The sequence below is a fragment of the Mustela lutreola genome, chromosome 11, assembly GCF_030435805.1.
Source record: "Mustela lutreola isolate mMusLut2 chromosome 11, mMusLut2.pri, whole genome shotgun sequence".
Lineage (NCBI taxonomy): Eukaryota > Metazoa > Chordata > Mammalia > Carnivora > Mustelidae > Mustela > Mustela lutreola.
The window spans coordinates 52,124,600-52,382,807 of record NC_081300.1 but is presented as its reverse complement, the minus strand read 5'-3'; the positions used below and the strand labels follow the sequence as shown (position 1 = coordinate 52,382,807).

Sequence of the window (258,208 nt, the reverse complement as noted above, 5' to 3'; positions counted from 1 at the left end):
GCTGTCTATAAAATATGCTTGTAAGTCCTACTTCCTTCTTCATTTTGGTTTGTTGTGACAACTGGAGTTAAGTTTTAGGCAAATAAATATATAGGAGCATATTTTCACTCCAAGTATTGGAATAACTCAAGCAATAGGATGCCTCACAAATTCCTTCATTCACTTGGGGCAGGAAAGCTTCTTTCTGCGAAGCAGGTTTTCATGTTTTTCTGGGCTTTGTTGGGGAGGCAGGGGGAGAACTTTAAGATCCTTTTCTCTAGTGGTAAGCACTCCTGGTATAAAGTAACTAATCAGAGTTAGCCTGTAGCAGTCTCCCACTCAGGAGAATTATCTTCTTCCATTTGGTATCCCACACCTGCCTTTTGTGCTGTGCATCTGATGCTGGTTCTTGGCTGATCACATTTCCAGCCTGTTGGGCTGCGATGTTCCTATCAGGCCTGCCTCCCACCCCAATCTATAGACCCCAAGAACCAGCCCCCTCGTGATATTCCTGTCCTGAGCTCCATTCCCTCAGTGTCCTCTAAGCTGAGGGCTGAGACTCCCACTGGTAATCCTGAGCCCTTTTGGAAACACATATTTTATTTTCACAAAGGCCTCCATTGTAAAATCTGGGGTCCATGCTAGAGACCGTGTTTCATGGGATTCAGGTCTTTCAGGATTCTAGTCACGCCACCTCAGTAGAGACAAATGATTGCTGGTAAACAGTGGAGGGAACTGCACCCTGATGATCTCCTGACAGAGAGATAGATCATCTCACTCCACCAGATATCAAACGAGAGCATCTTGCCATATGACTCAGACAAGAATCTCCAGGAAAAACAAATACCATACAACATGAATTACTGAAATGCAGTGAAGCAGAAACTGAGTTGCAAAGGCCTGAATAGAAATGAGGCTCAATATTAAAAGTGGGGGAAAAAAAACCAAACAAACATGATAAAGGAGACTACATGGAAATGTGTGCAGAAATATGCTTCATGGAAGTAAACTTTGGACAATGACTGTCAGGTGAAATTAGGAGCAAGAAGGAAATAACACGAGGGGCTTCTGAATGGCTGCTCTAAGGTGTGATGAGTATAATTTGACTTGATTAGACTCTTCAGAGTTTCTGATTTACACAATGCCAAGATAGACGCTCAGTGTCAATCTATTTACTGTTTATCTCGGAAAACGCCTGAGCTTTCTTGTCTTGTTTTAAATTCAGGCGTGGTGGGTTCTTTCATTTTTGTCATACCAGTTTGTTTCTTTATGGTGCTGTGAGATGTCTAAAACAGACACGATGACCATCTCCCAAGAAATAAAATCAATCACCTTTAGGGCTGAAAGGTGAAGGACATTGGCTGAATTAGTAATTCTCCTCTTGAGCCTGAAGAAGTTGTAAAAAGATTTTTTTTTCTCTCTCTCGTGTCTTTTTCATGTTTCTTCATTTAATTGATTTGTACAGACATTAAAAGTTCCCTAGTTCTGTGTTCCTGATGATTGAAATGACATTGTTTCCCTGGTTTATACAATTTTAATGGATTGAGGGGAACATAATGTATGGGACAACTAAATTTTGCAAAAGCTTTAGATAAAGTCGAATGTCTATGATGGTGTCTCACATGTGCTAATTGGGCTTATGTATCGTGATGGCTTTGGGACCTGCCAGTCTGAGCCCAAATGCTACTTCAGTAGTTGTGTGACCTTAAAAAGGTTACTCGATATTTTGGGCATCAGTATTTTATCTGTAACATGGAGGTAAAGAATGACGCCTACCTTTTAGGGTTGCTGTGGGGATGGAGGTCATGTACATGTAAAGCACTTATTAGGACAGTGTTTTATTATTATGCAACAGGTTATATAGTCTTAGAGGAGCCACAGAAGGTTAGAGGTTTTGCCCATTTAAGTACTTAGAAGAAATATTTTAGGTAAAAATGTGATTTGATATATACTTGAATGATTTTTATTATGGTATTAAAAAAATCTGTTTTTTTTTTCAGGTTGCAAAATGTCCAAACACAAAATACTAAACAACATGGTTAGGATGGAGACCTTATTTGGCTTAGTTGGTAGCTAGAAAGAACGTCTATTTAGCACTAACTTCTAATAAAGAGCAAGTTTAAAGATGCAAAATGTTTGTCTTCACTTTATAACTTGACTTCTGCTTAAAGTGTTGGCCTGGCAGTAGGTATTTGTCATTTGGTGGCTGCCCAATGGCCAAACTGCTTTCTTATATTCACAGAAAACCCTATTGTATGAATCTTGGTGGAGAAAACCAGAAGGAGACTGTGCCTTATTTGTCTCTGCCTTGTGCCATGTTTAGAATCCTTCCAGGTACACGGTATGCATTGGTTAAACTGAAAATGTAAACAGGAAGAAGAAAATTTTCACAACCAGGAAAGTCTCCACGATGAGTCATGCGTTATTTTCTGTTCACAAGTAGCTCCACTGTGATTAACTGAATATCTTTGGGCAAGTCACACAACTTGCTCAGTTAGTTACTAGTTACTTAGTAGTTTCTGCATCATATATATGAAATGTAAATAAACCCATTCACCCAGCTGGAGGGATGTAAGGACTAATCAATGAATGAAAATTAACTGAGGATAGCTATATAAAATCATATGTCTATCGTATATGAAAATATATGTTTAATTCACAAATACATATCCCATTGTAAGGGTTTTTTTTTTTTTTAAGATTTTTAAGATTTTATTTATTTGACAGAGAGAGAGAGCAGAGAGCGCAAGCAGGGGGAGGGGCAGGCAGAGAGAGGGGGAGGGGCAGGCAGGGAGCCTGATGTGGGGCTTGATCCCAGGACCTTGATATCATGACCTGAGCCAAAGGTAGATGCTTAACTGACTGAGCCACGCAGGAGCCTCTATAAGTGTTTTTAGATTGGTTTAGTTGAACTCCTAGAACTTTCTATGCTACTTATTATAATAAATGTAAATTTACTCTTCATACAATTATGAAAGTAAAAGAAATGTTTTATCATGTGTCCAAATTCCAGAATTCCAGTTTCTGGACATTTAGGAAATTTTCCTTCTTCAATTTTCCCTTTTACTTAATTAGGAATTTATTTTATAGTTACCACCATTTTAAGCTTTAATTAAATTGTATATTTCCTACTTTAATATTCCTTACTCTTTGTTCTCCTTATGGGGCTTCTGTAAATTCAGCTCCCATTTTTTTTTCTTTAAACAGAGTCATTGCTTACTGCCCCCCCCCTTGAGAAATGTGAATTAAAAATTTCCCATGACCTCTGTAATTACTATTTCATTCCCCTCCAAATATTTCAATCCAGTTCTCCTGAAATATGTGATCCAACGCTGGATAAGCCAACTTCATCTTTTAATACACATTTACATACAAAAACCACAACCAGAACACAAACATCCCTACCTAGACACCTCTCTGCTTTATGCCTTCCCACCTTCATCAGTTTTTGAGATTTCTGCAAAGAGTATAAGTTACTAAATCCAACAGACCAATCCCTAACATGTGTATGGCCATGGTGATTTATGATGCCAAGTTTAAAGCCAAGGTGATTTATGATGCTAAGTTTAAAAGAAATATCACTGCTCTTCATTGATCTGCCTGCCATTTTATGGCTTTTCCTAATAAAACAAGACAGGAAAACATTTAATTACAAGTGCACTAAATTTGGAAGACATAAAAGTCTTTAGCAATCTTTAAAGATTAAATAGTGCGTGTGTGGGAGAGAGAGAGAGAGATGCACTTTGCTTCATGGAGTGTTGCTGCCATGCTCCTGAGACTTTGAACATGAAAGGAATTTTTTAAAGTGAAGTTTAATTCTTTGAAAGATCTGTCTTGAATCTTTTTATAAAACAGAGGAAGACTGATTTCAGCCTGGAAGGGAGGGCAAGACTGAGACAATGAGAAGCAGAGAAGTCAGGCATTTCAGATAGGAAGAACCTCATAACCAAAGCTGCAGACCGGGAATGGGTGTAATGTTTTCCAGCAGGGATGAGGCGACGAATCTGGCTGGTACCTAGAGGGAAGAAGAGGGAAACCCAGCTGGCGACTGGTGGAGGCAAATGCTTTGGGACAGGGCTGGGGAAACTGCTCACTGTCCTGCAACTGTTTTCCCACAGGACAATAGCTGTGTGGCACAGTCCACCCACTGCATGGACCAACCTTTGGTCCTCCTTAAGGCCACGTTCATCCATTTATGCATCAAATATTTATTAAGCTTTCTTCTGCAGTATGCTCCACAGTGTTAGATGTTATTAAAGCGACAATAACAAACTAGACATGCATCAGGCAATCAAGTGTCAAATAATCTAGAAAGGGAGATAGGATTTACATATAAATAATCATCACGTGGGGCATTATGTGAGATACAAACAAGTGGCGTTGTCATTCAATAATATGAAAGGAAAAATGACATCCAGTTGATGCGCCTAGCGAAGACTCTCGCAGATGCAGCACTTGCTCAGAACTTGGCAGAATAAGCAGACCTGAGGGAGCAGGAGAACATTCCAGAAAGGGATGTTTGAGCCAAGTTGAGAGGACATAGGTGGGAGGAGGGGGTGTATCTCGTTAATGCTTGGGACCAGAGGATAGATGAAAGAAGTGGTGGGGAGATGAGGGAGGGACGTGTGTCACCAAAGCTGTCAGAATTTCATTTTCTAGCTGAGGAAGGACCCCAGAGACGATGTTGTTGCTGTGTGTATTTCCGGGTTGCTGAGTTTTCTCTTAAAACCAGTCAGGCATTTAAAGCCCTAGAGCATTGATAGTCACAGAAACTTGAAACTGGGGAGTTGTTGACTCCTAACAAGAATATCGGTTACACCCAAGCAAACATCCTTCAGGTCCCACTATCTAACGACAATATGAAAAGGCATTTTAGCAAACATCAGGACAAGCTTTCACTGAGCACAACTCAGAAGTCAGTTGATAAGACTCTGAAGCTGAGGGCGCTGGCTTCTCAGGAACCTTCTATTACCAAAACAATAGCAATATAAAACTTGCTCTCTGAAGCTAAAATAGAAAAGCTAAAGTGATGTCTGCCCAGCAGGAAAAGCTTTACAGGCTCTTCTATACCATGATCTAAATTTAGACTCAAATCTGAGAAGAGGAGGGCAGATCAAGTGTTTGTTTCCATTGTAAATTCCACATTCCCAGTTCGAATTTCCTTTAGTATCTTGTAGGATCTTTTCAAAGCCAACACCCCCCCCCCCCCTTTCCCAGCCTGCATCTGCTCCCAAACTGTAGGCATCCAGAGCTGTGTTTTCTGGCACAAGTTCATAAAACAATTCAGGAACGTTTGAGGAGATGAGAAATCTGGAAAGGAAGATGGTTACTTGATGGTGATAGCATGAGCTCTGGGGAAGACTTGTTCCCACGGTACCCCTACCCCTAAACCCAAACTGTTCTTGTCCAGTCATTACAATGTAATTCAGTTCCTAACAGTCAGTTCCTAAAGCTGATTTCTGATTTGGTGCAGAGGCGTGGGCTTCCTTCTTATCATTTTCTGCCTTGCCACTCCTCTGTTTGTACCTTTCCTTTATCTTTTCCTCTCCAGCTAAAAGACCAAGTCTCAGCAGCATGTGCTCTGTGTTGCTGGGGAGGATGGAACCAGGGTGGGATGTGCTGGCTGAAGGTGCAGGACAGTTGGGAATAGCACAGGTTTCAGCCATGCAACTTGTGAGGATCCCTGTTCCAGCTGTACTTTTTCTTTCTTTCTCTACCCTCTGAGGCAAGTGCTATATTCTTCTGTTCCTGGAAGCTAATACAAACGGGGCCCGTCCCTGAGTTTAAAGTAGTCTCTTTCCTCACAGAAGTTTGTGGAAGGTACATCATAACTAACCCACTCAAGGGGTGCTCGCTCGATCGATTAGCTAATCAATTGATAACTACGTAACACTCTAAACTTGCTGAACATGTATTTCATACATTCTGGAGATTGTTATTTAATAACAAGACTCCCTTAGTAAAAACACCAAAACTTCAAGAAAATAATCTACAAAGCCATACCCTTTCACCCTGACTTTTCTTTTCTTTAAGATTGATTGATTGATTGACTGATTGATTTGAGACAGAGTGAGCAAGAGAGAGAACATGAGTGGAGGGGCAGAGGGAGAGGGAGAAGCAGACTCCCCGCTGAGCAGGGAGCCTGATGTGGGGCTCCATCCCAGGATCCCAGGATCATGACTGAGCTGAAGGCAGAATCTTAACCGATGGAGCTTCCCAGGTGCCCCTTTCCCTGACTTTTCTAACTTTGGAAGAAATTTGTCTAGCATTACTAAGCCATTTAGAGAAATAGGAAGGAGTTGGGGGGAGTAGAGGGAAAAACCTTTTCAGTTGCCAAGAAAATTCACTTAGTGAGGAGATTTCATGAGGGAGAACATGAGGAGAAACAGAAGAAGGGATGGAGCACACACACATCATCGGGATCGTTCTGTGGGACGAACACCCCCAAACTGAGGAGGAACAAAGAATGGTTTTTGAAGTCTTTTGGAAAAGGAGAAAGAGACCAGATGTACTTGGCAAACACGTTCTTTAAGAATAGTTTATGGTTGTCCCGACATTCCATTCAAATTAGTGGCTATTCTGGAAAGAAATGAAGACAGTAGCTGCTGAAACAAGCAATCTGGAAGCACAAGAAAGTTAATATTCACAGAGAGGAAGTGGTCCGGGCTGGCCTCAGAATCCTTACTGTGGAGTGTAACAGTGAGTTGCTGAGGGTTTTCTTACAAGCTTGGGGCAGAGCCCTTCTTTGGCCAGTTAAAATCTCTCCTCCCTCCATAACTCCTAAAATTCATATTCTTGTTAGTATTATTTGTTTGGTTATAATGCACAATACTTGCTGATAAAACTTGGCACTACAAAGGAGAAGGAAAACATCAAAGTGCTAATCAAATCCTTCCTAACATTTTCTCTAAACTGCTCAACTATGGAAAGTGGTGGGTACTCCAACAAGGGAATAATTTTCAGACAAATTCCATCTCCTAGGTGACACTGAGTGATCCTGAGAAGGTCTCCCAGATGTAGCTCTGCCTACTGAGTAAGGCAACAGTCCTAACTGCCTGGTCATGGAATAAATTGCCCCAACCATGATGAACAGCCCAACACTGAAGGATTCAAGCAGAGACAGAACAATAACATTCCTAAGGGGGTTTCTGCTCCTGCAGCAGATCAGACACATTTGCCTCCTAGGTCCCTTGTTCTATAATCCTGGCAACACATAACCCATGAAAAGAAGAAAGTCCATTTTTATTTAGGTGACTTTGTTCTCAGGACCAAGAATTACAACCACTGATTTAAAAGAAGGCCAAGAAACCTAACTGGAATGATTTGGAGGGAGATACATTGTGAATGACTTCTTATAAGCGTTTTTGTGCTTCTACTATTTCCTTTTGCACTTCTAGTCCATCTTTTCTTGCTCACCATTTAGAAGGATTTATTACAAAAGGAACTGTGCATTACACTGTTGAAAAGAACCCGTTCCTTGCAGCTTCTTAGGGAAGTTGTCAGACATACCAAGTTTGTCTTGCCAGCCATGAAGGTAAACTTACAAAACTCATAGGCACACAATAACGCTTTAAAAAAAAATACAGAGATGTATTCATTTATTGGTTCATTGTCATTTGTCTTTCATTTATTTTAATTTTTATTGTAAAATAAAGAAACACACAAACACTTGTGTAGTCATCACTCAGGACACCCTATGCATAACGCTGTATGCTGCTTTCAGACTGCACCGGTTTCTCTTTCTCTTTCTCTCAACTTCTGTTACTGGCTTCATTGTTTTTTCTTTGTAGTTTTTATTGCCTATGCTTTTATCCCTAAATGATATATTATTTAGAGTTGCCCATTTGTGGAATGGAATAAGTAGAATCATCCTTTAATCTTTTGTTGCTTCTTTACTTAACATTTTATTTTTGAGATTCATTCATGCTGATGCAATTGTATAGTATTTCTTGTCCAACTGTACCACAATTTAATTATCTATTCCACCTTTGGTGAACATTTGGATTCTTGCCCTTTGCAATTAGATCAATGCTGCCATAAAGATTCTTGCATGTGTCTCTGAATACATTTGTGCAAGGATTTTTAGAGGGTATATGTACATAACAATAACATTCCTGAATCTTCATGTATTTCTAGGTATTACCTAGAAAGTTGGAATACACTTTCCAAAGTTGTTTTGCATCTAAATTCCAACGAGCAGCATGTCTGAGCTCTGATTGGAGCTCTGAGCTCTACACCCTTGTCAACACTTGACATTGAACAACTTTTAAAATTTTTGCCATTCTGATGAGTGTGTGGTGTGTCTCATTTTAGTTTTAATTTATTTTCCCTAATTACTAATGGAACTAAGTATCTTTTCATATGTGTATGTACAATTTGTGCATGTTGTGTGTGTGTGTGTGTGTGTGTGTGTGAAATTCCTTTTTGTTTCTTTTGCTCCTGTTTCTACTGATTGCTAGACTTATTTATTGATTCATATGAGTTTTTCATATATTTTGGATGCCACTATTTGGTGGGTTATATATGTTGCAAATATATTCTCCTAGAATGATACTTATTTTTGCTTTGTTTTAATCTAGCTTCTCTTTTAATGAAGTTCTAACTTTAAAGTACTCAAATTTATCAATCTTTTTCATTATAGTTTATAGTGCTTTTTTCTTTATAGTTAGTCCTTTTTGTTTATAGAAATACTTCCCTACCTGGAATTTGTTAACATATTCTGCTATATTGTCTCCTAAAAGTTATCACATATTATTGAATATAAGTTGCCACGATTTCAGAAATGGCAAAATGAAAAAAGAAGTATATTCTTGAATGCCTTTAATTCAACTAAGACTGATTTGGGGATACGCCATGGAATGGAGTACAAACTCCATGCGGATAATCAACTGCCTCCTCACCTCCTCACCTTATTGCAAAGTTCACCTTTCCCTCAGAGATCTGACTTGCCACCTCTACCATATATCAAGTGACTATATATACTGGGTCTGTTTCTGGGCTCTGTATTTTGTTTGATTGATCTATTTGTCTATCCGTGTCCCAATACCACCCTTACTGATTACTGTAGATTTACTATACAAGAACATAAATCCTCCCTCTATGTTCTTATTCAAGAAGAGACCTCTGTTGGGGTTTTGAATGGAAATGCATTGAATCTATGGGTCAGTTTGTGGAACATTAGTACTTCTATGAGATTAGGTCTTTCTACCCAGAAATACCGTATTTCTTTAAGTAAGTCTTCTTCATAGCTTTTTTTTTTTTTTTAAAGATTTTATTTATTTGACAGAGAGAGATCACAAGTAGGCAGAGGCAGGCAGAGAGAGAGGAAGTGAAGCAGGCTCCCCACCAAGGAGAGAGCCCGATGCGGGACTCGATCCCAGGACTCTGGGATCATGACCTGAGCTGAAAGCAGAGGCTTTAAACCACTGAGCCACCCAGGCGCCCCTCTTCATAGCTTTTTAATGAAGTTTCATAATTCTCTTTATAAAAGACTTGCACATGTTTATTAGGGTCTAAAAGTTAAACTGACAATGACAGATTAACAGGAGAGAAGCATATAAATGTATTTAAGTTTTGCATGACATGGGAGTCTTCATAAAGAAATAAAGACCTGAAGAAACAAGTTAGACCCATATATTTTTATGCTACGTATGATGAAGAGTGGGCAGTCATGTAGCAATAGGAGACATTAAGGAGTATGTAGTAATTATAGTAAACATTATCATCTTTTTAAAAATGCATTTCTTTTTATTGTTAAATGACTTTATGTATTGACTTTTGTACCCACAACTTTGCTAAACTCTCATGTTCATCTCAGTAGTTTACATACATATTCTTTTGAATTTCTTACATACACTATCATGTCACTGTGATTTGTTCCTTTCTAGTCTACATGTACCTTATTTCTTTTTCTTGCCTTACTCCACTACTTAGGTCTTCTAGTACGATACTAGAGGTGGTGGCATACTTATCTTGTTCCCCATTTTATTTTTATTTTTTATTTTTGAGAGAGAGAGAGTGTGTGTGTGTGCACGTAAGGGGGGGAGTGGCAAAGGGAGAAGGAGAGAGAGGATCTTAAGTAGGTTCCACACTTAGCTTGGAGCCCCACATGGGGCTCGATCCCATGACACTGAGATTATATTAAGAGTCAGTTGCTTAGCCTACTTAACCATCCATGTGTCCCTTTTCTTCACCATTTTATTTTATTTTATTTTATTTAAAAAGGGCTTTTATTTATTTATTTGACAGAGAGAGCATAAGCAGGGGGTGCAAGATACAGGGGGAGAAGCAGGCTCCCATGTGAGCAGGGAGCTCCACGTGGAACTTGATCCCAGGATCCCAGGATCATGACCTGAGCCAAAGGCAGACAGTTAGCCAATTCAACCACCCAGGCACCCATTGTTCCCCATTTTAAAAGGAATGGTTACTTATGTTTATTGTGGATTTTTGTAAATTCCCTTTATCAAGGAAAATATTCCTAGTTTATTATGGGTTCTTCTAGGTGGATATTGAATTTTATCAAAGGCTTTTCTGCACCTTTTGAGATCATGATTTTTTCTCCCTTAATCTTTAATAGGGTGAGTTACATTAATTGATTTTCTCATTTGAAACTAACCTTAAATTACCGGGTGAACCAATTTTGATTATGCTGTATCATTTTGCTGGACATAAATTGCTAAAATTTTGCTTAAGACTTTGTGTCTATATTTTTGAGTGAGATTCACCTGGAATTTCTGTTTTTCACATTCTCCAAGTCAGATTTTGGTATAAGGTTATGCAAGTCTCATAAAATGAGCTAAGAAATAATATCTTTTTTTATATACTCTAGAATAGCTTGTGTGAGATTAGTATTACTTATTCCTTAAATGTTTGATAGAAGTCACAGGTAAAATTGTTTCAACCTAGATTTTTCTGTGCAGAAAATATTTAACGAAAGTTTCAAGCTCTTGAATGATTCTGAGTCTAGTCTTGTTTTCTGTTTCTATTTCTTGGAACTTTTCCACTTCATCTTAATTTTCAAATTTAATTCACATAAATGTATTCATAGAGCTTTTTTTAATCTGTAATTTCTGCATCATCTGTGATTATAACTTTTTCTTTATTCCTGACATTATTTGTGGTACCTTCTCTTTTTTCCTTTATCAATTTTACCAGAGGTTTGTAAAATTTTTTAGTCTTTCACAAATCCAATGTTTAGCTTGTTTGGTCCTTTTTAATGTTTCTTTGTTTTCAATTTTACTATTTTTTTTTACTGTTTTATTATTATTTTTCTTCTATTTTATTTTTGACTTTATCTTGCTGCTCCTTTTCTAACTTCTTCATTCTTCATATTTCAAACTATTTTCTCTTTCTCTCTCTCTATCTTTTTTTAAATGTAGGCTCCACACCCAGCATGGAGGTCAATGCAGGGCTTGAACTGAGGACCTTGAGATCAAGACCTGAGTTGACATCAACAGTCAGCTGCTTAACCAACTGAGCTACCCAAGTACCCCAAACTATTTTCTCTTCTAATATAAGCTTTTATGTCTATACATTTCCTTTTAACTACTTCTTTAGTTTCCTCTCTGAACTTTCTACACATAGTATCAAATATTTAATACATGGCATTTAAATATTTTCAGATTTTCAGAATGATTTGTTCTTTGACCCACGAGTTTCCAAACAAATGGGTATTTCTAGCTACCTTTACTTTTTATCTTTTCAAAAGATGCTGTTTATTTATTTATTTATTTATTTGAGAAAGAGAGTGCATGTGCGAGCAGGGAGCAGGGCAGAGAGGGAGGGATAGAGACAAAAAGACTCATGCACTGTGAGCACAGAGCCTGACTTGGGGCTGGATCTCAGTGCCCTGAGATCATAACCTGAGCTGAAATCAAGAATCCGGGATGCTTAACTGGCGTTGCCACCTAGGCACCTCCCAGGTACCTTAAAAAGAAAAAAAACGATTATTGATAGCATTGCAGTAAGAAAGTATGGTCTGTGTGATGCAAAAATTTCAAAATTTGTTGAAACGTGTCATATGGTTCAATCTATTATTCTATTATTAACCTTAGTCATTATTAAATAATATTACTAATAAATATAACACTATTTATATAAATATTATTTAATATTTCTTAAAGAATAATCATAATTAATATAAATCAAATATTTATAAATATCTAATATTTAATAAAAAATAAATTTAATAAATTAATAAATGGAATATTATTATTAAGTAATATTGTTAAAATAATTGATTTTTTTCTAGCTCTATGATTTTGCATTTGGAGTCCCAACTTTATTGGGACTTTTATTTAAACTGCATTCTTAAAGCAGATGCTGGGCTTTCACTTCTGCCCCCAAGAATTCCAAGGCTATAAAAACCAATATTCATTAGATTCAGTAAATACCTTCCAGACAAAAGTTGATTTGGGGCTCTGCTTTCTGGCCTTAACTCTGTCCTGCTGCTACTGTTCAACTTCTTGCCAGTCTATAGATGCCAGAATGTGATTTTAGAATTTTACGCAGTATTTCTGTTGCTGTTATTTTCATTGGAAGAGTTAGTCCAGACAATTGCTGAGCATATTATGGTAGAGGCAACTAATCAGAGGTGAAAATGGGTGGTTAAAAATGCAGGTTTGGGAGTCAAGTATGCCTGGGGACAAAACCCAGGGTCATTGCTTATCTAGCTGTAAGACTTGAGGCAAGTCACTCAAACTCTGTGTCCCGCGGTTCCTTCATCAATAAATTGGTGTTAATGATAGAGATACTTCATAGGTTTGTAGTTAGAATTTCTAAAAGAACCGAGCATACAGTGATGGCTCATAAAATGCTTTGTGAAAGGATTTCAACTATACTTGAAAGATATGGAATGGAGGATATGAAATGGAGAATATTGCTCATGCACTCCCAGAACAGAACTTAAGAACTAAGAGACTGATTTCCTGTAAATGCCTGGTTTACAGAACACAGACTTTATTTTCTTGCGATAGCATGAGTTTCCCAAATTGCTGTTCCTCTATTTCCTGGTAAACTCAAATTCTGGTAATTTGAGCTTGTATCACTTCACTTCTTTATTGAGATTGACGGTCCTCATAAAAGAGATGGTTAAACTGGGAAACACAAAGTTATTTCTTTGTTTTGGGGGAGCTGCCAGAGGGAGGGCATTAAAAACCACCTCCCTTCTAACTCTGAGCTGGGGAGACTTGATTCTTATTCTAGAGAAAATCCTCCCCACTTCTGGGTTTCCTTAAAGAGAACCCTTTTCACTGGTTCTCTTCCTTCTGACTTAGATCAGTTCCTCAATGAGTTTAGAGTGTTAGGAATTAAAGACATAAAGGAAATGTCTTCAGGCCACTTCTGCTTTCCAGAAGTTCCTTGAGACAAGCAGAATGCTGGACTACATTGTTAAAAAGGGGTGGGGGGTGGGAGGAAGAAAGAAGAAAATGCACGGAGAAAGATAGAAGTTAATATTTCAAAAATTATCTTGTTTCAAAAGGAATGGCTAAAGCATACCAGCTGAAAGGAGCCAGAAAGAATACTGGAGAGAAAAAAACACTCTGATGCTGTGCTAGAAAACAGACTTTTTTCTCTAGGCACAGTTTGCCAATAGCTTGTGCTACAGGTAGATCTGCAATTCAGAGTGGAGGACTTAGAAGTATGGGGAACTGGAGGGCAGAAGCCTAGATCAGACATGTCTGCCATGGATCATAAGAGACGTAGCAAGGGCCTGACCGCTAGAAGGGTGAGGCCGCATGGTTATGAAACCATGGAGGACCCTACAGGTGACCAACATGGCAGCTCTGCTGAGAGCCTTAGAGTAGAAATGAACAGATTTCATATACATGGGCTGAAAGTAAAGGGAAACAAGGCTCCCTCCCAGGTTTTTTCTGGCCAGGATGGCTAAATGGGTGATGGTGTAATTAACCGAAATAATAGATTTAGGAGGAACAGTTTTGAAGAAATAAACATGATGGACCTGAATTGAATGTCACTGGGCCATGGCAGTGGAGGAGATGTCTAAAGCCACCAAGCACAGGCATGAAGCTCTCAGAGGAGTTTCTGGCTGATTGGAGGAGGAGGGAGTTTCAAGAAGGAAATCGTGGTCAACTGTGTCTTACCCTACAGAGACTGTGAGAGAACACTGAAAGAGTTCCACTGTATTTGGCAACCCGAAGGTCATTGCTGACTTTAGCCTAAGCAGTTTCAGGAGCCAAGAGGAGCAGGAACAGGACCAAGAGCATGAAATGAAAAAGCAGAGTCTCCTCTTTGTAGGTAGCGTGGCTACCTTGGGGAGAGTGAAGCTGTAATGTAAGTCAATAGCCTAAGAAGGAACAAAGGGACAAGAAAGTCTACTCCGGCTTCTCTTCTCCCCTCTCTTTCTCTTCCCTCTGCTCCTCCTTTATCTTAAGTAGTAGGAGAAGCCTGAGCCTGCTAAAGCTAAGGGAGTTGAGGAAGAGGGGACAATGGAAGAGTGAGAGTCCCCCATGGAGCTGGGAGTTGGTGGGGCCAGAGGACAGGTGAAGGAAGACATTCCTTCTTCTGACATTTCAGTGGAACAGGTGATTCCCCACAGACTTCTTAGGCATCGGGGCAGGAAATGAAGGGATATCATGAAACAAGTATTTAATGAGTCCCTGCTTTGCTTAGGTTGTGGTGTAAAGTCAGTAAACACCAGAGAATGAGGAAATATTAGAAATGCGAATCATTCGGAGTGAGGTATCAAACCTAAGATTGTTTGGAGGAAGGGAGGGGATGTCTAGGGCTTCCTGAGTGATGAAAGGAAGAAAGGAAGCTTGGCAGAATATTTCCCTCCCAAGGCAGAGGTAGCAAAAATAGCATGAAGGAAACAGGAAAAGTCTTACTTGGGGAAAATGGAAGAAAGAAAGGAAAGCAAAGGTTAACAGACATTAAGCTAAATTAGGGACTTAATAGGCAAAACAATCCTGTGAGAAAGGCATCACTATTTCCATTTTATTGATGTAGAAAGTGAGGATTCAGCTCTTTTTCTCTCTTCAATTCCACTTCTCTATAGAGGAGTAAAATGCTTTGAAATATTGGAAGAGAAATCCCAGTTCTTGTCTTTTAAAAATTTTATTTCGCTTGGAAGCCAATTGGAAGGCACAGAAAAGAGGAAACATTCTTGATGTGCTTGGGCCAGTGAAACTACCTAGTCTCCATAGGGCCCTATTTAAGGATGGGGCAAAGCTTGGCAAATGCGAAAGAGAGGCCAAGAAAGTTAGATGAGGAAGTGGCTGCCTGTGTTCCTTCTTCATAACCACAGAGGGGCCCTGAGACTGGCAGCCGGTTTTCTGGGTCCCGGCACAGCCCAGCCACAGCACACTCCATCTGTGGGAAGAAATTGTGCGGCCGCCGGGCTCATCACGCAGAAGCTTTTTATGAATGCCTATTTTCCAAGATCCTCAAAGTTATATAAATTATCCCCGGAACGCATACTGAGAAATTAACTGACGTTTGGCAGTAACACATGCACTTCCATACATAACTTTTAATAATAACCTGCAAAAATATAAAAACCAGTGTGCAGTCATATACAGTTTTGGCCATCTCCCTCTAAAAAAGTGTATTTTTAAATGTGTAGCGGGGCGGGGAGAGTAACCAAACAGGCTAAAAGTGGATTATAGAACATTCAACTGTATACCTTTTTTTGCATTTTAATATTTATTCTTTCTGACAGTAGGTATCGAAGTTCCACGGGGTTGCCATGGGGACCAGCAGAAACTTTTTTTTTGGAAAAGTATACCTAGCGTTGAGCCGAGCAAGAGGCCAGCGCTCCGGGCGGTGCAGAGAAGGGAACTAGCAGCAGCCACGGCGCGTTCGGCTAGCGCGGGCCCGGGAAGGAGGCCGCTAGGGCGTCGCGCGGCCGGGAGGCGGCGGCCGAGCGCGGCGTCACGTGGTCGGGGAGGGGCCTGCGCGCAGCCCGCCCTCCAGCCGCTCGGCCGCCACAGCCGCCGCCGCCGCCGCCGCGTCCCATTCATGAGGGCCGCCCGGCTCGGCTGCGGCCCAGGCGGCTCCCGAGGCAGCGGCGGCGGCGGGCGCCCGGGCCTCGCGCGCGTCCTCAGCCGGCCCCGCCCCCTCAGCCTCCGGCGAGCCCGCCCTACCGGGCCGGTCCTCACTGTCGCCGTCCAGCCGCCGGCTCCCCTCGGCCGCCCGCGGGCGCCGGCGAGGGTCGGGAGCGGAGGCGCCGCAGGTAAGCGGACGCCCCGCCGGGTCCTCGCGCCACCGCGCGGCCCCCACGTCGCGGCTCGGCCTCCGCGGCGGGCGTCGCGTCTCTGCGCTCGCGGGCGGCCGGGGTCTCCCAACTCGGCGCGGTGCTGCCCTGCGGGGAGGCCGGGACCCCAGCCTCGCCGCCGCGTCACGCAGACACGGCCCCCAGCGGCGCCGCGGCAGGACGGGTTCGCAGGGTCGGCTGGGTTGGTGGGGGGAGCCGGGGCTGGCGGCTGCGGGGTCAACGTGAGGAGGGGGACGTGAAGACTGACTGAAACATTCGGGTGCTCGCGGCGCAGCCCGAGGTGATGGTTACTTCAGAGCCCCCAGTTCGCGGGTTTCTGGCGTGGAGGCTGGAGCGGAGGCCGAAGTGACGCTTGGCCGAGCGGCGCCCGCCGAGGAAAGCGCGGCTGGAGGCCGCGTCTCCATCCCGCCCCCGGCCCTGGGGGAGGGGGCGCCCGAGGCACGTGATCCGCATTGAAGCCAGGACTGGGGAAGTTGCTGTTATTTCTCCCCCGCGGTTCGTTTGCCCCGCGCCTCCGCCTCCAGGTTGTAGACCCTGTCCTAAGCGTGAGTAGTTTTTCCCTTCTCATACCCCTGATCCCTCGGCAAATCTCAATTCGTACCGAACGCGTTACGGTAACAGTTTTATAGTAAGGGCTCCTCTCTCAACTTTAAACCTGGCGGATCACCATTTTCTTCACTCGCCTGAACAAATTAAGACTATTCTCATTGAGAATTTGGGATGACATTTTGAAGTCATAGTTCAGAAAAACAGCCAGAAAGATCAGCCTTCCTTTTAGAAAGTGCTAAAAGCCTGAATATTTGAAAATGCTCTGAAGGATTCCTTAAGCCGCTATACTAATTTTAATGGTACATTTCGGGATGATTTTCCAAACCTTTTTTTTTTTTTTTTAACTGAAAAAGAGTCTCTGTCTTGGTGTCAGGCCAGGCCCTGTTGAAGCTGTTTGCTCAGTAAAGATGCTCGCTAAGTGTTACTGTTTATTAAAATCTGGCCTGGCTGGTTCATAATGCTTTGACAATACAAAGTCGGTTTTTAAAATATATTTGAAATATTTACAAATTTAGTGGCCCATGTGGTTTACATATTGAAGGTCTGATACTAATCTTAGTGGTTTAAGAATGAAAAGAGTAGCAGATGCTGAGGTGGGGAGCGTCAGAGCCCACAAGGTGCAGGGGAAGTATTCTGGTGGTCCCCTAGTGCAGCATCCTCACTTTGCCTGCAGGGCAGTCAACCAGGGGACTATACTCCTCCAGAGTATAAAAAGTGGGCCTAAGGCCACCTATGAAAGAGCACTGGCCAGTGCCTGCAGCTTCTTCCTTCCAATTAAATGTACGGTTAATTGTGATCTGTCAGACTGAAGTATAAGTAAATGTTGATAGACATGGCTGTACAATGCTAGAATTAAAAAGATAGGTTCTGTTTTAATATGTGATAGCACAGCTGAGAACCAACAGAGCAGCTTTATGTTTAAGAGGAACTGGAAATGGGACCATTTGAAAACCATTAAACAGTATAGTAAAGCCACTGTTAAGAAACAATTAATAGAGTCAGCTGGGCATTGTGTCCTTCATTGCTCCAAGAATGTAGCAATGAAGATACTCATCACCCTGTACTGTAATTTTTGGTTAACTGGGTGGACTGTCTCCAGCACTAGACTGAAGGTCCTTGAAGGCCAGGCAGGCTTTGGTAGCTGCCTACTACCAAATGCAGAGCCAGCTTTTAGAAAAACCAACGAGGAGGTCTGTTGAATAAAGGTAGGAAGCAGCAGTCAGTGTTTGTGTGTCCTTACCAGTGACCTGAGAGCTGGTGGCACTTCCTGAATGAGTTCACTCAACTTTCCTGAATTGTGAGCGTTGGTTGAATAATCCTGATGGTGCCAGGCATTAGAGGTGGTAGAAGGTTAAATTAAGCTCATGACTATTCTAGGGAACATTTTGCAATGTTTAGTTTAAATATTAATATTTAGTTTAAATATAGCTTGGTTCTCTGTGTCAACAGCTATTTCCTCTGGGTATGCTTTTTTTGTATACATTATTTCCTCATGTAAAGGAGCACAATAATACTTAGTTGGAAGCTTTGTCTTGGGAGATAGATTCAGCTGCCTGCATTAAGTGCTTAGTAATGTTAAATTAGGACGTTTTTCTTTAAGTCTAACTTAAGCCCACCTGCCTTTAATTTAAATCCAGTCCTTTTACTCTGACTGTAATAGCTGTCACTGTGTGTGTGTGTGTGCGCGCGCGCTCCCTTATGCACTGACCAGTCAATGGCTGGACAGTTGTTTGGGACATTTCTTTTGAAAGCCCATTTTTATCTGTTTTATTCCCTCATTTATAATAAGATATAACACTTCTGGCTGAGCCCCAGAGTCTAAACTGTCATTTGCCTTCTTCATGATGAAATAACTCACAGGTTAGTAGGGAGAGCCTCCAGTTGGCAGAATCCTATCAAATTGTCTTATTAAAACTTTGAAAATAATTATTACAGGCTGGAGTAGTAAGCTTTATGGCTATATCAGAAGGCCTTCAAGTAAGATTTTTTGGTGGCTTTCCTAGCAGTTAACTGCACTTTCTGGAATCCACCTCCCCTGCTGTCAGTTTCATTCTTTATTCTTTTTAGTAACACAGTATTAGTAACACTAAACACTTTACATGTGTACCCTCCTTACTCTTGAAGACAAATGTTGGGGCTCCTGGGTGGCTCAGTTGTTAAGTGTCTGCTTTCAGCTCTGGTCATGATTTCAGGGTCCTGGGATCTAGCCCCGTGTCTGACTCCCTGTTCAGAGGGGGGGTCTGTTTCTCCCTCTCCCTCTGCCCCTCCTCCCCCTCTGTCTCTCTCTCAAATGAAATTAAAAAAAAAAAAAAAAGACAAATGTGGGAGAAAACTGCACTCAGCCCTGAGGTCCAGGTGGAACAACTAGGTGTCTCTGAGAGTCAGTGGCAACCTGTGTGTGGTGGGGCCATTCCAGCCCTAAGCTCCCTGTAACACCTTGCTCCTTACCATCCTCTGGAATCTAGGCCCAGATGGTCTGCCTCCGTTTTGAAATTCTGTGACTGGTTGATTCTGCTCTAAGTTTTCAGTCTATCAAAAAGGAAGAGAAGGAAAAAAAAAAAAAAGAATCTGTTAGGAGATCAGCTGTGTGGCAATGCAAGATAAAGCCCTGAATGTGACTTTGAGGATTAGAATGATGATAAGATACACAGTTTTTTAAATTAGGTTCACTGACTACAATTTAGATTATTTTTCCTCTAAAGCCCCTGAATACTAAATTTCTGTCATCCTATTTTTGTCAAGTTAGATTGGTGTTAAAATTATTACTAAGAAAATGAGGAAGAAAGGAGCTGGAAGTCATTGAACTTGTAAAGTGTAAGAGAACGGTTACAGCATTTGGCTCCTTTTGCTACCTTCATTTTACCTCTGTACAAAGAGAGTGTAGCTGAAAGTCCAGGTGGTTTACTTTAGAAGAAGGGTCTTTTAAGATTATTTTTATTTAGGTCAAATATGTGAATTGGGAGACTACATAAATGTGTTAGAAAAATGAAGGATTCACAGAAAGAGATCTTTTAAAAATCCACTTAGACTTTATGTAGCTATTTTTGTAATTTTTGAATTTAAAGCTTTATTATGTGCTGTTTATATTTATCTGTAGTGTCCTGTATTTTCTAAACGAACCACCAAATTAGGCTTTTCTACCTTGGAGGAGAAGCATTGGCTCATAGGAAAGCCCATCTTGTGATGTTCAGGAAGCTATAGTATTGCCTTTATCCTATTTGTCAAATTTGAGCAGTTTAGAAAGTCTTTATTTCTGTAGTTACTGTAGCTGATTTTATGAATAGTGACTTAGTTTCTTGCCTTTATTTTATTTTATATTCTTGCTTTTGTGCCAGTTCTTTCAATTTTATTATGTAGTAATATGTATATTTGTCTGAACCGCCTCAGAATTTTTCAACCAAGCAAAGTATAAATAAAATTTAAATGATATATAAATTCCAAGTTGTTTTCAACTCCTGGCATCTTTATCTTTTCAGTTTAAGAATAGCCAGTGATCCATTCTCCTCTATTTCAGCAAATACATTTTTCCCATCTCAGTTCTTTCATTTCAGTTTCCTCCCATCTCCACCTGCCCCAAACATTGAATCCTTTTCAGTACTCTTTCCTTGATGAATTTCAGCTGTAGGAGGAGTTGATCTTGTGTTACTTTGTGTTTGTTCTTAAATCATCTGTGGCTTTCCTCTAGCTATTAATCTGCATTAGAGTAAATTAACTATTGTCTTCTTAATTTTCAGACTCTCCCTGTGGCCTTCTGGCAGGCTAGTTTGCCTTCTTGGTGTAAACGTGGAACTAAGGGGAGGAATATGGGAGAGACAGATTGTTGAATGGAAGTGATCAGAGGCTAGCCTGAAAGATTTGGCAGACTCTGGAAGAGAAAGTAGGCTTTGAGGAGAGGAGCAAAGAACATTTACCCCACTCAGCCACCCAGGTGCCCCTAGGAGGAAAGAACCTTTAAATGGCAACACCTGAGGATAGGATCTGTTGATTTTAAAAGTAACTATGAGGGAGAAAGAGACAAAGGGATAGATCTTGGTAAATTGATGTGCAGAAAGCTCAAATAGAGTGAGCTGGGTTGGTTGTATAGACCTGTTACTCACAATGTAGTGGAAATTTTTTGAAGGTCTAGTGTGCTGTCTCTCTTTGTTTTGATTTTTAACTTTTTGGGTCACTTGTGACTTTAGTTGAAATTTTAAGTAACATCACAGGAGGTATAAAGGGACATGGATTTGAAGAGTTTAAGAAACATGATTAAAGGCATAGTATTTAAAAGAGAAAGGGTACCAGTATCTAGGTTTAAAAATTACTTGGTTTTGGTAGTCATAACTAAGTAATTATTAGATAAAGAGGAGAAGCTGAGCTTGGGGAAAGCATCTTTCAGTGATTTTATTCAGAGACAAAAAGATACGCGTATGGTACTGAGTAACTTTAGTGACCGAATTTCTGCTTTTACCTATTAAATAAAATGGAAGGGATAATTGATTTAAACATATTTTTTAAAACCTTGATTTTTAGCTCAATAATAAGATGTCTTTTTTATAGAAAGAATCATAAACAAAAAATTCATTGGTTAATCTGGAATTGAGATCTACCTAAAAGCCTTTTTTATGCTTTTGAATAAACAGTGGAATTGTACAATTCCATGATGGTTCTGATCTATTCAGTGCATTATGATGTGACCAGAATTGCTCCTGGCAAGATACGTGTGTCCAGCAGTACTAGAGACTTGGTGTTTACTGATGAGGTGTCCAGATCAGTAGGTTTTGTCAGGTATTTGGGCATAATCTATTACATTTAGCCTTTCGGGGCACTTGGGTGGTTCAGTCAGTTAATTTCTACACAAGTCTAGATTTTAGGGTTGTGAATTCAAGTCCTAAAAAAGCATAAGAGATAAATATAAAAGATTCTCAGACAGCAAAACTATCAGATGGTGTGAATTATGAACTCTGAAGTGGAGCTCTTTGAATTATGCTATGATATTATCCCCAACACTTGTCTGTAAGTTTATGATCTTTGTCAAGTGATGTGCCTTTTTTCTGGACCAACGTAAGTCAATGAATGTTTGGTTTTACTGAAGAACCATAGGGAATATACTTTTTGTTTCCTTCAGGATATTAAGTGTAATTATTTTTTCTTTGTAAAATATTGCAAAGTGCCCACATTTTATATCTTTTTAAATTACTTTAGTCGCAGCATTTTGGGGTGAGTAATATTTAGCTATTTGACATTAAAATTACAATCATAACATGTTCACATATGAACTATATAGGAACAGGACTGATTTAGAGAAGTATCTAATACTTTCTAAATAGAAAGCTCTCTATTATATCTTCTTTTTTAAAGATTTTATTTATTTATTTATTTAGTGAGTGAGTGAGCAGAGTGGAGGGAGAAGAGGAAGGAGAGAGAGAGAATCTCTTAAGCAGACTACGTGCTGTGCTGAAAGTCCGGCTCTGGCTGGATCTCATGACCCTAAGAATGTGCCTTGAGCCAAAACCAAGAGTCAGATCCTTAACCGACTGTGCCACCCAGGGGCCCTGAAAGCTATCTGTTTTATAATTTAGAATGTCTATTAAACAAATGCTTTATAAAAAAGGAGTAATCTTTTGTTGTAGGGTTTTCTAACTGGTTCAACAAATTCAAAATATCCTAAGTAGCAGTGTTTGAAAAGTAAACTTTTGGAATTTTGGTGTCTTTATACACTGTCCACTGTGACTGGGTCCGTAAAAGGGTGCTTTTGCCTATTTTTTTTAGATACACTGTTTCTAGGAGGTGTTTGATGTTTGTAAAAAATTATGGTTATTATTACAGTTACATGTTTGAACACCTTTGGGTGAGATATTATGCTTTACATAAATTATCTTTTAAGAGACACAACAACCCTGCATGGTAGAGGTAGTAGCTGCATTTTTAGGTGAAGACAGTAAAGCTGAAAGAGATTTGCCAAAGGCGTGCAACTGTGTTGATGTTGACCTCATTTCATTCCCCTTGCTCCCCTGCCACCATGCTGTCCAAGGACGGTAAGAATTCTCATGAACCTGATTGATGTGCTTAAAACAATTTGGAGGTTTTTTGTTTTTTGTTTTTTTAATTAGGTAGAGCCGGAGAACTTACTCTTAACATTAGCATCTATAAGCTGCTAATAGAAGGATAGCACCTGCTGTGTAGGAGCCTTGGGTTTTTCGAAATCATTTATGTATGCAAAACCAACCATGTTAAGAGAAAGGCTAGCCAAGAAAATAGTAGAAGTGACTTGGTTGCACCACACCTTCTTGGGATCTGCCCCAGAATGAGTTGTACGATAGGAAGCTGATGCTCCTCTGCCTGCCTTCTGTAATATGACCATATCCCTGGGCTGAGTTTGGATCTGATGTTTAAAACATGGCTCCTAAACTCAAGCTAAATTTTGGTCTCAGACTCAGCTTGAGAGGAAGGCAGTTCTTTTTAGTGTTGGGAGGAAGAAATGGGCTCAGTTGGACTTTTGAGACCTGGGATGTCGGTATACAACATGATGTCTTCTTGAAGGATTTTCCCTGGTTATTTTGATTATTCCTCATATGTGAAGTGTACTCCATAATCCCTGGCTGATGTGGGACTGGACTGTGTGTAGGAGCCCTGAGTTAAAACATTTCAGAGTTGAACAGAACTTCCAGCTTCTTAACTCCATGTGGTAACACTTGTCCCATCACATTGTGGGTAGCCTGCCTGAATCCTCTAATACTGTTGAGTATCTGAGTTTGTATTTTTGAACAGATTTGTATTTTATGAATTGGCACTTTCTTCACTATATTATTGTACTCACTTGGTAACTACATCTGCAGATAGGATTCTCTCTGATGGAATTTTAATGGTATTTTACTTACTGTAATTGAATAAATAAGTGATTTGGCATATTTATGAACTCTTAAGTACAGAATAACTTCTCATTAAACAGAAATATATTCATAGATCTTTAGGAATTCCCAAATTCATGATTACATGTTTGGCATATAGTTACTCAGTTGTCTCTTCTGTAATATGGAGATAACAATACCTACTGATAGCCTGATTTTGAGGATTAGATGAGGTTGTGTATTAAACCAGAGCCACAAGCCACCTAGAGGTCCAGAGGCAAGGTGGCAGCCTAGGATTTCTAACTAGACAAGACACCAGTGTTGAGAAGCACAGGGCCAAAAAAGAAAAAAGGTGAATAGCACATCTCTCTTGCTTTGAAGTACCATATAGTCTCATAGGAGAATTAAGTAAGTCTATTTCTGTATCAAGCAAACTTTTATAAAACCAGGTTGGGAGAGATTGTGAAGGGAGTACTGCATGAGAGATTGAAAGTGAGTCAAAGGAAGTATCTTGGAGTGAACTTCTGTGCTTATATTTTTGTTAGCATGAGAATATATTTAGTTGAAAGATGTTTGTGTTTGCTTAAAACTTCCTTGACCCAGAACTTTTACCTCTATAGTATTAAAATAGAAAATTTATTTTTATTAGCAATTTTGTATATGAGCTTTATGTACAACATATGTTCGCACATTTACGCCTTGTGATTTTTGCCATCATTGCATCTCTTGCTCTTTGAATTTTGTTGTCTAAGACTATAAGTGGAGCCCTTTCATTGTGGCTGGAAAGCAGAACTGTCCTCTATATCGACTGTATATAGTGCAGATGAATGCTTTAACTAAACAAACAAAAAACTGTTGCTGACTAATTTATAAAATCTCTAACATTTTCTATAAATTTTAATAGCTGATTATCATTAAAATTTCCTTAGATAAACCTACATGAAATTTCATTTTCTACTATCTGAAAATGGTGGTTAATGGTGGAAATTTAAAAAAATCTTTTGAGTGTCATCCTTTTCATTGTTGGCTAAAGTTTTTGCTAGTATCTTTGACATAGAAAGAAAAGGGCTTCTGTGTTAGGACATTTCCCTTTTCCAAGTGAATGAACTAGATGACTTAATAAGAATTTTATATTTTTAAATTTCCTGGTTCATTTGTTTTGTTTTAATGAGACATACCTAAAGCTCGGTGCTAATGCTGAGAGCTGGAATAGAGTTTTCCTAATTAAAAGCAAAACAAAACAAAAACCCACAGTGCTCATATTTGGAGGTTTGGGTTTTTTTCTCCAGTTTTTATTCCTCACAGATGAGGTTCTTTATTGTAAGGCTGCATCAGATGATAGTTGTATTCATCTTTTAATTTTTTTCATTTTTTACACTTTTAAGTATACTTTATATCTAAAAATTCAGATAAATTCAGATATTACTTTGAGATATATAATGAAGAATACCAGTCTCTCACTGCTGATTACTGCTTTCAACTCCTTTTTAAAATATATTTTTTAAAAGATTTTATTTATTTGGCAGAGATCACAAGTAGGCAGAGAGAGAGGGGGAAGCAGGCTCCCTGCCGAGCATAGAGCCCCATGCGGGGCTCAACCAGGACCCTGAGATGTGACCTAAGCTGAAGGCAGAGGCTTAACCCACTGAGCCACCCAGGCACCCCACTTTCAACTCTTTTTATGTATTTCTTGTGAGCTTTAATTCCATGGGTGTATGCCTAAACTACTGTAGCTTGTTTTTTAGGTTCTAGACATTCTGTGTGGATTTCCTTCTATGCTAGATGAGGATTCATCTCTTACATAACCCTCACACGCTTTTCCTTCTATTATAATATTTAAAGTTCTCAATATTCAGGATTTATGTTTTCATGGCCAAGTACTGTTTAAAACTAAGCCTATGCAACGATTTTATTTCTTCACCAGTTCAAATTTTTGTTTTCATTGAAGTTAATTGTTTTATTGGAATTAATCACAAATTCAGGCCACCAGTTTCTGACAGTTACAAGACTTGAGTATTGAACTCACCTGCATCCCATTAAATTCTTACCTATGCCGGGCCTTCTTTCTCATAGATAGTTTTCTGTCAGTCTGCTTCCTCATTTTGGTGGGCACATCCCCCTTTAGCTTTTTGACAGAGGGTTCACAGGAGGTCAATTCTGAGACCTTACCTGTCTGAAAACTTATTCTAGCTTCATACTTAATTGGTAGGCTGGCTTTGGAATTGCTAGAGTAGAAATAGTTTTCCTTTAGAATTTTGATTTGTTTACTCTTGGGAAATACCAGGCTTTTTAATTTCTGTTTCTCTCTCCTTCGCTCTCTTTCTATCCTTTCGCTTTCTCTTCCAGTTTTGCTTTTCTGTTTTTTATTTTTAGCAATTTTATCTCTTTTTAAATTCTCTCCTCCTTCTCATATTTTGATGAAATGCCTTCATTTGTGATTTGCAGCCTTCGTCCCTGTACCATCACTCTGAGGGAGTGACTGGAACACTGGGAAATGCCCTCCTCACCTGGCTTCATGGTGGACCCACAGTCCTGGCCTTGCTATGTACACTCATGCCTGGCTAGTGGGCATGTTTGTTATGTTAGTCTCTGTAAGTCAGAAGGATATAAGAACACTCAATATGTGGATGTTGCTCCAATCTGATGAAGCCTTATCCCCACAAGCAGAATCATCTGCAGCTCTGTGTCCTCATGAGAAGTTTGGAAGGTAGCTGCTCTACCTCTGATTGAAAGTACAGTGTGTGTCCTGCTTTGTATAGCCATGCCCACATGGTGATTTCTGAATCCTTTGCCCTTAAACTTCAGAGCCTTTAACATGGTCTGTTGGCATCTTTCCGTTGTGACTGCCTTTGGTGGAGCCTGCTACAGTGCACATACCTCTCCACCTGGTGCTGGGTACTTGGTAGGAATTCTCAATTTGGAAAATCGTGTTTTTGACTCTGGGAAATTGTCTTATAGTTGTAATGCCTTTTTTTTTTTTTTTTTTTTTTTTAACATACTTCTACCAGTGTGGGCGCTTGTTTTGAGCACTGCCTCTCTTTCTGATCCTCCATTTTTTTTCCTCCATCCATTTTTTTGTCTTTCAAAAACTTGACCACCTTTCATTTTCTGTCATTTCCTCCAAACTTTCTCTTTGTACTTGTGAGTTACCCCTTTTGTATTTCTTTACTATTATAGTGTATAACAAAGTACCACAGATTGGATGGTTTAAACAATAGGAAAATTTATCGTCTCTCAGTTCTGGAGGCTGTACGTCTGAAATCAAACTGTCGGCAGGGTTAGTTCCTTCTGAAGCCTATAGGGAAAATCTCTTCATGCCCCTCTCCTAACTTCTGGTGGCTAGCTGGCAATTTTTGGCATTTTTTAGCTTGTAGATACAGTACCCTGATTTCTGCCTTCATGGTCACATGGTATTCTGTGTGTGTGTGGGGGGGGGGGGGGGGGGTCCAAGCTTCCCCTTTTTCTAAGGAAGCCAGTCAGATTGGTTTAGAGTCCACCCTGATGATCTCATTTTAACCTGATTACCTCCATAATTATCTTATTTCCAAATAAGTTCACATTTTGAGATATTGAGAGTTAAAACTTCAACTTAGCAGTTTTGGGGACACAGTTCAACTCTGAATGATGGGTTTTAAGAGGGAGTGAAGATAAGTATATGACATCCTTTGTATTCATCAGAATGTGTAGTTATCATAATATTTATAAAGACTCTAAATCACATCTGTCTTCACTGAAGATCAGAAAGCAACTCTCAGGAAGTAATTTTTAGATTGAAGTTGGTGATTTTTGTCCAGATTCATGTGACTGTTAAATTTCTGCTGGTTTCCTGAATGTTTAACTACTTAGTATTTGAGTTACCTGATTTGCCACCCTTGCTTTGTTTCTAAAGTAGTTTGGAGGTTAGCAACATGATTACAGCAGTGTCTGGTGAGAAAAAATCTTAAGTATATCATGACATAGCCAGGTTCTGATGCTGTCTTCTGTGTTAATTGTACTCTTTGTTTTTCAGATCTGAACCTCCCTGAGTTGAGTTTGATTTTATGAGTTCTGTCATACATCTTTTTTGGTTTTGGTTCCTCAGTCCCTTTACTTAAAGTAAGGGCTGAAGCTTTAGCCTTTCCCACCCTTCATTACTTTCTGGCAACATCACTCTCTTTATTTTCCTTTATAATAGTTATCCCAGCCTGGAATTTTACTTTATTTTTTATTATTATTTTTAAGTATTTTATTTATTTGTCAGGGAGAGAGAGCAAGCAAGGGGAGCAGCAGGCAGAAGGAGAAACAGGCTCCCCACTGAGCAAGGAGCCCAATGCTGGACTCAATCCCAAGACCCCAGGATCATGACTCAAGCCGAATGCAGATGCCCAACTGACTGAGCCACCTAGGCGTCCCTATTTTTTATTTTTATTTTTTTTTAAATTTCTTGTCTCTCTTTTCTCTGTTAGAATCTAAGTACTGTGAGAGCAGGCACCTCATCAGCCAGGTTCACTGCTTGATCTCAGCTCAGAATCTAGAATAGTGCCTAATATGTTAAAGTAGATACTGCTTTTAAACAGGTCATTGAGTTGAAGTAAGCTTTATTTCCCAACATTCCAAATGTTGCTTCACTGAGTTGCTGTTGCTCTTGGGGAGGTCCTTCTCTCTTGTTGCAGTAGCTCAGTGTACAAGCCCGCTTGTTAGAACACAGTGGTACAGCCTTACCTGGCATTTGTTTTGCAGAGCTACCTAAAACTAGGCCATAACTCAAACTGGAGTAATGGATGGCTCTTAACAGTTGTGGTGCAGTTGGCGATGGCTGCTGTCTCCACAGCTTCTCCCTTTATCCACCCAGATGTCCCCCCAGGCTGTTAGAGGGCGGTCCCCCCCTAACATTTCTGAAAATTCTACTAGGGTCCCAGTAGTAGTTCGCAATAAAGCAAGGCCTGAAATTTGAAAGCTGTGTTTTTATTGGCTTCTGGTGGAAGACTCTCATCCATCTCCACAGCCTCTCCCAGTTTCCTCAGGAGCCTCTGCAAACACCAGTATGGGATTCCTGGAATTGGGAGCATGTTCTCTGCATGGCTGCACAGGAGTTCACATCCCTGCTTCTTGACCTCATGGTTGTCCTGTTCCATTTAAATGAGACAGACCCAGGCAGTTCCAAAGAGAAGAATGAAGAACTGGTGAATTTGTGCTTCCTGATCTAAAACGTATTTCCCTGGGAAACAGGCAGGGGGTTGCTGCATTCCTGAGAGTTAAATGCAAGACAGATTACAAGCGTTGTTAAAAACTGAATATGTGTTACTGGAGCTGGTCACTTTCATTATTCAGTTATGTAAGTGGATGGATTGGCACTTTTCCCCCCTTGTTTCTTTTTTATTAGTATGCTACCAGTAATCAAGGAAGATTTTTCTCTCCACCTACAGTAGGAGTCACTGAAAGATGGTTGATGCAGTGTGTGAGGTTGGTCAAACTGTATGCAGCAGAAGTCACATTTAACTAACATTGTGGCACTGTCTTGATTTCATCATGGTACCCTGAAGGGTTATAGGGAAATGCCTTGGCTTCTTTTTTTTTTTTTTAATTTTTAATTTTTTAATAAATATATAATGTATTTTTAGCCCCAGGGGTACAGGTCTGTGAATTGCCAGGTTTACACACTTCACAGCACTCACCATAGCACATACCCTCCCCAATGTCCATAACCCCACCACCCTTTCCCGACCCCCCTCCCCCCAGCAACCCTCAGTTTGTTTTGTGAGGTTAAGAGTCTGTTATGGTTTGTCTCCCTCCTGATCCCATCTTGTTTCATTTATTCCTTTCCTCCCCCCCCCAAACCCCCCACGTTGCATCTCCACTTCCTTATATCAGGGCAATCATATGATAGTTGTCTTTCTCCAGTTGACTTACTTCGCTAAGCATAATACCCTCTAGTTCCATCGACATCGTTGCAAATGGTAAGATTTCATTTCTTTTGATGGCTGTGTAGTATTCCATTGTAGATATATATATATATATATATATATATATCAATCACATCTTCTTTATCCATTCATCTGTTAATGGACATCTAGGTTCTTTCCATAGTTTGGCTATTGTGGACATAGCTATAAACATTCGGGTGCATGAGCCCCTTTGGATCACTACATTTGTATCTTTAGGGTAAATACCCAGTAGTGCAATTGCTGGGTCATAAGGTAGCTCTGTTTTCAACTTTTTGAGGAACCTCCATGCTGTTTTCCAGAGTGGTTGCACCAGCTTGCAGGAAATGGCTTGGCATTTTGATGGTGCTCCACAGGTGATTGCTATAGCTTTGACCTCACTAATATCCCTTTGAATTTCAGTTAGGTTTAGAAAATATAAGCTCCAAAAATGAAGTATAAATATTCATGAAATGTTGAATCCAGTATCTGTCATGCAAAAGTTAACATTTTCCTTTGAAATTCGTAGGCAATTTTGAGAACCTTGTGCCTGTTAAGTTTTCTGAAAAACAAATGATGCTCTCTGTGTCATGTGAAATAGATATGGTTCACTTGTCTTGGGATATATGTATGGTTTCTGATAGATGCATACCTGCAGACAATCCTGGGATGTGAGCAAATACTCATTTCTTTCCTGCATCCTCACAGTGCCTGTTGGGATGGGGGTGATAGATAATGACGATTGATGGCCATTATTCATGAGGAAAAATACTGTTTAAATAAAAGAGACTACATATTATGAAGTTTGAAGTTCACGCATAAGATCTAATACAAGTATTCCGTTTTCCATCCCATTATAAATGAATAATAAAGAAACTGTTGATGCTTCTGTTAAAAAACGTAACTGTGGAGGAATATGACTAAAAATTTATCCAATCAAATAAATGTACATTGCCCACTTTAGTGCGATGTGTGCATTTCTATGATCCTGTCATTCTTAAAACATTTTTAAGTTGCTTTCAGTCTTGAAATATATCATTTTATGCTCAGTAGTGGAAGGTCTTTACCCCTCAAGGTAGGTAAGGCTTTGCAAAATTGCCAGAAGTCATTTAGAATAGCATCCGGTGGATCATGCATGTCAGAGAGATGAATAATAATCTTTGCTGTTTAAAGTTGTCACCATATAGTAATGATTTTTATCTTGTGTAGTGCCTAAATTTAAGATCTTTCAGAAAAAAAGAAGAAAGGGGCATATCGATGGGATCAATTTATTATAGCCTTCAGAAGTATTTAATTTAAAAGACAGTCTTCATGTTAAATAGAGTTAGATAGGGTGTTAATGTGACTAAACAGTTTTACACCAGAACTTGGAAGACAGAAATACATTGAGGAAGTTGCTTTAGGGAGGCGGGTCTGATTTGAACCCAATGTAGTGTAGATGTCTGGGGGTAGCTGGATCTAACAGTTTTTATCTTAAGTCCATTCCCTATACCCCTAGGATTCTTCTGACCCACGTTAGTCTTATTTTGGCTATTTGGGGATGGAATGTGAATAATACTATTTGAACAAGGATGCCAAGGGGTGGGCCTTAGGGAATCGGAGGAAGGTATCGAAAGCTAAAACAAAGAGATAAAAAAGAGCTGTTGAATGAAGTAGAAATTAGATCATAAGTCATTTGTTTACATTCTGTGTCCCTCAGTAAATAGCTCCTGGATGGCAGGGATTCAGGTCTACCAGTCATCTGTTAGGCACCTGTGTGGCATAGGTCTTGAAAGTATTCAGTACATTGCATTTTAATGAAAAGAAAGAATTAAGCACTTAATAGTTGACAGGTGGTACCTCATTGAGTCTTAGAAGCAGTCCTGTGTGGTAAGTTTGGTGACTCCAACTCTATGGAGGGGTCATAGGAAGCTCCAGTTGAGCTGAAGCTCAAAGAAAGGGTAAGTACTAGAGATATTTAGTAAGTAGTAGAGATGTAATTTCAAATTCTATTGGTCTAAATTCAAAGCCCAGGCTATGTGCCTGACTGGCTCACTCCTAACATTTGTGAGGGCCCAGCCAGCACAGGCATATAAATATAGGGCCACATACCATCTGTCTAAACCAGTAGTTCTCAACTAGAGGGAATTTTGCCTCCAGAGGCCATTTAGAAATGACTGGAGACATTTTTGGTTGCCACAAATGGGGAGAGTGGTACTGGCATCTAGTGATTGGAGATAAGGGTAGTGTGCTCCTTCACACCTTGGAAGAAAATGATCTGACCAATGTCCCTATGCCAAGGTTGAGACACCTTGGTCTAAATTGTTAAAAGCTATGAATCCAGTCACCCCCGTTGACTGTCCAACATTCCCACCATTGGCTGTTTCTCAGTGTTGTCACACATCCTGTCACAGAGACTGAGCATTAGCACATATGTGCTGGGGAAGCTGGAGGTACAAGTCGAGGGGCCGTTTGGCTTATGCTTCCCCTCTGTTAGGTAAATTGTTTAAACAAACAAACAAACAAAACAGACTTTCAGGGGGCATCTGGGTGGCTCAGTTGGTTAAACATCTGCCTTCAGCTCAGGTCATGATCCCGAGGTCCTGGGAGCAAGTCCTGAATTGGGCTCCCTGCTCGGCGAGGAGCCTCCTTCTCCCTCTGCCTCTGCCTGCCATTCCCCCTGCTTTTGGCACGTGTGCTCTCACTTGCTCTCTTTCTGTCAAATAAATAAAAGCTTAAAAAAAAAACTTTTCTAGAGATCTGGAAAGAAAAAGAACAAATGCAGTCTTTTTATTTGGGGTTTGTGGTGTGTGGGGCCTGGGGCAGGGACTTCTTTTGACCAGGGATAAAGGCAGTACTGGTGCCTGGCATTATGTATAGTAGACACTGGAAAAATGTTTGTTAGATGAATATTTCCATAGCACCATCCCTCCTGAATGAATGAACGGCATGCATTTACATATACTCTATACTTTTCATTTCAAGGGCTGTTACTATGTGATATAAGCCTTTAGATTACAAAGATTGAGCATATTTTATCTAATTCAGCTGGAAAGTAATTTTTCAGTACCTTAATGTTCTCATCTTTCAAACAGCAGCTTGGGTTAAAATCAGGAATTCTGGGGGCGCCTGGGTGGCTCAGTGGGTTGAGCCTCTGCCTTCGGCTCAGGTCATAATGTCAGGGTCCTGGGATGGAGCCCTGCATCGGGCTCTCTGCTCAGCTGGGAGCCTGCTTTCCCGCTTTCTCTCTGCCTGCCTCTCTGCCTACTTGTGATCTCTCTGTCAAATAAGTAAATAAATAACTTTAAAAAAATAAATAAAATCAGGGATTTTTTACTTAGATTCTACATACCAGCCATAAGAGGGGTTCTAGCAGATCTTCAAACCTCAAAATTAGATTCATGACTGTGTGGATATACACATACATTGATGATGTGCACATTTGCTCTAAAGAAAGTTATACTAAAGAGCATAGTTGGGTTCCACCTTAGAGCTATTATGAGTAATGCTGCCGTGAATATTGATTTACAGTCTTTGAGTCCTTGTTTTCAGTTATTTGGGGAATATATCTAGTGGAGTTGCTGGAGTAATTCTAGGTTTAGCTTTTTGAGGACTGCCAGGTTACTTTCCACAAAGAGACCACCATTGCATATTTCCATCAGGTTTCAGTTGCACAGAGATTTCAATTTTTCTACATCTTTAACAACACTTTTTTTCTCATTTTGTTTTTATAGCCATCCTAGTGGATATGAAATGATCACTGTGGTTTTGATTTGCATTTCTGTAATGATTAATGATGTTGAGCATCTTTTCATGTACTTACTGACCATCTCCATTGGAGAGCTACTTATTTAGGTCTTTTGCTCATATTTTAATTGGGTTGTCTTTTTGTTTTTGATAGTAGAAGTTCTTAATATATCCTGGATATTAAACCCTTATTTGGATACATGATTTGCAGATATTTTCGCCCATGATGTAGTTTGTCTTTTCACTTTCTTGATAATGTCCTTTGATACAAAAAAAGCTTTAAATTCTGGTGGAATCCGTTTTATCTCCTTTTTCTGTTGTTACTCATGCTTTTGGTGTCATGTCTTAAGAATCAGTCATTTGCCATATCAAAAGTCATGAAGATTTACTCCATGTTTCCTTATAAACATTGTGTACTTTTAGGTCTTTGGTCCATATTGAGTTAATTTTTCCATGCAGTGTGAGGTAGGGGTCCAACTTCATTCTTTTGTATGTGGAAATCCCATTCTTGGTACCATACATTGAAGAGACTTCTTCCCCCATTGAATGGACTTGGCACCCTTATCAAAAATCATTGGCCATCAGGGTACCTGGGTGGCTCACTCAGCTGAGCATCTGACTCTTTGATTTCAGCTCAGGTCATGATCTCAGGGTAGTGAGATCAAGCCTTGCATTGGGCTCTGTGCTCAGCGTGGAGTTTGCTTGGGATTCTCTCTCTTTCTCTGCCTCTGCCCCTTCCCCTGCACACATGCTTGCTCTCTCTCAAAATAAATCTTTAAAAAACATCATTGACCATTGAGTTTGGGTTTATTTGTGTACTCCGTTCTACTCCATTGGTCTGTAGGTCTGTCTTTATGCCAGTACCAGACTGTTTTGATTAATGTGACTGTAGTTACATTAGTAGTAAGTGTTGAAATCAGGAACTTTGTTCTTCCTTTTCAAGATCTTTTTGGACCCTTGTAATTCGATAATCAGTTTGAGGATTGACTTTATATTTCTGCCAAAAAAAAAAAAGTCTTTTGAAATTTTGGTAGGGATTGTGTTCAGTTTGTAGATTGCTTTGGGTGGTATTGACATTTTAACAATATTAAGTCTGTGTCCATGAACATGAGATGTCTTTTTTTACTTAGGTCATTTTAAATTTCTTTCAGCAATGTTTTGTAATTTTAAATATACAGGTTTTCACCTCCTTGATGAAATTTATTTCTAAAGATATTTTATTCTTCTTCTAGATTCCTTTTTTTTTTTTTTTTTTTTTTGAGATTTTAAAAACACCTAGCACATTAAATCTGCATTCCAACCTAGGTATTAAGTCCTAGAAGGTACTATAGAAGACATCTTAAAGCTTGGAAATAAGTAAATAAATAAGTAAATAAAGATAATATATAAATAAAAAATATTAAATAATATAAAAAAACATAAAAATAAGTAAATAAACTAGTTGGTAACCTTGAATATATCACATAATCTCTGAGTCTCTTCATCTGCAAATATAGGGATAAAGCAAATCTTTCACAGAAGTTGTAAAGATCAGAAATAATAATATAACAAGGGACTAGCTCTAGAGTATGACTCAGTTAAATACTAGATAACTAATGCTAGGCTGCTAGTATTGTGTTTTCTTGTATGGTTTCAGTATAAATACTAGTTTGCCATATGATTTCTTATGAACATTTGGCTTTGATTACCTTTGTTTGCTTTATTTCTTTTCATATCCGGAAGCTTTGTGATTAAATAGTATACATTAAAAGCTTGAGCAGAATTAATTTGTAGCAAAGGCTAGTGATTTTTACACAAACTAAATATCCTTTTCCTCAGAGAGCCTTATAAAGTATGTTGCAATGGGGGGGAGTTGTAAAATATCATAAACTGTGTTTCAGTGGTGCTGTGTCCTTAAAAGAGGGGAGCCTTTCTTCTAATGTTCCTCTTTGCTTTCCTGGATAATCTCCTGTCCTGGCATTGCAAGGTTAAATTTTAGACATTAACCAGCATTTAACCTCTTAGAATAGCCAAGCTGACTTAAGGCTTTACCCTCAATGGAAAATGCAACTAATCCTGCCATTTTAGCATTGCATTTGTTTGTATGTGTGAAATATAACTATTGTCATGTATAAATCTGGGTACCAATGTTGCATTTTCTTCTTATGCATTTTAGGGGTACTTTAGATTGAAGTAGTTAGATTCAATTTCTGAAAGACAGTCTAAGAGTTCCGTTTTCATTTTAGCTTAAATATAGACAGTTGAATAAAATCTGGAGGAAAATTAGATGTTTCTTAATATCTTAAAAGTAAATTCCTTATCATTGTCATAGCAATGTAATTTAGCCATTTTGCTATTCATTTCCTGAAGAACATAAATTAATCTGCATACAAGAATATGAACTTGTGCATATTCTTATAGGGAGGGAAGGGTGAAGTGGATGCAGTCAAGTTGAGAAACATGTGGGTTTGAAAAAGAAACAGAAATTGGGAGAGCAAGCCTATCATGGGATTGCCAGATTCTGTTAGGGGCCCATTTAAGGCTACAGATGATAATTTATACTTTCACCCATCTGTCCTACCAGGATGACTCTTCTCAGCAGTGCTCAATATGATTCTTTATTAAAATGATAATCGCAGTTGCTTGGGTGGTATTTTCTTTAAGCCTGGTAATAGGATAGCAAGCAAATTATAAACTAAACATTAACGATATGGTTAAAAGCAAAGGCTCTGGAGTCAGGCCTTGGTTTATTATCTTCTGGCTTCTCCATCTAGCAGCTATAAAACTTGAGCAGGTTCTCACTGTGGTAGTTGCAGTTATAGGATGGCAATTGGTTATGTCCTTTTGCACACTTATCTCTTGATGGTCTATCATATTCATTTATATAGATGGAGGAAGAGAGCAGGAAGACAAGTACCAGCTAATACCTGTATTTTTTTTTTAAGATTTTATTTATTTATTTGACAGAGAGAGACACAGCAATAAAGGGAACACAAGAAGGGAGAGTTGGGGAGGGACAGGCTTCCCAGCAAGCAGGGAGCCCGATGTGGGGCTTGATCCCAGGACCCTGGGCTCATCACCTGAGCCAAAGGCAGCTGCTTAACCAACTGAGGCTCCCAGGCACCCCTCATCTTTTTTTATACTAAAAAAATGTATGTATCAGAGTAGAATGCAAAGTATGTTGAATTTTAATGGTTAAAAATAAACGTTTCAAGATTATCTTTGAAAAAATACTTCAAGGTGGGCCTCAGGAGACCCTTCCTATTTTTTCTTCCTCTGTTCCTGAAAAGACCTATATGCATTTGATTTTTCATTAATTCACAACTCAAATGAACAGTCACTGGCTACCCTTGTTAAGAGTTTTGGGGATTGGGACGCCTGGGTGGCTGAGTTGGTTAAGCAGCTGCCTTTGGCTCAGGTCATGATCCCAGCGTCCTGGGTTCAAGTCCCACATCGGGCTCCTTGCTCGGCAGGGAGCCCTCTGCCTCTGCCTGTGCTCGCTTGCACTCCCTCTCTCTCTCTGATAAATAAATAAAATCTTTAAAAAAAAAAAAGAGTTTTGGGGATTGTGTGAGGATATAATGACACACTGAAACCTGAGTAAACTAGATAGCCATTATCCAATAAGCAGTTAACCTACAAATGTTTGAAAAACCTCAGTGTTATCAAGAGGAATTTTGCTCTTGGTTTTGAAGAAAACACATTAGTTCCTTTTGTTTTCATAAGTTAACAGTGAATTTTAAGTAATTCCAGATACAGGAAGAAAAACTTCATTGGTGTAGATAAGAGAGCCATCTGGCTCAAGAACTCTGTTCCAGGTGGGCTCTTGTCCTTTGTGTGTGGGTCTCTTTGTCATGTATAGAGATGTACTTGAGTTAATTCCTTTACTGTAGAACAGTCATGATAGATTCTGAATTCATTGTACTGAGGCTTTAAAAAATATTTTCATGATGATTTTATACTAATTGAAACTTTTTAGTGTTCTTACCTCTTCACTGGTAATTCAGTAGAAATAAGTGGCTATTCTACAGTCCGACCACTGGGGGGTGTAGATTATTTTCATTCTTGTCTTAAAGTCTGAATATAACTTGTGATGTAAGTACTTCTGTTGAATCAGTGTAGCTCATCCTCGGATAAGCAAATCTCAGGTTAGGAAGTTTTAAGTTAATTTTTATGTCGTCTTAAAAAGCCCTTTAATACCTGGTCTCATATACTTACAGGATTACTAGTAAAAAAAAAAAAATGTATTTTACTAGCATCATTATCAGCTGTAGAGTCCAAACAAGATTCTGACTCTTCTAATTAGCATTTTAGCTTTGTTTGTTTCCTTAAGCTAGACTTTTTTCTGGAAAGGTTTAAGACTAGGAAAAAAGACTTCCAAATTCTACTTAATGCTTTTTTTTTTTTTTAAGTTTATTAAAGAAGCTGTCTAAAAGTAAAAAGTAGTGTTTCTTGATATTTAACCATTTATTATATTTGGTTGTAGACAAAAAGTTTGACAGTATAGAAGCGTTTTTCTTTGAAAAACCATATGGATGATCAAGAATTATTGGTTGTGGTTTTTTAACTATTATTGACTGAGTCCCAAAAAGTGCCATCACTTAAATCGGGCCAGAACCAGAATGTCGGGTACCAGCTGGGAGTCAAGTGATCCACAGATCACAACAGGGGGAAATTGGAGGTGTGTAACTCTTACAAAATCAGTGTTTGGAAGACGAGCTCACCATATCCGGGTCCATGGTACATGCTCACTTGCAGTCAGAACATTCTGTGAGTCATCAGTCCAAACAGTGAAACAGTCAGTACCAAGACTAGCAGGAAATTGAAGTGACTGGTCTAGAGCCTGGTTGTTTTGTAAGAGGCATTTGAGGTGAAGTTTGCCTGAAGAGAGTTCATACCCATCAACCTTTGGCTCTTGCCTCTCTTCTCTTGTTAGCTCTTTATCTTTTCTTCTGGTTGACCTTCGTTCTCTTTTCCCTAGCATTTTGTCTTCTGGTCTTAACCTGGCATCATGCGAAAAAGCATTGAACCAGAAATTGGGTCTAAGTGGGTGACCTTAGACTAAATTCCTGATGTCTTGCTGGGCCTCAGTTTACTCACCTTTTTAAAAAGATTTATTTGAGAGAGAGCACAGGGGTGGGAGCTTGGGGAAGGGGAGAAGGAAAGGGGAAAGAATCTCAGACACTGCTAAACACAGTGCCTGAGGCAGTTCAATCTCACTACCCTGAGATCACAACCTGAGCCAAAACCAAAAGTAGGGCGCTCAACCAACTGAGCCACCCAGGCACCCCTCAGCTGACTCACTTTTAAAATGGATAAAGTTTTTTTCCCTCTTTTCCTTGTATCTTTATCCCTCCAATTGCCCTTCTCCTTAACAGTTTTCCTTTTCTCCAGGCATTTCTCATTTCTTTCCAGTTTTATTTCCTCTGCTCTTCCTTTTTCCCCCTCTCATCTTCTTATGTAGTTTCTCCTTAATCTTCTTTCTCATTCTCTTTTAGTTCCCCTTGTACCTGACGTCTTATTTCTCCTTTTATTATTTTCCCATTGGTAACCCCCCAGTATCAGTTTTTTTTCTTACTACCGTCTAATGCTGGGGGATCCAGAACTTCAATAGTACATGGAGGGAAAGGTTTAAATTGTTACAAATTGTGTAATATTTAGACAAAAAAAAATCACTTTTAAAAGGAAGAATTTGTGTTACCTGATGTATACTGAGTTAGATCACAAGCACCCATGGGCACTTTCATGATGTACTGCAGGCTCACATTAATGTCCAGTAGGCTGGGCAGCAAGCAGTATAACATACTAAAGGCAAGATAAATTTTTTGTCATTTCTCATATTGGTGAAATTTGTTCTTATTTCTGCCATTTAGTATTTTTATTACATGTTTCTTTGTAGTATATTGCTCTAGTAAACATTACCAGCCTCTCTTTACTTGGTCAGACACTTGTAAATACTGGCTTTTTGTGATGTATAGAAGTAGAGGAAAAAGTTTAGTAATTTGAACATCATTAAATTTGTGAGGATCAGCTAGTATATTGTTGATGAATTAACTCAGTACTTTTATGGGATGATGAAAAATCCTGTCATCTTCATTTCTTCATTAGTAGAACTTTGGCTGAATGTCCTTTTTCCCTCCTCCTTGTTCTCAAGGTTGTCTCAGGGCCTTTAGGTGGTGCTTTGTCCAAAAGAAATATAATGGGAGTCCTATGTGTAACTTTAAATTGCTTAAAGTAAAAAGAAAAAAACATTTAATTTTAAGAATATATCTTATTTAACTCAGTATCTCCGAAATATTGTCATTTTAACATGTACCTATATAAAAAATTAGGTTATTTCACACACATTTTGTGTGTTTTATGTTTACAGCTCATCTCAGTTGGTCATGTTTTGTCCATGTGTGTTATGTTTTTGAGTTTTAGAAAATTTCACCTGAAGTTACTAGATGTTGACTTATGGAAAGACAGAAATACCAGGAATGTTTGAATTTTACAATGCTGCACTGTCATATTCTTAAAATTAAATTGTTTTTTTTTTTTTTTTTTTTTTTTTTTTAAAGATTTTATTTATTTATTTGACAGAGAGAAATCACAAGTATTATATGTTAATATTTTATAATGTCATAATTAATATTAACATATAATTTATTATAACTTTTTCATTATTTACAGGCTGAACAGGCTGTCTTCCATCCAGAATTGTGAAAATATATTGAGTCATGCCGATAAGACAAAAAATTGTTTTTGAATTCTATAAAGCATCTATAATGTGCTGTCTTAGAGAAGCTTATTGATACTTAAAAAATATATGTAAACTGTTTTCCCTCAAATGATTACTTCTCTATATGTATAGTTTTTATTTCTAAAAACGAGGTTGTGATTGATTTGGAGAATCATTAACTCAATCCCTGTCCTGTGTGATGGAAGCTGCAGTGACCGTCATGTGATTGGGCAGGACTTGGTACCTATCAGTGTAAACACATGGCACAGCCTGTCCCATGCCCCTCCTTATCTCCTTCAGAGAGAAGGGGTTGAGGCGTTTTGAGCAAATCTTATTGGTAAAGTCGTGTATGTATTGCCTTTTTTTTTTTTTTTTTAAAGAACCATTTCCTTTCAGTTTTTAACCATATTACTGTGTCGGCAAACAGTTCACACTCAGTTTGTCAGCAGAGTGGCTTTCTGTTTTGATAATTTAGGACTGTAACTTTGTTTCTGAAAAAAAGACATGCTTGATAAGCTAGTTCAGTTTTAAGATGTTTTACTTAGAAGATGATAATAAATATGAGGAGGAGGAGGAGGAGGTTCATGAAGACTCATTAAGTAAAACTGAAGGTGTTTACCATGGGAAGGCCCCTGCTGGTATCCTGGTGAGTTACATGCCCCAATGTCCTGTTGCCTTTGCTTGCTTGCTCAGTCTGGGTAGTACTGAGAGAAGAGGGCTAATACCTTTTCTTTGGAAAATGTAGCACTGGTAATGGATTTTATTAACTTTTAATGTTATATTCAGCAGAAATATTTGGTACCTGGTCTCCCTCATTCATGCTACACCATCTTTTTACTTTTTTCTATTTTTTATTTGAAAAATAACTTTCTGCCTAGAAAAAAGTGAGGTTGCTGCTTTAAACAGAATTCTTTTAAAACTAGGTATCAAACTAAGCGTGTCTGGTTTTACATTTTTGCTTCTAAGTGCAGTAGTTGAAGAATAAAAAACATTAAAAAGTTTCATAGTTTTTACTATCCTAGCCAAAATTGTTTGAAAACTGAACTAATATTTTGAAACTAGCATTTTATTCTGATATATGATACAAAAGAGTGACTGCAGTTTTTCTTTCTCCTGTAATTGTAGACAAAAATATAAGCTTGACATGCAGGGAAAATGCAAATTGAGGTTTTGTTTTTTTTTTTTAATCTGGACAAAATACAAAATCATATAAAAGTGTAAATTCTAGAAGTCAGCGTTAAGGAAATAAAATCAGATAAATTAATGACAGTATAATTTAACTCTACCTGTGGAACCTTTTTCTTCAAAAATAATCTGAAATAAACACCATGAGGTAAAGGTATTTTTTAGGAAATAATAAGGATATATGTTTTTATGAAAACAAGTGTAAAAAACAGATAATTTCTAAAATTTGTGGCTCATAATCAGGTTGATTTTAAAGTTATATAAATTTTTGTCACCTTTTATCACATTTGTGTGCTTTTTGCTTTTTGTACTTGTTGATGAAAGTACTTTTTCGGAGTTCTCAGGAACTGATGGAACTGAACATTGTTTGAATATGAATGCAAGTCAGATATACAGAGAGAAGCAATTTACTTTTGAAATTTCCTTCTTAATAGTGTAGAGTGCATGTATATATGGATTCATCCATATTTCTTGTGAATGTCAGAAGGGAGAATAGTGGATATAGCTGAATCTTTATGAAACATATAAAAATTCTTTTATTGAGTAACACACACACAAACCACCTATCTCAGGAAGAAGTTCTTATGCTTCCTGATTTTGGTGTTTTCTAGAGAGAGGTTAACAAGTATTCAATTAGACTGCCTTTTACTAACAGTTCCCTTTTATGTTAATGTCAGAACATCGAAGTCCCATGAGTCATCTCCTTGCTCCAAGAGAAACTTTGATTTTCTGAATGGCTAGTGTTGGGGATGCTAGATTTGATATCTGCTTAATAAGCTGAACTGATGATGTTGAGAGTTAGACTTTATAACTTGGGTGTGTCTGTGTATGTGTGTCGGGGTGGGGGGGCACGAGGGAGAGGGAAAAACCTAGTTTTCAGAGTCCAAGCCCTCAGTGACCCTGACATTCCTTACTATTCATATACTGCCTGGGTGAATGTCTCCATCTTAAAGGAGAGGATTTTATGTGTTTGGAACATAAATGTATAAATCTCATAGTTTAAAAAACATGAGACGACTTTTGTGCTTTGTTAGAAATTAGGAATTGAAAAAGTTTTCATAATTTTTTTTAAAGATTTTATTTATTTATTTGACAGAGATATCACAAGCAGATGGAGAGGCAGGCAGAGAGAGAGAGGGAAGCAGGCTCCCTGCTGAGCAGAGAGCCTGATACGGGACTCGATCCCAGGACCCTGATATCATGACCTGAGCCAAAGGCAGCGGCTTAACCCACTGAGCCACCCAGGCGCCCCAAGTTTTCATAATTTTTAAACAAGCGTAGATAATTCCTTTTGTTTGTTGAGGAAAAGGCCACATTATTTCATATTTTAATATCCTGAAGTTCCAGAATAATCGGCTGGCCTTATTTTCCACCACTTACTTTAAACTACCTTGGTTGCATTTTTAAATTAGGGCGGCATGTACTACAGGAGTGCTTAGCCAAACTTGGAATCCTAGGAAGTGCTTCTAGAATCAAGTGTGTGTGTGTGGAGACTCCAGGTGGCATGTGGGTATTCTTTTTTTTTTTTAAAGATTTTTATTTATTTGACGGATCACAAGTAGGCAGAGAGGGGGGAGGAGGGCTCCCTGCTGAGCAGAGAGCCAGATGTGAGGCTTGATCCCAGGACCCTGGGATCATGACCTGAGCCAAAGGCAGAGGCTTTTAACCACTGAGCCACCCAGGCACCCTGCATGTTGGTATTCTTATTAGAGACGAGAACCCCATGCACAGAGGCTATGAGACCTGCTAATGGGGCAGAAGTGATAACCTGACCTTGTGTCTGCATGTCCTCACCAGCTGCAGGGAACTCCAGGAAGCAAGAGGACAGTGCTTCTCCATCCTTGTCCCTCTGCTGTATCAGAGGACCTGGGTGTTAGTGTGGTCAAGTAAAAAAGCGTTTTTTGGTTTGTTTGTTTTTAAGAGAGTATTTTATATGTTTGTATTATTTATAGCAAGATTTACTAATAAATACGGTGGTAGAAGATAGCAAGTCACCCAGTAGGCGGGGCGTGTGGCTTGGGGCAGTGTTCATGCCGAGTTAGGAGTTAGGAAATCTTCAGTGGGGGATGAAGAAGCCTCCCCTCATCCCCCCACACTTAGCACATTTTGTCATTACTTCCTGCTGCCCAAAGTTCTAGAATAGTGAATGGGTCCAAAACCAAACACTTTTCCTCCAATCCAGTATCAGGAGTGTTAACAAAACTAAGTATTTAGTTGCATAGAATTTTATTTCCTCTTAGAAATGTGGTGGTATTACTAGGTAGGGAGTTTGGGGAGAGTAAATTCTCCTAGAATCTGTTTTCACAGTTCATTTGCCTCTTTAATCCGGATGCCACAGATGAGCTCAGGAATTTTGTGGAGAGTAGCATAGAGGCTGTGGCCAGAAATGTGTCTAGGATTTTTGAAAATAATTTATTACCCATTTTTATATTTATGCCCCTGTCTGTTGTCAGAAATGACTTAGAGACATGCATACACACTACTACTACATAATACTGTAGAGTGCATGACTGAACGTTAATTTAAAGAAAACAGTTCTTTTCATTCAAATATAGATTATACCACTCTGGTTCTGATCAATATGGACAATTTAGTTTTTCACTTACTAATATGTCTGAGGTATTTGCTGCTCTGAGTTTGGGAGTAGCACAACTGGACAGATTTCAGCAGATGTCTATATAAATGCTGCCTCTTTTAGTTTGCCCACATACTTTGTTCTGATTACATACTCCCAGTTAGCTGAACGGTTTCACACAGTTGATGGGGATGATCCCAGTATTGCAGATGTGATCCAGATGCTGGTCAGGCAGTTTTGTGCATAGGAAAGACAAGATGGAATCCCATCACGGTCTTTAAATGTCACATGAATCCGATGTTGGTCCAGTCTACAGGATTTGGACACAACTGTCTGAAAGGATCCAAATAAAAATCTTACCTCTTGGGAAAAATGCTTATCTTATTACATAATATTTTACATTTACATATTTAGGTATTAAATATTCAAAATCAACCCATTTGTCCTGAAGAAAAAGTTTTAGATGCCAATTCTAGAGTAGATAATTTTTGTGTTTGTTATACATTCTTATCTAATTGAAAGGGAAAATAGTTTTTATTGGTTATTTTTCACTCTTGTTGCTTGTTCTAGAAAAACCTGTTGCATAATCTAGAATCATTGAGCTCTTTTACTTTGCTTAACCCAGGATACTTAGGGAAGATATTTTTCAAAAGATGGAAATAGTGGTATACTGATCTGATTTTATTAGAGTACCATTTTAACTCTGTGATAAATTCCTGTTTTTAGAACTTGGTATACTTTTTTTTAAAAAATTCCTTGGGAAATCATCCCCCCCCCCCCTTTTTAAGATTTTATTTATTATTTGACAAAGAGAGGCACAGTGAGAGAGGGAACACAAGCAGGGGGAGTGGGAGAGGGAGAAGCAGGCTTCCCGTTGAGCAGGGAGACCATGCGGGGCTTGATTCCAGGCTCTGGGATCATGATGTGAGCCAAAGGCAGCCGCTTAAGGACTGAGCCACCCAGGCATCCCCTTGGTATACTATCTTAATGCTGGCTGTATCTATGTAGAAAAGACCTTTATAAGACATTTGCTAAAGTGAATCCCAGGAAAACCTGAAGGGAGAGCTGTGTAATTTCTAGAATGTTACTGCATTCTCTGAGACTTATTTGAACTCCACTTGAACTACACATAGGCCATAAGTTAGAGGTCAAGGGATAGTACTTAAGAGTATAAAAAGTCATTTGTCATCTTTTGTATTCTAACAAAGCATGAAGTAATGACCTTTATAGACTGATAATTCAGAACTTATTGGAAAAGTAATTCCTTTAGGGGAAGTGAGGCAAGAGAGGAATAGGAAGGACACCCTTCAATTCTGTTTACTCCGCATGCAGTGAGGTTTTTAAGAGGGGACTGTGCATTGATTCCCTTGCCTGTAGTCCACAGACACAGCTTGATAAGGTGCCATTTGGGGGTTTATTGGGGCTTTAAAAAGTACTTGTACTTATAGTCTAGGGGCAGGGACTTGGTCATAGGGATTCCTCAAAGCTCCTCAATGATTCAAGTGACAGCCAGGGATAGGGATTTCCAAGTCAGACCAACCCCTGGAACCCTTACTGAACTCCAAATACACACCAACCAACCCCTCCCCCAAAAAACAAAACAAATTTTCCAGACAATTAAAGGGGGTATTAGAGCCTAGGAATTGTTTTGCTTTTAAAACTAATCTACAGAGCGCCCGGGTCAAGCATTCGACTCTTAATTTCAGCTCAGGCTATGATCTCAGGGTCCTGGGATTGAGCCCGCATCAGACTTAGTGGGGAGTCGGCTTGGGGATTTCTGTCTCCCTCTTCCCCTCATGTCCACTGCTTGCACTCGCTCACACATGCTCTCTGTCAAATAAATAAGTAAATCTTTAAAAAAAAAAAAAAAAAAACCAAAAACTAAACTACAGACTTTATTCATATTTTCCACTAAAGTCCTTTTACTGTTTTCGGGATCAAATCCAAAACCCCAACTTATATTTGGTAATGCCACTGTAGTGTGCCATTGACCGTTCCTCAGTCTTTCCTTGTGTTTTATGACCTTAACTCTTTCATTGAGTACTGGTCAGCTATTTTGTAGAATTTCCCTCAGTTTGAGTTTGTCTGATACTGTCTCCTAATTAGATGGAGGTCATATATTTTTGGGAAGAATACCACAGAGATGATGTCATATCAGGAGTTCCGTGATGGTGATCTTTTATTATTACTGGTAAAGTTTCCCTTTATTACTGGTAAAGTTTCCCTGATTCACTTGATTAAGGTGGTATCTGGCAGGTTTCTCTACTATAAAGTTAATGTTTTTCCTTTTGTAGTAAATATGTGTCTTGGGGGAAGACTTTGAGAATATACAAACGTCCTGTTTCTCCTCAAACTTCTGTCCTCTATTTTTAACATCCATTGCATGCCACAGTTACTACTGTGGTCTAATAGCGGTTCTCTTTTTCTTTTCTTTTCTTTTTTTTTTTTTTTTAAAGGTTTCATTTATTTATTTGACAGAGAGAGAGACAGCAAAAGAGGGAACAGAAGCAAGGGGAGTGTGAGAGGGAGAAGCAGGCTTCCTGCTGAGCCAGGAGCCGGACACAGGACCCTGGGATCAGAGCCCAAGCTGAAGGCAGACACTTAACAACTGAGCCACCTAGGTGCCCCTAATAGTGGCTTTCTCTCTCCTTTATTCTGTATTAATTGGAATTCATCTTTAAGAGAAAACTGCCCCTTCTCCCTGCTTATTTATTAACTCACGTCAGTGTGGACTCATGAGTATTTTATTCTGTAGGTAATAATCCAATACTGTCACTATTTAGTTCCTCAAATTGTGTTAGTTCTAGCCATTGGGAGCTCTTTCACGTTAGCTCCTGTGTTCCTTTAACATATCCCTAATCTCTTGATTTGAACAGTTTCATACTTTCTAGCACTATTAGATAGTCCAGCAGCAACTTGTATTTTCCTGACTCCAGCCCTGGGATTAACTATTTCTCCAAGGAGCCCTGGTCTTTTTTATCCGAGAATGGTATTTAGAAACCAAGATCTGGGCTCTAAGTGTGCTTATTGCACCTACAGAGTCCTTGAGTCTAGTATTCCTCTTAACAGAGAAATCTAAGATGTTAAATGTGCATTCTGGCCCAGGTATAAGCACATCGATATTTGTGCATCTGTCCATGGAGACTTCTGATTCTGGTCTAATACCACAGGGCTTGTTTTTAGCCTTCCCTCTAGGAAATTATATTTTTAGAAGCTTCCCAGTTATTTATGATTAATCAGACTTGGGGAATGATAGCTTTGGGATATGTATCTGTTAGGTACATTGTGGACCCAAAGTTCTTGTGGCTTTGTTAAGTAGTCTTTGTTGATGAATACTCCCTTTGTTGTTGAATCATCATTGTTTTCCATTTCTGGGTTAGTCATCATTTCTTCTTCTTACAGCAAAAAGAATTTTTATGTCACTCCTACCCCTTCTAACTAAGGGAACTCAGCCAACTAGGATAGGAAAGAAAGTCCCCAGTTCCTTTGTGGTGGAGTGGAAACCAGTCTAGTCTCATGGTCAGCATTTTTACAAAACTTGTTAGAGAAATTGAGCTCACTTGAGGGAATGCTTAGTGGTTTGATGCTCAGGGAGGCCGTGTGTATGTTAGTATACACACAACCCACTCGAGTGACAAAAAGTTCACAATTTTACTAAAAGCAAACTTATTTTAATCCTTGAATTGTCTTCTTTTTGATAAGGCAGTCTGCATTCTTCTTCTAAAGCACAACATTCTTTTAAAGCAGGTACTTGGTTTATTAGACCAAGTAAACCCTTCAGCCTGGAGTTGTCAAGGGTGTTTAGGCCTGCATATGCTTGTTAAGGTAGTAGCTATAAGGTTGGTTAAAGTAGGTGTAGTGACCTTTACATTCTACTGAAGTAATTCATCTGGCATATTCTTATCTGAACTTAACAGGGTATTATATAAGATGGGGGTTGAAGGACTTTCAACCCAAGGACTTAAGATAATTGGGACAAGTTTAAAATGTCAACTTAATTCATCTGTGATATTAATTGAGGTTTTGGGGGGGACATGAGAAGAAGATGAGTTTAGTTAACATGTCTTTTTATAAACCTGTAAACTACAGGAACATGTTTATTTGTTCCCAGTATCATGGCTGTTATTTCAACTGTAGAAGAGTCATGATGTCAATGCCTGACATCTAGGTCAGTGAATAAATAGAAAGAACTTCAAATAAAGTAAGTGTTTCAAACAAAATTGTATTCTACCAACATGTGGACTAAAGTGATAGTCATCACTGAAAGTACAACATATGGTTTCCTTAGAAACCTGCTAGGATTATGTGCCTTTCATATGTGAAAGTGAGCCTAACAGTCAGATTTCCTGTTTTATATTAGAGTTGCTTATGGTTATCAGTGATCACCACCAAAATAGGTTAGCACAGTTGTCTTACCTAGAAAGTTTAGGATGAGAATGTGTTCCTTAAAACATATTTATGACCATAATGTAATCATACCTTTAAGGCTACTCATAATAGAAAGCTTACCATTTTTCATGTATGATAGCATAGGGAAGAATCCTGATGGCCTCCTAAAAGCATTTATGAAATTCCTAATACATGGCCCTGAAAATGACTAAACTTAGCATTAATGTTTTTAGGAGTTTATGGTCCCAAGATACAATAAAAAGCCTCGGAGGGCATATCCGAGCTTTTATCTGTGAATCACGGTATAGTTGTTTGACTGTGTGTAAATTGCTTTATCCCCATGTAAGTTGAACCCCAGTTTTCTTGCTAGTACAACACATATGGCATTTATCTCACCTAATTGTAAGGATTAAATGAGATGAGGTACATAAGGTGGCATTTGGAAGGGATAAATGTTATTGCCCTCTTCTCTTTCACCCATCACTTTCCCGTATCTAACACTAGGAGAAATAACTGAATTGCAGGTTAGATTATATGTGGTTTTTTCAAGGATATGCATAGTTTAAAAAGTTTTATAATGTGAGTAATTAAGAGTTTGAATTTTCGCCAGTGTAAGTGAATCTTTAAGTAACTCCCATATATGAAAATCCAAACTAGTAAAACAATTAAATTATTGCTGCTTGTAAAATAAAGAATTTATTTCACTCTATTTATTTATTTATTTAAAAGATTTGTTTATTTATTTATTTATTTGTCAGAGAGAGAGAGAGGAGCGAGAGTGAGCACAGGCAGACAGAGTGGCAGGTAGAGGCAGAGGGAGAAGCAGGCTCCCTGCCAAGCAAGGAGCCTGATGTGGGACTCGATCCCAGGATGCTGGGATTATGACCTGGGCTGAAGGCAGCTGCTTAACCAACTGAGCCACCCAGGCGTCCCTATTTATTTATTTTTTTTAAATATTTTATTTATTCATTGGACAGACAGAGATCACAAGTAGGCAGAGAAGCAGGCAGAGAGAGGAGGAAGCAGGCTCCCTGCTGAGCTCATGACCTGAGCTGAAGGCAGAGGCTTAACCCACTGAGCCACCCAGGTGCCCCTAAAGAATTTATTTTAATAGCAAACTTCTCCCAGTACACCAAAGATACTTTAAAAACAATAGCTGCAAAATCAGCCTTGCGATAGTACATCAAAGCAGTCCCACTCTTATTTACCCAAATGAAATGAAATTTTATTCACGCAAAAGCCTGTACACAAATGTTTTTGGTGGCTTTATTTGTAATCACCAGAATTTGTAATCAAGCCAGATGTCTTTCAGCTGGTAGATGGATAAGCTATGGAACATCCAGGTAGTGGGATACTATGTGCTTAATACTAGGAGACAAAATGCTGATAACCTGCCATAATATTGATTAATCTCAAATGCATCATGCTGTTTGAGAGAAGCCATATTCAAAAGGCTGCATAATATATTGTTTCATTTATGTGACATTCTAGAAAAGGCAAAGATTATAGAGACAGAAAACAGATGTTTGGCCACAGATTGGGGGGAAAGGATTGACTACAAAGGGCCAGAGGGGCATTTTGGGAAGGGATCTAGTTCTATATTTTGATTATGGTGGTTATTATATAATTGCATGGTTAAAACTATACACTAGAAAAGGATTAATTTTAGTCTATGTAAAGTACATCTTCATCTTTAAAAAAAGGAATTGATTTTGAATATAGTTCAAGGTACAGCTATATGAAATTTTAAAATTGCATTTCATAGCCAACTTGACATGAACATTTAGCCAGAAGTTTTTATATGCTGATAGGTACAACCATTAAACTAATGTTAACTAAGTAATAGTTCAATGTCTTTCATTATTAACTATAAATAGAATCTTAAACTCCTTGCATTTCTTAATGATTTCACTTCTGTGTTTCTCTCTAGTCTCCAGTTAGGTTAAATGTTTTGGTAACATAATCTGTCCCCTCATGGATTAGTAGATTAGGCATATTTTAGGCATGATAGGGAAAAAAACAACAAAATTATCAGAAATTGCCTTCATTTGTCTGTGATTTGAGAAATGGAGGGAGAAGTGACAAGGAGAAATACAAGAACTGTTAAATTTTATAGAGCTGCAATAGTTTGAAATGAGTTTGGTCATAGGAGTGATACGGGGGTTGAGACAAATAGTTAGGGCCCACTTTTCCTAGTGTGCTGCTAGCCACTTTATGATTTACACAAGGAACACATACTTCATTATGCATAGTGAAATAGAAAGATATGTGTAAAATTGAACATTTAGCTCTCCTTGTTCTATACCAGTTAATCTGTCCCCTCATGGATTAGTAGATTAGGCATATTTTAGGCATGATAGGGAAAAAAACAACAAAATTATCAGAAATTGCCTTCATTTGTCTGTGATTTGAGAAATGGAGGGAGAAGTGACAAGGAGAAATACAAGAACTGTTAAATTTTATAGAGCTGCAATAGTTTGAAATGAGTTTGGTCATAGGAGTGATACGGGGGTTGAGACAAATAGTTAGGGCCCACTTTTCCTAGTGTGCTGCTAGCCACTTTATGATTTACACAAGGAACACATACTTCATTATGCATAGTGAAATAGAAAGATATGTGTAAAATTGAACATTTAGCTCTCCTTGTTCTATACCAGTTCTGTTGCTTTAAAAAGTGAGTATTTTTGTTACATTGCTGAGCCTTAGGAAAATGAAATTGTTGCTGCCAGCTGTTTACCTTGAAGGCTGTGCCTTACAGAATTCTAATGTTGGGCATTTTCATGTAAGTAGACTCACTAATAGGAAATGGTAACCTAAGTTCTGTTTCACACGGTCCTTTCTGTCAGTCTTTGGTCATGGTATGATCATTGTCACCTTCCACCTTACCTCCGCCTCAGCTGACTTCCTCACACTGACTTCCCCTGACAGACCAGCAAGTGGTCTCTTCTCTACGTTGCTCTGGGGCTGCTCCGTGTTCTTCAGAGCGATCTGCACAGATGTTATTTGTTCTCATGGGGATATTGTTAGAATTACCTGTTGGGAGGTGGGTGTCATTTTTAATTGTCACTCCCATACACTAGATTTATGCAAGTTTTTTCTATGAAGTCTTAACCAGCATCTGGAGAAAAGCATTGATTTCAGAATATCTGAGCATTGTTTTTGGAACATTGGATTGGCCCCTCTATTCTTGGCATTTTTCTCAGTGTGTCACTATGTGTATATATACACATATATCTTCATTTACTTCTCGAATTTACTTATTTAGGTTACAGTACAAAACGTTGTTTATATTTCTCCCTCTCCTTGTTGATTCTGTTCACCAGATATTGCATTCATTGATTCATAAGTTCATTGATCTGAAAATACTCATTTAGAACCTCTCATTGCTAGTCACTGTGCCAGGGTTTGGGGAGATCATAAAGCATACATCAATTCTTTCTTTGTTGGAACTTAGAGCTTGGAAGTGGGGTAAACAGATGACTGCAGTGTGGTGAGGGCTTTTGTGCTATGGTAGGGATAGGGCAGGGCGAACACCTTGGATGCATAGAGCTGCAGACCCCTTGCCACCTGCCGCTTTCTTAACCCTTGAGCCCATGCCTCCTAGCCACATTTCCTTTTGATCTTCTTTTGGATTGTGCTCTGTGTGTTTACAATTTTTTATGCACATACTTTATTCCCATGTCTCCATCAAGGGAGACTAAATTCCTTGTTCCTCTTAAAAAATATTAGATTAGCAGCCAACAGTAGTAGTTGGATGGATTGAGAAGAAAACTTCGATTGGATTTTGGAGGATTGTCCAGAAAATTATTTAGGCCAGTAACTCGGGTGGAAAGTAGGGAATTCATGGTTTTTGAAGTTGAAATAGGGGACACAGTCCTTCCTTCGATTGTAAGTGCTGAAAAGCCAAAGCAAATACTCAGTGTAAAACTTGGGGCTACCACTTGGAAAAAAATACATACTGCTTTGGCAGCAAAGTGTGTTTCCTTTTTTCAGCCTTACTCAGACCAAGATAATTGTTCATCCACTTTGTAGATAGTGAGTATGGTGAAATCATAGAGAAGTGAGCCCCGTAAGCAGAAATCTGTGCTTGCAAACTTCCTTGAAGAGACTTATGTCATAACAGATTAGAAATCTGAATTTGTTGACTCACCAGCCAAGCTTAAAGGCCAGCCTCTTGTTTTCTCATTTAAAAAAAACAAACAAAAAAACCCAAACTGGAAAAAAAAAATTGTCAAATCACTACGGTGTATACCTGAAATTAACATTGTGTGTCAACTGTACTTTAAAAAAAAAAAAAAGGTTTTGAGTTCAGGAGAGGAAGGCTTTCACAAGTTTTCTGAGTATTTTTTTGGTGGTGGGTGGAGGGTTATAGAGAGTTCCACATGGCTCTGTCAGGTCAGAATCAGTATCTGCCTATCTGTATTTAAGTCCTTTGTTCCTAAACATCAGAAATGGACACTGAACCAGCCAAGCAAACAAAGAAACTTAGGACCACTCATGAGTCAGAGAAGTGATGAGAGGGCAAGGTATGGGGCTGTGTGGCATCTCAGTGTCTTGAGCTGGTGGACCTCCTGGATTATCGCTCAAATAGCTCAGCCCAGGCTAAGTTATTGTCAATTTGGCTCTCTATACACACTTAAAGAATATCTGCCTGGGTCAGAAGTCTCCCTACCCCATCAGTCAGCTGGTGCCAACACCTAAGTCCAAAAGCACAGATATGGTTACTAGGAATTTACCTCTTTGTTTGAAGGGGTCTCTGAAAGATGAAATCATTGTGATCCAAGGAGCCTTGTTATTACTCTTTGATCTAGCTACTGCATCATGGATCTGTTCAAATTCAAAAACAGGGATATTGGGTCAGAATATATCCTCCTCTCTCCCAACTGTCCTGAAGGTGGATGTTGAATAGTACTGGTTTATAATTAAGGAAGAACTGCAGGGAGAGCAGCCTTCCCAGATCAGAAGTTTTATAAATGAGGGGTGCCTGGCTGGCTCAGTTGGTAGAGCATGCGACTCTTGATCTCAGGGTCTGAGTTCAAGCCCCATGTTGGGTGTAGAGATTACTAAAAAAGAAAATCTTAAAAAAATTTTTTTTAAGATTTTATTTCTTTATTTGACAGACAAAGACCACAAGTAGGCAGAGAGGCAGGCAGAGAGAGAGGAGGAAGCAGACTACCTGCCAAGCAGAAAGCCTGATGCAGGACTCGATCCCAGGACCCTGAGATCATGACCTGAGCCACCCAGGCTCCCAAAGTCTTAAAATTTTTGTCGGAACCACTGCCAGTCCTAGAATTCAAGTCTTATAAAATGATCACGTCAGCTATTTATATGAATGTATGAAATTCAAGGTCTATTTAGTTTGACAGTCTTACACGTTAAGGTAATAGATACACCTTAAAGGACAGGATACATACTTTAGCCTATAACAACTCGGTTTTCTCAAGCTGAATCAGGACTGAGAGGACAAAGTTCATGCAGTAGAGACTGAGTTAGTTCCCAAACCTGAATACCTATCAGAATCATGGAGAACCGATCCTTAAGACCCTACTTCCAGTTGTTTATGTTTGGATTGGGGTCTGGGAATCTACATTCTTCAGCACCAAAACTTGATTCTGTTACAGGTGCTCAGAGGACTACACTTGGAAATGGTAACCTACAATGTGACCCTCGTCAGTTTTCTTCACTTTGGAGGAAAAATAGTCTGTTAGACCTGAAATGGTCCCTGACTGTGCCTTTAAACAGTGGAGGTGATAAGGTTGTCCTTCTCTAGAAAGACCGTTCATAATCTACAGGGAACTGCCTAGAAACCCAGATCCTCCAAAGAACACCTGATCCTGGCTAAATCTTTGTCTCAGGAAAGAAATTTCTGAGGCTAGACAGCAGCTCTTCTCTCTGAAGAAAGATCCACGACAGCATCCAAGGCTTTAAACCCTCTTACAGTTCTTTTTATAACACACTGTTTTGGAGGTAGAGAAAACAGGCATGGAATTTTATCATGGGATCTCTTGCTCTTATATGGAGCTATGCTTTCTTCACTTGGGTCATCTTCTTAATCAATTGTTAAACTTCAAAAAAAAAAAATTCAAGACAACTTGCATTTAAAAAAAAAAACTTTCATAAACAAATTTTGAACCAATGCAATAAATAAAAATTTTTTAAGTTTAACCTTAGTAGGAAGTTCCCCACCAAGTCTGCCCTTCTTATTTCCATATTTAAGGTGGTTTATTCATTCAGCAGTATTTGCTGAATCCTAACTATGTACCAGATGTGTTTCTAGCTCTGTCTAGAAATTGTGGCATGATCCTAACCAGATGCTTCTTTTCCCTTAGCATCGCCTTGGGTCTGTCACAGTTCCTACTGATTCTCCGTCTCCTCTGCAACTTCTTCTGCCTTTACAGCTGTGCTGTCTCTTTACTTGAATTGTTTGTAGGGCACTCCAGAATTTGGCTGGGAGACACTGGGTTTTAGTTTACAGTTTCTGTACATGGGGATGGAATGCTCCTAGAAATAAAGGAGAGCCCTGTTTCAATAATTGGGGGACAGAAGGGGACCTGCTGTGATCTTGATGAGATTTCAGGGCAGTGCATTTTCGAGGTGCAACTGTCAGCATTTCCTAGTGGACTTTAGTTTCAGGGAAATCAGATGGGCCTTAATGCACCATCTACTTTGGAGCCTTGGGGTAACGCCCTTCCCTCACTGAGGACAAGGACTGTTCCTTCGGTGGCGGCTATTTCCTGTTTCTTATTTTAGAAAATAAGAATTAAAGACATATTTATAAAATAAGAAAAATTTTAAAAATTAACATTTTGTTATGATGTGGGATAAAAAGCTGAGTGGTACAAAATAAGACATTTATTTGAATTTAAATGGCCAAGAGTGGCTTCTCCAGGAAAGCTGGGTTCTTTGTCAGGCTTAGTGTCAGTTGTCTGTTCTCATGCAGAGATAGCACTGTTTTGTATAGTTTTCCATTACATATGTCTAGTGAAGTTGTAACCTCCTTTAGTTCTTTGTGATCTCCATAGTGTCTGCTGGCCACAGAGAAAATGTAGAAAATGTTTTGACAGGATGTGGGCAAGTCCTCTGGGGGACTTTTCATCTGCAAACGCCTGACCTCCCAGACCAGGCAGAAGCTTGAGGCAGGTGCTGCTCTGTTTGTTGTTGCTGCCTTTAATCTCCTACTTTCAAAGTTCAGTCCTCCGCTGATGGTGCCCTCAGGTTCATGTTTGGCTAACTTTAAGAGACTCTGGAATTCCTGGAGGACTGTAGGACTTAAGTACAACTTGAGTTCAGCTTTGAGATCTCTTGTCCTCAGGGTTATCAGTTCACCTTGAGAGCCCCCTGATTTAAGCTACCAGTGGGAAGTAGCAAGGAGGTTGAGATCCTGAGTCACAGTACAGCTGGGTTCTAATGAATAATAATGAAAAGTAAATACCTTTTGTTTCAGCCTGAATGTAAAATGAAATGAAAACTATCTGCCTTACATAACCTAAATTCTCTTTTTGAAGATCAAATGAAGTTATGTTTAAGAAAGTTCTTGAAAAATATTAAGTGCTACTCAGAGGTAGAATATAAGCTTGGATGCCTGGAGGAGTTTGGTCTAGGAGCATAGGTGTAAGCTGGAATGTGTACAAGGCAACAGTGTTCTGGTGTTTGTTTCCTGAAGTATCTAGATGTTCCTGTTCCCTCATAGCACACTCTTCACATTTGTGAGCAGAAGGTTAGAATGTTCAGGGCAGGTTCTTGGATAAAAGCTGTTCATCTCTGTCCACAAGCCCTGACCACACGTGATCTCCCAGGAGGTCAGCTTCCTGTGAGGCCAAGAAAAACAAGGCTGTACCCACCCCAAGTCTAGCCTGACATAAGTGCAGCCATCTTGATGTTCCAGATTATCACAAAATATTTCTTGGGTTCTGACCTACTCAGGTTAGCACTTTAAGCAGTCTCTTTCTCCTTTAATGATTGATTTTTAACCTCTGGATTCAGCTGCCTCCATCTTTCGTAACTCCCCTACACATTCCTTAACTGATCAATGTTGACCCAAGTAGGTAGGGACAACTCTACGCCCTTACTCAGCAGGAAGAAGTTACAGAAAATGAGATCTTACACTTTCAACAACCTTAAAGATTTAACGGTCAGAATTGTTCAGGGGGAAATGTGGAGGCCGAGAAAATTAAGGCCATCCCACCTCAAGTTGAGCTGATGTGGGAAACAGAGGGAGAAGAAAATCATTAAAATTCCTCACCTACTGACAAGCCCTTGAAACAGACAGAGTGGCTCTCCCCTGGGGACTTAACTGCCCTCACCTTGAGATTTTGCTAAGGACAATCCTAGCCTGACTGACCCCCTACCCTGACAGGTCCGACCAGAATCCTATAAGTCTACTTCAACAATTCATTTAGGAAACTTTATCTCTAAACCTCCAAGATAGTGTCGAGTATATGACAAGTATATGACCCACTGGTACACATCTAAAGGGTCTCACAAGATTTTTATTATAGGTAATGAATAACCTTTTCCTCAGACAACAGCTAGCCCCTCAAGGTCCTGGAGACCTCGCTTCCAAAATTCCTTAGAGACTTACATCATCCATAACCCCCTTTGTCCTCACTCACCGCTGAATCCACCCGTACTCTGCCTTTAAAAACTGTGACTGTAATCTGGTTGGAGGTCCAAGTCCCTACTCCGCTGTGTCGGGTATACTTGGGCCCAGGCTTAAGCTTGTCAAATAAACCCTCGTGTGATTGCATCAGTGCTTGGCTCCTTGGTGGTCTCTCGGGCATAACACTTCCTAATCTTGAAGTGCAGGCCTAGCAGGAGAGAGTTAGTAGTCAATGCTACCTCTGGTGGTAGTGTGCAAAAGAGACTACGAGGGCCAAGTAGCATTAAGTAAAAATAATACCCCAGTTGCTAAAAGCATCCAACTTGCAACAGGAAATCGGGGGTCGGGGAAGGTCTTATCTGTGCTTAGAGGACTTCTATCATTTAGAGTTGCAGTTAAGGACATAGGTTCTAGAATCAGACTTGAGTTTGAATATTGGCTTTACCACTTAGTGTATGACATTAGACACTGCTGAACCTCAGTTTCCTCATATAAATGGGAATTTTTAAAATTAATTTTTTATTTTTTTATTAACATATATTATTAGCCCCAGGGGTACAGGTCTGTGAATCACCAGGTTTATACACTTCACAGCACTCAACACCATAGCACATACCCTCCCCAGTGTCCATAACCCAACCACCCATTCCCTCCTCTCCCTCCCCACCAGCAACTCTGTTTTATGAGATTAAGAGTCTCTTATGGTTTGTCTCCCTCCCAATCCCGTCTTGTTTCATTGTTTCCTTCCCTACCCCCCCCCAAACCCACCACACTGCCTCTCAAATTCTTCATATCAGGGAGATCATATGATAATTGTCTTTCTCTGATTGACTTATTTCACTCAGCATAATACCCTCTAGTTCCATCCACATCGTTGCAAATGGCAAGATTTCATTTCTTTTGATGGCTGCATAGTATTCCATTGTATGTATATACCACATCTTCTTTATCCATTCATCTGTTGATGGACATCTAGGTTCTTTCCATAGTTTGGCTATTGTGGACATTGCTGTAAACATTTGGGTGCACGTGCCCCTTCGGATCACTACATTCGTATCCTTAGGGTAAATACCCAGTATTGCAGTTGCTGGGTTGTAGGGTAGCTCTATTTTCAACTTTTTGAGGAACCTCCATGCTGTTTTCCAGAGTGGTTGCACCAGCTTGCATTCCTACCAACAGTGTAGTAGGGTTCCCCTTTCTTATAAATGGAAATATTGATACCAAACTCCAGATACTGGTGGAAATTACAGGAACTAGTGTACAGGTTTACAATAGTACTTGCCATGTGATGGACATTATGACAACTGTAGTTGGGTTTGTTAGTAGTCGTACTGCTAACTAGTTATTAATAGTGTTGAATAAATAGATGAAGGTAAACTTAAAACTTATAGGAAACAGATTTTGATGATCCATGTGAGTGGTTTGGCATGTATCCATTTTTGTATTGATCATAATTTAGAAATTGTGGTATTTTAATAGCTCCTATATTTTTGCTTACCAAAAATTACTTTTGATTGAACATATCACCTTTAAATAATTCGGGGCAGTTTTTATAGGAAGAGGATCTGTACTTGAACCTATTTACTGATGGATTCCATTTATAAATCTCTACTACATATCATGATGGTTTATTTAGTTTCTCTGATGTTCAGGGAAATCTTTAAATTTTTGGTAAATAATTGAATCTTGAAAGCTACTCATTTATTCCAGATACTAGTGTGTATTTAATTTAAAATATTTGATAAGAAAAATATGATGTTAGACACTATTGAACATTCATGAATGACTGATTTAAATCTATTGAATTTTATGCATAAAGGGCCATTTAGTTTCTTATGAGTATTTCAGTTAATTACTGTCTTCTGATTCTTTCCATTTTTTAGTTTTGTGATCAGTAAGTACCTCTCTGTCTTGGGAGCTCCAAGTGTTTAACCAATGGGAGCCAGTGCCTGTACCTAAATACACGTTGTACATTGTACACACTGTGTATCTGTTAGGTCTATCAGCACTACTGTGTCTAGTTTTGGATCTCCCATTTAAACAAAGTTCTCTAGTTTGTCATAAAAGTGAAAATAAACCCAGTTATTTTAGATGTTTTAAGGAAGAAGAATGCTTAGCCGAGAGTAGATGAGACCTAGTTACGCTTCTACAACAAACTCTTCTTTGGTGTGTAAGTGGTATCATTTAGAAAGAGGGTGGCACATATCCATTGTGAGTTCTAGTGGACGTAATATCTAGGGCCGTCTGATACAGTTATGAACTTCTTGGTGAAAGGAGTGAGTCTTTGTACCCCAACATTGAAAAACAGTATGGCAATTGATGTTTAAGATACTTGTCTCAGCTCAGGCTGCTATAACAAAATGTCACAGATGGGGTGGTTTAAACAACACTTATTTTTTACAGTTTGGGAAACTGGGAAGTCCAAGATAAGATGCTGGCCAATTTATTTCTAGTGAGGGCTCTCTTCTGGCTTGCACACAACCACTTTCTCTCTGTTTCCTCACATAATAGGAGGAGAGAACATGAGCTCTTGTAATGAGGACATTAACATCGTGGAGGTCCCACCTCTTGACCTCATCTGAACCCAATTACCTCCCAAAGGCCCCACCTCCAAATACTCTCACATTGGGGGTTAGGGCTTCAACATAAGAATTTGAGGAGCATTTCTTTGAAAAAGATGGATGGTACTTTGATAGGAATTGCATTAAATGTGTAGATTGCTTTAGGTAGCATAGACATTTTCACAATATTTATTCTTCCAATCCAGGAGCATGGAACATTTTTCCATTTCATTGTGTCTTCCTCAATTTCTTTCATGAGTACTTTATAGTTTTCTGAGTATAGATTCTGTGTCTCTTTGGTTAGGTTTCCATATAAATTTTAACAAATAATGCTAAAATTTATATGGAACCAGAAAAGACCTCGAATAGCCAAAGGGATATTGAAAAAGAAAGCCAACGTTGGTGGCATCACAATTCCGGACTTCAGGCTCTATTACAAAGCTGTCATCATCAAGACAGCATGGTACTGGCACAAAAACAGACACATAGATCAATGGAACAGAATAGAGAGCCCAGAAATAGACCCTCAAATCTATGGTCAACTAATCTTCGACAAAGCAGGAAAGAATGTCCAATGGAAAAAAGACAGCCTTTTCAATAAATGGTGCTGGGAAAATTGGACAGCCACATGCAGAAAAATGAAATTGGACCATTCCCTTATACCACACACAAAAATAGACTCAAAATGGATGAAGGACCTCAATGTACGAAAGGAATCCATCAAAATCCTTGAGGAGAACACGGGCAGCAACCTCTTCGACCTCTGCCGCAGCAACATCTTCCTAGGAACAACGCAAAAGGCAAGGGAAGCAAGGGAAAAAATGAACTACTGGGATTTCATCAAGATCAAAAGCTTTTGCACAGCAAAGGAAACAGTTAACAAAATCAAAAGACAACTGACAGAATGGGAGAAGATATTTGCAAACGACATATCAGATAAAGGACTAGTGTCCAGAATCTATAAAGAACTTAGCAAACTCAACACCCAAAGAACAAATAATCCAATCAAGAAATGGGCAGAGGACATGAACAGACATTTCTGCAAAGAAGACATTCAGATGGCCAACAGACACATGAAAAAGTGCTCCATATCACTCGGCATCAGGGAAATACAAATCAAAACCACAATGAGATATCACCTCACACCAGTCAGAATGGCTAAAATCAACAAGTCAGGAAATGACAGATGCTGGCGAGGATGCGGAGAAAGGGGAACCCCTCCTACACTGTTGGTGGGAATGCAAGCTGGTGCAGCCACTCTGGAAAACAGCATGGAGGTTCCTCAAAATGTTGAAAATAGAACTGCCCTATGACCCAGCAATTGCACTATTGGGTATTTACCCTAAAGATACAAATGTAGTGATCCAAAGGGGCACATGCACCCGAATGTTTATAGCAGCAATGTCCACAATAGCCAAACTATGGAAAGAACCTAGATGTCCATCAACAGATGAATGGATCAAGAAGATGTGGTATATATACACAATGGAATACTATGCAGCCATCAAAAGAAATGAAATCTTGCCATTTGCAACAACATGGATGGAACTAGAGCATATTATGCTTAGCGAAATAAGTCAAGCAGAGAAAGACAACTATCATATGATCTCCCTGATATGAGGAAGTGGTGATACAACATGGAGGCTTAAGTGGGTAGAAGAAGAAGAAATGAAACAAGATGGGATTGGGAGGGAGACAAACCATAAGTGACTCTTAATCTCACAAAACAAACTGAGGGTTGCCAGGGGGAGGGGGTTTGGGAGAAGGGGGTGGGATTATGGACATTGGGGAGGGTATGTGATTTGGTGAGTGCTGTGAAGTGTGTAAACCTGGTGATTCACAGACCTGTACCCCTGGGGATAAAAATATATGTTTATAAAAAATAAAAAATAAATAAAATAAAAAAAAGAATTTGAGGAGCAAACAATTCTTAACAATACTTAATCTTCTTTAGCCTTACTTTTATTATCTTTAAAAATAGAAATAATAATATTCACTCATTCATAAGGTAGTTCTGAGATAATGCATTTTGGAACATAGTCGGGTGCCTGGGTGACTCAGTTAAGCACCTGATTATTGATTCAGCTCAGGTCGTGATCTCAGGATTGTGAAATAAAGCTCTGGCTCTGCGCTGGATGTGGAGACTGCTTAGGATTCTTCCTCCCCCTCCATCTGCTCCTCCTCCCCTGCCTTTAAGAAAATTGTTAAGAATTTGGTATGTAGTAAGCTCTTAAAACATCAGTTGCTGCTACAGTGGTGATTAACTTTCCATATTTCAGGGATGTGCTAGAAATGCTTTTGGGTATTTGTTGAAAGACTGGACTAGATAAATACTTTCAGTACTGAGAATCAATTAATGCATGTTTGTATTTTCTTTGTGCTTGTGAGCCTGAAGATGGAGGTGCTGCTTTGTGAAAACCCTGCAGTTCCACATTCCTCTGTCTGTATCGGCATCTTTCTGTCCATCTGCTTTCTGATTATGTATGTATTCTTATTCTGTCTTTCCTTTTCTCTGAATTTATATCTGTCTCTCTCTGCATCCCCTCTTACTCTCTGTCCCTGTTCTTGAATTCATATTCTCTCTTCTACTGTTTTTTTTTCTCATCATTTGCACTAATGAATAATTTACAGTGTATATTATTTTACTATTTTTTTTATTCTTTGTTTTATTTCTAAAGGTAGTGTCTTTGGTGAGGTGTGTCCCTGAGATGTGACTGGGTACTTAATCATCTGTCTTTCTGTCCCTGTTTAGAGTTCCACTTTCACAGGTGTTGAACAGGACAGGTATCAGAGGCCTGAATTTGTTCTCACTTAGCTTTATTATGGCTAGTGCTGGGCTGGACATGTAGGAATGAAGTTTTACGGTGCTAGATAATACTTAAAGAAGAAGCTGTTTAATGTGTCGTGCATGCGTACAACAACCAGCTGCTTTCTCACCAGACATAACAATGAGGGAGTCCCCTGCCCTAGCTTAGATGGAGTGTCCCTCCTAGCAGAAGTGTACCCCTCATTCCCAGGGTGTAGTGAATGTTACAGCGGAAGGACTTCCTTTACTTTTTGTTTTCCCAGCCTCATAATACAGACAGAATTGTTTTATATCTGCTAAGAAAAAAACCAGTCATTTGGTAGCATATATTTTTCCACATTTAGCAACTGGCATTTACACAATAGACTTTCTTGTATAACAGCACATCCTTTAACTATGGTAATTAAAATCATTTTGAATAGATGTAGTTACACTTAATTATGGATCCCCTGCTCTAGTTGATGTAAGCTCATACACATTTAGTTTATAACTTGTTTTATGGCTGAAGATGCTAGAAGTTAACATTTTTTAGTTTTTTTAAGAGAAGAGTATGTGTAATTGTATAATTATTTATGAAGCTTTTAAAAATTTGTAACAAAACTCCTTTTTAAATTGCCACCAGTCAGTCAAGCAGTAATACAAAGATTGATTACTTGGTTGGTGGTTCATGTACATTCTGTGACAAGCAAAAAGCATGTCATGAACATATATTACCTACAGAATATGAACATGATACGTGCAGGAAATAGATGAGTCTCCATAGCAATAGAAGTGGGAAAAGGCAATCACAAAATGTTACATACCATATGATTCCACTTACATAACTTTCTTAAAAATGACAAAATAACAAAAATGAAGAGCAAATTCGTGGTTGTCAGGGATTAAGGAGAGAGTGACAGAAGTGGCTGAGTATGGCTATAAAGGCCAATAGGATGGATCTTTGTGATAATGGATATGTTCTCCATTTTAACTGAATCAATATTGATATATCCCGATTGTGGGATTGCACTAGAAATTTGCAAGATGTTGCCATTTGGAAAACTGGTTTAAAGGATACATGGAATCTCTCTGTATTATTTCTTAAAACTACATGCCTGTGAATCTATAGTTACTGCAAAATAAAAAATACTAATATTTAAAAATGAGGATGTAATACAAATACTTTGATGAAATAGTACTTCCGCCCTACACGTTTCCTTTTCCTTTTCTTTTCTTTTTTTTTTTTTTTTTTTTTTTTTGGTCTTATTTATTGATGGTTCATTTTTTTAAAAAGATTTTATTTATTTGACAGATCACAAGTAGGCAGGGAAGCAGGCTCCCTGCTGAGCAGAGAGCCTGATGTGGGATTCGATCCCAGAACCCTGAGACCATGACTTGAGCCGAAGGCTGAGGCTCAACCCTCTGAGCCACTCAGGCACTCCATATTGATGGTTCATTTGATCATTCCTTTATTCATTGGAGAAATCATTGAATACTTGCCTAATTTGGCCTTGCCAAATGAATTCTCCTAAAACCAAAATCATAACTTTTGTAAAGGATACTGCTTCATTTAGTAGTCAGTTTAGCAACTAGTTTATATCCACAAAGTCATCTCTTCTATAGACAGTTTTGGGGGCCTTGGTAACATTAGCTTTGAAATATTCAAAGAATTTTTCCGGAGTAAAATTATTGTAGCTATGCTTAACAATGTAAATCTGGTGGGTCTTGATTACACATTCAGGAGAAAAAAATGTTTGAGTGGAATCTGGGCACTCCCAGTAGGTACTCACTCACCTGTGAGGAGTAGGGTGAGTTTCTCTGAAGGCTGATGTCCTGGGAAGCTCCTAAGATTAACATTCTTTCTCCCAATTCAGCTTTGGACTTACCTGACAACATAGATAACTTTTCTCAGCATGTAACTTTTGAGTTTAAGGCTCCTGAAAAGCGTGAGTTTAAAGAGACAACTGTGCTTATGATGAATGACCTAGAGAATAATCGGTCTCTTTTCTGGTTCAGTAAAAGTTGACCTCTGGATTAGCCAGAGCTGTGGAGGACCTCTTGTTTGGTCTGTGTCCTACCTGTCCAGAGGAGAATGATTTGCTGAATTGTGCTTTGACATAATACTAGGGGTGGTGTCTAATGAATGAAATGTGGTGGTATTTGGTAACTGGAGATGAACAACCTTAGGACTGAGGAGGAACTATTTTTTTCTAATTAGAAGTTGAGGGAGATTCAAGGAGATCAAGGAGACTTCCCCACTGGTCCTCAACACATACTATATGGTGGGCTCCCCAACCTGTGGTCCTAGCTACAGCTGCAACAGATTATGGGGCCCAGAGGAAGCATTTCCTCTAATCCCTCAGCCCTGGTCAGGTGCATACTCCTTCCTTGACATTGACCCTTTCTGGAGGACCCTTTTCTTAGCCTAGTTATCCTGATTTGACTAATTATTGACAACAAGATTAAAACTCTTTTCTGTGCTTTGTAGAACATAAATATATGTTCCAGTGAGTCGTATTTAAGTGTTGAGGGGATTTTCAAAAAAAGTAATGTTATAAATGGTTTAGATCCAGTCTAGCTCACCCAGAGTTTATTTAATCTAGCATGTCTCTGAACCATATTCTACTAATAGTTTTGTAGAAAATTCATCTCTCACTTACTTGTCTTTAGCAAAAGCAACCTGTTTTCTGATTTCTCCTGGAGGTGATCATTGGTCTTTTTTTCTGTTTAGCTGCTGTGGTCAGGGTAGATACAGTTGCCCCATATTCCCAGTGATCTTGGTCAAGAGGACAGTGGTAGTAGTCTGGGTTCTTTGGTGGTGCCATGCAGATTCTAAACTTTAGGGCGAAACCACTATGGGCATCTCGCAGGATCCGTGATGATGGAAAAGAAAGGGGAACTTAGGCATGCGTGAGGCCCTGGCTGGGACAGCCTCTTGAGATACAAAAGGACCACCTGATTTTGTCCTTGCGTGGAAATGTGTAAAAACAGTGGTAGCGTGAGACTAATTGGTTCAAAATCAGCAAGGTTAATAATAATATGTATTATGATATACAAATGTGCCGTGTCCTTTTAATTACTACTTTTTTTCTCTGTCATTAGGTTCATAAATTCATTGTTATTATCTCATCTAAAAATTTTTTTTCTTGTTTTTGTAGTTTCAAACCATGAATTATGTGGGACAGCTGGCTGGGCAGGTGATTGTCACTGTAAAGGAACTCTACAAGGGCATTAACCAAGCCACTTTGTCCGGATGCATCGATGTCATTGTGGTGCGACAGCAAGATGGCACCTACCAGTGCTCGCCTTTTCACGTTCGGTTTGGGAAGCTGGGTGTCCTGAGATCCAAAGAGAAAGTGGTGAGTGCCGGGGACAGCTTGTTCTCAAGGAGGAATTTATTCTGTTACCATCTAATAGAATAAATTGTTCTTATATGCTTTTTGGGCTCCCCCCCCCACGGTGGGGGAGGGAAGACACCCATTTGATGTTGAAGATAATGGTATAAGAAGTCAACCTTTTTTGTGTTATTTTGAGGTTGCTGCTGAGTATAAGCCTTACTGTAGAAAGTCTCCAAGGGGGGCAAAAAAGCCTGAAAATTATCTTAATAGTTCTATTTGTTGCAACCCAGAAGAGCAAAATGGAGAAACTGGAGTTATAAAGGGGGAAGGTTAGATGTCTTCAGAAGGTTTCTTTACCTCATAACAGCACTTTAAACTATTTAGGGGAGGGACACCTGGGTGGCTCAGTTGGTTGTGTCTGTCTTTGGCTTAGGTCATGATTCCAGGGTCCTGAGATCAAGTCCTGCATTGGGCTTCTTGCTTAGCAGGGAGCCTTCTTTTCTCTCTGCGTGCTCTTCTCCCTGCTTGTGCACTTGCTATGTCTGTCTCTTTGACAAATAAATAAAATTTAAAAATTTATAAAATTTTTAGGGCAATACTTTCGTACCAGTTATGAATGGGATAGATTGATATAGTCAAGAATACATTACATTTATTTAGACAAGATAAATTCCATATTTGTTTTGAGGAAGCTGTTAAATCTTCTTTGTATCTAAATTTCGTTTGTAATACCAGGACTTGTCTGCAGATCTTACTGAATGCAAACCTGCAGGCCATAGGCTTGTTGGCTTTTATTTATTTTGGGGAAGATTCATTCAGAAAGAAAATAATTTGTGTTGGTTTCCTTTTCCTACATTCCTACATTCTCCTTTCCTACATTCTACATTTCCTACATTTCCTACATTTCCTACATTCTCCACCTTCAAGTAATGGAGCAATGAGAAGGTTTGTTAATGTATTTGATGTCAATCAAATTAGAATGCTGAGCTGGTAATAAAACCTTGCGGGTACATAGTATTTTTCCTTTCTAGTCTTATCCCACATTATCTACCTGAACAATTTAGGGAGATTTTGTCAGGATTTTAAAGCACAATGAAAGATCCACACCATATTGGGGCACAGAACATATGTTAGAGGACCACCGCATAAGTTGGAAACATCTATTTCCAGATGTTCGCTATTTTACATAGGTGATCTTATTCCTTAAAATAGGAATTCTATTTTAATTAAACTTAGGTTGTTTTGAGAATGGAAGAAACTTTTTTGTGGGTTTCACACCCCTAGATATTCTCCCTTCCTGCCCACTACCAAAACACATCTTCTTTTCTAGGTGTTATAAATCAGTTCACTGGAGAGCCACATTGCAGTGTGGCAGTGTTTGTGTGGTCTGGCCTCTGTTCAATCATCCTTTGGAAACCAAAAGCAGTCACACAGTTCATTTAGTAACTTGGAGACTTTCCATTGCAAAACGGTGTTCAGCCACATTTGGGCTTCTTGGAATTTTTTATTTCTTGCCAGTAACACTAGCCTATAGTACTTTCAGACTTTATCTGCTCTGGGAGAATCTGTACCAAACTGTTAAGCGCTGAAATTTCCCATTAGCTGTAAAAGGATCTATTCATTAAATGGCTTATATGGCACTTTTGTTTGTTCTTCTGTGGTCAGAGGTTTTGATCAGCAGATTGGTTAAGTCTTCCGGCCTTTCAGAATGGAATCTGCAGGCTGTTGTATATGTAAGCATTTGTGTATCTGTAATTGGTGTCTGGACAGACAGCATACCTCTTTCTACATGCTGTATGCCTCCAATTAAGATGTATGTAGTACAGGGGCATCTGGGTGACTCAGTGGGTTAAAGCCTCTGCCTTCAGCTCAGGCCATGATCTCGGGGTCCTGGGATCGAGCCCTGCATCAGGCTTTCTGCTCAGTGGGGAGCCTGCTTCTTCTCTCTCTGCCTACCTCTCTGTCTACTTGTGATCTCTGTCAAATAAATAAATAAAATCTTTAAAAAAAAAAAAAAAGATGTAGTACAGTTTCTGTACAAGGCTGCCCAAATGATTGTGTTAAATACCTTGTCACACCCCTGGATTTTAATATGAATCTGTCCATGAGACACAGGAAAAGAAACTTTTGCACCAGTGTCCCAGAAATCCAAAGGATGTGTTTGGGAGGAAATCTGGCTATTTAACAGCTTTCCTGTGACAGTAAAACCAAAATCATGTCTCCCTTGATATACTCAGACAATTTGGATTAACTCTTTGTCTTATTTTAGGTCAGTTTGGATTAGGGAAAGCTATTCGTGGATTTTAAACTAAGACCTCAGTTATGGTGACACCTATGAAGTGGACTTGAAATCATAATCACATTTAACCCTCTGGTTAGGGGGAGATATATAATAATTTTCCGACTGTCATTGGTATGTTCTTGTTTGATAGAACACCAATACTCCCAATATACTTCATAACTCAAGACTTGAATTTCAGAAGGTAAACCTGAAGTTGGTATTTTTTAAATATTAATTTTGTTGATTTAACACAAAACTAATAGTTTATTTATCAAGATTAAATAATATATTAGACAGGAAGTTTCCATTGTGGGTGACAAAAATCCATCTCGCACCAGCTTAAGCAGAATTTATTGGGTTCTATAACTAAAATCCAGGGGCATTTGAATTAAAATGGGCTTTATTTGGAGTCGGAGGGTATTATCAGAACTCTGTTTCCTCCTACCTTTCAACTCTTTCTCTCTTTGTGTTAATGCAAGAGAGCTACAGTACCTCCAGGTTTACTTCCCAGGATCTCAGCAACTGTAGTAAAAAGAGAGCCATTTCTGCCTCCAGAAGCATCAGTATTTAGTCTCCCTGTCAGACTTACCAGTCTCCCTGGTCCTGTAGCTGGGGTGGAATATATGGATTGGCTTGGCATGGACACCAGCCTTACTTCCTCACTCTGAAGCCACACCTAAAACTGGTGGTCTGAAAAAGAGGATGAATAGATCCCCAAAAGACATACCCAGAGATAGTCTTACCTGAAGAGTGGCGTGCCAGAACAAGAGTCTGCTACAACCAATATTTCTGTTTAACATTTATTTTTGAAAGGAAGGGAGGGAGAGCGAGAGAGGGAGCATGAGCAGAGGGAGAGATAAAATCTCAAGTGGCTCTGGACTGAGTGTGGAGCCTGACTGACATGGGTCCCAATCCCAGGACCCTGTAATCATGACCTGAGCTGAAATCAAGAGTTGGCAACCTAACTGACTGCGCCACCCAGGCATCCCTACAGCCAGTATTTCTAAAACACAAATCAGTTCTATTTCAACATCTGAGTCATATATATTGAGTAAGATTAAGCCACAGGGTAGGAAGTATGACTATATAGATAAGGGTATTGTTTTGGATACCAGTTTACAAGGAGTAGTACATCAAAATACCAGTTTTCCCACTGCTGTTGTCTTTTTCTCCATGATCCTATCCAGGATCCCACACTGCTTTCACCTGTATTCTCTGATCATTCTGTCTTCCCTTACAACCTTGACTTTTGAAGAGTACAAATGGTTATTATATAGATTGTGCCTCAGTTTGAATTTGTCTGATGTTTTCTCATTGGGGGAAGAGTAATGTAGAGTAAGGGTGTGCCCCTCTCAGTGCATCATTTCAGGAGGCCCATCATGGTGCCATGTTTCATTACTGGTGATATTGACATTGATGCCTTGGTTAATGGTGTCTACTAGGTTTCTTTACGGTAAATTTATATGTGGGAAGAAACTTGGAGACTCTGCAAATACTATTTTTCATCATACTTCCATGAATTTTACCATATACTGAGGAATTTTGCCTGCAACAATTATTACTTTGGTGTTTACCAAATGATTTTCTGCTTCCATCCTTCCTACTCCATTTATTAATTGAAATTATACTGTATCAAAGAGCTATCTTTCTCTCTTGTTTACTTATTCCATTATTTATTTAGATCAGTATGGATTTCTGAGTATTAATTTTACTGTGTGGGTTCTAATCCATTATTATCATTATTTAGTTGCTCAGATTGTCCCATGTTTGGCAATAGTTAGCTCCTTCAAGTTGAGTCCTTTTGAAATGCTCCCATCATTTTTTGAGTACTTCCTTACTTTCTGGCACCATAAGATATTCCAGAAGAATCTACTTTACCTCCATCAGCCCTGGAATTACTTTGTTTCTCTGAGGAATGGTGGTTCCTCTTATTAGAGAAAAGTATCTAGAAACAAAGAATCTGGTCACTAGGAGTGCTCATTACTAACTGAGGTGTCCTTGCTTCTAGGCCCTGTCAGTGGGCAGAGCGGGAATAATCTACATACATAGATACATGCACCTATGTATGTCTGTAAAAATCATGAATTTTCCCACTGATTCTTATTCGTCTCCAGAAGCTTCCTCCTCATCTCCTTATTTGTGACTTCTTTCTCTGACAGTGAGAAACATGCCTCTTACTATTACAATATCTTTCTTTACCTATTCAGTTCTAGAATACACATAAAATAATTTCAGAACTGCTAATTCATATCTCTGATTTAAAAAAAAATACTAACTACAACATTTGTTTATAGTTCTTTTTGTCTTTAGACTTAAAATAGTCAAAATACCATTTTCCACTTAGGTTAGTTTTCTTCCTTACCCTGCAGTGTGGTTATGTTACTTACATACAGGACTTTCATAACAAGCATTTTGACAACATTTGGCAGCTAATGACCTTCAGTGACCTGATGTGACCAGGAGTCAAGGGATAAATTGGTCCTCACTGGGAAAAAAACCTAGTGGACCATGCAGCTGTTCCCACCATTAGGGCCTTGCAAAGCTAAGTACACTTAGATTGTGGAGTGCTGTATTTATACCTATATTATATTTTTATATATTTTAGGTATATCCCCTAAAGCAGTCTAAAACTGGAGTTTCCAAGTTTATCTGTAAGAGTTTAAAAGTTGGAGGTCACCTGGGTGGCTCCTTCAGTTAAGCATCTGCCTTTAGCTCAGGTCATGATCTTGGGGTCCTGGGCTCCAGCCCTGTGTCAAGCTCCCCCCTGAGCAGGGAGTTTGCTTCTCCTTCTGCCCCTCCCCTGCTCATTCTTGCATGCTCACTCACTCTCGCAAATAAATAAATACAAATCTTCTTTTAAAAAAAAGAAAGTTTTGAAAGTTAGTATTTATTTAATATTATAAAGTATTTAAAGGCATTTATTCAGTCAACAGAAGAAGACTACATAATTTTTAAGTGTAAGTGTTATTTTAATATTTTATATCTATACAGTTCTTTGCATGGCAGTACAGATCATGAAAATGACTGGGCAAGCTGAAACCATGCAAAACAAACTTAATAACTGAGAAAAATTAGGATTTTTTCCATGATTTTTATGTATTTGTCAAAACTTTAAAAATTTCTGTTATACTGAGTTCCTTCAGTATGAAGTGTTTTTCCTTTGTCACTTCCTCGGGGCCATCTTCATCCTTTATTCACAACCACTTTCCTCCTTTATAGATAAGCTTGCCTTCACCAGGTTCCTCTGACTGCACATCTTGAGTCTTTTGAATGGCAACAGGGTCACCATTCCTGCAATCAGTGATTTTTTTCTGTAACTTGACACTCAGTTTGAATTTTACTTTCAGTAATACTGCTTTTTGTTAGGCTAGGTTGCATTTTGATCTTGGCCAGTTTCCTCTTAATTACCCCTTTTTATAAAATGTCACAAGGGTTTATCAGTGAGAGACAAGGAGACAACTACAACTATAAGCTTTGCTGTCTGTGCCTGAACTGAATAACACATGTGCTTCGACTAGTCACCAGCAGACTTTGGAAAGTGACGTGATGGATTATGGATCATGATGGGCATCTGTTTTTATGTAGTGATATGTTGACAGAAGAGCAGCCAGTAACGTTTGTGCTTTCTGCAGTTACAGTTAACATACCACAGTAACTGAAGTCTGTTTCTATGAACCATGCCAGGTGAGGCCTGTCCGTGCTAGAACTCTGAAAGTGTTCGAATGTTTTTCAGCAATTGTATTTCCCCTATTTTATACGATTTGGGAAATTAAGTAAAATATTTTGTCATAAAAATAAATGATATAACATTTTCTTTTAGTCCCTTCTTATCCATCCCCTTCCTCCCCAGGTCTGTTTAGTTTTTTAGGGTAGGACAGGTAGCATTGTTTCTCTGGGACTGTCAGTCTAGAAACCTCAGTACTAAGTTTGGCTTGGTTTAGGGTCAATGAAAGTTTTCATACTAAATCACACTTTTGTTTCTCCTCTTAGATTGATATAGAAATCAATGGTGATGCAGTGGATCTTCACATGAAGTTGGGTGACAATGGGGAAGCTTTCTTTGTGGAGGAGACTGAAGAGGAATATGTAAGTTCTAGTAGGTTACATCCACTCTGCATATCGTATTCAGGCCTCCAGGACCTTTCCCAAAACAGAAATGTTCAGCAGTTTTCATGGTTATAGAGGTGATTGTTACAAGTTAAAAAAGCTTTAGTTTTAGGCTGAAAAACTAAGCTGTGAGGAAGGAGCTTAGAAGAGTGAAGAACTTTTCTCCCCACCAAGTGTCAGGGTACAGAGAACGTGCAGAACATCTTTGCACTTGCTCTTTTTCTGTCATTAATGAGCTTTCTTATTTAGTATCTGGTAGCATTTACACCTTAACTTGAATACATTCAATTCTACCTAAATATTGAAGGCATATCTCTGTAGGCTGTGTTTCGTACAAGTGTGACCTTTAAACTTGGAAAATGTATTTACCATTTTGGTTAGGGTTATTGGATCTCTAACCTTGAATAGTCTTGAAAAGAAATTTAAATTAATTATCCTGTATCTTTTTAAATGATTATTGCATGTTTGGCTTCTTTCAGTAAGATAGTTTGTTCTCTCTCCCAACTGCACCCCACGTATCTACTGATGTGAATGATTGTAAGCTGTTCTTGATGGAGTTATTGTAGATCTTAGATGAGGCTTCATTACAGCTTTTACCATAAAGAATAAAATCTCAGCAAAAATGATAACCTTCAAGTTACTAAAGGTACAGGACTACTTTTGGGGGTTTTGAAGATGAACTTCATGTTGGATGTCGTGAATTGACAAAGAAAAACATCACTAAAAAAATAATAGCAGAATGAGATTATTCATCATTTTTAGAGAGAAGCCAACAATTTAGATACCAATATGTAAAACAGCATTACAAAGCATGATTATAAAAGGGAACCTTTCCAGACCAGTATTTTTTCTAGTACCTTAATTACTTGTTTTACTATTACCTCATTCATGTTTACTTGGTGCAAACAAAATTTTTCCTCATCAGAGACTGAAGCAAAAAGGAGAAGGAAACAGTAAATGAGTTATCACATGAATAAAATATTTTTTATGTGTTCCTTAAAATCATGTGTGTTTCAGAAGAGTGATGGATTAGGTTTTGTATCAATCAACAAGTGAAAGGACTGGGTTACTGATAGTTTGTTACCTGGTTCTTGTGGTCAGCTCTGATGATTCCATTTATAACAATGCTTAGTAAGGTTAACTTGCAGAGTGTCAAGTTGCTACCTTTTTTTTCCTATGCCATGTGTCATCAAATTGTTTAGATTTTTTTTAGAATAGTGTCCTCTTTTTAAAAAAAAAAAAAATAAGGTTGAGAGGATGCCTGGGTGGCTCAGTTGTTAGGCGTCTGGCTTCTGCTCAGGTCATGGTCCTGGGATGGAGCCCTGTGTCAGGGCTCCCTGCTCAGCGGGAAGGCTGCTTCTCCCTCTCCCACTCCCCCTGCTTGTGTTCCCTCTGTTGTTGTGTCTCTGTCAAAAATAAAAAATAATAATAATAAAATAAATCTTTAAAATTAAAGCAAAAGAAGTTGATTCATCCAACAGCATTGGAATTACTACTCAGTGTCACATACTGTGAATATAACGTGCCCCTACTCTCCAGGACTTTACAGTTTTAAAGGGAATAAATGTTACCAAAACCCATCTGTCTTCCATTTATTTACATTTTTGTTTCTCTTAAACTTTGTTCATCTAAACTATATATTGTTAGATCCTTTTCAAGCGTTTTAAACTATATATTGTTAGTTCTAGATCTGTCCCTGTCCTTTTAATAGTTGCCCAGTCATCCACAGTTGGACGCACCACAGTTTAACCATTCTTGTTCTGACAGAGATTTAAGTTGTTTCATCCCCCGCACCCTGCCCCCCACCCCTGCTCCATAAACTGCAAACAGTGCTATAACAGAACTAGGAAATGCCACCAGAGACGAAATGGCTTTTAAAGAAGTACTAGTGAACTTATTTATAACAAGGACCATTGAATTAAAAGGTCCTGGAAGTTGGAGGCCACAGCCTGTCACTTGAGTGCCCTGGGGGCATGCAGAATAATATCCTGTTATCACAGTTCCTCTGTAAGTGTGTGTTGCTGGTGAACACACATTTTACTTGGATAAACAAAATATTGGCTTTGGGATAATATGTCTACCAAAGCTAAATTCAAAAGCTTGATTTAGAACAATTATGGAAATTCATTCATTTTTCAGGACTATTATTTAAAAATTTGAGTATTCTATGTTATTTGAGGTTAATTTATACCTCTATTACATACCTTCCATTTCCCCCATGAAACAAAGGAGTGAAGTCAGTGACTAAGAAGTTAATTTTCTGAACAGCAGACCATTTAATATCATTTATTTGAAATTAAATTATAAGTTGAATTCTTTATTTACTTTTAAAAATTATTTTAGAGAGCACATGCGCAAGTAGGGTCAGCGGAACAGAAGAAGAGGGAAAGAAAATCTCAAGCAGACTCCCCACTCAGAATGGAGTGCAACAGAGTTTTCAATCCCAGGACCCTGAGATCATGACCTCAGCTGAAATCAAGAGTGGGATGCTTAACTGAGTCACCCAGGCCCCCACAAGTTTAATTATTTCTGACTATTGGGCCTTATTTTCTTCTTTTGAATACCTGAAAGGCTATCTTGAATACATTACAATTTTAAAATCTGCTAATTTCATTTGTTAACAGGGTATTGTCTATCTTAACCACCTTTTTACACCCTCATTTAATTTAGCAAACACTAATTTTACTATAGATCCTCACTTCACTTACCTGTCCTGCTGCCACCATCTGAGGGGGTATTCCTGATCCCTGCCTTCTGCTTTATCCTGTTACCGTACTTTGTAAGTTCTTGACAAAGTGCCTTGTACTGTCTCCTTGGAATGCTGCCATTACTTCGAACTTCCCGTTGCAGAGAATTTAATTGGCTGTTCTTTAACTTTAGTTTTCATGGCTTTGTGCTAATTTGGTATATCAGTTCCTTCAAATTCATTCAGTTACACAGACAAAATGAACTATTTGTGCCAGGGTAAAGATCTTTCAGAGTGGAGTGGGCAGTGACTTCATTCAGTGTGACACTCTTAAAACTTGGGGATTGTGTATTCTTTCCACTACTGTGAATTTAGATACACAAAGAGTTGTTACTGTTTTTGATTCATTGTCCACTTTGTCATGGACAATTTTTCTTTCTTCATGTTCTTTTTAAGGAAAAGCTCCCTGCTTACCTTGCCACCTCACCAATTCCTACTGAAGACCAGTTCTTTAAAGATATTGATGCCCCTTTGGAGAAATCTGGTGGAAATGAAAGATCATCTCAGAGTTCAGACATCTCACACATCTTGGAAACAGAAACGGTTTTCACTTCAAGTTCTGTGAAAAAGAAAAAACGAAGGAGAAAGAAATGCAAACAGGACAGTAAGAAGGAAGACCAGACTGCTTCCGCTGCCGCAGAGGATACCGTGGATGTGGAAATGAGCTCTGATGACGACAAGGGGGTCCAGTCAGCAAGGTAGGGCTCTCCCTGCAGGTGCTGGTCATGTGCACATGCTGTGGAAAGAGCTCAGGTCCAGCTGGTTGCTGTTGTTTCTTCCATGGAGCTACAGTGTGAGATTTAGACTTGTTTTTCCTGTGGAATCAGTGGAAGAGGCATTTTTTTTCCTTTCTGCTGTTCTATAAAATTTGCCAACAGACATCCTGCTGTGGTATTAAAATATCGCTTGAAGCAGACTAGGATTGTGTGTCTTTTCCATCTGGTAGGTTTCCAAAAACCCAAATGAATTGTAAGTCACAAGATCTGAATTAGTGACTTGGCCCTTGGGCATCCTTGGGTGTATATCCTTATTCGGCATCTTGGTATCTCATCTGTTTCTGAGAAGTTGAGAGTTGTTGTTTAGAGTTTATCATCAAAACATTCCTAGTAAATTGAAGAGGAAAGGAGGATTTTTGTCATTTTGGCTTTTTTTAAAATGAGAAATCTTGATTACTTCTTCCTTACCAGCTCAGTAGAAGTGCTTAAAATATATGCCAGTTGTTGGGGCGCCTGGGTGGCTCAGTGGGTTAAAGCCTCTGCTTTCGGCTCAGGTCATGATCTCAGGGTCCTGAGATCGAGCCCCGCGTCGGGCTCTCTGCTCAGCGGGGAGCCTGTTTCCTCCTCTCTGTCTCTGCCTGCCTCTCTGCATACTTGTGATTTCTGTCTGTCAAATGAATAAATAAGATCTTTAAAAAATATATATATACGCCAGTTGTCAAGTCAACAGTGCCTAGGGTTTAGAAGGTAATAGTTGGGGGTAGAACATGTATTTTTTTGTTCAAGATTTTGATTTTTAAAAGATTACCTTAGATCTTTTCCACTCAGTGGTTGCTCTGGCTCTAGAAGAGGACCATGTGTGTATCAGCAGGGTGGTTTACTTTATTGATGAGCATTGGACAAGAAGTTGCTGCCCACAAGTGACCCTAAAGTTCTGCCTACAGTTCTTCCAAGATCCACCAGAAAGGACACTGAAGTAATACTTTTGCCACCAAAGTTTATTGATGTGTGTCTTTTATTATAACATAATTGAGCAAAGCTTAGAATTCTTTTTTTTTTTAAGATTTTATTTATTTGAGAGAGAGAGAGCTCAAGTGAGAGGTTGAAAGGATCTGAAGCAGACTCTGCACTGAGCCTAATATGGGGTTTGATCCCATAATCATGAGATCATGACCGAAGCCAAAACCAAGAGTCAGAAGCTTAACTAGGTGAGCCACGTGGGCACCCCAAAACTTAGAATTCTTAAACAATCTGCAGCTTCAATTTAGAAAGTTAAAATATTTCTAAAACATATGCAGAGTTGCCTACTAAATGCACAAGAATCGTTATTCTAAAGATTTTGTACACAAGCATTGTAAATGAATGTATTACAAAAATACTGGCACATGCCTCACTTTTCCAGATCGTGCAAAAGGCTGCATCAGCCAAATCTATCAGAGTCCTGATTTGGTTGGCAGTTAGATTGTCCACTCTCTCTCTAAGCCAGAATCTTACTTGCATGGGAAGTAGGCTTGTCAGAATGCATGTAAATTAGGGTGTTGTAATAATTTTTAGGAGTTTGGTGGCTTGTTTTTTCTTTAGATTACCATGGATCATAGATACTACCACTTGGAGGAACTCTTTCCTAAAATTTCCCTAAAACGAGATCTGCTTCATTATGTAGCCAACAGAAAATTAGGACTTTAAAAAAAGGACAAAATGTGACAGTCATGGGAATTCAGGTCAGATGTATACGGAAATAAATGCTGAGCTGAAAGGTAGAAGACTAGGCCTGTTCTGTTTTTGATTGTGGAACAACAGCTACTTGATCACTCTTGTCTGGGGCTTTGTTTCTTTTTTAATTCTTTTTTAAGATTTATTTATAATTTGGGAGAGTGAGCAGGGAGGGAGGGAAGCAGACTCCCCGCTGAGCACGGAGCCTAGCACAGGGCTCTATCTCAGGATCCTGAGATTATGACCTGAGCCAAAATCAAGAGTCAGACCTTTAACCGACTGACCCACCCAGGCGCTCCTGGGCCTGTTTCTTAATCTGTGAAATAAGAGAATTGAGCTACATGGTTGGTAAGGCCCCTTCCAGCTCAGCATCTAGATTCTAAAATAATTAGGGGGAAGATATTGAGGGTCAAAAGTATTAACAGCATGTTAAACAGGTCGAAGAATCAGAAAAAGAATAGAAAGTCAACTGCTTTTGCAGTTGTGCAAGGTAGGAATTAGGTGGGGTTAGAAAGTTTGCAGCTTTCAGATATTTTATCCTCCTCAGGCCCCTACACTTAGGAAAGAAGTTCTGTGTCCAGAGAAATACCCAAAGTTATTTTATTTTTCTTAAAGATTTTATTTATTTGAGAGAGAACGTGCATATGCAAGCACAAGCTCAGGGGGAGGGGTGTGGAGGGATTTAGGGAGAAGCAGACTCCCCTCTGAGCAGGGAGCCCCACTTTGACTCCAACTTGGGGTTCAGTCCCAGAATCCTGAAATCATGACCTGAGCTGAAGGCAGATGCTTAACCAACTGACACCCAGGCGTCCCCTAAAATTGGTTTTTATTTTATTTTGATAAATAACATTCTGAAATGGGACAAGTGGTAAATTTCCAACTAAAGATGAACAGCTGGGGCCCACAGTGCTTCTGAGGGATGTTTTCAAGGTTATATGGCAAGTTAGTTATATTAACTATGCAAATTCAAGAAAACCAAAGGGTAAATTAATTAAAACCTTATTAGCATTAGTTCATCCTCCTATAGGTCTGAGGTCTCCATGAATCTAAAAAGCATTTATCATGCTTTTGTATCATCATTATATCATCATTGTATCATTCTTAGGTAATTCTTCGCCCAAACAAAAAGAAAAATAAGTTCTGTGTGTTTTTAAGAGTTTTTAGGATATTTTTGACAAGCACTATAGCTCGTTTTCAACTCATAGTCTTGTATTTGTTGTAATATACAGGAGAGTATAGTGAAAGAACAAGGGCTTACTTGTTTTGAATTCAGCCACTTACTAGTTCTTTGATTTATTAAACTTCTCTGGATCCTTGATCAGATAAGGATTGAATGAAATATACATAAAGCCTTAGTTTTCCTCTTCTGGCCTTTGAATGAATTACCTTGAAGAGCTGTAAAAAGGAATTTTGATTCACATCTTCTTTTCGGTTCTTCCCGTTTATCCCATCCTTCAGTAGTGATTGCAGTAGTGTATGGTAGATGGCATGAGTGAATCCCCCTTCTCTTTCCTGTTTTCCTTTTAGTTATTAATCACTTGGCCTTCCTTCTTCATTTGTATCATCTAAACATGTGTCAGTAGATTTGGGGATATTTTTAAGCTGACATAATAATGTAATTGTTCATGACTTTGTTTTTTGCCTTTCACAGAGGATCTTCAAATGCTTCCTTAAAGGAAGATGAATATAAGGAACCTTTGCTCTTTCATTCTGGGGATCACTACCCCTTATCTGATGGAGACTGGTCCCCTTTAGACAAGTAAGTATTTTCAAGATTTCTCAGTTCCTGTCATATGACAGTAATAATATTTCTCTCAGGTAGGAGAACTGAATGCATATGTACTTGTGACATGAATATGTACCTTTCCTCTTACTAATTATTTTGTTCCTAAACTTGATCTGACTTATGCTCACAGCATTGGTTAGTATAGATCTGCATAATCAGCTTAGAATTTGGCCCTCTACAATTCTTAAATTCTAATCTTAAAGTATCAACTATTAACAGTAACTGTGGATAATGTGAAGAAACATGCAGTCACACTTTGTTTTTTGTTCAAATCCAGTTTCTCTTATGTATTATGTTAATTTAACCCATGTCTCTGTGCAGTTCATCTCTTGTAAAATTACCTTTCTCATTGATTTCTTGTGGGAATCAATGGGATAATGCGTATAAAGCGTTTGCAGAGAACCCAGCAAGTCCTCAATAGATACTGGTTGGTGTTTTACTATTATTAAAGAACTCAAATGGAAGATGTAATTGATATTCCCTTCAGTAGAGTCTTTATATTGGCAGGATAAAGTTGATATGTTCAAACTTATATTTCTTTTAATTTGTTGAGCTCAGCAAGACTGAAGTTTGCGGAGTTAAAAGGCATCACATTTCTCTGTCTTGTGTTTACAGTCCCTATTCCCCAGGAGCAGTGTGTCCTAAGAGTGATTCAGAGCTGGAGGTGAAACCTGCTGAGAGTCTGCTCAGATCTGAGTCCCACATGGAGTGGACGTGGGGTGGGTTCCCAGAGTCTACCAAGGTACTAATGTTTTCTTGCCTGTGGAGTATGTCTAGTTGAAAACCTGTGAGGTGTCTCTGTCATTGGGTAAAGTGGGGAGGGGTGATTTCTGAGCTAGTGCCCCTGAATATAAATGATGGTAGTGCCCTCATGTGGTCAGATGAGGAAATCCAAAGTTAACATTTTTCATAACTGCAACAGAAGGAATCCAGCATTATTTCGTGTGTTCTATTTAGTAAATAATGTTGATTGTTAGTTAACATTTTAATAAGAAACATTTAAAAGGTACCGAAAGGAAATTAGAATTTCCACACTTAAATTTTAAATAAGAAATGAACTGTATGAAAGCTTTTTCACTTTTTTTTTTCACTTCTTCACAGATCATAATGAAAGAATTGGAAAGATACATTACTTGAGAGAAAATATTTAGACCCTCTAAGTTTTTTTAATACACATTTTGCTTATATGTGTGATTTGCATTGAGATTTGACTACCCACTTTACACTGTTAACAGAGCCTTGAGGTATAACCCAAGCAGGGCTAAATTTTCACATAGCACACAAGTTTTTCTCCTTGAAAATGAATATTCTTCCTCTTAGCATATAAAACTTGTCCTATTTCCTTAGTCTTCTTTGGTGATTAACTCTTCATAGTATAGCAGTTTGAAATAGAACTTTTTTGTAGATATCATGATACTAAACAAAATGTAGTTATTAGTTTTTCCCACTTCTTAATTATGAAATACCTCACACATTCAAAATCATGTGGTAACTAAATGTGTTGTTACAAATAAAATGCATTCAATTACTTGCATCCAGCTTAAGAAATAGATTTTAACAAACACCTTTGAAGGTGGTTTAACTTTTAAACAACTAAACTTTTTTTAGGTCAGCAAAAGAGAGAGATCTGACCATCATCCTAGGACAGCTACAATTACACCATCAGAAAATACCCATTTTCGGGTAATTCCCAGTGAGGACAACCTCATAAGTGAAGTTGAGAAAGATGCTTCCATGGGAGAAACGGTCTGTACCATAGTGAAACCCAAACCCAGAGCCCTGTGTAAGCAGATAAGCAGTGCAACTTCCGCTGCAGAACTTCTTGAACCTCCCCTGGAGCAGCCTCAGATTTCATCTATGTTAGATGCAGACCACCTTCCTAACCCATCATTGGTGGAGGCCCCCTCGGAATCAAAACCTGCAGTGAAAGTAGACTCACCATCAAAGAAGAAAGGTAATCATTTGTTTGATTTGGCATCAGGTACTATAAATTTAGATAAGTTATTTCTGTATTTCAAATGATACATGATGGCAAACTTTGTATTTATACTCCCCTGACCAGACCTAGCACATACTGTAAGCATTGCTTGTTAAATAGGGCTTCCCCACTGCACTACAGATTCCACTAGAGCAAGACTCTCACTTTCTCCCTGCTCCCTCCCAACTGCTCCCACTCAGTATACCCTTGGGAGGCATTTACTGAAAAAAAATTAATGAGCATGTTCAAATCAGTTAGTCCATAAAATTAACCATTTTATTGACACAGTATGCTAATAAAGTGAAGTGGAATCCCCCAAAGATTATATGTTCAAAAAGAAAAAAATTGGATGAGAGAAAAATGTTTTCACCTGAAACATCTCTAAGGTTAGTTGAGGCCAAATTAATTGTGTTTTTCCAGTAACATGGGAAATATATAAATGTATGCTTAATTTTAGTATGTTTTCTCTTCTTTCATTGATAATTACCCTCTGAAACATAAAAGATTGCGTCTGACTCTTGGCTCAATAGCTCTTTCTCACTTTTGGAATACAGGTTTAATAAGTCAGAACATTCTTACTATTTAAAAATACAAAGTTATCCATTGACAGTTTTTAGTTCAGTAAGAGCCAGAACATACTCTCTGGACACTGGCCTTGAGCCCTATTTTTTAGGGAAATAAAACCTTACCTAAAAATCAAAAATACACTCAAGGTTAAATCATCACAAATTGACCTAATAATGACTACAGGTGTGGACCTTCAGAGTCACTTGGAAATAACTTAGTTAAGAGAAAGACAAATGTATGATTTCAGTTGTATGTTGAATTTAAGAAACAGATGAATGTAGGGGAAGGGAAGGAAAAAGTATGAAACAGAGAGGGAGACAAACCATAAGAGGCTCTTAACTATAGGAAATAGTGTTACTGGAGGGGAATTGGGGTGGGGGGTAATCGGGTAACTGGGTGATCGGCATTAAGGAGAACACTTGATGGAATGAGCACTGGGTATTATATGCAATTGGTGAATCATTAAATTCTACCTGTGAAACTAATAAATGCACTGTATGTTAATTACATTGAATTTAAATTAAAAAAAAAAAAACATTTAAAATAATTTGGCAAGGGTATTTATGGCCAAATGTGATCATCCAGCTGATGATCCAGCTTAACTTGGTACCTGCCCTTTCATAGCTCAGCAACCAAAGGCCCATAATCATATGTTCTACTCTAAGAACTGGTAAGGAGGAAAATCCAGTTTTCAGGGTGAATGTTTTGTTTTGGTCTGAAAATAATGACCCCCATTCCTACCACATGGTGACCCCTAGGAGGAAATAATGACCCCTATTCTTAGCACATTGTGTGGAACTAACAGATAGGAACACCAAGTGGTTTCTACCATTCATTTGGCCTCATTTTTTCTCCTCCTAGCTTTTAAAAAAATTTTTTTAAAGATTTTATTTATTTATTTGACAGATCACAAGTAGGCAGAGAAGCAGGCAGAGTTCCCATGCAGGGCTGGATCCCAGGACCCTGAGATCATGACCTGAGCCAAAGGCAGAGAGACTTAACCTCCTGAGCCACCCCAGCGCCCCTCCCCCCAGCTTGTTATCAGAAAGTTTTATACATACTTGCTTTCTTCCTCTCTTTCTCCACTCAGTTTTTTTATTGTTTCAAACCATTTGAAAAACTTGCAAGCATTGTGACATTTCACCTTTAAACACTGTAGCATATACCTTCAAAGAATAAGAACACTATCTGCATAACCACAGGACCATTGTCATGTGTTCATATTTCCCCAAATGTTCCAAGGAAACCTTTTTAGCTGTTTTTTTTTTCCAAACCAAGATCTCATCAAAGTTCACATGTTGCATGTGGTTCTTGTGTTTAACCTTTTTTTATTTAGAATAGCCCTGCCCACACACATACTCCCTCACTCCTATACATACACCACTGCACCTCTTTCCCCCTCTGCACCGGTGATACTGATCTTTTCAAGAGCCCATCCAATCCTTTTCTATGCTTTCTCACATTCTGGATGTATCTGATAGTTTTTTCCCAAGGTGACATCCCCATATTTCTTTAAACTGGAAGTTGGCTCTAGAACAACACTGCCCAATAGAAATGCAAAGTGAGCTATATATGCTATTTTAAATCTTCTCGCATTAAAAAAAAAAAAAAGTGAAATTAAGTTTAGGTGAAATTAATCAATATATTCTGAGCTAGTAAGTCCAAACTATAATTTTAACATGTAATCAATATAAAAATTGAGATATTTTACATTTTTTATAGTAAGTCTTAGAAATCTGGTGTGTTTTACACTTTTTACCACATTTTACACAGCTGTCTTAGACTAGGACAGTGGTGATTTGTTATAGTGAGTGGGCAGTACAGGTCTAGAGGCTTAATTAGATTTGGGTTAAACATTGTTTATTTTTTGAGTTGAAGATTACCTCTAGGATATATTGAGTACTTTACCTAGTATCTCATTTTTTCTCCCCCTAGCTTTTAAAATTTTTTAATATTTATATATTTATGTTACATATATATTTATATGACCACTTGTTTAAGGTGTTGTCTGCCAGATTTATCCATTGTAAAGGATTTTTGTCCTTTTGCAATCAGAAGGTAATGCTTGGTGATACTTTGGCACCTTATGACTCCCCTGTTTATAGCAAACCTTCCCTCACAGTTTTAAAATAATGACCTCTTTCTCAGTGCCAGTGATTTCATCAGATTTGGTCATGCCTATTCATATTCTAAGAAGACTTTATCATGAAATCTAAATGATTCAGGGGCTAAGATTATTCATCTAAAAGCATATGAAAGAAGTTAGCTTGTGTTTATTGTACAACTGTTCTGTGTAGAACACCGAATTTCTCTTTCATTGACATGGATGCCTGAGAACCAACACAGTGGAAAGGTTAATTGAAACCTTTAAAAATTAAGTGGGTAGAAGAAGAATCAATGAAACAAGATGGAATTGGGAGGGAGACAAACCATAAGTAACTCTTAATCTCACAAAACAAACTGAGGGTTGCTGGGGGGAGGGGGGTTGGGAGAAGGGGGTGGGATTATGGACATTGGGGAGGGTATGTGCTTTGGTGAGTGCTGTGAAGTGTGTAAACCTGGTGATTCACAGACCTGTACCCCTAGGGATAAAAATATATGTTTATAAAAAATAAAAAATTTAAAAAATTAAAATAAAATTTAATTTAATTTTTTAAAAATTGTAATAAATAAATAAATAAATAAAAATAAAATGCAGTTGAGACACCTGCGTGGCTCAGTCGGTTAGGTATCTGCCTTCTGCTCTGGTCATGGTCCTGGAGTCCTGGGATTGAGCCCCGCATCAGGCTCCTTGCTGAGCAAGGGAGTCTGCTTCTCCTTCTCCTTCTCCTTCTTCTCCTGCTCCCTTTCTCTTGCTCATTCTCTCTGTCAAAGAAAATCTTTAAAAATAAAATACAGTTTGAGTCATAGTTGGTCTTAATTGTTTGTAAAAACCGTTGTTTTCTTAAAGAGTTGTAAATGAAGAATAGCTTAGCTTAAGTTCTTACTTTTGATGCATTTTTCTTATAAAAATAGGTGTCCACAAGAGAAGCCAGCACCAGGGACCTGATGATATTTACCTGGATGACTTAAAGGCTTTAGAACCTGAAGTTGCAGCCCTCTATTTCCCTAAGAGGTAGTGTATTTTTTAGATATTTAAGGGTGACTAGCTGTGAAATACAGTGGCTATTTCTAAATCAAAACATTCTGTGAAAATGGAGCAAGGTTATGGTGATCTTTAGCTAAGTTGGATGATTGCTTCAGATTTTGGGAAATTCAGAAATTGTGTGTTGTTTGGACTATAGTGATTTGAAACTAATAATTTATCTCTTTACCTATTATATTTTACCTATTACCTACTTATAAAGAAATTTTCAGTGTAACAAGAAGAGGTATACTGGTTAAACCTATGTAACGATTTACCAATGGTTATGACTTCACATTAGCAAATCTTACAGTCATTAATGCAATAAAAGTTCATCAGCATATTCCATTTATTATGTTTTAAAGGTAATATATCTTTATTCAAACACAGTTTACAAAGAATGCCTTCACTCCTTCAGTGAGTCTGAGTTCCCAGGTGAACTTTGGCTGGGCCCAGTGAGACACCATTCCAGCTGGTGTGAGCCCCACATTTTCCCTAGAGCTCTCACCATTTGTCACCACCCACCTCACAGTTTTCCACTTTGAATACCTTTAAAACCTCAGATACAGTGTATTGTACTGTTCTCCTAAGTTCATTTCTATCCGTAGGGAAATTCCATTATAAGACTCTGATTACAAAAATCAATTTACTTTTTCTCATGGAAGGTATAGTTTGAAAATACTGAGTTATAGGTACACATAATTAAGTACTTAGAAATAAATTATTGAAAAACATTTTAAGTTTTTATTTAAAATGGAAAGATGGGGTTGATATGTTTAAATTTTTTTATAGATATTTTTGGAAAGTCCTTAAAATTCTTTCCTAGTTCTCTGCCCTAAATTTGTCTTAAAATATGTTCTTCACATGAAGTAGTAGTTGGGTTTTTTAAGGTGAAAGAACTAGAAGTGCTCCATGTTGTTTTAATAGGAAAGTTAAAATGTAAGCTTAGAATTACCACTTTCTTTCAGATTACACAGTCCTTATTTATTGATATTCCAAGGATTGATATTTTTAGTTTCCCTTTTAAAAAATGGGGAGAAACTGATTGATTAAAAAATGAGAGTGAAATGCAATGAAACCTTACTATGCTGTATTATAATTTAACTGCCTGAGGTCATTGCCCATTCACCAAGTTAGCCTATTTCTGAGACATTTCATAAATACTTATCCCCATTTGTTTTGTTAATTGTCATGATCCATGTCCTCTTGATTAAGTATCCAGTATTTGTAATTATAGCTAAACATTAATGTAAGTCACACTGCTCTTGTAGATTTGGCAACATGTTGAGTCAGATGGCATCCTCCATGTATTTAGAGGGTTACATTGGTTAGGATAACACCAGCTGCTCTGATAAAACACTGGACCTCAGTGGCTTACCACAATAGAAGTTTTTTTCTTGCTCATGTATTCCAGTGCTGATGTTTGGTGCCAGGCGCCTTACTCCCAGGGATTCAGGACACAGCTTTTCTTCCATCTTGAGGCTCCACCATTCCCTTAGGGCCTCCACAGGGAAAAGAGAAAGACTCACACAGGGGAGTTTTCAGGAGCCAGGCTTGGGAGGAGCACAGCACACCCCTTCTGTCCACATCTTAAAACTCGGTCATATAGTCACTTGGCCACATCTGACTATAAGGGGACCTAGCCATGGGCCCAGGAGAAAGCAGGACCCTATTTGTTTTTTACCCAGGGGTCAGCCTCGCTCTCTGATGCCAGCATACTAGGTTTTGCTGCTTTACATCAGCTTTGACTTTTTCACCATTTCCAATGAGAAGAACATTCTGTTGATCTAACTAATCTCAATATTGTAGACTGGGTATGCATTGCTATTAAGAAAGAAAATTTCCAGAAACCTGAATCTGGGTTGTTGGTTCATATGTAAAACATAATAGCTTTGGAAACTGCTTTCTGTTTATGACCTATCCATACTTTGCTGCCAGCTACTACTCAAATTTGAGGGGTTTTTTTTAGATCATAAAGCTTCATTGGATCACATACATTAAGTATATTGGCTTTTTGAATAAAATAAAATAATTTGAAACTTTTAGAACAGCTTTTCAGTGTGACATTAAATGTCCATTCAAAGAGTGTGGAGCAGTAAGCATTCATGCATAAGAAACTTAAGGTACCATTTCCTTATCCTTTTCATTCAGATTTATACCTCATTACAAAGTTTCCCTCAGGATCATCTTCTAAAACCTGGCTTCCATGCCTTTACCATCTAGAAAAATGAATTAACTTCACCTTTAGTCCTGAACCTCTCTAGTGTAAGAATAGTTTGTTTATAGTTTATTTCTCAAAATCTTTGTTTCAGGGTGGGTCTACGCTCTTGAGAATTTTCTCTTGCTTAATTTCTTTGTTTTGCGAAATAACAGATGAATTTAGAAAAACCTAGACAGCTCTGAACTATAGTAATTTTCTACAGGATGTGTATAGTACCACCACTTTTTCTAGGAAGTTAGGATCAAAGGTTTCCAAACATCAGATTTTTCTTAATTACGCTGTCATTTTCATCATGGAAATGTAAATAAATGGTTATAACTCTTTTACTCCTTTAATTAAAATCAGAAAGCCTGTAGTTGAAAAGTTTGTCTTACTGGGAGTGACTGTAGTGATTTTTGTGACCTATTTACTGTATTCACTGTTAATTCCTCAGCAGTGCGATTAGGTTATTTTTAAACGTCATTTATGATATGATCCTAAACTCTACCTAAGAAAAGCTTTGTCCAGAGGTCAGTCTGTTCCTTTTTTTAATGGGATAAATTACTTGGTTCAGGCCCCCAGAAAACCATGTAGTGAGCTAGGAATATAAGAAGTTGCAATAAGGCAGATCCTTTTCTCCCCATCTGCTGCCCACAGTGAATCGGACCCTGGCTCCCGGCAGTGGCCTGAGTCTGACACGCTCTCCGGCTCCCAGTCCCCACAGTCTGTGGGAAGTGCGGCTGCAGATAGCGGCACCGAGTGCCTTTCTGATTCTGCCATGGACTTGCCTGATGTCACCCTCTCTCTTTGTGGGGGTCTCAGTGAGAACGGAGAGATTTCCAAAGGTATGTCAAGCAGTTATGCCTTGTCTTCACTGGAGAAAGCAGCCTGGTCATCACATGATAGAAACCTGCTGGTTAGCCACTCAGGATATTAAATTCTTTAATGACCTTGTGCAAGTAACAAGTATCTCCCTTTATTGTCATATCTTCAGCCCCTCCTTTAAGGTACCTCGTATGGATTGACCTTAAAAATAAATGGCTTGGGTGAGTTGACAGTACCTTGGCAGGTGCTCATTTCACTTGAAGAGGGAGAATTCTCAGACTGCCCTCTCTACGAAGCGGCAAGGGTCAGCTCAGGCTGTGTCTATTTTCTCATCTGTGAAGTTGAAATGTGTGTGGACCGGGGCCCAGCTGCCCTGGAAATCGCTGGACTTGAGACATGAGAGTAGGGCCTGAAGTTGTGGAAAATTAATTGTCTGTTGAGGAAATAGTCTTTCCAATAAAAAGTAGAAGGAATTATTTTCTATCTTAGTCTTGAGACTTGGCCCTGGAAAGTACATTTACTCCAGAGAAAGGAAGAATCTTCAGCAGAGCCAATTCAGGTGACTCGGGGTAGGTCAGGCAGTTGTGTGTGTCTTTCCCAAGTTCTTTGGCCTCTCTGGCTTTACCTTCCTTTGTAACCTAAATTCTTCATATTTTCTCAGTTTGGCTCGTGGCCCCTGATTGATTTTCCTCTAAGGAAAGATTTTCCTTCCAGGACTAGTAGTATGATCTTTTGTCTTCTCTGCCCCTCGGAGCACCTGAAGTCCTGTGTTTGGGAAACTGGGTACCCTGAGCATTACAGTTGTGCTTTGCTGAATCTTTTTCTTTTTGAAGGTCACAGGGTGCTTATTATGCCTCTTTCTTCTCCATCTCTTAACTCTTGTTTGTTTTATTATTTGCAAGAAATTAAGAGTCCGTTACCAGTAATTCTTAGGCCCTATAAGCCTTCACTTTAAAAATTATAGGTAGGGGGTAGAATGGAAAATACACAGTTATACAGACTATAGAATTTACATTTTTAAAAAATCTGGGTAACTTAGGTAGAATTTGTTATTGGAGGAGGCAGAAATGGCAAGTAAAGGTAATTAATATACACATCACCAGGAAGAACAATCCTGGTGAGAAATTCTCTGTTAGCTTATATCTACTAGAGTGTGGGTTTAGGAACAGAGCACACAAATTCATGCAGAATCTTCATTTATTTATCAAGAACTTGGGATTCATTCCTTGACAGACCCTAAACCAAATTCTGGTGTGTTTTTTAGGTTTTTTTTCCTCCAAGCAATTGTAAAATGTTTTGTTTTTTTAATGTAACATGCACTTAATACCGTAAGAGTCCCATGAATATTCCCTAGTTTCACAGTTGCTTCCCAGTAAAGTTTGTTGTCTGTGCTAAGAATGAAACTGCAGTTTTTATTAGTTCTAGAGTGTGTGTGCACACACGTGTATCTGTGTCTTCCTTTCTCTTGCCACATCTGTAATTTATTTTTCTAAAAGTCTCTGGCGTATCCTTCCTGAGTTTTTTGGTTGTTGTTGTGGGTTTTTTTTTTTTTTTTTTTTTTTTTGTTTGTTTGTTTTTGAGCAAGTAGTGTGGAAGAGGAGAAGGACAGAAAAAGGAAGTGTTCTTTCTTGCGCTGGATTAAAAAAGTGTCTGATATTTTGCTTTTGACGAATGTTAAAAGAGTTTTTGGTTTTTTTTAAAGGACTCATTTTATCCCTCATTTTATGCTATAGTTCCTTCAGTGTAGAGTATTGTGATAATCTCATTTAGGAATTTATGTAATCTCTAACAAAGGGTCATTACTATTTTACATTGCAGAAAAATTCATGGAGCATATAATTACTTATCACGAATTTGCAGAAAATCCTGGGCTTATAGACAATCCTAACCTTGTAATACGGATCTATAACCGGTAAATACTCCTGCTTTTGTAATTATTAAATAGTTTTGCAGAGTTTGGTTTTTTTCAAAGTGCTCTTTTTAACTGTTACAGTTTTCTTGTCATAAAATGTCATATAAATGAACTAGTGGACAGTGATTTTAAAGTGAAAGAGAAGCCTCAGCCTTAGTTTTCAGTGAAGCATCAAAATGTTATTGTCATAGATATTTAAGTGCATCTCACTGAAAACAATAAGGAATTTTATGTCTTATGCCTTTCCTCTTTTCTCTCTCCTTTCCTCTCTTCCCCTTCCTGTACTCTCACTCTTTCCCTTCTCTGTGTAATGGTTTTGCACAATTTTATTTCACACAGTTATTATAACTGGGCTTTGGCTGCTCCCATGATTCTTAGCTTGCAAGTATTCCAGAAGAGTCTGCCAAAGGTGAGATGATCCATTTCTTTTCATTTTTGAAAGTATCTACAGTGCATGATATTTAGAAACATCGATATGTGCACATTTCTAAACTGGGTACTATGGTAAAAGTTTTGTTTAAAATTAATTTAATATTAGAGAAGATCCAAAGAGTTCTGTGTGCCCACCCAAATTATCTCATGCCCAAAATCTAGGAAATTTGCTGGGCTGCCATATCTTTGTCATTTTTATTAGATATTTATACTGGTTTCTGACTGGGTATAAAAGTTGGGAGATTTTATTAATTATTCGCTAACTACAGAATGAATGAAAAAAAAATTCCTCATTAATATGGAAAGAAGCAGCAAGAAGAGGGTGGTGTAGCCACCAGAAGTGTGGCATCAGTGTGATTGGGTCAAATTGTGGCTAATAAGCCTTTTATGTAGAACCTGAAGGTTCTAAATCTGTGTATCAGCTTAGTTGGTCCTCAAAATGCATAAAGAACATGTTATCCAACGGTAGAGAAATGAGAGCATCCGCCTGACAGCCCCCCCGCAGCTGCTTCTCTATAACCAGACCACCCAGCCTCCTACCACAGAACCACCACAGAGCTGTGCCACCACAAAAATGAACTATCTGCCTTTCACTGGTGTTATAGACTCTAGAGTACTTGGGGAGGTGTGGAGAATGTTGCTCACATTCCATAATAAAGCACCATCCCACATGCTGATGGTAGAAAGTAGTTGGGTCTTCGTGACAGACAGATGGCTAGACTGACCCAAGTTGATTGTTTCAGGCCACGGTCGAGTCCTGGGTCAAAGATAAGATGCCAAAGAAGTCTGGTCGCTGGTGGTTTTGGCGTAAGAGAGAAAGCATGACCAAACAGGTAACTGACCTGGAAGAGGTAATTTTTTCCACAGGCTAAAAAGAAGTGAATCTTTGATTTATTCAAAAACTTTTTGCCACACACAAGAAAGTGAATTTGGGCTATTCTCTTAACAATATTAATAGTCCCCATTTTTGAACAGTGAGATGTAGAAATGCTATGCTACGTGCTTTATTTTGCCTTTCACCTTCACTGCAGCCTGATGGTATAGAAGCTTAAGCTCCCACTTTACAGGTAAAGAAACAGGTGCAAAGAGGTGACATCACTTGACCAAGCGCACAGAACTGGTGAGGGATGGAGCTAGGGTTTGACCATGAGTCCAGCCCCAAAGCCTGTGCTCTTTCCGCTCTGCTCACTACGTTACCTTCCAAAAAGAAGCAAGAGCTTGTTCTCCTCCCAAGGAGGAGATGGCAGTGGCAGTCGTATCAGTAACTTCTGTTCTGTAGTGTTCGTGTCCCTGGCACAGACATAATGAGTATAGGCCAGTTGTATTCTGTGACTTGAAATAGTGCCCTTTTGAAATTTTCACTTGTGGCTTTGTAGTAACAGCTTTTTTGCACAGCAGCATATGACTTCGGTCTCAGATTTCTTTCCTTTGGCACAAGTAGAAAAAGGCTGTTTCTTAAGCATTTTTAAGTTGTGGATTCAGAAAACCATTTTGTTCATTCCCTGAGAGTGCTGCTGATAAGTTTTTACCTGTCAGTCGCTGGGAGGGAAAAATTGCACATTGCTATTATTATCTTGTTTTAGCTGCCAGAGGCCAAGGAAGGGAAATCCGATGCGCCACCAACCAGTGACCTGGCATCGAGCACAAAGGAGCCAGCCAGTGGCAGGTGGGTGCTCTGTCCTTCCTCTGGGCTCATAACCCCTGGGCTATGTAGCCATTACAATCAAATTGATTTTGACAGTTATGTTTAATATTTAGTCAGAAATGTCTTTCTCTAATGGACAGTCATGACAGTAAGTGGCTTATTGGTGCCACTCAGGTAGCAGATAATAACTTTTGCTTTTCTAAAAAAAAAAGTTATCAGCTCAGAGGAGTAAACATACTCTGTACTGCTTTTTAAATGTCTTGCTCCATTCCTGGAGCTGTGGAATCAGATGCCTGTGAAATGGAGGCCTCTGGGAAAGGGATCTTGAGGAGCCTTAAGATGTGCTGTCTCTGGTCCCTCCTCCCTGGCTTTCTATCTGGTGCAAAAGGAAGATGCCAAGAATTTCAAGATGCACCTGGCCAGCTCAGTTGGTAGAACATGCAACTCTTGATCTCCAGGTCATGAGTTCTAGCCCCCCTACCCCACCTTTGGGTATAGAGATTACTTAAAATTAAATTTTTTTTAAAAAATTCCAAAATTGGTGTGGGTCCATTTCATTTCTTAGAAGTAGCAACCCTCTAGATATTTGGTTTGGCTGGCCCTGAAAGATGCCACAACTTATCCTCTTCTCATTCTCGCTGTTCTTATACTTCCTCAAACAGATTCTTTCCTTCTGCTCCAGCTCTTTAATTCAGGGGTTGGTCTAAGCCTGAGCATTCATTTTCTTGCTCTTTGCCCACTTTTTTTAAAGGGGTTATAGCAAATCTGTCTTAATAGTTTCTAAAATCTGTGTAAGCAATTATATTTTCTACAGTTTACATCTTTTGAAACGTCTGTTATCTTTTCAGTAAAGGTCAGTAGACCTAGTAGCATTCAATGGTCATAGCAGAAAATAATCAGTCATGGCCAGACTGTAACTGCTGGCTAGTCATTAGAGTTAGGAGGAGGATGGTCTTCTCACTTCATGGTAGGAATACTCCAGAAACAGAGGGAACAACTCTTCTCATCCCTAGAATGGATTTAGGATCTCTTCATCCTAAATGAAAAACTCTTCTCAGTGAAGTGCCCTGCTGCTTCTTAAGTAACTGGATTGCTGTTGAATAGGCCAGCTGAGAATGACTCATCAAGCGATGAGGGGTCACAGGAGCTTGAAGAATCCATCAAGGTGGACCCTGTTCCCACAGAGCCCTCAAGTCATGGCAGCACAACCTCATATAAGAAGTCTCTTCGACTCTCTTCAGATCAGATTGTGAGTTATGTGTGCTCCATGTGGATCCAGTTTATTTTAGTAGCTGTTTAATTAACCATGCTTCCTCTTCTGTCCACACTATCCCCAGCCCTGCACACAGGACATGGCGTGTGCTCGTAAACGCTCACACATGGTAGAACAGCATCTCCCTCCCCTGGGGACCACCTGGGGCACCTGGGACATGGCTTCTTCTACCACCCCAGACGTCCTAGTCGAATCTCTGGGAATGAGCCAAGGGATCTGTATTTTCAACCTGTTTCCCAGATGAGTCTTGTCCAGCCAGCCCATCACTGGGCCATACACTGTCTTTTAGGAGCCACAACAACAGAGAAATGCCATTTTCTTATTTAGATGCAGTTTCCTCTTTCCTGCTTGTTTCCCACTCCATTCCCCCTGTTTTCAGTTTGAAATGGTCTTACTATGCCCCAGGACTGTCAGGTATGGAGGAAGAGCAAAGACGTTTGGTTTCTTGGGGGAATCAGAAAAATCGCTTAGAATTCCAGAACGTCATTCAGGCAGTGGCTCCTTCAGCCTCTTCTGAGCAAGCTCTCCATGCTGTGCTCGGCAGGTGCATGCCTGTGCAACAGAAACCATCCTGCCTTGAGCTGAGGCCCTGAAACACTGGTGGTGGTGATGTAAATATTCAGACTCTGTTGTAAACTCTGTTTTCACCTGTTTTTTTTTTTTTTCCATTTTATTACAATAATCGTATTCATGTACTTCTTTCCATTCTTTATACATCCCCCTGTACACGTAAACACACACACACACGCACACACACACTCATATATTTAGGGATTAGGATCCTTTCTTCACTTAACATTATATTTTAGCAATCTCTCAATGACTATATATTACTAGAAACTGATTATTAATTGTATGTAATTCCATCAAAGTGATATCCCATTTATTTTATAAATTATCTATGATTTTCCTTATTCTCTTACTTTTTATAAAAGGCAAAACTGAAGCTCCAAGATGGCCCAAATGATGTTGTGTTTAGTATTACAACCCAGTATCAAGGTACCTGTCGCTGTGCGGGAACCATTTACCTGTGGAACTGGAATGACAAGGTCATCATTTCTGATATTGATGGAACAATAACCAAGTAAGCACGAGCCCATGGTAGGCAGCAGCAGTCAAGGCGTAGGCTGCTGTGCAGTAGTGGGTAGGATCAGGGGGATCCCTCCTTGGCCACTGTCTGGTGTTTTTAAAACTCCCTGCACTGAGACTTGCATGCTGAGGTCACATGTGGTCCCACGTGGTCACACACAGTCATTCTGTGGATGGTGAAGATGAATGGAGTCATACGAGTTAACATTGAAGATAACTTTTGGAAAGATTTAGTTATTTGGTCTCCAAGTTCTGGCATTAAATTTTTAAAAAGTAAGAAGGTGTTACGATTAGGGAGGAAGAAAAGAAGATATGTGGTTATAAATTATCTCTAAAAATGAACATCTGGCTTCTACTTTTAGAAGTTCCTTAGTGGGTGGCTGTACATGCAGGGGACTGCCTTGCTGATGCACAAGCCATGACAAAGTTGTGCCTATAGATTAGATTGTCCCTGGACCCTGCCTCTACCTAGTGGCTTTTAGCAGCTGGCATTGTAGTAGGAAAACACTTGGCTTTATGTGCTTTGTTTCTGATACCTTTTCCTATTTCTACCTTTTCAGGTCTGATGCCTTGGGGCAGATTCTTCCACAATTGGGTAAAGACTGGACGCATCAGGGTATAGCAAAACTCTACCATTCCATCAATGAGTAGGTATCCCCTCCCCCTGTGTCCACGTGCTCATGTAGCCTCACACAAAGAAAAGCATCAGCGACCGTTTCTGGAACATGAGCTGTGTGCTAGCCATTGTGTTACATGTCTCAGCCGTCTCCTCTACACCGCATAGTGCTGGGAGTTGCAGGCACTACCTGTATCTACAGTTCTAGCTATTCTGTAGTGGGGGGAGAGGGGGCTTTGCTTTAATTTAACAGGAGAGCCAGTTTTCATTTTTGGTTTATTATTTGGGTTTTTAAAAATCTGATTTCATTTTTAAAAAAAAAATAAATAAATAAATAAAATAAAATCTGATTTCACTGAGTAAGTAATGTATGCATGCATGAGGGAAACATTTCACCAATGTGAAATCCTTTCTGTTGGAGCAACAGAGGAAACAGTGCTGTGGCCTTTGTGGACCGTAGTGTGTATGAGTTAAATTGATTTGAAGACTCTGCCTTAAGCATTAGTTGAGAATGCCATAATAGGAAAATTGTGAGGTGTGATTTTGTTCCTTGTCTTACAGAGTGGTTTGCATTCTATAAATTGTCTTTATAAATAAGATCCTTTGCATTTTTCGTTTATGGCAGGTAATTTAAAGATAGTCCAAGATTTTTGTTCTGATTCTCATGGACTAGATGCTAAAGATACATCAATCTTACAAATTTAGCAGATTCCTAGTTACATATACCTCCATTTTCCCCCATGGTGTTTTCCATGGAAAATTGAGATCCTTATAATGCTAACTGCTTTCTTTATTAAATTTAAGAATTTTATTTCCACCATAAATGAAAGGAACTGTATTTGAATCTTTTAAAAGAATAGTGCTGCTTCGGGGTGCCTGGGTGGCTCAATCAGTTAAACATCTGCCTTTGGCTCAGGTTATGATCTCTTGGGATTGAACCCCACTTCAGACTTCCTGCTTATTAGTTGGGAGTCTGCCTCCTCTCTCACTCTGCTCCTCTACCTGCTTTTTAATGCATTCATGTGCTCTTTTCTTTTTTAAACTTTGCTCAAAGAATGTTGTTTTTTTTTTTTTTTAAGATTTTATTTATTTATTTGACAGAGGGAGATCACAAGTAGACAGAGAGGCAGGCAGAGAGAGAGAGAGAGGGGGAAGCAGGCCCTCTGCCGAGCAGAGAGCCCGATGCGGGACTCGATCCCAGGACCCCGAGATCATGACCTGAGCCGAAGGCAGCGGCTTAACCCACTGAGCCACCCAGGCGCCCTCAAAGAACGTTTCTAAACAGGACATGTTCTCTTTCAGGAATGGCTACAAGTTTCTGTACTGCTCTGCTCGTGCCATTGGCATGGCTGACATGACCCGTGGCTACCTGCACTGGGTCAATGACAAGGGCACAATCTTACCTCGGGGCCCTCTGATGTTATCCCCCAGCAGCTTGTTCTCAGCCTTCCACAGGTACCTCTCCTACGCAGGCTTGCATGCCCACCCACTCCATGGGAAGGGGTCTGATTGGTGGGGAGATTGGAAGTCAAACTCACTGTAAGGGTTTGTATATCATTCCAAGCTTCTGCATGTCTTGGTTCTTGGGCTCCCCCAGAGCATTTTAACTCTGAGCTCACCCAGTCCATATCAAACACTGTCCAAAAGAGTCAAGCTATCAAGTTTTCTCCGTCCCTAAACCCCATCACTCAGAATGTCGGTCTTTCTTGACTAGAACAGAAGGAGAAAGAGAGATGCCGGTTACAAAAGACTTTCAGAAATGATTGTGACCACTGAAGTCTTTTCAGGACCATACTACAGGGAGAACAACATTTCAAATTTGGTCATTATATTGGGTTTTTTGTTTGTTTGTCTTTGCCTAGGGAAGTGATAGAAAAGAAGCCGGAGAAGTTCAAAATTGAGTGTCTAAATGATATCAAGAATCTGTTTGCCCCATCTAAGCAGCCCTTCTATGCTGCCTTTGGAAACCGTCCAAATGTAAGTGTCTCCTCTGGGCTACACATTCTGGTGTTTTCAGAGGAGTATTTTTTAGGGTACAGCCCCGTCATGATTCTCAAACCAATTGTATAAGCAAAATGGATGTTGTGCGGAATAGGTTTTCGTTTTCTCTATTCTTAATTTCTGTTCTGTAGCTGGACATCTGCCCTAGAGTTTTGATGTATGAGAAAGGGCATTTTGCCGTTGTTTCTGTGGCTTTGCTTCCATCTCCTTAGGTAGTTCTGACTCGTGTTCTAAGTGGTTCTAAGCTGTGCTCTTGGATCCCGCCCCCAGAGAGTGCTCAGCCTTCCCTGATGCTTCTCAGCCTCTCCACATAGTCGGCCCTCCAGTTCCCGGTTGCAGAGGGTGTTGCTCTCTGGCCTCTGGCAGGCAGCAGGGCCCTACCTGCTCCTGGGCCCCGGCCTCTGCTCCACGCCCAGTGTTCTAACTGTAGTGCCCTTGGCTTTGCCTCCCCTTTTCAGTTTGGGTTTGCCCTGAGCTCACCTTCCGCAGCAGAGCTGCACTGTGCAAGCTCCACACGTTTGCTGTACACCATCTCCTGCTTGTGCAGTTCTTCTGGCTCACAAGGAACCAGAGAAGTATCTCTCAATGTCTTTTCTTATAATCGCGCTATTTAATGTTTTTTTTGTCCAGGATGTCTATGCTTACACACAAGTGGGAGTTCCAGACTGCAGAATATTCACCGTGAACCCCAAGGGCGAATTAATACAAGAAAGGACCAAAGGAAACAAATCCTCGTACGTATGTTCCTGTTACCCAGCCCACTGCCCATAGCCAGGGGTGAACCTGGGGACAGAGTCTAAGGATCAGCCCCGCTCCCACCCCCACCCCCCAATAGCAGAACTGTACCTGCGTTTTGGAGGCTTTCCTCTTTGCCTGGGTGTTTTTGCCTCTGTAAGAGCATCTGAACCAGGATCATTACAATCCTAGACTTCAAAGAGGGCCATGCCCCGGGAGGGGTTGGATGCCTTGCACTGAGGCCTCTTAGTAACTAACGTCACAGCACATAGTCCTGGGCTCTGACGTCACTTAAGGGTGACAGTTTGTGTGTTCTTCCCCAACCCCTTCTAGGTATCACAGATTGAGTGAGCTCGTGGAGCACGTTTTCCCGCTTCTCAACAAGGAACAAAACTCTGCCTTTCCCTGCCCAGAGTTCAGCTCCTTCTGCTACTGGCGAGACCCGATCCCCCAAGTGGACCTGGATGACCTGGCGTGACGTGGCATCTCCCAGGGAGGTCCTTGGGCATTTGCCCCATAGCAAGGGAAGGTGACCAGCACTTCTGGACGGAGGCCACTGGGCTACCCTCCAAGCCACAGGTGCAGGACAAGACATGTGTTGACAGCTGGACACCAGCAGGCACCAGGAGAGCTCCTGGAGCTGGAACTGTTGTCTTCCTTTTCCTTCCCAGGCCTGGCAGGGTTGCCGCTCGGAGCCCTGAGCAGGCAGGCAGGCGAGGAGCTTGGACCTGCGGTGGGAGGCCTAGGCTCCTATTACTGGTCATCCTCACACATGTGCTGTGTCAAGTGTGTGCTGGTGCTCCTTTAACTGAATAATTTAAAAGGAAGAAAAAAGCTTAAACAAAAGGGGACCAAAACATGTATAAAGTAAAGTGTTATAATTTCCACTGGGAAGTTGAGAGTGTTTCTCTCTAAATCCAGGGCTTTCTTTAGGGGATCAGGGTCCACTAAGCTGCTACAGGTCCAGTTAGTGATGTTAGTTCAAACCACCTGTGCACATTTCTTCCATGGGCTCTTCCTTCTCTGCCACCGTGAAATAGGATGTCTGCTCGGTGGGCTCCTCCAGGCAGGGGCCAGGGCCACTGACCCCAGCTCCACACATATGGGCTTCTGGGGACAAAAAGCCCCTTAGATCATTGGCTTCTCAACTGTGGCTAGCCTGTCGGTGTTGTCTTGGTCCCAGTCAGGACAGAAAGGTCTTGCTGGATGTGCTTGGAGCCTGTGGGAAGAGTACTAATGGTGGGAGTTGATTGGACAATAAGCAACAGCTCTGTTTTCAGGGAGGCCTTAGAAATGCAGATAGGCATTCGTGTGGGGTCCCGGAAGAGTCCTTTTCTCTGTCTTTCTGCCTTTAGCTTCTTCTCCCAGCCTGGTTGTAAGGCCGGGTGGTCTGAGCAGACAGCTTCAGGGGAGGGACTGCCCCATGAGCCCCTCCAGAACTGAGAGCCTGGGTGTTGACGGCAACCTCAGTGTGAGAATCCAGAGGACTGTCAGAGAGGAGGCCTCCATGTGTGCACAGGCCTTGGCCGGCAGGGAAGCACTCAGCCGGGCGCCAGAGCAGAGGACGGAAGCTGCGGATCCAGGTGCCCGCTGGGGGCGGCTTCCTCGCCCACCCCTGCTGGTCTGGGACTTGTGCTGCGGTGCTCTCCTCGCTCTCCTTGTTTGAGTTTGCCCCGCCCAAGTAATACGGACCTAAGATGGAGAAATGGGGTGGTTATTTTTCTAGGCTGGAGAGTTGGAAGTCCCTTTAGTTTGGCCATTTCTCCACGCACTTTTGTATGTGGAGACCGTGGTAGAGCCCCCCCGAACGCAGCTCTGTGGCAAAACACAGAGGCACGTGCTCCCAGAGGAGGACCAATGCGCGCTGCTTCCAGTGCAAACTTTCTGCCCTTCAGTAGTGCAAGGACTAAATTGTTTAAAGAGTTTATTTATGTATAGTAGGTTAGGCAAACTCGGTTATGTTTCTAGGAAATCTTTCCCAGTTAGTGACTTAAAATCCGAGCAGCGGTGCAGCTGGTGGGCTCTGAGACGCTGCCAGTGTATCCTCTCCACGTTCATTTTCCAGAAAGAACATGAGCTTTCTGTGCTGAACCTGAGCTTAATAGGGCTTCTCTGCACACATGTGGTACAGGAAATCTTGACCTTCTATAGTCCTCTTTAGGTTGTCTTTTAAAGAGTTTTTTGATTAGACTATTCATTTCCTTCGATAAGCTCTTCTCTGTGGACACACTGGCCTTCTGTAGGTCTGACCCAGGGGCCCAGGTCTCCCAACCCTGTGCTGAGGTGGGACAGGCCCTTCTGTCCTGGTGTCCGTAAGCACTAGACTTTGTTGTTTTGTTGCTGCAGATTGATCCAGTGGGTACATTTGCTAATTAACGTGAATCTTTTTCCTTATTTAAAGGAGTCCCTCTTGCTGAAAGTAGATGATTACTATCACTATAGTGTTAAAGTATTAAGTTTGTGCTAAAACCCATTGCCATTTGGTACAAATGACATTTGTTCTTTCTGTGAAAGAGAGTTACCCTCGAGTGTGTTTGTACACAGACCCTTCCAATGGTGAGTTAATGAAGAAGCGTTATCCCGTGCTGCTTGCGGTGATGGGCGGGATCACGGGATGATCGCAAGCAGATTGGGCTTTTCGAAGTCATTCTCTCGGTTGTTCCACTGGTGAAATGGCCTTGGCCCCTTTCCCTCTCTCCAGTTCAACCTGACTTGAGTATTTGCCTTGCTCCCCACGTGCTGAAGCTTCTCTGGCTGTGGTGTCGACATCTACGTCTCGGGCAGGCGTGAGGAAGTGCGCGTGTGGGCCCGGAGCATGCACACTTAGCCGCTGTGTGTGAGGACTGTTTGCTGTGCTCAAAACCATCTGCATAGTTTTCAACTGGAAAAAGAAAAAACTTACAGTGTGATGTCTGTCATAAAATGAAAGCTGCTAACGGTCACAGGGAGAACAGCTGAGGAACGACAGCTAGCTAAATGACCAGAAAGTGCCTGTGCCCATAGGAGCACATGTGGCCCTTCGGGACGATGTTCTTGAAGGTGCAGGCAAGACCTTTAAAGAGAAGTAGAAAGTAAATGCTTTCTCCTTTTGCTAGTTGGTGAAAACAAACTCTTCCAGGGAATTTTAGCATCTTTAAGTATCCTGTTTACTCTGGGAAGTCTTGTTTTCCCGTTTGAGAATATGCTGTGTTTAATGAAACCGGTTAAAAATTGAGTTTTTGTTTAAGTGCTCTTTCCAGGTGAAAACTGCTTTTTTGGTTTGTTTTGAAGGTAAGAGAGGGAGGGGGAAACTTTGTTGTTTTAATTTAATTATTACATTTAGACTCTGATGAAGTATTTGATTATTAGCAATGCCACTAATAAGTTTTAAGTTGTCAGAAATTAATTGTAAACATCAGTACAGTACTCTCAGTCATGGCAAAGACAGTTATCCTAAGATAAATGGCTCATATTTTGGTGCAGTGTTTAATGTTCAAAACAAGACGTTACAACAATAAACAAACGTAAACTGAATGCATTTGACTCCTTCCTTCAGAAGACATTTAAACCATATTCTCTGTACTCTTGCCAGAAAGTGATAATTTCCATAAATTAGCATTTTGATCTCTGCTGACACTAAAATTCATCTACAGAAAGGACCTCTTTTTGGTGCTTATTTTTATAAAACCTGACTCCAAAAGTGAGGCTACACTCCCAGGAACCAACCTCTCTTGCTTTGTAGGTTCTGCCAGAGAATGATTCATTCATACATATGTAATTCCTGGTGTGTTCTCCCTGGCATCCTCTAGGCTGGACTCCCCCACCAGCCCTCAGCCCATCAGGGGTCCCCCAAGAGGCCTGCTCAGAGCCTTTGCCACCCCACCTTTCAGGAACCCCTCCCTCCGGGTGAGTACCACTTAGCAGTTCTGATGTTCTCATCAGCCTAGGAGAGTCAAAGTGATCTTGAATCAAAAACCAAACCCCACATACTACTTAAGGAGTGTCTTCTTATTCCCTCAAATTGCTGGGCTCCACCAGCTGCAGCATGTGCTGGACAGGTATCCCAAAGCCACCCTTGAGAGCCTACTTTCATGTACAGGAAAGCTTGTCCTGTCCTGCTGCTTTGTCTTGACATGAGCGCAAGGTGAGGGGCCCTGGGGTTCTTTGGGGTGTACGTAGGGAACAGAAAGGATGCACTCGGAGGGAAGTTGACTGTAAAGGAGCCAGCTCCCAGTGCTTGGGGGTGAAGCAGCAAAGGCTCATCCCTGCAGCTCGTCAGGGTGCAGCCTGCCTTTTCCCTTCCCTTGATAGGACAGTGTAAGGGAAGAAAGAAGCGTGTTCAGGAAGTGAGTGCAGATACATGCGAAGGCGTGTTGTAGATGTGCAAGTGTGCGTTGGTTCTGTCCCTCTGATCACAGACACTCCTTTCAAACCACTCGTGAGAAACCGCAGGAAAGATGATAGGGCCACTGAGAACGCTCGATTAATGCACGGTTGGGGAAATAATTGCAGAAGGAGCCCTGATGTAGCTGTCATTCTATTTTATCTTGACGTAAACACAGGAGCTGCTGTGATTAGACTTCGTTTACCTTGCCAATCTTGGATACACAGAGCTGAAATTCATGTTTTTCAGTGAGTGAGGGTGCATTGAGAGAGGAGGACCACGCTTCACCCAGTGCTCTAGAGAACCAACCATGGAGCAGAAAGAGCAGTCACTGGCTCCCTTCTGTCTGGCCCCTGCTTTTCCAGCTGTTGAACATTTGTCCCCTTTGGCGCTAAGGTCTTTACAGGGGGTGTGAGGGAAAGAGGGCGAAAGTAGGTCCATGTGCCAACTGGGTTTTCCTGAAAATACTCCACTGCATTGGGGTTTTTTGCATGAGTCATTTCTAGGGCAGACAGACTCTGACAGCCACCTTTAGCCAATTCCCCAGCTATAGAAATGGGGAAAGACAATGCTCCCCCCCCCACCACCACCCTCAACTCCTGGACAGAGAGATCCAGATTTTAAAGTTCTAAAACCACAAACTGGCAGTTCTTGGTCACTTCTCCCTACCTGGAGTAAGGGAATGAGGAAGAAGGCTCCTGTCGGACATGTCCAGTGGCCACCCTGTTACCGCATTTGCAAGCAGTCCTGGAAGCTCACAGCATTTTTTTTATAGCATAAGAGTATCCAGTGGCTTGATCTCAGGCCCAGGAGACTTGTTTCTTTGATCCGCATCTTTCCCTGGGGCTCTAGGGGACTTTTCTCCCCTTGGGCTCTTGATCGGCCAACAGATTTTACCAGCCTGTTGAGCGGGGACCACCTGAAGCTAAGGGTCTTACGTCCTAGAGGTTTCTGTGGCTGCTGATAAAGGAGCAACATGCCTGGGTTTCCCTGGAACAGAACGTACTCTCCATGGGAAGATTCCTGCTTTTCTCTGATGATCTCAGCTTTCAGTCTGTGATCGGTTTTATGTTGCCTGGGAACCCGAGAATCCTTAAAGCCACATCTGCTGTGAGCTGTGCAGCGAACGAGCTCCTCAGCTCAGGCAGCTGCTGATTAGATGTGAATTTTAAGCATCCCCTGGAGGAGCCCCTCTTTAGCTGCAGGCCTCACGGGGGGCCTTGACCTCCAAACCCATCTGTTTTTGTTTTTGGGTTTTTTTTTTACAAGGAAAGAAAAAGCGTGTAGCTTGCATAGTGAGGGGTAACAATTAGATACTTGAGATTGATTTCTTCAAGCTTACTTTCTACAGCCATTTTTTAAAAAGTCAATTACCTTTCTGCTGTTTGCTTTTTAGCAACACCTCTCAATCCATATGGTACCAGACTTCAATAACTTACAGTGGTTTTACATCTTTATTGACACTCCCTGTCTTTGCACTTCACATGTACAGGTCATTCAAGGAGCCCCCCAGGCTGCTCAGTCTCCCGGGCCAGCCCGCACCACGACCCCCAGTCTCTGTGACAGCACGTGATTTCAGCATTTCAGTGTTTAACCTTCTCTCCTGCAGGCTCTGGGAATAAAGAATGTGGCCACGAGCCCATTGTTGCCAGCCATATCCCCTCTGCCCTGTAGCCCAGCAGCTCTCCCCTCCTGGCAGCAGGTCACACTCCGCAGGGGGCACCAGATCAGTCCCGTGAGCAGAGCTCTTGCGGACGCGGTGCCAGGGCCGGTGGCCGCGGGATAGGGGGGACCCCGCTTCTCAGGTAGCCGGGCAGAACAGGAGGCCGCGGCCAGGCACATGTGTCCTTGCCACCCACTGGGGACGCTCGGGTGTGTGGCCTCGGCAGCCCCGTCGGGCCTGGATCTTGGGGAAGGTGTTGGGATTTTTGCAGGAAACTAGACCAGTGCTCCATACATACAACAGAAACTGCATATATTAAGGCTTCCCAGTTCTTAGTGACTATCTTTCCCCAGCCACCCTAAAGGTGAGAAAGGAAAGGATATAAGAAGACCCCACTAAACGTGGAGTACATTTCGTCAAAGTCCGTGTGAGCCAACCGGCCCCCAGTCACCACGATGTTGACACCATCTCCTGCCTTCAAGTGCACGATGAGGTGGAACGCCCCAGGGCCCCCACAAGTGTGCAGAGCCCCCTGGGGCCGGTGGTATTCCAGGAACTCCCTCTTGTAGCCGGCTGTATGCAGCTGGGCCACACTGGCATTGGAGACCGACAGGACAGCTTCCACATACGCATCCCTCTCCGGCGTGAGGGTGGCCGTGATCAGGTAGCGCCCATCATATGGAGCCGTGAAGATGCCTGGGAGGAGGAAGGCAGATACTCATGGGACACCGTCACAGCACCTTTGGCACAGGCTGTCAGTTAACCCAGATTTGGGAGACTAACCATCTGTCCAGGACTGTCTCAGGAGAAAAACTGGGAGAGTTGGTCACCCAGCCCATAGAGGTAAGGTAGCCCTTTTCTATTTGCAGCTGCCCTACACCCACCAAGCAACAGACCCCCTTAGCTAGCACTGCTCTTAACAACAAACCCAGTCCTCATGGTGAGACCCCATCTTCTGCTGTAACACCCAGAAGAGAACAAATTCTACAAACCCCCCAGCATGTGGTACGATCACTGTAACCCCTCCAGCCAGAGCAGGCCTCAGAAGAACTTGCCCCTGCAGCCGTGCAGCATGCATGGAGACAACTACCCAGCCTTGCTGGGAGAGAGCTCAGACCCTCTAACGTTCCCAGCAGCAAGATACACCAGCCTCCATGGTGCTGTGTGTGCAGCACAGGTGTGGAGACACAAGGCCAAGGCCCAGCTTGGGGCCGGCTCCCACCTCCACCCGCCACCCAAGGTGTAGTGGAGCAGCAGCAGCCACCCAGATTCTGGTTGCCATTTGGGAGTTTTCTCCAGGATGCAAAGCTCCCCAAGAGCCACTGAGAATAAGCCTCACAACTTGTGTGCTGGGCCCCAAATCTACAAAATGGTTGAGTTGCCTCCTGAGGAGAGGGGACCAAAAAGAACCCACAAAGCTTGTGGGAGAGACCACAGCCAGCCCTCATGCAGAAGAGCCAGCCAGGCTGCCTGTCTTGGACCAGTATACAAGTGGCATCCACTCATGGCCAGATATAAGCCAGGTTCTGGGCCTGGGGAAGCAGTGCTCAGAGATACAGAGACGGCCTGAGGAAGAAGAGATGGATTTGTAGATGTACCATTTGCAAAGCGGCAACTGGCCCCAAACCCAGAAGAGTCGGAGCCCATCCGCAACGCAGGAGCAGCCACTTCCCATGGGCTGTGGGGAGGGGGCTGGACATGGACCCTGATCACAGGCCAAGAGTGACAGAACAGAGGGCCACCCTGGAGCTGAGAGGGAACCTCAGGGGCTGGGTCTTTACCTGCCCTGAAAAAAGAGCACATGCCAGGCTACCCTGCTGTCTTCCCAGCTTGTAAGGGTGAGTTCTCCGGCATTCCACAGTCTTCCTGAGGGGCACCTGGACCCTGAAAACAGACCTGGTCCCAGCACTCTGAGCCCATGGCCTCTTCCCTCGCTTGGAGACTGCCTGTACTGAATCCACATTCAGGATTCCCCAGAACTTCTTTTAATGAGGAACTGCTCAACAAGAAGATACAGTTCTGGGCTGGACATCCTGGAATGTGCCAGAAATGAAGCCACTGTGGACAAGCTGTCCCCACCACCAAGGCAGCATGGAGGGAGGGCCCCAGGAGGAGGCTGTACTTGCAGGGAAAGTAAAGGTCTCTGGAAGCTAAGATACGTCTCACACCCCAGCCTACTTCTGCACCTCAAGAGCAGGTCAGAAATACTGAGTCCTGGGGCCCCTGGGTGGCTCAGCTGGTTACCTGTCTGCCTATGGCTCAGGTCAGGATCTCAGGGCCCTAGGATGGAGCCATGCATTGGGCTCCCCGGGCTCAGTGGGGGGTCTGCTTCTCCTTCTGCCCCTCTCCTCATGCTCGCTCGCTCACTCTCAAAAATATTTTTAAAAAATAAGCAGCAGCAGAGTCCTGAGCTTGACTTCAACTGGCCTGGAGGACACCGAGTTCCATTTTTCCAAGTTTTGCAGGTAATTTTCATACTCAGTAAAACTTAAGAACCACTGTGGGATTTGTTAGTAGCCATGCGGGCAGACAGGAGGTGGAGGACTAAAAACTCTGCCATGAAGGAACCCCGTTTCATCTGCCTCCTCGTAACCTCCCTGAACTCCCACCTGCCATCATGCAGCTCCTCAGGGAAGACCCGTGGGGGTCCCTCAGCACGCTGGCGCTTGATGGGCTCAGAGACCGGCTACTCAGAGTCTGTGGCCTACTCAGGAAAGGCCGCCTGGCTGCTTGGGCCTCAGCACCTGCCTCGGGTCTCTGCCCTGACCTGTCCCGGGGACACCCAGGTACCTCCCTCCAGGCTGCCATGGGCTCGGCAGAGAAGTGGGGCCCTGACACGCTGGCCTTTCAGGAAAGGTCTGACTCCAGTCCCCGGGGACAAAGATGGACAAAAACCCAGGCTCAGGTGTGGCAGAAAGGAGGAAACCTACACAATAGGAATCTGAGGTGACCTCAGTCCTCACTATCCTCAGGGGCTGGGGACAACTCAGGTGCCACAGGCAGAATCCTGACCCAGAGCAGGAGTGGTTCTGTTCCCGAGTCAGGAGACCCCACAAACATGGTCTGGCCCCTTTTGGATGGAATGCTGTCCCCTTTTTTGGCTCTGGTCATAATCAGCTTCTGAAGGGGACAGGGCCGGGGATTTGTCTCCCACCTGTCCTGTCTCAGGGTATGAGAACAACAGATACTGAAAAGGGCCTCCCAATGGCATGGAGGGACAGCAGGAAGGCGCCGGGGCACAGTGACTGGCAGGCAGAGCCCCACGACCTCCACAAACAATGATTCCCCTAGCATGGGCCAAGGGCTGGTATGCTGACCTCATGACTAAAAAACGTTACTGCACACCCACCCGCCCGCCCGCCCGCCCCGCAGCCTGTGAGCTGGAAATGTCTTCGTAAAATCACACAAAGCTGGGAAAAGCACCCCGGGCCAGCTGGTCCCTCACGTGCCCGCAGCTGCTCCGTGTGGCGCTCCCCGCACCCAGGACCCAGGGAAGCTGACCAGACAGGGGGCGCTATCGACGGGAGATGCAGTCGCACACAGTCTCCAAGCTTACCGGTGTCGGGGTTGTACACATCTCCATCGTTAACCAGCACTTTGTTAAAGAGGACGACGCCCCCGTCGCTGGGGAAAGGCTTCTGGGTGAGCCCCGCCGAGAAAGACACCAGAGAAGGCACTGGAACCCCTGGAGCCGAGAGGACATGGAGCGTGTACAGGGGTCAGAGATCAGGGCCTGGATCACTGAGGCCTCTGTGCCAGGCTGGACAGGCAGCCTCACCGTACTCTTGCCTTAAGGTGGTAGAGCACCGTGGGACACCAAGTGCTCACACGCAAGGGCCAGACCAGTCCTGGTCAGGCCAGTAGCCAGGCCTGCTGAGCAGTGGGACATGCACAGGCAGGGGGTGGGCCTGTGAGGCCACAGGCATGTGTGAGCCGCTGCGTGACACTGGGCGTGTTTGGGCATCGGGGGGCTCAGGGCGGGCATGGAGTGGGGCACTGGGAAGCTGGGCACGGCCACACCAGGCACAGACCCAGCCAGGGAGCCTCTTGGCCAACTCCACAAGCTCAGGGTTGATGTCTGATGGAAAGTCCTGGTCTCAGGCTTGACTCTGCCCCTCTCTGAGGGCTCAGTCCAGTCAGGAGTGGTCCCCGCCCCTTTGGCGGACCCCGACTTCCACCCACATTATCAGCCCAGAGGGAGGAGGTAGGACAGGCAGGAGAGGGGCAGAGGTGGCCCTGGTCTCCCAGCAGACGTACCTGGGGGGGCTGCCGGAGGGGAGTTGGGGTATCCTGGAAAACAAAATAGGGTCGAATGTCAAATAGTAGCCCCACTTTTTCTCCCTGCTCTTCATGCCATTTCTTTAAATAGACCTAGACCTAGGCCCCCACTCCAAGCTGCCTTCCCAGGAGCAGAGGCACAGTCGTGTCCCCACTGTGCCTGCTTCCTCACTAGCCCACTTTTCCCTGAGCAGAGAAGAGCCCTGAGGGCAAGCTGGCTGGGGGAGAGAAGAGGATGCTAGACTCCGTCTTTCCTGCATGCATGTGGGGGGGGGGGGGGGCTAGAAGTGCGGAGGGACAAACGGCGTCCTAGACTATAACCAGCTGTAAGGCACGGCATGAACAGGAGGAAAACTGTCCTCTCCAGAGAGGCACAGGCGCCTGGCGGAGAGCTGTGGTGGCTGCAGCTTGGGGAGGCTGAGCAGGAACAAAACACCCATGGCTTCTCGTGTTCCTAGCACGGGCCCTTCCTGCCTGGAGGCCATGGCACCTCAGGGGCCCCGGGGGCACCAGACCCTCCCTGCTGGGGTCAGCCTGCTGGGGTTTGCTCTGTCTCACGCAGCACCCTGCTTCCCTGTCCAGGCCCCGAGCCTCTGGTCCCCCATCTGTTGAACGGAATGACTACGGACAGCACAGTGCAGCGAGCACAGCTACTGCAGAGCCAGCCCCTGATTCAGTCCCTGGCACGCAGCAAGAGTCCCACACAGGCTCGCTCCCTTTTTCTCCTCCCTCCTGCCTTGCCCCAACACCGTCCCCCGCCTCCCCAGCTCACAAATAGCCCTTCCTGGCCACGCAATGAACAAGGCTTTCTCCTCCAACCTCTAGGCTCCTACTATTTACCCTGCTTTTTGCCTGTGAAGGAACTGAGTCTTACAGGGGTGACAAAGCTGCCCCAGGCCCCAAAGCCTGGGGTCACGTCCCTGAGATATGAGCCTGAACCTTCTGGCCCACCCACCCCGAGGGGTGGCATTCTCCACTGCTGTGCAGGCTCCCAGGCCACAATGGGAGTCCCAGGTACGTGTCCTACCAGAAGAGGGATGCGGTGTTTACTGCACTATCCTTGGGGCTGCCTGGCCTCTGGGGTTTTAATCAGCATGAACTCATCCCTCAGCACCTCTAAAGAGCTTTTTGGAACTTGCACCAGGAACGACCCTGCAGCAGACCCCCTAAGGCTCAGGCTGACCCTCCATATATTCTCACAACACCCAACCTCCCCAACCCCCAGGCTCAGATGTGCCAGCTGCGGGGGACTTACCTGGTGCTCCCGCGAAGCCTTCGGTACTAGGGATGGGCCGCTGCCCCGACTGGCCGTCCACTCCTTGGGGCAGGCCCCTCCCCGACATGCCCATCCTCCCCGGAGGCCCCGCCTCCCCAGTCTCCATGATGACCCCAGTGGAGCCGGGCAAGAAGGGCAGCCCTGTCCAGCCTGGCCATGCTGGCGGGGGCAATGGCTGTGGGGGTTTCTTGGGCAGGATGGGCTGCTGGCCCATGTGTGGCCATTTTCTGGGGTCCTCAGAAAGCGGGGGAGCACTTGGTGTTGGCAGAGGAGTCGGCTCGGGATGAGAGGCCTCTGTGGGGGCCTCCACCAGAGCTGGGCGGGAGGGCTTTCCAGGCACCTGCGGGGTCTTTCCTCCGGATGGGGGTGCTTCAGAGGGCTCCTCCGCTGAGCATTTGGAAAATGGAGAGAAACAGGCAGGGTTAAAAACCTCAGACATGACTGCTCAGCCCAGGCTCCTCCCTAGGCTAACCCTACAGGCTCAGCACCCTAGGCAGGTATGTGGCTGGTGGCTGTGCATACAGCAGCAACAGCATCGTGGGCACTGGCCTGGCAAGCCCAGAGCAGCCTCCCCAGCGTGGGGACAGCGTGCCTCACAGCTTCAGAAGATGGGCCCCAGGTCAAGCTACCCTCAAGTCACCCAGAAGCTGGTGAGGCCAGCGGGGACCAGGGCTCAAGGGGTAGGGGGAGGATTTTCAACCTTTCTACACAATGGCTGCACTCCCCAAAGCAGCACCACTCTTAGCCCCAGCACCGAAACTTGAAACTTGGGATTTCTCCACATGATGATACCACAGGTGTGTCACGAATTACTCAACAGGACCCACTGCCCCCAACCACCTTATGTTTCCTCGGTCATAAGTCGAGGCCCTGCAGAATGCAGCTGCCACCATGACCCCAGGAAGCATCAGGGAGCTGGAGGCTCCTCTGCAGTAGGCACAGGCCCCAAAGGAGCAGAAACACCCTACGCCTCTTGCCACAGTCTTAAGATCGCCAACTGAGGGAATTTCCACGGGAGGAACCCGCTGATTCACATTTCCCTGCCCTCGTGGGATGGCGCTGTGACACACCAGGAAGCTGCCTCCCCTTCCTCCTATGAATACATTCCTGGAACCAGGCAGGCTTCCAGGAAGGTTTCCTGAGGGCCCATGAAGCAGCTAAAAATAACCAGGACTGGCAGATACAGGCCTCAAAACCAAACCCCACCCACCTCTACTGTCGGTATGGTGTTGGCAGTGCCCAGGTCCCAAAACTATACGATGAAGTCCAGGCAAAATCAGTGATTGCATTTTGACCCACTGTCTTGTTTCCAAACTCACTAAGGTAACTACAGCGATCAAACACATGCTCCCCTTCCACCAAAGAGCCATGAAGCTCACACACGCCCAGCCCCAAAGGAACTGACCAGGGCTCCATGACAGAATTACACCCTATGGAGAATGCTTCACCACTTTCTCAGTCATCAGAAGGGTAATACAGAGCTAACACTTAGATGCAAGAGAAGAGAATTCACATCATTCAATGGAACAGCATAAGGCCTCAATTCTCTTCAAAACCATCGTTGAGAAGCGTTGGGTTAGATAGAAATTGTGAGAGAGGGACTGCAGACATGGGGACATCAGCGACAATGGAGGACAGGAGAGAACAGTTTGGAAACACAAAGGCTGCCCATTGATTCAGGAGGCTCCCAACCCTCTTTTCCTTCTCAGCTCCCAGGACACTTACTTACAGCTTAGGTTGGAGAAAGGGAGAATCTTCAAATTGACCCCATAATGAAGCCCACCAGCATGAAATCTTATCCAGTGCCTCACCTTCAAATATGAACCATGGTCAAGATCACATGGTATGCAAGGAGAGCCTCCAAAAAGAAACAGACTAAAACAAGTCATCCAACTAATGAAAAGAAATTCTGAAGAAATACACCATGCAAGAAAAGAAACATGTAAAACTCTCAAATAAATAAATAAATAAATAAATAACAAAACCAAAAACAACACCAAAGCCACCATCAGCAATGCAAGTATGGAGTGGTATAAAAAGGCATAATCACAATCAGGAAGAGCCTTTGCTAATAAATATATGCTTGCCAAAATAAGCACATTCAATGAAAGAGTTTCATAGAGAAAATCAAGGAAATCTTTCAGAAGGTAGAACAGGAAGATGAAATGATGGACAACAGGAAGGGCACCAAAAGAAAATTAGTCCAAAAAAAAAAAAAAAAGAAAGAAAGAAAGAAAATTAGTCCAGAAATCTTCCAAGAAAAAAATCAGAAAAACAGACATAGGACGGAAAATGAGGTGGTAAGGTGAGAAGCATCAAATACACACACACACACACACACACACACACACACACACACAATTTGATTCCAGCACAATTATTAAATAAAAGACCTAAACCAAGGCATTTTCAGAACACTGAGGAAAAGGGAAGATCCTATAAGCTTTCAGGGGAAAAAATTTTTTTAAAGTGATTTTAAATCCAAAGAGCATCATCAGGCTTCTCAACAACAGAAACTAGAAGACAAGAGAGCAATGTCTTCAAATTTTGAGGGCATCATTGCTGATCTTGAATTCTCTACCCAACCAAAATATCCATCAATTATGATTCAAGAAAAAATATTTTCAGACATGAAATATTTAAAAAAAAAACTATCAGGCCTCTTAAAAAGCTTAGAAAACATGTTCCACTGAAACAAGTAAACCATGAAAAAGAGCAAACAGCCCAAAACAAGAGAGGTTCAAGAAATTTCTAGGATGGTAGTAAAGCAAGTTTCAAACTGAAAGCCCTTTAGCAAGTCTGGAGAAGAAGCCGTCTAGATGGAATCGGAAAGAGAGAACTCCAGAGGGGAGGTCATGAATTTGAAAAAATAAAATAAAATAAAAATGGGACCAACAAATGATCTGCTACTTTATATGGAATAGAAAATTATATTGAGAGGATACCCTAGGGTAAGAAGAATCCAAAGTAGATACATAAAATCTAGCAAATAATAGTATAAGACTGCTGCTAATTCAAAGAAGAGCAAAACAAAATGCAACATAATCATATTCAGCTATATTGAACTATTTAGCTCATAACAGCATAAATATCGACCACTGATTAGTGGTAAATTCTAGTGGGAGTTGGGGGGGGCGGGGAAGCAGGAGAGCTATGAGTGAGCCTAATACATAAACTAATGCTGACAGCTGATACTTGCTATGTAATGTCTAAATACGATACACATAATATCTATATAGAGAGATATTTAAAATTAATAGTCAATTTAGAAATATAGAGGTAAATATCAGTTGCATGTGGCTGCCTCTGGAGCTAGAAGTTCCAGGGACAGGTGGGGACAGGGGGTGGTTTCCTTATAAGCCTTTCAGTACGAGTTTATTTATTTTTATGAAACGTAACTGAAGAAGACATTCTCCGAGGGCCTGTTTCTACCCTTGCCTTCCAATGCAAGCGCACCAGCCTGCACTGTGCATCTGTCCTCCCTTCCCTCCTCCTCACCCCGTGCCCCCCCGCCCCCCCTTTCCCTTCTGGTGCTGCCCCATCCACGTCACTCCTCAGGCCTCTTTCCTTCCCCACCCCCCACCTAGGGCTCCTGTCCTGTAGTCCACGTGTATGTGTCTCCATCCAAAATTTAAAAGTAAACACTTTCCCTCAGTCCTCAGTGGATGGTGGTCAGCAAAGTACAAGCCCCCTGAACCGGTCTTTATTTTCTTACCTGTTCCTACCACACTCTCCGAACCAGCGCTCTTTCTCTGAAAGCCATCAGCATTCTCCCAGGCCCTGCGTCCAGCCACTCAGTCATATTCTCTCTCACTCACACGCACTTTCACACACACACACACACACACACACACACGCTCTGTTGCTAAGTCCTGCTGATTCTAATCCTGAAATACTTTGGCTCCTCCTTCCACACCTTTTTCAGAATGCCCTTTTTGAAAGCTTTCTGGACATAGGATCGCTCGAAAATCTGCAGTTGTTTCCCAATGCTCATAAAATCCAGCCGAATCTCTCCCGACATCCCGAGTTCCCCCACCTGCTCCAACTCCTCCTGCAGCCTCAGTGTCCTCATTGGTGCCTTACCCTCCTCGGAGCTTCTCTGCCTTTGCATCTTTGCTTTTAGTGTTCCCACTCCCTAAGACAGCTTCTTCCAGCACCTTCCCTGAAGACCCGGTTCAGACACCACCTCTCCCAGGAAGCCAGCAGGGATCTGCCTAACAGAGCTTGAACAATCCCACCTCTGAACCTTGAAGCACTTTGAGCCTCTGGGAGCTCTTTCAGTTTTTTTAATATCATTCTTGTCATGCTGGATGATGAGCCATTGAGGACACATTTTACCGAGATTTTATCCTCCAGTTTGGCACAGGGCCGCATCACATTGAGACATTTAAGTGTTTGGTGAATGAATGAAGCTTAGAAGGATGGCAGGTACTAGGGGCCACACCCTAACTCCCCGCCAGCCATTGCATTAGGCACTTGAATTTTGGCCAAAAGTCTTCGTCATTCTGGGGGTCTCAGACCATTCTTTTACATCCATCACTCCTTCAACACCCAGGCTTGTCACACAGGGTGGAAGCCAGAGGGAAAAGAATAAACAGACACCCTCCACTGATCTCCTTGTGGAGGGCACCCATGCTTGCTGTAAGCGGCTGACTGCTCCAAGAGATATCCGTCAGGGCCGTGAAGACAAAGCTGCCCTGGGTCCCGTCATTCCCCAGCCCCGCCCCCCTTACCCCCAGCTTAGGCCGGCTCCCCAGCATCACCGTATCACATGTCGTTTCCAACGCAGATACACGCATTACAAAGACTGGGACAGCATTTTGCTCATTCTGGAAAGATCACTCCTGGCCGCAGCTTGTCTTTCTGAACTCAACATGTGTTTCTAATTCAGAGAGTGACCATTTGAACTGAGCCGTCGCGAAGAGCCCAGGGTTGCTGCCCAGGCGTCTGAGCCGAGGCGTCGGAGGAGGGGCGGGCTGCACCCCGCGTGCGCTGCCTCGGCCCCTGGAGCCGCCCCAGGCTCCAGGCCTGATCTGTCCTTGTGGCCTCAGGCCACCCCAGCCTACGGGCAGCACCGCAGCCCGCCGTGGACGGGCCTGGTACCCAGCCGCGAAAGGCCGCTCCTTCTCCTCCCGAGTCCTATCAAACGCCAGTTCCACCCTCACTAAAGCTAAGACCCGCGGAAGCCCAGCCGCAGTCCTCCATGAGACCACGTGCGAAGGACGGGGCTCCTGCAGCCGTTTTGCGCCCTGGCGGGGCGGGGGGGTGGGGATAGGAGCCCGGGTTGTGTCTGTGCCCTGTGCCGCCAGGACACCCCAGAGGGAGACCAGCTGTGAGGTGGCGGGAAACTGCAGGAAGGAGGGCCCACGGGGGCATCTGTTCCAGACGCAGAGCAGCGGCACGGGCTGGTCTGCGGTGTCGGCTCGGGCCCCGCTGGGCTGCGGGAAGGCCAGCGACCCCTCCCGCCTCATCCGCCTGGTCCGTTCAACAGGCCAGACCCCAGCCCCCCCCCCTGCCAACCAGACCAAACCGGTGCCCGCTTCCCCGGCTGTCACACACTGTGCGGGGCGTCCGGCGGAGGGGGCGGCCGACGTGCGGGAAGGCTGACAGGTGGCCATCGGGCCTCCAGACGCTCCCCGGACGCTCGCGAAGTCTTCGCAGCTGACCACCAGCGTGCGCCACGAGGAAGGGGATGCTCCGGCTCCCCGCAGCGGCGCGGCGGACGCATGAGCCCCACCACCACCCCGGGCACGCCCCCGGAGCACTGCAGGCCTGCTGGGGCGGGGAGAACCCCTTACAGCCCCTGACCTGGTCTCCGGGCCACGGTTCTACACTGCGCACGCAGTGACCTGGACACGGCTGGCAGCTCTGGCTGGAACGACAGGAAGCCCTGGGAGCCACGGAGGAGCGCAGTGTGGCCTCCTAGAGAGGGCGACAGAGCGAGTCCCGACGCAACCACGCGGGAAACCCTGGAATCGGGGCCATATTTCCCACCAGCACAACCTAGAGAACACGGAGACGCCCACACAGGCAGTGAGACGTTTGAAACGGAAGGAATTTGCAAGCACAGAATCCCAGGGTTGGGGGAGTCGCACCTAGCCGGGCATCAACACCACGTGGGAATATTCTGGTGGGGAGGGAATAGAATTTCACAGGCGGATCCTCAAATCCCTATAGAAATGCACAGAATCTACGCTCCCTGGCTGAAGACTGACTACAAAGCCGCAGTGAGGGAGATGGAAAGCGCGGAAGAGTCCGCAAGCGGACTGGCTCACACCTAGTTCCCTCTGGTTGCCCCCCAGTGTCAAAGTCGCCCTTTCATTCTCTCTCCTCTCCCTTCTTCCCTGTTTCTCCCCTTCTTTTGGGCATAGCTCCCCCTGGGTGGTGATAATCCTGCTGCCTTTGAAGTGGCCTTCCTTCTGTTTCTGAGACCAGAACTAGGGTTTTTTTGTTTTATTTTGTTTTAATTACAAATTTGATAACAAATTCCTGGGTCATGTCTCATGTTGAGCAGGAATCTCCTGACTGCCCCCCCACCCCAACAGAGTTCTTCTTTTGCTAAAGCTCCCTGAGGACTTTTGCATGCAGTTATGAGAGAGCTCAGCCCTGAGAACACCACTGTTCTAAATTCAAGGTTAAGATGCAGAAAAGCAGCTGTTACTTACGCCCACCAAAGGACATGACCAATACAGATGCCCACAGGGTCAAAGGGTGCATCTTGCTAGAGTCAGGATGGTCTGAGTGTACGCAGTTTGCTTTCGCCTTTATATCTTTCAAAAACCCTGACTTGGCCCATCATGCTATCTTGGACCTAAACCAGCCCCAGATTCAGCCAATTTCAACGTGAGAGCCCACGCCAGCACTGTGGCATCAGACCACTCTTCCCCTCGCCAAGTTTTATGGTTAAATATTTGGAAAATTCATGCTTTTTCGTTCTCATGGCACAGCTTGCATTAAGCAACTTGATAAAGACGGGATTCCTAAATCTCTAACACTCCTAAACGAAACATTGTGCTTCGTCTAATGCAAGTCCTAAGAGAAACAGCCCTCTGACATAAGCAGAAGAAACAGATGGGGGGGATGTGAAAAAGGAAGTAATGCGGCTGTCACCGGGGTCTGTTGAAACAACATCCTAGTATCTAGGCGGGTACATCCCTTCTTGGAACAGTGACACAGGGTAAGAGAGCTTCCCTGATGCACAGAAGTATTCCTCCGCCTGCCGTCCACTCCCAACGGGGGCCCCAGGTTTTTCAACCCTAGGAAGCCCCTCTCTCTCCTAATAAAAGGCACAGCACAAACACTGGCATCTAGCCAGGACTCAGCATCTAGGGCACACCAGGAGGCTGGGATACACCGGCTGTCAGAGGACACGGCCAGCCGCGGCCTTGCTGACAATGCTCAAGTTACAGGCCAGGGCAGTCCTCGGGGCCCAGGCAGGAAAAGATGCCTTTCACCCAGGCTGGGGGCAGACCCTGGAGCTGCCTGCCACAGAGCTACTCCTACCCCGCAAGATGCTGACCCAGGGAAAGGCAGAGGGTGCCAGCCAGAAGGGCAGGGCCCCACGCATCTCCAGTGATGGAAGTGAGCATTGGCAGGGAGAGGGCCAAACCTCTATGGCCACATCAGACAGAAGGACAGAGGACTTACCAACCTAACTTTGTCCCAAGTGCTGAGCCTCTCATCAACAGAAGTATTTGAATGTGAATCCTGAATAGCTTGGGAGGGGACATTTCTGGACTTTTTGTACTTCCCACCTGACCCCCGACTTAGAAAAGAAAACAAAAGGGGGAGGAAAGAGAGAAAACCCCCACTGGGTATCTGGAACATTCCACAGAGCAGCCAGGAGCCTGACATGCAGAGCTCTCATCCCGTGTCTGCTCTGTGGACAGGCTGCTCTGGCTTCCTGAGACTAAGTGCCTGGGGGTTTGTAGGAAGTGAAAGGGAGAAAAGTTCAGTTGTGAGCAGAGTAAACATCTATTACACGGTACAGAGGGTTAAAGTAATAGGTAATGCCCACTGATTACCTATGCCAGTGATTACCAGGGGCCAGGCACCATTTAATACTCCACTCCTTATGAGTATTAATCCTCTCTACACCATTTTGAGGTGTCATTATTATTTCCAACTAAAAGATGCAGGAAGTGCATCTTTTAGGTAATTAGGTAATTAGGTAAATAAATGACTTCCCCAAAGTCCTAGAGAAAGCTTAGAGGTAGCTGGGATTGCAAACCCAGGAAATAGATGCTGCGTGGGTCAAAATCCTCTGATAGTTCCTCATCATACTTAAATCTTTTACCGTAGCCTATAAAATCCTCCATGATATGGTTCCTACCCCCTCTCTGACCTTAATGCTTAGGACCTACTTGCCTTGTTCATATACTTGATAAAACTAGCATTCTGAGTTTTTCAAACAGGGCCAACTCATTATTGCCTCAGGGCCTTTGAACATGCTGTTCTGTCAGCCTGGAACACTTCCCACAGATCTCTGCAGGGTTCTACAAAGATGTCATCTCCACTGAGCAACCCTCCGCTGGCCAAGCACCTAAAATATATTGCTGTCTCCTCTTCTTCATGAACTTACTCTGTTGTGTCTTTCCTTGTGGACTGAGCACTGCTTGGCTGCGCATCGACTGTCTTTCTACCAGAGTAAAACATTCACAAGGCTGGCACTGCAGCCCCAGAATGCGGCTCAGATTGTATGAGCTGAATGAATGAGTACAGGAATGAATGGTGGGTGTGATGGAGGGGGCCAGGAGAGGGGCATCACATTTTACTGAGCTCAAGGTGAGATACTGGTTCTTTACCTTTTGGAAGCTAGGCACTTCTCTGTGTCCAGATTTTTGGTCCAAAAAAATAATCAACATTTGCAAATAATTTCAAGAGTTCCTTTTAAACCCCAAGGAAGAACATCTGCATTAATGGGAGGGAGACGAAATAGATTTGGAGCTATATGAGCATCAGCAGAAGCCCCTTCTGCTCCCGCCCTGGGTGCCTTCTGGAAAATTCAGGCCCTCTTAGGGATGCTTCTGAAGAAAAGAACGGCATCCAAGAACAGGGCAGTGCGCCGGGTAGAAAGGCCAAACTTCGCCTCCCTGGTCAGTCCAGCCATCTGGTTCCTGGTCCAAACCTGCATCCTGCATCCTCATTCCTGGGCCTTTACTCCCTGAGGGAGATAGGATGACTGTCGTTAATATTCCTTCCCTCCCAATGCACACGAACCACGTCACCCTACAAGAGCTAACTTGCGGGGCGCTAGGGTGGCTCTGTGGGTTAAAGCCTCTGCCTTCGGCTCAGGTCACGATCCTGGGGTCCTGGGATCGAGCCCCGCATCGGGCTCTCTGCTCAGTGGGGAGCCTGCTTCCCCCTCCCTCTCTCTGCCTGCCCCTCTGCCTGCTTGCGATCTCTGTCTGTCAAACAAGTAAATAAAATAAAAAGAGCTAACTTGCTTTGACCAACAGAATGTGGCAGAGAGGCGGCCATGCCTGGAAGGGGCCCAGCAGCTTCCACTTTCCTTTACGGACCAGTCACCATGTAGTAAGTCTGACTACCTTGAGACAGCCATGCTGTGAAGCAGCCCAAGTTAGCCAGAGAGAGAGACAGAGACAGAGACAGAGACAGAGAGAGAACGGCTGCATGGAGGACCCTGACCTTCCAGCCCAGCCAGGCCCAGCCGCCATGCTGATGGCCAAGAGACTGACTCAGGCTAATGTCAAATGGAGCAGAACCACCAAGCCAAGCTAAACCAAGCCCCACCGAGTTCCTGATGCACAGAAAAATGGAAAACATATTTTGTTTTCCAGGTATTTCCCTCCTGCTTTTCTGGGCCCGAACCACCCCCTCATTATTCGTTCCAGTAACACCTCCTTCCAGAAGCTTCTCTTATCACTCCACCTCACTCTTCCCCCTTCAGTCTCTAAACTCTCAACCCACTCAACCTTGAAGCCGTGACTCGGGGGCTCTCTCCTGACTTCTACAGTGGCCGCAGGGACCCCTCCACGCACCCAGTGTGCCTATGCACCACGCCCTGCCCCCCAGCTCCATTCCCGTGACCCTTTGTCAGCTTGTTGGCCACCAGACTGTCATTGTCGCATGCATTGTCATCCACATAATCCACACACATAGCTCATTAACTACCACATAATAGAGGCTCGGTGAGATCTTAGGAACTGAAAGGATAAACCCTACAGCATTGGCTGGGCCTTACGCACTATCACATTCATTCTCTCTGCAGACCTGTGTGGCTTTCCCACTCTGACTGAAAATGCCTTGAGGGTCAGGATCATGCTACTCATTCTCTCCATGTCTCTCACAGAGCCCTGCACACGGCAGGTGCTCAATAACGGCTCACTTGACTTTCAACTGGCCGATGTGTGACTTTCACTGTGACCTTCATTCCTGATTTGCCCCCCCGGACCTCTGCTACTCAGGCTCCAGAACTCCCAGACCCGGATGCTATACAAGGAGAAAGAAAGCCCTGCTTGTTTATTTTTGGTTCTTTTCAATCAATGGAATTCTCGAAAGTCCACACTTTCTACATTCACAGTGATGAATTCATTCCAGAAGGATAATCTTTGAGAAGCTACATTCTCTTTTAAGACGTTCACCTCTGACATGATAGACAAGTGTGAAAGAGTTAACACAGCTTCCCACACCGCCTGGGAGTTGCAAATCAACTGGAAATATCTGGTTCAATCTGTTATTATAAAGCATAGTCCAGACAGCGCTGTCACCCCAAGGACAATCATTCTATGAACACACACAGTGTTGTGACCTTTACTCAACATTCCAGAGATACAGGAGCTGTGTGGGCCTGGGAGGGGGGGAGGGTTATAAATAGTGTAGTGTCGTGGGCCTCGCACTGGGGTGAAGGCCCGCTTCCTCATCCTGGCAGGCCTGGGTGCCCCCTTATCTATAAGCCCCTTATCTCCGGGAACAACAAGGCACTTTCCTACCTGACTACCTCAGCCCCTTCAGCTTCCTGGGGACCTAGTCAGGACTCGCCATGGCTCCCCTCCCTCTCATGCTCTAGCCCTCCCCTCCTTGGGTTTTAGGTCTCGGTTTGGACCCAAAAATCCTAGAGGCCCGCTCCAGACCATAAATTCTCAGTTCAACATGTGACGGCCTTTGTCACCTGGAGCCGAGCCAAACAGGAAGAGAGGAGAAAACAGGGAGAGGGCCAGGAAGTGCGGTCCTTGTAGGCCTCCAGTTGGCCCTCACCAAGTCCTTTTGGACCCTGTAAATCTGTGTTCAACTCTGGAATATGCAAAGGAGATGTGCTCCGGACTGGAAGACAATTCTTGGATGCAGCCCCTCCAGGGTTCCCACCCCGGCTCTGCCACTTCCTGGCTATGTACACTTCCTTTGGGGAAAGCAGTGCACCTTCCCCAAGTGGCGGTTGGGGGTGGGGGGGGGCTCTAAGACATGCCCCCTGAGTGAACCAGCTCAGTGCTGGTACACAGAACGTGCTCAATAAATGTGAACTCACTTTTAGTCCCTGCCTCCAATTAGAGAGGGCTGTCTCATGACCGAGACAACTTAAATGAAAGAATGGAGGTATAAGAGAAGCCCTGTCCTTCAGGGAAGATGGGCTGAACCCTCAAGTAGCAAAGAAGTGAACTCTGTTGCATATATTACTTCATGTTATTAAGGAACCACTCATTCATTCATTCAACAAACATTAACTGAGCATCTAACACGTAGCAAGCATTGCTCTAGGCACAGTGGTTCTAGGCACCACACGGCCTTCAACAGTCACTGCCCCTAAAATGTTATTTGTCCAGCGTCTGGTCCCTGTCTCTGGAAAGGAAGAGGAAAGTATTTTATTGCCATCTCCTAGGCCTCAGATTTCAGGGAAGAGGAGGTAGCCTGAAGATGATGCGGACAAAGATTATAATGACACCCGCAAACAAAAGGCGAGGCTGAGGACAAGTGAACCTGTAAGCATACAGGAGGCTCCCTGACTAAAAATGGGACGATATCCACCGCTCCAGGCTGTCACGCCAAAAACGGGACCCCAACCCTTCGCTCAGCAACATGACAGAAATACACAGATAGACATCTGCCATCCCCCCTGTGGTGAAGGAGTATTCCTTTTTCATTTTCAATTTGTTGTCCTGATACTTCTGGAAAATGCACAGACGGTAAATGCTACAGTGATGACAAACTGTTTTCAATAAAAGTTTGCAAATACTCTCGATGTGGGTATTTATCTCACGGCCACTCAGCACCAGTGATTCACAAGCTGGCACCAACCTACGAACCACACTTAGGGGAGGACAGACGCAGTCAGTTCCATGAGCCATCCAAAGTCTAGCATGACACACGTGGCAAGCAAATACAAGAAATGGAACTGTAGAGGTCAACTTACTTGCCGACGGCTGAAATCGGATCAGGTCTTGCAGGTCAGTAGAAATCTGGAAAACGTGGCTGTAGAACTGCTGGACAGAATTCTTCAGGCCAGATATGTCTCTGGAATGTGACCGCAGTGTCCCATTCATCTGCCTGACACAACTCCAGAGGCTGCCGACATGCTTGTTAAGCCCCTCCTTGATCCTCTGAAGACTTCCCGAGATGGAGTCCAGCTTGCTGCAGGTTTTCTCCAGGTGAGACACCCTGTTCTCCACCACGGAGACGTCCCTGTGGACCCCGTGTGTGTTCTCCTTACAAGCGTCCAGCTCAGAGAGGACCCGATTCTGCAGTTGCTGCCACCTCTCCTCCAGCTGGCTGCAGCAGTGGGCCAGGGGGTCCCGGGGAGATGGCAGGGGCTCCACCGTCCTTCCTTGCTCACCCCCCTTAGAAAACCCACCCACTGCCGTGTTTTTACCTTCTCTACAGCTGTTCAGCTCATTCTGGAGCTGATTCACATCGTCCTCTGTGTGGTTTAGTTGAGAATAAAGAAAACGAAAATCCTGCTGAAGTTTCTGGATGCTACGTTCGGTTTCTTGAAACTTCCTATGCATCGTGTCATTCAGGGATTTCAAAAGGTTCACACTATCACCCATTAGGTGGTCTTCTCCATTTGGCAAAGTATCTTCTATCCCATGAGGCTCTCTCGGAAAGTTCTGCAGGCAAATATCCTCCACAACTTGAACTTTGTTCTTCAGGTGATTTAACTCTATCAGGACCTGCTTGTTCCCAGCCCCTGACACCGCAGGTAAGGCGGAGGCTGAGGGGGTGAGTTCTGCCTCAGTGCTGTTGGCCACCTCCGAGAGAACACTCCCCAGGCGCTCTTCCAAAGACTGTATTTTGTGATCAAGAAGTTGCTTCAGGTCGTGCACCTCGCCATTAATGGCCCCCCGAAGGGTTTCCTCAATGTAAAAGCAGTGTTCTTCCGCATTCTTCTCTGTCACATTGATCCTTGCATCTAGTTCATTCCACCTGGCATCAAAGTCCACGTCTGGCTCTGGAACTGCAAGGCGGTCAAACTCATTGTCCAGTCGTGCATTCAGCATTCTGGTGGCCTCAGCAACTCTTTCGATTTTCTGGTCTAACATCTTGATCTGTTGCCCAAAGTCGCCATTCTTTTTACCACCACAGCAGTCTGACTGAGCTGAAGGATCTTGTACCCGGGCTCGAAGATCATTTATTTCTTTTCTCAGGTTTGTTTCCTTCTCTCCTATAAGTTCAATCACTCCTAGGTAGCTGCTGCCATAGTCATCACACTGCTGTTGGAGGCCAATCAGCTTGTACTCACAGGAGTTCTTCAGATCAGCCAGCTTTCTGTCCATTCCCTCCATGAGCTCCTCTCTCAGGGCATCAATCTTACTATCGACATAGGCTTGGTAGAGCTCATTGGTCGTCATGGTCACCGTAGGGCCCTGGGCAGCCTCCTGGAGCTGTCTGAGCTGTCCTTCATACCCCTTTACCTTCCCATCCAGTTCTTCCAGCTTGTCACTCTTGGTCTTCAGAGCATCCTTGACCTCAGCCAACTCAGACTTGATGTCCTTCATGCCAGATTCCTTATTGTTGAGGACATCGGGAAGCTGGACGGTCTCCGTGTCTCCGCCAACAGCACTGTCGGGCACTTGCTGGGGGTGCAGGTTACTGAGCCATGATGCCAGCATTTTGCTGGCATCGTCCTGAATGGCATGTTTGAGGTTTTCGTTCACTCCAGCAATGGAAGACTGGAGATCAAGAACTGTCCTTGTGAGTCGGAGAACCTTCTCTTCAAGCACCTGGATTTTCTTTTCCTGAAGTTCTTGTGGTCCCTGTTTTGGATCTACCGTTTGGCTTGGTTCTGCTGCACGGGTTGGTGACAAAGTCTTCTTGGGCTCTGAGACTTGGCTCGGTTCATTATCTGTTACAAAGAAAGAGTCAGAAATGACTTAACACATTCTACCGTTTCCCATTTTCTGCACAGGCAATAAACAGCATATTTGAGGAATATTATTAAACCTTCACATAGACATCCCCTCTCACCACAGGCAATTGTGGGAGAAAGAAAAAGACTATAGGCTTTGAGTCAAAGAGACCTCCCCTCGCATTCTCGCTTCACTGTCTGCCCTTGAGCAAGTTAATTAACTTCTGTGAAGCATAACGCCCTCACCTACCAACCAGAGATACTATCTTCCTTCCTAGGGTTGTTAAGAGAACATGTACGTGGCACATAATAGACAGTCAGTGGTCTCTTCCACCCTAAAGGGAAGTGTTCTTAATCTACTCAGTATACGAACACATCATTCCCACATTAGTGAACAGCAGCCACACCCCACTGGTTGACTACATACTGTAAAACCACAAGAAGCCACTTTGGCATGATCCACCCATTAGCTGTTGGGTGGTATGATATCATATAAGCAGTAAGTTATCCTTCAGGCAACTCCTAAATGTTCTTTGACTTTTATTAACTTCGCTAGGCTAAAGGAGTCTCACAGACATTGTTCAGCACCCTTATGCAGTTGGGGAAACTAAAAGCAAAAGAGATAGAGCAGTGATCCTCTTGGCATCTCCTAACGATAAAGCCACGGGGTCATATATACTAAGATTCACTAAATCGAAGAATATAAACATTGAATTTTTGATCATCTGAGAAATCTACCTCCAAGGAAATATTCTGAATGGAAGGAAGAAAAAAAGTTATAAAGATGATGAGATGAGTCATAAAAATGAAAATAAAGCGATCAATAAACTAAACAAACAAACAAACAAATTACTGAAACCTGAGGTAATAGGAGATTAGAAGCAAACCATGCCCCTGAACATGGATAGCAGGATACGAGGAACACTAGAAAGAGCTAACAGGGGCACCTGAATGGCTCAGTTGGTCAAGCCTCCGGCTCTTGATTTCAGCTCAGGTCATAATCTCAGGGTCCTGGGATCAGGAACAACGTTGGGCTCCCTGCTCAGTGGGAGGTCTGCTTCTCCCTTTCCCTCTGCCCTTCCCACTGCTCTCTCTCTCTCTCTCTGAAATAAATAAATCTCGAAGGAAGGAAGGAGCAAACAACAACACGCCTGCACGGATGGAGACCATCTTGACAGGTGGAAAAAGTCAAACACAATCTATGCAAAGAAATAAAATGCATTAAGGCACACTGAACGACCACTACAAGTAAATGTAGAACGCTGTAGATATTTGCGTCTACTGTTCATTGTTTTTTCCTCCCCTAAACTTTTGGACGCAATCATAACCACAGCTATTATTCATTAAAATCAACTGAGTGGTAAAACCAAGACTAGAATTCAGTCGGCCAAACTCCCAAGCAGAGAACTATAAAGAATACCTTGTTTTCCACATTGAAAAAAAGTATTCTACTTCAAGCCACTAGGAGCAAAAAACCAAGCTGTTGATCACATACGGATGAAATGCCATTCTGAACAAAGGAAATGAAAGCAAAAGGCAGGAGATTGGGGGGAAATCCACATGTAAGGAGATGCTTCTTCTACCCACTCCCAGGGACTGTGGAAACTGCCACAAGTTCTTGAAAGGATGATTTGCTTATGTATCAAAATCTCAGAATCCCTTTGCCCCTGCAATTATACTTCTAGAAGTTTATTCTAGTTAATAATCAGGGATGAATCTAAAATACTAACAGGAAAAAATGTTTATTCAAATACTAGCTACAAAAAACAACAGCAGCAAAAAACAACAAATACTATCTATAATAGTGAAAAACCACAGACAACCTAAGTGACCAATAGTAGGGGATGGTGTTCAAATAATCACATTCTCAAAAGCCATTAAATGATACCGTAGATTATTTAATGAATGGTTGTTCATTATAGATTAAGTTAAAAAATAAGTTCTTTTTTTTTTTTTTAAGATTTTATTTATTTATTTGACAGAGATCACAGTAGGCTGAGAGAGAGGAGGAAGCAGGCTCCACACGGAGCAGAGAGCCCGATGTGGGGCTCCATCACAGGACCCTGGGATCACGACCTGCCCCGAAGGCAGAGGCTTTAAGACACTGAGCCACCCAGGTGCCCCAAGTCAAAAAATAAGTTCTAAAGATAGCATGTTCTTGGGGTACCTGGATGGCTCAGTCGGTTAAGCCTCTGACTTATGCTCCTGTCACGATCTCAGGGTCCTGGAAACAAGCCCCACGTCAGGCCCCGTGCTCAGTGGGGAGTTTGCTTCTTCCTCTCCTTCAGCCCCTCTCCCCCTCCTTCTGCCTGTACTCATTCTCGAGTGTGCACGATCTCTTGCTTTCTCTCTCTCAAATAAATAATTTTAAAAAATAGTATGTTCTTTATAATGATAGTGGATTAAGGACAAGCACTTCTTTTTCATTCCCTTACAAAATCTTACTAAAATGACAAAACAAAAAAAACAGAACCATGTCATGTATAAAAAAAATTAGGCATCAGAATGGTTTTGGACATTTTAATAGCTGCATTGGAAGCTAGAAAACTGAGTGATACTTTCAAAATCCTAAAGGAAAGTTATCTCAAATCTAGAATTCTAAAGATAGAATAAAAATGTTTTTGACTATACAATAATAGAAAGTGTACCTCCCACACAATCTCATAAAACTACTGGAGGATGTGCTTTACCAAGACAAGGCAGTAAGTTGAGAACAAGCAGAGAGTAAAGGAAAGAGGGAATCAATGGGAAAGATACAAGTAAGAGCACCAGTTGGCAGCTGTGAACAAGGAAAAGAGGGTAACCACGTGGGGCAGGTAAGAAAGCTCTAGGAGAGACTGCTTCCAGAAGATAACACTGATGTGTCTAAACACAATGAGAGGACATCTACATAATCATCCAGAGGAGAGTGTGGGTTGAAACAGGGACAAAGACATAAAAAAAAAAAAAAAATCAAGCAAAGGAAAATATAAGAAAATTATAACTCTAAAGAAACCAATAAAGCTGTGTAAGAAAGACAACAAATTCATAGTATATGACACGACTCAGCGGTGAACATTATCTATACAGTTACTACAATGTAGACAACAAGTATTAAACTAAAAACCTGGTATAAACTTATGGAATGATGAGGGTACAGGAGCCATGTGCTGGAAAGCAGAGGAAAAGGCGTCCAACCCTCACCTTCCGTGATGAGAGCTCAACAGATATGGAGGTAAATTCCACAAAATGATCTAAAGAGTTGAAAGGAATTACCGCTGAGAAGGGAAACGGGGGGAGAATGAGGGTCACTGCTTTCCTAAGGGTCCTTTTAAACTTTTCCTTTTCGACTCAGGAAACTATATACAGGCTTAAATGTTATAAAATAAAAATGGAAGAAAAGTAAACTATTCTGATCCAACAGATGCCCTTCGTGTGTCCCCGTCATATTATCTATGATGACTTCTTGTAATTACTTGTCTGACGTTTGCCTTTGGTGAATTCAGGGACTGCCTGTTTGTTTTTCACTTTTCCCAAGTATCTAGTATACAGCCTACCAGATATAGAAGCTCCATAAATATTTGTGGGATGAATAAGCAAATTTTTCTTTAACAAAATGTATGTGCAGACATGGGAAGTGAGTAATACATGATAACAAAATGTTAGCAGTAGTTAATACATGGTGATGAGATTATGTGGAACTAAGTATTTCTCCATACTTTATAAGCATTCTTTAATTGATACACATGACTTTTTTCACAAAATTATTTTAAAATCTATTTTACAGACAGTATTGGGAAACACTAAGTTTCAAAATTGATAATACCTCATGGGAAAATATAATCATTTGAAGACAACCATCAAATTCATGAGGTAACCTAGGTTACATGTATTCTCACTGAACTTAGAAAAGATAAAAGGACAATTTTTAATCCATAAAAGTCATTTGCTTAATGTTATACAAAAAAAAAAAAAAAGGTGAAAATTATCACTGCTTTCTTAATTATTCACTGAGTTTGTGCTACTTCAAAGACAATTCAGAAACAGATTTAAGAACAACTTCACTGATGCCTCTCCCTCTTAGCTTTGCAAATATCTCACCCCAAACAGAATGGGAACGACTCGGATTTTACTATTTAAAAACAAAACAAAACAGTGTCTTTTCTTCAAATTCAGATTTATGAGAGCTTATAGATGAAAAGCAAAAACAAAGCATCACTACCACTGAACCTCTTCTCATCTGTGCCACACACCACACCAGTCTGAAACTATGCCCTGCACTGATCGCTAAGTCCTTAACAGAGTAATTCACTTGTAAAATAAATAAATAAATAAATAAATAAATAAATAAATAAATAAATCTGTCTCTGATTGCTTCTGCAAATAAATTTGCATGCTACATGTGTCTACTGCAGGCATATATGTGTGTTCTTAAGGACCCTGGAGAGATTGCCATTGAAAATCATAAATCCCACTGTCCGCAGGAACGCTGAAAAGATTGGAGGTGGTCACACACAGCAAAGCACAAAGAAGTTACCTGTGGCTTTCTTCATGCTATTTCGAGGCCGGGCAGGCGTGGGGCGGGGGGTCTTCACAGTGTCCCTGGGACCTTCCTGGCAGTCTCCCCCTCTAAAGCCGGGGCAGCATCTCCATTCCAACTGTGTCACTGTCTTGTACTTGGTGACATATCTGGGTCTGAAGTTCACACGATACCTGCCAAAGAAAAGCATGGCATCTCTTCACTGTGGCTGTCGAGAGCGTTCTTGAACCTCCCTGACCCGGACCAGAATGAACAGGATCCAAGTCCCTGTCTGCTTTCTCCGAGCTGACCCAGAGGCGACCACTGGTCTCTTCAGTCCAGCCCTGACCCCCCTGGGGTTCAGCCAAAATCAGATTGGCCCCCATCTTGCATGTCTTAGACCCGCCTGCACCCAGGTCCCTTCCCACTGATGGCCAGAGACAGACCACCTAGAAAAGCCTGGCCCCACAACTCCCAAACTGAGCTTTTATTTTATCCAAAACTTTTGTTCTACTTTTCTTTTCTTTTCTATCTTTTTTTTTTTTTTTTTTTTTTTTTTTTTTTTTTGTCGCTGCTTTGTGGAGATTTTTTCTGGGTAACGCAGCCTCATTTGTTTTATATTTTGAAGAAACCTCCCCAGCACCTTTGTCTCTTGTAGCATCTGTGCATTTATCATGGCACCTTCCTTCTTACAAAGGTAGCAAGCTGTGAGCCTTCAGAGATCTGCGTTCAGATCTTTTCAAAGAGATGCCCTGATCCATACAGCTGATGACGGAAATAAGAATCCCTTTTAAAGTGTACATTCCCCAGGGCACCTGGGTGGCTCAGGCAGTTAAGTGTCTAACTTTTGATTTCGGCTCAGGTTATGATCTCAGGGTCCTGAGTTCAAGACCCCTGTTGGGCTCCACCTCCACGACTCTTTCCCTCGCCCTCTGCCCCTCCCTGTCCTCTCTCTAAAGAAAGAAAGAAAGAAAGAAAGAAAGGTAGGTTATATGTTCCTCCACACATGCACAAACCATAGAGAGATTCTTGTGATAAGCTGTAACGTCCTCCAGATCCAGGGCTGGGCCTGGAACAGAGACTGGCAATCCAGCAGCCCCATGGACACTCCGAGGGAGAGGGATGGATGCAGGAATCCAACACCCCAGGTGCCCCTGCTCGCAGCACAGATACAAGCTGTTCCTTAACTTATCCCAACTTCTACTTCCAGCTTGGAATCACGGCTCTCTAGAACGTCTTCACTCTCCCTTCATTGTGAACACCAGCACAAGCCGCTGCCCTTCTCTCAGAACGGACTCAGTTCTCTATTACTTTTCCCAGAGTTGCTGTGTGCTGCTCAGGGGAAAGTCGGGGGGCCCATGGGACCTGGTGCCAGCCCAGCGGACTCCACTTCTGGCATCCAGCTTGTGGTAAGGGAGTTCAAAGTCACATTCCTGAGAAAATTGCAAATTACTAGAGATAATGGGCTTTTGGCCCCCGACGGTCAAAACCATGACACTTATAATCTCAAGTGTAAGGAACTCTCCCACCAACAGGAGCCCAGGTGACCCTCTGGACCCTGGGGACAGCGCTGTCCCAAGCATTAATGTCCCAATGCCTGCCACTGTCCTGGTTCCACTGGCCCTTCTAGGGCAGTGGTTCACAGCACTGGCCAGGCTTCAGAATCACCAGGAGCCATAACGAACTGCCAACCCAATGCTGCTGCCTCGCTCTTAGAGGTTCTGATTTAACTGGTCTGCAGTGGGGCCTGGGTGCACGGATTTTGAGAAGCTCCAGAGGGAGACATTTTCAAGTCTCCAGAAGAGTAAAAGTCTCCAGAAGAGAAAGCCCAATGAATGAAACAGAAAAGAAAGGTCCCTAAGTGGTGGGGGTGGGGCAAGTCTTCCCTTCTAGGCTCTTCATTCCCTCTTATTGCCACCACATCCCCTGTCAAGGCCCAGCTTTTTAGTTTCCCCTTTGCACAAACGGGAAAACAGGGGCTCCTAAAGGTCAGGCGTTCTGTCCAAGTTCCAATGGTCAGGAAGGGCCGGGGCTGGGATTTAAATCCAAGTGTTCTCTCCTGTACCCCAGACGGCCCTCCCAGCATGCAGAAGCAGAGACTCGGGAGACTGCCTTAAATCTGAAGCAACCCCACCCGCCCAGAGATGTTCCACAGCCCTACAAGCTGGGTCAGAGGGTAGCTGCCATCCCCGTCCAGAAAACACTTTGAGCATCCAACCCGGGCCAGACGCACACCAGCCCCCAGGCCCCCAGCACGGTACCTACCAAAAGAATTCCCTGTGTGGTCCTAGAAATGATCAAAAGAAAGAAAGAAAGAAAAATCCACTTCACTGTTTTGCATGCTCAAATATAGCCTAATGCTGCAAAAATGTGTAATCTCAGAAAAACGCGGTTCCTCTGAGCATTTAAGACTGATTATGAAAATGTGTTTGCGCTCGGGGGTTGTCCCTGTGCCAGCAGATGACAGCCTCTGGCAACGCCTTCTGGCTGCTGGCTGAGTGGGACCAGGGGAGCAAAACCTGAGGCTGCACGTCTGACTCCCCCCACCACCTTCCCACCCGGAGACCTCGGCCCCCGCTGCTGAGCCGAGTGTAAGAAACTGCTCGCCCTTCCAACACACCTCATTACCTTCTTTAAAGCCAGTTATTACTTTGGAACCAGCTCATAACTTAGGGAAGCTCCCTGGAGTTCCTGCCTTCCTCTGCAGCCCCACACGCATTCCCGAGCCCCACCCTCCACCCCCAGTGGCTTGCGGTGGGCTTTCCGGTTGGCGGCACGGAGTTCAGGTTGATAGCATTTCTGACCGAGTTTTAAGTCCAGCATGTGCGAGAGGCCTCCCTGGCCAGCGGTGACAGCTGGAAGCCATCAGGCGGCCACCTCCAGCTGTGGGAGCGCTCACATCCCGACTGCTCTGTGCATGAGGACCTGGGTCCCAGAGGTGACTGCGGGTCAGTCTGGGGGATGGGAGGCGAGGAGGTAGGGTTGTGCAGCCCTGCAGCTTTCCCGGGATTCCTTCCCCCACCGCAGAAACAGGGTTCCCACCACCCCGAGAGCCAGCCAGGAAATTTTTCAGAGGATGGGAGGGGCACAGCAGGAATCCTGGGTCTTCCTTCCGTCCCTCAGTGTTCTGCAGGACAATATCTCGGCCAGCGAGCTTTAAAAAAAAAAAAAAAAAAATGCCCAGGATTTTACACGCAAAATTCTAATTTAACTGGTCTGGGGCCAGGGATGCCCAGGCATCTGTACCTTTCAAAAACTCCCCAAGTAACTGTCAAGTGCAGCCAGAGTTGAGAAGTGCAGCCCAAAATTCAGGGCACCCATCAGCCCTCCTTCCTCATTGGAGGGGGGGAGCCTCTGGGGCAACCAAGGGCTGGACAGCCAGGCAGGGGAAGTGAATTGACCCAAAGCAGCCCAAGTATTACCCCAAGAACCCTTGGGTTGCAAGCACACAGGAGGAGCCCCCTTGGACACTTACTGAATCAGCCAACTGACTGCACGCAGCTGGGGGTGGCCAAGCAGAAGGACTGACAGCCCAAGGCACAGAGTCAAGGTGGTGCTGGGCGAGAGCTGGAAGGCTGACTCAGGCTGCAGCCTTGGCCTCCGTCCCAGTTTTGGGTAGAGACTGTAACAACATCCCGTCCCTCAAAGGAGCCCCGTCGACAGCTGCCTCGGGCACTCCCGGGGGCCCCCGGGGGCTGCAGCGGCATGCCGCCCCACAGCCTAAGCCCACCCCAACCTCTGCCAGTGCTCTTCGCCCCATCCTCTCAACTCTCCTTCCTTGCCTCTCCCTCGGAATCCTTTTTGGGGTGTGGGGTGGTGAAACAAGTGTTCTCCCTTTTTATGAGTTCAACCACCATGTCAAGACAGCAGGTCAGCCCAGAAGATTCTACCGAGAAGGAAGGTGGCAAGAAGAGGACTGGAAAAGTTGAATCAGAGTTCAGGGACCACGGGACTAGAAATGTCCCCATTGAAACAAACTGTGACAAAATGACTGCTGCTATTTGAAATCCCCGCCCCTCCCCCCACACATGCAGAAAGACTCCTTCCCACTGACAGGAGGTGAGACTTCTTTCATAACATGCCTCCGTTCATGCTTGTTCAGTGTTTGTCTTCTCACAGACCAGAGCCCCGTGAGGGCAAAAATTCCTGCTGGTTTTGTTCTCTACAACATCCCCATTTTTAAACATAGCATCTGTCCTATTGTAGGTGCTCAACGAACAATGAAGTTTTAATCATTAATCAATAATTGATCAATCAAACAGTAATTTAATGATACTAAGTCTACTTTAGATGAGGCATGGAGGAATCCAATGTCCATATTAAAAGCCCCAGAGTCATCCTCACGTCTAACCCCAGCAGATGTGAATTCCTGAGCCTTCCCAGAACCAAATCAAGCTCCACAGTCCTTGGGTCATGATGGGTTGGACAAAAATCACACACTAGAAGGTGACCTCAAGTTGTGTCGACCCAGAAGAGAGCCATTAATCAGGTGTGCCTTTTTAAATCTACACTAATTATAAGTAAACCAAAGTGAACGTTCAGTTCCTCAGACACACTGGCCACATTTCGGGAGCTCGGGAGCCACGTGCGGAATTACTATGAACAGCTCCTTCACCACAGGCGTCTATGGGACAGAGCTGGCCTAGAGATTCATGGGACTGTCAAGGGCCAGTAATGGGCACACATCTGTTCATCTCTTCATTCCTGCCCCACACCCACCTGTCTTCTTTCTCCTCTGGCATCCCTCCCAGGTGGCCAGCAGAAGGCTTTTCAGAAATAACCACACGTTCCTGGCAGAGGATCATTTCTACATGGTAAGGATCTTCGAGGTAAGGATCATTTCCCTGCATTTAGTATTCACCTGTAACTTCTTTTGTGAATACACATCACTAAGAGTGCACAAATCTGAAGCCCAGTGCCCCCACTGGGACACGCACTTGACCAGGAATTCCTCCCAAGAACAGACTTTCTAGTAAATTCCTCTTTCTCCATCACTGGCTTGTCCCCAAAACCCCAGAACTAATTCTTCTTGCTTCATTCTGTGTGTGGTCCCGCACAGTATCCACTGGAACGGACTGTTAGGATGGAGAAAGAAGCCAGAAAGAGAGGGGCCTCCCTCTCTCTGGTAGGGAGCACTTCCGGCCTGAAGAAACAACCAACGACCTGGGACACCGCCAGCGTATACATACAAGCAAGAAGGCATTTCAGCAAGTGTCAGGACGCACATCTAGGCAGATTTGGTTATACAACATTCCTGAACTACTCCAAGTTTTCCACATCTAGGCACGGAATTCACTTTTTGTTTTTCACTGCATTAAATATGTATAACGTACGTGTGAAATACCCATAACATCAACTAAACAAGCAGGACTACATCCAACTAAAAAGCTTCTGCACAGCAAAGGAAACCAACAGAACAAAAAGGCAACCTAGCTGAATGGGAGAAAATATTTACAAATCATGTATCCGAGAAGGGGTTAATAGCCAAATACATACAGAACTCATACAACTCAGAGCAAAAACAAATTCTTTTTGATGAAAAAATAGGCAGAGGATCTGAATAGACAACTTTCCAAGGAAGACATACAAGACGACCAACAGGTTCATGAAAAGGTGCTCAATATCACTAATCATCAGGGAAATGCAAATCAAAACCATAATGGGATATCACCTCATACCTGTCAGAATGGCTGGTATCAAGAAAGTCGAGAAATTGGGGCACCTGGATGGCTCGGTGGGTTAAGCATCCAACTTTTGATTTTAGCTCAGGTCATGATCTCAGGGTTCTGGGATCAAGCCCCACATCAGGCTCTCTGCTCAGCAGGGAGCCTGCTTCCCCCTCTTCCTCTGCCCCTCCCCTGCCCGACTTGTGCTCTTTCTCTCAAATGATAAAATCTTTTTAAAAATATCTTTTTATTAAAAAAAAAAAAGACAAGAAATAACAAGTGTTGGCAAGGATGTGAAGAAGAGGGAACCCTGGTGCACTGTTGGAGGGAATGTAAATTGGTGCAGCCATGGTAGAAAACAGTATGGAGATTCCATAAAAAAATTAAAAATGAAGCCACCATATGATCCGGCAATCTCACTCCCGGACACTTATCTGAAGGACATGAAAGCGCTAACTTGAAGAATTACGCACAATAGCCTAGCTGTGGATGCACGTAAGTGTCCGTGGATGGACACTTGAATGAACGGATGGATGGAGGTGTGATATACACACAGACACACAGACACACACACACACACACACACACACACAGGAATATTACTTAGCCATAGAGGAAGAATGAAATCCTGTCATCTGTGACAACACATATAAAACTTGAAGGTATTATGCTAAGTGAAATAAGTCAGATAAAAACAAATACCGTCCAATCTCACTTACACGTGAATTAAAAACACACAAAAAACCAGAAGGTAACCAAAAACAAGCTCATGGATGGAGAGAACAGATTGGTGGTTGCCAGAGGTAGGGGATGGGGGTGGGAGAAATGGGTGCACTGGGTTTTTTGTTAATTTAAATTAATAAGATAATTTAAAATTTAAAAAAAATTGGGAGAAATGTATCAACCCTAGGTCTGAAATGGCAAGGGGAGTATGAGTTATCAAAATGTAGGGAAAACCAAGGCTGCGAGTACAGTATTAGGGGAAGGCCGCTGGACAGGACCTGGGGCCTTCAGTAGAGAAAACTGACATTGCCGACTCTACCCTAAAGGGAGAGAGCGGATGCCTTCCAGCGGCTGGAGCCATGCAGAGCTAGATGGTGAGGGAACCCAGTGAGGCAGTCCAGTGAGGTGGTATGAGTGAGACAATTGTGGAAACCATAACCAATTGCAAGTATCCCTAGACCACAAGCAATGGCCCTTCTCACGAGTTACCTGAATGACAGGCAAGGATCATCTCATCTCTGGGCCATGGTTTCATCAATACGATGAAAGGATGAAATCAGAAGCAGCAGAGAGGCAGGCAGAGAGAGGAGGAAGCAGGCTCCCTGATGAACAGAGAGACCAATGCGGGGCTCAATCCCAGGACCCTAAGATCATGACCTGAGCCGAAGGCAGAGGCTTTAACCCACTGAGGCACCCAGGCGCCCCAGAGAAAGAGTATTTTTAAGACAAGGAGATGCTCAGTGAACTGAGCCAGGGTTGCTCAGATCAATGGTGAGAGAGGACACTGGGTCAGAATAAAGAATAAAAGAAGAGGAGGTACAGCGTGGCCCCCAAAACCTCTCCTATAGAGTTTGCTTTTGAGAAATAGGGAGCTAACCAGGAGTTAACAGGGGGCTGAAGAAGCATAAGCATATCTTCCCCCCAAGTTCAGGAAAATCCTAGCCAGGGAAGAGTATTGAGAGGAAGGAAAAAGCTGAAGGGTGGAGGGGAGCTGTGGAGAAGCATTCCTGGTCCTCATCCAGGGGACACCGCTCTGATGAATTAGCCCTGTCTAATGGTGCGTGGGGGGCGGGGGACTGGGATGCCAGGGGCTAACTGATTCAAACTCAGTCCCTACAAAAAAAAAGAAAAGGACCATCTTGACCATTTTTACCAGCGCCGTTCAGTGGCATTAAGCCCTCTCACACTATTAGACAACTGTCAGACAACTGTCACCCCCAGAACCTTTTTCATCTTCCCAAACTGCAGCTCTATGCCGGTTCGACACAAACTCCCCACGCGCCCTCCCTCTCATCCCCTGCAACCGCCAGTGCACTTTCTGTCTCTATGAATCTGACCTCTTCAGGGACTTAACAGACGTGGAATCATACAGCGTCTGTCCTTTCATGAATGCCTTATTTCCCTTAGCCTCATGTCCTTGTAGAAAAAGACACTTTTCCTCCAACCTCTTAGGTTCGATCCGGGTCCTGTAAATTAAACTGACAAAAGACAGGAGATAAGGCATCCAAATTTTTACGTGTTTGGAGACTTTACAGTAAAAAGTGAAAATAAGCAGTTAGACTCAGGAGCCTGTCTACCATTTTAACACAGGGTAATAAATTGTGAAGTCATGAGACCAGGGAAAAGGGGTTTGGGCTTCTAGGGGCAATAAAGTGTGGGACTGTGGCTAGGAAGTTTATGGAGGAAACTGAGGGAAGAGAAGGGTTATTTTAGTAAGGGTTGCTTATGCAGTCTTTTCCATGTACAGTGACGAGGGTCATTCTCTTCATCCTGGTACAGGGGAGACAGAAACTCAGGGAAGACAGAGAGTTCTTCTTGTCTCTGCTTTTCTTCAACTGCCTTCAGGTTAAACTAACCAATATGCCAACACGGCACGTTTTGGTATGGCCTGGTATGGCCTGCTCTGAAGTCCTTCACCCTCCAGGATCACCCATGTTGTAGCACAGGTCAAAGTCTCCCTGCTCTTTTACAAAGTTCTCTTGTGCTAATTTAGAGATTGACAAGACAGCAAACTAATTTTCTAGAAACTACTTGTGACAAATGGGTTTCTTCTGGCTTCCACTGTTAACTGTTTTCCCATCAGTGAATAAACAGATGTGTTCTTTATGGAAGTAGCAACAGAAAACGCAATCAGACAAAAGAGGCTACAAAGTTTGAAACTGGAAGTGATTCCAGAACTCTTGAATCCATACTCTCTTATTGACAACCAACCTTGGCCACTGGAAACCATGTGCATCTACAACGACAATCTCTACAGTCTGAGGAGGTGACTCTATCTACCCAAGGTCCCTTCCACAGGATGAAAAAGGCTCCAACACAGGACAAAGTGAAGGAACCAAAAAGCCTTCTTTCAGGTGAAGGCTTGTCACACACACGAACCAGAATTTTCATCTTATCTTTTTCTGCTGTACAATTTTAATTAGATCTCTGCATGCAGAAATTAATGGAAGAAAAGAAATAGAAAGTATTTTCCTTGGCTTTTAGGCAAATCCATCTGTTAAAAGCCAGAATGCTTGGGCAAACATATTTCTGAAATACAAAATACATCTAATAAAACCAAAAGTTGGATGAGCCCTGATTGAAATCAGATTATAAGATAGCTCTGTTCACTTAAAAAACAAAAACAAAAACATATCCTAGACCAAAACAAGGTGTTCAAAATGAAACCACACCCACAGGAGACTGTCTGCTTTCCCATACGAAGGGACACTATTTGCTGGAGACACCACAATCGTTAGCTGCTTATTTTGTTTACTCTTGAATTAATTTTCTTATGTACTTAGAGTGACAAGTTAGATTTCAAAACCTAGACTCTCTCTACTCCTCAGTGGTTTGCTCCGACCACATAGCATAATTTTCCCCCTTCATCCTTTAAGATGGTGCCCCCCACCGCTTCCCCCTCGGGACAGAGCCACTCCGTGGTCCTAAAGAAGGTGACCGAGGAACACCACCACAGCTCGGTAGAGGCAGGGTCCCAAATCCGGAGTAGACGGTGCAGCAGATAATCTTGGGTCGCTGGCGAGAGCAGTGGGTAGCTTCCTTCAGAGAAAGCACGCAATGCTAGAAAGGACCATGTCTCCAAGGGCAGGGCATGTCTAGCACCGTGAAATACAGCTTATGCATGTGCTCCTAGGAGTCCACATTATTAGTTTGACTTCCTGACTTTGGGAAATCCATTACAAAAGTCAAGCCACAGTGGGGAGGAAAGCTGGCCAGGCCAGGGCAGGCAGTGGGGAAGGGGGAATGGCTTTCTGGAAGGCTCAGTAATCCACAACAAAGGTCTGCATTCTCCCACAGGATTCCTTCCAGGATGGTTAATCGGGGCTGCAGGATGCTTCCCTCCCACCCACCCCCTCAGAACAAATTCTATACGGTTCCATTCCTCACACTGACATCATGTTTCCTCATTCCCAGAACCAGAATCACAGGACACTCCTCCTGCTCACTCCCTGATGCCCTCATCCTCTGGGTTCCCACAGCGCAAGCCAGGAGAACATCTGCCCGCTCAGCCCTCCCCAGGATGCTCACCACAAACCCAAAACTTTCTTTCCAGAACTACCAAATAACTCTACTTTGATTATTTCCTCTTTTTTTTTTTTTTTAAAGAGAAGTCATTTCCTCAAATTCTTCTATGAAAATCACAGTCATTTCAAAATCTTTTTTCCTGTGCTTCCTTTGACTTGGTTTGCAACATCCATCCCTCCCCTATAGGGATCTCAGTCCTTTGGCTGCAGACCATGGATGTTGGCAAGCTTTCGACCACACCTGTGACTGGGTGAGGTCCCTGAGACCCTGAGAAAATCCCAAGATAGTAGGAATTTCTCAGCAGATAAAAAAACAACACCTTCTTCCTTTGGGTCATCCATTCTCAGTAAAAGTAATAATCTGACGTATTGCAAATACAGGAACACTTCCATTTCTTTTCTAATTTATGACCACACTAGGGAGGAAAAGGACCACAATGTTATAGTCTAATTTCCTAGGTCTTGTCCAGGATAACCCAATATTCCTTTAGGGGTTTTTTCTTTTTCTTTTTTTTTAAAGATCTTATGTTAAATTACTTTAATTTTATTATTTTTTCAAAAGATTTTATTTGTTATTTGACAGAGACACAGTGAGAGAGGGAGCACAAGCAGGGGGAGTGGGCGAGAGGGAAGCAGGCTTCCCACTGAGCAGGGAGCCTGACGCCAGCTCAATCCTACCTAGGACCCTGGGGATCGTGACCTAAGTGGAAGGCAGATGTTTAAGTGACTTAGCCACCCAGGAGCCCTCCCTTTAGGCTTTTTTCTTAATCCACATTTAACACAGTGAGGTAGAGAGATTTCTATTCACTTGCACTCCATTCAGAAAGAGCATGGTTTTTCTTTGGAAGGTGCTGCCACAACCCACCTCAGCCCAGGTCTGGGGCTGTGGACGAGCAGGGGGTGGGGACTGCCTAGCCCACTGAGGAGAAGGATTTGGCTTATTTGCTCTCAGATGGGTATGGGTGTCAGAGCAGGAGGTCACCAGAGGACAAAGAAGTGAGGGCACCCTTCTCCAAGATGCCTGAGGTGGCCAATGGAGGTTTAAGGCTGAGGACACAGTGGTATCCTCTTAACCATAGCCACAGTCTTCAGGAGAGGCCTCACTACCCGTGCAGCCTTGTCGGTCTGGGTTTTCTCAGGGCATTGGAGGCTGTTCCCTAAGTTGGCCTGCTCCGTGTGGTTCTGAGAGAGCCATACAGAACCCAGGTGCAAGGGGGCTGTTGGACAGTATGCCTTGGACACCATCCCAGTTTGTAGGGAACCTTCTGGGCATCCACAATTCTTTGCAAATTGAGAAGGGAGACAAATACATAGACTGTGAGGTGAAGGGGAGCCCAACTGACATCAGTTAACTAGTTTTAAAGATAGTGGCTTGCTTCCATTTCCTTGAAATCATGTTTATTTTTTAAGAAAAATTACATAGATTGCATTATTGTTTTGTTTACTTTAAGTAGAACAATACGTGGTTTCAGTAGCAGTTCCTGTCCTCCCAGTAAGCAGGTGCATGTGCTGGCCCCCACCCCCAGCCTTCACTGAAACTGGCTTCCATTTTTTACAAATAAAATGCATAGGCCAGCATATTTGCAAAGCCACAAATTATTCCTTGAAATACTTCCCTAGATTTTTATAATCGATCTTTCTCAAAATGAAGTGCTGTTTTTGAACACTGTATCTTCCCAAAACCACCAAATCATCCTTTATACTGGTGTTAAGAAAGAGATCACGGGCCACCTGAGAAGCTCAGCCGGTTACTTGGCTAGTTCTTGGTTTTGGCTCAGGTCATGATCTCAGCCCCGCCTGGGGCTCTGTGCTCAGCCTGGAGTCAGCTTGAGATTCTCTTCCTCTGCCCCTTCTGCTCATGCTCTTGCTCTCAAATAAATAAATCTTAAAAAAAAAAAAAAAAAAAAAAAAAAGAATACTACCCACTCATGCTCTCTCTCTCTCTCTGTCTCTATCTCTCAAATAAATAAATCTTAAAAAAAAAAAAAAAAAAAAAGAGTAAATAGCCCAAATGGACTCTCTTGTGCTTAAGCACCATGTCAGCAAACCAAGACATAGTATCTAACCTGTCATTTCTGCCTCTCCCAGGAATGTAACCTTTTATCAGTTAATCTAGAATTACCTGGTTAGCACTAACGAGGCAATCTACTGACAGACCCCTTTCAACCACATTCAAAAGCAACCTTGTCTTAAACAATCCCCTCTTTGCTAGAAACATCTTTTTCCCACCATTTTCTGCCTATGAAAGCTGTTCATTTTGAACAACTCTTTGGAGCTCCCCTTCTCTCTCTCTACTAAATGGGGTGCTGTCTAATTCATGAATTGCTGAGTAACAACACTACAATCTTAAAAATTTACGCAGTTGAATTTTGATTTACAGTCGTGTAACATGAACTCTTACAGACCAAAAGCTGTATCACCTGTTGGAGACATAGTCAATGAACACTCTACATCTTGGCAAAAGACTTCTAAAGGTTACATTGAAACTGCCAGTTCAAGAAGCGGAATCACATCATGACTTTGACTGATTTAACTGGAATCCGCCACACCTTAAATCCTCATTTTAGTGCAAGCTACCTCACTTTCATTCAGTATTAACAATTATTTTCAAGACTATATGTGTGTCACAACCTCCATTTTAAAAACACAAACCAAAAAGACAGTTATTCAAATTGATGGTCTCCATAACTAAAAATCAAAACTGAACTCAACACATGATTCTTTTTCTTTTAAACACATATGATTCTTAACAATAGGAGGAAAGATAAGCTAAAATCACAGGTCCTCCCCAAAATAAAGCCTAGTGTAAACTATGGGCCTTCAGGTTATTATCACGTGTCAAAGCAGGCTCATCGACTGTACCAAATGTCCCACTCTGGTGGGGATGGTGAGAACAGAGGAGGCTGTGCATGTGGGGAGGAAGTAGGAATGTGGGAAATCTGTGCACCTTCCCTCAATTTTACAGTGAATATTAACTGTTATAAAAAAATAGTCTTAATAGAGAAATTGAAACCCGCATGCTCTCCTTTGCCTGTGCATTCAGCAAACACCCCTTGGATGCATACCAGGTGGTACCCAGCCGCCACCTTATGGCTTTCCTTGAGTTTCTGGGATCTATACTGAGCAATTATATCTGTGGAGAAGGTATGGACAACATCCAATACTATTATCCTTGACAATTGTGGCTGCTCCAGTCCCAACCCAGCCAAAGACCAGTTGTGTCAGACAAGACCTGAAAACTTCTCTAATCCTCAGTTACCTCAAATATAAATTGGCATCTCTAAGTACACAGCAATGCAGGCCTACCTCAAGAAGCAAGAAAAGTCTCAAATATACAACCTATGCTTACACCTAAAGGAGCTAGGAAAAAAAAAAAAAAAAAAAAAAAAGCACCCCAGCAAATAAAGCCTAAAGCCAGCAGAAGAAGGGAAATAATAAAGATCAGAGCAGATATAAATGATATAGGGAAAAAAAAAAAAACAGTAGAACAGAACAATGAAACCAGGAGCTGGTTCTTTGAAAGAATAAGATTGATAACCCCCTAGCCAGACTTACCAAAAAGAAAAGAGAAAGGACTCAGATAAATTAAATCAGAAATGAAAGAGGAGAGATCACAACCAACACACAGAAACACAAACAACTATAAGATAATATTATGAAAAATGATATGCCAACAAATTGGGCAATCTGGAAGACATTGATAAATTCCTAGAAACACATAAACTACCAAAACTGAAACAGGAAGAAATAGAAAACTTGAACAGAACTATAACCAGCAAAGAAATTGAATCTGTAATCAAAAATCTACCAACAAACAAAAGCCCAGGCCTGGATGGCTTCCTAGGGGAATTTTACCACACATTTTTTTTAAAAGATTTTATTTATTTATTTGACAGAGAGAAAGAGCAGAAGTAGGCTGAGTGGCAGGCAGAGGCAGAGGGAGAAGCAAGCTCTCCACTGAGCAGGGAGCCCGATGCGGGGCTCAATCACAGGACCCTGGGATCATGACCTGAGCCGAAGGCGGATGCTTAATGACTGAGCCACCCGGGTGTCCCTTCTACCACATATTTAAAGAAGAGTCAATATCTATTCTTCTCAAAATGTTCCAAATAATAGAAATGGGAGGAAGACTTCCAAACTCATTCTATTAGGCCAGCATTACCTTGATTCCAAAACGTCACAAAGACCCCACTAAAAGGAGAATTACAGGTCAATATACCTGATGAACATGGATGCAAAAATTTGAATCCAACAGTACGTTAAAAAGTTTATTTGCCACAACCAAGTGAGACTTATTGCTGGGCTGCAAGGGTGGTTCAGTACTTGCGAATCAATCAATATGATACACCACATTAATAAATGAAAGGATAAAAATCATATAATCCTCTCAATAGATGCAGAAAAAGCCTTTGGCAAAGTACAGCAACCATTCTTGATAAAAACCCTCAACAATGTAGGAGTAGAAGGAACATACCTCAACATCATAAAGACCATATACAAAAGACCCACAATTAGTATCATCCTCAACGGGAAAAAATTGAGAGCTTTTCCTCCAAGGTCAGGAGTAAGACAGGGAAGTCCACTCTCACCACTATTATTTAACATAGTACTAGAAGCCCTAACCACAGCAATGAGACAACAAAAATATATAAAAGGCATCCAAATTGGCAAGCAAGCAGTCAAATTTTACTATTCACAGATGATATGATACTCTAGAAAACATGAAAGATTCCACCAAAAAATAGCTAGAACTGATATATGAATTGAGCAGTTGCAGGATAATCAACATACAGAAATGTCTTGCATTTCTTTTTTTTTTTTTTAAAGATTTATTTATTCGAATGAGAGAGGGAGAGCTTGCATACAAGTTAGGGGAAGCACAGAGGGAGAGACTCGTCAAGTAGAACCCCTGCTGATTGCAGAGCCTGACAGAGGCTCCACCTCATGACCCATGAGATCCTGACCTGAGCTTAAACCAAGAATCAGATGTTTAACCAACTGAGCTACCCAGGTACCCCATGTCTTATATTTCTATACACCAGTAATGAAGCAGTAGAAAGAGAACTCAAAGAATCAATCCCATTTACAGTTGCACCGAAAACCATCAGATACCTAGGAATAAACCTAACCAAAGGAGTAAAAGATCTGTACTCCAAAAACTACAGAACACTTATGGAGGTGCCTGGCTAGCTCAGTGGGTTAAAGCCTCTGCCTTTGGCTAGGTCATGATCCCAGGGTCCTGAGATCAAGCCCCACATTGGGCTCTCTGCTCTGTTGGGAGACTGCTTCCTCCTCTCTCTCTCTCTGTCTGCCTCTCTGCCTACTTGTGATCTCTGTCAAATAAATAAATAAAATCTTTTTTAAAAAGAGAAAACTTATGAAAGAAATTAAAGATAATACAAAGAAATGGAAAAACAACCCCATGCTCATGGATTGGAAGAATACTGTTAAAATTCCATACCACCCAAACAATCTACACATTTAATGCAATCCTTATCAAAATACCACCAGCATTTTTCACAGAGGTAGAACAAACTATCCTAAAATTTCTATGGAATCACAAAAGACCCTGAATAGTCAAAACAATCTTGAAAAAGAAAAACAAAGCTGGTGGGGCGCCTGAGTGGCTCAGTGGGTTAAAGCCTCTGCCTTCGGCTCAGGTCATGATCCCAAGGTCCTGGGATCGAGCCCCGCATCGGGCTCTCTGCTCAGCAGGTAGCCTGCTTCCTCCTCTCTCTGCCTGCTTCTCTGCCTTCTTGTGATCTCTGTCAAATAAATAAATAAAATCTTAAAAAAAAAGAAAAGAAAAGAAAAACAAAGCTGGAGACATCACAATTCCAGACTTCAATTTGTATAACAAACCTGTAAATTGGGTGTGGTGCATAAACAATGAATCTTGGAACACTGAAAAAATTAAATTAAAAAAAAAAAAAACCCTGTGAACATCAAGACAGCATGGTACTAGCACAACAGACACATAGATCAATGGAACAGAATAGAAAATCCAGAAATGGACACTCAACTCTATGGTAAACTAATCTTCGACAAAGCAGTAAAGCATATCCAATGGAAAAAAAAGGCAGTCTCTTCAACAAATGGTGTTGGCAAAATGGTATAGAAACATTCGAAAGAAATAAAAAGGACCACTCTCTTACACCATACACAAAAAGAGACCACAAATAGATCAAAGACCTAAATGTGAGACAGGAAATCCTACAAGAGAACACAAGCAGTAACCTCTTTGACATTAGCCATAGTAACTTTTTTATAGATATGTCTCCTAAAGCAAGGGAAACAAAAGCAAAAATAAACTACTGGGACTTAATCAAATAAAAAGCTTCTATATAGTGAATGAAATAATCAACAAAACTAAAAGGCAACCTACTCAATGGGAGAATATTTGCAAATGACCTAAAGGGTTAGTATCCAAAATCTGTAAAGAACTTATCAAACTCAACACCCAAAAAACCAAATAATCCATTTAAGAAATAGGCAGAAGACATGAGTAGACATTTTCCCAAAAATGACTTCTAGATGGCCAACAGACACATGAAAAGATGCTCAATATCATCATTAGGGGAATACAAATCAAAACTACAAGGAGATACCATCTCACGCCTGTCAAAATGGCTAACATTAACAACACAGGACACAACAGACACTGGCGAGGATGCAGAGAAAGGGGAACCCTCTTACACCGTTGATGGGAATACAAGCTGGTGCAGCCACTCTAGAAAACAGTATGGAGGGTCTTCAAAAAGTTAAAAATAAAGCTGCCCTATGACCCAGCAATTGCACTACTGGATATTGAACCAAAGGATACAAAATAGTGATCCAAAGGGGCACCTACATCCCAATGTTTACAGCAGCAATGTCCACACTAGCCAAACTATGGAAAGAGTGCAGATGTCCATGGACAGATGAATGGATAAAGAGGATGTGGTATATACATATAATGGAATATTACTCAGCCTTCAAAGATAATGATATCCTGCTATTAGCAACAACATTTATTTGAGAGAGAGGGAGAGTGAAGGGAAGAAGCCGACTCCCCACTGAGCAGAGAGCCTGATGTGGGACTTGATCCCAGGACTCTGAGGTCATGGACTGAGCCAAAGGCTTCTTATCTGACTGAGCCACCCAGGTGCCCTAGCAACATCAGGGATGAAGCTGGAGTGTATTATGCTAAGTGAAATAAGTCAGTCAAAGAGAGACAAACACCATATGATTTCACTCATGTGGAATTTAAGAAACAAAATAGATGAAGATGGGAGGAGGGAAAAAAAGGAGAGAGGGGGAGGGAAACCATCAGAGACTCTTAGCTATAGAAAACAAACTGAGGGTTGATGGAGTGAGGTGGGGGGGTGGGCTAGACGGGTGATGGGTATTAAGGAGGGCACTTGTTGGGATGAGCACTGGGTGCTGTATGTAAGTGATGAATCACTGAATTCTACCCCTGAAACCAATACTACACCATATGTTAACTAACCAGAATTTAAATGAAAACTTAAGTAAACAAATTGGCATTTTAATATTTGCACCCCCCCCTTTTACCTCTCAGATATTGGAAAAATAAGATTTGACAATAGCTGTGAAAAATGCAAAACTATAAAGCTTTATCTAAGTGATATCCATACACTCTGTGTGCTATATGCTAAGTTTACCATAAGGCAAAAAATTGCAATAAGACTAAAAATACGGGTTCCTTCCATGATAATGGTCTCAATTGCCCATGTGAAAAATTGTAGCTGGCTCCTGACCAAAGGTGATGAACAATGCAGAGACTGTCTTATGGGTAAAGGAAATCCTGCCATAACCTTCACGTGACAGTCCTTGAACGAACTTGCCTTGCTTCACACATGTGGTCCTTTTGGTGTCAACACAATACACAGATCACCCCATGACAGCTCTTCATGTACCCTCAACCTGTGCAGAGGGCCACCAGGCTATTTGACTGGGTGGTTGCTTTTCATCCTCTGCATGGCCAGGTCTGCTTCCCCCACCACACCCACCACACGTTCTCCATGGATGGCATGGACTGAGCTCCCTCCCAACACCCCTTGTCCCCACCCAGTGCTCCCTCTCTCAGAGCTGTTTTGCACACATGGTCTGATCAATATCTGGAGGCGAAATTCCGATGGTGTCCCAAATCAAAAACCTTCCATGACTTCCCTTTGCTTAAATGATAAAGCCCAACCTCCCAACACTGGTTGTTATGGGTTGAATTAATGTCCCCCAAGAAAGATATGTTGGAGTCCTCATCCCCCATTCAGGGATGGGCCCTACTCCAATGGGACATAGAGACAAACAAACAATGGGTCAGACACTGGGAAGAAGGTGGCCATCTATGCACCTGGAAGAGCAGCTCAGCCCTCAGGAGAAGGCAGCCCTGCAGACAGTTCACACTTCCCCACAGATGTCCCTTCACTCCCCACCTCCAGGCCCTAACTCACTTCTCTTGTTTTATGCTGGCATATATTCATTCTCTTGTTTTATATCTGCACATACTCAATGTGAACCATCCTTCAAAGATACAAAGCTGACAAGTGACATCCTTCAAAGATGCTGAGGGACATCCTGCTAAGATGTCACCACCACCTGAAAGCAGGTTTTTGGAGTCCTCCTGGCCGAACTAATTCCTTCCACCTCTGATCATCTTCGGCCACTTGTACTTCCGTACTGCAACCCTCATTTCCACCTTTCACATTGGAATTATTTCTACCTATGTCTCATTCACTGACTGGATGTGAACTTCTGGAGGGCAAGACAGAGGTCAGGTTCCTTGCTGTGCCCCCATAGGCCTAGTCCTGGGCCAGACGTAGGCCTTCCACAAAATATTTGTTTAATGAGGGGCACCTGGATGGCTCAGTCATTAAGCATCTGTCTTTGGCTCACGTTATGATCCCAGGGTCCTGGGATCAAGCACCACTCGGGCTCCCTGTTTGGTGGGGAGCCTGCTTCTCCCTCTCCCACTCCCCCTGCTTCTGTTCCCTCTCTCATTGTCTCTGTCTGCCTGATAAATAATTAAAAAAATCTTTAAAAATATATATTTGTCTAATGAAACGGAGTAACCAACAGTCTCCAAAAGAGTCTCCTTTAACCCTACTGAGCTTTCTGCCAACTCGAAATGGCTTAAGCTAATTATGCAGCCTCAATCCAGGGCTCTAAACGTGAAAAGTGTTTTTCTTTTCTTTTTTTTTTTTTTAAAGATTTTATTTATTTATTTGACAGAGAGAGATTACAAGTAGGCAGAGAGGCAGGCAGAGAGAGAGAGGAGGAAGCAGGCTCCCTGCTGAGCAGAGAGCCCGATGCGGGACTCGATCCCAGGACCCTGAGATCATGACCTGAGCCGAAGGCAGCGGCTTAACCCACTGAGCCACCCAGGCGCCCCGAAAAGTGTTTTTCTTACTCCATCCACTATGGTTTTATCTAGTGCCCTACATCTGTTATACATCTGTTACCATCTAATTTGTTTTCAGAAAAACCAGAGAAGTAACCTTACTATCAAGACAAATGAGTTTCCACACCATTTTGCCACAAGTCCTCCACTACAAAACAACTATATACAGACAGTGGTCTGCACATACAAGGGAATACCACTCAACAATACAATCAATTATTGATACCACAGTACGACATGGAGGTACCACCAAATGAGTACGCTGAATGGAAAAAGGCTAAGATAAGAGTACATGGTATATGACTACTTACACATAGAACACTAGAAAATTCAAACTTATCTACGGTTGCTAGAAAGCAGATCAGCTGTTGCCTAGAGGTCATGTGAGGAGAAACCAAAGGAAAGGATGGCCAAGGGGTGTGAGGAAAATTTGGGGGGTAATGGCTATGATCAATATCTTGATTGTGACGTTGGCTTCATGGGTGCATACACGTGGCAAAGCATTTAGTTATAGAACTTTAAATATGTATGGTTTATGTAGGTTATACCTTGATAAAGCTGTTTTATATTACATATATGTATATATATACATACATATATGTAAATATTATAAGGTATAATATTTATATATAAATATAATACAAATATAAAATAAATATTATATACATACACAATGCATTTCTGCACTAGGGTGTTTAAAAATCTCTTCAGGACTATGAAACTGAGTGCCAGATAGTCTTGTCTTGACAATACAATAACAGAACTCCACTAAGTAGAAACCAAAACCACAACATTAAGTGTTTTTCAGTTTTTCAAAATGAGGATTTAACTAAAGTTTTGGATTTTCTTTTTAAATGGATCATATTACTCTTCACACAGCCATTTGCTCTATCTGTTGGGAATATAGACCTAATGTTTGTTTTTGTACTTTTCATGGTATGGATCATTGACTAAGGAAGAGCATCAAAACAGAATTTTTTCTAAGTTCCTTCAGATTGCCATTTTGTAAAAACAAACAAAATTGCCATTTTGCACAATATAACACACAGAAAACCAAAGGCATAAATTAGCGTTTTGAAAATATGACAAGGGGCACCTGGGTGGCTCAGCTGGTTAAGCGTCTGTCTGCAGCTTGGGTCATGATCCCAGCACTCTGGGATGGAGCCCCAGGTCAGGCTCCTTGCTCAGGGGGGAGCCTGCTTCTCCCTCTCCCAGTACCCCTTCTCCCGCGCATGTTCTCTCTCTCACCCACTCTCTACCTCTCAGATAATTAAAATTTTTTCTTTTTAAAAAATAAAATAAAATAGGACAGAATGACTACTCTTTGGGATTATTATTTTCCCAGTGCCAGTTCCGACAAGGAGTGTTTGGAGGGCACTGTGCTGTTCGGTTCAGGAAGCAAGCCATGGATGGGGCTTGCTGCACCCTCAGTGAGCAAGGAATCTGTGTTCTATCTTGCTAGCTGTTTTTGCCATAACGCAACAGAATGACTCCCAAATATCTAGTGATTTGCCAGAAGATGATGCAGTGTGTTGGGATGGGAAAAGGGTGCCTCGTTGATTGTGACCGAGCCAGACCCCTGACCTGGCACTGTTGTCCTGGAAAGCTGCTGTCCCAGCTGAAAGCAGCTGATGAATCTCCAACGCACACCCCCGGACGCCTGAACCAGGCCCGGGCGCTTGTCAGGACAGCCGGCAGGACCCAAGATTCTGGAATGTTCAGAATATTCAAAAAGGCTCAACTCTCCCTCCTCATTCCACCGGCTCGGGAGAGCTCTTTGCTTTGACACTGACACAAGCCAGAGAAATGCTTAATGGTGAAAAGATCTCCCGCAAACGGCTGGATTGTGAAACTCACCCCGCCCTGGGTTCTGTCACAATCAGAGCCACAGCTCTATGCTCTGTTTGCAGAGAAGGAGACAAACTGTAAGAGACTCTTAACCAAAGGAAACAAACGGAGGATGACTGGGTGATGGACATTACAGAAGGCACGTGATGTGATGAGCATTGCGTGTTACACACAACGGATAAATTACTTGAACCCTACCTCTGAAACTAATGATATACTATATGTTGGCTAATTGCACTTAAATAAAAAGAATTCAAGATACATGGAAAACCTCAGCAGAAAAACAGGTGGCATTTTCACCACTGTAGTTCAGAAAGAAAAAAAAAATTTAGGTCCGTATCCCACAGTGCTTCAACAGCATTCTTGTTGAGCAGCTGTAGAGAAACAACTTGAAGAAGGAAATCTCTAGAACCTTTTAAAATAATGGATTGTGAGCAAATCTCTTAAAAGATAACTGAATAAAGCCCGTTCAGCAGACCCTGTACAATCACAAATATGTATGAAGCCGGAGAATATTAGAAAAATTTGAGAGGTCTCCTAGTAAATTTCCTTTTGTTGAAATGGCCAGTGTGCGAAGACTTCATCTAAACCATCGGTCTCTTAAGCAAATGCCTAGTAAAATACACTGCCCTGAAAGGCTGATACTGCAGAGAATAATGTTTAGGCGTATTCCCTAATCTAATATTTTCTTAGTGGAGAGTGAGGGGGAGGAGAGGGAGGAAGAACAGCTGAGTCCTAACACACCCAGAAAAGTTTGCTTCTACAGCATTTTCAAACCAGGGATTTGGTTAGTTTGAACCGCACCTACTTTTGTCCAGCACACATCACCACTTTAAAACAAGAAAGAAAGAAGAAAACTGCTTGGGGAGTTTCATTTTTTTTTTTTTTTTAAGATTTTATTTATTTATTTGACAGAGGGAGATCACAAGTTGATGGAGAGGCAGGCAGAGAGAGAGAGGGAAGCAGGCTCCCTGCTGAGCAGAGAGCCCGATGAGGGACTCGATCCCAGGACCCTGAGGTCATGACCTGAGCCGAAGGCAGAGGCTCAACCCACTGAGCCACCCAGGTGCCCGGGGAGTTTCATTTTATTTTTTTTTTAAGAATTTATTTATTTATTTGACAGAGAGAGATCACAGGTAGGTAGAGAGGCTGGCAGAGAGAGAGAGAGAGAGAGAGGGAAGCAGGCTCCCTGCTGAGCAGAGAGCCCGATGTGGGACTCGATCCCAGGACCCTGAGATCATGACCTGAGCCGAAGGCAACGGCTTAACCCACTGAGCCACCCAGGCGCCCCGGGAGTTTCATTTTAATCATTTCATTATTTTCTTCCAATAGGAACTGCTGTCACATGGACAACAACTATGTTCCTTTCTCAAGCTGTCCAGAAAAACTGTTCTCCGTGAGGAGAAGTCAGGCTGGTATCATCTTATCAAGTGGGTCTTTGAAAGCAGCTTTATCAAGGACAGAAGCAGTTAATTCTGAGTCATTAAAAAAAAGTCAGTGTTTGTTCGGACCAGCAGTAAGTCAGAAGAACATTTGGGTGACAGTCTGTACGTCGTCTGAACACGGGTCAGTCTGTCAGCTTTAGGTTTTCAACACCAGGATGTAAAACACTGGGTAACTGTGCTGTGCGGTACTTACTGTATTACTCACACTCAGTGAACCTTAGTGACGTCCTGCTGTTATCAAACAGAGGAAGAGGACTTTTTCTCAAGGCAAAGGGTTAGAGCAGCACAGTGGCTGGCTGAAAGGTGATCGAGCAGAGTTCCCGAGGCTCACGCAACCTGGAAGTTCCCTCTGGCTCTCCGCCCAGCAACCACGGACCCGCACACACCTGCAGGACCAGCGACCAGGGCCCACCACCCCCAGATTATTTACTTTACATCGTCCATAATCGCTGATGTGCATCCCCCAAAGAAACCATTACTGACTCTGCTTCTGAAGCACTCTCTAAGTCAAGGTCATGTCCAAAAGCTGATTTTACTCATTTACTTAATTCTTATCTTTGTTTACAGAGTTTATTTCATTTTTTTTTTTAGCACTTCAGACCTTCTCTAACATGCCCAGAAACGTTAACTCCAAATTCAAATCCTTGAACGATAAGCCTGCCTGAGAAGCAGCAACACTCCAAATGATGAGAATAAGGAATGTTCATGAGACTTTCCTGCTAAGTGTACCCTACAGGAGTATGATAGTGTACTCTTCTTTTTACCAAATGGAATGGTTTATTTTTTTAAAACTTATTTGTATTTAAATTCAATTAATTAAAATATAATGTATTATTGGTTTCAGGGGTAGAGGTCAGTGGTTCATCAGTTGCCTAAAACACCCTTGGGACGCCTGGATGGCTCAGTTGGTTAAGCTGCTGCCTTCAGCTCAGGTCATGATCCCAGGGTCCTGAGATCGAGCCCCACATTGGGCTCCTTGCTCAGCGGGGAGTCTGCTTCTCTCTCTGCCTCTGTCTGCCACTCTGCCTGCTTGTGCTCTCTCTCTGACAAATAAATAAATAAAATCTTTAAACAAAACAAATACCCAGTACTCATTAGATCACGTGCCCTCCTTAATGTCCATGACCCAGTTACCCCATCCACCGTGATAGCGCACTTTTAAAAGTTCTGTTAGCTGTGGTACTTCATCAGGAATGTAGAGATGAGGAGACTGTGCCTCAGAGAGGCTGAGGGACTTTCCTGAAGTCACACAGCTCAGTGGCAGTAGAGCAGAGGCCAGAAGCCAAGGTTTCTATTTCCTCTTCCAAAACACATTGGCCACATCAGTCAGTTAGAGGGACCACCTCAGGGGACACTTGCTCCATTTATCTCCCCTTTCCTGGCTACCTCAGAATTTTAGTTCATTTACCAAGTGCCAACAGAGAACAGATCAGTGGGGAAAGACCAAATAAAGGGACAAAAAGGGGGCTGAACGAGAAGCAATTGTTTTTAAGACCATAAGCTCTATTTGAATCCCATTAATTTTAATAAGAAAGGTGAAAAATGTAGCCCAGAACCACAAACTTCTTCTAAGACCCCTGTCTCTATCCTAACTGATCTGGCTGAGCTTGTGATAAGAAAAACACGACTGTTGAAGGGCTCTACAAACCTAGCATCTTATCTACTAGGAACCTAAGAAGAGGGAAAGAACGAAAGTACAAAGACGCTTGAAAGGAAGGTCAGAAGATTCTAGGGCAACAAGACAGAGGTAGCCCAGAAAAGCTGATAAGGAAGGCCAAGAAGAAGGGGTGAAAGTGCATTCGGCTCTTGGGGTCGGGGGACCGTCACTCCAAGCATGCATTCTCTCCTTCTCCAGACACCAGCTCAGGCTCCCTCGCTTGATTCAAATTACCCTCAAACCCATGGAGCAAAGCTCTTAACAGCCAACTGACTGCAAGATGTTTAAAAGCTGAAGGAAAAAAAAAATTACCCTCCAAGCTATACACACAAGAGGCACATGTTCCAGGTGAATGGAATTCCATTCCTGGAGATGTAGAAACTGTAGAATTTACTCTAGAAGATGTAAGTCCTCATTATTTTTGCAGCCTTAAGTGTTCTTTGTCAAAAAAAAAAAAAAAAAAAAAAGCTTTTCCTGGTTGAGATCGCTCTCTAATAGACAACTTTACTTCCAACTGAATGGCCATCTGCTTCCCCCTGGAATCTGAGAATTAGAGGAGTTCTGGAACTCAGCACTTAGAACTCAACACCTGCTATACATTCACAAATTCTTCTTCTGTGTTATCACAGCGGCACAGGCTCCCCTAGCTGGTCCCACCCAGTTCCTGCCCGAACTGATGAGATTCTTTTAAAGAGCTCATAGGAAAAATTCCACCCCAATGCAACACACCCGAGAGGCGGCAGGAGCAGGGTTGGGTAGATGCTGATAAACCCAAGTCAGTTTGTGGGCACAGAGTAGGAAACCCTGCCCTACAGAGCCTCAGCCCCAAGCTGGTAGCAAAGCGAATACAGGGAAATAATCCTGCCTTCCAGCTTGGAATCCCCAGATGTCCTCCCCTACAGGGCAGCTGCTCTGCACAGAGGACGCCCCTCAAATGCCTCAAATACTAACAGAAGTCAGCTGGACTTGATGCCGTGGAGTGGGAGGTTAGGGACTATCCAGAATCACTGCCATAAGGCATGAACGATGCAGGAAAGGAAACAATGCCTTGTCCAAGAAGAAGATAGCGCCATCTCCTACCAGCAGTCCACACACACACCACCACCATGTAGATGGGGATCTAGGAAACCTCAGACCACCGCCTCTCCCTTCCATCTCACCAGGGGTGCCAATGTCCCAGCACCCGCTGTGGCAGGCATCACACTCACCCTCGGGTGTGGGTCCAGACAGCAAGGGACCATGCGGTGTGGAGGGAGAAGAAGGCTTGGAACTATGATTGGATTTGGATCCAGGATCGACTACTTCCTTAACTACATGACCTTCTGTAGAATGGGGATAATACCGCTATGCAGTTGCTCTGAAGATGTAAGGGGATGAAGGGGCTCACAGTAATGTGCCCCTGGGAGGTTCTCTCACCCAAGTCAGGCCCTGAATGCTTTATTAAAATAAGACATCAAAAGGACAAGATATGGTTGCGGCTGCAGATGGGTAGAAAAGGAAATGCTTGTTCACTGTGGGTGGGAATGTAAATTGGTGCAACCACTATGGAAAACAGCATGGAGGTTCCTCAAAAAGTTAAAAATAGAAGTACCCTATGATCCAGCAACTTCACTTCTTGGTATATACGCAAAGGAAACAAAGACTCGACGTTAAACAGATGTCAGTACCCCATGCTCAGGACATGGAAGCAACCTACGCGTCTGCTGACTGATGAGCGGATAAAGATGTTGTGGTTTATACAGACAATGGAATACTATTCTGCCACTAAAAAAAAAAAAAAGTCCTACCATGTGAGGATGGAGCTTGAGGGCATTATGCCAAGTAACGTAAGTCAGAGAAAGAAATTCTGCATGTCTGTATGTAGACATACATAGAATCTAAAAGAAATCCACAAACTCACAGAAAATCCAGATTTGTGGCTAACAGAGGGAAGTGTGGGGTGAGCGGGAACTGGACGAAGGTGGTCAAAGGTGCAAACTTCCGGTTGTAACAAAGTTCTGGGGATGTAACGTACATGAGTGTATGTACATACATACACTGCTGTATGGTGTATTTGAAATCTGTTAAGAGAGTAGATCCTAAGGGTTGCATCGCAAGGAAAAAACTTGCCCTTTTTGTTGTGGTTGTTTTCATGAGAAGACGGATGTTAACTTACTGTGAAAATCATTTCACAATATATATAAGTCCTTAGGCTGTATACCTTAAATTTAAGCAGTGCTGTATGTCAATTAAATCTCAATAAAATGGTAAGAAAATTTTTAAAAAACCATATAGCATAGTGGACAGTATGAAAAATTATACAGTCCAAGGCATTGAGGGAAATAACCCACACAAATAGTTCTCAATCACTTTACATGGGAATTGCCTTTTATGAAAGGTGTAATTGTTCTTAATAGTTGAGTACTGGGCAATCCACGAAAGGCACACACTAAAACAAACAAATGCATTCTCCATCGCTATGGGGCCAAAGGCCAGAAGCCCTCGGTTTGCAGGCATCTCAGCCACTTAGTGTCACGTGACTGTAGATGAGTTAGGGAACATCTAGCCTCTGTTTCCTCATTGGCAAGACAGGGACCATGGTTTCCATCTTGAACGGTTGTTGCAAGAATTAAATAACCTCATCTACGGAATGAAAAGCCCTAACGCAGCATCTGACACACAGAAGTTTCTTTCAGTCTCAGAAAAATAATGACTCTAAATGCACACATACACAAACACCCTTTCTGCCCTAGTTTTACATAATGATGCCCAAATTTGCAACCTGGAATCGAAGGCTCTTCCTATATGCAAATGGAGTAAGGTCTAACCCTTCTGGAAAGGCACATGGGCTAGGTCTGTACAGCCTGGCAAGGCTCAGTGCCCAATGACACGACCAGGCACAGATGTTTTCCACTTATTCCTATGGACTTCCCATTAAACCTCGTTTCCTAGCTCATTTCTCCCCCTGTTTGAGAGTATGCTCAGTGTCTCCCTTGGCTTCTCCACTTCCATCTCAGAACACGCAGCATTTTCTCTCTAAGTGATTCTTCACCTGCTTGGCTACTATCAACTCCCTTTTTTCCACCGAAGACTTTGGAACACATGTGATGCCTATGTTACTGACTTTCCTCTTGACCTATTCCCTTAATCTCACACGAACTGCAATGCCTGTCCGCCACTGACCTGACACTGTCCTTTCTGCAGAAGCAAATTCTTCCTGCTAGCTAAAGCCACCGGCCTCACAGGACCCCTCAACCTATGGACCTCCCCTCCTGAGGTCCCTAAGATGAAGTTTCCTCGTCTAAAGTTGGCTTTGCTCTCTCTCCTTTCTGATTCCTCCTTCTCCTTTCCCTAGAAACTCCACTCAGCCCCAATCCTCGCAAGGCCTTGCTGGTGCACACCTGCCCCTCCCAGGTACTCAGCGGGCCCCACTTGCCAAACTGCATTCTGGCTCCAACCTCTCAGTCAACCTCCAGCCTCAGGTTCTAAGGATCAAATCCTGAAGACCTCACCTGAAAACGACCCCATGAATTGAGAGAAGTGACTGGGACTTCTGGATTCATCAGAAACACCTGGGAGATTCCATGTTAAATAGCCATTCATTCTCTTTAAGTATAAAGGGGCTCTGACTTCCATCATCCACCAAGCATCAAAATTTAGGACACATTTAGGAGTTGAAAAATAAGATAAACCATTCCTTGTCTAGCTCTAAAGAAACAGGAAAAAGTCAAGACTGAATTAACTATTTACATTTCAAAATGTTCAGATCTATCAGCTAAAACAGTCTGTTCTTATTTTTAAGATTTCACACTTACAATGCAGTATCTAAAATGTAAAAACAATTGAATTGTTTAGGTGGCTATTACTGAAGAAAAATACCCAGGTTACTTATTTTGGTTCTATTTAAGAAAACAACAGAAACATCTGTCATTTCTTATAGCAGTTTTTGTTGTCCTTCCCACTGGGTGGCAAAAATATGCTCCAACTGCGTTTCATTAACCTGCTGATCTGGAGGTGATTTGCTCCCCACTGACGACAAAGAATCTGTTCCACTGAGTTTTGGTCAAATACAACAATTAAATCATCATTTAATTTTGCAAGCATTAAAAGAATTTCAGATAATTTAAAAGAAAAGAAAAACATCTTTTAAATGAAAAGCATGACCTCTCCAAATGAAAAATTCATTTATCTGAGTTGCCACAAGTCTTTAGGTAATAGCAAACCACAAAATGCAGTTCTTGGGTAAAATAAATGAAATGTTCCTGACTAATAATTCTAAGTTTAAGCACATCCATTCAAACCGTATTGAGTACTTAGTTCGTGTCTCTGTCACAATGTAAAAATCTTACCGGTTCTCCTTTCCCTGACTGCTGCCATGGACTGTGAGATCTACAAACTGCGGAGTACAGATAAAGGCACTATGACAGCATGCATCCCCTCTGACAGATCCAACTCCGGGAGCTAGGGATTCCATGTCTGCCTGCTCCTCTGTATATTCGAGGGGGGCATGTATGTCTCTTCTAGGCCGTTGTTGTTGTTGCTCTTGGCCTATCAGGAATTATCCCTTCCCTGTTTGCAGTTCCCCCAACAGCCCAAGTGGAATGATCCAGAGGCGACTTCCACCCCACAAAGCCTGAAGCCTCATCTACCGCCTTCTGGAATAAGATTTCCTGGAGTACAGTTTCAGTCTGTCCCTTTGCTTTGCCAAAGACAGATCCGCCTACTAGCTATTCTTTGCTGTAATGACAACAGTGCCCTAAGACAAACAACTTATTCTTAGGGGAAAACAATTCATTTCAACCATCCCATGTGTTCCCCAACAGCCATAGATTCGCATCACTCCTCCTCTGATAACCAACTTACCCCAAAACACAAAGGATTACTAGAAGATAACTGAGTGTGTGTGACATAGTTAACGGAATATCTATTCCATCGCACTGCTTCCTCCTTGTTTTTTTAAGATGATGAAATCTTTATAGGCAAAACGATGATTAATTCTCATCAAAAAGATGACCATTTTCTCCCGACAAAGTCTTTGCTGAATCCCCAAATCTAACATAAAAAAAAAAATGACTCACTTTTAAGCAAGTTATTGCTGGGACTTCAGTTTAGAGGGCTATAACGCTGGAAGAGGTCCGTTTTATGGGGCCATTTGGACAAAACTCGCCTTTTTTTAGGACACGGGCTAGAACAAACCTCTCAGCTAATCCTACATTTCAGCGTTTTTAGCCGTATACATTTTGGAATCTTCTGTGTGTCCTAGCACACACAATGTGGATCTAATTAGGTCCAGCTGCCTTATGTTAGTAATAAAATTGAAAGAAAAAAAAAAAAAAAGGTGGGGGTGGGGGCTTCGTTCACCCCTCCTATACCCCGGTGACCACAGGCTCGCAAGTCGTGCGCATCCTCTATGGTCACTCAGGGCAACACACGCTTCTAAAATCCCTCAGCGCGCCAGGGACCCCGCTCAGCGTTCAGCGCTCTGATTTCTCAGCTGCTGAGTTTTCTCTCTCCCTCTGGAAGAGATTTACGGACGGGCTGGAGCCCAACGCTCCGACGCCACCCACCGTCCAGGCCCCGACGCACCCCGCCCGCTCCTGGGCTCAAGGACTTACACCAGCGCCGACGGACAGGGCATCTGGTTCCAGGGACAGTTGTACTGAGCCTGAATAAAACTCTCACTTCCCTCCAGCACAGAGCAGCTCACATTCTTGTTCACGATGTAGGCGCACCAGTTCCTGGGGTGAAGGAGAGAGAGCGAGAAGCCACAGTGTAAAACCCTGAGAACAATGAGGCTGGGGGAGAAGGGGCCAGCCGGTAAGGGCCGCGGACCGAGCGAGGCTCGGGGAGCCCCGCGTCTCTGCGGAGGCGGGAGCCCCACAAAGCAGCCATCGGAGGGAGCGCGGCTGCGCCTTCGGGGAAAGCGCACCTTTAGCTGACAAAAAAACGTAAAGAAAAGTGCCTGTGGTCCCAGGGGCTTCAGTAATTCCTGGTCGCCCTTGCTCTGCGGGATACTCCCTGCGCCCGCGGCCCCGGAGGCAGCACTGCTTGAAGGGCTGGCAAGATCCACCGCGCGGGCGGTGGAGCGCACGGCCCTCCCGAGAGGAGGCGCCCCCCGGGCAGCCCAAGCGGGACCCCGGGCTGCTGCTCTTCGCCTTCGGCAGGGCAGCTGCGGACCCGGCTGCGGGTGGGGGAGGAGGAGGCTGGGAGCCCAGGGCTCGGTGCCGGGATCCGGGAGAGGGACCGCGCACTTACTTGTTCCTGGCTCCCGGTCGCGCGGGGTGCATGGGCTGCGGGCCGGCGTGGCACAGCCCTGCGCCGCCCAGGGTCAGCAACGCCAGCGCCCAGCGCCAGGACGCGCGGGGCCGGGGCCGTGTCCGCTGCCACATTCTGCGCGCGGCGGGCGCGCCCCGCCGGCCGGATCCGGAGCGCTGAGGGTCGAGGCTGGCGCCGCGAGGCTGCGGGCGGACGGGGCGCGACCGGAGAAGGCAGGAGAGGCTTGGGCGCTTCGCGACGCCGCCACCCGCTCTCCGCGGCCGCCCCCTCCGGCTCCTCGCTCCCACTTCTCCTTTCCACCCCGTGCGCCCGCGCTTCTCCTCGGTCCCTCAATGACGCACCGGTCCCCCCGGGTGCCGCCCTCTTTATTTCACTTCCCTCTCCGAAACGTGACTCTCCTTCCACCACGGCTCCCTGTCTCCGGTGCCCTTGCCTCTCGGCAGGGGGCTTGGGGTGAAAGGGCTAAAGAGTTTAGGAGAAGGGTCTAAGTTACAGAATTTCCAATTACTCATTCCTTTGGTCTCTTCCCAGAAGAGGAGCAACTCCGCCTCCCACCTTCCAGCAGGCGCGCCCCGGCCCCTTGGGGATGCGGCCGCAGTCGGCGAGTCTGGCCGTCCTCACGTCGTGCCCGCTGTGCCCGGGTGCCGGCTCCCCGGAGACAGTGAGGGACATCTTTATCAGTCCCTGGGAGGGACGCGACTCGGGTTGCCTCCCCGGGCAGGACGTCTCCATTCCCCCTCACATTTGACTTTAGAGTCTAGGGGGAAATGAACACGGATGCTCTTCTCTTAACTCTGCCTCAGGCATCCATCTCCGTGTCCAAGGGAACGTGCAGGGCAGCGGGGAGACAGCCCCACACTTCACAACAGCGACGGAAGCACAGCGTCAGACTCTAATAAACGCTACACGACATTTTGAAAGATAATCTGACAGTCTCTGCTTCTCATGTCCTACTCTGAACTTTTTCTGTCAACATGAAAGGCCACAATGGTCCCGTCTGCCCCTCACAGTTCAAACACTGCTAGACCTTGGTCTTTTCGCTTGCCTACATATTTTCTGCCTACAGTTACACTAATCTCCACCAATTTCTTTTGGGGACCAAGCAACTCCACAGAAGAATGTCACATAAAATCCCTACCAAAGTGTTGTATGCTGGGGTGTATTTCAATCAATCCGCTTTTCTAATGAGCACTAGAGTGAGGTTATTTGCAGACCGCATAAACTACAGTTTCCGTGAGTGAACAGGTTGTTGTTGGCTGTGGCCTGTTATATGGACAGGAAACATTTGCGGTGTTCCCTAAATGAAGCCATTGGTCCATTTTATCTCTAATATGTCTTGAGGATGTTGTTGGGCTTTTTGATTTGCAAATGAAAGAAAGGATATTCCCTAAGCCAAAATTTCACAAAAGCCAAGCAGAAAATGATGCCATGTAAGAAAACAGTCCATCCATGAACTTTCTTAAACAGAAGATCACACACAGAATGGGCTGAAGTCATCCCAGCCTTCAGAAGAGCCACCCAGAGGGGAAAAAATCACAGAAAGGGATAAAAAATGGTCTTGCATAACCCAGTCTGTGTCTTTGTGACTTCCCATAGTCCCCATCCTAACAGCATTTTTGTTCATGAAGAGTCATAGGGAAGAAACAGGACACAAAAAATGAAAGCCAAATGATGCATGTCTACACCCAGCAGCTAACCACAAGGTCTCTTCAGTACAGGTAACTCTCAAACTTGAGAGCGAGTTGAACTGATGAGGTTAAATCTACTTTTTCCATTGAATTAAAGTTATACTAGGAAGGTGTATTCTAGTCCAAGGGCTTGAGAACCAACTTTCCATTGAGATGACCACGACACTATATTTAATCAGCTATAAATGGTACTTACCAGTAGATAAATTTTATCCTGAGCATCTGAGATAAGCTAGGCATTGTGTGAAAATCTGAGGATTCACAAGTGAGCCAAAACTGACCTAGGTTCTGTGTTTACAGAGCTTCCAGGCATTCCTGTGCAGTGAAGGGTGGAAATTGTCTGATGTACAATGATGTGAGACAGTATTTGTCACATGTGTTTCTCTAGACATGTGCCCACGTGTACCAGGTGAGGGGCTGCTCTGGGAAGATGGAAGAAAACTTCTGACTCTTAGGAAGACTTGAGACCAAGATCTCAAGGGACCCTCTTCCCTTTCTCTTCCCTAGCTACAGAAACAGACATATCAAACTTGGGAACCAGAAAACCATCTCCAGAAAGCAGAGGGAAGAATCCTGAGGATAGAGAGCACATTAGGAGACAGACTAATAAGGCAGGTCATGCAACCTTAGCCATAAGGAATAACGGCCGAGTCACTGGCAGAATGCTACTAAGTGTGAATTCTTTATAAGCTGCCAACTACTTTAAACAACCACTTGAAAACTGTCAGTTTCTTATCACAATCTGAAGGCATTTCTTCTGCTTTTAAAATCAAAGTACCCCATAGTTACTCCCACTCTGTGTGACCAACTTAGCTAAAGCAAAAATGCAAAGTTGGACCTGCTTCCTAAAACCTATTCCCTCACTGTTGGTCATGATAAAAATGCCCATCAGGCTCTGTACTTGGGAGTATATCTCACTGCTTCACGAGAAGGGCCCCCAGTACCTCCAGACTCCCTTTCATTTACCTGGTGCAAGAGAGTGGGCGACCATCACAGGGGCAGCAGGTGGGTAATTTTCCCCATCCTCACATTCAGTCATCAGCACATGATGCTTGATCAAGATGAACTGATTTGCATCTAGGATGTATGTGGTCAAGAGTCTTAAGACTAGCCTGGGTGTCCCATCCTTCTCATTTCTTGTCTTTGCTTTCTAGAACTCAGAAAAGTTCCCCCTGATATCTAGGCGTACTCTTAGGTGTCTTTACTGCTTCTTTGTGCTGCTTATCTAATGAGGAGGGGGAAAAGTCCTTGAAGACTGGGTATCTTGAATAAATTTTTATTTCAAAGCATTCCTAACATAATACACTCTACGAAAATGCCTTATACTTTCATAAGTTAATGATAAGATGCACTTCATTAAAAAGAAATGCAAGTTGGTAATGAAAGAGAGACAGAGATATCTCTGAGAAAAATTTAAAAAAAGGTATTTAACTGCACTCTGGCTTGGTCTGTTCTCTTTCCTGTCTTATCAAAGGCTTTGTTCAAATAGACCAGAACAAAACAAAGAACAATTACTCTCTTCAAATTTTCTTAATGTACCTATTTGTGAATATCCCATTTGCTGTGTATAGCTAAAGATTCAAAAATCTCAATATCTTCTGAACCCGACTGGTCTTATTTATCAGTTGATCGATTTGGTGACATTATTAAGAATTATGACCATTATTTTAATCATCTCTCTTGAGCGATACCAGGAACAAATCTCCCTATATTGATCAGGGGTGTGTGACTTAATACATTTTAAACTATCACATGAGAACTTCAAAACTGTGAAAAGTTAAAAATCATGCCTGAAATCACACATGAAAACAAACAGTGGTTAAGAAAGAGCTCATGCAATGGGGTTAACATACTGTTCAAAATTGGGTACCCTGCCTCTTAGCAGAATGATCTCAGACAAGTCAGTAGGCCTCTCGATCCTCCACTATCTGCTCTGAAAAAATGGGAATGCCTTGTGGGACTGTTGGGAGATTAGTTGGGTTATCACATGTGAACTGCCTGGCACAGTGCCAGGCTTATTGACAAGTGCCTGGAAAGTGGAAGATGAATATTCACAACTGTTACTCTTACTACATCAGCACTGCAACAAATTTGCAGTCAGGTTCAGGAGTTTTGTCATTCTTTGTTGGTGCCAACTGATGTGGGCAGCGGACCATGTACTATCCTTCTTCTTCTTTCTAAGTAAGAAATACATGAAAAAATGGCTGTCACAAAAGCACATGCATGACTCATTCGGAATGACTAATGTAATAGTCAGGAATGGAATACTGGGTTCTTGACTTCCAGCCCAGTTTTCTTTTTTATTGCCCCCAGAGGGGAACATATAGCTCAGTTTATTGTTCAGGAGATTTCATCCTCTACCAAGAAATTTATTTTAGGACAATTCAGTGAGATCTTTGGAAGGATCAATAACTCTACAAAAATAAACTCAGATTATCAGGCAACTCAGTTGTGAACTTCTTCTTTCTCAAAAAGATGAAATTAGTTTCTAATTCCATGTTGCTTAATTTTTTTCAGATGTTTCTTTGTCCCAAGAATGCTTCCTATAGCCAAATAATATGTTTGAGAATTCATTGCTGTTACACTTATGGTGTGGTTTTGAATACATTTTTTCTTTATAAGAAATAACTGACAAAAATAGGCTCTAAGGATTTGATTTGTTTCCAAGAGAGCTATAACAGCTTAGGCAGTAGTGTCTTTGTATATGAGCCACATCAAACTATGTTGTAGTTCATCATTTATTTATTGAATAGGAGTCGATTATTCTGGAATCAACAAAATGTTCTAAATAGAATATGTTTGATGATTATAAAATACATTATTAAATTTTACCACCATCTTGGTCTATGCTCATTCAATAAGTATTCATGAGCAAATTCATTCTTTTTAGTATTTCAGATTATGCAGTTCTGAATAATGTGATGAGTACTTAAGTATAGTCAATTCTCCTTATTTGATGTAGTATGTTGTATAAAGTTGCTGCCAACACTGAATTAGCTAATACTGAACAATTGCTCCTAGGGGAAATATAGGGTTAGGTTCCTATAAGCCTCTGGTCACAAAGGATTTTTGTCAACCAGTCAATACATAACCTTGTGTTATGTGTGTTTCTATTTAAAGATACCTTATTCAATACATAACATTGATTCCATAACATCAAACTCATGGCCAACATCACTGTAACTCATGCCTGAACAGAGTTTAACTAACACATATTTTCTCCGTAAGGCATGTGACAGCCTTGTGCTTAGGAACACTAGCTAGCACTTTGGCAATATGGTTGGGAGCCATTTTAAACAGCAAAATCACCAACAAAGAGCACAAGATGAAAAAAAAAAAGTGACACTAAATTTACCATGAAAAGGACTTACTTGTCCTTTTACTTACTTACTTGTAATGTGAGAGGGAAAATAAGAAGGTAGAGCATTGTCTTGCTGGATCTTGGCTGGGAATAAGCACGTCGGGCAGGGAAGTGTTTGCCTCTCTGCACAAGTCTACAAATGACTGTGAAAATTCTAAGTATGGCTTCTTTTAGATTTAAAAATAAATTTAGTTAAGTAGGTAAGCAGAATTTATGAATAGTGAGGATGAATGGTATTTCAACTTAAGTCCGGGAACAGTAAGAAATTGATACATTTGGGAAGCTAAAGGAAAGTTCTTGGAATTTTGTGGCCATCCGAAGATTTGATCGATCAGTACGCACACTGGGGAAGTTCTGCATATTCAAAATTGTACCAGGCAATGTGGGAGCCAGAGAAAAACAGATTGAGTTCTTTCTCATCTTAATTGACTGACCGGAATGATTTAACATAGTGCTACATTTGTAAATAGAATATAGCATAGTAAAAACTGTGTAGCTAGGTGATGATGAAAAAAGAGAGCTTATACAATCAGAAAAGTTGGGTGTTAATTAGGAAAGTCTGTGGAGAAGTATGGGTTGAAGGTAAGTATTACAGTTTTTGTTTTGCCTTAAATCCACCATGATATAAAAAAATGAATGTAATTGTTAGCCAGGAAGGGGCAGTTAATGTGACTTATACCTGGTATATTTCTAACGTGGCCAGTGAAGTTGCCAGACCAAGGTATGTGGTCTTAGATGTGGCCAGAGGTGGGGGGTGGGTGGGTAGGTGAGGCAGAAAGGCCAGGTAGGACTGAGGACTACGAAACAAGAAGGAGAGCAGTATAGGCTGGTGGAAACAAAACAAAACAACTCTGGTTCTCTTTTTCCCTTATGTAACAATAGGTATAGTAAGCAGATGTCCTGATTTCCCTGGGCCAGTCCTCGGTTACTCCTGTTGCAGATCAGTTAACACTATTAATTACTTTTAGAGTCTTCTTTCATCTTCAAAAGTGCCTGGGTTTGAACAATAAATTATATGGTCATTCTAAGAGGCCTAAAATTAACTGAAAGCCATGCTATGTTTGTTTAGCCTTTATAAAGGCTAAACTATTAGTAAATGTCGATGCAAATAATAAAATCAGAAAATGAGAAATAACTGGTTTTCTCTGAGTCAAAACTTTACTTGCATCAAATTCTTCTGTTATTGCCACATGCACATTTTGGTAACTTTTTGAAGTTTATATTATATATTTTTTTAAGTTGATTAAGCAGCAAAGACTTGGTTGTTTAGTTGGCTGATGAAGGTAGATATTTTCATGAGCTTTCCTTGGCTCTGTCTTCTTGCACTTAATCACTTACACTCATCCTCAGGAGCTGAGAACACAGCACTGTGCTGCTGCATTCTATAACTGCTCTGGCTTGGTTCTAGCACATTTAAATCTCCTTCTCTCTAGAAGGCCCACTGACATCTTTGAACATTTACTGGTTAAAAAAAAAAAACTAAAACATAAATTAATAAGCTATGGGCAGTAAAAAATTACTACTACCTTTTGACTGATTGGAAAATACAGGTGAGGCAAGAGTGTCGTAGAGAATGTTGAGGGGTCAAGCAGGAAAGTGCCTTAGTTTTCTAGTGCATCCTTACATGTTTTCCCCTAGCTTTTAAAAAAACAAAAACAAAATATTTTATTCCCTGAATATTCTGAGGTTATGCTTTCCAAAGGGCTATTTGAGGGCAAAGTGGTGCCAGGATTCCTGGGAGAAATAGGACGAACATCAGAAAAAAACAAAAACAAAAAACAAAAAAAACCCTATCAGAACTCAGTTCCAATGTGTTTCAACCCAAAAAGACTCTTCCCCTTTAGAACTAGGGATTTCAGTTTCATGAAAGATTTTTAAAAATAAATATTTGTAGATTATGGTTTTCTCCTGTGAATTTTATCAAAGTATAGCATTCTTTATTTCTTTTTAATTTATTAGTCATTTATTTATTTGACAGAGAGAAAGCACAAACAGGGGAAGCGTTAGAGGGAGAGGGAGAAGCAGGCTTCCTGCTGAGGAGGGACCCCCAACTCAAGGCTCAGTCCCAGGATCCTGAGATCACGACCTGAGCTGAAGGCAGACACCTAACCAACTTAGCCCCCGAGGCGTCCCAAAGTATAGCATTCTTATAAAAAGTGCCGAAGTCATAAGTGACTCAATGAATTTTCATGAACTGAACACAGTTGTGTAACCAGCACCCAGACTGTGAAGAAAACATACCAGCACCCCAGGGCCCCTCATGGCTCCTTCTAATCATGAATCCTTCCCAAAAGTCACACTGATTCTGACTTCCATCATCATCCATTAGTTTTGAATATATAGTATAGAAAAAGAAATTTCTAATTCCTCTTATGTTTGATCCCTATATTTGGCATAGTGTCTGGCACATAGCACTTTATTTAATAACATTCGTTGAATAAAGTGGGAGAAAGCAGACTTTTGTAAGAGAGTTGAATGAGTTAACGTACGTTTTATATGTAGGGAGGAAAGCGGCATTGCATTTGAGAGAGAACTGGGGTCTGGGGATGCTAACTTGAAAACAAGTTGAAAACTCAAACTTAGAACAGAAGAGGACACTTCAGTTTTATCTTTGAACAAATGTAAACGGCTCGAATAAATCTAAACCTCTGTGAAGTTTTTCTTGGACCTTTACCAACTCTGTTCACATCACATCCACCTAACTGGTGAGGCCAACCTCCAGAGACCTTGTTTCTCTTTCTCACTTGTAAATGGACCCATGATTAGACAGGCCCTCTCGCCTGACCAGTGCAGCCAAGAAATGACTATTTTCAGTCTTCCTCCACCCCGCTCTGAGGCCCAGTCAGCTGGAGAACAAAATAAGAGTCACCCTCTCCCTAGGCCACAGCATGTGATCTCCAGCCAGAGTGCTTCTTGCTCTAATGAATGAGGTAATAAGAGGCCAAATGAGGTTTCAAACGTATGTCACCTCAGAATTACAATTTTCCTTAACTGCACTTTTAAAAAGCTTGGAATCAAGAACCCAACATTGCCAAATCTCTGCTTAGCCAAAAATATCTGTCAACTGTAGAAATAACAAATAAGAGGAAAATCCATCTCAGGCTTTGAACTGCTTGCTGTTCCTAAGTGATCCCAAGGAAATTCCAATAAATTATGTCCTCCAAAGGACAGATTGATTATGAATAATCTAATGATCTCTTTAGGTTGGAGTTTTAAATCCTTCTTTAGGGTACTTCAAAAATTTTAAGGGAACAATTCTGGATAATAAAAACAACTTCTTTTAGAGGATGGTTTCCCTTAATTTCCTGCCTTCCCCTTGCCCAGAAATACACTGTATTTTATCAGAGACGAGGCTTTAAAGAGCCAAGTGAAAGCCCAAACTGGACAAACACACAAATCTGTTTCATCCACATTAAAACTAAAAATGTTAAATCCAGAAGCAAATCTAATTTGCCTGGGGAGGTCTGAGAAGGGAAAGTGGTTCTTTCTCCTTTTTTATGTTTTCCAAATTGTGTTAATTGGAGATCCTGAAACAAATATAATCTTTGCATAAACTGCTCCCTCTGTGTGGAATTTTCTCCATGTCTGGAGAACTTTAACTCCACCTGCAAGACCCCTGGAGTCTTCACCTGTTCTTGAATCTCGTCTGGGTACCTCCCGGTCTTCTCACATGTTTGCAACATATATCTGATAAAGAATGGATAGAGGAACTTAACAAATCAAGAACAATAAATTAAAAAGAAAAAGACAGTCTAACAATAAAAGGACCAAAGACTAGAATCTGCACTTCACAAAAGAGGAAACTCAAATGGCCAACAAAAAATAAATACACTCAACCTCTGTAGTACCATGGAAGTGCAAATTAATACCTAATTAATGTTTGGGGATACATACTATGTGATGAGATGGTAAAGACAAGGAAGAGAGAAACAAGGCAGAGAGTGGTTTCCTCCAGAGAGGAAGAACTGAAAGATCCAGAAGGGCACATGGGTGCTCCTAGAGCAGCATTCTTATTCCTCACAGGCATTTAGTTCTTGTAGGTATTTAGTTATTAAGTGGATGTTTGCTTCATTTCTTATATATACTGATATAAATAAAACATTTGATGTAATGTAATATAATAGATATATACATTTTAGAATAAGAAAGAATCTTTTAAAAGGCATACCTGGCAAAATGGGAATCTGTATCCTTAAAATCATCCTGAAAAAATAGCTTTGGGTGATGCTTTGAAACAGAAATGTTTTAAGGATATCATGATGCATTTGTCTATGTCTAGAAAGCTCTACAAGCTTGACTCCATTTTCACTCAGATTGAGGCTCAAAACTTATTTAATATACTTGTCAAAATATTTTTTGACTGTTTATATGGAGTCAAAATACACTGTCTTCTGGGAAGGGCTTGGTTCTGAGAGCAGGACTGATCTTTACAACCTCTGGACCCCTGACCGCTCTGTGATGCCAAGGTGTCATTAAATCACCTTATTCTGCCTCTTATTGCTTCAGGATTTCTCTCTTCATTTTCCCCTTTCTATTATTTATTCAGCTTATTAAAAAATTTAGATTTTCCACTATTTAAAAAAATTTTTTTTCAAATGATGATGGGCTCAATTCTTTTTTTTTTTTTTTAATATTTTATTTACTTATTTGACAGAGAGAGAGATCTCAAGGAGGCAGAAAGGCAGGCAGAGGGGGAGAGGGAAGCAGGCTCCCTGCTGAGCAGAGAGGCCCATGTGGGGTTCGATCCCAGGACACTGAGATCATAACCTGAGCTGAAGGCAGAGGCTTAACCCACTGAGCCACCCAGGCACCCCTATTTTTTAATTTTTTAAAAAGATTTTTATTTATTTATTTGAGAGAGCACAAGCATGGGGTGGGGAGAGGGAGAAGCAGTGTCCCCACTGAGCAGGGACTAGATCCCAGAACCTTGAGATCATGACCTGAGCTGAAATCAGACACTTAACTGACTAAGCCACCCAGATGCCCCTCTACTACTTTTTAAAAAGGATTATTAGATCTTTAAATTTCTTTAAAGGTTATTAGATTTTTAAAATTTTTTTATAAAATTCAGCTATAATTGACATATAACATTTTAATATTCAAGTATAGAACATAATAATTTAATATTTGTATATGTTGTAAAATGATCACAAGTCTAGTTGATATCCATCATCATACAGAGTTTCAATATGCAATACTTTCAAATACGCAATGCTGTATTATTTACTATAGTCACCCTGTCGTACATTACACCTGCATGACTTATTTATTTTGTAACTGGAACTTTGCACCTTTCAATCTCCTTGACCCATTTTGTCCACCTCCCTCAGCCCCTCCTGTAGCAACTACCTATCTGCTCTCCCTATCTGTGAGTTTGGGTTTGTTTGTTTTTTTAGATTTCAGATGTAAGAAAAATCATACAATATTAGTCTGGGTCTGAATTATTTCACTTAGCGTAATATCTTCAAGGTCCATCCTTCTTGTCACAAATGGCAAGATCTCATTCTTTTTCACGGTTAATTAGTATTTCATTGTATATAAAATTTGGTTTGATATACCAAACTTCTTTAACCATTCATTCATGGATGGACATTTAGATTATGTCCATACCTTGGTTATTGTGACTAGTGCTGCAATAAACCGGGGGTGCACATATCTTTTTGAGTTACTATTTTAGTTTTCTTCAGATAAATACCCACAAGCTGGATCATATGGTAGTTTTATTTTTAATTATTTGAGGAATCTCTCTATGTTTTCCATAGTGGCTGTACCAATTTAAATTCCACCAGTGGTGAACAAGGGTTCACTTTTCTCCACATCCTCAACACTTGTTTTTTTAATTTTGAAAATAAGACATTTGTGACAGGTGTGAGGTGATATCTCACTGTGGTTTTGATTTGCACTTCCCTGATGATTAATGATGTTGAGCACCTTTTCAAATGCCTGCTGTCCATCTGCATGTTTTTTTATGGAAAAATGTCTATTGAGATTCTCTGTCCATTTTTTAAATCAGTTTGCTTTTTGTTATTGATGAGTTTTTAAAAAATTATATTTCAGATATTAACCCCTTATTGGGTATATGATTTGTAAATATCTTCTCTCATTTAGTAGATTGCCTTTTTATTGATGGTTTCCTTTCCTGTGCGGAAGCTTTTTAGTTTGATGTAGTTATGTTTGTTTAAGCTTTCCTTGTCTTTGGTCCAAAAAATATTTGCCAAGACAGATGTATGTCAAGGAGCTGACTACCTATGTTTTCTTCTGGGAGTTTTAAGTTTCAAGTCTTGCATTCAAGTCTCTCATCCATTTCAAATTTATTTTCTGTATGATGGCTGGCCAGTTTTCCAAATACCATTTATTGAGGAGACTGTCTTTTCCCCATTGTATATTCTTGTCTTTCATCATAAATTAATTGATCATGTATGCATGGGCTTATTTCCTGTCCATTAATTTACCCATTTTTATGTGAAACCATACTGTTTTGAATTTTTGAGTTGTAAGAGTTTTTATAATATTGTAGATATAGGTCCCTTTTAGATGTATGATTGGTAAATATTTTCTCCCATTCTGGTGGTTGTCACTTTACTTGATAGTTTTATTTGAAACAAAATACATATATACAATATATATATATATATATATGTATCTATCTCACTAGTTAGTAATACAAGGGCACTTCTTCAACATGATGAAAGTCAGCTATGGAAAGTCCAGAACTAACATCATACTGGATGCTTTTCCTCTAAGATATATATATATATATATATATATATATATATATATATATATGGTGTGTGTGTGTGTGTGTGTGTGTGTATTTGTTTTTTAGATGTTGAGTTTGATCTTTATAGATTTTGGATACTAGCTCTTTATCTGGTAAGACATTTGCAAACATCTTTACCCTTTCTGTCCGTCGTCTTTTGGTTTTGTCGACTGCTTCCTTTGCTGTGCAAAAGCTTTTCTCTTGAAGTCCCAACAATTTATTTTTACCTTTGCTTCCCCTGCCTTTGGAGACATGTTTAGCAAGTTGTTGCCTGTGTTCTCCTCTAGAATTTTGACAGATTCCTGTCTCATATTTAGGTCTTTCATCCACTTTGAGTCTATTTTTGTGTATGGTGTAAGGAAATGGTTCAGTTTCATTCTTCTGCATGTGACCGTCCAATTTTCCCAATATTGTTTATTTAAGAGACTGTCTTTTTTCCATTGGATATTCTTTCCTGCTTTGTCAAAGATTAGTTGACCATAGAATTGAGGGTCCTTTTCTGGATTCAATTCTGTTCTGCTGATCTATGTGTCTGTTTTTGTGCCAGTAACATACTGTCTTGATAATTACAGTTTTTTAATAGAGCTTGAAGTCTGGAATTGTGATGCCACCAGCTTTGGCTTTTTTTTTTTCCAACATTCCTTTGGCTAATAGGGGTCTTTTCTGGTTCCATACAAATTTTAGGATTTTTTTTCCAGCCCTGTAAAAAATGTTAGTGGTATTTTAATAGGGATTGCCTTGAATATATAGAGTGCTCTGAGTGGTATAGACATTTTAATAATACCTGTTCTTCCAATCCATGAGTATGGAAAGTTTTTCCATTTCTTTGTGTCTCTGTCAATCTTTTTCATTAGTGTTCTATAGTTTTCTGAATACAGAAGCTTAGCCTCTTTGGTTAGACTTATTCCTAGGTGTCCTATGGTTTTAGGTGAAATTGTAAATGGAATCGACTCCTTAATTTCTTCTTCTTCTGTCTCATTGTTAGTGTATAGAAACACGACTGATTTCTGTGCATAGATTTTATATCCTGCCACTTTGCTGAACCCCTGTAGGAGTTCTAGCAAATTTGGAGTAAGATCTTTCAGGTTTTCCACATAGAGTTATCATGTCATATGCGAAGAGTGAGAGTTTGATTTCTTTGCCAATTCAGCTACCTTTTCTTTTTGTTGTCTGATTGCCAAGTGTAGGACTTTCAGTACTATATTGAACAACAGTGGTGAGAGTGGACATCCTGCCATGTTCCTGACCTTAGGGGAAAAGCTCTCAGGTTTTTCCCCTTGGGAATGATATTCACCATGGGTTTTTCGTATATGGCTCTTATGAAATTGAGGTATGTTCCTTCTATCCTTACATTGTGAAGAGTTTTAATCAAGAAAGGATGCTGTAGGGTTGCCTGGGTGGCTCAACTGGTTCAGTGTCTGCCTTTGGATCAGGTCATGATCCCAGAATTCTGGGATCATGAGCCTCACATTGGGCTCCCTGTTCAGTGAGGATCCTGCTTTCCCCTTTCCTCCCTGTACATGCTCTCTCTCAAATAAATAAAATCTTAAAAAAAAAAAACTAGATGCTGTACGATGTCAAATGCTTTTTCTGCATCGACTGAGAGGATCATATGGTTCTTGTCCTTCCTCTTATTAATGTAGTGTATCACACTGATTGATTTGCAGATGTTGAACCACCCTTGCAAGCCCAGGAATAAATCCCAGTTGATTGTGGTGAATAATCCTTCTAATGTACTGTCAGACCCTACTGCCTGCTGAACATTGCTGAAAAACAGCTAATACAACCTGTTGTTCTTCAGCAAAGGGGAAGAAGCAAAGGCAGGAAGAAGCTCAACCTGTTTAAATATCTTCATGAATCTCTATAATCCTGAGATGGCATTTTATATTTGGTGGGTAGATAAAACTAAAGGTATCTTCCTGGTTGTATCAAAAAACAAAAGAGAGGGCCGCCTGGGTGGCTCAGTGGGTTAAAGCCTCTGCCTTCTGCTCAGGTCATGATTCCAGGGTCCTGGGATAGAGCCCTGCATCAGACTCTCTGCTCAGCAGGAAGCCTGCCCACGCCCCCCACCCCACCCCCTGCCTCTCTACTTGTGATTCCTGTCAAATAAATAAAATCTTAAAAAAACAAAAACAAAGGAGAGGGGACGCCTGGCTCAATCAGTCAGAAGAGCATGCAACTCTTGATCCCAGGGTCATGAGTTTGAATTCCTGTTGGGGTAGGGATTATTTAAAAAACAAAAATAAGACAGAACAAAACAAACAAACAAACAAAAAACTTGTCCAACTTTGGGGGAAAAGAAAAGACCACCAGAAGACTATGACTTACAAGAAGATGGCTAGAGCACTGAGCTATTATAGAAGAACTGGGGAAACCACCAAAATTTGGGGATAGCTAACTTACCAATTCAGTGAGGCCATTCTCCAAAGACTCCATTGTATCTTATTTCTTAGACTCAGCAATCTTCTACTCACAGTATGTTCAACCTGAGCAAGGGTATCTCAGCTAAAGTAAGTGGAATGCAAGTTGTAGTTGGACATATGCTGATTGTCATGAGCCACACCACCTGATTGCTAAATGTTCTCTTACATTTCATGAATTCCTGGCATCAGAAATCCCTACAAACTTCAAGATTTTTCTCTTAAAGCAAATACTGAAAAGGAAAACAATTAACTTCATTATTTCTTTTATTAAATAGCATATGATCTACAAAGAAAAAGTGTTGGTATTAATCTTTTAAATGTTTGGCAGAATTCTGTGGTAAAAACCATTTGGGCCTTGGCTTTGTGAGTTTTTTTTTTTTTTTTTTTATTGATCCAATCTTGTCAATCTTGATCAATCTTCTATAGGTCTATTCAGTTGTCTATTTTTTCTTGAGTCAGTTCCAGTAGTTTGCATCTTTCTAGGAATTTATTTCATCTAAGTTATCTCATTTTTTCACATATAAATGTTCATTGTATTCCTTTACAATTCTTTTTGCTTATGTAAGGTTATTAGTAAAGTCCTTCTTTCATATATACAGCTGATACTTGACCCAATACAAATTTGAGCTGCATGGGTCCACTTATATGCAATTTTTTTTCAGTATAGTACAGTACCATAAACATATTTTCTCTTGTGATCTTAACATTCTCTCTTTTCTAGCTTACCTTAACATTACAGTATGTGGTACGTGTAACACACAAAATGTGTCAACTGTTACCAGTAAGGCTTCTGGTCAACAGTAGGTGATTAAGTTTTTGGAGAGTCAAAAGTTTTATGATTTTTCAAAGTGTGTGTGTGTGGGTGGTACGGGGTGCAGTTTGGTGCTCATAACCCCATGTTGTTCAAGGGTTAACGATAGTCTCCATTTTGGTATATTCTGTTCTTGCTCCAATTAGCTAAAATTTTATCAATTTTGTTGATTTTTCAAAACTTCTGGTTTCATTACTTTATTCTTGTATTTCTAGTCTTTATTTCATTCTATTCACTTCCACCCTAATCTCTATTTTCTTCCTGCTTAAATTCAGTTTTCTCTTTTAAGGTAAAGGATTAGGTTATTGAGATTTTTTTTTTTTTCTTTCTTAGTCATTTACAGCTCTAAGTTACTAAGCACTGCTTTAGCTGCATCCCATAATTTTTTTTTTAAAGATTTTATTTATTTGACACAGAGAGAGAGAGAGATCACAAGTAGGCAGAGCAGCAGGCAGAGAGAGAGAGGGAAGCAGGCTCCCTGCTAAGCAGAGAGCCCGATGTGGGGCTTGATCCCAGGACCCTGAGACCATGAAGGCAGAGGCTTAACCCACTGAGCCACCCAGGTGCCCTGCATCCCATAAATTCTGATATGTTGTGTGTTTTCACTCATCTCAAGGTATTTCATGAATTAAAAAAAATTTTTTGACCCATTGGTTACCTAGGAATAGTCTTGTTTAAGTTCCCCAATTTGTGAGTTTCCATTTTCCATTATATATTTCAAATATGACTGCATTGTGATCAGAGAACATACTTTGTATTTTTTCTGTCCTTTTAAATTTTTAAAGGTTTTATGCTCTAGTCTATGGTCTATCATGAGAAATATTCCTTGTGTGCTTGAGAAGAATATATATTGTTATTGGATGCCATGTTCTATATGTCTGTTAAGTCTAGTTGGTTTATAGTGTCCAAGTCTTCTAGTGTGTTTGGTATAGTTGTTTTATCCATAATTGAGAACAGGGCATATAGTCTCCAACTATTATTGCTGAATTGTCTTCATTTCTGTCAGTTGGTGCTTCATGTATTTTGGTACTCTGTCATTAGATGCATGTATAATTGTTACATCTTCCTAATGGATTCACCTTTTTATCATTATAAAATGTCCCTCATATATCTAATAACATGTGTCAATTTTGTATATTAGTATCACTCCAAATCTGCTGTGATTGCTGTTTGCACAATGTATCTTTTTCCATCTTTTTAGTGTTTTTAATCTAATGTGTCTTTTGTAAATAATGTATATAAATATTTTATTCAGCATGCTATTCATTAATTGGTAGCTATTATCTTCTGCACAGGTTAGACACACTGGTTTGCAGAATAGCAGATATAAGTATTTGCTAAATTAATGAATTTATAAGTGTTGCAATAAAAATCATGCTGTAGGGGCGCCTGGGTGGCTCAGTCTGTTGAGCGACTGCCTTCGGCTTGGGTCATGATCCCAGGGTCCTGGGATCGCGCCCCGCATCGGACTACCTGCTCAGCGAGGAGTCTGCTTCTCCTCTGCCTACTGCTCTGCCTACTTGTACTCTGTCTGTCAAATAAATAAATAAATTAAAAAAAAAATCATGCTGTATTTCAAGCTACTAAGGCCAACATTTTGGTTTTAAATTTTGAAGCATCTCAGGATTCATATTTATAAAGGTATGAAATTGTTTTTTCCATTCTTAATTCTACTATATAAAACATTAGGCAATTAGCACCTGCATATTTAATACAAATATGGCCAAAGCTCAATATATTATATCTTTTAAACAGATCTGATTGGTTTCTTTATGATTCTTTTGACTTTTCATTAGTATTTGACAAAAGGATCCATGATTGACTTGTCAGTTCTTCAATGAGTTCACTCCGCAAAACTACTGAAGAGAAGAAATATGTAACAAGTTTAACAAATCATAACATACTTCTGGTCTTTAAAAGCATGGAAATACACTTTTTCACTAAACTTGCTAACCACTTATCACTAAATGTTTCACAGAACTCTAATCTAAATGATATAAAAATACAAAGATTCCCCTGGCTTTTAAATATTACCCTATAATTTTTAGCACAACACAAGTAATGGTCTCATTCTATACTGGTTTTGTTCCTGCTATTTTAAAGTTAAAACTGAATTCCAATTATATTTAAGTACACCAATAAAAAAATCTTCCCCAGTGGACTATCAAGTACATAGTCAAGGTACATAATTCTTTCTAAAATAAAACTTACTAAAATAAAAATATAGAAAAATGAAATACAAAGTTCTGTTTCTCTCAAGAACTAAAAAATAGAATTAAGAATAACTGGAGGGCGACAGGGATGCCTGGGAGGCTCAGTCAGTTGAGCATCTGCCTTCAGCTCAGATCATGTTCCCAGGGTCTTGGGATTGAGTTCTGCATTGGGCTCCTTGCTCAGCAGGGAGCCTGCTTTTCCCTCTGCCTGCTGCTCCCCACTTGTGCCTGTGATCTCTCTTTCCCTCTCTGGCAAATAAATGAATAAAATCTTAATTAAAAAAAAAAGTAGCAGTGGGGGAGAAACACAAGTGAGAAAAGTAGATGTACACAAATGCTATTAGCAAAGATTTAAATACAGTACTCTATGGAGATATAATTAGTATTTTCTATTCCATGTTTATTGGAGCATAGTCTAAAGAATCAGAATATTGGGAAACTATTTTATATTATCAGACATTATTTGATCTTGAATTTAGGCTTCTTAACATAAAATATATTTAAGAATGTCTGTCTATACTATGAATTGTTTGTCACTGGGACAGGGGATTCTTTAACAGCAATCTGATCACTCTCCAAAAGGGAATTAATTTTAGACAGTAAGATATCGCCACACAAAGGTTACTGATGAATCTGTAAATGAAATAATTGTTTGCACAAAGCCAGATTTGGAGAAACTTCACCTTATATTTAAGATAATTAATATTTTAAGGCTGAATGTCCTACAATGAATTTTAATGTTGCTACCAATCTATTCCTAAATTTAACCTGTATGTGATAATGAAAAGTAGCAACCTCTTCTTGAAGTCAAAAGACATACTAGGTGTTCAACAGACATGCAAAAAAAATCTCAAATAAACATGTATAATTTTACAAATTACAGTCATGAAGAAGAGATGATCCCATGAAAATATTTAGCTGATATAACTGAAGATATTTTGACAGCACAAAAAGGACACAAATGCAAACTTTCTACTAACAAGTATTATTAGAAAATTACATACTAAAAATATAACCATCTCACCCATTTCACAGTGATTGTAAATAACTAATTCATACAGTCAAAAGTATAAACAATTTAGAAGATGGAACTCTTTTAGCACTAACATTTAACTGGTAAGAACAAGAGTCATTTAAAAGGAATCCAGTCTTTCCTTTAGCTAAACTATTGCCAATTCATTTCCTTCTTCAACAGTTAAATGACTTCCAATTATAAAGATAAATCAATATAGTAATCGTTTTTACCAAAGTAACTTTTATAAAGCTTTCAATGTTAAAAAAGGAAAACACTTATTTAACAGGGAAGAAACAATCCTCTTTATTAACCTCACTGTTATCTTCAGAAAGGATTAAAAAACACACACATTTCCTGGGACACAGAACTGTACCAAAAGCATTTCCTTACAAAGTAACTTCACAAACCAATAGTCCTGGACTTACACAAAGACATTTACATACATTAGCCTGAATTAATACACAATTTGAACGTTTTTGCAGCAACTTCCTAGCAGACTATTATTACATTAACGTGGGAGTGTACGACTTCTTTAACCCTTTAAAAATAGTAATAAAAAATTACAAAATAATGAAAATGTAGAATTAAGGCTGAGACTATATCATCTAGTATTAATAAAGTCAAACAATACTTATAAAAATTGGTGCTGCTGCATTTTTTACATATATTTACAGGATAAGTCTTTAGAAATTTAAAATGCTACTGCTGTCACAAGTTCACTCCTCAATTTAACATTTTCTCATGTATCTTAACAAATGAATTCCCAGATACCTGTGCTTTTTCTATTTTTATTCTGAATTCTTCATTAAGAGTTTCCTCACATATTTACAATTAAATACCTAACCTCTAGAACTTTCCTTAGACACAACAGACAAAAGAGTTTTGTTAAATAAATTCACACAGAAGTAATAAAAAGGCTTGTTTTCAAGAAATAGTTCTAGCATATCCATGATAATTATACTGAAAAATAGTACATATGCTTTTCTTCAGGATTAATAAATGCCATGTGCCAGTTTTACAGTCACTGCCATATTTGCAAATTTTCCTCTGACACATTTGCAAGATAATGACAACCAAAGGGCATGATGACTGGAATAATTCCAGTAAATCCATACTGTCCAGTGAGATTCATAAAATTGAATGGCTGTTTCCAGTCCCACCTGGACTGACAGGGAAATGCATGCCCAGATAGTTGTATCATCCCCAGAAATATTCAATCTGGTAAGTCACCCTCTTGGTCTTCTGAAACAGAGCTGCAGAAGGCAGGGCATTCTTCATGAGACCAATGGCCCCCTCTTCTCTGTAACTGTTCATACATCTGATTTGGTTATAATCCTGGTCAATGTGGAAAAGAAAAAAATTTTATGTACCACAGTTTTCCTAAACTCCCTCAGCAGACCTAGATGGTTAAAAACCAAATGGAACTATTTTCATTAATTATAATTCCTGGTATAAACATATTTAATTAAATTCTTGTATAGAATTACTTGTCATATGTATATCACATATAAAAAGTCCTCAAAATAAAAGCAGTACTTAACATACAGAGTAAAGATGAAACAATTTGGACGACAGTTCTGTGGAATGTTATATTCATTTTCATTTTTCTTTTGAAGGGTATATTCATTGAATATATGAGTGAAATGAGTGAAAATTAATGGTATATTCATTTTCACTTTTCCCCTTTCCTTAAATGAAATTACTATTTTAAAAATAAACAAGAATTATAATGCTTATTTCAGAAAAGTCACAAAATAAGGACAAGCAAAAGGAAAAACATTAAAAAACCATAATTCCATTCATACAGAGATGAACACAGTAAACATGAGATCATGACCTGAGCTGAAATCAAGAGTTAGATGTTTAACCAACTGAGCTACCAAGGCACCCCAAGATATTTTTGTTTCAAATGCTCTTTAGTTTTTGAGATTGCACAAGAATTATTAGTTCAAGATCTACAGAGAACTGGCAGAGATTAAGAATGAGGAAATTACTAATTAAACAGTAATTTATGGGGCACCTAGGTGGTTCAATCAGTTAACTGTCTGCCTTTGGCTCAGGTTATGATCCCAGGGTCCTGGGATCATGTCCTACATTGGGCTCCCTACTCAATGGGGAGCCTTCTTCTCCCTCCATCCCCTACTTGTATGTTCTCACTCTTTATCTCAAATAGATAAATAAAATCTTTAAAAAAAAACCCAAACGCTGTAATTTAAATTTTAGCAGCACTTGGGTAGTTCAGTCGGTTAAGCTACCAACTCTTGGTTTCTGCTCAGGTTTTGAACATGATCCAGGGTTGTGAGATCAAGCCCCACCTCCAGCTGAGCAGGGAGTCTGCTTGAGATTTTCTCCCTTAGCCCTCCCTTTCACTCTCTCCAAAATAAAAAAATCTTAAAAAGAATTTTTTTAAAATGGAAATTTAAACTGACTTTAAATCTCCCAAAGAAAAACAGGATGCAAAGGGGGAGAAAACCACGGAGTAGAATATACGAAATTTTCAATCTAAAACTCCTCTTTTTAACACTATTTATGAGAAAGAGAGAGAGAGAGTGTGCACAAGTGGATAGAAGGGCAGAGGGAGAGAATCCTCAAGCCGACTTCTCAATGAGTATGGAGCCCAACGCTGGGTTTGATCACATGACCCATAAGATCATGACCTGAGCAGAAACCAAGAGCTGATTGCTTAATCAACTGAGGCACCCAGGCACCCCCAACCTATAACTTCTAACACTGCCAAAACAGAGCTAAACAAAAATGGCTAACTTTTTGTGTTTATTTTCTGTGTGTCAAATCTGTGTCGGCAATATGGTTGTATTTTGCTCTCTGGAAACATTTATGCTCCTCCCCTTTTCTTCAATATTCTAAAATTTTACTATGAAATATATTTTGGTACATCATTTGTCATTCATTGTGCTGGGCTTTCAGTGGACCCTTTCATTTATCTCTGGGAAATTCTCTTCCACACATTTTTGCTTCTGTTTTTTTTTTTTAACTTTCCGGGATTCATAACATAATTGATTCTCTATGTCTCCTTCTTTGTCTTCACAAAGAATAGAAAAAATATATTTTTTCTATTTTTCTGGGAAGTTTGACTTTAGTCTTTTGAAATTTTTATTTCTGCAACAGTTTATAATCTGTTATCTTATCCTGGCTATATCTTTCTCCTAATAATAAACTGAATTTTGTGAATATAACTCCCCCTGAAAATCTAATTAGGAATTAAAATTTTTTTAAAGTTCCATTGAATCATCTTCCAGGGATGGTTTTACTATTTATCTTGGACTTTTTCTCATACCTTGGTGACTCCCTTCATCTGCATGATGATTCTTATCTGTACAATTACACTTAAGAAAAAGAATTATGGTTCTGGCCTGCATTGTTGTTTCTTCTACAAAAAACCAGAACTATTTTTCCATCAAGTCCCTCTGAGTGGAAATTTTAGGTAGGACAGAACAGAGCAGGGTCCATGGGCCAGCAGGCTCTGCTTTACAAGCACATGGCTGGAGAGCCAACTATCAGGCTGCTAGCTCTCTAGGTACCAGCATGAGATAAGGCTTGAGGGTGCCATCAACTAACCCGAAGCCAATATGCCAACATTTGATTAACTACCAGTTTTATCTAACTTTGTGGTGGCATCTTTAATACTTGGGAACAATGAAATAAAACTTTCAGAATTTTGGGTTGAAAATTTGGCATATTCCTAGGATGTGGTTTCCTTTCCTTTTCCATTTTCCTCCCATCCCCTCTCTTTTGTTCCCCTGAGTCTACACCCTCTCCAGGTTCCATCAAACAGATGGTCTCCCATTGTCTCTAGACTATCTCCCAGTTCTTCCTCCTTTGGTATACTCTAGACTAGTTTCTATCCCACTATCCTAAGAAAACTTCAATCAAATGTGAAGGCAGGGGGCACCAAGGTGGCTCAGTCAGTTAAAAGTATGACTTTTGGTTTTGGCTCAGGTCATGACCTCAGGGTTGTCAGATCGAGCCCTGAGTTGGGCTTAGGATTCTCTCCCTTTCTCTATCTCCCCCTCCCTTTCCTCTCATATGCTTTAATAAATAAATAAAATCCTTAAAAAAAATGTTAAGGCAGAATGAAGGCTTTGTCAGATACACAAGGGCTCCATGTTTCTTTGTACACTTTTTCTATTATAGGAGAGAAACACAAGGCATCCAAGAAACAGCAGATTCAACCCAAGAGTAGCCAAAGAAGATCCATGAGACTTAGGTATAGTTTTACTAGTCACTGTAGTAGTAGGAAGAGTATGCGATTAAGGTAAGCAGTGAAACAGGGTGCCTCGGTAGTTCAGTCTGCTGAGTGTCAACTCTTGATTTGGCTCGGGTAATGATCTCAGGATTGTGAGATTGAGCCCCGTGTCAGGCTCTGCACTCAGTGCAGACTCAGCTTGAGAGATTCTCTCTCGCCCTCTCTTCCCTCCTCTACCCCGCTTCCAACTCATGATTGCTCTCTTTCAAATAAATTCTTAAAAAAAAAAAAAAAAAAAAGGAAGGTAAACAGTGAAAGGAAAAAGAAAAAAAAAGGAAATTAAAAAGTACAGAAAAATTAACAATATCCAAGAAACAGTCTAAACAGCGACTGGGTTAAAATTTAACATGTTTTTAAAAAACTAATACACAGTAAAAAAGACTTATTTGATCCTGACATTTGGAACACTAATTGTTGGCCTAGAATCTTATAGGGATGTCAATGTAATCTTATGACACAACTCTGCTTAGTACTAAATATTTACATAGCCAAAATAATATATGTGTGGTTTACAGCTTTTTACCTTTGAAAAAAGCATGGAGGACTTGCTTATGATTGCAGGATAGACTATACCTAAATAATATTACAACGGAGGGAAAGTTCTAAAACATTTCCAAACAATTCAGTCCAGAAGTCCTCAGGTGGGCCAGGCAATATGGACGTCCACACAAGGGGGTGGGTGAGCCGTACTATCTTAAAGCTGATAAGATGGACAGAGTATGTGAAAAACAGATCGGCAACAACAGAATAACCAAAACTAAATAGTTAAAGCAAAGGTTGCTTCTGGGGAATAAGATGGGTGAGGATGCATAGGATCTAAGATTTCATCATCATAAGCTCTCTTTTTATCACTGTGCTCTCCAACTGAGTTAACCATTAGCCATGTGTATCTCTGGAGCACTTGCCATATAACTAGTTCTTAGAGATTTGCTGTCTTCTGAAGTTCTAAGATTTTATATGAAAAAAAAATTTAAAGTATCTCAAGAAATGTTTTACACTATACGTTACAATAATATTTTGTATACTGGGTTAAAATAATTATTTAAAAAAGTCTCACAGTTTCTTCTTCTTCTATTTTTTTTTTTTTTTCTCTTCTGTTTCTTTTTAATACAGCTCCCAGGAAACTTTAAAGCCACAGATGTGGCTTACATTACAATGCAACACTAAATCTTATATACCATTTGATTTATTTATATGTATGACTTCAGCGAAGAGATACTACCACTACTAACAACATAATGATAAACTAAAAAATCAACTCTAGCTCATACTACCTCTGAATTGTTATAAAATCTTAATTAACAAAATTCAAATCAGTGACATGTGTAGTTGTACTGTATTAATGGCAAAGTTTGGGGCTAATTCAATGCTGAGGCTACAGTACAGCTTCAAGAATATGCATATTAGTCTAGAACTGTTTGGCAGGAATTTCCTCCCTGGTCTCTTAGAAAACTGGAAATATGCTCACCATAATAAATAAATTAATAAAACACTTCTTTAGGGCGCCTGGATGGCTCAGTGGGTTAAACCCTCTGCCTTTGGCTTAGGTCATGATCCCAGAATACTGGGATCTAGCCTCACACTGGGCTTTCTGCTCAGCAGAGAGCCTGCTTTCCACCCCACCACTGCCTGCCTCTCTGCCCACATGTGATCTCTCTCTCTGTGTCAAATAAATAAAAAATCTTTAAAAAAATTACTTAAAAAACAAAAGCAAAACAAACAAAAAAACACTTCTTTAAAAATTATAGTAGGGGCATCTGGCTGGCTCAGTCAGAAGAGCATGTGACTCTTTATCTTGGGGTCATGAGTTCAAACCCCATGTTAGGTGTAGAGATTACGTAAGTAATAAATTTAAGTAAATAAAGAAACTGTAAAACAATTATAGTAAACCTACATGAAAATAAAGGGAACAATATAATAAACTCCTATTTCAAGCTGCAATAATTTTATATTTTTCCCAATCTTGTTTTGATATCCTGTCACACTTTTTTTTTTAATCTCTCTGGCAGTATTTCAGGGTATACCCCAGATATCACGTTATTTCACCACTACCTCAGTACACATTTCTAACAATATATTTATTTTAATGTAAATACTATTACATTGTTATACACAAATAATTCCTTAATATATCTAATATCCAGGTGATACTAAAATTTCTCCAATTTTTTTCAAAGTTGTCATCTGAAAGATTCAAATGTGAATCCAGACAAGGACTTCACATTGCATTTGTTTCTTATACTTTTCAATCATTTTTATTCTATGTCAAACAGTTCATCCTTCTTCCTATTCTTCTTTTATGGCACCAATTCCATTAACAAAAGTCATTTGCCATGTGCTATGTTCCATTCTTGACATTCTGGATTTGGCTGATACTTCCTCGTGGTATCATCTAACTTTCCCCTATAAACTTTCCCTTATTTCCTGTACACTTGTAGTTAAATCTGCTTCCCTTCCTCTCTCTCTGCCTGCCTCTCTGCCTACTTGTGATCTCTGTCTGTCAAATAAATAAATAATCTTAAAATAAATAAGTAAGTAAGTAAATAGATGAATAAATAAGAGATTTAACCTCTTATGCCTTATAGTATCTATTCTTTGCAATGAATTAACCTCCTTTCCAAGCATCGGGGAGGTTACCATTTACATACCATCCAAAGGAAAAAAGTTTTCTGGAGTGCTTACTACTTCCTAGAAGCCTTATTGGACTCCAGTTACTTCCTATTCAATCAAATAATAGCAAATGTCCTGCTTTTAGTATTGCTAAGATCAATCAGTGGATTCAGGTAGATCAATCTGATCTTTATATGATTAAGTTTCCCCATCAACTTTCTATCTTATCATTTAAAATATCTATTATTATTGCTGAGATCTACTATTGCATTAGGGGTGGCAAAATCATGTTGCAAATTTATCATGCCTCTTACATTTTATCCTTTATATAAAGAACTTTTTTTTTAAAGATTTTATTTATTTATTTGGCAGAGAGTGAGGATAAGTAGGGGTAGCAGCAAGCAGATGGAGAGGGAGAAGCAGGCTTCTTACTGAGCAGGGAGCCCAATGCAGGGTTCAATTCCAGGACCCTAGGATCATGACCTGAGATGAAGGCAGACACCTAATGGACTAAGCCACCCAGGCACCTCTATAAAGAATTTTTAAAAGAAGAACTTCTGTAAAGAACTTTCTTGGGATACTTGGGTAGCTGAGTCAGTTAAGTGTCTGCCTTCAGCTCAGGTCATGATCCCAGGGTCCTGAAGGTTGCTTGCTCAGCAGGGAGCCTGCTTGTCCCTCTGCCTGCCACTCCCCCTGCTTGTGCACTTTCTGACAAACAAAATCTTAAAAAAAAAAAAAAAAAAAGAAAGAAAGACAAAGTCTTCAAGGAAAAGTAAGACAAAAACAAGAAGAGTGAGGCAAACCACAAGAGACTCTTAACCACAGGGAATGGGGTGCCTGGGTGGCTCAGTCATTTAAGCGACTGCCTTTGGTTCAGGTCACGATACCAGAGTTCTGGGATCAAGTCCCGCATCAGGTTCCTTGCTCAGCAAGGAGTCTGCTTCTTCCTCTCCCTCTGTGCTCGCTCTTGTAAATAAGTAAAATGTTAAAAACAAAACAAAACTACAGGGAACAAACTGAGGGCTGCTGGAGGGGAGGTGGGTGGTGGGATGGGGTAACTGGATGATGGGCATTAAGGACGGAACTTGAAGTAATGAGCACTGGATGTTACATGAAACTCATGAATCACTAAATACTACCCTTACGCTTCCACACATGCACACAAAAAAGAACTTTCTTCAATTATTTGGTTATCTTGAAAAACAGTTCATTTAAGTAAGAACACACCTTAAAAAAAAGAAAAGAAAGGGGGTGCCTGGGTGGTGTGGTTAGTTACATGTCTGACTCTTGGTTTCAGGTCAGGCATGATCTTAGGGAGCTGAGACTGAGCCCTGCATGAGGTTCCCTGCTCAGCACGGAGTCTACTTTCTTTCCTTCTGGCCACCCCCAAATCCAACCCACTTCCTCTGAAAGAAATACATCTTAAAAAAAAAAAAAAAAGAAAAAAGAACGTCTTTACTACATGGATATACCAATTTTTATAATAATGAGTTGGTGCGTAAGCAACTGCCAATGATCATCAGTAAGGATTCTTCTGCATCATTCTGAACTCATGATTTGTAAAAATTACAGGTTAAATCCATTCCAAAGATTCTTTCTGGTGCTACACTGCGCCAACATACTTTCAGTGGTCAGCTTAATAATTTCTATGTATTGTGTACCCATAATAAACATTCATATACATCATTCATATACCCATGTGGGAAACACCTCTCTCATATTGATAACTACTACATTCTTATAATCTCGTTACCATTTCAGTAGCTCTCCTCCTTAATTTACTTTAAAGGCAGCTATTCCACGATCCTTCCCCCTTACTTTTATACAGTATTCGGTATTCAAGAGATATCAGTGACATAAAGAATTTTACCTCACAATTTTTTTGCAACACAGATTTCTCTTTTGGGAATGCAGATAATGGCTTCTGCTTACCTCTCCAAAACTCTTACTTCTCCCTCTTCCCATGTCTAAGCCATACAATCATCTTTTCAATTCCTCAAACATGCCGCACTCGCTTCTTTTTCAGAACTTCCATATTTATTTTTTTCCCTCTGACTGAAACCAATCCCTATGTGACTGGTAGCTTTTCACCCTTCAGTTCTCTGCTAAAATGCATCTTTCCTGACAACCAATATAGTTTCCCCACCATTTTATATAATTTCATCCTTTTTTTCTTTCACAGAACTTAACATTATTGTACACAGGAAAATATTTACTTTTTCGAATTATCCTTCTGCACAGTATTATAGAGCTCCATGAGGAGGCAAGAACCATGCCACTTTTACTCACCCAGCAATACATAACACAAAATAAACATTCAAGTAACTATTGAATAAATGTAGAATATGTAGATGGATAGGGCATGGGATACCAATTCAAATACCACAGTCTCAAAGAAACTCCTCGAAGGTCAATATGAGACACTTTTTCTGGCAGAGTCCATATTTAAACCTTTGGAAATAATGTACAAGAAACCCCAGTACCATGGTATCCTCCTATAGGGTGGCCTTACTAACATCTAATCTAAAAAAGACAACTTGTGTGTGTGTGTGTGTGTGTTTTTAAAGATTTTATTTATTGAGAGACAGAGCATGAGGGAGGAGTGGTCAGAGGAAGGAGCAGAAGCCTGATGGGAGGCTTGATCCCAGGAATCCTGGGACTCCGAGATCATTACCTGAGGTAAAGGCAGACACTTAACCAACTGAGCCACCCAGGCAACACCAAAAGACAGCTTTCTTAAAATTGAGTTAGGCTACAGATAACTTTGCTGGGATTTTGGTGTGCTATGTAAATGGTATCTGATTTTCCAAACCAACTATTATATGCGAATTTTAAATAAATAACATACAAATGGTTTTGTATATTCTAACTTAGCAAGCTGCTGATCTTATGAAGCAGAATGTGATGTATTTGCAAGGTAAGCCAAACAACAGAAAAGCAATTTAAATCTTAACACTGATTTAAAAAAAAACATAAATGATAAACCTTTCCAAATAATTAGCAAAAATCATTTAGAAAACTGGTATAGCCTAGAAGAATATAATAATTATGTTTTATTTTCATTATTCATCACTTAGTTTATAGAACAAAACAAAACCCCTAATTCTGGCTCAAGGGGGAAATCAGAAATAAATTCACATTGGCTTTTATTTTTATTTTTTTAAGAAGTTTATTTTATCATTATTTTTTTAGAGAGACAAAGAGAGAGAAAGAGAGTGAGTGTGAAAGGGGAGGAGCAGAGGGAGAAGGAGAGAGAATCCCAAATAGGCTCCACCTTCAGTGTGGAGCCTGACCTGGGGCTCAATCCTATGAACCTGGTATCACAATCAAGGCAGAAATCAAGAGTCAGATGCTCAACTGACCAAACCACCCAGTTACCTGCATGCTGTTAGTATGATGACTCAAGATCTATGATAACTCTCAGGTTACAATAAACTCACCTATTTTGTCTGGAAGCTTCTCTTCTCATTCTTTTAGGAGGAATTGGACAATCTGTCATTTCAACCTTTGTTGGATGGCGCAATGAGTCATTACACTTACGTGTGGGAGTCATACCTGTAAAGACAAAAAATGTAAAAAATGAACTTTTAAAAGACTGGGATTATGAACATTGGGGTGCACCTGGCCCTTCTTTTCACTACATCTGTATCTTTGGGGTAAATACCTAGTAGTACAATTGCTGAGTCATAGGGCAGTTCTATTTTTAATTTTTTGAGGAACCTCCACACTGTTTTCCAAAGTGGCTGCACCAATCTGCATTCCCACCAACAGTGTAAGAGGGTTCCCCCTTCTCTACAACTTCTCCAACATTTGTTTCTTGCCTTGTCAATTTTTGCCATTCTATCTCTGGTGTAAGTTGGTATCTCAATGTGGTTTTGATTTGAATTTCCCTGATGGCTACTGATGAACACTTTTTCATGTGTCTGTTAGCCATTTTTATGTCTTCTTTGAAGAAGTGTCTGCTCATGTCTTCTGCCCATTTTTTGACTTATCTGGTTTTTGGGTGTTGAGTTTGAGAAGTTCTTAGATGCTAAGTGAAATAAGTCAAACAGAGAAAGTCAATTATCTTATGGTTTCACTTATTTGTGGAACATAAGTAATAGCATGGAGGACACTAGGAGAAGGGAAAAATGAAGGAGGAGAAATCAGAGTAGGGAACAAATCATGAGAGACTATGGACTCCCAGAAACAAATGAAGAGTTTTGGGGTAGGGTAGGGTGATGGGTTAGCCTGATGGTGGGTACTAAGGAGTGCACGGATTGCATGGAGCACTGGGTGTTATATGCAAACAATCAATCATGGAACACTACATAAAAAACTAATGATGTACTGTATGGTGACTCAGAAAAAATAAATAAAAGACTGAGATTATTACAAGAAAAGCGAACCTACTTTAATTTACAGAAAACAAATTAATAATATTGAGAATGCTTCCTACTACTCCTGCCAAGAGAAAAGCCTACAATCGCTTATCAGATGGCTTGGAGGTGGGTGGGTGGGTGGATGGCTCAGTGGGTTAAGCCTCTGTCTTCAGCTCAGGTCATGATCTCAGGGTCCTAGGATCAGGTCCAGCATGAGGCTCTCTGCTCGGTGGGGAGCCTGCTTCCTCCTCTCTCTCTCTCTGCCTGCCTCTCTGCCTACTTGTGATCTCTGTCAAATAAATAAATAAAATCTTAAAAAAAAAAAAAAGACTTAAAAAAAGAAAAAGATGACTTGGAGGACAAGAGTGTCAACTTAAGTCATGGATCATTCACATTCTTTCTTCTTGGAGTTCAACTCTAATCATAAATATTTGTCTTCATGAAGAGAAAACAGAAGTAACAAAAAGCAAGCACAAACCTAGTTTCTGTTCAATCAGTTTCAGATTTTTCTCTTGTTCATCAAGTTCTTGTTTTTTCTTCTTCATATCAGGAGTGTGAAGGTACTCTAACTGACGGTTAAGGTCCTCTATCACATTGTTCAATTTGTTCACAGCAGTACGATACTGTTGAAGAAGATCTGCAAAGAAACCAAAGATGTCTGATTAAAATGACAGACACTATATCAAGTCAGTGTTTAAAGAAAGAAGAATTAGCAACAATGGGTATTATGTTATAGTAACATGTGGCAACTACTTTTAAAGCCACAATACTTTGTTCAGTGTAAACAGACAAAATAAAAATGCTGCTTAGATCCCAGCACAAAATCAGTGCTTTATAAATTTTAATTTTTTTCACCTGCTTGACTTTAATACATAATGGAGAAGAAAATTACCTTAGTTATGTAATCCAGAAACAATTTTCTTTCTACTCTTTCACTTTGTCATGCAAATGAATACATATATTGTTTCAAACTTGGGAAAGTTCTCTAAGCTTTGTGAGCCTCAACATCCTTATCTATCAAATGAGGAGGGCAGCAGTAAATGAAATCATTCCAGTGACAAGCTTAATAAAGTATCCAATACCTAAGTAAGCCTTCAAATACTATTATTCTGACAACTGCTTATTTATATAATCTATTTTTCTATTTTTCTATAATCTTTGCTTTTTTTTCTTGATTTTTAAGGTTGTTTTAATAGTAAGAGCTATAACACCTATTTCTACCTTATGTTGCAATTTTTCCCAGTTTGTCATTTGTCTTTCTATATTCTCCAAGGTGCCTTAAAATTGCATGCAAACTTTTTTTAAAAAGTATAAATTATTTTGTTTGCTCATTTCTTTTAGTATTTCTATATCAAAAAACTCTTCTAATTTTGGATAGGGTCATCAAGGAAGTTCTTTCTGAAGGTAGAACACTAAAGACCAGACCAGAAAGAAATTAAGTCAGCTATACACATATTTTGGGCAAAATCATTGTAGATAAGGCCATTAAACTATTCCTTTCACTATTAAACTCATTTTCTATTTAACCGTGCCAAGAACTTCCTAAACACAACTGAAGAATGGTAATATTAGTTTTCTTTTTCTGTACTATTTTATTTTGTAAGATGATCTGGGTATTCTCCATATTTATATTATGCAACAATTTAAAGTTTGAACACTTCTTCAGGTAATGGTCTACCTAAGTTTTCTGTCTTATTTAAAGCAATTTTGTTTGCAATTTTCTACAATTTAGTCCATTTTATTTGGAGATGCTAAATATAGTTATAATATAAAAATCTAAGAAATCTCTAAGTCTGAATAGAATTTTCTGAGCCAATATTCCTCTTGTATTTGTTCTTGCCGGAAGACTGCCTCTAGGAATTATATACTCAATACAAGGTTCTTTTTTCTAATACATTTGGTTGCACTGCTTATTGAAATGTATTTTTCCCTGTCATTTGATTTGAATGATTAGTTTGCTTTCTCATTTACTAATAAAACATTCAGCTTATAGATTTGATATTTGATCTCAGGTGTCTTCATGTCTCCTAAATCTAATATGTGATGCTCATTTAAACTTTTTCTTTTTTGACAAAATACTTTCTTCTAAAGGTCCAGTATTTGGGGTGGTTACTTTGGGAAGAAAGGAATAGCTATTTTTAGAGTTCCATTACATTACGCTACAAAACGCTGGGTAAGATCTGCTTTTTAAAATTTGTCGTCTCATTTTGTTAAGTAGCAATTTGGTCCTCTGAAATTATGGCCGATTTTTGTACATACTCTATAAAGACCTAAGAAAGTGCTGGTAATGCAACTTAATAGGTGATAATTCTTTATGTTTTTGACTAATAACCTGTCATGGAAAAATGGTTCCTCAAAACAATACTTCTATCTCTATTATTGCAAGTTTAAAAATTCTGGTTCTGTATTTTATCACATCAAGTTTATTAAGTTTTGTACCTGTGGTGTGGAATACATCTTTATCAAAATGAATTTATCTTTGCTCTTTTTAGTGCCTTTACCTTGAGGTTAGTTTTGGCATTAATATTCATTACTGGCGATTTTTTCTATTCAATGTTTACATGACATTTTTGTTAATTATTTATTTCACTTTATATTTTGTTTAGGAGATTCCTTATAAAGAATATAAATGAGTGTCAGACACAGCCTTTACATAAGAGATTCCTATTTTTTAGTTTACTGATCATGTGGCACTGTGCAAGTCATTTAAATTCCCATAGTTTCTCTTGTTACTCCATCTAATTTTTCTATACTTCTGACATATATTAAGCACTAAACAAATAAGCAAAAAATGACAAAATTTTTATACATTCTGGGACTAGATTTTTAAAATCTAAGTGTCTTTGCTTTCTAGTGGAAAAATTTCATGTATTCACATGTTATTCAAGATCTTATTTTTAATAACCTTATTTTATAACATGTACACACTCATTTATTCATCTTGTGCTCTGATTTATTTGCTCATACCTCATAATGCAAAACACTACAGATATAATTACTTAGAAGACACTAGTAGACAATTTTTGTGGTGACAGTCTAGCTTAAAATTGCTTTTTCTTGGCAAACCATCCCACAATATACAAGAAACGTTTCTCAAAGCTCTCTTCTATCTGATCTTTCCTATGGCCAACTGATTTAAGAAGGGAATTTCCTTCTCCTAGGAGTTGTACAGTCTGGAGCATGTTAAAAAGTGCAAACTGAAGTCTAGGTGCAAGGAATTCAAGGTTGCTGAATGTCACAAAGTCATCCTTGATTTTGTCTTGGCTGTTTCCAATCTTTGAATCAGTGATTTCTTCCAGTTTCCTGCCAGTACATTCCTGTTTTGCTTAATGTGGTCAGTCAGGGCTGGTTGCTATTGCTTATAACCAAAAGCATTTTATATGTATCAATAATCTTGAATGATCTCATTTAATTTTTTAAACCATTTGTTTAGTATTTAAGGTTTTTTAAAAAAGACGTATTTATTTGAGAGAGTGAGAGAGAATGCGCACATGCCAGGGAGAGTCAGAGGGAAAGAATCCTGAGCATACTCCCTGCTGAGGACAAAGCCCAATTTAGGGGTTCAATCTCAGGACCCTAAGATCATGACGTGAGTAGATATCAAGAGTTGGATGCTCAACGGACTGAGCCACCCAAGCGCCCCTAATAAATGAATTCTTAATGCTGATTCATTAGTCTGCATGTACAGCATATTTTTTTAAGATATCTACCAAGAAGGACATGCAGCTGCTATATTTTAAATCCTTGCATTATTTTTTAACTTTACATACTTGATAACCCAACAAGGGCACAAAAATCTTTGATCAAATGTTTTCTTCCCAAAACCTATAGATAATGCTTCACACTGTTATACTAACATTGAGATGCCCAGGGAAACTGCAAATTGTCAGTTGACAGCTATGCATTTTTAAAGTTCCACAGGTAATTATTTTGCTTGGGAACCACTGCCATAAACTGTAGTGCTCAACTGATATGGGTTGAATCTTTTAATGTTGATTCACTAGCCCTGAGTGAACTGTGTTTCTCTTTTTACTTTTTACAGTTTGTTTAGATGTTCAGTTATTGTCTACAGCGAAGATTTTTGCGTGTACTCACTGACATCATAAGCAGAAGTATGAGCCTTTATGTCATATAAAATTTTAATTTTCTGTGTATTATGATGTTTTGACATCTTTTTTTTTTTAAAGGTTTTGTTTATTTATTTAACAGACAGAGATTATATATAGGCAGAGAGGCAGGCAGAGAGAGAGGAGGAAGCAGGCTCCCTACTGAGCAGAGAGCCCGATGGGGGGCTCGATCCCAGGACCCTGAGATCATGACCTGAGCCGAAGGCAGGAGCTCAACCCACTGAGCTACCCAGGAGCCCCTAATGTTTTGACATCTTAAAACCTTTCTGGCTGGTTAAAGGCTGGCTCTTATGGGGCTAGCCAATTAGCTAGCATGCAAACTAACCAATCCAGAGCCAAACCACTTCTATCTGGCTTGTACACCCCAAAAAGCAGTATTCCTTTGCCTTAATCATCATCCTTTGCTGAGAGACCATACCTACAGCCCATCGCCCACTGAAATTATTCAAACTAGTCAATCCTAAGCCATTTGCCCCGTCATGCCTTTCCTTTCCTATGGAAACCTCAATAAAGGCTGTAGCCTAAGCACCCTCCTTGCTCTTATTTTTTTGCCTCCTCACCACATTTGTGCTTTTTTCTATGTGGCTATCAGTGGTATGCCCTCTGTCTCTAAGACCTATGAGTATACTACACTTTGTTTTTCTGAGACTCTCTCCTGGGTCTCCTCTTACACCTGCACCCGACTGACCATATCATAAAAGAACACAAAACAACCCTCCCACATCTTTCCCAACTATTAACTTTAAATATTGCTGGTGGCTGAAGTAATAATTCCAAGCTGAAAACAATCCAAGTTCCTTAACAGCAGAAAAAAAAAATAAACTACAGTATATTGATATGATGGAATATTATCCTGCCATGAAAACAATCAATCATATACAGAATGTTGCATGAACAAAGATATACCAAAAAGTATGCATTGCATGATTCCATTTACATAAGGTATGAAAACAGACATACTGTCTTAAGTCAAGGAAGTTGTTATTCTTTCAAGAGGAGATTGGGTAGGGACAGGAAGAGTGCATGAGAGACTTTCTGTGGGATCGATCATGTTCTATACCTTAATACAGGGGCAGCGCTCATTTTGTGAAAATCTACCAAGCTGTGTGTTTACGAAGTGTACACTTTTCTATATGTATATTCTAAAGTTAAGAAAACAGGGTATATAGATACAAGAGAACATTATTCAGCCTAAAAAGAAAAGAAATTCTGACATATGCCACAACATGGATGCACCTGGGAGCCATTATGCTCAGCGAAATAAGCCAGTCATAAAAGGACAAATACTTTATGACTCCACTTTTAAGAGGTGCTTATTAGAGTAGTCAATAATTTTTTTAAAGTTAACAATGACAACAAACTACTTTCTTGCTACAAAAGTAGATACCCAAGCATATTAGAACTATATAAAAGAGCAGATTCTAAGTTATAGCCTTGCAGGGGACCTCCTATAAGGTATCTGCACTTCAGAGCACAGATGTAGAGGCAATTACACTGGCTGCCTAGAAACAAGGGGACAGGCCTGCAGAAGGGAAATTGGGGGAGGGAATCACATGTCATGCACTCTAAAATTAAAGTTTTTAGTTGTAATCTAGACAGCTACCAATTTTAATATAAAAAGAAGTATGATGATGTGATGAAATACTAAACCATTCGATAAGGACAGTATTTTCTTTAAGATAAGAAGAATGAAAAAGAAGGAAAACCTACTTCTATATAATCCCAAACTACCTGATACAAGAAAGTTCAAAGTATTGGACAAAAACATTATATTCATATTTTTACTGGTTAATTTTTCATGTTAGAGTATCAATATACAAGCCCCAGACAAAGGAGTGAAATCAAATGAGAAATTTTATTTAATTAGTTCAACCTACCTATTTGTTCCCCTAAGACCAGGCACTGTTTTGGTATTGGAGCTCCAAATACCATTCCCCGAAGTTTATCCATTGGAGGAGCTTTATTCTGAAGGCCCCCAAACTTTCCGTTACTTCGAATGCGATCTCCATCTCTGGTGAGCAGTGTAGGACAGTGTGTAATTTTAACAACCTATTATAAGCAAATGAATATTAATTAGTGAGCCTATAAAATGTACTTCAGTTGTTCTAAGAAAGGGGAAATCACTTAAGGGTTTAGAGGTTAGAAATGACATGATCATGCTAGTATGTTCAAAAATAAGCTAGTGAAAATATAAGATGAACTGGGGTAAAAACCCAGAGGCAGTGAGATGAATTAGATTACTTAAGTGTCAGCCTAAACTGGAATAGTGACAATGCAAATGGAAACAGTCAAACTGATGGCTTAATTGGTAAGACGAAGGAAGAGAGAAGCCAAAGAGCTCCCTGCTCTGAAAATCAGGCAGTATCAAGGCAGTATCATTCTCTCAGTTTCCTTCTATTAGATAGATAAAAGTTTTCCAGATGCCCAAAGGAAAGCAGAAAGAGAATATGAGCCTAAAGAAGACAGATGGAAAAGTACAGGGCTGAATCTTTAGAGGATAATACTATAATTTCAACTATGGGAAGAAAAAAGAGCTAGTAACATCATAGTTGGGAGAACTAGAATTATGTAGTAAAGCCTAAGTCATGGAATGGGAAGTAGGAAGGGTCAGGGAAGAATTAGATGCTTCAGAGAAGTCAAAGAATAAAAGAAAGGCATTGGATTTAGTATTCATGATCTTTAAGAATGGCCTTCCAAAAAAGGTTTAGGAAATAGACAAAAATAAAATGTAGAACAAGAGAAGCAGAATTCAAGTAAGATCTTATCACTACTCAAACTGTTAATACACACCACACTGAATGTTGGGAGAGCTGGGGAGAAAGGTCTTCTTGTACTAATCTTTTCTGGGACAGCACATCTCAAAGGAAATGTAGTTAAGTATTAAAAAGCTTAACATTTTGCATGACCCAGCAATTCACTTCTAAGAATTTATTCTGAAGGAAAATCACAGATGTGAACAATGTGCACTCATTGTTTTAATAAAAGATATGAATGTTGCATGTCTCAACATGTTAATAAATTAGGATACATCCACACAATGAAACAGAACATATACATTAAAAAATGATTGAAGAACACAATTTAATAATATGTAAAAATACCTAATTCAATCTAATACTGGGGTTAGTCTCTGATTTATAAAAATAAAAATATTAAATTTGATTTTTAAAAATGAAAAATAGTAGTAAATGAAAAAATAAAATCATGACTAGTATTTATTATTTTATTTATATATTATTTTAATATAATTTCAAGGTACTTTACAAATGTTTTCCAACTGAAGTGGATACTTTTTAAAAAATTTAAATAAAGGGGTTCCTGGCTGGCTCAGTCAGTAAAGCATGGGACTCCTGATCTTGCAGTTTGAAGTTTGAGCCCCATGTTGGGTGCAGAGATTACTTAAAAATAAAAAAATCTTAAAAAGAAAATTTAAATGCAAGAAGATGCCTATTTGAAGAAAATCCGTGGTGAACTCTTTGGTGAAATCAATCTTTTTGTTTTACTATAATTTTGTTTTTCTACAAACAATCACATCTTATTTTAGTTTTGTTTTGGATTTATATGTTTTTTAAAAGTGAACATTAAAAATGCAAAGTGGAGTCATGTACTATCCATTTATCAGGACTCAGGCAAATGTTTTTAAGCATCTGATACCTTCTTAAATAACAAACATACTCAAATTTGGGCGCCTGGGTGGCTCAGTGGGTTAAGCCGCTGCCTTCGGCTCAGGTCATGATCTCAGGGTCCTGGGATCGAGTCCCGCATCGGGCTCTCTGCTCGGCAGGGAGCCTGCTTCCCTCTCTCTCTCTCTGCCTGCCTCTCCATCTACTTGTGATTTCTCTCTGTCAAATAAATAAATAAATCTTTAAAAAAAAAAAACAAACAACATACTCAAATTTATTTTCTGACTTGTCCATTCTCTTGTTAACAGATGAATTACAAGCCTCCAATAAAAAGGGGAGTTTGGCTCCCTTCTATAACAATTCTGCAAATATTGTTCATGGATAGTTTCAACTTTCAAAGTATCCTTCATGGATAGTTTCAACTCTCATGGTTAGTTTCAACTCTCAAAGTATCCTTCGATCTCATGGTTCTACACCTCGAAGCACTCAAGAGGACAAAAAAAGTAATGACAGCTTTTGCAAATTCAGCCTACTGGTCTGGGAAATACCTATTCAAAACGGCTGTGGACTAAGAGGTGGTGGCATAAACTATGGAGCTGACAGGCTGAAGTAGTATAAATATGAAGTATTCAGGAAGAGAAAACAGTACCCAACACTAGCAAAAATAAAGTTACAAAGGGATGCCATAAAAGCCTTTTCTCAGAAAAGCTTTAGAAAAGTACTTAACTGGTGGAATGATAAGACTTGATTCAAAACTTAGGAAGGAAAGCAATCAGTATTTGCTACACAATTCTGAGGAACAAATACTGTCCCAGCTTTTGTCACATACACTCTATTACATTCTTGTTTACTTATTTATTTTTTAAAAAGGCTTATTAATTTTAGAGACAGAGGCAGAGAAGAAGAAAAGGTTTATTAATTTATTTTAGAGACAGAGACAGAGAAGATCTAGCGAGGGCAGAGAGGAGCCAAGGGAGAGAATCCTCAAGCTGACTTCATGCTGACTGTGGAACCTGATGTGAGGCTTGATCCCATGATCCCTGAGACATGACTGGAGCTGAAATCAAGAGCTGGCAACTTAACTGACTGAACCATCCAGGTGCCCCTACATTTCTTTTTTAAAGCTATGGATTGGTTGGTGTTTTTTCATCAATTCTAACAAATTTTCACCCATTAGATTCTTCAGATACTACCTTATGATCCTTTTCTCCCTCCACTCTAGTAGTCTGATTAGATTTTATTTTCTATTTGAGGTTTTCACATTCTGTCCTTCAGAACTCTCAACCTCCTCCCTTTCTTACTTTCCCTCTCTCTGGGCTGCAGTCTGAACAAGTTTTCTGATCTACCTTCCAATTCACTAATTCTCTCTTAAGCTATTTAACCTTCCCAGTGAGCATCTTATTTTTTTAATGGATATTTTCTAGTTTTAGAAACTCTATTTATCTTTTCAAGTCAACTTGGTCTTTTCTCATTTTCAATACTTTTCTTGAATTGCATTAAACATACTTTAAAATATTGGCTCTTATGTTCAATATGGGAATTATTTTAGGTATAAGATAAAGATGAATTCTTCCACATATAATCTGTGTTTCCTCCAAGCAGGTATCTAAGGACACTACCAGTCTAGCACCATGTGAAACCAAATGTTTACCTTGAAATTTTTCAGACCCCCCAAGTAATATGAATGCAGGCTGCAAACAGACAAAGGCCAATTTACTGATATTGACAAATGCTTTAGGAAACCAGTTTATTGATATTGATGATTTTTCCCCTTTTCCTCCTAGCACCAAGGTTCAAAAGAGGAAATTTTCCTGCAATCTCCAGGGGCACTTGGGAGCTGAAATGGAAATGGCAGAGGTTTTGTTCAACTTATACTAAAGTTTAGCCCTTTGGGTGATCCAGTTCACTGGGAAAGGGATCTTTTATCAGATTCCCCACTCTGGTTAAAGGCCCTGGGTTTTGTCTCCTACCTTCTGAGCCTTTCAAAGGAATGACAACTGATGCTCAATTTCAATTAGTTTGACAAATGTTCTCTAACCAAAACCCGGCTTTAGTGTTCTACTTACCTCTCTCAGTTCGACCATCACTTAGAAACCTTATCTTTTTGTAGACATTAAGATCCATATCCTACCATTACATAGCCAGAAATAGCCTTTCAGTTCATCTCTGCATGAATTTCCTGAGTTGTCTAGTCCATCTCTGTATAACCCTCAGTGCCTGGTACTGTGCCTAATAGGGTGCTGGAGCCAGCGAATACTGGACCACAGTGAGAGCCTACTCTCCCAAACACCTCATTCAATGGCTGCATATAGGCAGGAGGAAATCAGCTGTGATAGGAAGACTTACACCTTGGGCAAAAGCTACAAATCAGGTTCCCACCACCCCATTCACTGGAAAGCCAATTTTCAACATGTAAATAGCATCCACTGTGTCTCAGTCAAGTGTTCAAATATTGACCAAACTAGGTAGGATCTTCTAGATATTATTCAATTTGTTAATCCTATCCTCACTAGTGAGATTTTCATCCTCTCCTAACAGATCCCATGTTGTCATGACATTTAATGGGTAAGGTTTCTATTCCATAATTCAGACATATAAATATGCTAATCACTACCAGAATATAGCAGCTTCTCTATCTACAACTGTTTTCTGGCATAGTACATTATAGCCATTATTAGGTTCCCATGGAAACACTCATGAAGATGCCAAATACTACTCCTCAATTAGGTATATTATTTTCAATAATCTCACAAATTTAGCTCTTCTAAATCAGGGCAAATTTATTTCTTCCTCTTAGTTAGGTCCAAAGAAAACCTTCTCTGACAGTTCTAGTTCCACCATAAGTTGGTGTGATTTGGTACAGATTCTTTATTTATTTTGAGCTTAAAGTTTCTCATTTAGAAAGTGAGAGTATATTATCTCTAAAGTATCCAAGATTCTAGAACACACTATTTATAGAAACTGGCTCATATTTTAAATTGGCCTCTGTCTTCTCTTACATAACAACAAACATTCTTACTCACTTTCAGTTAATTTGCAAGCCTATGTTTTTCACACGTTTATCACCTAGTAATTCCAAGCTCCTAACACTACACTTATTAAATGTAATACTTCTTATGTATTAAAGAATTCAAGAACCCTGGATCTCAGATACAGAGATAATGTTCCTTTACTGAAATTTTACCATATTCCAGACTCTTTGCTTAATGCTTTATATGTATTATTTTATTCAACCTCTAGAACAGCCCTCTAAAAGGCTCCCCCTTTGGAGTAGATTTCTTTTTTTATAAGTAGTACAAAAGTGATAACCCTTAGTATATCCAACAGTATACAACATATTTTTCCAGTCTGTTTAAAGTACATAAACTCATATATTTTTAAGTTAAAAATTTTATAGGTTACACACAATGTTACATTACTTTCTGTTATATCACAATATAGTGATCCCACATCTCTGTAGATTATGCTATGCTCACCACAAGTGTAGCTAACATCTGTTACCACACATAACTATCATAGTATAAGTGATAGTATATAGTATATTTCCTATGCTGTGTCTTTTATTCTCATGACTTATTCAGTCCATAACAAAGTGTGTATTTCCCACTTCTCTTCATCCATTTTGCCTGTCCCCTCACCACCATCTTATACACAATTTTGAAACTTTTCAAAAAATATATTTTGTACACCTTCCTAGTTAGAAAATAGAAATTCATTATATGCTTTTTAAACAGTAACATAAACTCTACTGTATAAATTACTACAATAGAGTTATCCAATCCTAAATGATGAACATTTAAGACTATTTCCAAAGTTTCCCATTATAAATTTTTACTACTCTGATATTCTTACATATATCTCCACATACTTGTTGGAGTGTGTCTGTAAGATAAACTATTTCAGTACCTTGTGATGGTATAGAGATGGCTGCAAATTCGTTGCTCCTTCTCCCATGGGGAAGAGAGAGTGTATTCCCACCTCTCCACATACTCCTTGGATCTGGGGTAGCCAGATTTTGAACTGTGAAATTTACTTTTCCACGGCTAGGATGTGAGAGACCTGCAGCTTCTGTCTTAACTGCTTGGAACACCCCTTCTTAAAAACCAGATGCCATCGAAAAAGCCTAAGCAGTGACAAGTAGAGACTCACATGGAAAGATCTCAAGTTGGTCAGCTTATAGCTCCAACTGAGTGCCTAGGTAGCAGCCAATATCAACTGGTCAGTAGGAATGGGAGATAAACAAAAATGGGAACTAATTTCAAGGAAATTAATAATAATAAAGAAAATAAAAAGAATTTTGAGGAAATATTTCTATGTCTGAATGTGCAGGGTGATTTTCATCTCCAGCCTGTTCAGTGACCCAAATGTTCTTGAAAAAGAAATGGAGAGCCTCAGAACTAAGAAAAATCCCACTGCCCAGCCAGTAAAATGTCAAATCAAATCAAGGATGTCTCTTTGTTAAGACCTCAGATTTAAGGCACTATTTCCTAGATCCTCTTAGGTAGACAAAAGTTTCTAAAAAAAATTCCTAATGGCACTATACCACAGCCCCCTGGGGAGGGGATGTGTGTGTGAGTAACCCTGAGTCTGAGTCTCTGGCTAGACTCGGCTGAATTCCCAGAAAGTAACTGGTACCAACTGACAGCTATGTGAGTGAGGCACTTTGGAGCTCCCACCATCCCAAGCGTAACTAGCCAACACTGCAACTAGCTAACACTACTTGGAGACAACCACAGAGACCTAAGAACTAAGATGTTGTTATCGTTTACAGCCAGTAACTTTTGTGGTGTTCGCTAGGCAGCAATAGATAACTGAAACACTTACATCACAAACTGCTCTTCAAAGTAGTTATGGATTAAATTTTGTCCCTCAAAATTCCCATGTTGAAGTCCTAACCCCTCAGTTCCTCCAATTGTGACCTTATTTAAAGATAGTGTCTTTACAGAAGTAATCAAATTAAAATGAAGTCATTAAGTTAGGCTCTAATCTAACAAGTGGTATCTAATCTAACAAGGAGACCTGGATAGGCATACATGTGAACAGACACAAGGAGAAGATGCCCATCCACAATCCAAAGAGAGGCCTAGAACAAATCCTTGCCTCATAGCCCTCACAAAGAATCAACCCTGCCCAGACCTTGAATTTGGATTTCAAGGCTCTGGAAATATGAGGCCATCAATTTCTATTATTTAAGCTACTTAGTCTGTGGTACTTTGTCATAGCAGCCCTAACAACTAATAAGTAAGGGTTACACCAAAGTACATTTCCACAATATTATCTGAGAATAATCTTTTTCCAATAACATCAACAAAAGCAGATCAACTGGCCTGGAGTTTTAGATAATTTCAAATCCCAAAAACATGTCTCATTTAAACTTTTTCTGGGCCCATTCATTCCCATATTGTGCCCAGTTTTATAGTGCTTGTCAATCTGTAGGATGTAAATTGGTTTTGACAAGGTTAGTCATCTGAATATTATCATAAAATTATTTCAAAATAGGGCCTGAACTTGTTAAACTTTAAAAATACACATTAAAATTAGAGCTACAAAATAAAAAATAAATTCAAATACATACCTCTTTTCTATAATGATTGGCAGCATCCAAATTATCCAAAATAATGGTGTCTCCTAACAGCATACCAAACACTAAAAAATACAATAAATTTTAAAAATTATGACATCTTCTTTGGTCATATTAAAATATTAACATATTACAAAATTTTCTTAGAATGGTAACATTAGAATTTTATTTCAATACTTTTCTCTAACAAGAAAAAATAAGAGATTAAAATATCAATAAAACTATAACTTATAAAATAAATAAGAACATAAATTTCCATAACCAGTAATTTGCATATTTGGATTGTAAGTGTAACATCTGTATTAGAAAGTCATCATAATTTCCTTTACCTGTTTCACAATGCTCTACATTATCTGGAAATGTTAACAAATCTCGAGCAAAGACTGGATCTCCAATGGGTTTAAAATACAATCTTCCGTTTCGGTAATGAGGTAGAGGTCTGAATGAAAAGAAATTTTAAAAATATATTAAAACAAATATATATATATATATATATATATATATATATATATATATATATTTTAAGATTTTATTTATTTATTTGACAGATGGAGATAACAAGTAGGCAGAGAGGCAGGCAGAGAGGGAGGAGGAAGCAGGCTTCCTGCTGAGCAGAGAGCCCAATGTGGGGCTCAATCCCAGGACCCTGGGATCATGACCTGAGCCAAAGGCAGAGGCTCTAACCCACTGAGCCACCCAGGCACCCCTAAAACAAATATATATTTCTAATTAAAAAACACAATATAAAAACATATGTATATATTGTTTATCATTATTGTGATCATTTAAATCAATTACCCATCCATAAGTAAAACTCTTAAATGATTAACTATTATGCCCTTCAAAATGAGAATATTTACTATATAAGAATACCTACCTGGTTTTATCTGTTCTACTAAAATCAATACAAACTAACTGCTATTGAGTTTGACAAGGGAAAAAAGAAAAGCAGCCTCTAAAGCTGGCCCTAAATGCGGGTGCCAATAAAATGACTACCTCATGTGGAGAGTGGCCCTAGCATGGACAGGGACGAGGCAAGCAAGGTCAACACAGAGACCCATGTGAGGGAAGTAAATGAGGTACTCTGGCTCCCTGTCCCTTCCCACAGAATACAGAATGACAACTGAAGCCTAGAGACAACAGTGGGTTTCAAGAGGTGGCGGCCGACTAGTGTGTCACAACGTTTCCCTTCCACATGGCGGAGCTTTTCCCACACCTTGAAAGTAGGGGTGCTAGAGGGTAAGGGTGGCTCCAGGAGCCAGTTAACTCAATCCCACTAAGAGCCACAATACCCGGAACAGAAAGGATAACTAGTTTCTAGTGCAAACATTAGCACTAAATACCAAATCCAGACTTTCCCTAAATCAAAGATATTTAACTTGGTCTTCATGGATTCAACTGATAAAAGAAGCCCTCCTAAAGTGAAAAATTATTACAAAAAAAGTATTACTCCTAATGAACACAGCAATTATGATCTGACTGGATTTCCTGTGTTGTTTAAAATGGGTAGTGACCAGTAGCAGGTGGGAGATTTTAGAAGCATCAAGATTTGAGTTCAAATTCTGGTTATTTCCTCAAACTATTTTTAGATTACAAAATGATATACATGTTAGTTTACTAACACAGTAGACTCTTTAATATATTAAAGTTCCTTTTCTCCTTAAGTCCCTACCCACCTATAAAACTTAAAGAGTCTGAGAAAATTATCAATTAATACTGTTCTACATTTTATTTTTTTGTTTTGTTAACCATTTCCTTTCAGTCTTTAAAGGTCAAAATCAGACTATACATAAAATACTTTTAAATTTGGATAAAAAATGCCTAATTGGTTTGCATGGTTATTCCCTAAAAACATTTTAAAAAGTGAATGAGGAAATAATTACTTAAAGAAACCAGATTTATATTAAAATAAGAAAACATTCTAACTAGATAGTCTCTTACATTTCAACTTACTAGCAGTTCCTTCTCTACCTAAATGATGACAGCTTACTTCCCAGGATATAAACAGGAAAAAACACATACATCTATACTCTTACTCCAATTAAAGGAGTTTCATATTTCATCAATGATACAGATCTCTTTCCCACTGTAAAAGCCAAAAATTTGCTTTGGGTTTGTATGTGCCTGTGTTAACTTTGTATACAAATAACATTTACTTGGCAAATTAAAACACAGCCAGCATATATGAGTAAATACACTGAAATACCCACCTTAATGAAGTACACACATTTGTAATGAAGATAAAAATAATATAGATAATTTGACTCACTGCTCAGTTTTAAGCATCTTTTATAGAAACCATTTTATTATCTTTTTTAAAATTAACATATAATGTATTATTAGCCCCAGGAGTACAGGTCTGTGAATCGTTAGGCTTAGACAGTTCCCAGCACTCACCATAGCATATACCCTCCCCAATGTCCATAACCGAACCACCCTCTCCTTACTCCCCTCCCCCCGGCAACCCTCAGTTTATTTTGTGAGATTAAGAGTCTCTCATAGTTTGTCTCCTTCCCAATCCCATCCCATTTTTTCCTTCTCTACCTCCCAAACCCCCCACTTTGCCTCTCAAATTCCTTATATCAGGGAGATCATATGATAATTGTCTTTCTCTTACTGACTTACTTCACTCAGCATAATACCGTCTATGTCGTTGCAAGTGGCAAGATTTCCTTTCTTTTGATGGCTGCATAGTATTCCATTGTATATACAGACCACATCTTCTTTACCCATTTATCTGTTGATGGACAGCTAGGTTTGGCTATTGTGGACATTGCTGCTATAAACATTCGGGTGCACATGCCCCTTCGGATCACTACATTCATATCTTTAGGATAAATACCCAGTAGTGCGATTGCTGGGTCATAGGGCAGTTCTATTTTCAACTTTCTGAGGAACCTCCATGCTGTTTTCCAGAGTGGCTGCACCAGCTTGCATTCCCACCAACAGTGCAGGAGGGTTCCCCTTTATAGAAGCCATTTTAAAATTAAGCACTTTGTTAACAGACGACATACAAATGGCTAACAGACAACATGAAAAAATGCTCAACATCACTAGCCATCAGGGAAATACAAATCAAAACCACAACGAGATACCACCTTACACCAGTTGGAATGGCAAAAATTAACAAAACAGGAAACAACAAATGTTGGTGAGAATCTAGAGAAAGGGGAACCCTCTTACACTACTGATGAGAATGCATGCTGGTAGCCACTCCAGAAAACAGTATGGAGATTCCTCAATATATTTAAAAATAGAGCTACACTATGACCCAGCAATTACAGTACTAGTTATTTACCCCAAAGACAGAGATGTAGTGAAAAGAAGGGGCACATGCACCCCAATGTTCATAGCAGCAGCGTCCACAATAGCCAAACTGTGGAAAGAGCAGAGATGCCCTTTAACAGATGAATGGATAAATGAAGATGTGGTCCATATCTACAACGGAATATTACTTAGCCATCAGACAGGATGAATACCCACCATTTGCATCCACATGGATGGGACTGGAAGGAATTATGCTAAGTGAAATAAGTCAAGCAGAGAAAGACAATTATCATACGGTTTCACTCATATGTGGAACAGAAGGAATAGCATGGAGGACCGTAGGGGAAGGGAGGGAAATCTGAAGGGGGAGAAATCAGACAGGGAGATGAACCATGAAAGACTGTGGAACCCGGGAAACAAACTGAGGGTTTCAGAGGGGAAGGATTAGCAAACAGGAGTGATGGGCATTAAGGAGGGCATGTGTTGTGATGAGCACTGGGTGTTATATGTAACTAATGAATCACTGAATACTGTATCAAAAAATAATGATGCACTATATGCTGGCTAACTGAACACAATAAAAATAAATTTAAAAAAAAGAAAAAGATATTTCAGAAAAAAATTACTCCCACTTTTTTTCCTAACCTTTTCCAATCTGGAAGAGTCTTCTTATAAATAGAATCCAGGGGCAACACCTGCTGACGACCTTGGGTTTCATCATAGATACGACGTGCGGCATCAGTGGTCAGAGTGACAACACAGTCCATGTCACTTGCCAGATGCCAAGAAATAACCATTGCAGCTCTATCATCTTCAATTTGTGCCAGGTGTGCAATCTATAAGCCATTTTTAAAAATCAAGTAAAAAACTTTTATATATATAAAAATTTGATATTAAGTATCTTAAAAGCCCACAACTAAACAGCAAAAACTTTTCTGAAATACATGAATTAACAAGAAATTCTCAAGCTATAGAAACATACTGGCTTGAATAGTAAACGTCTATTCTGCTATTAAATTTTGGAAAAACTCTTCTACAAATTAAACTCCTGTAAATTTTAGAAATGAGCATGTAAAAATATTTAGAATGTTATCGGCTAGTTGATGATGTATATTTTTCATAGTTGAGAGGTCTACTATTGAACTATGTCTTAATTGATAAAGTAACCATAAAATGCATTTAAATAATATACACATACAATAGACAGAAGATTAAGATTCAATTAAAAATACAGTTATATATCATACCTTTCTAAATAGATATCTTACTCCAATATTACAGTATTTCTTTCCAAAAACAAATCTAAGCATGACAAATAAGAACCATATTCTGCTTGTAAGAACACAAAGAAACTCAGGGTGGGCAGCCACTCTCCTATTTACAAATACTTTGGTCACAAGCATTCTTTTTTTTTTTTTTTTTTTTAGATTTTATTTATTTATTTGACAGAGATCAGAAGCAGGCTCCCTGCTGAGCAGAGAACCCCATGTGGGGCTTGATCCCAGGACCCTGAGATCATAACCTAAGCAGAGGCTTAACCCGCTGAGCCCACCCAGGTGCCCCGGTCACAAGCATTCTTGCTCAAAGTCTAACAAGATTGAAATTTTGAGGCCAATCAAAACCTCATTTACTATACTGGTATAGTTACATTTATCCTTTATTTTTAACTGTCCATTTTGCAAAAACCTGCCCTAGCAATGAAAATATGTCACTGTTGGAAACATCACAATGTCTACTCTTGTATTCCAATTATCTAAATGTTAGTGGAATAAAGGTAAAAAGAGAGACAAGCAAAGAAACTAGTACATGTAAATTAAGATGAAAAAAGTGTTCCAGCAGAGGAAGGATTAAAAGAGGCAAATCAAAGTGATTGATCTCATTTTACATGTGACCACAAGTGCTAGGACATCTATCCCCTTTGTGGTTGTTCACAAGTACACTAATCTTATAAATAAGTTCATTTCCTTTTTAAAGATTTATTTATCTATTTTCAGACAGAGAGAAAGTGTGCATGCACATGCACAGGGAGGGGGGAGGGGGGTAAAGGAAGAGGGAGAATCCCAAGTAGACTCTCCACTCAACACGGCTTTATCTCACAACCCCCAGATCATGACCTGAGCTAAAATCAAGAGTCAGATGCTTAACCAACTGAGCCACCCTGGCGGCTCATAGGGTAATTCTATCTAAGTAAAGCTGTGAGTGGATGCCCTCACTAGGCTCCCTAACATTACACCTTCTCCATAAACTTTCAGGTGATACAAAGTATATATACAGTATTTTCTTTTCGGAAAGGAGACATCAGCTCACTATTTTCACTTGTGTACCATATACAATGTTCTGTTCATTCAAGCCTTTACTACCTTTTCAGCTTCTTTGAGCCTACCCTAGCCATTTTTTATGGATGTTATGAATGTTTCCTCAGGGATAGGAAATTAATGGCAATTAAATGAAAGAAATACAAACGGGATTTCAAGGTATTTGGAATTAAGGAGGGCAAGACTAAAACATCCAATTATAAAAATAAAAGCAAAACAAATTATATAGTCTAGTGGAAACCTCCTCTTGTCCCTTACTACATTCCACAATTATTTATTCTAGTTTTAGAATAAATACCAGGAAGAATTTTTTAAAAGAGGAATCAATGAAGATTAAGCATGATTTGAAGGGAGTGGAAAACTTTCTCTTGATGGTAAGGAGAGGGCTCGTACTCTGAGAGGACAGAGGAGAACCTACATAAAATGAGATTTCAAAGATTTCCCCCAGATTTTTAAAAGGGAAGACTTTAAAATATATTTCTTCTGCTAAAATTTATTTTATGCTTTGGTAAAATCTTACCTATTAAGAATTTTGCATCAAATAAACACTTAAAGTAGAATGTCAGTACCTAAAAGCAGGCTAACTATAGATATCTATATGCTTAAATAGTAGGACTGCTTCTTTTATAAAGACTGCTTCTTTCTGTAAATTCTTAAAATTGGTCCGAGGAAAAACAATTTTAAAAAATACAAATCAGAATCTTGTTTTTCAATTTATAAATTTACATCTTAATTTTTCAATTTTCATATTTGGGGTTTAAATAATAATGCAACATGGTTTCGATCTTTAACATGGCTACACACTTTTAGAGTAACCAGTTTCCTCTATTTTTACTGTGTAGTTGGCTTGTGATGTTAGGGAGCCACTTATAAAGAAACTACAACAGACTCTGGAGTCAGGGAAACCTTGGTTTACATCTAAGTTCTGCCCCTTACTAACTATATATTGACAATTAAGTTCTCTGAATTTCAATATCCTCATGCAAAAACTAGAAACACTAAAAAACTCATATAGTGGGCGCCTGGGTGGCTTAGTGGTTAAGCCGCTGCCTTCGGCTCAGGTCATGATCTCAGGGTCCTGGGATCGAGTCCTGCATCGGGCTCTCTGCTCAGCAGGGAGCCTGCTTCCTCCTCTCTCTCTCTCTCTGCCTGCCTCTCTGCCTACTTGTGATTTCTCTCTGTCAAATAAATAAATAAAATCTTAAAAAAAAAAAAAAAACTCATATAGTGGTTATAAAAGTAGTATGTACATAGCCATAAAGAACAGTGATTAACAATCAGACTTTGGAATCAGATTGCCTGGGTTTGAGTCTGCACTCTGCCATTTACTTGCTTGCTATGTAATCTTGAGCGAGTTTTTTCAAATCTTTCTGTACCTCGGTTTCAGTTTCCTCAGTTTTAAAACAGAGGTAAAAGCAGAAAGGGGAAATGTATATTATGGAAAAGTTTAAGAAGTAAAACACAGATACATATAATACCACAAATCTTAATACCATCAAAAACTGGTGCTGGGGACACCTATAGGAAACACTTTCTAGGGGTGCCTGAGTGACTCAGTCACTAAGCGTCTGCCTTCGGCTAAGGTCATGATACCAGGGTCCTGGAAGAGCGCTCCACAGCAGGCTTTCTGCTCAGCAGGGGGCCTCCTTCTCCTTCTGCCCCTCCCCCTGCTTGTGCTTGCTTTCTCTCTCTTACTATGTTATGTAGGTAAATAAAATCGTAAAAAAAAACCAAACCCAAAACACTTTCTACAAAATAGAATGTTCAGGATTGAATAATCATTAAGATAAAAATGAAAATACAATCCATTTGACAGAAGGTAAAACCAGAGAAGCAAAGAATTAAAGAAAGAATGGTACTTTTTTGGAAGTAAATATGTATGAAGTTTTTTATTCATTGTTGTCTTTTCTTAAATTCTAGGAGTATCCCAGAACTCACTTTCTAACAATATAAGACTCAGAAAAATTCTTATCTTTTTCTTTTGTTGTCTCACTGAAATTTGAGTCATATGGAAAGGTCTTGGTTACCTATAAAGTTGTATGACATGAAAGGATCTGAATAGATAACAAGCCTTGGACTGAGACATGTTAATTTCTGCTGCAGCCCTCAACAGTAAATAAGAATTATGGAGCTGTGCATTTCAGCTTTAAATTCTGCTAAATCCCTGGTACTGTAATAATAACAACTAATTTATGGGAAAAATGAAAAAGTACAAAGAAATGGACATTATTATTGAAATGTCCCATCAAAACACATTTTAGACAAAGCAACATAATAAAATGTACTGCCTCTTAATAGGCTTAAACACAAACCTTTCCCAAAACATCTCCACTGCCTTTAGTATAGTTTGGAAGAGTACATGATCTTCTCGGTTTTTTCCTCAGTTCTTCCTGTTCTGATAACTTTCTTTTCAAAAGTGCTTCAATGTGTGGCATCTATAATTTGAAAAGAAAAATTAACTACAAGTAAATTACTCCTGTACTAGACAGCCATAATGACAGCAGAGAAAAATCAATAATTTGGACAACTCAAGAACATAAAGTTATTAGACAGGCATTACTTTAAAAGAATGTGGTTATAGTGATGCAAAACTTTCACCTTACTAACTTTATCTTAGTTAGAAAATACACAACCTACCATAGGACTTCTTTGCAACTTTATACACATAAAAAAGGTTAAGTTTTTAAAAAACTCTATTGTCACTTTCTCTCATTTTCTTTGCCACCACATATACTTACGAAATCCCTTCAATGAAGTTCTCAATTTGGTGTATTATTAATTTCATTTATTGGGATCATTACATTAGAAATACAAACTCTAATTTCTTTGAGAAAAGTATTCTATCATTTTGTTAGCCCCTTCTAATGTCTAGTAAGTGACTAGACTATAATCCACATGTCTTAGAACCCCTCAAAGCAAAAGTGCCCATAACACTGTAAATAAAAAATGAATGATAAAAAAAATTATGGATTAGAATTTAATTAAGAAAAATCTTTCACATATACATGGAAACTATACCTGTTGTGTTGTAGGAATGTCAATATTATGTGTTTTTAGTTCATTTTGCAACTGAGCCTCTTTTAATTTTGCTTCTTCAACTTGGCCTAAAATTAAAAACAAAAAACAAACAAACCTACATCAATTTGTAATAATCTCCAAAATATGGTTTTTGAAAAATATTTTTAATCTCTTGGGTTTTTTTTCTCCTTATAATGAGTGATGCTAAAGTAAAAAAACCCAAGTGACTATTTTAGAAATTCAAAATGAAACTAAAAGTCTAAAATTAAGATTTGGATCTAATACACAAAAATGAGAAACAAGATGTGGTTTTATAAAACCAAAATTTGGTTTAAGGTAGTTAAGGAAGATATTATATATATTAATACTGCAAACTCCAAGTAATCTTAGAGAAATTGTTTAATCCTAATCCACATGACTATATATAACATACATAATCGCTTAAGTCTGAGACAAGAACCAAATAAGACTTTATATATATATATATATACATATATATATATATATTTACTTATTTTTTTAAATGGACAGACAGATATCACAAGTAGGCAGAGAGGCAGGCAGAGAGAAAGAAGGGGAAGCAGGCTTCCTGCTGAGCAGAGAGCCCAATGTGGGGCTCGATCCCAGGACTCTGAGATCATGACCCGTGCAGAAGGCAGAGGCTTAACCCACTGAGCCACCCCGGCACCCTCAAATAGGACTTTATAAAAAGAATCTTTAGTGCTACTACTGATGTATTATCTCATCATCCTGCTTAGCTCCCATTGTCCTCTAAATATCATTGGATATACAAAAGTGAGTACTTTGAGGCAGGCAGTACATTTGTCAGTTAATAGATCAAAAATTTCAAGTATGTAATTAACACAAAGACAAAACCATAGCAAAAAAAAAAAAAAGTCTGACAAATGGAAAAAGAAACCACAATGCCTTGTTTTAATAGTCTATAAAGTTTGGGTGGCTCAGTGGGTTAAGCCGCTGCCTTCGGCTCAGGTCATGATCTCCGGGTCCTGGGATCGAGTCCCGCGTCCGGCTCTCTGCTCAGCGGGGAGCCTGCTTCCTCCTCTCTCTCTCTCTCTGCCTGCCTCTATGCCTACTTGTGATCTCTCTCTGTCAAATAAATAAATAAAATCTTTTTAAAAAATTGCAACAAACATTGTGCATAAAGTCACATATTTCTATATATTGTGTGCTGCCCTGTACAGCTCCATAGTGTGACATACTGCAGGTATTTTAAGTAAAATACACATAGTCCCATGATTCAAATTGAAAATCAAATTACATGTCATTTCTCCAGTAATACTGTCTCTCAATACCTTCAGCCAGGACTTGGAATTAGATATAAATATTACCATCATGTCAAAAGCCTTAATTTTCCACAGAGATTTCTAATAAAAAATCTCAAATTTTTATAGGTAAGCAGGATATAAATTTATTTAAAGTGATGGAATACATCATTAGGTCAAATGACAAAGAATATAAGCAATCATTACTGTCTTACTTCCTTACATCACTGAAGCGTTCTGCAGTTTTTCTGTAGTCCAGGAAAGAAGACAATTTTTGTGTTTCATGGTCTCAATCTTCTGTCTTACCATTTCCCAAAGCCTAATTTTTTACTACATTTGAATACAAAATGACTTACACTTCATTTCATCAAGAAGCTGGTTGCTGGCTTCAAATAAACTTCTATACACTGTAATATTCTTAGATAACTGGTCCTTTTCTTTTGTAAGTGCTGCCATTTGTTGCTGCTTCTTAACATCTAAGAAAAACATTCAGATCATTCAAACAATTCTAAAATTGTGACCTCTCCAAAGCATGTCATATCATGATTAGGTAACTAATAAATACCCTGTTAATGGAAAGCAAAAATAAAAAAGTACCACAAACATAAGGAAAATCCTCTATTTTCCTAAAAACTTACCATTGTAAAACATAAACGGTAGGATATATGGTTCTAATGTTCTTGATAGAGCTGGTAGCTGAGGCTCAAATATAATAAAATATTCAGTACTATCCCTTCCAGGACTATTTTCTGCCAGCACTAGATTCTGTAAAAAGAAAAGAGCAGTTAAGGAAAACAAGATTTAAAATAGTATGTGTCAACATATAAATGTTATGTATCTCATTGTATGTTTCCAAGTTAAGTGGTAAATTTCAAAAAGACAATAGGCATTGACTGATCCTTAAGATTCATTAACATTCATTAAAACATCAGAACCACCTAAAACACAAAACCTTACCTCTTGGTATTGGTTTGAAAGCCAAATGATCTTATCAATGAATAGATTATACAAAAATTATATGTAATAGACAATTATTTTTTTTAAAAAGTATCTTTTCCTTTGGAGCAGAAGTATCAATGGCCACTTACGATCTTGACCTGCAGTCTTTTTGATGCCAACCTTTAAGAAGTTGAAGAAGTGCTGAAACACCTTATGGTATAAAAGTTATAAAAACAATCACAAAGACATGCCCAAAGCCCAATGCTGAGTTTAAGTTACAGCTGTTACCATGGAAGTAGACCCACGAGTCCCAGGTGACCAAACAAGAGGTCCTAAAAAGCTCCAAAGATTTTTTTTTTTAATTGTATTGTCTTCATTAATGCACAAACAAAACACTTTTAATACAATTTAGCTTAAGACCACAGCATGTAACAAGTAAATATTACGAATATATTTACATCCTAAATTATTTTAACATTCTTTACAGAAAATAATAGATACTAGCTATTTTATTTTTTAGACCAGTACAAATCATAGATAGAGAAGTAGAATTTTTTTAACAATCGAAATCCATAAAACACTGTAGGACAATTCATGAAATGAAATTATAAATTACAGATAACAATTCTTTTCTTTCCAAGAAATACAGACTACAAGCCCACCATTAAACCAAACTGCAATCACACTTAAGTTTCTGAAAGCTATTTTCAATGTATTTACATGAATATAAACACATTAAAAATAAAATACTGTTCACATTTTTAAAATGTACACTTTATAGTTCAGCAGTTTGCTACCAGAAATCAATCCAATTTGTTGATCAATGCAGGTGAATGTTTAGATACCAATTTGTAAAATTTATGCACAGTATAAGTAGATGGTACTATATCCTTTCACTTAAAATTGCTTAAAAAATTTTAACTACTATTTATATAGCAGAGAAAGTATCTTTCAGTATTTCTCTGAGTGTTTCCTAGAATAATGAGAAAAGGACTCATCAAAAACAGTTTATTTTAATAGGTAATATCAAATTTCCCTTCAAAAAGTCTGTCAATTTATCTTCTCATCATTAGTGTGTAAGACTATCTAGTTTCCCTGAAGCTGGCCAACAGTTCATTATCAAGTTCTTTTCCCCCAAGTTTTTTAATCCCAAAATGGATTAAAAGGAACCAGTCATTTAAACTAGCACTTCCCTGATTGGTACTAAGGCCATGCTTTTTGTTTACTGGTCCTTTATATTTTCCCTTCTATTAACTGCTTGTTCATAGTCTTCTCTATGTTTTACTTTAAAAATTACTTTGTTTTTCTACTAAATTTTTTTCTTATTGATTTGCAGGAAGTTCTTTAGGAGATTTAAAAATATGTTTAATGTACCTAGTCCTATATTGGGGTGTGGGCATAGCAATATTTCTACTTAATTAAAAAAATATTTTTTTTATTGTGTGGTAGATAATGAATCTCTCTACATACCCAAGATCCAGGGTCAATAATTATCAATATATTGCCATTGTTCTTTTAAATCTGTTTAAGATACAGTTATAATAAAAGTTTTAAATTTTTATGTAGTTAAATATAAAATCTTTTCCTTTATGTCTTGTTTAAGGAGGCCTTTCTTATTTCAGAGGTTTATACTTTGCAATTTCTGATGCATAACTTACCAAGGAGAAACATGAAAGAAATAAAAAGAACTGGAGTCCATAATAGGATCCAAGCACAAATGGGAATTTGGAATATGAGAAATGAACAAATACATAGCAGAATAAAACTGAGGCACCTTTTTTAGAAATTTCCAGATCTAAGTAAGCAAATAATATAGAGAATCTGAAAATAGTTAACAAACTTTAACAGTAAGTTTAGATTATAACTTAAAGAAAACAGTACACATTCTTTTCAAGCAAACATGGAACATATTATGTCCTGAGCCAATATTTCCTAAATGTTCATATTGTTGAGAATTACCTGCTTGATAAATAAGAGCCCAGAGCCCTAACCTAGACTTACTAAATCAATGTATGAGTCAGAAGCCAAGGAGGACTGTTTTCTGCTTGATATTCAGTGTGGTATTAGGAACCTCTAGTGGAAATTCATATGTATGACACAAAGCCTTGATTCTACATGCAGGTGCAAGGAAACAGTTTAAGTCACCATCTTAACTTCACAAATGTATATAGCTGGGGGTAGCAATTTCAAATGTCTACATGGGGCCGGGAGCGGGGGAAGTGCCGAGGAAACAGGACAAAGGTAGGGTAGGCTAGGTGTAATCTTCCAACACAAACTTACTTTTGCACGTTTAACATGTCTCCCTTTGCCTTTGTTCAACATGTGGCTTTCATTACCTAATTTTTGTTAGGGTACAATAAAATTTCCCTTTACTCTCTACTGTAATAAAAGTGAAGGAACAAGTGTGAAAACAAGTAACAAATGGCACTTGGCCCTCAGTGTCAAGAGATGAAAAGAAGTGACATGAATACAAATGACGGGAAAATCTTTCTGTCGTAAAAGAATCATGGTCTAGTATTGCCAGGTTTTTAGAATTCTCCAAATACATCAGAAATGCAGACTGTTACGTTAAAAACTCTATAACTTTAAATACTGGAAACTAAACTAAGTGAGATAAAAACATTGGGGGTAGAGGACACTGGGGAGGGAATGTGCTAGAATGAGCACTGGATATTATATAAGACTGACCAATCAGACCTGTACCCCTGAAAAAAATATATTATATAATTAAATAAGTTTAAATTAAAAACAAAAAAACAAACAAAAAAAAGGAAATGCTGTAGGGGTGCCTGGATGGCTCACTCAGTTGGGCGTCCAACTCTTGGTTGCAGCTCAGGTCATGATCTCAGGTCCTGGGCTTGAGCACCTTGGGGGGCTCTGCTCAGTGGAGTCTGAGGATTCTTTCTCCCTCTCTCTCCCTGCATCGACTCTTCCCCATGCTCTCTCCCTCGAATAAATAAATCTTTTTAAAAAGGGTGGGGAGTCGCCTGGGTGGCTCAGATGCCTAATCAGCTGCCTTCGGCTCAGGTCAATCCCAGGGTCCTGTGATCAAGCCCCATGTTTGGCTCTCTCCTAGAGTGGACCCTGCTTCTCCCTCTGCCGCTATTACCCCTGCTTGTGTTCGTTCTCTCTCTGCCAAACAAATAAATAAAATCTTAAAAAAAAAAAAATACTGTAATGGTCTCTCACTGATAGACCAACCAACACATCTACTGTAAGGCAGGTACAAGCTGTCAGGCTCCCCAACTGTAAGCCTAATGTTATTAAAACAATGCGGTATTGGCACTGGTTTAGATATAAAGATGAATAATAACAATAAAAAAAAAAGGTGACACTTCAAATTAATAAAATGGATAATTATTCAATAAATAATACCAAGAGATTAGGTTAGTGAATTTGAAAAAAAATGCAAAAATAAAATCCAGACAAATCAAAGATTAAAGGCGTAAGAATACTAGGGCAAGAACTGTGAATTCAATCCTCCCTCCACTCCAATATAAACAAAGCTAAAATCTAAAGGACAAACTCAGGAAAATGTAATTATATACAAAAGAGCATGAATATCTTTAATATAAAATTTAAGAAAATGATGAACATTACAAAAGAAAAAGCACCAAGGGACAATCCTAAAAAGATTAAGAATAGGAACAATGTTCAACCTTACTAGTAAAAAAGTATTTTTTGAAATATAGGCAACTTGGGTTAGAATTCCAAAAATCATTCATATTTAGGGTTGGTAACATTATGTCAGACAACACACATATTTCTGGTGGGAATAAAAATTGAACAGCAATTAGCAATAACTAACTACCAGAAGGCTTAAAATGAACATATCTCGCCACCAATTTTACTTCTAGTAATTTCTTTCTTTTTTTTTTTTTAAGATTTTATTTATTTGAGAGAGATCACAAGTAGGCAGAGAGGCAGGCAGAGAGATAGAGGAGGAAGCAGGCTCCCTGCTGAGCAGAGACCCTGACGCAGGACTCAATCCCAGGACCCCGAGATCATGACCTGAGCTGAAGGCAGAGACTTAACCTACTGAGCCACCCAGGCACTCCTCTCGTAATTTCTTAAGGAAACAATCAGACATGCAAAAGGATACACACCAGAAGAAACCTGATGAAAAGCACTATTGGTAAAAACAAGTTTTGGAAAGAAACTTAGGACTGATCAAATAAATTACGATCATCAGTACAATGATGTAGGTTTATACATACCAATAAAGACATCAAAGATGTGTTAAATAAAATTTTTATAAGAGCAGAGTTCTAGTATATTAATATTTTACATCCCACCCATGTATATAAATCATATACACACAGGGTATCCATGCAGTATTTGTGTATATACATAAAAGTCTGGAAAATAACTAAATTGCTAATCATTACCTCTGAAGGGTGATAAAATAGTGATTGTTTTTTAAGTGTTTGCACCGTGTATTTTTTATACAAGTAAAAATTTCCATTTTGAAAAAAAAGAGTAACAAAGATAAGCTGTTTTGTTAATTTTTTCTCTTTATGTATACATTTTACCCAGGCTAAGTTATATTCTTTTTCTATCCACAGAATGGTAACTTTTAAATATATGAATACATGAATGTATTATCACTGAAGCTAAAAATCATTACAGAGAGAACAGTCATCCGCAGGGAAAAAGAGGTTCTTGCTCAAAGTAATAATAATCCCGGGGGTTTAATTTGTAAGAGTTTACAGCAAAATCACAAAGTATTTCCACTCACTTTCTAATTTAATGGTAACTTAGAATATTTTCATAGTTATACATACAAAAGAATAGGTATTATAATATTGTGGTTTAAAGTATTAAATACAGTAATATTATCTATCAGAAGATGTAAAAATTACCGTAATTTCAGCTGAACCTTTCACAAAGGGAAATTCGAGTGTTCTCACTTTCCCGATAAACAGTGGTGTATCCGTATCTTCCTCATTAGAACCTTTAATGGTAGCTACTACAGTGCCAACCAAATCAATTCCAGTATGATTGTTATAGTTATCCTTCAAGTAAACAATAAAAAACTAATTAGAAGAACAAGAAGATTAATTCCAGAAAAGGACATGATCATATCAGAAAATACAATATAAGCCCTAAATATTCAATTGGTCATTCTTATTTCCAAGCACAGAATTCAGTTCTCAGATTAAGAGCTCCAAGGGCAGGAAATAATCCCAGGCTTCCATCTAATATAATGACTTATAATTTTCTGTATCAAAAGGACTCCCATTTTAAAATTCCAACTTGTTACATACTCTATTGATCTGGGGGAAGAGAAGAATGATTCACTTGTCTAAAACACCAAAACACACACACCCCCCAACACACAAAAAATTGAGAGAAGCATCCCACCAGGAAAATTTCCCACAAAGGTGAAGTCTCACTACTGTGTTTTATATGCTTCTAATAACAGATTTGGCAACTTTATTGCTGATTTTTCTCCCAATAATCAGAAGTTTGAGGAGCTCACTATGATCAATCATCAGAGCAGATCTCTTAAAAAATAATTACTTCTTTCTCATCAGTGAAATAGACACTGAGGATTCAATTTACCTCACACAAATTCGTAATACATACTGGAAATAGGGGATTAAAGAAAGGTATGTATTAAGGTAGGCAGGCAAATTTCTGCATTTTTGAGTCTGTTCTACTTGGTATACCTGGATGTGCTGTATGTATACATTCTCTGTATTAAAATACAAAGGTGTTTATATTTCATTCATCCACACAAATTTTCCCTATAACTTTAAACTGAATAATTAAGATCTGACTCTATAAGTAACTATTTTGCATACTAGAAATAATTTTTGTTACTCTTTGCAACTTTGGAAGTAAATAAACATTACCGTAATAGTAAGATGTAAATCTTTGACCAAGGTCCTACTGGCAACGGAGCGAACATTTGAAACAGCTGGTGTAGCTGGCTGAATTTTAGGAACTAACTTCACAGGTTGATTAGGCAGAACATCAACTATAATCTTACGTAACAAAAACAGCATTGCGATTAAAAATATATTGATGATTCGGTATATAAGAGTAAGACAAGACATAATGTTAGCATATACTAAACAAAATGCAATCTTACATTCTGAAATAGATTTCCATTAATCTCCTAAACCTAATCAACTTACTTTTTAAAATTAAAAAAAAAAAAAAAAAAAAAGGTTTATCAGAGATAAACTTAGGTTGTTAACAGCCATCTAAGAACAAATTTAGGGGATTTCAAAATATGGTAATTTGGTACACTAACCTATTGAATGGCAATGATGTATATCAAAACTACCTTAAACTTCATTATCCAGAATTCTAATACACAAAATGTTATTAAACTGAAAGTTTTTCATGTATGGTTGACAGAAGCAACCTTACCATGATATACACGAAAATGCTTACTGGACTCTTCAAAATAAAGAGAAATGGAAAAGTAACTTCCACAAATGGTCATATTCATCAACATATATTCCTAAAATTACATTATTTGTATTTTATTATCAATAATTAATTGTATCCAATAATTAATTCACCTTTAAACAAAACCATTTCATTCCTATACTAAGCAAGAAAATGTGAAACTAACTATGGTATATAAAAAGAGTAAGCAAACCTGTTCACTGTTAAGAATATTTGCTTTATCCATCATAAACCCAAACTGGATACAGTATGTTCCCACTTTGTTAGGAATTGCTTTATCCCTATGTTAGAAAGAAAGAGATAAGATTACTATCAACATTTAAATAAGGGGGGAAGGAATTCAAATCATCAACATTTCTGTTCTTTCCACAAAAAGTCAATGAATAAAAAAATAATTACTATTACTACATTCACCTTTATTTAACAAATATTTCCTGTAATACCAGGCTTTACCAATTTTTCAAACCCAAACAAAGACCATAAAATGAAAACTAAGAAGAAAAAAGAAAAAGAAATCCATAATAGGTACATCATAGTAAAATTGTTGAAAACAAAACTCAAAACAACCAAAGAAGAATGGAAATAATTACTTTTCAATGTAACAATAAGGTTGGGTTGCCTCATGGTACACCTAGTTTTGGCTCAGGCTGTAATCTCAGGGTCTTGAGATCAAGCACTGCATCTGCCTAAGACTTTCTTCTCTCCCTCTACCCCTCCCCAAACTGACACACTATCTCTCTCAAATAAATAAATCTAAAAATAATAAGAATAAGAATAAGAATAGTAAGACTGACAGCTAACTTCTCAACATAAATGATAGGACAGTGAAGGCTGGCTTAAAAGTACTGCAAGAGGGCGTCTGGGTGGCTCAGTGGGTTAAGCTGCTGCCTTCGGCTCAGGTCATGATCTCAGGGTCCTGGGATCGAGTTCCGCATCGGGCTCTCTGCTCAGCAGGGAGACTGCTTCCTCTCTCTCTCTCTCTCTGCCTGCCTCTCCATCTACTTGTGATCTCTCTCTGTCAAATAAATAAATAAAATCTTTAAAAAAAAAAAAAGTACTGCAAGAAAGAAACTGCCAATATAAAATTGCAGTTTCAAGAAAAGTACTCTTCCAGTATGAAGGTTTATGAGATAATTCATCACCAGCACATGTACACTAGAGGAAACACTAAAGGAACTTCCTCAGATGGAAAATGATACGAAATGGAAAACCTGAGTTGCAGATTAACAGAAGAATAAATGAGTTAGTAAATCTAAATGAACACTAACTATATGAAATAATAATGTATTAATAACTTTAACATATACAACAACAAAGGCATCTTAGTTGCAAGAGAGAGAATGATGTTTAAGTGTTCTAAGAGTTATTCACTGACCAAGGAGAGGGTAAAAATGCAAAGTGTCATCACACATTGATATAGCAATTTAACTATGCATGTTGTAATCTCTCAAAAAAAATCAGAATAATAAGACTATATTAACTACCAAGTTAATAAGGAATAAAATATGATAACTAATAATAATAAATTCATAAGAAAAAAGAAAAAAGAATAGTAGGATCAAATAAAAAATTGTAAGACAGAGTCAAAAACAAGTGTTTTGGTAATTATTTGTATGATTTAAGCTTTTCACTTAAAAGATTATTAAAAAAACAATTATAGGATGCCTGGGTGGCTCAGATGGTTAAACACCTGCCTTCCACTCAGATCATGATGTCAGGGTCCTAGGACTGAGCCCTGGGTCAGGCTTCCTGTTCAGTGGGGAGTCTGCTTCTCCCTCTGCCTGCTGCTCCCCCTGCCTGTGCTCTCCCTCTGACGAATAAATAAATAAAATCTTTAAAAAAACAAACATATAATGCCATCTGTAAATGATCACTTAAAATATAAAGATACAAAAGTCATGAAAAAAAGATACTTATACAAATCCTAGCTCTCATGATCCCTAAGGTGGCTTCTGCATGTCACTCATACGGAAAGTTGGTATACTGTTATCAAAGTAGATTACCAAGCAAAAAGCATTACTAGAGAAAAAGGTGAATACTTCATAGTGACAGCCAATTCAATTTCTCAAAAAAATATAATAATGTAAGTCCTATGTAAAAAATCATACAGCCTTAAAATAACACTAACAGAACTAAGAAGGAAAATGAATCCACATCCATGAAGGGAGACTTACTACACTGCTTAAAAAATAAATAAATAGATAGATAGATAAATATATAGATTTTGTGTGTGTGTGTGTACACATGCACACAAATTTAAAATATATAGAAAAATTTAAATACAGAAAAGTGACGCCCAATGATTACTAAATTTTGAATTAGCATAACACTGTACTTTACAGGTAGTTTATGTGATTTTCTAGTATACATAAAATATTTACAAAAATTGACCATATGCGCATACTGTTTTCCACAAAGGGAAAAACAATTATCCATTAGTTTCAAGGGAAAGATAATATACAAGGCAGGATCTCTGACCACCGCGGAATTAATCTAGAAATCAATAAGAAGGGCGCCTGGGTGGCTCAGTGGGTTAAGCCGCTGCCTTCGGCTCAGGTCATGATCTCAGGGTCCTGGAATCGAGACCCCACATCGGGCTCTCTGCTCAGCAGGGAGCCTGCTTCCTCCTCTCTCTCTCTCTGCCTGCCTTTCTGCCTACTTGTGATCTCTCTCTGTCAAATAAATAAAATCTTTAAAAAAAAAAAAAAGAAATCAATAAGAAAAAGAGAATAAGAAAATCCCACAATTTAGAAATTAAACAATATACTTCTGAAAAATAGTCATAGGTAGAAGATGAAATTACAATGGAAATTATAAAACACCTTGATCCAAGTAATAATGAAAATACAAGGTAAAAAACTTGGGAAATCTGTAGCTCTACATACATATATATGTACATATAAATACATATTTATGTATATGTGTATATATATTTACATATACATACAGTATATACAGGCCGAAAATAAATGTATTAAGCAAAAATCTCAAGAAGTTTTAAAAAGACAGAAGTTGGTTCTTTGAAAAGACCTACAAAATTTACATCTCCTGGTAAGATTAATCAAGTAACAAAAAGTACAAATAGGGTGCCTGGGTGGCTCAGTTGGTTAAGTGTCTGCCTTTGGTCAGATCAAGATCCTGGAGTCCCAGGACTGAGTCCCAAATCAAGCTCCCCACTCAGCTGGGAGTCTGCTTCTCCCCACTCTTGCACTCTCTCACTCAAATAAAAAAAAAATTTAAAAAAGTAAAAATAACGTTGACAGTGAGAGACCACTATAGATTCTTACCTACAGACAAAATAAATTGTGAACAACAACTTTTAAAATTTAGGTAAGACTGACAAATTGAAAATTTTAAGTCACCAAAACTGACCAAAGAGGACTCAGGAAATACAAATAATCATATAGCTACCGAATTTGAAGAAACTACATTCATAAGTACAACCTTCCTCCCCTCAACTCCAGGCACAGATGGCTTCACAGATGAAATCTACCAAACATTTAAGGAAGAAATTATGACAACTCTCACACAAAATCCAGAAAATAAATCAAGATATAAGGACCAATTTTCCCAGTTACTGCGGTGAGGCATATATGACCTAGACACCATACCTAAAAAGAATCTATAGGAAAGTGCAGGCAACCTTACCATTAATGTAGACAGAAAAATTCCAAACAATTAGCAAAACAAATCCACCAATACATAAAAGAGGTTATTATGTATCATGATAAAACTGGGTTTACTCCAGTAATGCAAGACTGGCTGAATGAATATTCAGAAAATTAATGTTCTATATAATTAAGCACATCAAAAAAGAAAGGAAAAATATCACATATTACCCTCAATAGACAATGAAATCTAATATCAATTCATAATAAATAGAAATTCTCTTGCTGAGGATTAGAAAGGAACAGTCTGATAAACGTACCTACCAATGAAAACAGGGGACTGGGAATGAAATTAGGATGATCTTTTTTTTTTTTTAGACTTTTTAAAAATTTATTTATTTGACAGAGAGTGAAAGAGAGAGAGAAAGAGAGAGAAATCACAAGTAGGCAGAGAGGCAGGCAGAAAGACAGGGGAAGCTCAATCCCAGGACTCTGAGATCATGACCTGAGCCGAAGGCAGAGACTTAACCCATTGAACCACCCAGGCACCCCAGTATGATCACTCTTGTGTCTATTTAAGATTTTACTGTAAGTCCAAGCCAGTGCAATATGGCAAAAAAGAGAAAATGTACAATGACTAGAAAGTAATCAACCTATCATTATTCACAGACATGAATGTGAAAATATTTTGAAATCCTAAAGAATCTATAAATAAAATTGGAAATTAAGGAGACTAGCAGAGATGCTGACTACAATGTTAATATATATAAATTGACTAGATTTCTGTAACCAATAACATAAAATAAAAAATTTTAAAGGATGCTGTTTACAATACCATCCAAAATATTATCTAGGTATCATGCTAAATGAAGTGAGACATTGTATGTTAACTAACAAAATTAAAACTTTAAAAAAGGGAAAAAAATGTTAGATAGGCAAATATAAAAATACTCTATTATTTCACTGATATGTAGAATCTAAAAAACTCAAATTCGTAGACACAAAGAACAGAGTGCTCCTTGCCAAAGGCAGGAACTGGGAGATGGGCAAGATGGAGGAAATGATCAAAGCTGGTCAAGAGGTACAAAGTTTCAGTTAAAGGACAAATAAATCCTGGGCAAGTAATATACAGCATGGTGACTACAGTTAACAACACTGTCATGTTTGAAAGTTGCTAAGAGAGTAAGTCTTTAAAGTTTCCAATATTAGGAAAAAAAAATCGTAGTTATTTAAGGTGATGGATGATAACCAAATTACTATGGAAGGAAGCAGGTAATGACTGGGAGGGGCACAAGGTAGGGCTTCCCCTGTATTGGCAATCTTTTATTTCCTGACTTCAGTAGTGGTCGCACAGAAATTTACTATGGGAGAAAAGTCACAAAACACTGCGTGTTTTTTTAACTTTATGAATTTTTTTTTATAAACCTATAATATATTTTTATTCCCAGGGGTACAGGTCTGTGAATTGTCAGGTTTACACACTTCACAGCACTCACCACAGAAGATACCCTCCCCAATGTCCATAACCCCACCCCCTTTTCACCAACCCCCCTCCCCCCAGCAACCCTCAGTTTGTTTTGTGAGATTAAGAGTCACTTATGGTTTGTCTCCCTCCCAATCCCATCTTGTCCACTTCCTCATATCAGGGAGATCATATGATAGTTGTCTTTGTCCAATTGACTTATTTCGCTAAGCACGATACCCTCTATCCTTTAAAGTTCCATCCACATCATGGCAAATGGCAAGATTTCATTTCTTTTGATGGCTACATTAACTTTATGAATTTTCTCTGTTCTTAAAAGGTTTAAAAATTGAGATTACATGTAGAACACCACACACAGTGACTGACGTGCATTAGGAACTCAAATATTTTCATGCATTCAAATATACCTGATATATGGAGATATATTTTATTATGTCACATGTATAACTGACAGTGTATATGATTTTTAGAAATCCTTCCTTCTGACTTACCATTTCTAAAATTTTATTTTTTTAAATTGAAATACAGCTGACATACAATATTATATTAGTTTCAGGGATACTACAGAGTAATTCAACATTCATATACACTAGAAAGTAATCACCACAATAAATCTTGCTACCATCAGTCACCATACAAAGTTGTTACATAGTAACATATCCTCTAAACTGTAGATTGCATCCTCATGTTTTATTTATAACTTCAAGTTTGCACCCTGTAACCCCCATCCTCTATTCTGCCCATTCCCCTACACAGCTAAGATTTTCATTTTTTAGAAATTTTATTTATTTATTGAGAGCGAGAGCAAGAGAGAGCAAGTGCACCTGTGTATACAAGTTGGGAGAGAGGAAGAAGGCAAGGGAGATTGGAGAGAAAATTTCAAGCAAACTCCCCACCCAGCATGGAGCCTAATGTGGGGCTTAATAGCATAGCCCTGAGATCATGACCTGAGCTGAAATGAAAACCAACTCAGCCACCTAGACACCCCAAGAGAGAGTGACAGAGTGACAGAGAGACAGCGCAGTTTACTTATTTGACAGAGACACAGAGCAGGAGAGAGAGAACAGAAGTAGGGGGAGTGGGAAAGGGAAGCAGGCTTCCCGCTGAGCAAGGAGCCCTATCCAAGGGCTCAATCCCAGGACCCTGGGATCATGACCTGAGCCAAAAGCAGACACTTAACGACTGTGCCACCCAGGTGCACCCCAAGATTTCTTTTTACTGAGGTATAATTCACATAAAATAAAATTAACCATTTTAAGTGTCTAATTCATTGGCATTTGGTATATACACATTGTTGCCCAACGGCTACTTCTTTATAGTTTTAAAATGTAGAACTATTTTTAAAAGACTTCCTAGGGGCACCTGGGTGGCTCAGTGGGTTAAGCCTCTGCCTTCAGCTTAGATAACGGTCTCAGGGTCCTGGGATTGAGCCCTGCATAGGGCTCTCTGCTCAGTAGGGAGCCTGCTTCCCCCGCTTCCCCTGCTTGGCCCGCTCTTTCTCTCTCTGCCTGCTGCTCTGCCTACTTGGGAGCTCGCTCTGTCAAATAAATAAATACATAAAATCTTTAAGGAAAAAAAAAAAAGATTTCCTAAATGTTCCTTCTGATACCCTGGAATCCTAAAATAAGATTAAATTAAGACAAATATTTGAAATACAAGGATGTTGCACAATTATCACACATTTTAATAGATTTATACACTAAAAGATAATTTAACATACTGAAAGGAAGGCAGTATATGTTTTCTTGGATGTCTAAATCAGTCCCATGCAATAACATGAGTATACCTTAAAGACCTAAGGCATTGTTAGCATAACGTAAAGTAAGGACAGTGATGGTATATTTCATTACTTGTCTGACACAAGATAATAAAACTCATTTAGAAACACATAGCTATCTGACATTGCCTTAACAAAAAGTACACACTGAGAAGATCTCTTTCTTTTTAAATGAAAAGAGCATCTGTCTATGAAAGATTAAAAGGTTTTTAAAAAAACAAACTAGTTCTTTGGTACAGTTAGTCTGAACATATTAATATAACCTTATATTAATATAATAATCATGTTGACCCTACTGAATGATCACTAAAGAATTTTAAAAAGAAAATTTTGAAGGGTTTTGGGAAGACCAGGGAGTAGAAAACACCAGGTACCTGTGTCCCTGTCTGGAAAATACCTATACTGGCAGACTCTGTCTGATATAACTATTTTGGAACTCTGAAAGTTACTAAAAACTTGGATAGTAAGTTGCAGTTAACTTTGATCAATTTTAGCTTTTACACAGTAGTAGTTACTCATTCCCTACCTCCCGACCTATGGCCCACAGATCTATGTCCCAGGAGCAGTGTTTACAGCTTACAGGAGCCAGGGTGGGCAAAAGGACCCTATCCACCAAATACTGGGGATCTGTGCTCTGATTGCTGCTTCTGATCAGAGGAGTAAATGAAAATGCAAATAGCCATTGTTCCTGCAGTGTCCCCACTGCTGAAGTCCTCATCCTCCAGCTAAAGTAACTTCCAGGAGACTTAAAGAGCTAGCACTCTGTCTTTCTCCTCTTCCTTTTTAGAAACCAGAAATTAAAGGAACTGAACAACCACATGTATAGAGAAAACAAGAAAGTGACTACTCATATCCAGAGAAAGGGTCAGAAAAGACATGAGAAGACCGTAAGTTTACACCTAAGGCTGATGCATGACAAAGAGCTTATAACAATCAGAAAAACAATTAAAAAAAATTTTAAACCTAGCAAACCCTGAGTGAGGCAGAGAATCTGAATTCCAGTGCTACCACATTAATATATACAAATGTCTATTTTTTAACAAAAAGCCACAAGACAAACGGCCATTCAAAGTAAAAACATAAGTCAACTAAAATTGTTCTTCAGACACCTGATGGCAAATATACTAGACAAGGACTTAAAAAAACAAAACAAAACAAAACAAAACCAACCTGTCTTAAAGGTGCCTGCATGGTTTAGTGTGTTAAGATTCTGACTCTTGATTTCAGCTCAGGTCATGATCTCAGTGTTGTGATAATGGAGCTTTAAGATTCTTTCTCTCCCTCTCCTTCTGCTCCTAACCCCTAACTCAAGCACTCTTTCTCAAAACAAGAACAACACAACAACAACAAACATCTATCTTAAAAATGCTCAAAGAAGTGAAGGAAAATGTGGAGAAAATAAAAGTGATGTAGAAAAAAAATGGAAATATCAATAAAGAAACAGAAAACCTAACAAGGAACCAAAAACAAATTTTGGAGCTGAAAAATACAGTAACTTCAGTGAAAATTTCAGTACAGGTATTCAAAGGCAGATTTAAGCAGGAAGAAAAAAGAATTAGTGAACTTGAAGATAATGAATATTATAGTCTGAGGAACAGAAAGGAAAAAGGACTGAATAAAAGGGAACAGAACCTCAGGGATCTTTGGGACACCAGCAAGGGTCCCCTCTCACCAGGGGAAGAGAGAATATTTGAAGAATGGCTGAAAATCTCCCAAGTTTGATGAAACACATGAATATAAATATTGAAGATGCTCAACAGATTCCAAGTAAAATAAATTCAAAGACACATACCAACACACATTATTATCAAATATTTAAAAGACAAAGAGAGAATATGAAAAGCAGTGAGATGAGAGAGAAGTTAATCATTACATATAAGGGATTCTCAGGAAGCTAATCAGATTTCTCATCAAATAGGCCAGGGGGGACGCAGTAGGCAATGGACCAATGTATTCAAAATGCTTCAAAACATATATACCCTCAGCCAAGAATACTATATCCAGCAAAACCAATCTTCAACAGTGAGAGGGAAATTAAGACATTCTCAGATAAACAAAAGCCAAGGGAATTCATTACCACTAGACCTGGTCTGTAAGAAATGTTCAAGGAAATACTACAAAGTGAGATGAAAGAACTGACAATAACATGAAACCACATGGAGAAACAAAGATCTCAATAAAGGTAAATTCACAGGCAATTATAAATGCTAGTATTATTATAACAATGTTTATAATTGCACCTCTTGTTTTCTACAAGATTTAAGAGACCAATATATTTGAAGAAACAAAACTTAATCTCAAAGTTAAAAGGACATTTCCCACTTCAAAGCTGTGATCACCAAGACAGCATGGTACTGGCATAAAAACAGACACACAGACCAGTGGAACAGAGTAGAGAGCCTAGATATGGACCCTCAACTCTATGGGCAAATAATCTTCGACAAAGCAGAAAAAAATATACAGTAGAAAAAAGACAGTCTCTTCAATAAATGGTGCTGGGAAAACTGGGCAGCTATATGTAGAAGAATGAAACTCGACCATTCTCTTATACCGTACACAAAGATAAACTCAAAGTGGATAAAAGACCTCAATGTGAGACAGGAATCCATCAGAATCGTAGAGGAGAACATAGGCAGTAATCTCTTCAATATCAGCCACAGCAACTTCTTTCAAGATATGTCTCCAAAGGCAAAGGAAACAAAAGCAAAAATAAACTTTTGGGACTTCATCAAAATCAAAAGCTTCTGCAAAAAAACAGAGGCAACCCACGGAATGGGAGAAGATAATTGCAAATGACAGTACAGACAAAAGGTTGATATCCAGGATCTATAATGAACTCCTCAAACTCAACACACACAAAACAGACAAGCATATCAAAAAATGGGCAGAAGATATGAACAGAGACTTCTCCAACGAAGACATACAAATGGCTATCAGACACATGAAAAAATGTTCATCATCACTAGCCATCAGGGAGATTCAAATTAAAACCACATTGAGATATCACCTTACACCAACCAGTTAGAATGGCCAAAATCAACAAGACAGGAAACATGTGTTGGATGGGATGTGGAGAAAGGGGAACCCTCTTACACTGCTGGTGGGAAGGCAAGTTGGTGCAGCCTCTTTGGAGAACAGTGTAGAGATTCCTCAAGAAATTAAAAATAGAACTTCCCTATGACCCTGCCATTGCACGACTGGGTATTTACCCCAAAGATACAGATGTAGTGAAAAGAAGGGCCATCTGTACCCCAATGTTTAAAAAATAAATGAAAGAAATCTTGGACATAGTTTATTCAAAGCAACCTTCATATTTTGAAGTAGAGGTCCGGAACACAGAAGCAACAATTCCAGTGAATTCAATTCAGAGTAATGTAAGTAAAAAAACTAAAAAACTAGTATATAAAAAAACTAGTTCTATTTGTTTTACACTTTATAAAAAAAAACTAGTTCAATTTGTTTTACACTTTATAACATTTAAGTTTTGAACTACAGAACTCTCCTATATAATAACATATTATAAAGTGGTCTGACAACATAACGTAATTTTTTTGGATGGCTTTCATAGTTCTTAAAGCTAATATAAAATATCACAACAGTCTTTCCCCAAATCATTTTACAAAGCTTACAAATAAAATACATATTTTCTCAAAATATTTCCTGAGAAAAATTAAGAGATATGAAGAATAATTTCTTTTCAGTCACAAATTACTTTTCCCAAGTTGAGCAAACACTATAAGCCCAAAATCACTTTGTAACAAATTATGCATAAAAATATGAAATGATTTAAGAATTACCTGAAGTATAGTGATTCTCAAGTGTCTTTGCCCCAGGCGGAATTACACCGCCCTTACCCGGGGCCGGGGTGAGTAATCCGCTCGGGTTTGCTTTCAGGAGCTTTTGTTACCTGAGCGCTTTCCGTAGAGTTCCGGAGGACGGGAATACAAATGGCGGCCTCCTGGTCTCCGGCCCGGAGGAGCCGAGAGCCCAGGGCCCCACTCCTCAGTGCGCCCTCAAAGAACAGCGCCCAGTTACTCCCGTCTGCCTGACCTCCGGCCGCGCTCCGAGCTCACCGAGCCTGCGACCGGTTCAAGGTAACACCGAGCTGCGAGCTTACTGTCGGCTCTGTCTCTGTAGCTGGCTTTCCCGTTCCAATACCCGCAAGCTCTGCGACACTCAGACACCCCCGATCCTTCTATGACCCTGCGGGACCTGAGGCCACGCTGACCCCGCGTGGGTTTCGCCCCGGTTTAGCCTCTGGAGCGATGTCCCTCAGCGGAACAGACTTTTAAAAGTCCTGATTTTGTGCACGGTTGCTCCGCTGCTTGCCGGGAGCCGGCCCCTCCCCCCCGGGGTCTATCTTCGCTTTGGCAGAATTCCAGAGGAGGAGAAAGCCAAACACGTAACTCATGGCTTTTTTCCTGGGATTTTTTTTAGTCTTGCAGTTAATTTGATTTTTTCTTTTTCATTTTTTTTTTTTTTCTCGCCTTCGGGTAAAATTTTTTTTTTAACTGTTACCTTTTTCTTTTTTAACGATTTTTTACTAGTTTATCTAATATATATATTTTTCTTTTTTACATTTTTCTTAGGTGTTTTCTTTTTTTAAAAATTATTTTCTTTTCTTTTCTTTTTTTTTTCTTTTCTTTTTGTTTTTTTTTCTTTCTTCCTTTTTGAACCTCTTTTTATCCCCTTTCTCCCCACTCACGATTTTGGATCTCTTCTAATTTGGTTAAAGCATATTTTCCTGGGGTTGTTGCCACCCTTTTAGTATTTTACTTGCCCCTTCATTTACTCTTATCTGGACAAAATGACAAGACATAAAAATTCAACACAAAAAAAAGAACAAGAGGCAGTACCGAAGGCTAGGGACCTAATCAATACAGACATCGGTAATATGTCAGATCTAGAGTTCAGAATGACAATTCTCAAGGTTCTAGCCGGGCTCGAAAAAGGCATGGAAGATATTAGAGAAACCCTCTCGAGAGATATAAAAGCCCTTTCTGGAGAAATAAAAGAACTAAAATCTAACCAAGGTGAAATCAAAAAAGCTATTAATGAGGTGCAATCAAAAATGGAGGCTCTAACTGCTAGGATAAATGAGGCAGAAGAAAGAATTAGTGATATAGAAGACCAAATGACAGAGAATAAAGAAGCTGAGCAAAAGAGGGACAAACAGCTACTGGACCACGAGGGGAGAATTCGAGAGATAAGTGACACCATAAGACGAAACAACATTAGAATAATTGGGATTCCAGAAGAAGAAGAAAGTGAGAGGGGAGCAGAAGGTATACTGGAGAGAATTATTGGGGAGAATTTCCCCAATATGGCAAAGGGAACGAGCATCAAAATTCAGGAGGTTCAGAGAACGCCCCTCAAAATCAATAAGAATAGGCCCACACCCCGTCACCTAATAGTAAAATTTACAAGTCTCAATGACAAAGAGAAAATCCTGAAAGCAGCCCGGGAAAAGAAGTCTGTAACATACAAAGGAAAAAATATTAGATTGGCAGCTGACTTATCCACAGAGACCTGGCAGGCCAGAAAGAGCTGGCATGATATTTTCAGAGCACTAAACGAGAAAAACATGCAGCCAAGAATACTATATCCAGCTAGGCTATCATTGAAAATAGAAGGAGAGATTAAAAGCTTCCAGGACAAACAACAACTGAAAGAATTTGCAAACACCAAACCAGCTCTACAGGAAATATTGAAAGGGGTCCTCTAAGCAAAGAGAGAGCCTACAAGTGGTAGATCAGAAAGGAACAGAGACCATATACAGTAACAGTCACCTTACAGGCAATACAATGGCACTAAATTCATATCTCTCAATAGTTACCCTGAATGTGAATGGGCTAAATGCCCCTGTCAAAAGACACAGGGTATCAGAATGGATAAAAAAACAAAGCCCATCTATATGTTGCCTCCAAGAAACACATTTTAAGCCCGAAGACACCTCCAGATTTAAAGTGAGGGGGTGGAAAAGAATTTACCATGCTAATGGACATCAGAAGAAAGCAGGAGTGGCAATCCTTATATCAGATCAATTAGATTTTAAGCCAAAGACTATAATAAGAGATGAGGAAGGACACTATATCATACTCAAAGGGTCTGTCCAACAAGAAGATTTAACAATTTTAAATATCTATGCCCCCAATGTGGGAGCAGCCAACTATATAAACCAATTAATAACAAAATCAAAGAAACACATCAACAATAATACAATAATAGTAGGGGACTTTAACACTCCCCTCACTGAAATGGACAGGTCATCCAAGCAAAAGATCAGCAAGGAAATAAAGGCCTTAAACGACACACTGGACCAGATGGACATCACAGATATATTCAGAACATTTCATCCCAAAGCAACAGAATACACATTCTTCTCTAGTGCACATGGAACATTCTCCAGAATAGATCACATCCTCGGTCCTAAATCAGGACTCAACTGGTATCAAAAGATTGGGATCATTCCCTGCATATTTTCAGACCACAATGCTCTAAAGCTAGAACTCAACCACAAAAGGAAGTCTGGAAAGAACCCAAATACATGGAGACTAAACAGTATCCTTCTAAAGAATGAATGGGTCAACCGGGAAATTAAAGAAGAATTGAAAAAAATCATGGAAACAAATGATAATGAAAATACAACGGTTCAAAATCTGTGGGACACAACAAAGGCAGTCCTGAGAGGAAAATATATAGCGGTACAAGACTTTCTCAAGAAACAAGAAAGGTCTCAGGTACACAACCTAACCCTACACCTAAAGGAGCTGGAGAAAGAACAAGAAAGAAACCCTAAGCCCAGCAGGAGAAGAGAAATCATAAAGATCAGAGCAGAAATCAATGAAATAGAAACCAAAAAAACAATAGAACAAATCAACGAAACTAGGAGCTGGTTCTTTGAAAGAATTAATAAAATTGATAAACCCCTGGCCCGACTTATCAAAAAGAAAAGAGAAAGGACCCAAATAAATAAAATCATGAATGAAAGAGGAGAGATCACAACTAACACCAAAGAAATACAAACTATTATAAGAACATACTATGAGCAACTCTACGGCAATAAATTTGACAATCTGGAAGAAATGGATGCATTCCTAGAAACATATAAACTACCACAACTGAGCCAGGAAGAAATAGAAAGCCTGAACAGACCCATAACCAGTAAAGAGATTGAAACAGTCATTAAAAATCTCCAAAAAAACAAAAGCCCAGGGCCAGACGGCTTCCCGGGGGAATTCTACCAAACATTTAAAGAAGAACTAATTCCTATTCTCCTGAAACTGTTCCAAAAAGTAGAAATGGAAGGAAAACTTCCAAACTCATTTTATGAGGCCAGCATCACCTTGATCCCAAAACCAGACAAGGATCCCACCAAAAAAGAGAGCTATAGACCGATATCCTTGATGAACACAGATGCGAAAATACTCAACAAAATACTAGCCAATAGGATTCAACAGTACATTATAAGGATTATTCACCACGACCAAGTGGGATTTATTCCAGGGCTGCAAGGTTGGTTCAACATCCGCAAATCAGTCAATGTGATACAACACATCAATAAAAGAAAGAACAAGAACCATATGATACTCTCAATAGATGCTGAAAAAGCATTTCACAAAGTACAACATCCCTTCCTGATCAAAACTCTTCAAAGTGTAGGGATAGAGGGCGCATACCTCAATATCATCAAAGCCATCTATGAAAAACCCACCGCAAATATCATTCTCAATGGAGAAAAACTGAAAGCTTTTCCGCTAAGGTCAGGAACACGGCAGGGATGTCCATTATCACCACTGCTATTCAACATCGTACTAGAGGTCCTAGCCTCAGCAATCAGACAACAAAAGGAAATTAAAGGCATCCAAATCGGCAAAGAAGAAGTCAAATTATCACTCTTCGCAGATGATATGATACTATATGTGGAAAACCCAAAAGACTCCACTCCAAAACTGCTAGAACTTATACAGGAATTCAGTAAAGTGTCAGGATATAAAATCAATGCACAGAAATCAGTTGCATTTCTCTACACCAACAGCAAGACAGAAGAAAGAGATATTAAGGAGTCAATCCCATTTACAATTGCATCCAAAACCATAAGATACCTAGGAATAAACCTAACCAAAGAGACACAGAATCTATACTCAGAAAACTATAAAGTACTCATGAAAGAAATTGAGGAAGACACAAAGAAATGGAAAAATGTGCCATGCTCCTGGATTGGAAGAATAAATATTGTGAAAATGTCTATGCTACCTAAAGCAATTTACACATTTAATGCAATTCCTATCAAAGTACCATCCATCTTTTTCAAAGAAATGGAACAAATAATGCTAAAATTTATATGGAACCAGAAAAGACCTCGAATAGCCAAAGGGATATTGAAAAAGAAAGCCAACGTTGGTGGCATCACAATTCCGGACTTCAGGCTCTATTACAAAGCTGTCATCATCAAGACAGCATGGTACTGGCACAAAAACAGACACATAGATCAATGGAACAGAATAGAGAGCCCAGAAATAGACCCTCAAATCTATGGTCAACTAATCTTCGACAAAGCAGGAAAGAATGTCCAATGGAAAAAAGACAGCCTTTTCAATAAATGGTCCTGGGAAAATTGGACAGCCACATGCAGAAAAATGAAATTGGACCATTTCCTTACACCACACACAAAAATGGACTCAAAATGGATGAAGGACCTCAATGTACGAAAGGAATCCATCAAAATCCTTGAGGAGAACACGGGCAGCAACCTCTTCGACCTCTGCCGCAGCAACATCTTCCTAGGAACAACGCAAAAGGCAAGGGAAGCAAGGGAAAAAATGAACTACTGGGATTTCATCAAGATCAAAAGCTTTTGCACAGCAAAGGAAACAGTTAACAAAATCAAAAGACAACTGACAGAATGGGAGAAGATATTTGCAAACGACATATCAGATAAAGGACTAGTGTCCAGAATCTATAAAGAACTTAGCAAACTCAACACCCAAAGAACAAATAATCCAATCAAGAAATGGGCAGAGGACATGAACAGACATTTCTGCAAAGAAGACATCCAGATGGCGAACAGACACATGAAAAAGTGCTCCATATCACTCGGCATCAGGGAAATACAAATCAAAACCACAATGAGATATCACCTCACACCAGTCAGAATGGCTAAAATCAACAAGTCAGGAAATGACAGATGCTGGCGAGGATGCGGAGAAAGGGGAACCCTCCTACACTGTTGGTGGGAATGCAAGCTGGTGCAGCCACTCTGGAAAACAGCATGGAGGTTCCTCAAAATGTTGAAAATAGAACTGCCCTATGACCCAGCAATTGCACTATTGGGTATTTACCCTAAAGATACAAATGTAGTGATCCAAAGGAGCACATGCACCCGAATGTTTATAGCAGCAATGTCCACAATAGCCAAACTATGGAAAGAACCTAGATGTCCATCAACAGATGAATGGATCAAGAAGATGTGGTATATATACACAATGGAATACTATGCAGCCATCAAAAGAAATGAAATCTTGCCATTTGCAACAACATGGATGGAACTAGAGCGTATCATGCTTAGCGAAATAAGTCAAGCAGAGAAAGACAACTATCATATGATCTCCCTGATATGAGGAAGTGGTGATGCAACATGGAGGCTTAAGTGGGTAGAAGAAGAATAAATGAAACAAGATGGGATTGGGAGGGAGACAAACCATAAGTGACTCTTAATCTCACAAAACAAACTGAGGGTTGCCGAGGGGAGGGGGTTTGGGAGAAGGGGTTGGGATTATGGACATTGGGGAGGGCATGTGATTTGGTGAGTGCTGTGAAGTGTGTAAACCTGGTGATTCACAGACCTGTACCCCTGGGGATAAAAATATATGTTTATAAAAAATTAAAAAAGTATAAAAAAAAAAAAAAGAATTACCTGAAGTAGAAGCAGCCATCTTCCTTGTCATTATCTTTTATTTTATTGCAACTAAATGTTTCTGCCTAGAAAGGGAAGTAGGGGAGAAGGTGGGGAGGGAGAAATCACATTTAACATAGTATATTCAGGATGAAAACTAGTATTACCTTCACCAAATGCAAATACAGATCACATCCAGATTTACAAATACATACACATACACCTATATGTATACATTCCTACAATACAGTTTAAGGTTCAATAGTGTGATTACATGATGACATACCATTATTAAAGGGCACACAATAGATCTCCATGGTGGTGACATAGTTTTAAGTTAACTGCAGCTTAAAGGGACAGTATAAATTTAGGAAGCTAGTTTCCTAAACACATAATTGAAATGAATCATAAATCCTGAAGGGCACTGTTAAATTAAGACATTCTGATATGGTTTAGTTTTAAATTTGAGAATTATTTTAGATCTACACAGTCCAAGATGGTAGTGAAAATAGCTCCATGTGATTACTGAGCACTTGAAATATATCTGATTCAAAGAGATCTAAATACACAGGAAATTTTAAAGAACAGATAACATAAACAAATGTAAAATCTCATTTCACAATCTTTTATGTGTTTATTTAATTTATTTAATAAATTTTAAATACTGAATACATGCTGAAATGTTAATTTGATGTTAGGTTAAAACTACATTAAAATTAATTTTATTTTCTTTTTACATTCTTAATGTAGCTACTAGAAAAATATAAGTATCATGTGTGTGACATGTATTCTATTTCTATTGGACTGTGCTGCTTTAGACCCTCAAAGTGTTCTCGTCACGCTATCCTCCCTTCTCTGTCCTGTAAATCTATCAATCATATCTCTTTACTATCTCATTTACTCTATTATCTCTTAGTGGTATTCACAGCTTTTTGCCCTATGCCACTATCCTTTGGATAATTTTAAAATGTAAAATACCTTTAAAAAATTTTAAGAAATATCACAATGTAGTCTACTCTTTTTTAAAGGCATCAACACTTAATTTTGAGATAGATTCTGATATATTTTTAAAATTTCAAGTGATGAAGTAGGTTAATGTCTATTTCTCCAGCATATGCACAGTGCATTTTTACATTAAGTTACATTTAATTTTAGGTTAAATGTAAGAGCTACTTTTAACTTCTACAATGCTTTCCAGAACTCACATTTGCTGGTGGTCGGTTCCCACTGTTAGACAGCTGCCACATTTTCATGGAAATACGTGCTGGATTAATATTTTTAATGATACTGTCATCTTCAGAAATAACAGTAATCATAAAATCTGTCATGGTGAATATTAAAAAATTATTTTCTAGTTCACTTAATAGATTTGGTTAAATAATCCTATGTCTTAAAATGTACATCTTGTTTAAATATTAATGAGATTCTGAAGGAAACAAAACTTCAGTAATCAGCATTCCACAATAATCTGTCTATAAAAACATACTAGTCATGATAAACAACTCTCTTTAGTGTTACATCTCCTCCAGAAATCTAACACACACATCTTTGCTATTATTATTCCCTTGTCTTATTTTCAGTCTGCAAAGATGCAAGGCCTACTAAGCAAGACCAAGACTGTGGATACTCAGCAACCTACAGTAAAGGCAATTGGTCATAAATCCTTATGCTTTACGTATTCTGAGAACACAGTGTTTATTTTGTCTTATGCTTTTCAACAGCATACAGCAGCTAAACTATTATTACATATAGTATTTCCCTTATGTTTAACATTCATTAGGCACCCATATGATGGATATAATTTTTTAATCACAGGAAACAGGTCTTATCTCCTAAAACATTTAAAATTATGAGTATAAAGGCTACATATATATGTAACTTATTAAAAATGGTTTATTTTCTAATCTAAATTTTTTGGTCTGCTTGTAACTATGTATAGGTATGCATCCATTTAGGGAAATAGAGGTCTTCAAGAAAATTACCTGTAATAAATACCATTTCCTATTGACTTGGCACCTGGCCACATCCCACTAAAATTTTTTGCTTACTTAAGTGTCTCCTGCATTAGACAGAACTCACTGGAAACTGTCATATACATTATTGGAACTAAGAGCCCAATATTATAGTGCCTGGACATAGCAGATATTTAGGAAACATTTTTTGGTCTGAAATATCTTTAATCATAAATTCTGATGTGATGTATTTTCGTCCAAATTAAGTTAAGCAATCCTGGCTCTATTTGGTTGAAGATGACATTACAATCTATTTAGTAGAGCCCACAAAGTTCTTGTCATTTAGCAGTTCATGTCTTTTTTGCAGAATTTCACAATCCAATGAATGGACAAACACAAACTCAATTAGAACAGGTTCTCAGTTTATGAAGAAACTTTCAGTTTATTCTTGATCATTAAGGGAATGTAGGACATAGAGATGAAAGAAGACAAAGCTAAGTCAAATGTACTTTCTTTGCCATTTAAAAGACTATTGCAGGTTTGCTTTTTTATCATGCTGAACATCTAGGATAATTTATTCCATTAATGTAAAAAGCAAATTATCATTACAAATTAATTTGAGATTTGTGACTTACTCACCAGTGAAAATACTCCCTGCTAAAAAGGAAGCATCCTTGTCATACTTAACATTGAGACGAATAGGTTTTTCAGGATCTGGAAGAATCATTAACTTAATTATAGGTCCTTCTATGATATTCTTGTTATAGATGGCTCTAACCTGCATCATATGTTCTCCTCTAACAAGGGGGAAAAAAAGAGATAAAGAAGTCAAATTACATTAATTATAACTTAAAAATTCTAAGACAGTTTATACAAAGCTTAACTCATTTAAAAAAACCTCTCTATTCCTGTTTAGTTACATTTTCTAACACTAAATAGAAGGCTAATTATTACTCTTAACTTCAAGGAATAAGAAAAATCAATCTCTGTAATACTAATAACTATCAAACTTTTGGTTCTTACCTAGGAGCATAAACACTGAACACTCCCAAATTAGCCCTGCCCCTTTCATCTGTTTTATGCTGTTGGTTTGAAGGAGTGAGCTAAAAACAAAACAAAACAAAACAGTTAATTAGAAAATTCTAGAGATCAATTTCTTTTCCTCTATTACGATGTTCTTTTCTTCCAATACTATTTTAAAAATTATATTTGCACATACTTCTATAATCTTTAATTTCCTAATCTGAACTAGAGAAATAATGTAATTATTTACATATTGAGTAATTACATAACACATTTATAGTAATTGTAATATTTATAATTTATATATTTTTATATTCATATATTGTTATTTATCTATCATTATATTATATTATATGTAATTTATAATTTATACTATATGTAATTATAGTAATTACATAACTCATTTATAAATAATTACATAAATAATATGATTATTTACACATTGAGTAATTATATAACTCAAAGGACAATCATCACTCAGCTTCATCAATTAAACTACAATTTGGTGTATTTCAGTTTTTAAGAAATACACCAAAGTTCACTCTTTCAATAACACTGGTATTTCAAGTGAGGTTTGGTTATACAAACACTGAAGCTATGTTCTAAAACTGGGGATTGTGGGGAATGGCACAGGTGAAATAAACATAAATATACATTTAAGTCAAGAAATCATAATACCATGCCCATTTTTATTTCATCTTTCTCTTTACTTTTACTCAGATATGCTCCTTCTATCTCTGTTGCAGTGTGACCCTCTTAGAGAAAACCAAGCTCACTTTCAAATAATTAAGAATCAATGGTACTAATCATCAGTTAGAAGAATCTCTCAGTCTTCTACAAATGCTTCTCTAGAAACTAGAATAATATTCTTTTTTGTGGTAGAAAATAATCAGTTTAACTCTTCTAGAAGCAAACAATAAGAACAAAAGTGAATTTGTAAACAGTTGTAGCAGAGTATCAGACTCTCTCCTAAGCCTAATTCCCATTTCTGCTTAATAGAACCTAAAAAATAGGTAATTATGCCACACGCAAACAAACAAAAAGCAAAAGGCAAAAGTGAGTAATCAAAATGACAGAATAAAAAATCCTATATTTGTACCTATCCTATCTATCCTCTCGTCTCTCAATGTGTCTTTTGCAAAGTATTTCTTCCATCTGGGTCATAAATTCTTGTTACCAAGGCAGAGAAGCAAGCCTTCTATTTCAGGTTAAATAGCAAGCAATATCATTGTCTTTTTTTTTTTTTTTTAAACAGACTTTAAGATGTCTGATCCTCATTACTATGAAAACAAGTCCATGTGGATTACAAGCTATCTTTGGCACCTTAATCTTCCATACGACATTTAAGATCAACTTGTCAGGTCCTGGAAATCCCTTTTAGAATTCTTACTGAACTAATGGATTACTTTTAAAGAACTGCATATTTACATAATATCAACTGTTTTCATCCACTGAAATTATAAAATGTTCGTAGAAGCATACTTAAGCCTAGCTGAATATAACCCCAGGGAATTCTGTGTTACCTGGGAACAACCTGACTGGGACAAATTAATTTCCTTCAACAAGACAAACTGTGTCAAAACATAACTTTGCAATGGGCAGCTTCTCTCATTTCCCCTCACAGGAAGGCCCTCCAATTCTGTATGAGGCACCCAAAGTCCCCACTAGAACCTCAACAGCTGGCTACCCCAGTGCTCATGTAAACAGGTAGTAATCTTGGACTTCTTAGTATCAAGCAGTATGTTTGCCCCCAAATGTTACATGGCCATATTCACACTTGCCCCATACTCCAGAATACAAGTCAGTTTAAGTCTAGCAGCTTTGCTCAGGTCCTGGTAGCTCTCAATAAGATATGTTAGAAGAAAAGTACTCACATAACTTTTCTTTTAACTTTTACCCTTAACTTGTAAGTTTCCCAAATAACACCTGTTCCTTAACCCATCCTGCAGGTCATTCATTATATTTGTCTTTACTCATCTTCTCAGTATTATCTATTCATCCTAATCTGAAATCCAAATATTATTAGTATTGTAGAATAACCACTCAATCATAATTGTAGGTTGTTGCCCCTTGTTACACTGCTTAAAAGATATAAACTTGACTTCCTCAAAATAATTATGAAAATTTTTTAAGATTTAAAATAAGCAATAATAAAGGTTATAGAAGACTGTATTTTAAAAAATATGACATCTAGGGGCGCCTGGGTGGCTCAGTGGTTTAAAGCCTCTGCCTTTGGCTCAGGTCATGATCCCAGAGTCCTGGGATTGAGCCCTACATCGGGCTCTCTGCTCGGCAGAGAGCCTGCTTCCTCCTCTCTCTCTGCCTGCCTCTCTGCCTACTTGTGATCTCTGTCTGTCAAAAAATATGACATCTAACAACATTATCATGACAATGAAACCCAAAATTCTAGGTGGATGAAAATTATGTAAAGGATGTTTAAACTTACCTTTAAATTATTGGCTTTCATGAGACTTATTTTAACCTGTGATACAGGTGCTGGATTATCCCACTGGTCACAAAGTTGAACAATGAGTGGATTCTGTAGTTCTCTTCCATTAATCACTGGAATGGACTAAAATAAAAATATTTTAAGAAGTACTTAAACAAATCTGTCTAATGATGTAATTACTACTTGTACACTTATTAAATGATTATTTAATTTATCTCTGTTCTAGTTAAAAACAGCTTCTTTCACCAATTAAACTTTTGAAAGTCAATTATATTGTTACAAGTGATCATCTTCTTACAGAAATTATCAACAATATAATAAAGGAGGGAAAGCCTTTGACATTACTAGCTTCTAACACATTCCTGAAAGTTATATATCAGAACGACTTCGAAGGAAGTAAAGTTTATCTGAGGTTCTCAGATGTAGTATTGGCTGTTTATAGTTTATCTCTTCTGTCAATTGTCAGCACTCTACCACAGCTTTCTACTGCTCCTTAAATAGACTAGTCGCTGATAATCTTCACTGTCTAACTTGTTTAAAACACCTCTTGTTTTTTCCTTCATTTATGTAAGGCTTATTTAATTCTGGAAATCTGCCTGTTGACCTTATTAATACTGAACATATCAAAGGAAACACATTGTCTAGCAAGAAACCTGATAAAAGTTCCAATCTAATGGGTCAGATTTTAAAAGTTAAAAAAAAGAAAAGAAGATGGTAGAGAACAGACCAGTGATAAGGTAAAGCTGATTTATCATCTCTCTCCTATCAATAATGTTCCCTCTACTTCCTCCAATCTCCACTTTACTGGAGGTAGTTGATTACCAAATAATGTTAGGAGGTTGCTAAAAATGGGGAAAAAATTAAAAATGTATTTCAGATAGGACTTGATTTTTTAAAAAAGATACCCTTGAAACTAGTTTGATTAAAATGCTTGACCATTACAAAGTTTACATGGCTATAGCTGACTATATTCCAATCTGCTGAAGTTTATTAAAAGCCTGAATTTAAAAAATTGATGACAGCTTCCAAATGCAAACATATCATTGTACTTTACTCCTAATCACATTAATTGTCTACCCATCAAACAGTATCTACTTTAAAGAATATTCTTTAATAAACAATCTGTAGCCTTAGCTCTTAGTTGTAAAATTATCTGGGAAAAAGTGGAAAAAATCAGTATCCAAAATCAAATGTTTATAAATACAAATCTGCCCTTTGAAAGGGCATTACATTAGTACTGGCATGTAATTTAATGTTTCAGGATTTGTTTCTTCATTTATAAAATAAGAATGATAACAATACATCATGTAAAGATTAAAGAGAGAGTAGATGTGTATGTTAATATAACATTTACATATTTTTTTCCACTTATGTTAGTGTTAAATCGGTTCCCTTTATCCACTTCAGATCCTGTTGGAGGAAGGTAGGTCAAGAATTAATTAGGAAATTTTAGAAATCTTATATATTCAATGATACTTTTACAGCCTTATCTACATATAATGATATCTCTAACAAAGTGAGAAATCAGTTTGTTTTAAAAACTTCTGGATTTCTATGGTATCTGCAAATCAATCTAATATGAAATTTAAGTTAAGCTGTCATTATTTTTTACATTCTCCAACACAAAGTCATATTAAAAGATGAACATGCCAACATTTTTTCCACCTCAAAATTTAACAATTATTTCATAACACAGTAAACCAACAAATCTTTTATTGACATCACTGGGCACAAAGAATATATTAACTTATATGGTATAAATGCTCCCAGATAAAAATAAGTGCACTGGCTTTTTAGTAAAACTTCTCAGTCAAGACAGTATTACAGAAAAAAAAATTTAAAGCTCACAGTCTTCACTTGTTTATCTTAAACTCACAAATTAAAAAGAGCAATCTCTTAATTAATTGATTAATTAATTAATCTTAATTTTTTCCCCATTTTTAGCAACCTCCTAACATTATTTGGTAATCAACTACCTCCAGTAAAGTGGAGATTGGAGGAAGTAGAGGGAACATTATTGATAGGAGAGAGATGATAAATAAACATAAACTTTCCTTAGAGGATCTGCTCCTTTAACAGTATAATTTCACCCATTATCACAGTGATATAAGCTCATTTTCCTTTAGGAAATAATGTAAGCTATGGGGCGCCTAGGTGGCTCAGTGGGTTAAGCCTCTGCCTTCAGCTTGGGTGATGATCTCAGGGTCTCGGGATCGAGTCCTGTGTTGGGCTCTCTGCTGAGCAGAGAGCCTGCCCCCCCCCCACTCTCTGCGTGCCTCTCTACCAACTTGTGATCTCTCTTTGTCAAATAAATAAAATCTTTCAAATAAATAAATAAGTTATCAGAAAAAAAAAAATAATGTAAGCTATCATATCAATAGGTAAAGCCCTGTTAGACCAAAACTGAATACAACATCTAAACATTTTAAAATCAGAATTCTAAACATTTAGTTAAAACTCAACATATTTAACAGACATTTCCAAAATCAGTATTTAAGATTTAACTACCTGCATAAGAAGGTATACCAAGGTTTTATGCATATAATTACTTGGTATCTAATATGCTTTTTCAAACTCCAGAGAAAATATTTAAGACAGTACGACAGAACAATGAAACAAAATTGGGAAAAAATAGTAACTGCTGAAACTTGGGGTTCACTATGCTATTTTCACTTTTACAAATTTGAAAATTCCTATAATACATTTTTTAAAAAATTTTTTGAAGATTTTATTTGAGAGAGAGAAAGTAAGAGAGAGCATAAAGCAGGAGGTGTGGCTGAGGGAGAGGGAGAAGCAGGCTCCCCAGTGAGCAGGAAGCCAGACATAGGGCTTGATCCCAGGACCCTGGGATCATGATTTGAGCTGAAGGCAGACGCTTAACTGACTGAGCCACCCAGCTGTCTCTGTAATAAAATTTTTAAGGTGTCAATTATTGCAGCATTTAAAACATTTTTTTAAAATTTTAATTCCAGTAAAATTAACAGTTATATTAGTTTCAGATATACAATATAGTGATTAAACACTCCTTTATATTACATAGTGCTCACCACAATGTTATTACACTATTTTTTAACAAATGAGAACACAAGTGATAAATTAAATAATGAAGTATTAAAAATCGTATTACTGGGCGCCTGGGTGGCTAGGTTGGTTGAGCAACTGCCTTTGGCTCGGGTCACAGTCCCAGAGTCCCGGAATCGAGTCCCACATCCGGCTCCCAACTCCACGGGGAGTCTGCTTTTCCCTCTGACCTTCTCGCCTCTCATGCTCTCTCTCACTGTCTCTCTCTCAAATAAATAAATAAAATCTTAAAAATAAAATAAAAATCGTATTACTTTGTCCTTTTATTATTATTGCTACTTGTTATTATTTCAACAATATATCTATTCTGATCCACTCATAATCTGAAAGTAATAAGTCATGTGACAGTAAATTCTTTCAAACAAGGCAGAGTCACTTACCTCCTTTAAGTCTGGCCAGTCTATAAGGAGAAGCTTTGCTGGTGGTCCAGAAATTAGCTGCACTCGAATAAAGTCAGAAAATTCACGCCAGGTAAAACAAAGATCCTTATTTCCAGGAGGGCCTGGAATAAATTTGATGCCTTTTACACTTATACTTTGTGTATTTTCCTAGTGATGAAAGGTACATCAAGAAAAGATAGAGTATTATGCTTAATTTTTTAAAAAGGCAAGAAAATGTCATTTATCCAACTGCATATAGACATGTCTCTGCATAAAACGATAACAAGTAACTTGCACACATACCAATACTGGCACATTATGAAATTCATTTCCTTTAGAAGAGAAATTGAATTTCTTTTTTGTGAGGGAGACATCTAAAAGGTTCTGGCTAAGTCCTTTTTTTTTTTTTTTTTTTTTTTTTTAAAGATTTTATTTATTTATTTGAGAGAGAGACAGTGAGAGAGAGCATGAGCAAGGTAAAGGTCAGAGTGAGAAGCAGACTCCCCATGGAGCTGGGAGCCCGATGCGGGACTCGATCCCAGGACTCCAGGATCATGACCTGAGCTGAAAGCAGTCGTCCAATCAACTGAGCCACCCAGGCGCCCCTGGCTAAGTCCTTTTTATTCTTTCCTAATTTCCCTCTCATTTACATGGTCTCCTTTTTACTCCCCAACAGCAAAGCAAGTGCTTGCCAAATACCCTTTGCACTTGTTCTTTCCTGATCTTTGCAAAATTCTTTACCAATCTACATGGCCTTTAAGTCTCCCATATAGGATACCCTGATCAGAGGGGTATTCTCTGTCCACTCTATACAATGGCACTGTTTCCATTACCCCATTTTATTTTTCGCACTCATTTCTGATCACTATTCCCATTATAAGGTGATCTCCAAGAAGGCAGAGGCTTCAATTTGTTACTGCTCAATCTCTGTTTCAAATCTTATTAATGCAGATCAATGAAACTAGCCTGATGCATTCATATAAACCAATTCCATATGGGCAGGAGCACTACACCATTCACATTCCAACAATTACCCTTAATAATTTTGTCATCTTAAAGTCCTGTGGGTACTTATCCATTCTATCAGATTTTAAAAATCAGTTAAAATTTCATGTTTTATATTCTCAAACAACTGTTTGTAGAACATTTTCTGTATAAAGACATTGCAAAAATAATTCAAATTAATTTCCACCCAACCCCAATGGGCACAGAATTTTTTAATATTTGGAAAACAAACTAAATATTAGTAAAACAGGGATGCCTGGGTGGCTCAGTAAAGCCTCTGCCTACGGCTCATGATCCCAGGTCCTGGGATCCAGCTCCACATCGGGCTCTCTGCTCAATGGAGAGCCTGCTTCCCCCTCTCTCTCTGCCTGCTTCTCTGCCTACTTGTGATCTCTGTCAAATAAATAAATAAATAGTTTTAAAACAGAAGGCTCCATTTTCTTTCTGCAGAGACTGGGGAAAGTGTTTGCAAGTGGGTCAAGATAGTATCTATCTGTTGTAAAATGACACTAGGAAGAAAGTAAGTCACCTTGGCTGAGAATAATGAGCTTTGGGAGGATAAAGGTGTGAGATAATGCTTCGGTATAATATTTAAGGATATTTTAGGGCATACTGAGGAAACGGAAGTCTCAACTGATAGTATAAAATGCGTATAGTATATAAACAAAAAAACTACGTATAGTATAAAAACAAAAAAACTAAAAACAAAAAAAACATGATAAGAGTGGCTTGCTTGAGAATGACAGAAAAGGATGTGGGAACAGAATACACACAACTCTTCCAAGGAGTTATACTGTAGAAAGAGAAATAGAGCAATAGAGGGATGGGGAATTAGGGCCAAAAGGATGTTTTGGCTGGGATGGGGGGGGGGCAGGTAATTTGTTTTTTAAGGTAAGAGATACAACAGCTTGTTTACATGCTGATTGGAATCTAACAGATGGGGAAAGTTGAAAATGCAGGATGCCAGGCTACAATTTAGGAGAAATTATTGAATGAGGATGGGTATCTGTGCTTCAAGTAAAGATTGTTCATGCATAACGGCAGAAACATAGTTATCTTCTGATTTAGACAAACATAGGGTGAAGATAAATAATGGAAGGACCTGAAAGTCAAACATTAAAACCTTATCTCTGTAAAGTAAACAAAACATCATGAAAAGTTCTTCAGTACTGTTAAGATACAGTAAGCTGTGTTGAACACATTTATGAAAATAGAAACTCTAGCAAGGAAGGGCAACAAAGAGGCTACTCTTGTGATTACTTCGTCAAGTTAGAAACTATAATGGAGGCTCTAAAAGGAATAAGAGTTTTAAAAAAGCATTAAATGCTCTAAGTGGATTCAACTTTATCTGTCCTTGGAATTTCTACTCTTTCATCTGCTCTGGTCTGGAAGGTTCCTTAAAGGTCCAACTCAAAACATTTTTTTCCCCAAAATTTGCCTTTGATCTCTCCAAGCAGAATACATTGTACATGCTTGCTTCTTTTTTAAAATGAAATAATTCCACTGCAGTTCTTATTTTTCAAGCTAATCTCAATTAACTGCAAACCCGCCCAATTAGTTTTTTCCCTAGCATATACTATTTAATGCAGGATGTAAGCACTAAGAAATTTTATTTAAGAAAAACTACTTCTATATACATATTAAAATATTTATGGATAAAATGTTATAATGTATGGAATTCACTTCAAAATTATACAGGAAAGGGGAAAGTGATGATTATTGAGACTGAGTGATGAGAACATGGGAATTATTCACGCTATTCAATTTTTTGTGTACATTTGGTCATTACAAAACCTTTATGGCGCCTTTCATGATTTTGCATTGTAAACACCAAAATCAAACTTTTTTTAGTTTAGTTTTTCCCAAATTTTGTTAATTGTAAAACAATGGTATAAGCCAACTGCCATGAAAAGAAGCCATACCTGAAAGGTAGTTTTCAAATGAGAGCTATCAAGTCCAATCCCAGCAATTCCCAAGGCAGATAAAGAACTTGGTGAAAATGCCTGTATCTGATTTCCATACTGATCTGTAACTATTACAACTACATAAAAAAGGATAGTTTAAAACTAAAGTTATCTTTTGGTAAAAGATATAAACCTCTATAAATACATTTGAACATTTAAAATTATATTTAGAAAACCATTAACTTTGTTCTCTTATGTACTATTTTGTAAGAAGTAATAATACTTGCTTCTTTTATAATCACAAAAAAAAAAAAATCAAGACTCTACTTAAGTACATTTCTAATTATATATTTAATGTGGTGTTGACGTTAATCAGATTTTTTACCATCAAATTTTGAAGAAAATAACTTAGCATTATGTAATATTCTAGGTATAAGAAAAATAATCCACTAATTGATATGAATCCATTCATACACTTACTTTACACTTGTAATATTAAATATTATTACTTCTAACAAAAGCCAATTTTTCCATGAAATTATTTTTGCCAAACTGATTTTAAAATTATGTCAATCTAGGCAAAGACAATGAAATACAGCCATCTTTTCCAACATTGAGTTTTAAAACAGTAAGTACACATAAATAAAAGCTTTCCTTTCAGATCACATATGCCAAAGCACAAATGTAAGCACATATTATAGAAGTATTTTAAAGAAAAAAGCAGATCATACTAACCTATTTCTCCTTGAAGCTCTTGGCCCATCTGTATTGTTTTTCCTCCTTTTAACTCACATTTTAGATGTTTAGGTTCATCAGGAAGTGGTCTGAAATGAGTTAGCAAGTTAAAAGGCTTTAGTTACACCACTGATTGTGAAATTATGTGAGAAAAATATGCTAAAGAATAACATATATAGGGGTGCCTGGGTGGCTCAGTGGGTTAAAGCCTCTGCCTTCAGCTCAGGTCATGATCTTAAGGCCCTGGGATGGAGCCCCACATCAAGGTCTCTGCTCAGTGGGGAGCCTGCTTCCCCCCCCACCTCTCTGCCTGCCTCTCTGCCTACTTGTGATCTCCATCAAATAGATAAATAAAATCTTTTTTAAAAAATAACATATATGTATTTAAGACTTGTTTTTTAAAACTTAAATATAACACTCCTCCAAATACCTCAATTTATAGAACATCACACTATTATCCCAAATGGAAACAGAAAAGATAGCTTACAAAGAAGTGTTCATATCATCTATTCTAGATAAAAGGAATTAGGACAAGAGAACAGAGAAAGAAAAAGCGGGTAAGGGGTGCCTGGGTGGCTCAGTGGGTTAAAGCCTCCGTCTTTAGCTCAGGTCATGATCCCAGGGTCCTGGGATCAAGCCCCGCATCGGGCTCTCTGCTCAGCAGGCATCCTGCTTCCCCTCACCCCCCACTCCATCTCTCCCTGCCTCCTTGTGATCTGTCTGTCAAATAAATAAATAAAATCTTTTAAAAAAGAGGGGGTGGGTCAGTAAGAATAATTCATCATCAAGAGATCTGGCTGTGCATAGAGAGTAGTCAATATAAAAATTTTATCTCAGAGGTGCCTGAATGGCTCAGTTGGCTGAGTGACCAACTCTTGACTTCAGCTAGGTTATGAACTTGGGATTGTGAGATCAAACCCCACATATGGTTCTGGGCTGGGTGTGGAGCCTGACTAGGATTCTCTTCACTCCCTCTCTCTCTACCCCTCCCCGCATGTTCTACCTCTCAAAAACAAAACAAAAAGCCTGGGAATACTATGAAAATGGATGGAAGAATTCAAATGAATGAGGTTACTGGAACAGGTGAGCAAAGAACTGATAGGCCAGGGTGAAAGATTTATATATATATTTATGTAAGTCTCTTCTCTCAGTAATGCATATTAGGTTTGTTTGGACTCAGGTTTAAAAATCATCACTAAGTAATGAAAGAATTATTCCTTGTGAACACCATATTCACTGATCACACTCTTCTGTGTTTTTCGTCTGTCATTTTACAGGCATTTTCACTACTGCTTGCAGTAGGAGGGCTTTCCTTTAATGACAGATCTAGCTCTCACAGATACCAGAGAGTTTATTAAGCACAAGGTACATAAAATAATAAAATACTTAGAAAGGAACTTAACCAAAAAAAAGTGAAAGATTGGTGAATTAATCACTATCTCCAGTGAAGTTTTATTTCAAAGACAACCTACTATATTTCATAGAAATTACAATTATTTTCTACATTAAAAACAACTTTCACTAGCGTGCTTTGGAGAAACACCTTTTTTGTCATAATATGCCAAATTTTGAAATATTTCAAAATAGAATATGTTCACCAACCTTACTGTAAATGCACTTTCCAAAGACACATGATCATCTTGGAATGAAACCTGGCAATACCGCATATCTTTCACAGATGTTGGTACTTGTACATCAGGAAGGAGACCCTGTAGCAAGTGTTCTTTGTTAATCTCAGGAGTCCAATTAACCTAAAAGAAAAATTATATTACCTAATAAAAACATAAAGTTTAGTCCAATGTCCCCCTACTGCCACTTACCTTACTGAAGATCAAAGTTATAAATTTAACCATCTCCAAAGAAAAAGTTCGTTTATGAACAAAAATCGTGGTCGTTCATATATTAAAAAGATTAAGAAGTTTCTTCCTTTCTAAAGAGTCCACTGAAAAACCAGCAGAAGTAATAAATCAATTCAGTGAAGTGGCAGGATATACCCAGAAATTGGTAGTATTTCTATATGCAAATAACAAAGTATAGAAAGAGAAATTTTAAAAGCACCATTTGCAACTACACCAAAAAGAATAAAACACTAGAAATAAACTTAACCAAAGAGATGAAAGACCTAAACTCCAAAAACCATAAAACTCTGATGAAGGAAATTAAAGAGGACACAAACAAATGCAAGGATGAAGTAGAAAAATTCATATTGTTAAAATGTTCTATTATCCAAAGAAATTTACAGATTTAATGCATACCCTACCACAATACCAACAACATTTTCTATAGAACTAATAACACTAAAATTTGTAATGGTACCACAGAAGATCTGGAGTAGCCAAAATAATCCTGGGAAGGAACAAAAAGGCTGGAGGTATTACAAATACCAGATATTAAGAAATACTACAAAGCTGCAGTAATCCAAATAGTATGGTACTGGTACAAAAATAAATACATAGATCAATGGAACAGAATAAAGACCCCAGAAATAAACCCATGATTATATAATCAGTGAAAAGGAGATGAGGATATACAATGGGGAAAGATAATCTTTTCAATAAATGGTGCTGGGAAAACTGGAGAGCTACACGTAAAATAATGAAACTAGACTTTTTTTTTTAAAACTGGACCATTTTCTAATGCCATACACAAAAATAAACTCAAAATGGATTAAAGACCTAAATGTGAGACCTGAAACCATAAAAAGAGAACACAGGCAGTAATTTCTCTGACATTGGCCAAAGCAACATATTACTAGATATGTGTACTAAGATATGGGAAACAAAAGCAAAAATAAACTATTGGACATCAAAATAGAAAGATTTTGCAAAGCAAAGGAAACTATCAACAAAACAAAAAGACAACCTACTGAGTAAGAGAGGAAATCTACAAATTACATACCTGATAAATGGTTAGTATCCAAAATATATAAAGAATACATAAGAATCACCCAAAAAACCCGGGTCTGATTAAAAAACAGGCATCAGACCTGAATATACCTCTCTCCAAAGAAGACGCAAATAGCCAAGAGACATAGGAAAAGACGTTCAACATCATTCATCATCAAGGAAATGCAAAATCAAAACCACAAGAAGGTATCACTCACTCTACACTTGTCAGAATGACTAAAATAAAAAGCACAAGTTATAACAAGTGCTGCCAAGTATATGGAGAAAAAGGAATCCTTGTGCACAGTCGGTGAGAATGTAAATTGGTGCAGCCATCGCAAAAGACCAGTATGACAATTCCTCAAAAAATTAACAAAATACTATATGATCTCATAATTCCATTACTGGGTATTTACAAAAAAAAAAGAAACACTAATTTGAAAAAATACGAACCCTAGGTTTACTGCAACATTATTTACTATAGCCGGGATATGGAAACAACCTAAGTATCCATCAATAGATAAATGACAAGGAAAATCTGATGTATATATACAACAGCTATATGATACAGCTATAAAAAAGGATGAGATTATGCCATTTGAGACATGGATGGACCTGGAGAGTTTAATACTAAGTGAAATAAGTCAGACTGAGAAAGAAAAATGTGATCACACTCATAAATAGAACCTAAAAAAAAACACATGATCACACTCATAAATAGAACCTTAAAAAAAAAAAAAAAACCCACAAAACCCCAACCAAATGAATAAACAAAAAGCAGAATCAGGGGTCTGGGTGGCTTAGTTGGTTAGGTGTTTGACTCTTGATTTCACCTCAGATTGCGATCTCAGGGTCATGAGATCGAGCCTCACGCTTACTGCACGAATGTGGAACCTGCTTAAGATTCTCGGGGCATGTGGGTGGCTCAGTGGGTTAAGTCTCTGCCTTCGGCTCAGGTCATGATCCCAAGGTCCTGGGATCGAGCCCCACATTAGGCTCCCTGCAGCAGAGATCCTGTTTCTCCCTGTCTCTGGCAACTTCTGCCTACTTGTGATTTCTCTTAAATAATCTTAAAAAAAAAAAAAAAAAAAAAAAGATTCTCTCTCCCTCTGCACCCCCACCCCTCTGTTTATCTGTGCACTCTAAAAAAATTTTTTAAATAAAATACCATACTGATCAAATCATATGATCAATTCTGGGAGGTGATATTCAAATTGTTTATTAAAAGAAACTTACTGTCTTTGAATAAGATCTAGGTTAATTCCTGTTCAGCAAGATGAGAAAACAAGTTATATTTACTTAACTACCATTCTAGCCACCTTTTGGTTTTAATTCATTCTTGAATGCTTTTAGCTCTATTTTAATTTTGCATCTCCTCCTTTCCATATATTAATTTGTTACTTGATCCCTTTTTTAGGTTGAGTATCTTACTCTATCCCACTTTTAAACTTGTAATCCTTTCTGTGTAAGAATTTTTAGTTCAACTTTCTCCTTTAGCCCTCCATACTTGATTCTCAAATCACGGATATTCTAGTATTTTGACTCTAGTTTATGCTGTTCTAGTCTTCTTAGTTATCTTTTTATCTTTTAAACCATGTTTTATTCTTTATCATATATATGGATTTTTTTTTTTTTTAAATAATGGAAGAAGCAGAAGTTACACTTTTCAAAAAGGCTTTCCTTCCCTCACTCTAGCTGTGTTATCCCTTTAATGGATTCCCAGCTCAGTTAAGGGCTGCCTTTCTTCAATATTGGAGAATTCTCTGAAGACCACAAAAATCACATTAATGAATACACATTTAACAAAAGAGTAGAATGTAGTATTTTATTGTCAATAAAGAGGTGCATGTTTTAAAATCTTTGTAACGCAACAAATATGTAACTACTAAATTTGAGGCAAAGGATGTCAATTGCTGATCACATGCTTAGAGAATGGCAAAAAGAAAGTTATATATAGATGGAATCTCTTCACTCAGTTTCTTCTCAACCTTGATAAGAAGCCAGAATGTGGAAACCTAACCATGAGAAAGCAAGGAACCAGTTCAGAAACTGGGTTCCTAGCACCACTTTTAAGCCACTCAACTTCACATCTGTTCATATAACAGATGTGCCTTTAAAATGGCTTGCCTCCCTTTCCAAGAAGGATCAGGATTACGGCTCTATCAATAATCCAGTCCCTCATTATAGAAGGAAAAATTAAACTGGCTAGGGCAAGGAATATTTCAAGTAAGAGTTCAAAATAAGGTCAGCTAAAATTCTTTTAAAATACTGGATCCAATATATGGAAACTCCAGATGGCTATAGAATAAAATAGTACAAAAAAATAATTTCTACCTCCTGTCCCACATAGCAACTCTCCACAAATTTAGTTAATTGGGATCCCCTTATATAAAGCTCTGTAAATGTTGGCCTTCCAGAAAAAGGGGAATGTTCTGTCTCTAATTGACTCAGAGAAAACTGAATTTTTTAAACTTTATTTGGTCACACAAGATTTGAGTTTTTTCTCTATGGATGTGAAGGAAAAAAGTATAGTTAGTTCTGCTACACTGCTTGGTTTGAAAATGCAAATTTGTTCCAATGCTCTTAAAACATCAGGAAGAAGTTTGAGTACGAAGAAAATTTTACATTTCCTAGTGCATACTATCATCCATGAAAACAACAGGTGAACATGGAAAACTGTACCCAGCTAAACCAATCCATGGAAATAAACAAACCAAAAGAGAATTCCAATCGTTGGCATTTTGTTAAGTGTCAAAATCATTTTTGTTGCATATGAATCATTCATGTTTCAAACTATAGCATGAAACAAATTCTTATTTAGGCTGGAATTTTAAATAACAATATTATTCTTCTGTGATAAGCTTCTTCTTAGAAGTTACCCTACAATATCTCTTGTTCAGAGTTTTACAATCAATCATAAAATAACCAAAATTCTTCAAATAACAATCTGAGATACTTACTTTAATTTTATCTGCTAAAGTTGATGTTATATGAATTTCTCTTTCTCCTTCATCATACATTTGAAAAATAAGATTATGCATAATATCGCCTGCTATCCAATTAACCTCATCCTGATGTTTGATCTGGATTGCCTTTTGTCCTTCCACACTGAATATCTGTAATCTTGCAACATGGCTACTAGGAAGCAACTTAATAGTCTTCTCCACGGGTACCACATCTTTACAACTCTAGGAAAAGAGAAAAATACAAAAATACATTGGCATCTGCACTTTTTTGAAAATATATTTTTGGGCTTTAATCGTTGAGTCTTCTACATTGCTTAAGGATTGATTTCCAATACTATGGAAGATCATCTTATACACTGTTAACGTTCATAGGTTTAGGCATTAAGAAGATACCACGCTACTGATACCACACTATCAAGTTGTAAGCATAAGCCACAGACTTAAAGCAAAAAACTAGGGTATTTGGATTAAAAGGATTATTTTCATCTTCTTTGGAATCACATGACAGATTCAGTAACTAGCACCTATTAATAAGATAAATATGTAAGAAATTAAGAATGTCCCATAAAATCAGAGACAAACAGTTGACATAAAATACACGAACTACACTGAAAAAATACATTGGGGCAAGTGAAAAAGGCAGTTTATAGCGAAATGAGGATTGTAGCTGACACATTAATAATTCATTATGGATATATCGATGTCCCACATGTCAGTAAGGATGAGCTGGATTATGCTCAAAAGCATAAAAATTAAAGCACATTAAAAGCACAAAAAATTAAAACATCACATTATTTCATAATTTAGGTTATAGTGCATTCTACAGGATACACAAAATTCAAAATAAGCCTAAAATATCTTCACATCTTATTTAGCCAATTTCTCCTTCCTCATCTAGTTGCAGTCATTCCTAAGCACATCTACATAACTAATGACACATATAAAACTCCTACCTCATCAAATATCACGTAAATAACCCATCCTCTATTATAAACATATTGCATTTACCTGATTCAAACTCAAGCTGCTGCCTTTGGATGAAAATTTTCCAATGCATATTATAAGATACACTATGATATTGGTCCTAACTCATCTAGATTCTTGGTCTTCTTCCTGTCACTGCTCTATAAAATTTACATAATTCCTAATGCTCACCACCCTTTGCTTCCAAACCCAGATTTCTCCCTAACTCTAAATCTTTCCTTCCTGAATCTCCCTGATCTTTTGCAAGGAAGTATGCTCAAAAACAAGTTGCCCATGTTTACTGAATTTAAAAAATACATAACAAAAGAAGTGCATAAGAGGAATCTGAAGGTTATCAATATAACCAGCTTGATATGAAGTGGAATGAAGTCATCTCATTCTAGTGAAAAGAACAAAAGCTGTCTTTTATCCTTTTGAAGCTCAAGATATGTTAATTGATATATAATTAGTAGGAAGGCATCACTTAATCAACTGGTTAGGTTAGGTTATGCATTATCTACCATATCAATAATGAAGAAATCACATTGAAATATTTTCCTTAAGTATTTGTTGTCCCATTTTTGCAATCTTAGGAGATCAACTGCTCACAACAATGGCTTGCCTTCCTCCAGGCCGGCTTCACCTTCCGCCATGATGTATTATCCAGTAGCAAGTATCTTACTAGTACATTGCCAGAGAAATCTCTTTATATGAAAATACTAACCACATATTTATTCTTCAAATTATACATATAAATTAAGGTTTATATGTCCCTCAGTGGTGGTTTACCAGACTTTCTAAGAAACAGTATAAACCATAAGAAACAAAAAAATAAAACTGACATATAGATGCCACATTTTTAAAAAAAGACTTTATTTTAGAGAGAGAGAAAGCATGAGCAGGAGGGGCAGAGAGAGAGAGAGAGAGAGAGAATCTCAAGCAGACTCCACACTAAGCGCAGAACCTGATGCAAGGCTTGATCTGTCAGCATGAAAATCTGAGCCAAATCAGACAAATGTTCATCATCACCAACCCTCAGGGAGATTCAAATTAAAACCACATTGAGATATCACCTTACACCAGTTAGAATGGCCAAAATTAGCAAGACAGGAAACAACATGTGTTGGAGGGGATGTGGAGAAAGGGGAACCCTCTTACACTACTGGTGGGAAGGCAAGCTGGTGCAGCCTCTTTTGAGAACCGTGTGGAGATTCCTCAAGAAATTAAAAATAGGGGCGTCTGGGTGGCTCAGTGGGTTAAGCCACTGCCTTCGGCTCAGGTCATGATCTCAGGGTCCTGGGATCGAGTCCCGCATCGGGCTCTCTGATCAGCAGAGAGCCTGCTTCCTCCTCTCTCTCTCTGCCCGCCTCTCTGCCTACTTGTGATCTCTGTCTGTCAAATAAATAAATAAAATCTTTTAAAAAAAAAAAAGAAAGAAATTAAAAATAGAATTTCCCTATGACCCTGCCATTGCACGACTGGGTATTTACCCCAAAGATACAGATGTAGTGAAAAGAAGGGCCATCTGTACCCCCATGTTTATAGCAGCAATGGCCATGGTCGCCAAACTGTGGAAAGAACCAAGATGCCCTTTAACGGACGAATGGATAAGGAAGATGTGGTCCATATACACTATGGAGTATTATGCCTCCATCAAAAAGGATGAATACCCAACTTTTGTAGCAGCATGGACAGGACTGGAAGAGATTATGCTGAGTGAAATAAGTCAAGTAGAGAGAGTCAATTATCATATGGTTCACTTATTTGTGGAGCATAACAAATAGCATGGAGGACATGGGGTGTTAGAGAGAAGGGAGTTGGGGGAAATTGGAAGGGGAGGTGAACCATGAGAGACTATGGACTCTGAAAAACAATCTGAGGGTTTTGAAGGGGCGGGGGGTGGGAGGTTGGGGTACCAGGTGGTGGATATTATAGAGGGCACAGATAGCATGGAGCACTGGGTGTGGTGCAAAAATAATGAATACTATTATGCTGAAAATAAATAAAAAATAAATTAAAAAAAAAATCTGAGCCAAAACCAAGAGCTGGACACTTAACCAACTGAGTCACCTAGGTGCCCCTATAAAAGGGTTAATTAAGAAAATTACTAATACCATATGTTACTATGCCATTTCATGTTGCTTTTTTTTTCATTTTAGCTAAAAGAATCAAAGATACCTCATTTTTTAAAAGTCAAATGTTACATAAAATACTATAAAGCTGTTATGAAATATTTGTATGAAAACAATATAATATCAATGAATAAAACAACTTACAGGTATTTCAATTTTTGCTTTAAGAGTCTGGTCTTTTTTAATGTTCTGTACTTGAATAGCAGCTCCTGTTAAAATACTGGTTCCAGAACTGCTGCAATCTACAACGTAGACTGGAAGGTTTGGAGCACCTAAAAACTTTTGAAAACATACAAAATAATTTAAGACTCCAATCAAATGTAACAAATTATTCAATAATTTGTTTAAATTTTCAAATAATCCACTATAACTACTACTTCTGGCTATAAACAGGAAAAGGTAAAACAGAATTCACCAATATTCTAGACAATTTCTGAATGAAGAGTAATTTTTTATGATTCTAAAATTTATGACTTCTAAAATACCAACTTCCTCAACCATTTTTTTTAACTTAACCTATTTCAGTTTTTTCTTTTTGTGCTTTTACTTACAACCTTTATTTGTCTACGCATCCTTAAACCTAAAAGACATTTCTATCATTCTATTCATAAATTAAATACTTCACCTCAATTGAGGAGAATGCATCAAGAAAGGAGAGGAGGAATGTTTTGTCTATAAATTTCTCTACGAAACCTGGAATAGGTGATGCCTTTTGGCCAAAAAGTACAGAATGAAGTACCCAAAAGTTTCTCCACGAAATAATCATTAAAGATTAAAATACACTACAAGTCTCACTATAAAGTAGCTAAAAGAGATAGTTATGTTCATTTACTACCATGCTACTCAAAATAAAACCTACATTTTATCTTACAATAGCTTACCTTACAATGAACAATCAATTTTGGCTGTGTTGTTATATTGTCTGATTCATCCAAAACTTCTACCTGAAATGGGAAAGCTGTTCCATTTTCTATAACTAAAATTTCAGAATCAGGTTTCACTTTCAATCGATGAGGGGGACCTACCAGAGAATTATAGAATGAAATACAGATTCAAGTTTCTAAGACTGAAATATTGAAATAGGAAAAAAAAAAAAAAAAGCCTTTAACATTTTAAGTTTTAGTATCTTAAAGCTAAGGGGGGAAAAAAAAAAGGAATATCCATGTTTTAATTATTTCTATCCCCAAAATGCAGATTCTATAAACAACCAGAGTTGTCTCAACCGTATAAAATGTTTGATGTCTTAACTTAGCTTTACCCAACAAGCTATAACATAATGGAATGGTAACTAATGCTAGAAAATCACCTAAAGGTGTAAAACCTTAAAAGATCCTGGAAAGAAGATTCAAAAAGCAAAGTTCTTAAAAATACTTTTTTTTAATTCACTTTAACTTTACACAACGACTGATTTCTCAAAATCATGTTAAGAAAAAACACAAATTTTGGGTAATAGTGTTCAAAGGATCAGTTCATGTAATGATATAACCAGGTAATTTACTTGTTTGATTGCCCACTACTTTGATGTTATAAGCCCAAGTTTCCTCTAAGATTAATCGGAGTTCACACTTTTGTAGCAAGTTGACTTGACGTGCTCTAAAAGCACTGATATTTTTAAATACAATTTTTGCTAAAAATTCACAAAGAATAGTTACTGAAAACACTTTATAGTAACATTAGTTATTGTTTATTTTTTATCATATTCCAAGCAATATTTTTGAATAATTGATTTTTAATGCATTAGTTTCATATATATATATATGTAGAGAACAAAAAGTAAAGTTACAAATCATTGTTACAATATTAACCTTTTTTAAGTTAAGTTTTAAGCACTATCTTTATAATCTTCACAATGATCTTAACGAAGAGGGTAATATTATTATCCTCATTTGGTAAATGA

General features: G+C 39.7%; 3 protein-coding genes across 6 annotated transcripts in view; 1 reads left to right on the top strand and 2 right to left on the bottom strand.

Moving 5' to 3' along the window:
• The first annotated feature begins 15,934 nt into the window (after positions 1-15,934).
• On the top strand, positions 15,935-100,609 carry LPIN2 (lipin 2). Of its 3 annotated transcripts, none has more exons than XM_059140777.1 (20): positions 15,935-16,171; positions 65,171-65,371; positions 71,622-71,717; positions 74,881-75,182; positions 78,565-78,672; positions 79,315-79,441; positions 80,308-80,653; positions 84,260-84,359; positions 87,226-87,413; positions 89,212-89,305; positions 89,645-89,714; positions 90,481-90,570; positions 91,321-91,403; positions 92,487-92,631; positions 93,591-93,739; positions 94,305-94,391; positions 95,663-95,815; positions 96,223-96,337; positions 96,992-97,095; positions 97,430-100,609. In XM_059140777.1, exons 2-20 carry the CDS (start codon positions 65,180-65,182, stop codon positions 97,572-97,574), a joined length of 2,694 nt encoding a protein of 897 aa, XP_058996760.1. In that variant the 5' UTR covers positions 15,935-16,171; positions 65,171-65,179; the 3' UTR covers positions 97,575-100,609. The 3 variants fall into 3 exon arrangements, with proteins under 3 accessions (XP_058996760.1, XP_058996761.1, XP_058996759.1); XM_059140778.1 differs by lacking the exon at positions 15,935-16,171 and adding an exon at positions 16,324-16,758; XM_059140776.1 differs by lacking the exon at positions 15,935-16,171 and adding an exon at positions 40,369-40,564.
• Positions 100,610-102,894: 2,285 nt separating this feature from the next.
• EMILIN2 (elastin microfibril interfacer 2) lies at positions 102,895-158,364 on the bottom strand. Its single transcript, XM_059140775.1, has 8 exons — positions 157,971-158,364; positions 157,331-157,453; positions 127,492-127,667; positions 121,044-122,972; positions 108,656-109,063; positions 107,380-107,412; positions 106,679-106,807; positions 102,895-103,818 (listed from the first exon to the last, which is right to left on the bottom strand). The coding sequence occupies exons 1-8, from the start codon at positions 158,102-158,104 to the stop codon at positions 103,481-103,483; spliced, it is 3,270 nt and encodes a 1,089-aa protein (XP_058996758.1). The 5' UTR covers positions 158,105-158,364; the 3' UTR covers positions 102,895-103,480.
• An 18,173-nt stretch (positions 158,365-176,537) lies between these two features.
• SMCHD1 (structural maintenance of chromosomes flexible hinge domain containing 1) overlaps positions 176,538-258,208 on the bottom strand; it is a 150,484-nt gene continuing 68,813 nt past the window's right edge. For both annotated transcript variants that reach the window (XM_059138660.1, XM_059138661.1), the window contains 26 exons: positions 257,193-257,332; positions 256,456-256,590; positions 253,211-253,438; positions 248,968-249,116; positions 247,366-247,454; positions 246,649-246,767; positions 243,722-243,889; positions 240,258-240,383; positions 237,812-237,891; positions 237,428-237,585; positions 236,042-236,157; positions 234,858-234,922; positions 218,267-218,354; positions 217,509-217,640; positions 216,513-216,665; positions 211,350-211,476; positions 211,068-211,187; positions 209,429-209,514; positions 208,723-208,845; positions 204,741-204,931; positions 201,158-201,267; positions 200,823-200,893; positions 193,502-193,673; positions 187,976-188,134; positions 186,577-186,691; positions 176,538-177,597 (listed from right to left, as the gene is read on the bottom strand). In XM_059138660.1, coding sequence (XP_058994643.1) covers positions 177,573-177,597; positions 186,577-186,691; positions 187,976-188,134; positions 193,502-193,673; positions 200,823-200,893; positions 201,158-201,267; positions 204,741-204,931; positions 208,723-208,845; positions 209,429-209,514; positions 211,068-211,187; positions 211,350-211,476; positions 216,513-216,665; positions 217,509-217,640; positions 218,267-218,354; positions 234,858-234,922; positions 236,042-236,157; positions 237,428-237,585; positions 237,812-237,891; positions 240,258-240,383; positions 243,722-243,889; positions 246,649-246,767; positions 247,366-247,454; positions 248,968-249,116; positions 253,211-253,438; positions 256,456-256,590; positions 257,193-257,332 — 3,245 coding nt within the window. In that variant the 3' untranslated portion in view covers positions 176,538-177,572. The remainder of the gene's footprint in view (positions 177,598-186,576; positions 186,692-187,975; positions 188,135-193,501; positions 193,674-200,822; positions 200,894-201,157; positions 201,268-204,740; positions 204,932-208,722; positions 208,846-209,428; positions 209,515-211,067; positions 211,188-211,349; positions 211,477-216,512; positions 216,666-217,508; positions 217,641-218,266; positions 218,355-234,857; positions 234,923-236,041; positions 236,158-237,427; positions 237,586-237,811; positions 237,892-240,257; positions 240,384-243,721; positions 243,890-246,648; positions 246,768-247,365; positions 247,455-248,967; positions 249,117-253,210; positions 253,439-256,455; positions 256,591-257,192; positions 257,333-258,208) is intronic.

Excerpts from the sequence above, each read along its gene's own strand:
- LPIN2 (XM_059140776.1), top strand. The coding sequence starts at position 40,451 with ATGTTTTACTTAGAAGATGATAATAAATATGAGGAGGAGGAGGAGGAG. Across the intron at positions 78,673-79,314 it reads GACTGGTCCCCTTTAGACAA|TCCCTATTCCCCAGGAGCAG; the intron begins GTAAGTATTTTC and ends TTGTGTTTACAG. Across the intron at positions 97,096-97,429 it reads ACCAAAGGAAACAAATCCTC|GTATCACAGATTGAGTGAGC; the intron begins GTACGTATGTTC and ends AACCCCTTCTAG.
- EMILIN2 (XM_059140775.1), bottom strand. The coding sequence starts at position 158,104 with ATGTGGCAGCGGACACGGCCCCGGCCCCGCGCGTCCTGGCGCTGGGCG. Across the intron at positions 122,973-127,491 it reads TAGCATGAAGAAAGCCACAG|ATAATGAACCGAGCCAAGTC; the intron begins GTAACTTCTTTG and ends TCTTTGTAACAG. Across the intron at positions 103,819-106,678 it reads TGTGTACAACCCCGACACCG|GCATCTTCACGGCTCCATAT; the intron begins GTAAGCTTGGAG and ends TCCTCCTCCCAG.